Source organism: Monodelphis domestica, chromosome 5 (assembly GCF_027887165.1).
Source record: "Monodelphis domestica isolate mMonDom1 chromosome 5, mMonDom1.pri, whole genome shotgun sequence".
NCBI lineage: Eukaryota > Metazoa > Chordata > Mammalia > Didelphimorphia > Didelphidae > Monodelphis > Monodelphis domestica.
In genome coordinates this window covers 151,348,449-151,622,747 of record NC_077231.1, presented here as the reverse complement: position 1 = coordinate 151,622,747, position 274,299 = coordinate 151,348,449, and the positions used below count along the sequence as shown (strand labels likewise).

Sequence of the window (274,299 nt, the reverse complement as noted above, 5' to 3'; positions counted from 1 at the left end):
TCTTCCTTTGGACCAACACGTCGTGAGTGAAAAAGCTGACTCCTTTCCTGGATTTTCTGAAGAAAACTAGCTTCAAGAGAGACTTATCCTCTTGAGAGAGACTCCCTGTATCCCCTACAAGGGCCAAGGCTTCTCTGGTTAAGGACTAAACTCCCCTGCCCGGCATGAGTCAGGGATCAGAGTAATTACTTAGTGCTTAGGCTAAATATCTTACCCTAACAGCTCTCTGATTTTCTTACTTCACTCTTTCTATATTTTATAAATAAATCTCTTTGGAATAAATTAAATTCCTGGCAACCCTATGTTAAATATAATCCAGTCCAACCTTTTTAATAAATAATCTCTTTGGGGGCAGCTGGGAAGCTCAGTGGATTGAGAGCCAGGCATAGAGATGAGAGGTCCTAGGTTCAAATCTGGCCTCAGACACTTCCCATCTATTTGACCCTGGGCAAGTCACTTAACCCCCATTGCCTAACCTTTACCACTCTTCTGCCTTGGAACCAATACACAGTATTGATTCCAAGACAGAAGGTAAGGGTTTTTATCAAATAAATAAATAAATAAAAATCAAACAAACAAATAAATAAATAACCTCCTTTTCCCTCTTAAAAACAACACTAAAAACCTCAAGGTTATAAGAAAAGGGCTTTGTTAATAGTAAAGAGCTATATAATTGTGAGATTGCTTATTTTATTTTATTTTTCAAGAAATGGACAAACCCTTTATCTTCCCTGGGCTTTAACTTCGATGACTAAAAATATTAGCTGTTAAACACTTAAGAGTCCCTGCCAAAATTATGATTCCATGAAGAGAGATAAAGAACCTTTTCTTAAATGAGGTCAGTCTGTTCTTGGGTAGAATATATGACCTCAAAATCATAACTAAAGTGTGGGATGTTTTTTTGTTTTTGTTTTCATTTCACCAAAGCCCCAGGCAAACAGCATGAAAAATTCAAATGAATTTTTTAAGTTACATTCAGTTAAGAAGAAAAAGAGGCATTTGTCCAAGAACTGATGGAGAACTAAAGGGAAGGAACCCACCTCAGCTTATTGTAGCCTGAAAGTAGAGGTTTCTAATATTAACTAATTACTTTTGTTAAATAGATGCTCAATTCAGTTGTTTCTAATTGCTGGAATGGTTATAGTTCTTGGTTCACAATTCCAGTGTCATCCTTAAGTCTTCATTCTCCCTCACCGTCACATCCAATCAGTTCCCAAATTTCATCAGTTTTATGTGTACAATGTATCTCAGAGTGGTTTTTATTATCACTTTATAAAAATTGGCATTCACATTTGAAAATACAGACCACAAATTAAGCATACTTACGGTTTCTTATATAATCATTTATAATAACTTTATCTACTTACTTTTGTACTTATTTACATTCACTGATAAATGGTTTGAAAAATGTTTTAAGAGAATTATTAAGAAAAAAAAAGAGGCCCAGACATCAGAGGGATGAGGTAAGGTAAATCAAGGCTTTTGCAGAGACTAATCAATTCAGAAATTTTTACTGCAGAGTGTATTTATTCATTTATTTGTAACAATAAAAAAAGACTTATTGGATCAGGCCTTTCTCCCTTTGGACATCCTTCTGGGCATGCTTAACTACACAGTTTGACTTATAGCCTTTTTTCTAAGTGTCTCCAACATACCACATCCTTGCACCTGGTTCCTATACTCCCCACCCCACCCCCTCTACTTATCTAGGGCAGAATCAAAAGAATCGCATAGTTATCAGAGACCCCATAAGTCATCTAGTCCAACCAGGGGAATATTGTACAAAGTTAACAGCAATATCATATGATAATCAACTGTGAGAAACTTGGCAACTCTCAGCTACAGTGATCCGGGACAATTCTGAAGGACTTAAGACAAAGAAGGCTATCCACACCCAAAGAAAGAACTGTTAAAGCTGGAATGCAGATCAAAGTGTACAATTTTTCATATTCATTTACTTATGTTTTTATTTGGGGAGTTTGGTTTTATATGAGTACTCTCTTAGAACAATGACCAATATGGAACTATATTTTGCATGTCTAACCCAGATCACATCACTTACCATCTTGAGAGGGAGGAGAGAGGATAAAAGGAAGACAGTTTGAATCTTATAATTTTGGGAAAGGCATATTGAAAGTTATCATTACATATAATTGGGAAAATAAAATATCTTTTAAAAAAAGTCTTCTAGTCCAACTGGTTCTCCAAAAGAAATGTCTTCTCCAACAGAGGTGGCAAACTAAATGAAAAAGGAGACACAAATAATACTTGGGTATCTCTACACAAGACAGACATAATTGACTTAATTTTAAAATAATGTTGTCTGTGTTTTACTGTATTTTTATGTTCATCCAAGTTTCACTTGAAAGACCTTCAGTGAGGAGGACTCTAGTTTATCCTAAAGCTTTGACATTTTAGATTGTAATTTTATTTTTTTTTACCTTGTTGTCCTGGATCTAAATTAAGAAGGAAATGAAATTAAAGACTTTTCAACTACTGAGAAGGCCCATAGCTATATTATACTTTTTCAAGATGATAATCAGAAGATTCTAGACCTGGCAATGTGAGAGGGAATTTTTTTATCTTAACTTAATAAGTATTTTAGAGTGTCCCACCCTTTTAACTCAGTCAGGAACTTGTGAATCCTTTTGATAAGAATTCACACCCTCATCAAATCAAGAAAACATCTAATGCCCAGTGGACTTACGCGTCGGCTATGGGGGGTTGGGGGGGGGAGGAAAAGAAAATGATCTATGTCTTTAACGAATAATGCTTGGAAATGACCAAATAAAATATATTTAAAAAAAAAAAAAAAAAAGAATTCACACCCTCAGAGGACAGGAGGTGGATCCCAAAGACTCTGGACAGTGCTAGGCAAATTGGGAAGCTGTAATTTGTTCCTGTGAAGTGGGCAAGCAACAGGAAGTGACTTGGGAAAAGGGATATAAAAGGAGAGACCAAGGAGAAGAGTCATTCATTCTTTCCTGTGTAAGGAGGATTCTTTATGATTCTGTGCTAGAGGCTTTCTGGGTGGTTGACTGGAACTAAAGGAGAGTATTACACTGGTGAGATCTATTTTGAAGAGATTATCAGACTTCCATGTGGAGATTGGGACCTGAGGGAGCTTTTGTCAGAGTTGAGCTGAATTTCTTTAGTTGGCAATTATAGGGTATTTAGCTAGGATATTTAGCTAGGAAATAATTTCTACCTCCCTCTTACATTTCTCTCTTTTCCTATATTTATATTATATTAAATTATTAAGAGCTACTAACAGATTTTTTTTTACTTAAGAAGTTAATTATTTTTATAAACAGAGACCACAACAATTTTACTTCTATAATTCTTATAATGAGTCAAACCCAATTTTAATTCTTACAGCAAGAACTGAACAAAATACACACACACACACACACACACACACACACACACACACACACACACACACAAATACTTTCACTATAGCTTAATGGTCCAGAAACAACTAGTTAGGAATATGAGAATCATTTTTGAGTCATCTGTCTGAATGCAGTAAGACAAATGATTTGTTAATGCTAAGATCAAAATCAGTATTAAATCAGAAGGATCAAGATGAGAAGATTTTGTTGAGTTGTTTTTCAGTCATGTCTGACTTTTTACAATCCTGTTTGGGGTTTTCTTGGTAAAGAGACTGGAGTGAATTGGCATTTCCTTCTCTATTTCCTTTTATAAATGAGGAAACTGAGGCAAACAGTTAAGTAATTTGCCCAGGGTCACAAAGCTACTAGATGTCTGAGGTTGGACTTGAACTCAACAAGACTCATTGTCTCCAGATCAGGAACTCTATCCACTGCACCACATAACTTCCCCAAGATATGAAGCTACACTTTGTAATTAGGACTCCACTATTATCTGTGTAAACAAACTACTGATATTGAAAAATGAACTATAGGATAAATAAAAAACATTGACATATTGCACCATCAGCAAGCCCTTTGGAGGTAAAGCAATCACAAAGAGACCAGAAACAGAAAATATTTTCTCTCCTTGCCAAGAGAGGCAGTAGAGTAGTCAAGAGCAACAGAGGTTTAGAATATGAATTCCTCTGTGAAACATTATAGAGGAGGTTTTTTGAAAGATTAGGAACAAACTGATAGAGGAAAAAATGTCCACAGAAAGCTCAGCATGAAGCCATGCTGAACCAATTGTTCAGTCAACACTTTTTTTTAAAAGAGCCTACTATGTAGGGGCAGCTAGATGACACAGTAGATAGAGAGCCAGGCCTGGACTTAGGAGATCCTAGGTTCAAATATGACCTACCACTCTTCTGCATTGGAAATGATACTTATCAATCCTAAAACAAAAGATAAGAGCTTTTAAAAAAAAAGAACCTACTATGTGCTAGGCACTTGAATGAGGTGTTTAGGTTAAATATTTTTAAATTAAATAATCCCTGTTCTCAGAGAGTTTATAATCTCTTGGGAGAATGCTCAAGAACCTTTAAAAATGAAAGGAGAGGGTAAAAAAAAAAAAGATGAGAATTGGAACAATTCTGTTTAATAATCTCATCAGTAACAGTGGAATCACCACAACTTACTCTAAGACAGTTTTGCATGAACCAAATGAGGAAGCAGAAAAGGCCCTAAAAAGAACAAAGACAGGAAAAACAGCTAGACCAGACCAAGCACACATAAAGGAAATGGGTGTGTGAGGCCACAATTTTAAGAGCTTTGAGGGACTAGTTTTTATGATGGTTGAAAGAAAGGGCAACACCAATTGGAAAACATCAAGGGCAGCATTTACTACATTTACTAGAAGCCTGATTTTCTCATCTTTTTAAAATCTTTATAAGAATGGACTGCATACAATAAATACCAATGATACTAAATGACAATAAGAACAGGCAGGCTTTTGCAAACTATAAATCTGTTAGACCATATATTCAAAGTCATAAATGAACTTGAGGATATGGAAAGAACCCACAGTTTTTGTACTTTATTATTTGGCTATTTATTTTGAACCAGACCTCTGGTTCCTTGGAACCCATTTCACTGGATTCATTCCTTTAGGTGAGGAAATTTCACACTCTCAATGCAATTTGATGTCTATTCTTGAAAAGTTAAGTAACTTTCCCAAGCAGTATCTGTCAGAGGGAAAGACTTTCTCCCCATCCTGAGATGACCTCTGCTGCCTCATTATTGATTGTTATTATATTGTTTTTAGTAAGTAGAATCCCAAAGGCCTTTCTCCAAACAAAGAGAGTCTGTGGCTCAGAGTTTGGTTTATATCATGTCAGATCCCCACATGGATGCAATAAAAATCATTTCGTTCTCAATTTTAGAGTGTTTTGTACTTTAGAATAACTGGCAGATTCAGAATCCTTTTTACAGTAAAATGACTCCAAAAGTGAGGTATTCCTGGGGGGATTAGCCAGACCCATAAAAAAGAGGGGCAAAGCAGAGTGACTGTGAGCCCTGCCTCCTCAGCCATGAGACCACACCACTGCTAAATGGATAAGAGGAAGCGAAAAAATGGTTTAGTTCACCTCGTGAGAAAAGTTTTCAAGTCAGTCTCTAACTGAATATTTGCTTTTAATACTAGACATCAAAATGTAATGGTAAGTGTTTGATATCATAGCATAGTTCTTCTTAAGAAGTCAACTTGAGTATGCTCATGATGTTCTCTTTCAGCTTCTAAAAAGGATCTGTTAACCTTTTTCTGTGTTGTGGTCTCCCTTGACAGTTTGGGGAAACCTATGGACTCCTTAGTATAATGGTTTTAAAAGAATAACACAAAATGTGGAGATTACCAAGAAAACTAATTATAATGAAACAGTTAATAAAATATTTTTTAAATCAAGTTTACAGTCCAGGTTGAAAATTCTTATTTATGATGCCTTGACTTTTTATATGACATCTCTAAGAAATTCCTTATAGTGACTAAAAAGTTCCTGGAGAAAATAATAGGATATTCATAAATTTAATTTATTAGTTTTTTTAAATTTTGCTTTTTATTATCATATCTAGCTAATGATTTGCTGAGGAGATATTAAGTTTCTGAAAGAACATAAATGTTATTGATTATTGAGCTTAGGATTTAGATCTATGTTATCCTTGGGTTCTAATTTCTAGAGTGTGTTTTACATTGGGAAAAGTGGCACATCAGAATTTAGTTCTAGGTACTTAACCTGTCCTGGTCTGATTGCTGCCATACCACACATCTGGCCTCCACTCCCCAGGGTTTCCCAGATCCGAGCTGTAAGATCATGACTAACTTGGGACTTCCTCAGGAGATCATTTGCTCTTTATGCCTCTAGATACAGGGGCTTAAAGGTATACATGTCCCTGGTTGTCTCTCTTCTTTGCTGGGAGGCTGTCAGTTTGTCTGTCTGTTCTAGAGTTAATTTTGCTGTTTCTCTTTCAATTTCCCACAGGCTTCTGGTTGAATGTTTGTGTCATTCTAGAGAGGAAGAAGCCACTCATTCTGGTTTCTCATTGGGTTTCTTGATCATTATTAGGATGAATTTCAGATTTTGGGAGAATAGTCTGGAGGTATGAGGTCTGTCTTCATTCAGGAAGTCACCTTGACTAGAAGCATCTCCAAGGCCCATTTTTTATTGCCCCACACCTTAGTGGCTATCATGAGATGGGCTAAATAATGGAATGAAAAAACCTATTTTTAGATGGAGGCATCAGGGAAGACCGTATGGAAGCATAACCCTCGAGCTGAGTCTTAAAGCCTGAGTAGAGCTAGGGTAAGCAGTAGGGAGGTCATTCTAGATTTAGGGAATAGTTTGAAGAAAGATTCTAAGATGAGCAAGTATACAGTGTCCTCTGAGCCTTTGAATGAGTCTAATCGGGGAAGATCTTAGTGTATATGTTGAAAAGAATGAAAAAAGAAAAGTACTGTAACAGCTTCTCATACTGGTATGATATAGATGATTAATTTTTAATCAAAATGTCATTGATATTGCTCAGTTTTACCAAATGAAGTTGCTCTATTTTTAACTCTGTTTTCACAGTATTCCAAGCATACTCCCCACTCCTCTCACAACTCAAAAAGAAGCCCACAGCTTTGATATAGGCTATTTCATGCCAGTTCAATTATGCTCCAAATAAAGGTAACTGCAGGGTAATCATGCTTCTTTTCTTTGCCTAAAAACACTTGAAGAATAAAAAAGAAATATTGCATGGATATACAATGGAAAATCTAGTTTCTTAAGAAAAATACTGCCCCAAATTAAATAATGATGTTGGTCGAATTGAATCCTGCAAATAGTCATTTTATCCTCATAGTGAACTGGGTCAAACAGTCCTTAAATTTATTTGGGGGAACTTTTTTTAGAGGAAAACCTTGCAATCAAGGAAGAAAAAAATCTAAATAAAAACTAAGGAGGATTATGTAACTTTTTGGCCTTTTACAACTAGTCTGTCTGGATGAAGCCAACTAAATAGATTGCGGATTTTTTTTTCTAGAGACAGTTCTGTTTTGGTTTGTTTTGTTTTTTTTTCTCCAGTGGGAGGAAAAATTATCATCATTTGACTGGGTTCCTTAAGAATTCCAGCAATGAACAGAAATCAGGTGTAGAATTTAGGAGTAATGGTTTTAACGGTCTCAGTGCCAGTAAGAATGGGAATTTCATTTATAAGAGACACCAATGATTCCACCTTCTCTTCCCACCCCAACACTACTCATTTATTCAAATAAAAACCCTCCAAAGGTGCCATTCAACACACTCCAGAATGGGTGAACTACTTATCTAGTCCTAAATGTGGCTAGAAAGCAACAGACTGACATTTCAGAAGTGAGCTTCTCATCATTTAAGTATCCAAATGACGCTTCCCATCAAAGTTATTACCTCTGGAAGCAATCTGTTTCTTTTAAATGCACTGACATTGGCAAGTCAAGTCAAAAAGGATTTATGAAGTGCTTACTCTGTGCCTGGCACTGTGATAAATGCTGGGCTCACAGAGCTCAAAAGAAGGCACCAGCCCTCAAGGAGCTTTCCTTCTAGTATGAAAAGATAACACATAAAAAGAAACTGAAAGGGTGGGCTGGGGAAGGGGGAGTTTTCTGAAAGCAAAGTAAATTAGTTTGAACCAAGAGTTCTCAGTCTTACTCAAGAAGTAACTCCATGTCTGTGGGGTAGCAATCTGGGAAACCTGCCAGCTCCTCTCATGTCTTCCCAGAATATTTTCCTTTAGCACTTTTCCCTCTTTAGTCAGGGTTAGCCTCCCCCTCAAAACACTAACTGGCTTGACAATAAAGGACTGAAAAAAGCTGGACCTCCCCCAATCTGGTCAACACAAGGAAATCACCTCTACCAAAAGCTCTGAGAACACAGGAATTACCTAAAAAAAAAAAATCAGATATAAAATTTTTTTTAAGTTGTAGCAGTTTATAAATTGTGATAAATATAAGAGTGGGTGAGTAAGTTTGTGACCGCAGAAAATATGTTTTCACTACAGTGTCTTGTTTTAAATCAAATATAGGGTGGTCGCCAGGGAAATATTCCCAATTATGAATATACCCAAGTCAACTGGGTTTATAGAGAATTTAATTAATAATACAATGAGGAATCAAAGTAAGAGAGAGAAAGAGAGAGAAAGGAAACAAATGAGAAAAGAATAGGCTGGCCCAGGCAGCCCTGGCCAACCCAGGCCTAAGCTCTAAAAAAAAAAAAAAGATCAGTCAGTCCTAATTACTCACCATGAGATCTGTTCAAGCGAGGATTCAGGGGGACAGAGTCTCCCCAGAGGGAGTTCCAGCCAGAGTCAGCCTCCCTTGAAAGACCTCCTTAGAGATTGTTCCTCAAGAGCCTGTATATCTTAAGACAGCCTCTCAACAGTCTGTCCTTTTTCTTATATAATGGGTTTTCTCCTATGTTACCTCCCCTAAGTTCTTCCATCTACCAATCACAGTAGACGTTTTCCAAAGGACAGCCCATTCTGAATTCACACCAGAGTAGATTAATCCTTTTAGTAATCCACACCTAAGTAGGTTAGAATCTCTGTGTAAGTTTTTTCCTCTTTGCTCCTTTTAAGTTCACAAGTTGCCTGACCTTTATAGGTACTTAGCACCCCCTTTGTAATAATTCTAAAAATAGGCATGGCTTAAGTATGGGTTTAAGTACTTTTCATTGTTCTGAAAGGAGTTTTCTTCCTTAAAGCAGTCTTAAGTAAGGGTGGAATAGAGGTCTTCCCATTTCTGATCTAAGTAGAGTTCTCACTTTCCAAATGGGGAATAGTCCCAGAAGGGAATTGTTCCAATGGAGAATTCCCCAATGGGGAATTTTTTAACATTCACAAGTCTGAGAAATTTCAAGATTCACAAAGTCACATTCGTAGCTGTGTGACTCTGGGCAAGTCATTTAACTCCAACTGTCTAGCCCTTAGGGCTCTTCCCCTTGGAAGGGACACTTAGTTTAGATTCTAAGACAGGAGTTAAGGGTTTAAAAAAGTCACAGACACCAAATTAAGAATACCCCTAAACAATGAGAATGGAAGATGCTGACAATATTCCAATCTAGGGAGATTTTCTGTGGTAGGCTTTTATTTTCTTTGTACCTCTGGTATGTAGAAGGTGCATGATAAATGCCAGTTTAATCAAAGAATACTCCTAGGAACTTTTTGAATTTGATTACAGATCATAGCTTGCTGTCTTTTATTTTATTTCCTTCATGAAGGTTTTTTTTTTATTGTATGTGTCTTCTGTCCCAGCATGGTGAATATGGAAGTATGTATTACATGAAAACAGTGGTATAACCTATATTTACAGCATTGGTGAGTTCGGGTGTCCAGAGAGCAAATTCAAGCTATCCATGAGCCCCTATTACCCAAGAGAACTGAGGGAGGAAGGGCTTGCTTTGGGAAGCTGGACAGAGGGGGTGGGGCATGCAAAAAATGTCCCGGGCGCTGGGAAGAGGGGCACAGCTCCCCAGTGCCAGCTCTGCACTCATGCCACGTCTTAACATTTACCTCGTCAGGGAAGGAGGGGATGGAGAGGGGGAGGGAAAGAATCTGAATCACAAAATGTCAGAAAACAATTGTAAAAAAAAAATCTGCATAGAATTGGAAAAAAAAAGTTAAAACAATGGATACTCTTTCTAATCTAGCCCTTGCTCCAATGCAACTCTTACTCTTATCCTCCTGGACGTCAGCGTCAGTATCCATGTTGATATTCCCTCCAACGTCTTGGTCTCCCACTTCAACTTCCCTCCACCTTGGTTTCTGAGGTCTGTCCTTTTTGGAATTCCGTCTGGCATGCCTTAGATCTCACATTCACCCCAACCCAGTTCACTTCCATTATCCTGAAAGCACATCCTATTGCCCCGCTCCGCCCCCATCCGCGATTTGAAATCTTCACTCCAACATCCAGTTACTCTCTCTCCCTGTTCCTCTAGTCCCTCGCCCCTTGCTCTGACCTCTCTTGTCTCTTCTCGGGCTTGGACCATAGTAGATTATACATAATTTCCTGCCCTTTTCCTTTTCCACCGGGTCCTAGCATGACCTGCGAGTCCTCAAATCTGGATGGCATCCCCGTCATCAGCCATCTCCACTTAACATTCCTGTGCTGCTAAATGCCAGCCTGTCTACTACAAACGTGTATCATCACAATGGAATGGTTACCAAACGAGGTGAGAAAATAAACCTCCCTTCATTGAAGAAGTTGGGAGGGAGGGATGTGGAATATTGCAGGTACTGGTAGATGTGTGTGATGTGTTGGTTCTTTCCACCAAATGGTTGGGATTTGTTTTTGTTATCCTTTATGTTACAGTGAATATGCTACAAAGACCAAAGGCATCATGGAAAAAAAATTAAAATCAATAGGGTCCTCACTGCTGGACAGCAAAACTCATTTTCCCTTAATGGACTCTTACTCCCACTCAGCACCTGTCCCCAAATTCTTTTCTTTCCTCAAGTCTGCAACAACTCCTCCATTCTGGTATTTCTTAGCAGATGTTCTCACCTCCTACTCCACTGAAAAAACAAAGCAGAGCTACCATTGGTTCCTTCTAATCATTGATTCCATGCTTCCAAACCTTCCTATATTTTCACCATCTCCTCCATTCCTACTGCCACTAAGAAATAGGCCACCCTTCTTCTCCCCACACCCAGTCCCTCACCTGTCCCCTAAATCAACTCCATCCTCCAATATCCTTCACTGCTCTGCACTCTCAGCTTTACTTTCTCTCCTGTTCTTTCCCCAGGCATACAGATTTGCTAAATTTGCGCTCTTCCTTAAAAAGAAACAAACAAAAAACCCTCACTTGATCCTTCCTTCCCTTCAAGCGATTTTTGCCCTATCTCTACTACTGTTTACTGCCACATTCTATTCTGAATTGTCCACTTCCTACCTCCACTTTCTCACCATTCACTTTCTTCTTAATCTCTTGCTATTGGACTTCCAATTTTGCTTTCTAGTGCAAATGCTCCCGTTACCAATAATCACTTAATTCCTAAATTCAGTGTGTGTGTGTGTGGGGGGGAGGGTGTTCCCTCTAGTCCTGGTCTTCCTGGTTTTATTTGCAAATTATGGAGACCGCTGACCACCTTGTTCTGTTGGCTCCTCTCTCTTCCTTTGCCTTCCACAGCCATTGCTCTCTTATGTGGCCACTCTTCAGTCACCTGGTTTGGAATAGCCTGGATCTTCTGGTCCCTTTTAGTGACTTGGGCTCCCATCTCTTTCTCTAGGTTAGCTCTTTTGTAGATTTCATCCATCACTTCTTATGGATTTGAGTATAATTTCTACATATGATTCTAAAATCTATATATTTAGCCCTAATTACACTAATGAGCTTCATTAACTCACTGCCATCTTCCTATCTCCTACACAATGTACTGTATGAATTTCAAACTCAACATGTCCAAAATGAAACTTATCTTCCCCACTAAACCTGTCCATCCTCCAAAATTCCCTTTTTTTCATTGAAGGAAATACCAGTGACCCAAGTTTAGAATTTCAGGCTTGTTAGACTTTCCCCTCTCTCTCATTACCACCCTCACACCTAGTCAGTTTCTTTTTCTTGTTGTTTCTCCATTTCCACTAGAGTCATCATCTCTACCTCCTCTCCACCAAAATCTTGAAATCTTCCCTAGGGAGCCACCTTGGGTTCTGGGGGGTGGGGGTGTCTGTTGTTTTTACAGAAATAGAAGCATTTAATTTCATTTAACATAATTTAAATATCCATATATAGTCCTATCATCCAGATTCAGAAATCCAGGTGGCAGCTGGATTTGCTCAGGACAATTTTTTTTAACCTTTACCTTCTGCCATAGAATCAATACTATGTACAGATAACAAGACAGAAGAGCAGTAAGGGCTACACAATGGAGGTTACGTGACTTACTCAGGGTCATACAGCTAGGAAGTGTCAGAGGTCAGATTTGAACCTAGGCCTGGCTCCAATCCACTGAGCAACCCAGGTGCCCCTGAACAACTTTTTAGGGAAAAAAATGGAAAGTTTTGTATTTGGGGCCCCCACAACATGTCTCAGTCAGGTCTATACCATATGGTTTCCATTGTGGCCTTTCCCCCCTCCCCCTGGAATGTCACAATCCTCTACTAGAACCATAATGGAGTCTGAGAGGCCATGCCAGATTCTGTTCTCTACAGGATTTCTAGGCTATTTCTCTACATTTGGTGAGAGAAATGTAATTGAGCATGTTCTGTTTTTTTAGTTGACAAACATCAGCAAATGCAAACTTTTACATACACCTACAACAATCCTTACTTTAAGCACCCATTTATGTGTTGTCCTCTCCCATTAGAATAGAAACTTCTTGAGGATAAGGAATATTTTGCTTATATATATATATATATATATATATATATATATATATATATATATATATTTGTATCCCCAGAATTAGTATGGCATCTGGTAAAGAAAAAGGGCTTAATAAATGCTGTTATCTATTTTCTGTCTGTCTATCTATCTATCTATCTATCTATCTATCTATCTATCTATCTGTTATCTATCTACTATCTACCTGCTATCTATCTATCTACCTGTCATCCATCTATCTATCTATCAATCTGTCTATCTATATATCTATTTATCTATCAACCAATCAATCTATCTATCAATCTGCCTTTCTATCTACCTGTCATCCATCTATCTATCTGTCTGTCTATCTATCTATCCATCCATCTATCTATCTATCTGTTTGTCTGTCTGTCTGTCTATCTACCTGTCATCCATCTATCTATCTGTCTGTCTATCTATCTATCCATCTATCTATCTATCTATCTATCTATCTGTCTGTCTGTCTGTCTGTCTATCTATCTATCTACCTGTCATCCATCTATCTGTCTGTCTGTCTGTCTATCTATCTATCTACCTGTCATCCATCTATCTATCTGTCTGTCTATCTATCTATCCATCTATCTATCTATCTATCTATCTATCTATCTATCTATCTATCTATCTGTCTGTCTGTCTGTCTATCTATCTACCTGTCATCCATCTGTCTGTCTGTCTGTCTGTCTATCTATCTATCTACCTGTCATCCATCTATCTAACCATCTACCTATCTGCCTACCTATTTACCCACCTGTCATCTCTCTATCCCCTCCTTCCTCCTTTTTCAGATTCCCATCACTTCTCCTCTAGGCTACAGCAATAACCTCCCAACTGGTCTTCTTTTCCCTAATCCTTCCTGCCACAATTGCTAAAATGATCTTCCTAAGGCCTGGGTCTGTCCATGTCTTTCTCGCCAAACTTTACTGGCTCCTGTAAAATACAAACTCCTCAGCCTGACATTCAAGGCGCTCCATAATTTGGGCCCCACCTACCTTTCCCGCCTTATTTCACACTATTCCCCTTCATTAACTTTATTCCAAGCAAACTGGACTCCTTCCAAAGAGGATAGCTAATCTCTGGCTTTTCTTCATTTGCACAAGCCGGTCCCTATGTCTGCAAAATACCTACTTCCTCCTGTGATCTATCGACACTTGCACCTTTTGGAAAGCTTCCTTTAAGGCTCACCTTAAAATAGTATTTCTCCATAGTTTAGCGCTGCCTCCCTCTCAGTGTTCACTGGGCTATATTTGTAGGAGGCAGCTGGATGTCTCAGGGGTTAGAGTACTAAGCCTAGGGGCAGAAAGACCCGAGTTCAAATTCGGACTCAGACACCTCAGTTGTGTCCCTGGGCACGGCACAATCTCTAATCGCTTGACAAAGGATCCGCTGGAGAAGGAGATGGCAAACCACTGCAGGGCTCTTGCCACGAAGACCCCTGGAGAGCCATCTATGATCCATGGCATCAGGAAGGGTGGGGCATGATTGACTGACTGCACATGTTTGTTTGTATCTATGTTGTATTCACCGCTCTCTGCCTTATGGCCCCAGGAGACTGTAGGCTCCCTCGGAGGCGGAACTCTTTCTGTTTGTCTTTGTATCCTAAGGACTAACCCAGTGACTGTTGCAGAGTAAGGTATTGATTGAAAGTGAATTGAACTCCATTGAATGTATAACCTGAGGTCTCTGCGCTTGGCTTGGTTCAGTGATGGGGACTTCCCCAAGCATCTCACTCCCTTGGATGGCTTCCATCCATGGCCGCCTCTGGAAGTTTCCGGATATAGTCCAAATAGATGACTGGTGTCTACGTCTCCAGGCAGTCTCTAGAACCAAAGATGTTTTCCCCCAAAGAAGCTCTGAAATCAACTCTGTTGACCCTGGGCAAGTCACTTAACCTCATTGCCTAGCTCTTACCACTCTTCTGCCTTGGAATCAATACAGAGTATTGATTCTAAGAAGGAAGTTAAGGTTTTTTAAAAAAAAGATATTTTATAACTAATAAAGTGTTGTGTGTTTTATAATGTATATAATTTACCAGCTCCGTTATAGGCATGGAATTTACAAAGAAATATATGGCTTAAAATAAAAATGAGTAGAAAACTGTCTATACATTATAAAATGTCTGAAAGCTAGAAACTATAGAAAATTACTACAATCAGTCATAGAAGCATTTATTAAGTAACTACGAGGCATTAGGGAAGGATGTAGGATAGCAAGACCAAAAAAAATATGGTATGAGGGAGACAACGTATTTTTAGGTAAGTACAAAGCATATTAAAAGTAAATATAAGGTAAAAAGCTGGGGAGGAATGCATTAGGATCTGTGAGGTGTAAGAAGGGAGAGAGATTGAGAAATGCTTCTAGTAGACGTTAAACAGAATTTTGAAAGAAAACATTCTAAAACTTGGAAGTGAGATAAGAGTATGTTCTAGACACTGGCCATATCCAGTACAAAGGTGCTAAGTGTGACAGCAGGAAAAGCTGTTTGGCTGCTCTTTTTTTTTTTAAACCCTCATCTTCTGTTCTAGAACTAATACTAAATATTGATTCCAAAGCAGAAAAGTGGTAGGGGCTAGACAATTGTGGTTAAATGACTTGCCCAGGGTCATACAACGAGGACATGTCAGAGGCCAGAGTCGAACCAGGACCTCCCATCTCCAGGCCTCATCACTATCCGCTGAGCCACCTAGCTGGTCCTATTTGGCTGGACTGGTGTAGAAAGAAGAATACAATTTTGGAAAGGTATGTTGGGGCAAGTTATGAAGGGTTTTAAAAGCTAAAAGGAGTTTATATGTTCAATCCTAGAAGCAAGGCACCTATCTGCCCCATACATATTCCTGGAGGGGACAAAAACAAGACATAGACTGAATTATAAATTTGTTTTCTTAGAGGCCTCAGGCTCATCCCAAGTGTTTGATAGCAAGAACATAAAGCTGAGAGGGAGTTCTATAAGTCTATAAGTCAAGGAACAACTTCAAGTACATGTCCAAATAAAAACTGAAATGACAAACTCAAAGCCTGATCGAGAATCTGTGTACCGAGGATTAGGAAGTGAGACTAGAAATGTCAAAAAGAGGCAAGACAAAATATTGGAGGCCACATAGGAATTTATGAATGTTCAGCTAGAATTGAGCTCATGGAATTTACAAAGAAGTTGCCATTAAGTTTTGTACACAGATTTCCCTTCCTTCCTTCTTTCCTTCCTTCCTTCCTTCCTTCCTTCCTTCCTTCCTTCCTTCCTTCCTTCCTTCCTTCCTTCCTTCCTTCCTCCCTTCCTCCCTCCCTTCCTTTTTCTTTATCTTTCTTTTTTCTTCTTCCTTTTTTCTTTCTTCCTTCTTTTTCTTCCTTCCTTCCTTCCTCTTCCTTCCTCCCTCCCTTCTTTCTTTCTTTCTTTCTTTCTTTCTTTCTTTCTTTCTTTCTTTCTTTCTTTCTTTCTTTCTTTCTTTCTTTCTTTCTTTCTTTCTTTCTTTCTTTCTTTCTTTCTTTCTTTCTTTCTTTCTTTCTTTCTTTCTTTCTTTCTTTCTTTCTTTCTTTCTTTCTTTCTTTCTTTCTTTCTTTCTTTCTTTCTTTCTTTCTTTCTTTCTTTCTTTCTTTCTTTCTTTCTTTCTTTCTTTTCATAGGCATCTACATATGCACCTACTCTGTGATGTGACCTTACAAAAGGTCAGGCAGGTTCATTCAAATCTCCTCCGGTCTTGAAAGACAGTCCCTGGAACTTCCAACTGCTATTGCTTTAATTCTCAACTATTGCCAGTTCACCAAGTGAAAGTTCATCTTAGTACATACCCTGAAACCTTTGGAGAGTCATACTTGAAGACCTAACCTAGAGTCCCAAGTTACCCAGGGATCTGTCCTTGAGTCCATACATTCTATACATACCGCTCCAAACACATAGTGATTTATGCTCTTTTAGTTTGCAAACAATGAAGACCTTAAATCTTGCTTCCCTAATACGCAACACGAATCACTCCAGCCTTGACACTAAGACTGGAGGGAGTTTGAAGTCTGTGGAGAACTCTAGTCAATTAGAATGGTAAATATCCTTGAGTCTATGCTTTTAGAGGATTAATGGAAACAACGTGGGATGTTTAGACTGGAGAAGATAGAAATTAGGAGGAGGGGAGGTAAAGAAAAGAGGAACAATCATGAGGGTGTTCTTTAAGTGTGTGAGAGGGCTTCATGTGGAAGAGGGATTAAATCCATTCTGTCTGACCCAGAGGGCAGAACTACAAACCGCAGTTTATAAAAGGTGCAAAGGGATGACCTAAAGTCAGGAAAACTGTCCTAATGAATCTATTTAAAAGCGAAATGGGCTGCCTTGGAAACTTATGGGTTCCTTTTCACCAGAGGTCATCAAACCAAAGGCTGGATGACCTTTGGCCAGGCATGTCGTATAAATGATGAGGTAGACAAAATGGTCTCTGAAGACCCTTCTAACTCCAAAATGTTTTGAATCGATTAAAATCAGGCTTTCTGCCTCCGACTTAGCAGGAAATGGAGTGATTCTTATATTTGAAGAAGCAAATTGTGAAAGAAAAATACAGAGGAAAACTATATCTATCTTCTCAGCCCTCCCTCTCCTGGTGTGCACAAGTCAAAATGTACTTTCAGGAAAGATTTGTAGATACCAAACGACCTTCCTTCATATTTAGTCTTCAAGCGTTTTCAACTTAGTTACGCAGACATTGAGAATATTGTCTATGTTTACTTTCCATGACCTTATTTGATTGAGCATAGGTATTTCCCATCTCCTGTTTGTCCTCATTCTTTCATGCATGTCCTTGAATATACTGCTTTTAGTTGAAATTTTTTCCTTTTTGATAGCTGCACAGACTAGCACCTTTCCAGCCTCCCTTTCCCCATCCTTCACCTTTCTGACCCTGTCACAGAACCCCCATGCTTTATACTATGAACAGACAGGACAAAATTGTGTTTGTGCACTGAAAGCTCAAGAAGATTGAAATTTTTCAGAATGTGAAGAAATAAAAAGCCTATAATATAGCCTTTTACCTAAGAATGTTAGATATAAAGGATTCATTTGGGGGAGGTTGTTTTTAGTTTATTTTATGTTGCCCTCCAACACAATTTTAGTCTCTCTAATGATGTTTCTGAATATAGTTTTCATAAACATACATATACATGTGTATAGGTGTATATACATATGATTATACATATATGCATATATGTGTGTGTGTGTATGTCAAAGTGGCAACTTTCCTTTTATTTAGGTTGTCCTGGGCTGGCTACTAGTGAAGAAACTAGATAAAGCTGTCTCCAAACAAAAATCCTTTTTTTTAATGAAAAAATATCAATGAGACTCTAAACGATCACCCTAGTACAAATATCAATAATGTGGAAATAGGTCTTGATCAGCAACACATGTAAAACAGGGTGGAATTGTGCATCGGCTATGGAAGGGGGGAGGGAAAGAACGTGAATCTTGTAACCATGGAAAAATATTCTAAATTAACTAATTAAATAAAATTTTTCCCAAAAAATTATCTATGAAAGGTTTAAATAAAAGTTTCTAAGGCAAAACATTCAAATGAAGAAGCAAAGTAAAATATTTTCCATTGTCCTTTTCTAATTTTACTCCTAACCAGCATGTTTTCATGTCACATCCTCTCCAGAAAATGCTTCTTTTTTCTAAGCTTTCATTGTTGCCCCATAAGAGATAGTTTCACTGTGTGAAAGGCTAAATTCTCAGATAATTCAATTTAAAGCAATCGTGTAAATAAAGAGAACATTAAAATGAGGATGAAGTAAAGATGAGAAATCATAACATATAATCTTGGTTCTTTGGCAAAGGTGAAGACATTTGCTTTCCTTTGAATAGAAAGGCAGAAGGGCCACAAGTGCAGAATGTCGTACCGTCAGAGATTTGGCCATCGTGTTGGTTGTTTTTCTTTATTATTTTCTTTCTTAATTGATTTTCTTTATTACAGGAGAGAATTCCTTAGGTGTAAGGGGGAGATAGATCTGAAAATTATTGTGACGTAAAAACAAAAGGCAACAATAAAATTTAGTACCTTTTAAATATTTAATTTTAATTCATTGTGGGACAGATAGACTTTTTCAGTCTTTTCTCTCTGTTTCTCAGGGCAGCCTGAGAGAGATCTGTCCTGGGAGCTGGGAAGACCTGGGTTCAATCTCACCTCGGATGCACCCTGGCTGTGGGAGCTTAGGTAGGTTATTTAGCCTCCTCGCACTCTAGGCAATTCTGTAAGACTAAGATTGAGGAGGAGCTACACTAGTAGAGGCAGTTCCTCAATGGTAGTTTCCTTATAAGCTTTGCCTGTATAACAGGCCACCTTTCTCTTGGCCTCCTCTTTCCAGAGACATCCCAAGGACCTTCTGATCCAGCCCATCCACCTCCCACCCTCTGTCATTTGCCTCAGGATTTCCTGATATATATCAATAGACTTTTCTCCAACTACTGATACTAGATCTGGACGAATTTCTCAATAGTTATACCCCCACTCTTTCATCTTCTCGCCATACCAGTGATTCTGAACCCCTAGGATGCTGATATTCAAATCCTGTATCCTATTTCCCACTGTCCAATCCCCGATTCCCATATCCTTCAGCCATACCTCCCTCTCCCCACCTCCCAACGCCCCACAACGTCCCAGTGTCCCACTCCAGATCTCTTGGCTTCTTCCACTCTGTGCTCTGAAATGCCTATTCCATAATTAACACTCTTGCTTTTATCCTTAAACTCTTCCTTGGGGGCAGCTGGGTAGTTCAGTGGATTGAGAGTCAGGCCCAGAGACAGGAGGTCCTGGGTTCAAATCTAGCCTCAGAGACTTCCTAGTTGTGTGACCCTGGGCAAGTCACTTAACCCCCATTGCCTAGCCCTTACCACTCTTCTGCCTTAGAACTAATACTTAGTATTGATTCTAAGACAGAAGGCAAGGGTTTAAAAAAAAAAAAAAGCTTCTTTAAACTCTTCCTCTATCATTCTCTCTCCCAAAAATTTGGCTCTCTGTGGATGAAACTGATTCCCTGGACACTCTTCCCAGTGCTTTTGTATTTTCACTTCTACACTCCATTCACTCATCATAGTTGGGGAGTAAGAAAATTCCTTGTCCTGAATGCCACTTCCACGTTATCCCTCTACCACCATCATTTTGTGGCCCCTCCTCCTTTGAAATTCACTCAACCCAATCAAGAATTTGATAATTGCCATTTCCCGATCCCTAGTACAGGCTCCTTTTTTCCCTTAATGAATGTAGTGCCTGGCTCACAAACGTTTTCTCCACTCTGTTGCCCTTATACTAGGAGCCTTTAACATATGATCTGATACTCCCTAACTTCCTAGTTACTAACGTCCTGATCTACTGAAAACTTATAACCCAACTCCTTCACTCCAACTCATCTACACACAGATGGTCACTCATTCCCTTGATCTGTCAGCATCCACAAATGTGACATTTCCATGTCATTAAATCCAGACTTTCCTTATCTGATCATAATGATATCATCTCAAAATTCCCCATAACACCATTCCTCGCCACGACGTTCAATCTTTCCCTCCCTCATTTCTTTCCCAAGCCATCACCTCCACACGTCTCTCGTCCCCATCTCAACCCTTTGAGGAAGCTGTTCAACTCTATAATATCTTCTACATTTAGGTCCCTTGACCTCTTACTGTAATGGGAACAATAGACATAGCCAAACGTCAATTTTGAACTATTCTTGTCGTCCAATGGTTTGCTCTTTTTTTTTTAAGCTCTTCTCCTGGCCAAGGTACCCTTGTCTCCCTTCCATCCCTTCTTCTCCAGCCTACTGTCCCCTCTATGTCCACTTTCCCTGACCTTCATTATCTCCATACCTATTGGCTGCTTCTATCTGCTGACTACAAACACCCCCTCCACTGCCCTCTCCATTCTTAAAATACCCTCGTTTAATCTGTCCATCCCACTAGCTGTAGTCTGAAATCTCTTCTCCCCTTCATGATGGCTAAACCCAATGAGAAATCTGTGTGCATGCAGCCCTTCTTCTGCAATATAGCTGCTCCCTCCCTCACCCTGACTGAAACTGTTCTCTCCAAAGGGTGCTCGTTAAGTGCCACCCAAATGGCTTTTTCTCAGCTCTTATCCCTCTTGACCTCTCTACAGCCGTTGATCACTCTCTTTTCTTAGACATGCTCTTTTCTGGGATTTTGTGTGTGATATTTCTCTCTCCTGGTTCTTCTCCCATCTAACTGCTCTTTCTCAGTCTCTGTTGCTGAGTCTTAATCCAATTCAGACCCACTGACTCCGAGTGTCCCTCAAGGCTCCATCCCAAGTATTCTTCCTACCCTCTATCGTAACGTGTTGATTAACCAGCTTTCATAGATGATAATTATCATTTCTATTTAGAATATTCCCAGATGTCTCTCTCCTGAACTCTAGTCCTATGGCAACAAACTGCCTTTTGTGTATCTCAACTTAGATGTCCCATTGGTACTCGTCCTTCCCCTCAAACCCTCTCAACTTCCAAGGCTTACTGAGCGATCTGCTATCTTCCCAGACACCCAGGCTCATAACCTGGGTACCATTTTCAAATCCTCATATTCACCTCACCTAACCAATTGGCTGTCAGTTTTTGTTATTACTCCCTTTCCAACATTTTTCTAATACATCCCCTTCTCCCTCATGTAGCCAGTGCTCTGGTGCACATCCTCATCATTTCATGCCTGGACTACTGTAAAAGTCTTGTGGTTGGTCTCCCTGTTTTAAGACTCTCCCCACTCCAAATCATCTTTCACTCAGCTGCCAAAGTGATCTTCCTAAACCACAAATCTTTTTTTTTTAAACCTTACCTTCCATCTTGGAGTCAATACTGTGTACTGGTTCCAAGTCAGAAGAGGGGTAAAGGCAAGGCAATGGGGGTTAAGTGACTTGCCCAGGGTCACAAGCTGGGAAGTGTCTGAGGCCAAATTTGAACCCAGGACCTCCCGTCTCTAGGCCTAGCTCTCAATCCACTGAGTTACCCAGCTGCCTCCACACAAATCTTTTTTTTAATGAAAAGAAATGTATTATTTTCCTTTATCACCACACTTCATTTAAAAAAAAAAAAGAAAAATCTTTGTAACAAATATATATAGTTAAGCATACAAATCCCCTCATTGATTGTGTCTGAAATAAAGAAGGCTCACTCCATACCCTGAGTCCATCACCTGCCTGTCAGGAGAGCGTCTAGCTCTTTATAAATAGCATGCTTTCAGCATTCATTTGCTGGAATCATGACTTTTTATTACACAGATCAGAGTTCTTAATGGTTATTTATAGTTATTTGTTTTTGCAATATCATTGTTATATTATTCTTCTGGCTCTGTTTTCTTCTTCATCAGTTCATACAAATCTTCAAAACTGCTTGTAACGATGCTATAGTACAAATTATTGTGGTTCCACTTGCAATACTCAGCATCAATTTATACATCTTTCCATACCTCTTTGAAGTAACCTCTTTTTCCTCATTTGTAACAGCACAACAGTATTCTATTACTACATATACAATAATTTGTTCAGCCATTCCCCAATTGATGGACATCCCTTTTTTTCCTTTTTTTTTTGCACCACAAATAGAACTACTGTAAGTATTTTTGTTCATATAGGGGTTTTTCCTTTTCTATTTTATCTCTGGGGTATAGGATTAATAGATCAAAGGGCTTGCTAGTAACATCTTGTAATTTCAGAATGATCAGACCCCTTCACAAACTCCATGAGTTGTACATCAATGTGCCTGTTTTTCCACAGTCCTCTTGTCATTTTTAATGCATGTGAAACATAACTTCAGAATTAGTCTACTTTGCATTTCTCTAGTTATTCATGATTTGGAACTTTTTTTAATGACTATAGAGAACCTAGGATCTTCCCTTAAGAACTGCCTCTTCATATCCTTAAACCATTTATTAATCCATACTTTACTGAGCTACCAGTGATTTTCCTAAAGTCTAGATCTGACCATCTCACCCCCAGCCTCAACAAACTTCAATTGCTTGAACCTCTAATAGTTACAGGATTAAATGCAAAATGCCCTTTACAACTTGGTCCTTTCCAAGGCCTCATCGCCCCTCATCCCCTCTTTATGCTTTTTCTGGCAGTCTTTCTTGCATGGAATTCTCTGTCTCCTCCCTTCTTTCAAAACCCAGCTCAAATTTCACTTTCTGAAGGCCTTTTCTCATCCTTCCTGCCCCAGGCCATACCAGCTACCTCCACTGCCAGTGTCTAACGAGATTGTCTTCCATTTACACTGCTATATACCGTGTACATGCATAGTTATTTGCAGGTTGTCTCTCCCGTTAGAATGTGAGCTCTTTAAGGGCAGGGACATAGGACTCATTTTTTCTTTGTATCTGTGCCTGGTACGTAGTAGGTATTTAATAAATGCTTAGTGAACTGAACTGAATTGCAGTAGTAATTCATGGGTTTCATCCATAAGTCAAGGGTGCTATTGTGATGCAGATGTATGTGTGTGTGTATTTTTTATATTCTCAGGCTTACGGTAGCACTATACAAATTAAGGGGCTAATAACTGAGTTTAATGTGGAGTGCTAAAGAAATGATCCTTTTTACTCATTTGGATACTCTTCATATGCAGGTTTCTATTGGAGCATGATTGACATGATGGAATTGGAAACTTTAAAGGAATTTTCTCGCCCTGATTTTAAAAAATAGATTAAGTTCAAGGAACGAGGCCTTGGCACAGAAACAGCTAGTTCACAAGACGTACAGTACTGAAGGACGTCAATGGCTGGTTCAGTCTATATCACAAAAGGGCCATCTATGACAGCAAACTTCCTCCTACTGGAAAGCAAGCACACAGCAGCTGCAACTCGGTGGGAAAACAGAAGGCAGCACTAGACCTCAGGAGTAACAGAGAGCTATTCACCAGAAGCATCGCAAGACAGCGAAGGGTAGGAGCAGGAGTGGGCAGGTGATGGCGGACAAGCTCAACTTGCGGCTCCTGGCCTGACAGTATCTCCAGGAGCTCTGGTTGGAGTGAGGATGAAGGAGCAATAGGCAGCAGCATTGAACACAGGGAAGGGTTCCAACAGAGACATAGTTCTTGCTAGGTTTCCCATGCTTATGCCCTCTCCCTGATACGTTCCAGCTGAGGCACAGCCAGAGGTGTGCTTAGAACCGATTCTACTTTTCTGGAAAGCTAATTTAAATTTTACAGCTTGGACACAGGCAAATGCTACAAGTCAGAACTTTGTTTATTGGGAATTTCTGATTATCTAAAGTATTAGGAAAAATGTTAATAATGCAAATTAAACTTATGGGGATGTTATATTTCTCCTCATTTTTCCCTTACAGAAAGCCAGTTCTTAGACATTTACCAGAATTTGCCACTGGCCACAGTCACAGGATTATGAGTACTCTTGACTATGTGTCTTCTTTAGGTGTTTCCTTACTTCTGTCAATGCTCTTTTTCCCACTGATGGTGTGGAAATGTGGGAAAATGTATCACTGTGTGAATGGGAAGGGCGAAGTTTTCCTTTTCATTTATTTTGCAATGATGTCTTTTGGTAGAAGATCAGATTTATTAATGACTATTTTAAATGGTTAATGACTCAAAGTATTTGAGAGATAGCATCCAGGAGGAAGAGGTATTATAATAATTTCCACAATAGCCACTGAACCAGTAATCCTTCTGTTAGTATTATCCAGGGCTCAAGTTTATTTGTGTAAGACTCTCCTCAATAGTGAAAAATAATTACTCAATCCTCAGAGCCTGGATGAGGGACAGAACATCATGTAATCATTCTCCATCAATGAGGAGAGTCTTATGCAAAGAGACTTCAGTCCTAGGTTACATATGCCTATATGCATGCCTTTGAATTAGCATGTGAAGGCAGAAGTCTCTTCAGGAACTCCCTTGCACATAAATAGGAAGTCATCTTGTAAAGGCTAAAAATACTTCAAAACAAATTGCCCCACATACAGGAATCCGATCTTAACATCTATCTTCATATAGAACCTCATATGATAATTTTTGCCAGCCCAAATTGTGCCCAATTTTCCTCCAAAAAATATCCGATTAAGGAACTTTGCCTCGCCTTGCCACATGGTGGCAACAATCTTCCTATCCTTTTATGTAGTTTTTCTTCTCAAATTTCATCCCATTCAATGGCTCTACTCCTCAGGTTATTCCTCCTATAAACTCATTCTACCCAGTCACAAATAATATTCGATCTGTACTTCTGGCTTTTTTCTTTTTTTGAGCTCTTCTTCCTGCTTAGGTAGAAAGAAGTCTCTCATTTTAAGAAACTGAATTACTAAGCTTCATCTTGGCCCAGATGGAACATTTAAACATATCACCACTGGATTTCAATTCAAAGGGGAAAAAGTATTTTTTAAAACCTTAGTGTACTCTGGATCAGATTTCTCATTGGCTAAGTAGTCTCTACTTGCTACCATGTAGATTCATTGACTGCTTATGGAAATGAATAAGTAAAGATCTGATCTCTACAAATGAAGAGAATTCAGATGCTAAGGATCCAGCTCTCGGTAGCTGTGGCATCTAGGTAACCCAGTGGATAGAATACTGAACCTGGAGTCAAAAAGACCTGAATTTGATTCCAGCCACATGGTCAGGTTACTTAACCTCTACCTCAGTTTCCTCATCTGTAGAGTGGGGATAATAACAGCACCTGTCTTCCAGAGTTCTTGGGAGGAGAAAATTAGATATCTGTTAAATGCTTTATAAACTTAAATGTGGTATAGAATTGCTATTATAAAATCTTGTATTCATCTATAGGTCAACAAATGGGACAAATGAGGATTTTTTTCCTGGTCTAACCCCAATATCCTATTGCTTACCTGGTATGAAACATTTGATTCTTGAACCTCTGCCTCACACTGCCCTCTTTAGATTTGATTACACCCCTGTTTTTAACATAGACTTTCCTTCAGACACTACTACTGCCTCAGGCCCATTCACCTCCTTAGATGCAAGGACAATCCAGTTTCTAACTTTAGTTTCCACTTCAGACACTGCTATTGCTTGAAGTTTTAGACCTGTATCAATCTCTGCTTATTCTTGTACAGTTTTGCCCCTGTTCTCACTCCATAGCCTGTGTCTGAATGATCATCAATCTTTCATCAGCTTAAAAAATAGACAGGAACCATCCATGGACTACATTATATAACCATGGGTTGATAGAAATAATTTCCTGAAATTCAATCCCAATTCTAAATGGTGTTAAACAGGACTCTGCCTTAGCCCAACTTTTAAAATTTGTATATAAATGGTCCAACACAGCTAGGAAGGTCAACTGGATGCATGTCTTCCTCCTCCAGGACAGAGGAAGACAAATACCTTCCTCTACTCTGTTGAGCTAGTTTTGTTTCTACTTCATCTTAGTTGGACCTATGGGCTAGCTGGAGGGAGATAAAACAATCCAGGAAGATAAAACAATGTAAGTTGCAGCAAAATTAAGATGACCATATTTGATGGGTATCCTCCAACATGAAAATTAATAATTCAAAATAATCCCATCTGCCAAGATGGCAGAAGTGATACTCTACTAAATTACCCTCTATGACGTAACTGTGATATAATGCTTCAAAATTTATTCTAGAGCAGCATAATTCACAAAAAGATGTAGTAAAATATTTTTTCAGTCTCAAACAATTTAGAAGACCAGCATAAAAATTCTATTGCATCAGGGTGGAAGTAGTGCACAAAGCAGAATGCCAATACAAGCCTTACCACAGCAATAAGTCTTGGGAATGGTTGAATCAGCAGTAAAAGCTCCTAGAGTTCTCAGTCACAGACAGTAAAGGGAGTTGGATGGCTGCTCAGAAAGAGATTATAGGGGTCCCTTTGCTAGCTCTAGGTGCAAGACTCTTCTCATATTATCCATTAGCAGATCCTGGGTCAAGGTCTCAGGGTGAATTGGAGCACTGGTACACATCTACATTTGTGGTCAGAGGGAAGCAAGGGACCTTGGTCATAGTTCTAAGGTAGAAAAAAGGGCTTGTGATTACTGACAGACCAGAGCAAAGACTGGGAGAATATTAAACACACTTCTCTTTAGATAATATCACCTTGGAAAAACTGAAAACCTATGGATCCCCAGAGCTAGCTTTGAAGATAGCTGGATAAAGGACCTGAAACTTGGAATAGTGCTTCCTTCATCACAGGAACACAGTCCAACTTTAATAGTTGTTTTTTTTTAAGTTAAAAAGGGGGGGGGGGAAGGCTAGAAAATGAGCAAACATCAAAAAAGGAAACTCAACACCAAAAGTATTTTTGTGAAAGGGAAGACCAAAACAAACTTAGAAGACAACAAAGTCAATACTGCTGCATCCAATGCCTCCAATAAAATATAAATTGATCTCAAGACCAAAAAGAATTAATAGAGGAGCTCAAAAAAGATTTTAAAGATCAAATAGGAGAGGAAGAATAAAAATTGGGAAAAGAAATGAGCATGATACCAAAAAATCATGAAAAAGAAGTCAAGAGTTTGGTAAAGGAGGCACAAAAAATACTGAAGAAAAGAATATCTTTAAAAACATAATAGGCCAATTGGTAAAAGAGGCACAAAATACACTGAAGAGAACTTCCTAAAAAGCATAATTGACAAAATGGAATATATATATATATATATATATATATATACATATATATATACACATACACACACACTCATATATATACATATATATATGTATGTATATATGAAAAGTCACTAAAAGAAAAGGTAGATCTCCTTAAAAGGCACAATTAGCTATATGGAAAAAGAGGTCCCATTCACAAAAAAAAGAACTCTTTAAAAAGTAGAACTGGCCAAATACAAAAAGTTCATTCAACAAAAGTATGTCTTAAAAATTAAAATTGGTTAAGTGGAAGCTAATGACTCCATGAGACATCAAGAAACAAAATCAAAAGAATAAAAAAAAAGTAGAAGGAAATGTGAAATGTCACATTGGAAAAAACAACTGATCTGGAAAATAAATCCAGGAGAAATCATCTAAGAATTAATGGATTACCTGACAGCCATGATCAAAAAAGAGTTTAGACATCAGCTTTTTCAAGAAATTATCAAGGAAAATTACCCTGATATTTTAGAACTACAGGATAAAATAGAAATGTAAAGAATCTACCAATTACCTCCAGAAAGAGATCCTAAAAGGATAATTCCCAGGAATATCATAACTAAAGTCCAGAACACCCAGGTGAAGGAGAAAATATTTCAAACAGTTGGAAAAAAAACCAATTCAAATATGGTGAAGCCATAGCCAGAATAACACAAGACTTGGCAGCTACTACATTAAAGCATCAGAGGGCCTAGAATATGATTATTTCAGAGGGCAAAGGAACCCAGGAGAGCCCACATGATGAGCATCTCTCTCCTTAACCCCTTCTTCCAGGGCTTCTGGTTTACCTTAATAGTTTAGGGAGAACTTGTGGCTTATGATTAAAAATCATTCTTTGCTTTTTATTTCTCCTGCTTGTCACCTTAGACTAGTTTAGGAAACTGTCTGCAGGGGAACTAAACATCTCTTTTTATTCAGACTTGACCTCTCTTTTAGTCCCTTATCATTATACATAAGTTGGGGGCTGCTAGTATTTTTTATATAATATTAGAATAAAAAGTGGCAAAGAAATTCTAGGGGAAAGGGGAAATGCTTTGGGTGTTTGCTAATCTGCCATAACCTGCTATTGCAGGGACCCAAGCATTTCCAATAACTCTATGGCTCACAAAGAAGTCAATCAAAAAGGAGTGGGGAAATTAGTAGAAATGACCTTTTTTCCTGCCCAAGGCTGTGGGAGGAAGGCATTTAGTACTCATCTCACTCATCCTGGTCAACTAGGCTTTGGGCTAATGCTTTCAGCTGCTTTAAGCTGCATCCTTAATGCACTAGCTCTAGCTCCTTATTTTAGGGTCTTTGAAGGGGAAGGCAGAGTGCACAAGTATGAAGGGTGTGACTGCAAAAGGCAATTAGGCTTCTACCTTGGAGTTCTACCTTCCTCTTTCTACTCTGAATTCTATATAAACTGTCTGTCTTAGGTACCTTCTTCCCCTCTGTCACCCTACTAGATTATGATCTCATGGCCAGTGGGATCCTGGAAAAAGTTTCAGTCCTACAGCTATTCTGGGGCAGGATCAAATGCTGATGAAGGATTACAGAAACACTTTAAACTATTGTATTTCTTTCATGTTACATGGTTAGATTAGAACTCTGGAATGTCTGGAGTAGAGAACTGTATAAAGTAAAAGCAGAGATTAAAATATATTTATATTTTACATAATATGTTTTATAAAACATATTTACATAAATGTTTAAAAATAAAACATTTAAAATGTTTTAATCTTTGCATTTATTTAAAATATTTACTTAAATTTTTTAAATTAAAATTAAATTTTTAATTAAAATTTACTTAAAATATGTTTTCTTAGTAACTATTAACCCTACCTTCCAGGAACTCTGTTTTAAAGTGGATTGCACCAGACCTGGAGATGGGAGATTCTGGGTTCAAATATGGCCTCAGAAACTTCCTACTTGTGCAAACCTGGACAATTTACTTAAAGCCATTGCCTAGTCCTTATTGCTCTTCTGCCTTGGTACTGATACTTAGTATAGCTTCCAAGACAGAAGGTTAACAGTTTAAAAAATAAAGTGGATTATCTTTCTCTGAGCAAAAATAAAATGACTGCTATTAAATTTTCTTAACAGTAATACCTGGAGTAAACTTGTGGCTGCTGGGATCCAAAATGCATAGTTTATTTCTCATTAGATTAATGTTCAAGAAACACAAACACTTTTCAAAAAGAATTATCAAAAGCTATGTGTACAAATGTTCAAAATAATTAATAAATGAAAACTTATTGTTATGAGTTATTCCCTTCATACACATCGACATAGCAAAGATGGTAAAAATAAATTAAAAAGATGGTAAAAATATTAGAAGAGTTATAGGAAGTTATAGGAAGTTGGTGAGTCACTCCATATTTTAGAAAATTAAAAAAAAAACATTGATAAGCTAAAGAGTATCCAGAGGAGGATAGCTAGAATGATGGTCTTTGAATACATGCAACATGAGAACTAATTGATGGAACGAGGGAAGTTTAACATGTAGAAGAAAATATGCATTATATATAACAAACAGGTAGAAACAAATATATATCCTAAGATTGAGTATGGCTGAATAAACTGTGCCATATGAATACACTGCAGTATTTCTTTCCAATAAGGAATGATGAATAAGAGTAATTTAGATAAACATGGGAAGACTTATTTGAAAATGCTCCAGATTGGAAAAAATAATATGCCCAATTGCTACCATGATAAAAAAAAAAGTCAATTTTTTAGAACAACACTTTGGTCAAAGCTGTTAATGTTAGTATCATACTATTAAAGTTTAAGGACAACTTTTCTGGTCATGATTAATAGGTGCTCAGGGGAAATGTTTTTGGTTTTGTTGGGTATTTTTGGAAGTATTTGTTGTGACAAAATATATCAGTAAATTTTAGAAAATATAGCGCATATGAATAGGCAGTTTTCTGAGGAAGAAATCAAAGCTTCCAATAGCCATTTGAAAAAATACTTTAAATAACTAATAGAGAAATACAAATTAAAACAATTCTGGGTTACTGCCTTCCACACCCATCAGATGGGCTAAGAATACAGAAAAAGGAAATGACAAGGGAAGGGATATAGAAAAATAGGTCCATATAGAAAAATAGGTCCACTAAGGCATTGTTGGTAGAGTTGAACTAGTCTATTTTGTAGAACAATTTGGAAATGTGTCCAGAGGATTATAAAATCGTGCATACCCTCTGACTCTGAAATACTGATACTAGGTCTATATACCAAGGAAATCAAAGAAAAAGGAAAAAGGATCCATATATACAAAAATACCTATAGCAGCTCTTTTAGTGGTGGCAAAGAATCAGAAATTGAGGTGGTAGCCCATCAATTCGGGAATAGCTGAACAAGTTATAGTATATGGATGTGATATAATATTATTTTAAGAAATAATGAAGAGGACAATTTCAGAAAAACCTGAGAAGTGAAATAAGCAGAACCAGGAGAACCTAGAACAGGAGCAATAATAGTCTAAAGATTATTAGCTGTGAAAGACTTAGTAACTCTGATCAATAAATTGATCTGCCACAACTCCAAAGGATACATGATATAAAACACTATCTACTTCTAGAGAAATATGAACTCAGAATGCATATTGAATCATGTTCTTATTTTTATTTTTCATGCCTTTTAAAAAAATATGGCCAACATGAGACATTAATTCATTGCTGGTGGAGTTGTGAATTGATCCAACCATTCTGGAGGGCAATTTGGAACTATGCTCAAAGGGCGCTAAAAGACTGTCTGCCCTTTGATCCAGCCATAGCACTGCTGGGTTTGTACCCCAAGGAGATAATAAGGAAAAAGACATGTACAAGAATATTCATTGCTGCTCTCTTTGTGGTGGCAAAAAATTGGAAAATGAGGGGATGCCCATCAATTGGGGAATGGCTGAACAAATTGTGGTATATGTTGGTGATGGAATACTATTGTGCTCAAAGGAATAATAAAGTGTAGGAATTCCATGGAGACTGGAACAACCTCCAGGAAGTGATGCACAGCGAGAGGAGCAGAACCAGGAGAACATTGTACACAGAGACTGACACACTGTGGTACAAGAGAACGTAATGGACTTCTCCATTAGTGTCAATGCAGTGATCCTGAACAACCCAGAGGGATCTACAAGAAAGAACACTATCCATATTCAGAGGAAACACTGTGGGAGTAAAAACACCAAATCTGGCCTCAGACACTTCCCAGCTGTGTGACCCTGGGCAAGTCACTTGACCCCCATTGCCTAGCCCATACCACTCTTCTGCCTTGGAACCAATACACAGTATTGATTCCAAAACGGAAGGTAAGGGTTTAAAAAGAAAACAAAGCAAAACAAAAAAAAAACTATGCTGAATGGTTTTTATCGAATTACCTTAAAGCTTTATAGAGGTCTGAATTAACCTCAATGAATACTAAGGTTAGTAACTATAAAACATTCCCCCATAAACTCTGGAGTGTATTCTCCCATAAATATAGAAATTCGGTAGGAAATGTGCATACAGAGTACACTGGTAGAGAGGTACATCCATAATGAAACATGTGGCAAAGTCAACTCATACCTTGGGCATTGTGAACCCCTGGTGCCTTTCTCTTCTGGTGTTTTCATGTGGCTTCCTCCCAGGAATGGACTCTTGTTGAGCAGGTGACTTCAGCTGAGGTCCTCATTACTGCTCAACTGCTTGCTAGGGCTTTCTTGAATACATATAGCTGGTTCTCTTTGTTGTCAGAGGTCATACTCCTCAAGGCTTTCTGTTTTCTGACTACCTAAAGAAAGTGTCTAGATTTTTTTAAAGGACACCTAGGGAGCTAATAGCTAGCTGTCTAATCCATACTTTTGACACTCAAAAATCTTAACTCAGTGCTATCTGCTCTCTGTCCCTTTCTTTCTGTGATCATGAACCAGCTCAGGGAAAGTCAGCTGATCAGAGTTCTCCTGATCACTATACAAATAGCAATAATGCTTACTTAAGAGTGTTATAAAGATTAATGCCCATTGGGTAATTTAAAATATCCAAGTATGTCAGTCTTCAGAGGGAAAACATAAAATATAGAATATATCATGGAAGGCCTATGTGAACTTAATATACATAAAAGTTGCTAAGAATTGTGATATTTTTATTTTTGTGTTTATAAGAGTGATATAAAACAGTGAGAAAAAACATATATAAACTAGCCCAACCCTGTGTACTGTATGAAATTTTTTATTGAATCTCTGGGAAATGGAATAATATAAAAAGTCTGAATATTTGCTTGAGTTTCAGGGCACTGTTTAGGGGAATGGACTGAAAAAGAAAAAGATGACAGGAAGCTACAGTTAGTTTCATTAGTCTGGTTGCGAATCTCAAAAAATAGAAACAGTCACATTCTCCTGGAATCTAAGTACAGAGTTTATTAATAGCACTCAAATCACTAGTGGAATGACCAACCACATAAAAAAGGTATAAGGAGCTATTTGCTGATAGCTGACCACCACTCATTGGTCTCCATATTAATCTGTTTGGGAGAAATGAAGTCACATAACTAAAACCCAGGCAACCATCTCTTAGTTCTTAGTGGAAGAGTGGTGGGTAGACAACAGAAGCTGTAGCCTTTTACAAATAAACCTCCCAAAGAATTTTGAATACTTCAGTCATGAGTAAATCGGCTAAACAGAACGGTGTTGGCAGAATTCCTTTAGATGGTCAGAGGCCACTCTCATGAATCCATCATTCATTCTATTTCTGCTTCTTCTCTTGAGGCAGGGTAGTGAGGGGTGGGGCCAAGGAAGAAGGGACTGGTATAACTAGACAATCACTAAGAAAATCTCTAATTAGTAATTATTTTTTGATAAAGCGTGGCTTCATCAAAATCTCCTCAGATAATAACTAACATTTATATGGCACATACTATGTACCAAGCACTTTATAATTATCTCATTTGACCCTTACAACAACCCAGAAAAGTTGATGCTATTATCCTCCTTTTAAAAATGAGGAAACTGAAGCAAACAGAGTGACTTGCCTAAGGCCACACAACTAATAGGTATAGGCCCACGGCTCTATTCCCTGTGCCATTTGGCTGCCAATTGTTTTTTAGGAACCTGGCTACACTCAGTATCTAAATCTAAGGCAGTCAGGTTTATGTCTGGTTTCCTCAGATAATTTAGTAAACAGGCTATTTCCCCCATAGTTCCCCTACAGAGGTTGTCATTCATATCTTGATGAATTTAAGGGGAGAATATAAGGCACTGTGCTAGGACAAGTGATGCTGATGAAAAGGTTTATTTATAACATCTTTTAAAAATTATCTTAGTAAACATTTATTTGCAGTCACTTAAAAACTTAAAGTAAATTCTATGCTATGTCAGGCATGAACATTACAACATTCCTAAAAATAAGTTATTTGCTTTTTAATTCAATCCTAAAAACAGAGAAATAACCAATTTCCCCCTGATTTATTTTTAGAAGATGGCATTTTATTTATTTGCTTACTATCAGATATTTTAAAATATGGGTCAAGGTGGCTTAAAAGAAAGCTAGTTTCATTACTTTTATGTTACAAAGCATTAAAGTGAAGAGTACAGCTGGTAATGTGAAATACACATGTTATATCATGAAACTCAGTGGGTTTTTTTAAATAAATAACAAATTACACAAGGAAGAAATGCTAATAAGCATAAATTTTCACTTTATGAACCTCCTTGTCTTCACATTCCCTCTGTTTATTATAGTAATAGAAAGTATTATCTCTTCTCTGAAGTTTCTTCACATAGCCTGTCTCTGGCCAACGATCTACCTGTACACACACAAAAGATCAAAAAAACAAATATAATATTTATGAAGTACTTGAATATAAAAAAATTCTTGGTATCATACAAAAAAGTGATCGTTTAAATTTTTAAAAATTAAAGTAATAAAATAACCTGTATAAAACTTTGATTCTTGTATGTTTTATATATATATGTATATATATGATTTTCAGATAATTAACTGAAATAGAAAATACAAAAGGAGTAGTTTATGATTTCTTCATAGACTCCACAATGATTAAGATCAAGATCAAGATCAAGATATTCATGGGAACTCAAAATTCTCATGCCTTCAGATAATAAGATTTAGAGCACAAAGGGACTTCAAATATCATTTATTTCAATTCCATTTACCATGAAGAAACTGATGCCCAGCTATAATAAGTGATTTACCTGGCCCCTGCTTTGCAATAAAGATTTTAGTCACTTGGGACTTGAATTCAGGCCTTCCAAATCCAGTGCTCTATTCTGCAAACTACATTGGAGTTTAATGAGTTACCTCATCACCACCACCTCTCTAAGATATGTTACCTCTGGGAAAAGCCTTTCCTAAAGCAAAGTAAATCAGACTATTGACTCTAGGCCTAAGCTTTTGGGGATCACGTTTCTGGACATATTCTAAGAGATACCCGGAGGGGGGAGGAGATGGTTTTATTTAGCCATTAAAAACAAAACAAAATCTGAGGTTCATATGTTATGTATCATCCCACAATCTCATGGATACTTCAACAACATAGGTATTGCTGCTGTTCTTCCCTTCTACATACATTCCTTAGACATTGTTTTGTGACTAGTTTTTTCCTTTAAAAGTGCTTTAATGTACATTTTGAAGTATAGCCATACTTAAAAGATCTGACTTAATCAGAATGAATGCCTTTTTAAAATGGACATGTAATTTAAGCCTTTTTGAGTTACTATAAGTAAACTTCTCCTAACTTACTTAGCTAGAGTAGTTCTCCCCAGGCTATATATTTGAAGACTTTCAGCTTGGAAAGACTTACTAGACCTTGCTCTCTGAGGGCAGGAATAGCCTTCAATAATAAAGGGTCTCCACCATTCCATGATTAGGCAAAAGAATTCTGGTTTGCCTGTATAAAAATGTAATAAATCCTTGTTGACTGACTGTTTGAAAGGTGAGGACTTGGTGTGCAAAACATTCACTGCTAAAAGAGACTTCTATAGGTCCTTGGGCATAGGTAAAGGGCTGGGCTTATTTTAGAACACCTTTTTCAAATACTATTGCTTCTATCTTACTTATTTCAAACCTATTATAATACCAAAAACAAAAAACAATCCTTCTTGTGATTTTAGGAATATAGTCACCTTCAAATATTTGTAATAATACTCATAAATAAAAAGCACTGTTATTTTAATTAGGATAATTTTTAACTCATTACCAGAGTTTTTTTTAAAAATCATAATCATTTTTCATTTTTCCACTCCCTTTTTTTTTGTAGAAATGCTAAGGACCAATAAGAAAAGCTAGTTGGAAAGAAGAGAAAGATGAGGATTTAAGAATACAGAAGATTCATAAAGTAGATAATAAGACTAAATTACATAATCAAGATGAAGTTCATTAGGGCTCAATGTGGCTAATAATCATTGTTAATAAGTTAAGATCTAGACATTAATAAAAATAGCTAGCATTTATTTATCACTTTAAGTTTCATAAAGTGGTTTACAAAACATGCTAGCTCATTTAATCTTCACAGATTCTTGAGAGGATCAAATATAACGTGGATGCCACTACTGGCCCCATTCTACCAATGGGAAGACTGAGACAGAGGTTAAGTGATTGCCCCAGTGTCACACAGCTAGTAAGCATCTGAAGCAAGATTAAAACTTGATCTTTCTGATTCCAAATCTAATGCTCTATCTATTGCAATATGGGGATGGGGGAGGGGAGATAGAATGTACATCATAAAATATTAGAAAACAATTATTAAAAAGTTTATGTATTGGGGAAAAAGGAAACTAAAAAAAATTGAAGACGAAAAAAGCCTAGTTACCAAATTTATTAGATCAACTATTATAAACTCTAAATTAGATTTCTTTTCTAAAAAATTAAGTTCAAGGTTGGAGCAAGTAGCTAGGTAGCACAGTGGATAAAGTGCTAGGCTTGAAATAGGGAGGGCCCAAGTTCAAATATGACTCTCAGATACTTCCTACCTATATGACCCTGGACAAGTCACTTAACCCTCATTGTCTAGCTCTTACTGCTCTTCTTCCTTGGAACCAATACATGTATTAATTCTAATGGTTTTAAAGGAGAAAAAAAGGAAAAGTGATACTAAGACAGAAAGTAAGGATGAAAAAAAGAAATTCAGAGTTTAAACTCCATCCCCTCCTCTCCATCCCCACTCCCTTTGTACACTAGGAAGAACAAGAGCAAAGAAACATAAAAACAAAAATACCACATTTTGAATGGGAGATAACAGAACTATTCTGATAAAGGAAAATTCTTCTTTTTCTACAATCTATCTTACCATAGAGACTTGCTTCACTTGTTTATATTCAATTTCATCCCGATATCCTGCTTGCTGAAATCTGTACAGATTCTCTATCTCATCTGACCATTTTTTGGCACGACTTATTGATTTTGGTTTCATGTCAGAACTAGCCATGTCTACAGAAGTTTTACCACCAGATTTTTTTCTGAAAGATGTTAAAACATTATTAATATATCTTATAATCATGACATGCTATTCAAATACCAAAAAGAACATAAAGACCTCAAATTTTAAAAATACATATATTTCCCATTAAAAATCCTTTCAAGCTAGTGTAATAATAACATTCAGCCTCAGATCTATTTAAAATTACCAGGTGCAGCAAAGGCCACAATGCTTTCCTGAACTTTCCTGATCCACCTTGATATCTGACACTCAGAAAGTAGCAAGTAGGCATTTTAACAAATTCCTTCCACAGTCTTCAACAACAAAACTTCATTTTATGAAATGTAAATTTAAATGCTTTTCATCTAAAAGTTTAGAATTCTTAGATAACTGATTTTAACCAACATTAAACAGCTTTCAAAGTGAGATATTTTAGAGAAGCATTTTTAAAATAACCAAAATACATCAGATAGGTTAAATTTTTCACACTGAATTCAAGTGGATAGAATTTATGCCTGTTTTCTTGAAAAAAATACTAGAGTTGTAGTTATTTATTTCATTATTAAATTCAGTTATGGCCATTAATGTCTTAATGTTGGATTTTAATCCTATTTTGAGTACTTGTGTGCACATTTTGGATAAATTACTGTTTTTCATAGGACCATAGGAATGTCAAAACATCCCACCATTCCATGTGATTATATTTAAATCATCTCCTTAAAATTTTTTTTTTTAATAATTTTTTTGGTCTTTGTTCCTAGGAAGGGTATGTAAGATCTTTCTTCTCACTCTTTTCCCTTCTTTGCTGCTGGGAAATAGTTGTTTCTTCTTTCTTCCCTTCTTAATTGCTCTTCACGGTGGTCCATTTGTTCAGATCCCTGTGGTGCTCAATCCTGTGGTAGATCAACGTGAGAACCAAAACTAAGCTCCATGACAGGCATAAAGTGAACTTTAGAGATACTCAGATCATTAATTTAAAGACTACCATATAAAAGACACTTAGGTTCCTTGTTATTTGAATTTAAGTTAATATTTATTAAGGGCCTACTTATACTTGAAGCACTATTGTGTGCAATATAAAGATAGATATGACACAGGCCCTGCTTTCTAAAAGCTTACATTCTAATGGACAAGTATACATATAATGATATATCCCATCATAAAAGAAAAAGTGAAATAAGTGCAGAGGAGAGTTCTAAGCAAAGTGCTATGAGAGATCATTTGGAGGGGAGGATTTAAGGTGGGCTGTGAAATAAGGTACACATTAAAATAGATGGGGAGTTGTTGTTCTATGTAGGATGAAAAGCTGATGCAGAGGATGCAGGAGGGCTCAGAATGTAGGCCCCCAGAGGCAGGGAGTACCCAGAGTTCAGCAATGGAAAGACTGGTGAGAAGATAACCACAACAGTCTAGTTAATAAGAAATAATCTAGGGTTGACAGAAACAGAAGTGGAGAACAGGTTCCTCCTCCCTCCCAAAAAAGTATTGCTGAGGTATAGATGAGAAGACTTAGATGTGTGAGGTGAGAAAAAGGAACCTGTCAAAAGAGAACTCTAAAGTTAGAAGAACGGCAACTGGGAAGGGAGTGATGCCTTAAGTGATGCCTAGGGTGAAAATGATGAGTTCAGTTTTAGAAAAGTTGAGTTTTAAATGCTGAAGGGACAAACATCAAAGATGAGCATCTAGTGAGTGAATGCTATCTGCAGTATACTTTTATAGTTATGCGTTTATAACCACATAACCCTGTTAATTAAATAGGATGCACCCCAAATTTTCAGTCTTCTAGAAACCATTCTTCCAACAAAACATTATTTCTAGTGGATAAAATACAGTGAAGCCAAATCTCATAAAATGGAAATTTTGTCATTTTGAGTGAATGCTAAATCTATTATTATACATTTTACTTTGATAATATTTACAAACTAGCATAATAGTAGATATTAACTTCCATGATATTGTATGTTCCTGGTTCACCTATTTCTTTGATTCCTTCTTCTCTACTCCTTCAGTGGTGCTTCTTCCTAACTTCAAATTGTAGGCACTCCCCAAAGATCAATCCTTTATTAGTCCTTATCACTTCTCTGCACTCCTTTCCTTTGTAATCTTAGAGCTCAATTATAACCTCTATGGCTAACTTCATAATTTCTAGTTGGGACCCAATAACTGATCTCCAGGTCCATTGTTTAAATTGCCTGTTACATATCTCTCTGTGGATGTTTTTATTATCTCCAATGTAACATGTTCAAAACAAGATATCTTCCCTGTTAAACCTGTTCCTTCTACTCTCTGATTTAACTACTGTTTAATGGCACTACCATTCAATCACCCAGGCTTTAACACCAATCATCATCTGATATTCTCCCTTAAATTCTCCTCTTCTTCCTTGCTTTCAAATTCTACTATCTACCATTTGCTATTGATTTTATCCTCTTAGTATTTTTTGCATTCATTCACTCTTCTAGTACAGGTTCTCATTTCCTGGATCTATGTGATCGTCTCCTTGTTTATAGTAATACTTTGTCTTCTCTTAATCCAGATCATACACTGCTGTCAAAGTAACTTCTGATTCAAATATCTGTATTACTTCAAACAAAACTGTGATGTTTCTCTATAATCTACCAAAAAAAAAAGTCCTAATTCTTAGCATTTTATACCCTGTATATTGTTCCAGTCTATTTTCTAGTTTTATTCCATCCTGCTCCTCTTCTTTGCCTTTTGTTTAACCAACTGGCCTACTTGAGGTTGACTGAACACATCATAAGCCTACTAAGTCTGTCTTACTACTACTATCTACCAAAAACCCATTTTTCATGACCCACATCAAATGATACTGTCTATTAGGTCTTCCTCGTGCTAGAGGTGAACTTTTTTCCTTCCTCTGAACTCTGAGCCCTTTATTTTTACTTGTTTTATTCACTAGCACTTTCTATTTTGCATTGTAATTATGTGCATGTCTTATCTCTAGAGGCAGAGACCAGCATATATCCTTCAACAGCTCATACAATGCCTTGCACTCAGTAAATGTCTATTTAATTAAATTGTTTCAGTTTTCCAGATAAGAAGTTGAAATAAAGCTTAACTTAAACATATCTATTCAAAATTAGTGGTATGACTTGGATTCGTTTTGAAACCTTCATCTCTATGTACTTATTCAGGCCCTAAGTAATGTTACATTCCTAAGTATATCTACATTTCTGTAAATGGTAGTATTTATGTACATATAATATTTAATAGTACATATTCTGTTGAGTAATAAGCCAGCTTGTATAAAACAGTAAAGGAGATGTTTGTTGTGTAATTCCATTAATTTTAATGGGAGATTAATATTAAATTCTAATTACAACCACTTACATGCCATCTCGGTTAACTGCTTCACTGCTGAGCAACATATTAGGCATGTCCAACAAACGAGCTTGTCCAGTGGACCTGGACGTACTTGGTACGTTCTGATAAGCCAATTATTCAAATGGTATTCCATAGAAAAAATGCTGCCAAGAAACATGCAAAAGAAATACCAGAGTGCCACTTTCAAAATTTAATGTCATGTTTTTACAGAAATTTAGTAAGTGTATTACTTAAAAGAATACAAAATGAAGCAGCTTTAATAAGTGGTAGTATAATCATAACTCCAATTGATTTTTAAGATTTTTTAAAAGATTTGGCTTTTCAGTACACAATTAGTAGTGCGTTTTTCTCTATTAATAACCTTAATACTTATAATTATGATTATATTTTCATTTGCTGTACCAGGATTCTATGATTCTGGACATTTTTCAAAAATATAGGAAACTATGTAGGACAGAACATAGACTAGAGGCTAGATAAGGCTAGTATAATTAGGGATTCAACATTCTCCTTGATAAAACTGCAAATTATTGTGGTAGATATTAGGCACTTCAAAATTATTCATTCTCTGTTCCCAAAATTCCTTCCCACCCCCCCACCCCCAATCTAAAAAGAACCATGTCTAGCAAGAACCTGGGACAGGGTTATCACAGTGTACAGTGGTGGTGTCCAGTACAGCATTTTTTTCAGCTTTATAGTTTGCTTTAATGTTCATTAGACACAAAGCAAAGTTTAATATTATTACAAAAATACACAATTTATAATTACTTATCTGTTAGCTAAATGTTTTCAATCCTTCTGGCAAAAGACAGTTGGAGATTCAAACTGGATTAAGACCATTCAGAATTAAGACCCAAAGGTATTTTTATTGTCAGACATAGCAGAAAAATAAATAATATTCTCACATTTATTAAATATATATTTGATTTCTAAGATAAAGTGATTTATTCTTTGCAAGATTTAATTTTATTGGTGGAAATGCCATTTTCCATTTGTAATTAAATCAATTCATTACTTTCTACCATTGATAATGCTAAAAATGTATAATTTTGTTGATGGATGCAGTAGAATCACTTCTCTCAGAGCCACCAATGTAAATATAACATCTTGTCCCCCAAAGGAAGCTGCTGAAATAGAATACATGAAATGGTGTGTGATGCATAATTTCCCTTACTACTACATAATGTATTTTCTAACAAATATCTTCTCTATCCCAATCTCTTATATTTCTAGGGCTTTTAAAATTGCTTCATTACATTTCCATAGGTTAAAATTCCTACACCCTTAATACTTCATTACATTTTACTTTTTTTCTTCCCCAGAATAAGGTAAGGCCTGAGTAGAAATGAGTGGCATATAGATTACTCACATCTTTAACTGAAGCTCTTTTAACCAAAATAAGTGGTGTCTATACTTGTATGTTGAGTCATCTCATTAAAAAGTAAAAGGACTGCATGCTGCAAACAACGAATGAATCATTAACTCTGGACAAGAGTCCTGGCCGCAGTTTAAGAGTCCTAATTTCAATTACTCTAAGCTACATGTGTGTCTAATCCTGGAAACCTTTTAACAACTCCATTCTGTAACACTTTCCTACCCCACCTCCAGACCTTACTAGCGCTCCCATTTTTCTCTCCTACTTATTCAACTTCCTAGTCCCCCTCAGAAGCAACCTTGACCTAACTTTTGACCTGACAATTTGCTCTTCTAATACATTCACTGCACTGAGGTAAAAAGTTAAATAAATTCTCCAGAATCCTTTCGCCAGTCCATAGGCCACTGTGAACATTATAAAACTGGCCTTTTAAAGACAATATATAAAAATAGCTTACAATTTAGCACGTAAATGCATTTTATATATACATGTCCTTTGATCCTCACAACAACCCTGTGAGGTAGGTCGAGCAAATTTCATTAGCCCTATTTTACAGGGAAAATTGTTTCAATAAGCTAAAGTGACTCTTCCAAGGTTATAACTCGTATCAAGAACCAGGATTCAAAATCAGATCTGAACTTTTCCCCCTAAGCGGTAGTACACTGCTTGGGCCTTCTAGTGTGCCCTCTCTTCCATGACCCAGTCGTTAACCATGTGCATTTGGGGTTTTAGAACCATTCCTCCGGAGGCCACCCTCATAAAGAACAATACACGTTGGCTCCCCCGAATTCCTTCCTGCGGGTTTCCTGAGTGTCGTAAAGGGGCTGAGATTTAAGAAAAATACAAATAAAGGCAGCCCGATTGGTAAGGGGATGAGTATAAAGGTGCTGGGCAAGGCGTAAAAGAAGGAATAAAGGCTGGCGGCCAGCGAGAAGTCTAGGTCTGGAAGAGCCACCTCCGCCTCGAGGCTTCCCACAGGGAGGGAGGGAGAAAGGGGCGGAGCCTGGAGCTGTGGGGAGGGGCCTACGAGAAGGGTCCAGGGCCCAGGTCCGCTAGAGCAGCGTCCCCTGCCGACTGGTTTCCTGTCCCTCATAGTTCCCTGGTCCCAGCTGCCTCTGAGGTCTCGGGGCCGCCGGTTACTCACTGCCGACGCCCTGTGGCCCTGGAAGCTTGGGCGGAGGCGGTGCTGGAAGCGACTCCTTCGGCTTCTGGGGCTCTTTGGGCTAGGCCAGCAAAGAGACAACGGTTTCCTTCTTCGCCCTCCTGCCTCCTAGCAACACGAAAGCTCGCTCGAGGCCCAAACCAACCGCCCTTTCCTCCTTACCCCGTGCGCCTGCGCCGGGAAAATTGGAGCGTTGGGAGAGCCGCTGTCCAAGGAGGGATGGGAGCTGGAGTGTTACCTAGGCGACCTCTCGCCTTCCCCACGCCAGGCGGAGCCCGTCGGAATTTTCTGGAGATCTAGAGTGTAGTTCCCCTGGGCATTAGAGCCCAAGGACTGTATACACTTGGCATCTATCTCTTGGTCCCTAGAGCCCGTTCCAGTCGTCTGTAAAGCCCCGTAACCCTTCCCCACCCCACCTCACCCCCACCCTCCAGGACTACTGTAGAGATAAATATGGGACGCATGTGAATGAGTTTTTTAAATAAACCAACGTGGGAGGTATCGTTGAGACCGCGTTACCTTTGGAGTCAACAAATCGTGTCCTTGCTACCTGGTATGACAAAGATGACTTGGGTCTAGTTATTTCATTTCTGGGCTTCTGACTGACTTCAGCTACAAAATGAAGCGGTTGGACTAGATTAGTCTCTGAGGCCCTTGGCCAGCTCTAAATCTTTGTGTCTATTCACTGGAGAAGCAACTTAACTTGGAGTCAGGATGGATGAGTGGGAGATACATCTGAGGGGCCACAGGCAAGAAACACTGGCAACTGTTTAGAGTTAACTTCTGAGGCTGGCACTTGGCTTGGGGAAAGGGGAATAGATCCTTGAAGTGTTATTGTTGAATTAGAGAAACTCACAGAACCTCTCTTCCCCCATACTCACAACCCCCAACCTCCTTACAAATTGTTTCAAATACAAATTGGGCCTGAAATAAGTCCAATACCATTTTAAAAAACCAAGTAAACCTTGTACTTTTAATTAAAAAAAAAAAAAAACCCTTACCTTTCGTCCGGGAATCAATACTGTGTATTACAAGGTGGAGGAGTACTAAAGACTAGGCAATGGGGATTAAGTTACTTGCTATGGGTCACATAGCTGGGAAAGTGTCAGTCAGATTTGAGCCCAGGATCTCCATCTCTAGACCTGGTTCTCAATCCACCTAGTCCCCTACCTGGACTCCAGTGCATTTAAATAAGGAGTGATTTTTGCTAACTGCTGGTAGACAGTAGTAGTCTTCATGAGTTGCTTACCCCCCAAAATGAAAAGGTAACTATCCTTCTGGCCATGGGCCTCTCTAGTTCTACCTAGGCTAATCCCTAAACAAGAGACATAAAACCTGTTGTCAAATGTATTCTTAAAATATTCTTGTTAGATCCTCTTCTAAGAATCTAGGGTCATCTCCAAACCAGATAAAATGCTAAACGATAACTTTAAAACAGGAAATCTTAATCTTTTTTTTTGTATCAGTTTTTATTATTATGGGGAAGCCTATAGGCCTCTCCTCAAAATAATGTTTTAAAATGCATAAAACACATAGCATTACAAAGGAAATAAATTATACTAACATACAAATATCAAAAGTATTTTTTTATATGGACATCAGGTTAAGAAACCCCTGTAGAGAGCAATAAAAGGATAAAAATCCAGTTAACAATCCTCACTTTTTCTGAGACACTGACATCTTCAGTCACTTAGGTTGGAGGGGAAAATTTCAGTGAATGAATAAATGGAAATGCATTTATTGATTGCCAGGCACTCTGCTCAGTACTGGAGATACATATACAAAAAAAGACAATCTCTACAGTAATGGTACCTAAATTCTAATAGGAAAAAACATACAGGGGAAGGGTGACTATAGAAAGGAGTTTTGGTAGAGAAGTCACAGGGATGATCCATACCAGTTGATCCATAGTGCTCACTGACCACATTACAGATTCATGTTATCCACCTGCACCTGGATCCATTCTCTTCATCTCTAAATCCTTTGACATAATCGCCCATTCTTTTCTTTTTTCTCTTTGTCTCACAGAGAGGTGACTGTTCCCACATGTAGAGGTAAACTTCATTTGATCTCATCTTTTCCCATCTTCTCTAGCAGAGTGCAACCTTAATCATCTCTCTTTATAGAGTCCCTCTCTACTGACTTCAAAAATGTTTCTTACCTTAAAAAACAAACAAACCAAAAAATAACCCCCAACCAAAACTTTATTTGACCCTCAAGACATTATCCTACATTTCTCCTCCCTTTTTCTTTTAAAAAGTTGTCTATACTTACTGCCTTTGTGAGCTTTTTTCTTATTCCTCAACCCTTTGAAATCTGGCTTCCAATTTAATCACTCAATTAAAATTTCTCTGTTCAAAGTTATCAGTAATCTAATCTCTAAATCTGGCGCTCTTTTCTCAGTCCTCATCCTTTATGACCTGTGAGTTGCATTTAACACTGTTGACTATCTTCGACTCCTAGAAAGACTCTTCATTCTGGGTTTTTGTGACATTGTTCTCTCCTGGTTTGCCTCCTACCTTTCTAACTAACTTTCATTTTCTTTGCTGGGCAGCATTCACGACATAAACTCTGTGCATGTTCCTCAAGGTTCTTTTCTAGGTTGTCTTCTTTTATATTTTCTACCATTAACCCCATCAGCTTCTATGAGTTTAACTTTCAATTTAATGAATACATCTCCCAGATCTACATATTCATCCATTCCCAATCTCTTGCCTGAGGTTCAGTTCCTAATCACTAATTGCCTATTGGACATTTCAAACTGGATATCTCAAAGTCATCTTAAATGGAACTCATTAATATTTTCCTACAAAGCCTAAGCTCTTCTCTTTTCCAAACTTCCTTATTTCTGTAAAAGGTATCACCATCCCTTGGGGCTCAAGTTTGTGATCTTGATATTATCCTTGACTCTTCATTCTCTTTATCCCACATATCCAATCATTTACCAAATCTTGCCATTTTACTGTCACAACATCTCCTATATTGGACCTTTTCTTTTCACACACAGAGCACCAATTTAGTTCGGATCCTCATCAATTCTCATCTGGATTATTGTAACAGCCTTCAAAATTAGTGTCCCTGACTCAAGTCTCTGACCCTTCTACTCCAACCTGTATACTGCTGCCAAACCAATTTTCCTTAGGTGCACATCTGATGATGTGACTCTGCTGCTTAAATAAAGTTAGTACTTTCTGTTGCCACTAGAAGAAAACAATAAGCCTCTCTGTTTAGAAGTATTATACAACCAGGTCACAAATCTGTCTAAATAGAACTTCTTTCAATTAAGGATTGCTTCATTCTTTGTACTTAGACCCTTAGTGCCTATCTTAATGCCTGGCACATGTTAGATGGCTAATAAATACTTGATAATTGATTGAGGACCATTATTGGCAGAAATTACGTTATTTTAAATTTCTCATAATAGATTTTTAGTTTTACTAAAAGATAACCTAGAGATTATCCACTCCACTCTCTTTTTATAGATGAGGAAACTGGGTGAGACCTTTTTGGTTTTTTTTTTTTTAAGAATTTACAAAGTCAATTTGTAGTATGTGAGTTTATATATGAAAAAACAATAAAAAGCATTTATTAGATGCTTATTGTGTGCCGGGTACTATGATATGGAGATATAAATACAAAAGTGAGACAGATCCAGTCCCTCAAGAAGCTCGCATTTTATTTTATTCTGTCTTTCTATTTTTATTTTATTAAAGATTATTTATTTAGTTAATTAATTTAGATTTTTGTGTTCTTTCCCTCCTCTCCTCCCACCCCCTTCCAGTAGCCAATAAGCAATTTCACTGGGTTTTGCATGTATCATTGATCAAGACCTACTTCCATATTATTAATAATTGCACTAGGGTGATCATTTAGAGTCTATATCCCCAATCATATCCCCATCGAACTATGTGATCAAGCAGTTGTTTTTCTACTCCCACAGTTCTTTCTCTGGATGTGGATTAGTGTTCTTTCTCATGAGTCCCTCTGAATTGTCCTGGATCATTGAATTGTTACTAGTAGAGAAGTCCATTACATTCAATTGTACCACAGTGTTATCAGTCTGTGTATAATGTTCTCCTGGTTCTGCTCCTTTCACTCTGCATTAATTCCTGGAGGTCATTCCACTTCACATAGAATTCCTCCAGTTCATTATTCCTTTGAGCATAATAGTATTCCATCATCAATAGATATCACAATTTGTTCAGCCATTCCCCCATCGAAGGGCATCTCCTCATTTTTCAAATTTTTGCCTCCACAAAGAGCACGGCTATAAATATTTTTGTACAAGTCTTTTTCCTTATTATCTCTTTGGGGTATAAACCCAGCAGTGGTATGGCTGGATCAAAGGGCAGGCAGTCTTTTAGCATCCTTTGGGCATAGTTCCAAATTGCCTTCCAGAATGGTTGGATCAATTCACAACTCCATCAGCACTGCATTAATGTCCCAATTTTGAAGCTTGCATATTTAGGAATAGTGGCAAAGTAATGGAGTGTCTGGGGAGTCACAGATGCATAGGACAGTCAACTGCCATGTTCTTTCCAGGAACAATTACTAGGAATCAATTACCAATATATTTATTTGGTTACTAAGTCTAAAGCAAGAGGAACAGCAGTAAGAAAGTGCTACATGGGCATGGTGGTTGGCAAGATAGCCACAATGAACAACTAGAGAGAATGTGAAGCATGGACTAAGGCTAGTTGTAGTGGGATTAACTGAATTTTTGATCATCTATTTACAGTCAAGACAGTTTGGCTAAGGGAAGGAACTTAACTTCTTTAGAGACTAGAACTATTTTTTCTGCTGGCCCAGTTCAGAGGAGCTGATATAGGTGGGAAGAGATGAGGAAGCAACAGGAAAGATGGTAAGTTGGCAGGGATGGGTAGCCAGAGGGACTAATGGAAAGACTTTGAGGAAAGGTTTGTAGATATAGTCTATCTGTTGTCTGAGGACCAGTCTGGCTAAGTTTAGACAGACTCATTATCAAAAATCTGCTTTAGGGTGATATTTTTTGGCCATAGAAACTCAGTCTCTAAAAAGGCCTTGGGGGGCTGAGTCAAGTTGGCAGCCTAGAAGGAGCAGAAGTTCAGACCTCTGAATACCTTACCGATCACAAACTGAATGCTCCTAGGGGATTGAAAATCAAACCTAACAATAAAGAGCCAAGGAACCTTCCTGCTGGACTCAATTTAAAAGGTACCCCCCCCCCCAAAAAAAGCCGGAATCCAAGAACACTCAGGTCTAAGGGGAAGGCAGAAGGAAGGTCCCAGGACCCCTCCCCCACCCACCTAGAGAGCTGATACTCCAGCGGCAGCGGGAACTTCTGGGAGGGCAAAGGTGCTGATCTGGAGGGTGTACCTTGTGGGCAGGGCTGTGCCAAGCTCAGAGCATCGAACACAGATGGCAGGGAAGGAGCTAGAGAGGGAGCATAGACCTGGCAGCCTGGCCAGAGCTGTGTATATCCTCCATATTTGCTCCAGCCTTACAGGAGGTGTTGGCCTCAGAGCACATCCAGCCCAACCCAGCTGAACTTAATCCCATCAAAAGTCTTCAGAACTCAGGGAAGCCCAGGCTCCACACCCTCCCTCTGACTGCTAGACTTTAATCCAATCAAAAGCCTCCAGAGGACAGGGAAGCTTAAACCCCCAACAACCCTCTCCCAGAGACTGCACCTAGAGATCTTCTGTCAAAGCTCTAAGAAGCCCCCAAAACCAAAAAAATGAGAAGAGCAAGAGCACAGACAAATATGGGGAGTAATAAGGCCTGAATCTGTGGAAAATAATCTCAAAACGATGTCTCCCAAAATACTGTGAGCCTACATAGTATGGAAATGTCTCTAAGTTTGGGGCCAAAATTATAGGCAGCTAGTAAAGTTATGAGATGAAAGAGATGTCAGTGGTGGACTAGAAAGGTGACAGATGTATAGGTTAGAGAACAGAACAGAGGGAGTAAGAGGAGGGTTAAGTAAAGGCATTACTAGATAAAGCATAAACAACAGAGAACAAAAGGCACAGGTGGCAATTGTGTGGAGAAATGTGAGCAGTTACTAGACCAACCATCCCAGATAGCAAAAATGAAAGGAGACATGCTTTTGCAGAAGAAGTTTTAATGTTCAGCTTTAACTACTGTGCTATAGGTTTATACCTTACTGTTTCCTGCCTCTACTAGTTGGGGTATCTATAGGAATTCGTTGGAGAATAGACAAGCACTCTTGCAAGACATTTGGGTGGGGGCAGAAATTTAGTATGGATTCCAAGAACTCTATTAATTCTATTACTTTGATTTCCTTTACTATTTTCTTTATCCTTTTGAGCTCTGATTTTACATTTCATTCTGGTCTGGTTGGTCTGGGCTACTGGGGCAAATAATCCAAATAGAATAATTTATAAGAAGTCCTTTAAATTGAAACCTCATCCAAATTTATAGCTGGAGTTGTGGATTATAGGTTAATTATAAATATACCTAGTGATGAATAACTTACTACCAAAACAAGGCAGTAAATCCCACTTTGTGGAGACAGCTGACTTTTAAAATTCTCCCAGTAATCTACATTAAACTTTCCTGAATTCAACTTCATTGCTCCTATTTCTGTCTTCTTGAACTTCACAAGGTAATTCAGGTTCCTAAATCATAAGTTTTCAAATATTTGAGACACATATCATGCTATCCTCCCCAAAACTTTTATTTTTCAAGCTAAAGCTACCCAATTCCTTCAGTCAACAATCTTTACCATCCCAAATCCCTAGATAGCCTCTAGTTTGTCAATGTCATTCTAAAATGTAAAGCCTAGAATTGAATATTTTTTTCCCCTTGAAATTGAGTTTATTTTCATCTTAAAGGATGAATTTAAGTGAGGGCAGGGCAATGGTAAGATACTAAAGTGGTTCTAAACCCACTGTACAAAAGAGCAGTTCTTGGCACCAACACTGGATGTAGAGACAGTAAAGATGCAAACAGCAATGAGGTTATTAAAAAAAAAAAGGCATTTGACTCTTCTATTGTAAAAAGCTAAAAGTTGGTGGGGAAGGCACTTGGCAGTGAAGGCTTCAGACAACCTGGTTAGTGATGGGGATTTCTAAGCCAACATATACCATTCTTTTTAGCTCTAAATAACCTCGGCCACCATTGGACACATTTCCAGGGCTCTATGGGAATAGAATTCCCTTTGAATGAAATCTTTTGGTCTCTAAGGCCTGGCCCAAATCCTGTAGGTAGTCACTGCACAAGGAAACCATGCTGAATGCTAGGGGCTATAGATATGATATGGTAGAATATAATACTCTGAGTGCTACAATCTGGTATGTCATTGTTAGTGAAGGCAAACATGGCAAAGTGTAATTTGTGAGAAGGAACTCAAACACAGTCTTGATATGTGTAACTCAGAGGTAGGAATGTATTCCACTGTGCTCAGACCACATCTGGAATATTCAGCAAAATAACAATAACAGTAATAACAATACTTAACATTTTCGAATTTATAAGATATTTTCATTTCATTTTCATCTCATTCTGGTAAAATATAGCTACATTCATGGTGGCATATGAGCTAAAGAGAATGATTCATAAGAAGATTCCCAAGAATAAACTAGCCTATCTAGGCAGAGTTGTATTTCTGGGTTATAGGTTCCAAATATTTCCAGTGAAAGGGAATCCACTACCAAAAGGGGATCAATATAATTTTATTCTAAACATAGCACATCATGGTGAGACTGTCACCCATTCTATTCCCCACACAACTGTGGATGTTACATTTCTAAATCATAAGTCTAACCATGTCACTTGCCTACTCAATTAATTCTAGGACTCCCTAATACCTGTAGAATCAAATATAAGTTTCTGTTGGGCACTTAAAGTCCTTCACAACTTAGTCTCATTTTATGTTTCCAGCCTTAATACATAAAGGCTACTCCTTTTTATGCACACTACTGTCCAACTAAACTTGCCTTCTTAATCTTCCTTATGGCATTTCTGTATTATAATTGACTCCTCTCTTCTTTTTCCTTTTTTTTTTAGCTGTTCGAATGTTTCTTCTTTTAAAAAGCAGCAAGATGTCTTGCTTCTAATTGTTTCTCTCTTGCTTTCCTATGTGTGTTTGCCAGACAGGCTCAAGCTTCTAATAGCATTTCAAGTTTGTCTTCAGTCATCTCAGTTGGATTAGGTATGGCTGGTTTCCTTTCAGGATCAATCTCTCCAGGTTTGGGTTTTCACAGATCATCTTCATAGTCCTTTTGGGCAGCTTTATCTAGGAGAAATTCATAGTGCTACAAACATTATATGACCCAACCCTCTTCCTTCCCAGTCTTGGGACAATGGTTCTTCTCAGCCTCGGCATCAATTTAGCCAGAAACATCAGCTTTTTTTCCTCCTTCTCAAACCATTTTGCTGTTTAATTCTTGGGTTCAGTCATTCATAATATCTAGCCTTGCATTGCTTTGCTGATTTTCTATGCAACAGTGAAGTAATAAGAGATACTGGTTCTGTCCATATTTCTTTATCGCGGCTTTGACAATTTCATCCTCAGTATTCCAACACACGACCCCTTGGAACATATAACCCGAGGCGTCTTGGCTGGGGAGAGAAGTGAATGAGCCAACATAGTAACCCCGTAGCAGCACGCGAACCCCAAACTGACCTTGTACGACCTTCCGCTCCAGAATTACTCTATTCTTTCTCACTCTCTCTAGTCCAAGGCCCCTGGGAACCCGGAAGTCTGGTAGGGATGTGAGCCCCGAGCGGAGAACGAATCTTTGCCAAAGCCCTTCTCATTGGTGGAGGCTGTCTCTCTTCCCAGCCAATGAGGACGTTGTCCTGGCCGTGCTCCCGGAAATGTGAGGTGGAGCTGGAGCTCCAGTGGGAGTTGGGTTTTGTGTAGAACCTGTCCTGGTTCTGTGCTGTGGGCATCATGAGCTCCTTTGAGGGGCAGATGGAGGAGTATCCAACTATTTCCATAGATCGCTTCGACCGGCAGAATCTGTTAGCCCGGGCGTACTTCCTCTCCCACTGCCACAAGGGTGAGTGAGCGCTGCTCGGACCCTGAGGCTGGAGAGCTTTGGGTGGGGAGAGTGAGGGGACGATGCTCCTTTGGAGGGTGGGAGTGGGGGTGCACTGGTACTCAGCACTCACGCGGCGGCGGGGGGGGGGTGAGGGGGAGGGGGAGAAGTGTAGGGATTCTGGAAAAATTATTTAGATCAAGCTTTAAATAACAGAAAGGAGCAGCTTGAAAAACGGGCGCGGGGGGTTGGGGTGGAGGAAAAAAAAAGTTTACTTCATTCAGCAATTTATTGAGTACCTATGGTGTGCTTGCTACGGTGTTCTGTGCTGGCTATACAAAAACCGAAGGAAAACAATTCCGAAGAGATCCTTGCCTTCAAGGAGCTTATGTACTTGGGGAAGACGAAGTGTTCTCAGATGAATAAATACAAATACAAAATAAAAGGAGTAGTGTGTTGAGTGGTAGGCATGGTGAGTAGGGAAGGAAAATCCTAACAGCTAGGGAGATAGGCTTTTGAGCTGAGGAGGAAGAAGATTCCAGGAATAGGGAAGCCTGTGATTGCTCTAGTCTACCTATCCAGTTTTATTTTCTGTTTTCTGATGTGACTCTTTCATCTAGATTATGCTCTAGCTACCTGTACTGCTGGATGTTTCTTGAACCCGAGATTTCTGTATCAGTGTCTTCAAGACCTGCTAATATGTCTTTCTCTCCCTTCTCTTCTTGTCCTTTATCCATTTTTAAGGCTCTATTTTGATGCTTTTTTTTGCATGCAGATCCCAACCAGCAGTTTTCTCTCTCCCCAAAATGGTTGTGGTACTTTAAAATACAGGATTTTCCAAAAGTCTTAGTACATTTCTAATTTACTAAAACTTAAAATGACTTTTGGGACACTTTACATGTTGATCGATTTCCAGTCTTTTGCACATGATATCTCTAGTTTCACTTGCTGATTTCTTTAGCCTTAATGGGTACAATTGATGTTCAATGAATATTTCCATGCAGGTGATACTAAGATTTATGTATCTAATCTAGTCTCTCTCCTGAGCTTTACTCCAGCATCACCACCTGCTTATTGGACATTTCTAACTGGATATCTTCAAGGTGTCTGATTTCAACCTGTCTAAAACAGAACTCATTATATCTTCTCCTTTTATTGGGAACTTGCCTACGACTTTCAAAGGTACCACTATTCTCTTAGTCACTCAGGCTTGCATTCTCAATGTCATTTTCAATTCTTTATTCTTATTCAGTAGATCTAATCCATTATTAAGTTTTTACCATTTTCACTTCCACACTATTTCTCCCATATTTGCCCCCCCCTTTCCACTCAGAGCCATCATCCTATGTGCCTGGCACTTAGTAAGCACTTAATAAATGCTCTATTTTATGTATCTACTTACTTACCTACCTATTTTTGATCCTCTTTACCACTGGATAGGACTGGCTTTTTAATTTGTCTCCTTGCCTCAAGTCTCTCCCCACTCCATTCGATCTACTATATAGCTGCCAAAGTGATTTTCTTAAAGTATATGTTTTGACCATGTCACCATACTCTCTCCTCCACCTTAGTAAACTCCCATGACTCTCTGTTGTCTCTAATATAAAGTATATAGTCCTTGATTTAGCATTGAAAGCTCTTTACTACCTGGACCCCTTTTACCTTTCTAGTTTTACACTTTGTTCCCCTCCACACACCTTGTGATCCAGCCATACTGGCTCATTTGTCATTCCTCAAACAGGATACAGTGGTATCCCATCCCATTGGTTGACTCTTCTGCCTTGAGTTCTCTGCTTCCTTACTTCTACCATTACCTTTTGTAGGATGACTTTTTCTTTTCAGTTATATTCTAGAGCCTTCTCTAAGATTGTCCTTTATCTATTCTATATGTATCTCAGAATGACTATAGAAAGGCCCAGACTAGACCTAAGTCATGAAGCTGATACATTTTATGTACACATATACAGCAAATGTATATGTATAGATGTGTATATATTTTTATACACAGATGATGATTGAGTCACTTAATGTCTTAGTACTTTGGGCAACAGCTCCATAGTTACAGATAAAATTGCTGACCTACATTGTTTGAGAGATACAACATTAAGGAATTTACAGGTCTGGACAAGTTGACTGACCAGGAAAAAATGCTAATGTAATCTCTCACATTTATATGCACTCCCTATCCAAGTTTACATAATAAATTTTCTAATGGATCTTGGCTCCCTCATCTTTGTTGGGGTTTTTTTATTTAGACCATATGAAAGGACTGAGAGCCCCACCCTTGAAAAGAAGATTGGAATGCAGGTAATCGATTTTTAAAAAAAACTCTTCCCTTCTGTCTTAGAATCAATACTGTATATGGGTTCCAAGAGTGGTAAGGGCTAGGTAATGGGGGTTAAGTGACTTGCCCAGGGTCACACAGCCAGGTAATTGATTTTAATAAAGAACAATAAAAAATAATAGTCTATTAACTCTGCAACTGGGATCTTAGATTTGGGGTGTTATAAAGGGTAACATCAGAGGAAAACGTATAAAACAATGCAGGTCAGGGTATTAAAGATAAATCTTCCTCCTGATTCACAGTTTTACTACTTAGAGTATATGGGTTTCCTATTCCTGAAATAGTTTTCTGCCATTTCTAGAATCAAGTCTTATAAGGTTTTATCTGCCCTCAACATTCTATTTTGTGAATATATATAGAAGAAAGGATAATTTGGAATGGAACAGGCTTAAATTCACCTGTCAGATGCCCTTTTTTCCAAGGGGAATCTCCCAATGATTAATTAGGTTTTTTTAGATCATTGTATTGATCAATTTCTCTCCGTTTAAAAGAACATTTATATCTAAACTGGAAGATCTCAAGAACACCTATGTTGAAGGCCTTAGACAAAATGATCTCTAAGATCCCTTCTGTTTTTTGCTAACATTCTTTGATTCAGTAGCCTTGAGTTGAATTCAAATTAATTGGGTGATGGTATATAGGAACTAATCCTTCTTTTTTTTTTTTGCAGCTTAAAGGTTCACTTATACTGTTCTCCTGTCACTAAGGAACTATTGTTAACTAGCCCCAAATATAGCTTTTGGGAGAAACGAATTGTAAGTTTATATTTTTATTAATAGATATTCTATTTTTCCTTTTTTTAATTTGAAAATTTTTATTTAATTAATTAATTTAGAATATCTTTCCAGGGTTACATAATTCATGTTCTTTTCCTTCCTCTCTTCCCACCCCCCTCCCATAGCCAACAAGCAACTCCATTGGATTTTACATGTGTCATTGATCAAGACCTATTTCCATATTATTAATAATCACACCAGGGTGATCATTTAGAGTCTACATCCCCAATCATATCTCCATCGAACCATGTGATCAAGCAGTTGTTTTTCTTCTGTGTTTCTACTCCCACAGTTCTTTCTCTGGATGTGGATAACGTTCTTTCTCTTAAGTCCCTCCAAATTGTCCTGGATCATTGCATTGCTGCTAGTAGAGAAGTCCATTACATTTGATGGTGCCACAGTGTATCCATCTCTGTGTATAATGTTCTCCTGGTTCTGCTCCTTTCACTGCATCAATTCCAGTTCACATGGAATTCCTCCAGTTCATTATTCCTTTGAGCACAATAGTATTCCATCACTAACATATACCACAATTTGTTCAGCCTATTTCACTTTTTCTAATGATATTTTATTTTCTAAGCAAGTTGGGTAGAAGTTTTAGAGCAAAACAGTGAAAAGTCATGCTTAAACTGTATTTTATGCTTTAATTTACTTTCCTTTTTTACTAGAAAATGAAAACTTTTCTATTTTACGATTCAGGAATTTAGAAGAAAATGAAGACTTGTTATTTGATTTAGATTGCTAAAATCACTTAGTGCCATTCTTAGAAGCTAAGGGGTAAAGTAGTTTTCATATAGTTTATATACATTAGAAATGTTCAAATAACAGTTTTATGACACTGATCCTAATTTCCTGCCATGGGGCATACTAGATTAATTCATTTAAATTAATGCTATTTTCTTCCTAAGTATAATGCTGTAACTAGAGCAGGATAGGCCAGGGTAACTGGAGATTTGCTAAATTTATTTGTTTTTTATTAAAAAAAAATTTTTTTAAATTAAACCCTTACTTTCTGTCTTGGAGCCAATACACAGGCAGAAGAGTGGTCAGGGCTAGGCAATGGGGGTTAAGTGACTTGCCCAGGGTCACACAGCTGGGAAGTGTCTGAGGCCAGATTTGAACCTGGGACCTCCTATCTCTGGGTCTGACTCTCAATTCACTGAGCTACCCAGCTTCCCCCAGATTTGTTAAATTTAAAAGAATGCTGGTACCATTTTCAGTGTCTTAGCAATAAATCTTAGTATCTAAGTGGGAAGAATGATTAGTATATTGGAAAGCTACAAGATGGTTTACTGCTCCTTTTTTGCCTGACTTGCTTTTTTCATCCTCTTGCCCACATGGAAAGTTGATGAGGACATATTTCATGTCACTTGTCTCAAGTATAGTTTATGATGATTTTGCCCTAGGTGCAGAAATTCCTAGTCATTGCTCTGCTCAAGTATAAAGTGCATTGAAATGTTCCTTAGGAAATCATCACATATCTTTATTCTAATTCAAAATAATCACAGAATCTCCTAATTAGAAGGGTTCTTAGGGCTATCTTGTCCCTACCTGCAGCATGAATCTCCTCCATGATACCTGTGACAAATGGTCATTTATTCTTCACCCTACCAAGGTATCCTATTCTACTCTTTATTAGGGAATTTATTCTTCTTTTTATCTGAAATCTGCATCCACATAACTTTAACTTTCTTGCATTCATTTTGGTTCTACTCTTTGGGACCAAACTGATTAAATCTAGTCTTTTTTCTCTATAATAGCCATTAATATATTTCATGACTGATCACTTCATCTTTTGTATACAAAAAGAGCTTCTATAAACATTTTTATACACATAGGTCTTATTCCTTTTTCTTTGATTTTTTTGGGGGGGAGGAGGGTGTTACAGACCTATGGTATTGATGGATTAAAGGGCATATAGTTTTATTTCTCTTTAGCCTTAGTTCCAAATTGTTCTCCAGAATGGTTGGTCTAATTATTTAAAATTGTTTGGAGAGGAATGATGGGAGATTTTGGCTGGATTGCTTCCTCTAATCACCTCTAATCTGCCATCTTGGCTCTCATTTCATCCTTTCCAAATCAAGTCTACTCTAGACCAGACTGAATATTTCCTTTTTTCAGCCAGTTGTCTTATGGCATAGTTGTAGGTCCTTTTGCTAATTGCACTCTGGATGTATTCTAGCTTATCAGTAGGAACTACATGACCAGGGTCCCCCATGGTGAAACCAATACTCCCGTTATTCTGGATACCATCATTTTGTTAATGTAGTCTAAGATTATTACTTTCACTTTTGGGGGTTCTCAGCATTACACAAATAACTTTTATAAATTAGAAGAAATTTCCTGGCATTTTTCACATAAACTGTTATCTGGCTGTATCATTTCTAGAAACATTTTCTGTTGAAAGCTATCTTATGGTATTTGGGAGGCAGGAAGATCTGAGTTCTGAATCCCAGTGCAGATCTGGGGGAGATTTTGGGAAAGTCATTTCACTTTCTAAAATTCAGTTTCCTGATGTATATCATAGAGATAGTAATGGCACCTACTTCACAGGTTTGTCACTCTGAAGCTGTCAAAGCCATATTTGTCAGCTATTTCCAACCTATTTAGGTATTTTAATTATTTCCAACCCATTTAGGTATTTTAATAGAATTGCATCATTTTGTCTTCCTACTTTTATCTCCTCCATAAGTATGTCATCTAGAAATTGATCTAAGTCATTGACAGACATATTGATCTGACTAGACTAGAGTCTTATGTAATTTTATTAGAGTTCTCTCTTCAGTTGGGCATTGGCCTATTCATCAGTACTCTTTGGGTCTTGTTTTTTAGCCAGCTATGAATTGTTATTGAATTGAACCTAATTAAATTATTATTCATTCCATATCACTTTATCTTGTTTAAGAAATAGCATGAGAGAATTTGCCATATTTTTAACTGAAAACTAGGCAATATATGTTCTGTCTGTGACATTCCCTGATCTGTCAACTTAATCCAGTAAAAGAAAAAAAAGAAATTAATCTGGTATTATTTGTTTTTAATGGTTGCATATTAATTTGTAGGGATCACTGCTTTTCTCTCTAAGTTCCTACAAATTATCATTTTAATAACTCCAGAGTTTTGGCAGGTATTGCCTTAAAGTTTGCTGAGTTGACTTTTTGAAAACCAAGGTATTTGCCCATCTCCTGGCCTAGAGTTCTGTTATTCATCATGATGTTTTTTTTTTAACCCTTACCTTTTGTCTTAGTATCAATTCTAGGGCAAAAGATCTTCAAGCGCTAGGCAGTCAGGGTTAAGTGACTTGTCTAGGATCACACAGCTAGGAAGTGTCTGAGGCTTGATTTAACCTAGGTCCTCTTGTTACTGTGTCTATTGAACTATCTGGCTGCCCCCATCTCTGTGGTTTTTTAAAAAAGATCAACAATCATTCTGTAATCATGTTATATAGCTCTTTTAGTATTTTAGGATACAGTTCATCCAGACTGTGAGATAAGCTTATTATCTAGGACACCAAGTTTATATTCTTATTAATATGATTTTATTCTAGGAATTATGCTTTTCTTGGAATATAATTCCTTATTACTCTTTTTAAAAAAGCTATCCTTTTATAGCATAGAGAGAGTTCTCAGTGGAGAAAACAAAAGTAAAATAGAAATTATGAATGAATCAATAAGTGAAAAAGCATCTATTAAACATTTATGATGTGCCAAATACTGTGGTGACAATTTTTGCTCACAAGTCACTCACATTCTAATTGGGCAAGACCACACAGGTAGAAGGGTTCATTTAAAGGGGAGATAGAAAGGTCTGGCAAGACCCTTCAGAGGGCATATGATGAGGCATTGTGGTTCTCTGTCTTACCTGAAGGATTGTAGTTAGTATTTTGGGGTTCCTATTATGGTAGTAAAGATGTGGGATCATTTTCCAGCTTGACAGGAGGAAAAGATAGAATTAGCAGGAAGGTTGGTGGGGAAAGGAATATCCTGTTGAGATCTGGGGGAGGAAGGGTACAGTTAATTTGGAAGGAAAATCTTCCTGTAGAGGCTACTTTGCTGGGACCTTTGGTGCCTGGTGGTTAAGTAGTTAAAAGAGTTTTGATTTCTGCCATTTATTAACATGGTCCCATTAATAGTGAGCTAGCCCCTTACCTGATATTCTTGACCATAAAAAAATTGAGGAAGAAAGTTCTTTTTTTGTTTTTGTTTTCTTATTTATTTTCCAAAGTTCATTCTGGGTCTTTCTTAGGCTTCCTGAAACTGTTCTTATATGTCTATATCATTCCCCTGATTTTGTGCCATTACTTTCCTCTATTATATATGGTCCTTTCAAAAACATTGCTCACTGGTAGACTCCCTCTGCAACCTGTTGAACTGAACTTGATACCAATCATCATTTGGCTGTGAGAATTTATTTTTCATATATTGTATTAATTCCTGTATATTAGGGAGAATTACTGTGTGTTCCTGAATCTGGGATTTGGGGCAGAGATACCATCTGGGCTGCTGCTTTTTGTGTTTTCTTTGTGAATCCCCAGGAATGTCTTCCTTCTTAACAGAATTTGGTTAATAAGTAAAAGGGAAGTTCTTTTCCTTTGTACGTGTCCCCTCCCTAATGAGGGGAGGGTGAATAGTTTAATGGACTACCTCTTAATTAGCTATTCGCCAATTGAAGATGCCTTGGGAGAGGCTGAGTAATGAGAGACAACCATGGAGACCTGTCACACTGGTTACGGTGCTGGCCTAACCTGTAAACCTGATATAATCAGTAAACTTATATTTTTATCCCAAAGTCAGTCTCTGAAGAGAATTTCTAATCATAACAAGATCATGTAATGAGATATTGCTACCATTTTCCTCCTATTTATGAAGAAACTGAAATAAGGAGATTCCATGACTGGTGATTAGCCTTGGCAGCTACTGGTGGTGGCATGGTAGCAACAAAAAGGTTAGGTCCTAAAATCAATTCTGAAAACACGTAAACTTTCAGCCATTCAAAGAGCAAGCATTTCTTAAGTACCTATTAGGCCCCAGACATCACCCAGAACATCTCAACTTACCTAGTTAGGTGGAAATATGCAAGTTTAGGAATGTTCAAAGTAGAAATCGATTCACAGTGACTTACTAAAGCCACTGCCCTTAACCCCCATCTGAGATAACTGGAACTTCTGACATTCCTGTTGGGAGCCTGAAAATCATTCCTCTGATGGCTCAGATTAGCTACTGATCAGCTCAGCCCCTTAAGGAACTGGAAACCAAGGAGACAGGTCTGATAAAGATTAGTCTACACATTTGCTTTCTGAAGTAAAAAAGTAGAGTTTACATAGTAATTGTTTTTATAGTCTACATCTAGAGACAGGGTTTACCAGGGATATACTATATTGATATGTATCAGCAAAGTGAGTATATTTTATAGCCACAGCACAGTGAGTATGTTGTAGCCTTTCAGAAAGTAGTCTTGATCTTAAAGTCTAAATTAATTTTGGGATTTTTCCTGGGGCCTAGATCAAAAAGGGGTTGGGGAATATTGTGAAAAATGTTGCTAGACAGCCTTGTCTTTTCACCTTGTATTTCCAATCTCATGAATGTGAATTTTAAAAATATATGTAATTGGGGGCAGCTGGGTGGCTCAGTGGATTGAGAGCCAGGCCCAGAGGCAGGAAGTCCTGGATTCAAATCTTACCTCAGATACTTCCCAGCTGTGTGACCCTGGGCAAGTCACTTAACCCCCATTGCCTAACCCTTATCGCTCTTCTAAGACAGAAGGTGAGGGTTATTTAAAAAATACATATAATTTAATTATTTTCCTAATGACATAGAAAATGTAGCCCTCTCTTGCTTTTGAACAGTTGTGGCCTTCTAGAGCTACATTGAAGATAACGATAGAGGTATTCCTGCTTCACATTTGAGGATAGATGCTGACAATTTTTTTTCTCTTGTGAGAATTGTATGATGGGGTCTGTATAGGATCTTTCTGCACAATATCCATAAAGCAAAAGCAAATGCCTACCTTTGTACAGATACATTGAGTACATGTATATGTTGTAGCCATTATGATGACAGCTTAGTATATGCATGGTAGTTCTAGAAACTTAATCTAGTTCTGCCTTTTTAATGCATATATTCAGCTGAACTATAAAGTAAACTTCATTTTTTTACTTTTTGTATACTATGTCTTCCTGATATGTGGTATACAAAACATTAATTATTCATTTTCTGGGACTTAGGATTCTTCCTAGCATCACTTAAGTGTTTGAGATACATAAAACTTGTGGAATTATTAAGAGCCATGAAAAAATATGAAATAGTATACCAATAATATCTCCTTTTGTTTCAATAGATTGCTCTGGAAATAGAAACTCCAACCCAGATTTCTCTCATCGATGAAGCATCTGGTGAGGTAAGCAAATATCTTTAATATTAATTTATATTTATTTTATTTGATATTATTTAAAATTAAATATTTATTTAATATTAATTAAAAATCATGTTCTTTTTTGTTGGTTGAACTTGATTACTCATTTGCTTTGTAGCAAAGCTTTCCTTGAAAATATCTGTTGAACAAATCTGATAGACTTGAAGTTTTAAAAATCATCATTGTTTAGGTGAAAATTATAGCTCTTTAGTATTACATGTCTATTCACAGAATTTTAGTGTGTACACTAGTGTGTACAATAGTAGTGTGTATAATAAATAGAAGCCAGAACAGTTAAAAAATGGAATAGATTTCTTAGGATTTCTACAATAGACTATTTTTATCATTGAGGACAATGGAACCAAGACATTCAGACTTTTACACATTTTTTATTGATATCTTTTGCTTTTACATCATCCTTATTTCTAAGCATATTTCTCTACAAACTCCTCAACAAAAATCTCTTTGAACAAAGAACAAAAAGAAACAGGGAAAAACAGTTCATTTAAACTAATTAACACATCAGCTGAACCTGACAGTATATGCAGTTTTTTACACTTGTAGTTTCCCACCTCTGCAAAGAAGTCTGTCAGTTAACAATTCTGACAGATTCTATTTCTGAGGCATTTGGGAATGTATACCATTGAGCAACACTTAGATTTAACCTGGACCTAATGTTTTTCTTCTTTGTTTTAAATTTCAGAAGGAAGAGGTTGTTGTAACTCTTTTACCAGCTGGTCACTGCCCAGGTTCAGTTATGTAAGAGATCCTCTATCTCAGGGGTTCTTAACTTGGGATCTATGAACTTGTTTTCTAATATTTCAATAGCTACATGTCAGTATAATCAGTTTCCTTTGTAATCCTATGTATTTTATTTTATGCATTTAAAAACATTATTCTGAAGGGGCAGCTGGCTGGCTCAGTGGATTGAGAGCCAGGTTTAGAGATGGGAGGTCCTGGGTTCAAATTCGGCCTCAGACACTTCCCAGTGGTGTGATCCTGGGCAAATCACTTAACTCCCATTGTCTAACCCTTATTGCTCTTCTGCCTTGGAAACAATACTTAGTATTGATTTTAAAACAGAAGGTAAGAATTAAAAAAAAAAAATATATATATATATATATTTAGAAAGGGGCCATATTTTACTCTATCCCCCTTTGTTGTAGTCTATTTTTTTTTGTCTTAAGAATAAGAACTGCCTATGTACCTGAAAGTTTAAATTGTTTTACTGAGATTTCTTTCGCCTCATTTTTTTCTCTGATGAAATGACTGGCCAAAGCAGCTATAATAGGGTTTCGTTGGCATAGCAGTTCTTATTACTAATCTTTCTAGTTAGTGTTTTATCATATGGAATTTTCTTTCCATGAGCAGTAAGTACCTCAATAAAATGCAAGTTTTTCAGATGATTCAGATTAGAGAGACAAATATACACTAAATATTTAGTTCTATTATTTTTTAACCATAGAGTAACACTTAAAATCATTAACATTAATGGTGTAACCATGGACAAGTCACTTCAACTTTTTCATTTGAACTTCCTAAACCTGGTTTCCTAAGCTGTCAAAATATGGGACATATGGGGGCAGCTGGATTGCTCAATGAATTGAGAGCCAGGCTTAGAGACTAGAGAGGTTCTAGTTTCAAATCTAGCCTCAGACACTTCCTAGTTGTTTGATCCTGGGCAAGTCACTTAACCCCCATTGCCTAGCCCTTACCACTCTTCCGAACCAATACATAGTATTAATTCTAAGATGGAAGATAAAGGTTTAAAAAAAAATGTGGGACATATTTGCATTACCTACCTCCCAGAGTTGTGAGGAAAAACACTTTAAGTGAGTTTTTACTAATACAGTAATCATTTATTCTTTTATATCCATCAATTTTACATTATCACTGCCTTCTCTAAGTAATCAAACGTCAGGAGCATTTGTCTCATTATTTGGCATCAGGTCTTCATCAATATTTCTTTTGAGTTACAGAAATTGTTGAAGTCTGTTTCCTTTGTAGGTTTTTATTTCAGGGGAACAATGGAACGGTTTTGTATACAGGAGACTTTCGATTAGCCAAAGGGGAAGCAGCCAGAATGGAATTCTTGCACTCTGGGAGCAGGTATTGCCATTTACTATAGCTGTTAAACATAGGGCCATTCCATAAAAATTCACCTGAGTATGATGCTTTTATTCTCTGATGACTCTTCTTTTTCTGCATTTTGGACTTTTTCCATGGATTGATTCTTAGGACAATCACAATAATACTAATTTTAACCCATGGTTTTCAGAAATTACTTCTTGTTCTTTCCATTTAAGGTTAATAGTAGCTAGTGAGTGTCTTAGGGAGAAAACTTTTCCTGAAATTTATAAAATCTTTAAAATGTTCTTTCACGGACAGTTATGTGGCACAGTAGATATAGAGAGCCAGACATGGAGTCAGGAGTACTTGGGTTCAGATTGGGCCTCAGATACTTTGTAGCTGTGTTACCCTGGGCAAGTCACTTAACCCTATTTGCCTAGCTCTTGGTTATCCTTCTGTCTTAGATTTGTTATTAAGACAGAAAAGTAAGGGTTAAAAAAAAAAGTTCTTCCTGTATTCCCAGGAAAGGTACTTGATAAAATCTCAAATAATGATAGGATTAAAAAAAAACACACTTTAGCTTCCAAGTTCAATAATGTGACCTCAAAACTTATGAACATTTCCTAAGAGACTGCGGGGAGTTAGGAAGACCTGTATTTAAATCTCTCCTCAAATACTTTTCGACTTTGTGACTCTGAAGAAGTCACTTAACCTCTGTCTGCATCTGTTTCCTCATCTGTAAAAGAAAAGGATTTGACTTGATGGCTTCTAAGTCTCTTAAAACTCTTAACTCTATGACCCTTTGATTCTTTATGGTAACTCATTTTAAGAAAAAAAGCTGTGAGACCTTCAGATTGTAAGGAAAGAAATGTACAAATCACAAGTTAAGGCATCATTCCAAAAGTTTTTTCAAGATGTAGAGAAAAGAAGAAAAGAAACACCTTATTGCATTGTAGTGTATATGAGAACCAGGGACTTGGAGCAGAGACCACAATGGATCTGACCTTGTTTTGTGGGTGCCTCTTCTGGCAGGCCTTCCATAAGCTGTTATCCCATTTTGCTTGCTGAAAGGAACAAAAGAAGAAGGTTTGTGTAAGGAGATATGGATGACATCTATTTGTGCAGCCTGAACCTTACACTTCCCAGGGGTCTACTCACTCCTGGCAAGAGAGGCCTTCCTCTTCATCTTTTCGTATTATATGGATATCAGTGAAATGTTAAGAATGTCAATCAATCACTTCATTCTTGCTATGTGATTGACCTGTATGTTCCAATCATCTCTCTCTCTGACATCCTTTAAAAAGCTTTTCCTATGTAGTTCTTTGTGATTGGTAGACATAGGAGAAGCTATGGAAGGAGAGGATAATCATTTATTTCTTGCCTCCTATGTGCCATGCACTATGCACTTTACAAATGCCTTATTTGATCTTCACAATAATCCTCTGAGGTATGTGCAAGTATCATCCCCATTTTATGGTGTGGAAACTAAGGCAAACAGAGGTTAAGTGATTTCTCAGGGTCACACAGCTATTCATCTCCTTCTCTAATGCTCTTTAGGGGACCTTCAGTTTTAATTCTAGTAAGTTGAATAGTGAGAGTTTTGAATGCCTAGTAGTTTGGGCATGTGGTCTTATTAAACACTGATATCTTTGTTTGCTTCTGGATTTTGGGTACCTAATCTAACCTACTGATCAACTTCATTTTTTTACCCAATTCCAAGTAGGTCTGATGATCACTGCTTTGCAGATTGATTTGAGATCTGTTACCATTAGATCCCCCTCCTTTCCACTTTTTTTCATTATTTCTTTTTTGATTCCTGACCCTTTTCATCCATTAGATGAGTTTTATTATTTTAGCTTTATCGTGCATTCCTTTGGTAGTTTGGTATGGCACTGAATCATTTATTTAGTATTAGTGATTTTTATTGTATTGTCATACCCCAACCATGAAAAATGTCTCTTTAGTTATTCAGATCCAGTTTTATTTCTCTAAACAGTATTGTGTAGTTTTATTCATATAAGTTTCTTATTCTCTTGCAGTAAAAGTTCATGCTCTGAGCCTAGGTATCCTGGAAAATATTATCCTTTCCCATGTCAGCCAAAGCTGTATAGCCTATATAATTATAGGGGATATATGTAATATCCTCCTAGGAAACTAAGCTGGGGAAGGGGGTGTGTGTGTGTCAAAAACCATGTCTTTTCTAACCTTAGTAGTTTCGTAGGCACCTAGCAAAGTGTTCTACATGCTTAAAATGTATTAAATCAGGGGAAGTCATTTGTGGTGGGTTCATATTTGGTTTCATTCATCATTAAAGATGATACTAAGAAGAGCTGAGTTACCATGTTCCAATTTATAGTAATTGAGTATAGCCTTTGCTAGTGTTTTATAGAATCAGATTAGATGATAAAACAAAATTTTAATTTTATTTCAGAGTGAAAGACATTCAGAGTGTGTATTTAGACACCACTTTCTTCGATCCAAAATTTTACCAGATTCCAAGTCGGGTAAGTATATATATTTAGAAAGACATTTTGTAGAAGAAATCTCATAATTGGTACTGATATGTCATGCTGTGGTCTTCAAACACTGACTAATAATTATGGATTTTTTCCCTTTTTGTTCTGGGAAAGATCATAAGAGTTAGTTTTTCTATTACTTATTAAGTAACTCTTTAAAATTCCTAATCTAGGTGGAGTGTTTAAAGGGAATATTAGAATTGGTACGAAATTGGATCACTTTGAGTCCATATCATGTTGTGTGGCTGAACTGCAAAGCGGCCTACGGATATGAATATTTATTCACCAATCTCAGCGAAGAATTTGGAACCCAGGTACTTTGTCAGTTATAATAAAAATAAACCTGAAAATGATGACTCCATTCAAAAAGTCTTTAGAGCAGAGATTGGCAAATTTTTTGAAAAAGAATTTACTCTATACTGATGAGGGAAAAGCATAATTTTCCTTCATGTCATTGTATGGCAGAATGTATCCAACTAGATCAGCGGTTCTCAACCTCTCAATTTGTAGCAATGAGAATACATAATGCATATCAGGTATTTACATTCCGAATCATAACTGTAGCAAAATTACAGTTTTGAAGTAGACACCAAAATAATTTTTTGGTTTGGGGTCACTGCAACATGAGGAACTGTATTGCAGGGTCATGGCATTAGAAAGGTTGAGAACCACTGAACTAGATTAATAGGCTGGACCCTGGAGTCTGCAAAAGTCTCTTGTTACATTACAAGACTTTCAGCAAGTAGTTTCTTCCTTGTACCCCCAGTTTTCTTTTTTTTTTGAAATATTTATTTAATTAGTCAATTTAAAATATTTTTCCTTGATTACAAGAATAATGATCTTTTCCCTCCACTCCCCCTACCCCCTCCTGTAGCCGACATGCAATTCCACTGTCTTTTACATATGTCCTTGATCAAAGCCTATTTTCCATATTATTTATGTTTGCACTAGGATGTTCATGTAGAGTCTACATCCTCAATCATATCCCCATTGACATGTGATCACGCAGTTTTTTTCCTTCTGTGTTTCTACTCCCACAGTTCTTCCTCTGAATGTGGATAGTGCTCTTTCTCATAAATCCCTCTGAATTGTTCTGGATCACTGCATTGCCACTAATGGAGAAGTCCTTTATATTTGATTGTACAACAGTGTATCCGTCTCTGTGTATAAAGTTCTCCTGGTTCTGCTCCTCTCACTCTGCATCAATTCCAGTCCCCATGGAATTCCTCCAGTTTATTATTCCTTTGAGCACAATAGTATTCCATCACCAACAGATACCACAATTTGTTCAGCCATTCCCCAGTTGAAGGGCATCCCCTCATTTTCTAAATTTTTGCCACCACAAAGAGTCCTGCTATGAATATTCTTGTACAAGTCTTTTTCCTCATTATCTATTTGGGGTAAAAACGGAGCAGGGCTATGACTGGATCAAAGGGCAGACAGTCTCTTAGCACGCTTTGGTCATAGTTCCAAATTGCCCTCCAGAATGGTTGGATCAGTTCACAACTCCACCAGCAATGAATTAATGTCCCTATTTTGCCACATCCCCTCCAGCATTCATTACTTTCCTTTGCTGTTATGTTAGCCAATCTGCTAGGTGTGAGGTGATACCTCAGAGTTGTTTTGATTTGCATCTCTCTGATTATCATGGATTTAGAACACTTTTTTCATGTGCTTATTAATAGTTTTGATTTCTTTGACTGAAAATTGCCTATTCATGTCCCTTGCCCATTTATCAATTGGGGAATGTGCCCTTAGTTTTCTAACAGAATCTATAAAATGGAAGGAGGAGAGTAGGTTATCTCTGAATTATTTCTTAGCTCTCTGTAAAGTAATTTTGTTTTTCATTTTAAAGTAAGCTCCTCTACTAGCTTATAGGTTTCTTGAGGAAACTGATACAAAGTAAGTAACTTGCCCAGGGTCACAGAGCTAAAAACTGTCTGAGGCTATATTTGAACTTGGGTCTTACTACCTCCAGGTCCAGGAATTATTACAAAATTCTCTTAATGTAAATGAATAAATGAATGATTAAAATGAAGATTTGGGATTAGATGATCCTCTTCAACTTCTATTTTGACTTTGTGATTCTAAGAAATTAAAAATGAACTCTTACTTTCCATCTTAGAATCATCTTAGAAGTATTGGTTCTAAAGCAGAATGGCAATAAGGGCTGGACAATGGGGGATAAATTACCTGCCCAGGGTCACCTGGCTAGGAAATGTCTGAGGCCAAATTTGAACCCCAAATTTACCATCTCCAGGCCTAGTTCTCTATCCATCGAACCACAGAGTGCACCGATTCTAAGTAATTTTGATGTTGGGAGGTTCATAAAATGCTTTGAATTGCTTGGAAACTAGGTTGTAATTTTTTGTCTTATTAATTAGTTAGTATTTTAAACCTTAGATATCATAAATATTTGAATATTTCTTTCCCCTATAGTGATTGTCATAATTTTCTTTTTAGTATATTTTAATTTATATTTTTGTATATTTTCCCATTTATTCTCTCCTTTTCCCTTCCAAGAGAATGGACATTTAAACCAAAGAATAAAAAAAGGTCACAGCAAAACTAACTAAAGTGTCCAGAAGTCTTATATTGTAAGCAGTAGTATTACTGACCTATGCAAACCATTGTGTCCAAACAAGATACATGCAGGATTTTTTCTACTCAATTTGTATATACTTATATGTGTGTTCTTCAGGAGAATGTAACTGCCTTCAGGGCAGGGATTGCTTCATTTTTGTTTTTGTCTCCAATGATTAGCATACTACTTGGCACATAGTAGGAGCTAAATAAACATATGTTGTTTGGTCGATTGGTTAGAACCTGCTTCTCTTACGCTTAGTACAATGCTCTTTACATTATACCATACTGATCTTCATGTGGCTTGTTCCAATTCTTAAACGAACAAGATATTGGCAAAATAGTCTTTCCTTTCAAGTATAGGCAGTGGAAAAATCACTCAGCCTCCTTGAGTCCTGAGATCCAGGGTCTAATTCCAGTTTTGTCACTCACTAGTTGTGTGATATATGATCTGAGTCAGCTCATTTAAAAAAAAAATCTACAAAATGGGTATTTATAATGATAAAGCGTGTACCTCATGGGGTGATAAAGCGTGTACCTCACAGGGTAGTCATCAAGACCAAATGAGTTAAGTATTTGAAATGCTTTGTAAGAGTTGAAGGTCTCTATAAATATAAGCTGTTCCTGCTGTTCATTTAGTGAAGGTCAAATATACCAAGAATAGCTCCACCAGACACTGTAATCCACAACCTCATACATAGTAACCAAACTTTCCTGAGTATCTGTGTGTATGTGTGTTTTTAATACCTTACAGAGCCAGGATTTTTTGAACTAAAAGTGACCTAGGGATTATTACAATCCCATCATTTTATATCAGGCATTTTATAAGCAACAGAACAATGGATTTGAGATCTGCAGTCTTGGATTCCAGTCCAGCTCAGCTACTTAGTAATTGTATTTTCTCAGTCAAGTCACATAAACTCCCTGGCTCTTAGTCCTCATCTGCACAGTATGATCCTATGAAAAGATGTATCATTTAGCAGCCTTAAACATATGAGCCAGTGACTTGGTTAAAAGGTAGGCATCAAGCAAGAAGAAGAGGCTAATCAACTAATTAATTATAGTTAAGTATGTTACTATATTTGTGTGGGTCTTCTCTCCCTAGGGGAAGATCAGCAGCTCCTCTGTATCCTTGTAGATGGTCTTTTGGTGTTGCTGTAGCTAAAAAAGAAATCATTCTGTGGTTAAGCTTGGAGGGAGCTGCTCTCAGCTTAGCTACCTGGGCTGCTCCTCAGACAGAAGACCTGTGCTCCGTCCCCAAGCCTAGACTCAAAGCCATTCAGCTTTGTGGGACTTGTGTAAGCTTCCTCTTCATTGCCCTAAACCTTTGAAAGGCCAGGGTCACCTCTGAGCCACTGGGAGGCAGCAAAACAAGACCTGAATGGAGGAACTGATTAGTCCCCAAATCACTGAAGATTGAGTTACTTCATTTCATAAGAAAATGTCAAAGAACTTAACCTTCATTTGGATTTTATTGTTTTCCTTAGGTTCATGTGAACAAATTAGATATGTTTAAAAACATGCCTGATATCCTTCACCATATAACAACAGATCGTAATACACAGATCCACGCCTGTCGGCACCCACAGGTATGTATCCATCTTATTTTCTATTCAAAACACTTTATATATATATATATGTGTGTGTATATATGTATGTAATAGATGTTAAAGTAGATTTAAGCACTGGAAGGGAACATATGCATTGCCTAATCAAATCCCCTTGATTTACAAATGAAGAACTTGAGAGCCAAAGAGAATAAATGAAATGGTCAAATAACGTAGTTTTAGGGGTCAAATTTATGGTTGGACTAAATATATTTTGAGTTGGTTGCCAGGGATTTAATTACTAAATCCCAATGAATTGCTGAAATCAGAATGACTTTTATGGTAGTTTATTTACAATAGAAGGAAGAAATTAATGAAATGAGAAAGAGAGACAGACAGACAGACAGACAGACAGACACACCCCAGCTAAGGGAGGGGGAAGGGACCCAGAGGATTAAATTTAACATGGCTTTCAGCCACAAGGCCTCCTCCAAGATGAGGGGTCTCTCCAGAGGCTAGTGACTCCAGAAAGCCAAGGGAAAAGGAGTCCCAAGACGATGGGCCTCTCCAAAGGCTGGTGCCTCCAGAAAAGCCAAGGAAAGGGAGTCAGCTTTTTCACTCACCATGTGGCAGTACAAGAGGAAGCAGTCTGAGATCTCAAGCCTGAGCTCCTCCATGGTCAAGTTCCAAGGTGAAGACTTCCTCACAGAAAGTGACCTTGAAATATAAAGATAGTTCTTTGTGTCACTTCCTGTGTCTTACATGTACCAATGGTGGCTTAAACTTGGCTTTGGACTGCCCAGAGGGGCAGCTAGTTGTTTCTGATCTGTCACTTGTTAGCACATGTGGGTCACAGATCCCCCCCCTTTACCCTCCTTAATCCTTTCATAATACATGTATTTCTCTTTTCAAATGTTTAACATCATACATGTTTAATTGTCACTAACTGCTGGTGTTTTAAGTTTACCTATTTTCTGCTTTATATGTTCTCAATGCACAGATTTTCAGTTTAAAGGATAATTTAATTTACACCTATTTTGTACTTTATAGGCCACTTTTAGTCATATAAGCCTAATAAATGCTTATTAATCAATAGCAGGCATGAGATCCATATACATGTCGAGAAATGCACTACACACCCATTCTCCTACACTTCCACATTCTCGTCTGTCTAGTCCTCCTAATTTTACATGAGGGATAAAAAGCCTCTGATATACTTGAACCTGAGCTCACTTTAGGATACCTGATTTGTAGTTCAGCAGGTGTATTTCCCTAGTGAAATCTCCTACCTGATATTGTTCCCTAGCTTCCCTTACAGGAAATATCTACAAATATTTCATTTAATTGCCACTACCCTGGGAAGGTGTTATATTTTCCCCATTTATAGTTGAGGGAACAAACTGAGGCAGACAGGAGTTAAGTGACATGCCCAATATTAGCCACATTTTCCAGAAGATGAAACAGGCATAAAGAAACTAAGCTAAATACCTGAAAACTTTAAATACATTTCCCCAAATATTTAAAATGAACAGGAGAGTTTGCTATGGAATGGTAGGTCTTCCTGTCTCTAGGCGTAGTACTCCAACTATTGCTCCACCTAGCAGTCTATAGAATTTTAGTTTCTAGGATCTTCCCATATATCCTCTTGTACTCTGAAATCGGCTCTCCCCCAGTATAGGATGCATGTCAAACTGATCCCGATGCTCTTTTTTCATCACCAGCTCTAAGAGGGAGTGGCCACATCCCCAGAAGTTCCCCTTTATTTCTACTCTAGAAACTAGTTCTACCCTCTTGGTAAAATTAGGTCATTTCTCTTCTCTTCCTCTGACCTTTACAATGATTTTTCAATTGACAGTGCCTTGAGTATCATGTGTGTGCAAGTGTGAGTATGGGAATGCACATGCTTATAGTACCCAGGTCCACCTTGTTTTATCAATTTATATTCCTTATCTTATCAGCTGCCTTCTCTTTGAGCCCCTTCCCTTTATTTAGGTGCTTTTCAATCCTCTTCCCTTTGGAAACCACTGTCAGAATGAGTCTTTCTTTTCTTTCATTTCTAGTTCTTTTACTTAAATTCTTCTAATTCTCTTCCCTAAATTTAATCTCAGGCCTCCTATAAATCCAGACTTTTCCAAATTAGCCTCACAGTTTTACTGTCCCTGTTTAGCTTAAGGCCTCCTCTTATTCACATCCTTTTGTGACATACTCATCTCCTTTGGAATCTGTAGGTAGCTCTTTCTTGAGGCTTTGAATTATTCCTTTTCTGCTTATCTAATATTATTGGCCCATTCTTTATGTTGTCTCATGTAGCATAGTTCAGTGGTGCTATGATATAATGCTTCTTGAGTGACTATACTCCAAAATCTTGTAGTGCAGGATATACCTTACAGTCATAGTTGAAATGTTAACACATCACAATTTAACATGAAATTTGTCCTTATTTGAGGTATGATTTCAATAATTAGTCAAGATTACATCCTTAATACAGTATATTTAAAAGTGCCATTGTCAGATTTTTATTCTCTGTTGATGTGAAAAAATCTCTTTTGTCAAAGATTTGTGGGATTCCTGATCTCATTTTCTAGGTATTTGGTATTTCTTATTTAGGCAGAAGAATTTTTTCACTGGAACAGATTGCCATGTGGAATTATTTCTAAAACTGGAATTCCCTTACATGTGATCAGCATTAAGCCATCTACAATGTGGTTTGGAGAAAGAACTAGAAAAACAAATGTAATTGTGAGGTAAGGCATGTGTGGTATATATTGGGCAGTGGGGGGGTGGGACCGTCAATGTGTTATAAAGAGTGTTCTGATTAGAAAAGTCTTTTTTGGTTCAAAATATATGATTTGGCTTTCTTTAAATTCAGTCTAGTATGAGGGTAATAGAAAGAGATGTTATAATTTCTAAGCAATACTTTTAAAATTAAGCTTTACTTCCATGCTTGTTTTTAATGACAAGCAGTCAATAACTGTTTATTGAAGGTTAAAAAAATTCTTGCCTGCTTAACAAGAAATAATTATAGAATAACAGAATAAATAATCAGTGGCCAATAGGTCACTTGTAGATGTTAAAGGTGAATTTTTAGCTGTTTGCCCCTTTTATAGACCTAAATATATAATGGGATTTTTCAAGACTTCTTACAGAGAAGCCAATATGGAGATAATAGTTTTATACATTGAACACGATGAATGTAGTCCTGATAGTGGTGGTCATAGTAATACATGGGCTTAATACATGTGCAGTTTTATTCTGGAATTTCTTTACAATCTGTTTAGCACTTTGGGAATTCATAGAAAGATCATTGAAGGGCCATATGGAAAAAGGATGGAAAAAAAGGAATTGAGGTTAGTGATGTACTTGAATTTAGAAGTAGCAGATGATGGGGAGCAGCAAGAGAATAGAAATAAGAATAAAAGTTGTGTTTGTGGAAAGTAATAAGTAGAAATTTCCTGACTAGAGGTAAGAGTTTGAGTTGCTGAGTGTTGAGAAGTAAAACTAACTATGTAGGATGTGTCCATGTTCTAGAGGATCTTTAGTGTCAGGCAGAGAAGTTTAGAACTATTATGAAGTGACTTGATGAAAGTAGCATCTTAGTAGAGTCAGCCTGGCAGCAGTTAACAGTTTGGTTTGGATGAAAGAGTTGTTGGAGGCTAGGAGACTGGTGTGGAAGGGAACCATCGGAATCATCTCATTCAGCTCCTTCATTTTCAATATGAAAAAGCAGAGGCCCAGACATGAAGTGCCTTGTCTCAGAGAGATCACGTTGGGATAGGACTTGGACCAAACATAAGTGTCTTCAACACGACTGATCTTTATTTCTTAAATCTCTGTAGGACCTGGAGGAATCCTGAGTTTTAATGGAATATGTTTTGAAAAATTCTAATCTAGACCATTACCAGTAGGTAAAAGTAGAAATCACAAAAGGTAATTAATAGTGACTGTTAGCAGGTACGCATTCTAATTGAAGCTGTTTTCAAGTTAGATATTGTTTAGTATTTTTATTAGTGATATGGATAGTGGAATTGAATATGCTTGTCAAGTTTCAGGAAGTTAGAACATTGGAAAAAAGATATAATTCAAAGCAGCTTGGACAAATTTGGTAATGGGCCTCTACAATAGGAGGGAACTTAAGAGGGATACAAAGATGAAATAAAACTTGTGTTTATTTCCAAATTTACATGAACTTTGTGTGTTTGGGCAAGTCTGTACCTCAGTTTTCTCATTTATAAAACTGAGGGGTTTGACATCTGATGTCCCTAATTGAGTTCCACACAGAGATGGCAAAGAAAAAACTTTGACCTCATTGGGTTAATCATAAAATTCTATATATTGATATAAGAGTAATACTCGTTCTGGTCTGGTAAATAAAGTCAATAGTTTTTTGGAATACCTACTATAAAATATACTTTAGGAGATAAAAAGTTGTGTCAGGCATAGTCTCTGCCCTCAAGGAACTTACAGTCCAGTTGAGAAGATCAGAAGTAAGCATATACTCACACCCACCAGAGACTTTTCAAGATAGCATTTCAGGATAGCAAGAGAAGAAATAATGTAAGCTAATCATTGTTGTAGGAGTTTAGAAGAAGTAGATGTCACTGCCAGAATAAAAGAGCCAGAAAAGAGAGATCAGAGAGATTTGATCTGGGTCTTGAAAAATGGTTAAGATTTGGACAGGAGGGGAGGAGGAGGGTAAATGCAATGGAATGAGGAAAAGTACAGAGGTGGGAGAACACAAGGCATGATTAGGGGACAGTGAGTACCCTAGTAAAAGATTTGTATAGGAGAATAGTGCAGAAATAAGACTTGAAAGTAAGATTGGAGAGTTTATGGATGGAGTTTGTTGGGACTTTTTAACTTCTACCCAGTGTGGGAGATGCTGAAAAATTTCCAGCATGTAGAGTTTCATGACACAACTGGCATTTTAGGGAAATTATCTGGTATTGATGGTCAGGATAGATTTAAGGAGGAAGAAGGTGGAACCCTCTAGAAGGCCATTGCCATATATGAATTGTTATAAACCAGGATTCTAGAAAGAAAAGTTATAATGAAGAATTGATAGGGTCTGATGATTGGAAATGGAGGGTGAAGGAGAAGTAAAAAATGATTGTAGAGTTTTGAGACTTGGAGATTGGTAGTATCTTAAACAAAAAAAGAGCAAAAATCTCAGTTTGATCTGAATTTGAATAAAGTCCAGATACTCAACTGGAAATATTTAGCAGACATTTGGGAATATGAAGCAGGAACTTTAGGGAAGATTGACTTGGCCTATATAGATGAATTGGATGAAGACAAGAGTGGGAGAGAGAATGATGATACAAGAATGAACAAAGTCTTCTGCTGTATTCTGCATTAGTTGATTGTTCAGTCAACAAACACTTGGTAAGAACCCATTAAGGACCTAGAATGTACCAATATTGCACTAGGAGTTGGAGATATAAATACAAGATAGTTCCTGCTCTCAAGAAGATCCCGGCTTATGGGAGGATACAACATACTTGTGGATAAGTAAATATGGGATATAGACAAAATAAATACAGGGATTTTGGGGTGAAAAATGGCAACTGGGAGAATGAGAAAAGGCCATTGAAAGGAATTGGCACTTGGGCTAAGCCTTGGGAATGCAGAGATGGGGGATGTGATATTATGAAAGTCAGTTTGGCTGGAATGTAGAATAAATGAGGGTGAATAATGTGTAATCAGGATGGAGAGACAGGTGGGAGCTGGATTGTAATGAGTTTTAAGTTCCAGAAGAGTTTGTATTTTATCCTAGAGTCAATGGAGAGTAACTAAAGCTTTTTGAACAGAATGAAATGGTCTGACCTACACATTAGGAATATCAGTTGAATAGCTATGTGAAACATGAATGGGAGAGGGAGCATGAAATCACAGAATCATAGATAATAGAGCTGGGAAGGGCCCTAGAGGACAGCTGCTCCAACCCTGTCACTTTATAGATAAGGAACTGAACACAAGAAGTGAAGGGATTTGCCAGGCATCAAAGAACTAGTAAGGTTTTGGGCAAGATTTGAATAAAGGCTTTCCTGACTCCAAGTCCAGGTATTTATACGTTATACTCTGCTCCTTTTCTTCTTGCATTTACGTGGGAGAAAAAATTATATGTACATGATTAAATTTCTGGAGTTCAGTCAGACATAAACAAGTCCCCCTGGCTATAGGTAGTCAGCTACGTGGGAGAGCTCAAAATGATTATGAATGTGGATTAACAAGGTTTTTTGTTGTTGTCGCTACTTTTTCTTAGAACTGGACAGAGTTCGTATAGAGCTTGTTTTTCATTTCATTCTTCCTACAGTGAGGTAAGTTGATAGTGGGCGGCTTTAGCATCCTTGACTTTCATGGATATCCCCACTTTTAATCCTCAGATTTGTTGTAGCTTACCATAAATATTTATGTTGGTGTATTTCATAGACACTAACCCCAAAGGAATTTCCTTATAAGTAAAATTTCTATCTAAATACTCTATAAAGCATGTATAACCAAGAATACCTTCCTATATAAATGGCTTTCTACTGTAGAATTTACCTCTCTTACAGAACCATTAAGTTATTGTTCAGAGCAGTACTCAATATTAACCAAAATAATCCCAATTCAACAAATCGTAAATTGACATACAGACTATTTTTATGAGAATTTTCCTTGAAAATGGAAGTGTTTCAAGCAGTATTCAGTAGAATTCAAGTAAATTGCCTTTAAGGCTAAAAAACATTTTCTTATTGTCTTGGGATGGTTATTATATAGGGATTCAGGTGGTATCCAGAGGGTAATGTCATACTTGTGCTTCCCCTGCAAAATCCATTTCCAAAGTAATTTGCCACAATTTTCATTCTTATAATTTAAGACAAGCTAATGTTAGCTCTGTCATCAGATTGCAAAGTTAGCATGCCCATGTGTGGAAGTGCAGTGAAATGGAGTCGGGTGGCATTTGCTGTGAGAGCATAAGTGAAGATTTTAGCTTGAGAACGTAAAGGCTAATTTTTCCTTCTTAGTTACTGGTTCTGCTCTTAGGCTGTGCTGCCCCCAGCTCACTGTAGTATGAACCAGTCCTTACTCGAAGGCATCAGTCCAGCAGTGTGTTTTGCCTCAAGTTTTAGCTGATGGCTCTGAATCTATTGAATAGTCACAAAGTCAAAATTCTCAGAATTGGCTGGAACCTTGGAGACCTAATTTTTACTTGAACCCAAATCCCCCCTTCATCATTCTTATTGCTGACCTTGGGCAAGTCACTTAGCTTCCATGGGCTTCAGTTATCCTCATCTATAAACTGAGAGGGCTGGACTAGATAGACTCTGAGATCCCTTCCAGATCTAAATCTGTGTTTTCATCTCTGATAAGTTGTTATCCTCATTGTGCAGCTTTAGTTACCTTCTTCAGAAACTGTGGTAGAATAAAAATACAAATATGAAAGGCAATGCCTAGCTATCAATTGTGATATTGACTTTTTCCCCACTGCATTTAGAACCGTAAGTAGCATCTCATTTGGACAGCATTCAACAAAACATAAATTGTAAGATATAATCCCATGCTAAAATAGTTTAGAGTCTGAAGAAATGAGATAACAATGGATTTATATTTTTAAATTGTTGTTCTCCACCTTAAGCATCACCACTTTTCCATAATGACTACCTTAAAGAACTTTAGCTCTTACTTTCTCTCTTCCTTAGTTCATTCTGACCTTACTGTCTACTAGTCATTTTGTCAAAATCTTATATGCTGTCCTTAATTAGTATTTCCTTCTCTTGTGTTTCTTCATCTTTCTAAATATTTGTTCTAGATGACCTCTAGGGTCACTACGATTTTGTCTTAGATTTTCTATAACAGGTCCCATTTCAAATATTCTGTCCCATTAGCCCCATAAACCCATCAAAATATTGCTTAATAGTATCTTTAGTCAGTTATGTCTAGCCCTTTCAGGAGGTGACTTTGCAAACAGCAGAGCTAAAATGCAGAGAAAGACTTAAGGTAAAGATCTTTGGTTAGAAGTACAGAATAGTACAATTAAGGTTTGCCATAGAGAAGAGAGAAGGCAAAGAGTGACAAAGCAAGGGATGTAGTCTCATAGGGACAAAAAGAAAGCTATTATTAAAAAAAAGAGATTAGTTATTAGAACAATGCTTTACTTTGGAGAGAGAGGGAAGGGCAGACTTCACTGAAAAGTTGGGACCTTTGGTGGGAGGAATGGAAGATCTGTAATATTTCCCAAGAAGGCCAAAAAGACAGTTTCCTTTTGACTACTTTCTTTTTTTTTTTTAATAAACAAAAAAGTCTGTTTTATTAACTAAACTTAACATTGCTTATTAGCTACAAAGATGATATTTTTGGACAACTTTTATGATAGTAAACCCCAATGGTTTAATTCATATCTTTCCCAGTAATTTGGAGTTTGGGGTAGAAATCAAAAGCCTGTGATTTTCATCTGGTTTCCTATTGAAGTGTCTCAGGCTGCTTGTCTCTCTGTGATCAGCTCTCATATTTCTTTCATATTCTTTTTAGCCATTGATGGTCTTTGTACCCTGTCCAAGGTATTTAAGTCAATTTCAGGACAGGCTGAACCCAGCATCCCTGTTTATTTTTTTTTTATATGTACCTCAAGAAAAAGGGGAAGGGAGAAGTTTTACATACAGCAAAGTCACATTAATAAGGGCATAAAGCCTACAGGTTTGTTTGTTTTTTACCCTAGTTGACTGGAATTCATTTTCTGTCACCTAGATAGAATAGCAAAACAGCTTCTGTCTCTTTCTTTTTTCCATATTAAGAGTTATTATTTTATGTACACTAACTAATAAAGTTGTACTTTAGTTCTGGGTTGTTTGTCTCAGTTTCACACACTGTCTCCCCCTTTCCTGCCCACCCAAATCCCTGGAAACTGGATATTAAGATAGATTAAGATAGTGACTAATTAACAAATTGTTCCAACCAAAGGAACCATATCCCTTACAGAAAACATATATATTTGGATGTGTATACATACGCACATTTATTAAAATTGAAACAAAATTTTAAAATTAGATTACCTGTTATTAGAGCTTGAGTTTTTCTAAATACTGTGTATTATCTGTGTACAGTGTCTCCAAAATACTGGTGCATTTTTAAGCTATTAAACTTCTGCTTGTATGAGCATAGGATTTGGTGGAGAGATGCTTTTCTACTTTGTGTTCCCATTTCCTTGTAGCCCCCTAGACTGTGAGGGGAAGAAATGAATGACTAGTATAATTCTGTCCTTTCTTTCATTCTCTGAACTACAGCTATTTTTTTAAAACTTTACTTTCTGTCTTAGAATCAATACTAAGTATTGATTCCAAGGCAGAAGAGTAGTAAGGGCTAGATAGTTGGAGTTTAATGACTTGCCCAGGGTCACATAACAAAGAAGCCTTAGAGGCCCAGGACCTCTAAGGGCCTCTTTGGGCCTGACTCTCAATTCATTGATCAATCTAGCTATCTTGCGCCCCCCCTCCCCCATACATCTTAAAATTTCTACTTATCCTTTTGGATGCAGTTCACAAAAGAAAAAGTAGTAGACAGATGAAGCATTATTTTCTGTTTCATGCAGTCTTTCATAAAAGTTTAAAGGAAATAAAATTAAAAATTTCTCATTTACTTTCCTTCTTTAATTAAAATATGTATTTCCTTTTTCCTATAAGGCCATCAGAAATCACAGGATCAAAAATCTAGAGCTTGAAGGGACCTCAGGAGTCATCTAGCCCAATTCGACCTCTTCATTTTACAGTTGAGGAAACTGAGGCCCAGCAAGGTTAAATAACTGGTCCAAGGTCACAGAGATAGTAAGCATCAGAAGTGGGATGGGAGCCCTGTGAGCTTTGACTCTTATGTATTTTACCATGTTTCTGAGGCCTCTTTAATGATGCTAAATGTTTACCTCTGAGAAAATCCTGACTTTAGAAGAGTTAGCATGTGACAATTGCTTTGTACCTCAGATTCCACATTTGCAAAAGGGAATAATTCTCTGATTCACAGGATTGTTGTGAAGATTAATCAGATAATTCCGCTAAAAATCCCTGAGCTTTATAGAAATACAAAGTGTTTATAAAAACAACCATTCCATTCCTTTTGTGTGTCAGTGAGATGTACTTGGAAAGGTCAGAGAAAATCAAAGCTTTTGAAAAGCTTCTGGATGCCCTACTGTTTAGCAAGGTTTGCATTCTGGAACAGTGACTTTGTATAGGGGAAGACAACAAGTGAGATTTTATGTTGTATGTGGTTATTTATTTAAAATTCCAAGAGAATCAAAGGAAGGTATATATGGGTGCTGAACCTCCCCAAGCAAGGAGACAGATAACACATATGCAAGATGTAGGATTCGGGGGATGTGTTGTATTATTCAACAAATATCTGAAGCACATAGAAGATTCTTTTCCCTTTCCTCCACCATTTCCTGTGCACAAGGTCTTGTGAAGCACTGCTCGATGTTAAAAATAGGACTTTTTTCTTTTTCCCCATTACTGATACATTATTTTTTTTCTTTTCCATTAGATTATGGATTTCTTGAGCTACATTCGTCCTGTGAATGCATATCCTAATGTCATTCCAGTGGGTGCAACAATGGATAAAGTAGTAGAAATGTAAGTAGAGTTTTCATTGGGCCAAGTGCTAGATGCTATCGGAACTGGGGTGTTTGGCTAAGAAGCTCCAGCTTTTCTGCAGGAATCTGGCCCTAAATCTGGTTTCACTTGAAATCTAAGAATCCTATCTCCATGTTAGGTTACCCCTACGGTTTCTCTTCATCTCTGCCACAAAGAAGATCGTAATCTTTGATTTTGCTGTCACTCCCAGATTTTTTTTACAGTAAATAAAACTTTATCTTTTCTTTGTTCATCCTCAATCAACATATGATATAATTCTGTATGAACTAGTTATAACTTACATTATTTTTTCTCCCTGGAAAATATAAGTACAAAAGTGAAGTAAACAAATGAGGTACTGCCATTTGAATTCATCAGAAGCAAAAGCTTAAAGAACTAGTCTTTGGCCAAAAAAAAAATAACAAATCAAATCTGGGTAAGTCAAATTGATCTAGTTCATCAGGGAAAAAAAATCTGAGAAATTCCACTTCCAAACATACTGCACAAGTAAATTAGACCAGAAACAAAAACAAAAATCACTGTAAAATAAACAAATAAAAGAGGCAAACCCTCAAGGTCAGATCTTAAAGGGAGGAAAGAAAAAGGAATGAGAGAATCTCCCTGAGATCATATACAGGATTCTGAAATCTTCTTGTCTGACCATAATCTATTGGCTTTTTTTCTGTTACACAGTCCTCTCCCTCTGTACCGTGTGACCTCCCCTGTTCTCCCCCAAGCCGTCTCCCCTGCATTAACTATTCTTCCCTTTTCCCCAGCCTTGTGAACCATTTGAACCCTACACTGGCCTCCTCTCTTGAGTCCTTGGCCCCTGTCATATCACCAGCTACCCCCAGTCAAGCCTCAGCGCTGGCTCAATTGCACCACCTACCTCCTTCACCCCTGTACACACGCTGCCCTGACTACATCCACTGTAGATTTGTTCAGGCTGGCCCTCACTTCCCCCAGGCAGTCTCCCAGTACCTCCCTTATCTACTTACTGTCCCACAGCGCTTCCACACCTTTTCATCCCTCCTCAAACCTCCACTGACTCCCCCTCCCACTCTCTTCCCTGAACACCAGGCCTCATTTTCAGAAAAAAATTGAGACCCTTTGTCATGAGCTCCTTCCTCCGGCCTCAGGTGCCTTCTGCTCTCCCTCCACCTTCCGGGGGGCCTCACTGCTTACCAGGTTCAGCCCCCCTGCCTCTTCCCGTGTCTCCACGCCTCCTGCCACCTCAGTCATCCCCACTCACTTATTTTCAGGATCTCCTTTTCTACACTGTAGCCTCCCCGGCCTGAAGAGGCCTTCCATCCCACTGGGGCCCCATTCTCCCCTGCCCTGGGGGCCTGAGCTCCCCAATGAGGTGGGCTTCAACAGGGCCTTTGCTTTCCCTTCACTTGCTGCTTAATCCCTTATGGTTCAGCTGCTGTCTGTAGCCTCTCTGAAATGGCTCTTGACACACTTCTTGATGGTCTCTTAGCCACCCAATCCAATGGCGTTTCTCTGTCCCCATGGGCAGCTAGGCTATGGAGTGGACAGAGTGCTGGGCCTGGAATCAGGAAGACTTGAGTTCAAATCTGGCCTTAGACATTTGCTAGCTGGGCTCTGGGCAAATCCCTCACCCTCTCTGCCACAGGCTCCTCATCTGTAAAATGGGGATGAGGATAGACCCTGTCTCTCAGAGTTGTCGAGAGGATCAAATGAGATAATTATGAATTGCTCAGCTTAGTGCCTGGCACATGGTGAGCAGTATATAAATGGCAGCTATTGCTAGCTAACAGCCTTTAATACTGTTACTTGCTCTCTCCACCTTGATACTGCCTTCCCTCTGGATTGTCAGGACACCACTCTGGTTTTTCTCCAGCCCATCCTTCAGTGTCTCCTCTCCTGGATCTTCCTCCAGGGCACACTGTCTCATCACCGGCACCCCAGGCTCCGTCCTGAGCCCTCTTCTCCCTCCAGACTTCACTCAATGATCTCATTAGCTCCCCTGGATTTACTTACTATCTTCCCATCTCTCTCCTGACCTTGCGATGGCCTTTCAGACATCTGAACTAGCTAGGCAGTAGGCATCTTAAACACAGCGTGCCTCTTCCCCACCAAGCCTCTTTCCTGCTGGCGTCCCTGTGCCACTGTCCCCCACCACCCTGTTCCCTCTGCAGCATCACAGAGCTCCTTCTGTGGTCCTCTGACCACTGGCCTCGTTGGCTTTAAGTCTCAGCTAAGATCCCCATTTCTTTCTTTCCTTCTTTTTTTAGTTCATCCTTCCTTAATCCATTTCTTTTTTCTTTTTAGATTTGTATTTAAAAATATTTTCCCATGTTTCCATGATTCATTTTCTTTCCCTCCTCTCTTCCCTTCCCCACTCCCAGGGCTGACAAGCAATTCCACTGGCTTGTACAAATGTTGTCACTTGATACCTATTTCCATATTATTCATCTTTGCAATAGAGAGATTTTTTAAAACCCAAGCCCCAAATCACATCCCCATATATACGTGTGATAAGTGATGTTTTGCTTTTGCATTTCTACTCCCATAGTTCTTTCTCTCAATGTGGATAGCAAAAACTAATGATTTCTTAAAAAAAAAGTATTTTTGTAATGCACATAGCCATCCTGATACTGAACTGCCTTCTAAATGTGAATTTTTATGTGTTCAGATATCCTAAAGCAGGGGATACATTTTAAATGAAAGCCATCATCACCTATTTACCAAGAGCCTGCTCTGTGCAGAGCACGGGGCTAGATCCTGTGAGGTGTACAGAAAACAGTTGGTCAGAGTTTCTGTTTTCAGGGTGACGGGACTCATTGGGCAGATGAAATGAATACAACTTTAAAGTAGTGAGAAGGGTTTGAATGTTGCCTTTCAACAGAGTCCCCTTGAGAGGTGGCCCGGTGCTGCTTGGATCTATGGAGCACCAGAACCCCCCTACATTTGAACTTGTCTCAGTCTTCCAGTTCCCCAGGAAGGGGCTCACGGCTAGAGAGCTGCATGCAGAATCTTCCTTGGACACATTTTAGTGCTACTCAGTAGTCTCCATGGAGTCACTTGGATCCCCTCCTCCTCCCCAGCCCTGCCCTCCCACTGTATTCACATTCTCATTTACTGCTCCTGAACTTACTCTAACTAGCTTGGGGAAGTGATCTGCCTGCTTCTGGTTAGTGAGGGGCCGATGTGACTGCAAGGCAACACATCTCTGATATTCCCTCATGCCCAAAGTTCCATTTTGGTGTTGCTTTTTATCCACGGAGGGGATTTCACTTTGATCCGGTCCAGTGGTGGAGATCAGTGCCAGATTACACTACACCAGGAGATCCTTTTTCTTTACAGCTGACTAGGCTGTGTAATACAGAGTTCAAAGAATCTCCTAACGATCCATTTTTTGTGAATTATTTCCTTTGAAGTTTAGAGCTATGCTCTGATTTCTGTTTCTGTTATTCCTCTGTGGCCCAAATTTCCTTTCAGGAGCATGGTTATAGGGTTAATGTTTCTTTCCTTGGTAGACATATTACACTCCTTATTTCAAACAGGAGTTATTAACCTTTTCTTGTGCCATGGGCCCCTTTGGCAAGCTGGCAAATATAATAATGTTTTAAAATGCATAAAATAAAGCTGCTGGTGGAAGCTAGGTGGCTCAGTGGGTAGAGTACCAGGCCTGGAGTCAGGAAAACTCCATCTTCCCGAGTTCAAATCTGACCTGAGACACTTACTTAGCTATGTGGCCCTGGGCAAATCACTTACACTTGTTTGCCTCAGTTCCTTTATCTGTAAAATGAACTGGAGAAGGAAATGACAAACCACTCCAGGATCTTTGCCCTGAAAATCCCAAATGGGGTCATGAAGAGTTGGACGTGACTGAAAATGACCAAGCAACAACAAAGAAGGCCCACAGGGTTACGAAAGAAACCAGTGAGGTTGAAACAGTCATTAAAATAGTCAAAAAATAAGTTCTTGGATCACAGGTTTTACAGTTTGACAAGGTCATTCCATTTGTCTTCAGCTTGTCCCCATGCTAGAGATATATTTTTAGGTAGATGTCAGTGACACATGCTCAAAGAAACCAAGAGAGACCCTGTTCTCCTAATGACATATTACTAGAGGATTAGTACTTGATGGATGATATGTAGGAAAGTTATTCAAAGTTATTAATCCCACCAAATAATGATTTTATGTGCTTCTATTAGGTCCTAGCCAAGGCTTTATATTTCTCTACTGAATCATGCTTAGACCATTCTCCTCCTTTTCCCCTTGTATCCTGTATAAGGATTGAGCCTTCCAGAACTAACTTATGCAAATTGATTGGACCCAAGTGAGGAAACACAAAAACATATGCAAGTCTTTCAGAATGTCAAAGAGCAAAGTAGCCTATTAAAGAAAAGAGCTAAGGAAAGATAGGACTGGCCATATTTTTTGGCCAGATTTTAAGCTTCATTACAAAAGAGAGGTCTTTTGGAATGTGGAGTCCCAAATGATCAAGGTATTTAGGAAACTGTTGGAATTGAGCATAAAAATATATGGGCTTCATGGTTCATTGGACCTTTGACTGCTGAACACCACACATAGTTACTGAACAAACCACACAGGTGAGTGGCAGAAGGTAGTGTCCATAGAAGCTATTGGTCTAAATTCTAATCAAGATAAGAACTGTGCTTTTTTGCAGTCTTTTCATTTATTTCTTTTTAAATGTTTTATTAGCTATAGATTTGCATAGTAAGGATAGAACAGAAAGTTTTCATTTCTTGGATGCCTGAGAACAATAATATTGATTTCCAAGTCAGGTTATTAATTACAGGTTCCCATATTCCTTTAGTGTGTATTTAGAATGTCTAGCAGGGGAAGACATATTCACAGCTGGACCTGTTGAAAGCTTTTGTATCATAATTGGGGCCTTTTTTCTCCCCCTCCCTTTGATAGTGATTACTTTGGGGAGCTAAAACTCATTTAGATATAGAATTCCTAGCATTTTTAAAATTAAAAAATCTACATTATTACTTTATACTCATACATATAAAATGTGATTAAAAAAATTTTTTTTATTATTCAGTTTTATGCTTTTGTCTGCATTCTTACTCCAATTTTCTGGAGATGGATAGCATTCTTTGTCATGTCTCAGAATTGTCCCGGATCATTGCTGATAATAATTGATCATTAACACAATATTGCTGTTATTGTGTACAGTGTTCTCCTTGTTCTGCTTATTTCACTCTGCATCAGTCCATGAAAGTCTTTCCAGTTCTTTCTGAAAACATCATGTTGGTTACTCCTTACAGCACAATAGTATTCCATCACCATCATGTACCACAAGTTGTTCAGCCATTCCCTAGTTGAGGGATGTCCCATTTACTTCCAATCACAAAAAGAACAGCTATAAATATTTTTGTACAAGTGGGTCTTTTCCCATTTTTAAAAATCTTTTTTTGGGATATAGACCTATTAGTGCTATTACTGGATCAAAGGGTATGCATTATCTTATAGCCCTTTGGGCATAATTTCAAATTGCCCTCCAGAATGGTTTGATCAGTTCACAGTTCCACCAGAAATGCATTAGTGTCACAATTTTACCACATCTCCTCCAACATTTATCATTTTCCTTTGCTGTCACATTAGCCAATCTGATAGGTGTAGTACCTCAGAGCTGTTTTGTTTCTCTTGTCAAGAGGGGTTAAGAACATTTTTATATGATTATTCAAAGCTTTGATTTCTTCATCTTTTGATTTTTGCATATTCATATACTTTGACCATTTGTCAATTGGGGAATTACTTGGATTCATTTAAATTTGGCTAAATTCTTTATATGAGAAATGAGACCTTTATCAGAGAAATGTTATTTTTCCCAGTTTGTTGTTTCCTTTCTAATCTTGGTTGCATTGGTTTTGTTTGTACAAAATCTTTTTAATTTAATGTAATCAAAATTATTCATTTCACATCTTATAATGTTCTCTTTCTCTTGTTTGGTCATAAATTCTTTCCTTTTCCACTGATCTAATGGGGAAATTATTCTATGTTCCCCTAATTTACTTATATCACTCTTTATGTCTAAGTCTTATACCTATTTTGAACTTACCTTAGTATAGGGTGTGAGATACTGATCTATACCTAATTTTTGCCATACTATTTTCCAATTCTCCCAGCAGTTTTTACCAAATAGTGAGTTCTTATCCTATAAACTGGGATCTTTGGGTTTATCAAACACTAACTTGCCAAGGTCATTTACCCCTAGACTATTCCACTCATCCACCCTTCTGTCTCTTAGCCAGTTCCATATTGTTTTGATGACCACTGCTTTGTAGTACAGTTTAAGATCTGTTACCACTAGGCCCCCAACCGTCACATTATTTAAAATTAGTTTCCTTGATATTCTTGACCTTTTGTTCTTCCAGATGAATCATATTTTTTCTAGTTCTATACAATAGTTTTTTGCTAGTTTGATTGGTATGGCACTGAATAAGTCAATTAATTTAGGTAGGAGTGACATTTTTATTATATTAACTTGGCCTACCTGTGAGCAATTGATGTTTTCCCAGTTGTTTAGATCTAATTTTGTGTGAAAAGTGTTTTGTAATTGTGGTGTTTGTTTTGGCCAATAGGTTCCAAAGTATTTTATGCTGTCTAGAGTGATTTTAAATAGGATTTCTCTTTCTCTTATTGCTGGACTTTGTTGGAAATATGTGTGTGTATATATATGTATAAATATATATGTGTATATATAAGTGCTGATAATTTATGTGGGTTTGTTTTCTGCAACTTTGATAAAGTTATTAGTTCAACTAGTTTTTTAGTTAATTCTCTAAGTATACCATCATATTATCTACAAAGAGTGATAGTTTAGTTTCCTCATTGCCTACTTTAACTCCTTCAATTTCTTTTTCTTTTCTTATGCTACTGCTAGCATTTCTAGTACAGTGTTAAATACTAGAGGTGATTCACTCCTGATCTTATTGGAGAAGCTTCTAACTTATCCCCATTGCAGACAATATTTGCTGATGGTTTTAGATACTTTTTATTTTAAGAAAAGGCCCTTTTATTCCTATGCTTTCTAGTGTTTTTAATAGGAAAGGATGTATTTTGTTAAAGGTTTTTTTTCTGCATGTATTGAAATAATCATGTAATTTCTGTTAGTTTGGTTACTAGTTATGAAAATTTTTTGACAATTGTTTTTTTGACATTTTAAAATTCAGATTTTCTTCCTACCCTCCCCCTATCCCCAAGGTGAATAGTCTAATATAGGATATACCCATACTTCTGTATAATACAAATTTCCATATTGCTCATGTCATGATAGAAGATATATGTCACACACAATAGAAATCTCATGAAAGATATATAGTGGAATATGTAGGAATTAAATTTTAATGGTTTGATTAAAGTATATGAAAATTATAAACAATATGATGGTTGCCGATTTAAAATATTATAGCTCAAAGTAAAAATGACTTTTAATAGCTTTTATTTACAAAAGAGGTGGAAAGTTAGCTAGGCACAACTTGTTAATAACCCTCTGAACAGAAGTTAAACTCTCCAGAAATCAGGAAAAGAAATTCATTCACCCAAGTTCCTTCCGTGAGGCAGGTCAAGGCGACTCAAGCTGAAGATGACTCCTAAAGCTGACTCTTCCTGAAGCTGACTCTCTTCTTGAAGTTGACTTCCCAGCCCCCCAAATTCAGGGCCTTTTGTAGTGGCTTCTTGTCTCTTCCCCTCTTCACAGGGGCCAACCACAACTTCCAAATTTCCCAGCAATGCCCAGGTGGGCATTGTCTTGTGGGATCCACTTCTCACCTCTGAAGGTGTTATTATAGGCCTCTGAAGGTATAAACCTTTTTTATCCTGGGATTCACACATTATGACTGATTGGGTTAAAAGGGTGGAACTCTCTTTACTTAGTGGTTAGCTAGGTACTAAGTAGGGGCACTAAAAGAGTTGATTAAGTGTTAACTCAAAGTAGACAGAATAAAGAATTCCCTTTCACAGCATGTTTTGATTTGTACTTGGTTGCCAAGAATACTTATTTGGTTAGGGATAGAATTATGTTGTGGTTATCTTGGAGATTTGCTTTACTGATAAATGATTGTCTTTCCCAGTTGATCATTATATAGTATTTCTGTGACTGTATATATTGTCCCTCCTGATTCTGCTCCCTTTACTTTGTATCAGTTCATATGAGTCTTTCTAAATTTATCCTATTCGTTGTTCTTGTTCATGGAATCCCCAAGTGATGGACAATCCCTTGGTTTCTAATTCTTTGCCGTTATAAAAAGAGCTATCAAATATATTTTGGTACAGATAGGTCCTTTTCCTTTATCTCTGATTTTTTTGGGATATAGGCCTAGTAATGGTATTGCTGGGTCAAAAAATACGCCTAGTTTTGTGACCCTTTGAGTCTGATTCCATATTACTCTTCAGAATAGTATCAGTTCACAGTGTCACCCTTTGCTAGATCAAATATCCATTTTGTATTTCTCTTGAAAATATATTAATAATTTGGTATATGGGGAGATGTTGGTCCACACCTAATCTCTGCCATAATTTTCCCAGCATTTTTTGTCAAATAGTGAGTTTTTAATCCAAAAGTTTGGATCTTTGGGTTTATCAAACACTAATTTGCTATGGACATTAACTGCCATGTGTTGATTACCTAATATATTACATTGATCCCCTACTCTTAGCCAGTACCAGATTGTTTTGATTACTGCTATAATTTGATATCTGGTACAGCCAGGCCTTTCATTCCCCCCCCCCCCCCCCATTAACTTCCTTGATATTCTTGGCCTTTTGTTCTTCCAGATGAACTGTCTTTTTCTAGTTTTGTGAAATAATTTCTGGGTAGTTTGGTATGGTCCTGAATAGGGAAATTAGATAGGATTGTCATTTTTACTACACTGGCTCAGCCTATCCAAGGGAAATTGTTTTTCTAGTTGGTTAGGTCTGACTTTGTGCGAGTTTTGTAATTGTGTTCATATAGTCGCTGGGCTTGTTTTGGTAGGTACACCCCCAGGTATTTTATATTATCTGTATATTGTCATTTTTTATTCTTTTCCTCTTGATGTTGGACTTTGTTGATAGTAAATAGAAATGATTATGTGGGTTTATTTTGTATCCTGTGACTGCTTAAAACATACATGATTTCAACAGTATGGGTACTTTAGATTGTGAGTTGATCTGGCCAAAATATTTCAGCACTTAGTGGCCAGCTGTCTTGCTTTATCTTTCCAAATTTAGCTAGACTTGTTCTCAGACAATTTCAGTCAAATCATATCTGTAGTTGAAGACTTTTAGAGTCTCCCAGAAGTTCCAGTCCGCTAGCTGACTGTAAGGACCAGGATCCCTCTGTACCCCAGTTAGGCACAGGAATAGGCCTTTAGTGGAGAACACTATACATAAAAACTCAAATAACAGCAAAAGACAGAAATATGAAATATCTTACTCTTGGTTATACCCATAGGAATTTAGATGAGGCAGAGATCTCTGTGTGTGGACTGAAATTGTCTTAGAAGATACTGTGGAAGAGAATAGACTTGGAGTATCGATAGATGAACTCCTAAGGTGATTGCGTTAGGGTTACAAAAGGAAAAAACATTTGTTCTGCCTTAAATGCTTATTGACCGTTATATTTAAGCTTTTATCATGTTTGTCATACTTTTCACCTGAAAATACTATAAGAATAATTTGTAGAATTAAATTTAACATGAGAAGCTTTCAGAAAGAAAAATAACAGGAAAATGATACCAACAATTTTAAAAATCAGGTAAAATTGAAGCCAGAGTGGTGCATCAGATTTCATGAGAAGCAGAAGAACTAAAAGATAAAAAACCTTATAGGAGCAAGTTATAAGGTATCAAAAAGGTAGAGGTCACCCTCATCAAGGAACAGGACATAGTAAAATCTCACTTCTTTGTCCACTTGAGTCGGTCTTTATCCTGTAGGACCGGTGAAGAGATGAGGCCAAACTTACCTATAACACTTGTAAACAGGAGCCATTACAAATCTGGGAGAGATTTTGTGAAAGGAAAGCCAGCTGCCTACTATTACTACTTCCTAGTGTCCAGGAGGTGTTAACTTTAAGTTGGTTATTATTTTATTCTGGTACATACAAGTATGGGGTTCTAAAATTCATGGAACACATATTTAAGCTCTCAGATATTATGCATGCTAGAACCTTCCTTAGAAATTAAACAATGCATATAATATATATCCTGATTCTTTTCAGCTTGAAACCATTTTGCCGATCCTTTTCTAAGAGTACTGAAGTAAAGTATAAACCACTTGGAATGCTGAAGAAAACCAGAACAGCATACCTAGAGTCAGGTAAAGGCAATATTTCTGGGTCCTCAGTGCATTTATTTAAGGAAGGCAGTATTTTGTGAAATTAGCTAGAGGAAAAAGAACCTAGCATTTTATTTGCTTTTCTTGGAAAAATAATTTTGCCTATATTTCTTCTGTCTGTAAAATAAGGACCAAATTGAATCTCTTTCTTCGCTTATTAAATACGAGGATAAACATATTATTTAGTGCTTTGCGCTTCTTGGAAATAAGCATTACAAAATGGCCAAGGCAGTGTGAAGTTATATTGACAATTATCCATTAGCTATGTTTACACTAACTTATACAGACATTTTAATCATTTTTGGTTTAGCTGAGCTGACAGTATGATAAAAAACTACTACTCCTCTAAATAATGCAAATGTTACTTTGGATTTTCCTGCCCCTTTTTACTTTTATTTCTGTTACCCAATCAAAGAGAGTTTTACAGAATTTCTTCTCCAACTGCATCTTCCTCTTACTTTCATTCTAGCAGTTAGAAGTCAGAGTCTGTGATTTCTGATAGAGGCTGGAAGCACGTGTTTGATTTTTGAATACTTTTAATTGGACATATATATATGTGGTTATTAAATGTTTAATTTGGCTACATCAAGTATCACCAATTTGAATACTTGTAGGGTTTCTTAATATTTATAATTTAAGTTACAGACTTACTGTTGTTTGTTTAACCAGACAGTCAACTAGCCAATATTGAGCATTTATTATAATGCAAAGTTACAAGGGTGATGGAGATAAAAAAAAAAAGTTTAAGACCTAATTTTTAACCTTTAGGAGCTTGATCTAGTTGAGATAGAGCATATACACAAAAATATTTAATCTTAAAAACATGGCATTATTCAATGTGTTGTGGTAGTTAAAACTATTTGAATAGTATATAAAGTATTATTACAACTCAATGGAAATAACATAACTCAGAAAGATAAGATATGGTATTGTAATCTGAAATTTCCTAAGAGAACTGGGAAACTATCTATAAAATAACTTTTATTCTTTATAAGAGGGATCTCTAAGGCCTTAGATGGTAAGTACAGCTGGATACATTAAACACAGATTAAGCAATTGTGTCGTAATTTCCATAAACTTCTCCCTTTTATCATTTTTTTCCCTTCACGGTGGCCAGAGGATGAAGATGAAGATGAAGATCTCTTTGATGACCTTCAGTTAATGCCTTTAAGACACAAGATCCCAAACCAACAGACTTTCCAGCCTTTGTTACTTCCCCAAAAACCTGAACCTCAAGACTGTCTAGGACAAAAAAAGCCGAGCATAGCAAGTTGTAGAACAGACAATGTACAGACTTCTCTTTTGACGAACTTTGTAGACTGTGAAGAATCCAACAGTGAGGATGAGGAACAATCTGAAACTTCTTTTCATAAAGACTTAAATTCTCTTCCATTACAGCAGCAGGAATCGGATGTGGACATACCAGAGTGGAAAATCTTTTTTAAAAATAACGCTGACATTCCAGATGATGGCTCAGAAGTTTTAATTTCTTCCACAGAGGCAGGTGGATCACAGTCACCAAGGCTTTTCAGTGATTCTGATGGAGATTCAACCCATATCTCCTCACAGAATTCTTCTCAATCCACACACATATCAGAACAAGAAAGCCAAGGTTGGGACAGCCAGTCAGATACTGTTTTGTTATCTTCTCAAGAAAGAAATTGTGGTGACTTTACTTTTTTAAACAAAGGAGGCTCCCGAATCAGAGATCTTGCCACTACATGCCATCTGGAACAAATTACATCTGGTCCAAAAGGCATTTCTGATGTGAAAAGCAGAGCTCAAGATGGAGAGGCAACTACTGTAAATTGTGAGAAGGGTGCAAATGAAGAGGAACAAAAGCTGTTGAATCTTAGCACCAGTGTGGATTCTCAGAGCTCCTCAGACTTTGAAATACCTTCAACGCCTGGTGCCGAACTTCCCAGAAGGGAGCATTTACAATTTCTATATACAAAACTGTCAACAGGTGAAAGTATAGCAATTGAAAATAAGCACAGTACATCCAGTTCTTAAATATTTTAGAATGTCAGAATATGAAGAAAACCTTGAAAGTATTTATTGTAGAGTAAATGTTTTAGAAGATTATGAGAAAATTAAGACCTAGAAGAGGATGTTTTGAAATATTAAATCATTAACATTAAATACATTTATAAGAAATGAAATTTATTTTCTTAATATCAAAAAATCCATTTCTTCCCCTGACCCTTGAGAAACAAAGGAAAACAAAATCCCTGTTATAATATATGTAGTCAAGCAACACAAATTTCCTTATTGGCCATGTCCAAGGGGCACTTTTCAGGCCTTCAACCTCCATTAGGAGGTGGGTAGTAGTATGTTTCATCATAATTTCTGGATCCGTGGTTATTATATTGATCAGTTCTGAAATTATTTGTTTTTACAGTGTTGTTACTGAATAAATTGTTTTTCTTCTGCTGTCTTCACTGTATCAGTTCTAGACATTCATCCCAAATTTCTCTGTAGCCATGCCTTTTTTTTTTCTTAGAATAGTAGTCTCACATTTCTATATCAAAACTTGTTCAGCCACTCTCAAGTTGATGGGTATTTTACCTCATTCCCTGTCTCCAGCTTCTCACACTTGGCCACTGCATCCTAAAGATTTGTTTTTAGGATAATCCTTCCCCTACTATATGCCCTTCAATCCTATTCTTTCTTTCTCATTGAGTGAAATGTATTTCTGTATTTGACTCTGTGCCTTGTGGTTATTTATTCATGTTTGACCTTTTATGTTTCTCTTAACTCCTGTATTTGAATTCTAAAATTCTTTTGGATCTCTGATCTTTTCAGAAGGGATGCTTTGGAGTCCCTTATTTCATTATAGATCCATTCCTCCCCCAGTAGCATTATACTTAGTTTTGATGGGTAAGTAATTTCTTGGCTGTAAAACTTAAGTCTTTTGCCTTCTGAATTATATTCTGAGCCCTTCCTTCCTTTATAGTAATGGCTCCTCAGTACTTGAATTCTTTCTTTCTGGCTGCTTACAGTATTTTTCCTTTCATCTGGAAATTATGACCAGTGGTTTTTTTTTGTTTCCATGTTGCTCAAATCCATTTTCCAAGTTAGTTGTTTTTGCTATAACTGTACATTTTCTTGGTCCATTCTGATGTTTGGGGAATTTGTTGATTGGATAAAGTATCTCCTGTCAAACAATTCCCTTTCCACTTCTTCATTAGCTCTCATTTTCCATTTTAATGTTTTTTTTAAAACCTTTTTAATCTCTTCTAGGAATTGTTTGAACTTGTACCCAAATTTTTTCTTTCCTTTTTTTTTGTGGCTTTGCTTGTTGATGTTTTGGAGTTGTTCTCTTTTCTTGGATTTTATGTCTTGAGTGTCTGTGTTAGGGTAGGATTCTTTTTTTTTTTTTGCTGATTTTTTCCAGCCTACTTCCTGACTTTAAATTTTTTTTAAGGCCAAGCTCAATATATTTCTAGAAGAATTGTCTGGCTAGTCCTATTGCTGCTTCCTTGGGTTATGGAGTGTTTTGTTATTCTGAAGTCTCAGGGAGAGCTAGCACCCAAGCCCTGAAAGCTTTTAGTGCTCCTAAAGTGGTTTGATCTAGGGCAGAATCTTATCATTGCCATCCTGGTCCAAGTTCTGCAAGTCTTGGCCTGGGTTTGGGTTTGAACAACAGATTTGTAGATTATTATATCTGGACTTAGCTAATTGAAAAGTTCTGCTGGTTCAATGACAGAATTGTAGGCTTCCTTTTGGTCTGAGATTCCTGCCCCAGTTACTGCCTTGCAGGCTTCGGACTGGAGTAGCTTCTGTGACCGAGATACTACTCTGTTCCTGAAGTCTAAGACTCACAGCTGTTCATTGTTTCTGAATGCAATGCTCCTTTCAGGAAGAGGGCAGGTCAGTGGGCTTCTCATCCTGGAATACCACCCCTAGGCACAGATCCCTCCATACTTTGTCCTGGACAGTGAGGGATAGATCTGCCAATTGCCACTTGTTCTTGTATCCTACACAAGTGTAGGCCCATTCTGGTGATCTGGAATTGCTTCCTGCCCTAGAACACAGCCTTTCCCTTCATTGGAATGCTTCTTTGTATAGAGCACTCTTGGCTTTAATGAACTTTTATTTGAAACTTAGTTCCTCAGAAAATAAATGCATCAGCTAATGCTTATGTGTTTGTTTTTTAAACAAAGCTCCAATTAATTTTTATTTACCAACCCATCAACTCTGAAGGGAAAAATGCTTTTGTAGTTGGCTATTCAGTAAATGAACAAGGAATGAAAGTTTAGGATTTCCTCAAAGTTTAAGTATAATATGTACATCAGAAATATGTAGTTTATAAACTACCACTGCTTCCTTACCTTTTGGGAGTTGCAATCAGTATTCTTGCTATTATTTTTAAGTTGAGAGTGACATTCATGCTTTATGAGCACCAAACTCACTATGAAGGCTGAGCCTACATAAACAGAATTTATTGTTAAGATCAAAACTTAAAACCATTTAAATCTGACATTTGATAATATGGATAGTTATTGTATGGTTTGGTTAATTAGGTACAATTCCACCTAAATAACTATAACTTATATTAATGTTCAATCGAGCATTTCTAGCAAAATAAAACTAGCATATAGTTATATACTCTAAAGGTAAAAGGTGAAACTAGACAGAACATTGAAGATGTTCTGAGACCCCTTCCAAGTCCCTTTGATTCATCTATAACAGTGAAAATTTGATGACAAATTGCTCCCTTCCCTGGAAACAGAATATTGCCCCTAAGTACTAGGAACCAGGATAGGGTGGCTGCTAGGATCTAGGGTTCTATTTTAACTTAGATCAGGGTAACCTTTTCTCTTCTATGGAGGGACTTGCTTTGCTTCACTGAGGAAACATTAACAGGGAAGTTGAACCTCAGGATCCATAAAAAAGACCTATGAAGAAATGACAATGACTCCTTAAAAAAAAAATAGGGAGCCTGCCCTGATCTCTCCCTTTTCCTGGAGGGCCAGGACAATATCTTATTTCATCATTGTACATGGAACATATTAGATGTTTAATATGGCTGACTATAAAGTTTGATCCCTAACCAGGACCTGGCCAAAGCAAACCATAAAGATGACAGGATACTACATATAGAAATGACAACTGCAACTCTAAACAAAATGTTGACTCAGGAAAACGTAAAAATAGGATCATGATAGGAACTGGACCTGTGACTCCTATATGTGAGACTCCAAACCTCAGACTGCCTGGCTCCATGGTCAGAAATGGATGAAATGTAAAATGATAAAAGTAAAACCTTTTTTAGAGACATTTAACCCATAATTAGGTCAATAGAATCCCCAAACCAACTCAGCCAGCTTATTCTCTTGCAAAGCAATAAGATGTGATGTCAGAAAGCAAAATGGGATTAAAATACGAGTTCTTTGCCGAACATTACAGAATTTCTTGATAGGATAATATTAGGATTTTTGCCTCACAAAACATCAAAAAGTAGTTGAGGAAAATATGAAGCTGCAAGAAAGCTTTGGTACGAGACACAGCTAAGCTGAATTTTGCAGCTTTAATATATGAGACTATGATTGCACTTAGAAATTGTGCAGCACTTCCAGTATTTCCCAGGCCAAAAAACATTCTAGTGAGGCTATATATATATCACTTTACCCTCAAAATACGAATTAAGGAAAAGCATGCTTTCAGAAGAATAAAATTTTCAAATACAAAGGCAGTGGGAAGAGATAGAAATACACAATGAGTGCATAGGGAATGACATACATAAGAAGGGGCAGAAAACAGCAAAGGCACTTATACATTATTTATTGGCAAGTAAGCCAATTATGTAGCAAAAGATCAAGGATAATAGATGGAGAGCCCTATTGCCACACCGACACCTATACAGTATTAAAGGAGCTAAAGGGAGACCCTCAGGGTTATTGAGATCTAGAGGAATTCCATGTCTTTCCTGGAAGGATATGGATAGTAATTCTCTACTGAAATCCTTCAATGCCTCATCATGTGGAACTGATCCTAGGTTCTCAAAGTCCATGTCAGTGGAGTACAAACTCAGATCATAAGGTAGAAAAGTTTCCAGGAAAGGATAATTAATCAGCAGTGTCTGTGGTCCAAGAACTGGTCTAATTTGGAGGCCCATTAGCAAATTGGCTGCAAGGCAATTAATTTTAAGCTTCAGGAACTCATGAAGACAATTTACTAAAATCTAAGGGACTGAGTTTGTTGGTGGAGGAAGCACTGCCCCAGTAATAAAATCACAGATCCTTAGAGTATTTAAGGACAAGCAAAAATCACACCAAATGACAAGGCATAGATGGGTTGTGATCTGCATGAAGGAAGGAGAACTCCTAGTAAGAATGTCTCCTTTCCCCCTTCTTCCCTGGGAGTAAGCCTGCAAGGAAAGCCGAACAGTGTAACTTGAGGAAGCACATCTCATTCACAGTGCCTGCGATTTAATTTAATACCTCAGGAGGTATGTGACCTTACTGATAGGGGTATTTTTCCAAAGGGTCTCACCCACGCCTTCATCCTAGCAGTTCTTATCCACAATCTTCCATAAAAGATCTTCTGCATATCCAAGGACTTCCTCTGAGTCTTGCAACATTCTGGGGTCACAATATTTAGGCTTCTAGTAATTCCTCACTCGGCTACATAACAAGTCCATCTCCTTTTCAGCATATATTTCTTGGACAATCATTTCTTGAACATAGATCATCACCAGTTTACTTACACCATCCTACCTGCCCTTTGGGTCACCATATTTTTGATTCATCAAGGATTGTAGTGTTCCATTATTTGTAGCAAAAATCATCATCAGCTCTATTGGTGTTAAAAAAACACAAAACGGAGATATTGTTTCAGGGAGTAACTTGGAGTCATTAAAATTTTTTTAAATTTCCAGTCATATCTAGGCAACTTGCTCTTTTTCAATTTTAGCCAAAATTTTATCATTAGAATTCAAGAAACATTAGTTGACTACTCCATGAATATCATTATGGGGCCTTACGCATACAAAAATAAATGCATATCCTTCTTACCCTTTAGGATTTTATGGGGGTGGGAAGGATTGTGAAACAAAGGGGAGATCCAGACAACTGCCCCAGAGAAGGCTGAGATCAGAGAAATCACTTTCAGATAGGGTTCCGAGCTGTTTTCCTCAGCCACAGGCGAGGGGAAGGTCTGCACACAGGCAGGATGAGAAATGGGGAAAGCCGGTAGACTTACTTTGGCGGAAACATGAAGCTACATTATAGCTGTATCGTAAAGGGCGAAAGCATTCAGATTCTAACCTTCCCAGTCATTAGGGAGTCCTTTGGCACATGTGGAAGAGAGCGAGAGCAGGGGAGGAATTAGGAGCAGCTAGATCTAGGATGAAGGCAACAGGACTGAAGACAACAGCATCATTTTAATACAGGACATTGAGTGGGAGAATGGTAAAGCCTTCAACAAAGAGATGGAAATTGGTGAAAGGGTTAAGCAAGGGAAGAATTATTTTGCATATAACTCGAGTTTGAGGTACCAAAACATACAACAATTTGTATGATCATGCAATCTAAGACAGGCTCAGGGAAACTGAGGCTAATTATATGGCTTGGGTAATGATCTACATAGAAGTGACTCATTATTTTGGAAGTGAAGAGCAGGGTCTTCTAGAGAAGGAAGCTGAGAATAAGAAGTTCGTATTTATATAGCGATTCAAAATTCACAAAAGGCTTTACAAACATTATCTCATTTTATTAACACAACCCCTAGGAAGGGGGTGCTATCATTGCCTTCATATTTTCAAAGTCACATAGCTGATAAGCACCCGAGGCAGGATTTGAATTTGTCTCTGCCTCCATTTCTTGTATGTTACCTGGCTGTTTCCAACTTAAGAAAATGTCCAAAAAGGAAGGACTGGTCAGCAATGTCAAATTATACATAAAAGATCAAGGAAAATGAGAATTGAGGACAGGCTTTTGGATCCTGGTACTTGAGAAATTTAAAATGATCTTGAAAAATGTCTTAGTACTTTTAGTCTATCAATCAATTAGTGTGAATTCATTTTATCAGCTTCACTGAGAGAACCACAATCTTATTAGACAGAAATAATAGGAAAAACAAGGCAATTTTGGAGCATGTGTCACTGTAGAGGAAAACAAAAGATTTTAGCAAGTCAGGACAACAAAAGGAGTCTAGGTGTCCAGAGGTTGAAGAGGGAGGAAGAAGGGAACATAAGGTAAACAAAGAAGTTTTGTCCAAGACAAAGGCCCATGTCTTGTAATAAATATTTCCATTATTCTGAGTTGGGCCTAATTGAGACTTCCAGGTCTAGAATGGAGAAGCCCCAATCAGTCCCATCCCAAACTGGGACAGGTCTTATCTTCTTGCCCCTCAAAATCTACTCATTTTATTTGAGAAGGTTCATTTAAAAGGATAATAATGGGATACGTTATAATAAGAGATTACTTCTTGTAGACAATAAACAAATTGTGGACAGACTACGTATTCTCCTTCATGAGCCTTACATGTACATCATGAAGAGCAACTGCTTATATGGATCTCTTTTTAGGGATTTCTAACATTTCCCCTTCCCCTTTCTGTATTACATAAAAGAGAACTAGAATACATAAATAAATGGCATAACACCAAGATTTTTTTCTTTTAGAAAAATGCTGAATAATTTAGTAAATCAGGCTTTATTAGTGACAGTTAATTAGCAGATTGGATAAAGCATTTCTTGGAGTCAGAAAGATCTCCCATTCAAATTTGGCACTAGACACCAGCTCGTGACCCTGGGCAAATCACTTAATGCCTGCCTTAGTTTCTGCAACTGTAAAATGAGGACAATAATAGGACTATAGGTTTCTTGTAAGGATCAAATGATCAAAAAAATATGTTCCTATCATTTATAGTATTACATTTATAATATAAATGACATGTATATTAATAATACTTATCTTTGTTTTTTCCCCCAACATATTTCACTGTTGCCAAGTTTAGTTGCCAAGTTGCCAAGAATTAAAGTACATGATGATTTGATGTGGAGGCTCTTTTTGATTTTTTTTTCTGCTCTATTGTCCATAATACCTTTTTGCACATAAACTCGGTCTCCTTGATGGTGGTCTCTTTTTTGCTTATTATAAAGAGCGAAAGGCAAGATGACTTCCCTTAAAATATTTCTTGTTGCCTTTGGGCAACAAGAAATATTTTTTTTTCCAGAGAACTAGAAGGCACTGCAAAGCAGAGGTGTCAAACTCACAGGTGGAACTAGATTAAAAAATAATCGGTAAATATTTAACAAAATAAACAAAAATACAATATAATAATGTTAATTTGTGGTTTTCTAAGACAATATGCAGCCAACAGGGTCCATTTCTTTCTGAGTTTGACATTTCTGCTGTAGAGAATGCGCACTAACATAATAAGATGGAAAAGGAGTTGAATATATTTTAACAGAGAGAAGATGGCTGGTTACCAATGTGGAAGTCATTTCTGAATCATCCATTAAAATAGTCATAGCATCCACTTAAGAAAAGGTCAAAGTTCCACATTAGAAAAAAATTTAAGAAAATAGGTATGCATTTATAACACTACTTGATTTATATGTGCTACTGACATTAAATAAAATGGTTAAAAAAACATTAAATAAAATAAAGGAATAGACATCGACTATTATCCTTTTCTATAGAAATTTCACCATCTTAAAGCAGTTATCACAATTAGGACCCTGAAGAGTGAGCAACTAAAATAGCCAAGAAAACACCTCAGATAGCAAATTCTTGCTTTTCTTAACAAGCATAAAGATTAGCCAAGGGAAACACCAGTTTGTAATATAAACCCATTTGCAAAACTTTAAGGCAGATGCTAGATTATAAGTAACACTTTAATAAAACAACAAAGGGAGGGTACATAAAGGGCAGGAGTCTCCAGAAAGTTTGGTATGATATTTCCTTTAAGCTAATTTGTAAGAACAGATAAAGATTAAAGTGGAAAGAGAACTAATGAAAAGGAAAAACATCTATTGACCTCTAAAACAATGTTATTGTTTTATCAATTATAAAGGAACCAGCATATTTAATCTTAAACATCTTGATTCTCAAAATGCATAAGAAACAACAAAAATGGGAAGAGCACTTGGACCAAGCCAAGTACAGGAGGTCCATGATGACATGGTGACAATTTTGAGGGCAATTAGGCATCACTTATATTTTGAAAGAGGGCTAAATGCTGGAAGATCTTTTATAATGATCTACACAACTATTAGCCAACATGATGTATTAAACACTTAACTATATGCAAGGCACTGCACTATCGGTTGGGGATACAAATAAGGAAAAAGCCAGTCCTTGTCCTCCAAAGGTTTTAAGGGGTTCCTTAATCAAAAGTATGAAAAGGGAACAATCTGGCTTTTGAAAACTATGCCTACATCTTAAAATATTTATAGTCATATATGCAATTGATTAAAAGTTTTAAAGAATACAATATTTACTTGTTTGGTGACTATAAAAATGCATTTAATTCAGTAGAAAAGCCTTAAAGGTTCTGGTTCAGCAAGGTATCATCCAGCATAAATTATTATAATCACAAGAAAAGAGATGAAACTTAGTTGGATGATCTCCTGATTAATATTAAGGTATAAAACAAGAGATGCATTTGCCACCCAAGGAGAGTGTGTAGTTTAGAAACCAAGTGAAAGAACGATTCCTATGGATGGTGAGATCTTCCACAGGCTCTTCTTTATAGATGACTTGCATCTAGCACCAAACATTATAGTATTTCCTTACATGAGATTCACAATTGCTCAGAAGTCTTTAGTTTATTTATAAAAGAAAAAAAAAAACAAAGTAGATGATTGCTCGTTGTCTACATTTTAATTCGTAGTGGAATACTCAGTTTGCTGAACGCATCCAAACTAGAAAAGGAATAAGAAAGGAGTTTGGAATCCATTAGGAACTTTATAGAACTTTTAAAAACCCTGAAAAAAACCATCTTTTTATCACCAGTATTCTTCCAGTGATGCTCTAAGGCTTCCATTTGTGGAACATCCTCAGGAAATAAAATTGTGAATCAAGCAAAGATCAGTAGAGAGATCACTGTAGGTGAGCATAAACAAGATGCAGCAATGACTTGTGTCCAAGAAGGGGCATAAAAATACTACCCGGAAGATGTATAACTGGAGAGAGAAGTGAGTCAGTCATGAGCAAGAGCTAACATTTGGACACAGGGAGTGCTGGTAAGTCTCATGCTAAGACTTAATATGGGTAAGAAGCAGGCCCCTAACACACTGGATGAACTCCTTATAAAAGGAGACATGTTAGTTATGAGATGGAAAGCTGCTGCCTGTACCACTGGAGGGAGCACTTCCATGGATCAGATCATAGGTCCAATTCAAGTATCATAGAGTATGCATTTGAATAGTTATAGCTAATAAATTTATCTAGAAAATTTCATTGTGCTCACATACTAGAACTTCAATGCTAACTATTCTACTTGCAATTCAAAACAACTATATAGGTATTAGTATTTTTTGCTTCAGAGAAATAAAGAAGCTTCCTAGGGAAGAGATAAATTCTACTTTGAAAAATAATGGCTTCTTTAGTTTTAGATTCATTTATTTTTAGGACTCATGTTTTACTAGCTTAGGTCCAAAATGTCTTGCTTTGGTGTTTAACTTCTCTAAATATACTTGAATTATTTTTGGAGTTTATATTTTTAATCACATGCAATCTGTTTCATATGTGTAAACTGTATCTTAAATAATATTTATGTAGCCTAGTAAAAGTTAAGAAAATTTTAAGTTGCACTAAGAATTTGAAATGTTCAGAGAAGGAGAAGCTAGGATGTGGAAAAGCCTGACGTTCCATGGCACAGGACAACAGCCATTGAAAGAATGAGAGAATTTTAAGCCTGGAGGAGGGTGGGAGGGAAAGATATGATGACTATCTTCAATTCTTGAAAGGCTATATATAATTCAACATATTGAAGGATGAGATCTGTTCTGCTTGGTCCCATCAGAAAGAACTAAAAGTAGTGGAAGATATTTTAAAAAGAGGCAAGTTTGGGTTTTATGTAAAGAAAAATGTACTACTTTGCAGTGGGCTGCCTCCCCACACCAGAGGGTTCAAACAAGGCTGAATGACTGCTCGTTGAGTAAGGTAGGAGGGGTTCCTTGTAAAATATGCCTTTGAATTCTTAAATATTGTGATAAAAAAGAATCTAAGAGATAATATAAAAGACTCTAAAAGATAATAAAAATAAGAGACAATAGAAAGAGCCCTGGATTTGGAGTCCTAGAACCTGTTTCAAAATCTCTCTCAATCTCTGCATGCTTCAAGTTTCTTAATCTGTAAAAGGGTGTTGGATAACTTCTAAGTTGTTAACTTCTAAAATTCCTTCTGGCCTTAAATCCATGATCCTAAAATCCATCATCCTGTGACTCAAGGCTTTAAAATAGCCTTTAGAAAAAATGTGAATTTATACAAAGATATTATGCCTTGCTTTAAAACCAAAATCACAAACCAAGACTGTAAGCCACTGGTAAGTCAACTATTTATAAGTCTTGTCAGTGTGGTCATAAATATATCAGGGTTTTTCTGCCTGGCTCAGGAATCACTAAAATAAGGTGTTTAAAAACAAACAACGATATTCCATGTTAAGTATAGATGTACTGAACAACATCAGAATCCAAACTAAATTAAATTTATTTTGTTAAAAACTATGGAAAAATGCTTTAAGAATCACTAAATACAAACTAAATTTGCATATCTATTAAAAACATTCCTGAGATTACCAACTGTGTATTTCAAACACAGTTCCATTTACATACACCAAAAACAATGGAGTTAGTATAACCTGTACATTAGTTTAATTTAAACTTGATCAAAATCTTACATTTGTAAATCACTTGCATTTGAAAAATATCAAATACCTAAGCCTTTATAACAGCCATTAATATAAACAAATAAAATTTAGGTAACTGCCAATTATATAGTGGCTAGCTAAATGATAAAACAAATCTCTATTTAAAATGGCAAGAAACCGCAGTAATTTGTTGGCTGCATAATAAATTCTGATCTTGTTAACAGTATAATGGAGCTCAGATACTTCTAATCACAAAGGTCTGCTGACTTCCTCACTTTTTGTTCCAATTTATCTGTGTTTTGTTTTTAAAGTAGAGGCAAGATCTCATGAACCATTTAACATTTTGAAAAGTAAAACAACATTAAGAGTTATTTAAAATTGCATCTTTAAAAGGAAAGGAACATACCCCCTTCATTCTCTTGGGATTTATCCAATAAATAGCAAACTAAGTATACAGCTAGACTATGAAGGCAGTATTGCCACTGCTAATGATACATAAATGATGTGCAAACAGGCACACAAAAGTCCTTTCCAGTTAGCCATTTTGTAAATGCTTTAACTCTCCAACCTCATAAACTTCAATAACCTAAACCATAACGACCATTTAAAAAAAGGCAACAATTGTTTTGATGTATGACTGACCATACACTTCTTAACAAAAAGTGATTTCACAAATGAGCAGCAGATTTTCCCTAAATAGAGGTTGTGTCATACACAAGCAAATGGATGGAACTTGCTGTTTAGTTCATTTTTATCCCAGGCAAGTTTTGGGCCACTGTAGTCAAGGGAAAGTGGCTTGGGCAGACTTGGCTAGGAACGCAGTAGATGGAATTTGTTTTGCACCATTTGTCTCCATGTTGAACACCATGATTAGAATTCAAAATGAGTCCAGAACCAGCAACATGCAGCCGAAAAATTATTCAACTTTTAGGCATTCCTATTGATAAAACGGTTCTAATTTTATCTTTATAGTTTTAATTCTAGCCCCATCATTCAGGAATACTATAATAAACTATTCTTGGCCATGCCAAACTTAGTTTTCATGATCACATTTTCAATAGGTTCATGTACAGAATGTCAGTTCAAAAATATATATCACTTTTAAAAGAATAGCCTGCAGAAAATATAAAAATACTATAGATTTAACAAAGCATGTACATTAAAACTTGTCTGAATAAAGATGTAATACTAATGTATTAGAAAAATCTGCTTATTATGAAACATTAGCAAATATGGGATTACACAAAATATTTTCTGGTTATAGTATGCAGATCAGTAGTTCTCAAACAGGGTCTTGCAATGTTCAGTGGTGTAATGAAGGAGTTTCAGGATGTATATCCATTCTTCTGATGGGTGTTGCAAAGGGCTTTGATGCTGCTATATTAGCTCATAGAAACCTTCCCTTTGGTTCTTTAAAGCCACCCCCTTTCCTCCCACATAATCATGATGGCCAGTCACTGAGTACTTTTTAAAGGATTATTGTTCTATGTGGAAAAAAAGTTTAAGAACTACCAGTAAAAGCAGAAAAAATAAAGCTTATATGCTACAAATTTCTCTAAAATATGAAATCAAGATATTTAAATTCTATTGTTTTGCATTTAATTTTACACCTTAGCAAACATTAGGATCAATAACTTGTCAATTTCTTTTAACAAAAATTAGAAAAGAGTATAAAATTTGATATCACCTATTTTCAATAAGTACATACACAGTATGTATGACTGTTAAGCAGGTGAATAAGGATGTCATATAAATTACATTAACAAAAATAGAACTTTTTTTACATTGTCCAAATTAAATAAACTAACTATAAGATTTCTCAACAAATTGAATGTTAGTTCTAAACTGATAACACTTACACATTCAAAAGCAGCATTTTCATAACTAAACTTAAAAGTATGTAAGCTCCATAGGGACAGGGACGGTATCTTCTCTAAACTTTTTATCTCTCCCAGTGCTTAATAAATGTTTGTTGAATGAATAAAAATCCTAATTCATAAGTAGTTTTGTTTTCTTAATGAGTCTGACATCTAACTACTAAGCACTGATACATCTGACTAGTCTGTAAGATGTATTTTTTTGACCCTGTGCTTACCCTTTCACATTAATGAGCATCAGTAAGGTCTTTGGCTAATGTGGTTTGAAATGAATTGTAAATTAAGAAAACATGAAGCACAACAACCTTGATTTAGCATATATAAAAATATCCCAAATACTTAAATATAAAAAAAATTCATTTCCTAAGATGGGATTTAAGTAAAAAACAAACAAAAAGAACCATGACATTTATCTTTAGACCTATATCCTGAAAATTTAGTTGAGGTAACCTCTGCAAGACACAGATCCACACTTGCACACAGTTCTGACCCTCTTTTTGGCTGGACTGAGGTCAATAGACTCTGAGGATATATCTCCAGAACCTGAATATGTGGAAGAAAAAAAACACAGGAAAAACTGAGAGTTGGTAATTATAATACTGAATTTTTTATTATTAATTTTAAAGTTTTTCCCCCCTGAGTGTACATATTGAATATTTATTTGGAACTTGAATCAATGAGAATAATTATCTTATATTCATATTTAGATAACTAACTAGCAGACAGAAGTAACTACAAGGCTGCAAAATAACCATTAAAGACCATCACAGGGATAATATAGTAAATGTTTGTCCCTTAAGGATTATGTAATTAGTAGTGTTCAATCACCAATTAATAAGCAAATATTGGAGTTATGTGGTATAATCAAATAAAACAAAAACTATGAAGAATAGTTTTCTTGTAGGGGTAGGATGACCTTAGAATTAAAAGCAAATGAAGTCAGAATGCAAAATAAGATTTTTTTCAGTATGAACAGACATCTGGAATAATGGAAGTCACTGGGAAACTGACTGAATTTTACAATATTCATTTAATATAAGAGTTTTCATGAGGGCAAAGGACAAGATTGAACTGTACATAAAAAGTTAGGAAGCTCATTCTAAAGAAAAATGTTAAAATATATTTAGCTGCCTAAATAATTGAAAAAATTGGATTCAAATGTGTTATGTTTTCATGTGGTTTAGAAACTTAGTTTTTTGAGACTACAATAAAAAGGATTTTATAATATCTTTTTAAAAAATTCTTACCTTCTGTCTTAAAATCAGGACTGTGCATTAGTTTCAAGGTAGAAGAGTGGTAAGGGCTAGGCAATGGGGGCTAAGTGACTTGCCCAGGGTCACACAGTTAGGAGTATTCAAGGTCGGGTTTGAACTCATCTGCCCCAATTTTATAACATTTCCAAAAGAACTAAATAATAGTATTTTTGTGTAAGAGAATCATAATGGAGAAGTTTCTTTATTTGAATCTTAAGTTTCTTCAGATACTTATATTCTTTCAGATACTTCAGTCATATCCATAATATAATCAATCATACCTTTCATTTGATAATCAAAAGTAAGTTCTTCTCCAGGATGTATTGTTCTTGTGGAAAACAGTGCTATTCGAGGAAGGCGAGTATCGAGGTTATCAATGAAGACGTTGAACACCTGGAGATTTGGGTCACACTAAAAAAGGAATATTAGAATTAATGATCACTGCTGTTATATATGTATAAGCATGATTTAAGTCAGACAAATGCCACATGAAAACTTTAATTTCCTAGGGCCTTATTTTGTTATTTTGAGTTATTATTCTTTATGTGGATAAAACACACACTTTAGATAATTAAAAGGCCTAAATTTAAGATTCCAGAGTGTCTCAGGGCTCAAAGAAAAAGCTGAGGAGCTCATTGCTTTCCTCATGTAATTTATAAGCCATGGGACAGGGTGGTAAAGCCCGAACAGGTTTGCCTGTTTATCAAACAAAATTACAATTTAATACATTTTTATATTAGCATTTTTTGAGGTATTTCAAGATTCATGATTTCATCAGTGTGGTACTCTCTACTGATGCAGACTGAAACCTCTTCACCCTTTGGTCTTGTTGAATTGCTATAACTAAACAAATTCAAATTCACCATCTATTGGCCAGCCTTGTGGTGATGAACCACTCTGTACCTGGCTAGGTTGGTTTTTAGGTAGCAGATATTACATCACCCGGTCCCTTACCTGAAGCATTTACAATTTTGTTGGGAATGTCAGACCCCATCTCTTGCTTTTATAGCCTTTTAGAACACAGTTTCACCACAACAAAGTAAAACATTAACATTGGACTTTGCTGGACATTGGTTATATAAATGTTTAATTTGGTTGATATCAAATTCTTCACAAAACAAAATTTACATTAAAATAGCTGGAGTGAATAAATGGACTTGGAAGAAATTCCAAGATTATTCATAAACCAATTATTGCTGAGCTAACAACATGAAATACCCTTCCCCCCAAGTTTATAACCTTACTTGCTGTCTTCCTGTTTAAGACAGCAATAATACATTAACAAAGATGCTACCTGAAAATCATAAAAATGTTATAAAGCACTCCAGAAATACAAAGCATTGTAAGAGTGATTATTCTTAAGAGCTTATTTTTAAGGGATTAGGTAGTTTTATGTGGAAATGATTCTTGGTATTAAATACTAAAAAAAAAAATCAAGATTTTTAAAGTAACAAAGATGAAATTCTTGGCCCTCTAATTTTAAAAGGTCCTATTTATGCTTGAAATGATACTTCTTACACTATGATTCACAAAATGAGACACATTTCCATATCGAGCTGCATCCACTGTGAATTCATCAGATTCATAGTCCAGATCAAAGAGATATGTGATTCCTTTATTATCATAGAGCTGCCCTCGTCTCTCAGCTTCTTCACTTGTGATAACCTACAAAGAAAAACTAATATATTATATAACTATTGCTGAACTGAAAGAAAAAGCAATCCATAATTTTGCAAAATAATTATTAAAAGTCAGAACTGATCTTACTATTGAAACCAAGGAAACAAACTTAATGTTAACAGTATGCCAACAGTAGTTGTAACCTAAAGAATGTTTTAAATCACACATATACTAGCCATTTTGAATAGTCACAGTGATTGCCAATCATCTAAACAAATTCTTTCTGAAGCAAGATTGTTGGAAGCAAGTAGAGAAATCTGGGAGATGAAAAAAAGGTATGTTACAAAAATAACTACAGAAAAATACATATTTTAAAAACAAGATGTTTGCAATACTCAGCTATTCTTCCCTGCAAATAGTAACTAAAGGCAAACAGAAGGCACACTGAAGCTTATGTGCCCAATTTTTTTCCCTTCAATAATTTTTGAATATAATTACAAAAGGAAGCTTACTAGGAACGCAAAACTTTAGTTAAATTCAATTTGCAGTGAACAATAGTAAAAAATGAATTTTGTAGGTTTTGACAAAGATCTGCCTCAAAAGCAAAAAAATATTTTTTCTATTTCCACCTTTTAATTTGATTAACCATTTGGCTACAAACCAAAATTTTCTAAAGTAAATATAGTAAATAAAATCTTAAAAATTCAAATATATTGAAGAGTAATATAAAAATTCACATAATCAGGAAGAGTCCACAAAGACCAAGATCTAAGTGAGATTAGCTTTGCTCTCTCTAAAGACAATATTAGATCCACTCTCATCAAGAACAACTCCAAAATTGAAATAGGATTTAAAATGATCAGATATGCAATCACAAACAAATATCTCTGGAGCTAGGATTTATCAGTATGGCAAGCAATTTGATTCTTTGCATGTCAGTAGGAAGACTATTTGCAATTCAAAGTGAGCTTAAAGGAACACAAGTTCTGTACTTCCATTATCATCTTTTTAGATTCATTGTTTCACAGTAAGTTGGTAGCATTGATGGGTATTTATTAGAACTTAAAAGTACTTAAAATAGCATCACGTCCAGTTGTCATATAGTATTTGCAGTTTATACATGGACATACTTTTGTTTTTGAATGTATCCTGTCCAATACTTAAGGCATTTGTAATGTTACTGATGTGGTACTTTCCTCCACCAATGAGGACTGCAATCCCATTACAACTTAATGGATAGTCTTTCAAGAGCTGCTGTAGCTGAAAAATTCATTACCAGGCAGCCAGCATGGTGATGAGCCTGTCCCCGTTTAGATTAGTTCTCTAACAGACACGAGACATAACTTAAAAGTTTACACTTAAAGCTTCCCAGCTTAGTACAACTTGCCAAATTTCTGCTCTATTGGTAACCTTAGGGTTACCTCCATGTCACAAAGAGGCACCAACTTTATCAGGAACTTAAAATTACATATTTTATTAAAAACACCCCAGCACTCCTGATGCAAAACCGAGAAAATATATCTGTAAATCTTTGTAAATGTCAGTCACAAAATATACCAGTCAGGTCAAACAGTTAATGTTATTCAAATAAATAAATAATTTATTAACAAAGAAACAAGTACTTTGGAAAAAAGCCTTTCCCCCAAAATGTAACAATCTTGTATACATATTATTCATTACAGTCTAAGTAGTTTAACGTACCTCTCCAACATACTCCATGACAAAACTCATTCTTTTAATTTTCACAAGGGTTTTCACTCCCCAGCCACAGCCATTGCTAGTTCGAAAGATGCAAAGTGAATATGGTGTACCTTTCTGAACAATCCTATTGGGACAATCAGGCCCACATTTACACCGTGAGTTGCACTCATAGATAGGAGTGCCAGGTTGAATTTTTATCTGCCTTTTTTTATTGTAAGCCAGATGAACTCCAGCTTCTGCAGGGCAGCACTTCTCAAAAAAGCAATCTGTGCACATACAACCAACTATGGCTTCATTTGTTAAATTGATTCCAGGAGCAGGTTTGTATTCATTAATGTAGTAGAAGTCTAAAGGTGGGCCTTCCAGATCAACAGTATTTTCAACAAAGATCATGCCTTTATGGTTCTTTTTTCTGTTAAGCTCTTCTTGCCATCTCTGCAGAGCTACTCTTTGTTTAGCCTTCTTGACAACATACTCAGCAATAGCAGGTTTCAGACTTTTGATATCATTTTTCAACATTACTGCTTTGCCTTGTTTTAGCTGAGACAAATAATCACGCTGGTCATTATAAAACTGTTCAAGAAGTAATGGACATTTGAGATTTCTTGAAGGTTCCCAAGTATTTGTAGTTTCTGGCCATCCTTTCCATTTTACAAGGTAATATTCCATATCCTTAAAATAATAAAAGAAGACGTACATCAAGCAGTAAGGTTTCACAATGTCTACATTAGACAAAACACTGTTTTAAATCAAGGGAGAAGTCATTGTGGGATGGGGGTGGTGGGAATGAATTATAATATACCAAGGTGAACAAGATATAATCCTTCCACTCAAGGACCTCATTATAGTTTATTAGGGGAGAAAAAAAGATATATTCATTTGAATTAAGTACTCTAAAGTACTTATTATTTTGACATCATCCTAAAATAAATTACTGCATCTTTAAGAGATGTTATACAAAATATGAAAATTGCTTTCAAACTCATGTTGCTGAATTTTTGTTACATAAAAGGTCCATTAAATGCCTCAAAAGCATTGTTATGAATAATCACTGCCAAGTAGTTTTATGCTGCTAAGGCTATCAACAAAAAACCAAAAGTATTTATACTGATCCCAGCAAATATTCAATAATCAAAAAAAAAAAAAAGAGAACCCAGGTAACTTACACAGCCAGATGGGTTCTCTGGGGATCATGTCTACACCCAATATTATAGACCAATAAAGTAGTTTTTGTAACATGTCACCAGCACACCACCTTCTTCAAGCTCTTTTTTGGAAAGCCACATTGCTTGAGTCTGGTAAATGGGCCTTAATGCCACCAAAGTACTCTAACTATCCATAACTCTAAAGAAGCCGAGGATATTTTAGTGTAGTAACCATGCTGCTACAGAAAGCTCAGTCTTTCTGGCTCGATGATGAGATTTCTTAACAAGGGCTTTGAGAAGTTGACCCCTTTATCCAGTTTCTGGTCAAGAGGGAGATGCTTTATCATTTGGTATTTTGTCAGTTAGGAATTTTAAATATCAATTCTGAATGATCCCTTGACTTATAGTTTAGTTTGGATGATATTTTGATCTATAGCATGATTATAGTAATGACTCTTATGGTGCTGCAAGACTCAAATACCAACCAAATCATCAGAATTATAGTAAGTTTTACCAAAGAGATTTTGCTGGATCCCAATTATTTTAAAACTAGTATCTTCAATAGTTAGTTCTTAAACTCTGTATTGATAGGAAGGACATAAAAGATTATTGTAATCTTGACCTATATATTATGACAGGCACCGTGCCCCCCCAAATTACTTTTCCACTATGCCATGTCCTGGGTCAAACAACATCTGGATGCCAACATTTTACAAAAGATATTGATAAGGTGGACCACGCTGAGGACAATGAGGCAGTGAAGAGACTCAAGTTCATGGCAAATTTTGACCAGTTTAAAGAACTGGTGATTTTTAGCCTATAAAAGGAGTATGGGTGGTGGGGAAGAATATATAATTGTCTTTTAAGTATCTGAGGGCTGCAATGTAAGGTAAATAAGACAAGACAGCTACAGTAAAATAGTAAAAGATTAAGTGCCAAAATGAGTATCAGGATAATCGTATACTACAGGAATGCAGGACAAATGCAGACTGAAACTACTGATAGGGCAAAATGATGGAGTAGGATTTTGAAGGATGAATAAATTTTAATAGGAAATAAAAAGGGAAGAATGTTTGCAATATGGAATATTCATGGAATGCTGTAGGTACAGGGAAAAAATGACCTTGCCTAGAAGAAAGGGTTTATGATAGTAGAGTTGGGGTTAATAATAGGTACTTACTTCATGGATCCATGTTATTTTCAATAAGGCTACTTTTTCCACAATTGCAACTTGCACCCTATTTGTGCCATCTTATCTTTCTTGAGACTTATCTACTCCCCTGATAGGGACTGTGCCATTTTTGTCTTTGTATCTCCACCTTGTACATAGTATGCACTTAATTTTTTTTTTAAATGGAAGGAATTCAAAATGTGGCTACTTACTACCTGTTACTTTGTACAAGCCATATGTTCTAGGTCTTAGTTTCCTTCTTTGTAAAATGAGGGGATTAGAGTAAATGATTTCTAAGGTCCTTTCTAGAACTAAACCATGTGATCTTTGCATTAATTCAGGGATAGGTACTAAAAGCTCTTCTCTAAATCTTTTACTTTTTCATATATCGGTATTAAACCAAGGCTCTCATTAACCAATTATCCCAATTCCTTTTCTAGTCATGCATGCCCTTAATTTTTATAATTGTCTTTGCATGAATAATACTGTTGGCAATATGCTGTGTCTTTTCATTGCTGTATGGCTCACCTATTATTTTTATTCTTCTAAAGTCATGATTCTTTATGATTCATTATTAAACCTCATTGGGAGAATGTTAAATATGAGTTTTTGTACCAAAGGGCAGGTATTATTCAACAGCTACAAAATATCCCAAATTAAGTCTCTTATTCAATACTGGGTCTGGGTTGCTATGTATCTGTAATACTTGTCTAAGATTCAAATTTTAATATACTAATATAATGGGCCTGCTCATTAAACTACATGATATAATCTGGGAAATAAGTATTCCAAATCCACTTGGTTTTTCCTGAGTGCTTAGGACTATTCTTTGCTTTCTTTTATACCAACACCATCACCACCTAAGCACAGTGCTTTCCAGATATCAGGTCCTTAATACCTGTGAAACTGAAATGAACAACTATGCCAGTTTTACTTAGGAAGACATGTGTGACATTCTGAAGCTTGGGATAATCAGCAACGGCAAGCACAAATAGTTAAATTCGTTTTCCATTTGGATGTTTCATGAGGTAGCCTCCATAACACTAGTGGACATCTTTCTGTATTTCATGCTTCATATTCAATGATATGGATAATTTGAGGATCACCGAACACTTATTTCTATGGTTTTTTTCTATGATACTACTTCCTGGCTTCATTCTCTACTATCCATACTCTACAGAGCAGTGAGATATTGCCCAAACAAGGTCTGTCCATCACTCTTCTGCTCAAGAAACTCCAGTGATTATTGCCTCCAAGGTAAAGTATAAACCCATTTGTTTCCTTCAAACCTCAACTCAAATTCCAAATCCTACAAGAGGCTTTTCTTGGCAACCTCTCCACTTCCACTAGCTAGTGGTTCTCTTCATGCCCCCCAAATTATCTTGCAATTACTTTGTATAGATTTTGTACATATACATGTACATGTTTCTCTGGATAGAATGTAATCTCCTCAAGGGCAGTAATCATTTCAATTTCTTATGTCTGACTGTATCCAAAGACATTCTGGATGAATGCAGTTCTGGGAATGCCAGCATAAAGCAAATAGCTATGTATAGGATGCAGAGGGGACTTGCAGCTGGCAAAAAAATTACTAGCTATCCCCTAAGTAAGTTTGGAAGGGACAAATTATATCCTGCAAGAAACATAGGGGGTGCCAGCAGTCACTGAGTGTGTGAATCACAGACTCTTTATAATTAGAAAGAATATTTACCCCAGCCTATACCTAAACAATAATTCCCTTTGTAATATATTTGACAAGTGGGCCTTTCCCTAAATGTCTCTAGAGGAAGGAAACCCATTACTTCCCATTCCATTTTTGCACAGACTTTTGTTAGGAATTTTATTAAGTTAAACTTGCCTTTTTGCAAATTTGAAAGAGGTAGATTTACTCAGTGAGTGTCATTATTCAGGGTTGGATATGGAGTCAGGAGAAGTCAGAAAAAAAGAATTGTTCAAGTTTGGAAAAGGAATTTGCCTGTATACAAAAATGATAGTACTTGGTACACTGGTGGTAGTTCTGTGTATAAGTGATAGCACTAGGCCTCAAGACCTCAAATGAGAGGGACCTTTTTTATGGTAGTCCAAATCTCAGGGTTCTTACTCAGGAAATAGACTTCTAATCTACGTGGAGTCTTCACTGCAGTTCTGTCTATCACTGCTCTTGGATAGGCTTAAATCTTACATTGAGCTTCCTGTATGCTTATTTCTTTGCAATTTATTTTTTTGTTTTATTTTTCCTAAGTTTCCGCCATAGTATTTTCTAGGTTAGACTGCACTCTCCAACCTGGAGCTTACTATATTGCTTAGCTTGACAAGATGCACAAATGTTTTCTGGTAAGGTAATTTCAGGGCTCTTTTGAACTCCATCAGGCAATTCTTATATTGGTTGAATTTAAGAAATTTCTGTAAAGTCAATATCTTTACTTTTATCTAGTTCTTGTTCATCAGGGTTAAGAGCTTGCTTAAATATTTCATATTGGGGATGCTGCGATTATTCAGTCTTCTCATCTTTTTCCTTTCTTCTAACTTCATGGCAATTTTGATCTTTGCTCTGATCAACGGTCTGAATGCATACATACTGAAAGGATTTCCATATATCAGTAACTACGCATTTCCCATTAAGTAAATTTCATTTTTGGTGACAATTTAGTATTCTTTGTATCCTGTATCATCACTCTCTGAAGAAAATATTAGTGATACACAGGCATGAATCATCCAAGTAGTTTGAAAACTTTAAGATTAATCTCTTAATCCCTGAACAACAACAACAACTTCCAATATTTTCACTGTTTTACTGTGTCCACATTCCCAAGGAAGTCATTATATTTCAAAGTAAATATGATGAATTGGTTTGGAGTATGTTGTCAAATTCTTTGTTGAATTTATCTATATTTTTGTCCTCTGACAAATGTTAGAACACATAAGCTGTTGTTACCTTCATGATAGTGACCTTGCTTATGCTCATTACATGAACATTGTAAGGCATGGTGACCATTCCATGACTTATTGTCCTTGGATAAACACTCAACTAACTCAAATCAATTTATTAGCTTCTCTGAGTAGAACCTGTGAACCACCCTTCCATTTGGTTGCAATTTGTTTTCTAGTTTAGTTTAAAGTATAAATGTTAAATGGACGTGATGTGTTAAAAGGCAATTTGGTGGCAATGAGCACCTCTTTACTTAGCTAGATTGTTCCTCTGACAGTAAACACTGTGTTTCTGGAACTTAACTCAATGTCTGATAGCTTAGTATAACTGACTAGTATTTATGCTGTTAGTATAATCTTTTGAGAACTCAGAAGTGACTTCCACATCATGATGTGGTATTGAAGCAGGGGTGCTACTGAGGCTGAGAAGTATAGTGAAAATAAATTTAGGAGAACCATTAACAGAGGCAGAGGTGTTTTCACTTTGACCTTTAAGCATATGGAAAGTCAACCAACAAGTTTTTGAGCAGCAAGGAATGATGAAATGGGAATGTTTTTGGAAAACAAATGTGAGAGTATGAACAGTTAAGGTAGGAAAAATTTGGAGAGACTACTGCAGTACGTCTTCATGTGAGGTGAAGAAGGCTGTGATGACAATGGGGATAGAAAAGAAGTAAACACAACTGACCACTAATGAAATAGTAGGGATGAAAAGTAAAGAAATATGAAGTTTAGTTTGTAAGGATTGTGGGACTACTGACAGATAATGGTAAATTAGGAAATGGGTAGCAGTTTGCAAGGTGAAGATTCTTCCCTAAGTGAACTACATATGGGATATCATACTTAATTCTAGGTACCATAACTGATTTTAGAAAAAACACTGATAAACCAAAGTGTATCTAGAGTTGAGGGAACCCATGTCACGTAAGAGCTGATTAAAGGAACTAGGAACAATTATCATAGGGAAGGGAAGGCTTGGAGGAACAGTCACCTCAGTAATCTGAAGGGTAGTCTTGTGAGCAAGGGATTAAGGGATTAGAATTAGAAGCAATGAGTGGAAGTTACAGAGATGTGTTATTAAATTTTATGTAAGGAAAAATTTCTAAGAATTAAAGCTGTTCAAAAGTAGAATGAGCTGCTTTGGGAAGTAGTGGATTCCTCATCCACAGAAAGCTTCAAACTATGCTACATGACACTTCTTGGGGATATTCAAGAGATCCCATGATTACAAATTTGATTTAAATATGGAATCATATAATCTGGGCCAGGATCTTAAAAATCAAGTTTAATCCCCCTCACTTTACAAATGTGGAAACAATGACTTGTAGAGATTAAGTGATAAGTGATTTACTAAATGACTAAAACTAGTCAGCATAGAACAGAACTTGAATCTCTTGACTGTCCCAACACATTGAGTTTGAGGCAAAGGCCATTCACATAGATATCTGGTAGATCAGTTGGTGATATGGAACTGATATCCATAAATTAACATTAAAATTATCTTGAATTTTTGAATACACACCAACTGCAAGTAGGGAAGGTGATCCTGAAAGTATGCTATTTAATAGCTATGGGGACACTGACTTCAAATACATTCGCTGTGATTCTAACACAGAGATGGTGTTGGACTAGCAATCATCATAAAATATTTTCATTGTTAAGGCACATTTTATGCTTCAAAAATCACAAATATTATTTGGCAACAATAATGATAAAAAAATAATCCTATTGTAGCCTAGAATGTAAACTTTAAAATGTCTTGCTTTTCCAAATTCCAAATTTCTTCATGATAAATGAAATGAAATACTGAAGTAACATCTGATTAGAACTTATTGAGGACTACACATTTGCCTTACCTTTTCTATCTTGTAGTCACACAAGTATTCCACCTCATAATTATTTAGATTCCTTTTGGTGATTCCAATCGATTTACATGTGAGCTTTTCCTTTCTACATAATTCTTGAAGAGTATCAAGTGAAGCTAGGCAAGGCACACACCAAGCTACAATGAGAAAATATGATTCCTCACTAACAAAATACTAAAGAATATATACTTTTTAGTTTTAACATTCCCACCCTCCAATTAGCAGTAATTCTACACACTAAAATCACATGCAAACATGAATTAATGATTTTTTCAGTAGAAGATCTAAAGGTTTAAACTACTATTTTGGCAAAAGTTTCCTGGATGATTAGACTTAATTCCCATCATATGACAACCAATGTCATCCATTACTTAAAATAAATTCCCATCAATTCAAGTTGTGCTAAGATCCTTAAATGAATATTTTAATTTGTTTGCTTCATTAAGATTATGTATGATGCCCTTTGTAGTGGTTAGCACAAATAAATATTTTTCAGTTGGCTCATTACATTTACCTATATAATTACTTTATTAATGGAGCTCACAACACCCCCCCCCCCCCAGCCAACTATTAGTACATTATAATTGTTAAGAATGTACAGGTATACTAACATAAGAAATTTTAAAATGAAGCCAGATGTACAGCTTTGTAGTAAAGCATAAATTCTTTGTTTTCTTTAACCAAAAAACAGGCAAAGAGTTGGAAGCCAAAAAAACCATACTGAACTTCTAATATTCAGCTCAGCTTTCCCACTCTGAAAGGCTACAAGATTTGAAATTTTCATTTGTCTTGCCCATGTTGTTACCATGTAATCCAGCCCTGTGATTGCACTGGTAAAATGAACTCCTGGAGAGGAAAACTCCCTGTATCAATGCTGTTTAGTTGTTTTAGTAGTCTTTTTTTTACTCCATTTTGGGGTTTTCTTGGCAAAGATCCTAGAGTGGTTTGCCATTTCCTTCTCCAGCTCATTTTTACAGATGAGGAACTGAGGCAAATAGAGTTAAGTGTCTTGCCCAGGGTCACACAGTGAGGCCAGATTTGAACTCATGAAGATGAGTCTTCCTGATTCCAAGCCCAGTGCTTTATTCACTTTGCCACCTAGCTGCCCTAAAAGAATTTGTTTGTTTATTTATTTAAGCCCAGTGCATTTTGATGCCTTAGAGAAGTCATGATTATCCCATCTTATTTATAATTCAGGTTATAGTAAAGCTCTAATAATAGATTATTCTTTCTACAATAGTGGCTATAGTATATAACTTTGCAGTTGTTGTTCAGTCATTTTCAGTTGTGTCTGACTCTTTTGTGACCCCATTTGGGATTTTCTTGGCAAAGATGCTGGAGTGATTTGCCATTTCCTTTTCCAGCTCATTTTACAGATGAGGAAACTGAGGCAAACAGGGTTAAGTGACTTGGTCTGGGTCACACAGCTAGTAAATGTCTATGGCAAGATTTGAATTTAGAAATATGAGTATTCCTCTGACTCTAAGCCCAGCATACTCTCTATTGTGTCACCTTAGCTGCCACCCTCTACCAATACAAATCAGAAATGTAGTGGTCTTCCCTGGAACACTTATGATATACCCAAAGTCACAGAGCCAGAATGTGTCAGAGGCTGGACCATACAGGAATGGGAAGGAATGTTAGACTCTAAAATGATAAGGTGTAACCTCAAGATAAATAAACCCAAGAGTTATGCTCATAATGGAAACAACACTAATTTTTCAGCTGATTTTTTTCATCCTTTTTATATTAAAGACATGTCAAAGTAATAGATGATAAGATGCCCTAACTACTATGAAATATGATCTTGCAATTTATACAAATTTATTTCTACTTTAACTGTATATACTAAAATTTAACGTTATTGATAGGATCACAGATTTTGAAGGGACCTTAGAGGTCATCTAGTCTATCTAACCTCTTCATTTTACCCATAAGGACACTAAGGTTAAGAAAGATCAAGTGATTTACCAAAATTTACAACTAAGTAATAAAAGGGCAGGGGTAGGATTTGAACCTAAATACTCATCCAGGACTATTCACTGCTTAAAAAAATGTTAGAAGTCAATTATAAAAAAATTCGAATGATTCCTTTAGTGAGTTATGCAAAACATTTAGAATGCATACACAATCCATATGCACACACAAAACTGTTAGATCTATTGTTTACCTAACATAAGAGTACTAGACTTAAAATAGAAGACCAGAATTCTATACCCAGTTCTACTATATAACTTTGGAGAAAACATGTAACTCCTGTACTTCAGATTTTTCATTGTAAAGATGGGATTCGAGGAGAGGGAAAATTTGGAGTAGGTCCTCCACCTACAGAGATTAGGATTAACCAAAAATTGAGAGTCCTTACTTTCCATACTTCCAAGCCAGTAAACTTCACCACACCGCTTTTGTGGTCTGGGATGAGCAGTGGGGAGTAAATATAATAACTACAATACCTTTCCCCTTGCTATATTGAGGATTTCACTGCACTTTCCACACAAATGTCTTGACTATCAGCAGTATCTCCCACACCCAAAAAAGTCCTCACGAAAAGATAGGGGTCCCCAACTAACTTCTAAGGATCCTTCCAGCTCTAAAATTCTTAGAACTATATAAATGAGGTGTGCCTAAACTGTCAGGTGCTAATGATGCTCAACATTTACTAAGGTGAGGTATTTACGGAGGCATAATCCAATCTGTTAGCAGCACTCAAGATTTTCTGTGTGGTGGATAGCAATCAGAAAAAATTTTAACGTAGCCAGAAGCACCTAGCAGTGATTTCAACCTACTCTTAATAGAAAAACCACTTGAAAACCTTAATGTTAACTTCCAAGATTAAGTGTTTCATCAACACCATAAAAATTGGCTCCTGTATATACTGCACAAAGGCTTGCCATTTCTGATGAACTAAAAATGAGGAGGCTTCCGTATGTTCAGGGATGGATTTTGTCTACGGGAATCACATGTGTTCCTTAAGGAGCCATTCAAGCACGCTGCGAAGCAGAGGCGCAAAAGTTAGCTTCAACAAATTTCTCAGGTCCCTCAGCCACTTCTCCCCAGTATTTCCTTTAATTATGATTCTAAAGATCCACAGGGGGCTTGGGGGGTGGTGGAGGGGGGGCAGAGGTCGGGTATCTAATTCTCTGCAGCCGAGGAAAAATTAGCAAGTCTGCTAGGGGCGGAGGAACCCTGCTCCCCACTTCTTTCTAACCACTATCACAGAGCCCGAGCTCCATCAACAACCCCCGAGTTCACGCTTCCCCCTCGCCTCCAGCTTCTCTACAGCCTCATGTCCAAGCCTTCCTCTCTAGAAAGTTACGACCAGCCTCCCAGCCTTGGGTCCCAACTCATACAAAGAAACTTTGAACCCCCCACCCACAAGAGTCCTCGCAGGACCACAAAGAAGTCAAACCGCAGCCTGCCTTCCCATCAGGTTTCGGATCCTGCACAGGGATTAACAAACCACTAATCCCCCTCCGTGGGGCCGGGCGCCTCCCGCTCCTGCCCCACACCTCGAGCCCGCCGTTCCCCCACCTCCGTTACAGTTGGGAGCCAAAGCCTGCCCAGCGCGGGGCCCGGGGGGCGCGGGGCTCGGCACCCGGCCAGCGGCGCCTCCGGGGTCCGGGAAACGTTGGTGCCCCGGGAGGGCGACGGTAAACGGCTCCCCACCCCGGCCGGCGCGGGCTGCGGGGGCAGAGGCGCCAACCCGGCTCAGTTCCCGCGGCGTGCGCCCAAGTAGGCTCCCGCCAGCGTGCAGCGTAGGGAGCCGGGACGGGGCGGGATGGGGCTGAAAGAGGAAGGAAGAAAAAGAGGGAGGGAGGAGGAAAGGGGATCGGGGCTGGGGGCAGAGGGGCCAGGGTCAAGCGGGACAGTGCGGGGCCAGCCCCCCGCCCCGCTCCCCACGTTGGGGTCACCGCGTCTGGAGTGTGCGGGTGGCGGGCCGCCCCCCGGCACCGAGGTCTCCTTCCCGGTCTTGAAGGCGCGGGGAGCGCGGCTTGGGCAGTGGGAGGTGAGACGAGGCGGGGTGGGGGCAGGGTCCCTCTCCAGCCCTCACCTCCTCGCGCTCCGGCCGCGGCCGCCGCCATCTTGTGGAACCTTCATTCAAACTGGCGCGGTCTGACCGGACCGCTCAGCTGGAGGGCCGAGGCCCCGCCCCCTTACCCGGCTCCGAGCGGGGAGCGGGGAGCGGGGAGGGAGGAGACATGCTCACACGTCAGGGCATGACGGGCGCCTTCAGCTGTGCGCGCGGGCTTCCAGGTCCCGGTGGCCACAGCGGCCCGGGGCTTCCGCGCGGCGCCGAAGCTGGCCTCAGAGAGTGGCTAAGGCAACGCGGGTAAAGCAGCCGAATCGCGGCGGGAAGTCCGAGTTCCTCTTCTCTCCCCTTCCCTGCGTTAGGAGAGACACGGTCTTCACTCAACCCCCGCTACCAGCGAGACGCAGGCGGAACCCTGGAGTCCCCCGAAGCGGGTGCGGGGAGCGCGTGCAAGCTCCGTAAGGAGTTCTCGGACTGGAGAAATGCGAACCAGCTCAGCCTGGCGGGGCGCGGAGGAAGGGAAGAACATTTATTAGGCGCCTACTGCGTGCCAGGAGCAAATCACATTTTTAAAAATACAAATCATGGGGCAAAAGACTAATTTATTGAGGGCCAGGATGACGTCTGCCCATCACTGAGGAAGTCATCAAGTTAGAACTTCTATTCTACACTGTAGTTACAACATTTTTGACGTAGACAAGATTTTCCTGTGACCCGACCAAAAAATGTAAAATCAGTTGATATCTAACTTGTGAGGTCCCCAGGACTCTTTAGAAATATTATGTTATTACCACTGTGATATAGGAAAAAAAAATCAAAATATTAACTTGACAGCATACAACAAAGCACCTTAGCTAAAGACTCATGAGTTGAAATTTAAAATTAATTTAAACGCATAAAAACGATCATTGTAATTGGGAGTTGCTGTATAAAGAACATTATAAAACTTGTCTATTTTTTAAAACCTGATTTATTAATTCCTCGAAAATTCTATGTAAGATTGGAGGTTATTTATCCAGCAATACCTCAGTTAGTAGTGGTTGCAGGACTTGAGGGCTCAGGTACACAAAATATCAAAGGCCCCTGAGCTGAGTTCCTCTTTCTTCACGGGCTTGTCTGGAGGAAGAGACTGAAGATTTGTTCTCCTAGGCAGGAATAGGTGCAATGAACACGGCAGGAGAGCAGGGAGGCGATATCGTTTCCATATAAAGAACAATGCCTTAAAACGTGATGCAATCCTAAAGTGTGAACAGGTAGCAAATTCTTAATGTGGGATTCTGTGAAACTTGAGCAGATTTGGTCAAAGGCACATAGATAGTAAAGGGCTCCCAGTTAGGTGCTCTACTCACACAGACATCCAGGCACCTCTTGCCTAGGTTGTTGCAATGGCCTCCCGATGGACCTCCTTGCTTCTCTCTCCCTTAGCTAATTTTCCAGAAGCGCGTGTCTCCTCACTACTCAGGAAACTCCAATAGCTTTCGGTTACCTCTAGGCTCAAATATAAATTCTGTTGTTTGACGCCGAAAGCTTTCCTGTCCGGCCCTCTCCTATCTTTCCCCTCCACATACTTCACTAGGATCCAGCCGTACTGGTCTATTTGCAGTTTCTCCTCCCCCTAAGACTTCTCTCTTACATTATTCATCACCCCTTTCAAGACTCTCTCCCCACACCTGGAAGGCTGTTCTCACCCCTTGAAACCTGATTTCCTTCAGCACCTTCCTTCTCTGAACTTACCTTGTATTCACTCTGCATATATATCCATATAAACATATACATGTTATGTCCTCTGTTAGAAAGTAAACAATCCCTTTAGGACAGGGCATATATTTCACTTTGGGCTGTCAGAGAAGTATTTATTAAGTATCTGATATATACCAGGCACTCTACACTGGGGACACAAAGGCAGTACAAACCAAATGAACAAAAAATTCCCTGCCTGTCCCTCAATAGGGGATGCAAGAAATTATTAGAAGATTTAAATATATATATATATATGTATATACACATAAATATACATATATATATTAGTTAAGGAGAGAGTATTGTGGATGAAGGGAGTCTGAAAGGGGAAGGAGCAGCTAGGGAGATGGGGAAAGGCTTTTAGAAGGTAGAATCTGAGCTGGAAGGAAGTGAAGGAGAAAACCAAGAAGCCAAAATGAGGGGGTAGATCACTCCAGACCTGGGGGACAGTCCTGTAAAGGCACAGACAGAATATGTGCTGTTTAGAGAACAGACAAGAAAGCTGGTGGGGATGGATTGTAGGATTGGGGAGGAGTTTGAAGAGTTTTAAATGCCAGACAGAAGACTTTATATAGTATTTGATCCTGGAACTAAAAGGGAACCACTGGAGTTTGTTCATGGGGGGTGGGGGTGGGGGGATACACAGGCAGATCTTTGGCAGAGGAATGGAGGAGAGATGGGAGTAGAAAGAGACTCGAGGCAGAGACCAGTAGTCCAGGCAAGATGTAAGAGCTTGAACTTGTTAGTAAAAAGAAAAGGACATAGGAGCAGTGCTGTGCTGTAAAATGAAAAGATTTGGCAAAAATGACATAGGTGAGTGAGAGTGAGGATTCAAAGGACTGTCCTGAGGCTGTGGGTCTGAGTGATTGGAGGGTACTGGTATCCTTGCTAGTGCTAGGGAAGTTCAGAGAGGATGTAGTGGGAAAGAGAGTTCTGGTTTTGGACATACTGAATTGGAGATGCCTATAGGATATCAATGGGTTGTCTGAGAGGTAGTTAGAGATCAGTGAGTAGCTCAGGAGAAGGACTAGGGCTGACTACAGAAATGTAGAAATCATTTAGAAATCATCTGTGTAGAGGTGATAGGAGATGACGATTGAACACATGGAGTGAGATCACTTAGAGAGACGGGAGGCCCAGAGAAGAGGACCTAGGACAGAGCCTGTACAGCCCCTTAAGAGAAACTGTGAAGGGTAGTTGAAGAGAGGGAAAAAATGAGAGAAGTGTCATGAAAACTTAGAAAGGAGAGAAGCCAGAAAGAGATGGCAAATACTACCGAGTTAGAATAAGGCTGATCAGGATTGGGAAAAAGCCCAATTAGCTGTTCCCAGCGCTGAGTTCAGAGTCCAAGACATAAATGGCTCTTAATAAATGGTTGCTAATTGATTCTGAAGCCATAAAGGTCTCCTAAAAATTAACAATAGAGAAATGGACAAAGGGAGAAAGTTAAAATTATACTTCACCTATCAAACCTCTACAAAGTGAATGATTTTCAGTGTACACCAGAAGAATGCTGACTAAAGGATTTTGTAAAATGAAATATTCTTTCAACAATCTGTTCCATAAATTAAGATTATTGAACAAATGTTTTTCTAAAATAGGCATACTATTTTATTACTCCCCCCCCCCAAGTATTTAAATGAACTTACATAGGGCAAAAATAAGATAAGATGATACAATTCAAATGGCTAAGTAGCAAAATGTGGCTATTGGGATGAGTTTAATCCTGGAACTCACACTGTTTGAAACTTCAAGAAGAAATCACTTCATTTCTCTGCTTTAGCTTTCCTAGGAAATGTAACAGAAAGAACTATGCCAAGTTCCAAGTTCTAGCTCCACTTCTTCTTAGCTAGAGATATATAAGGACAAACCATCCACCTTCTGTGCCTTTAGGATACTCTACTTTCAGTGTTGAAGGCTTTCCAGTTTTTGGGGCCAGATTGCAACTTCAAGTTGCCTGTGAGCCCCCACAATACCCTGGAGGGCAGAGAAAGTGTTCACTTTAGGAGGCCAGACAGAGGGACAGGGCATCCAAAAAGGCACTGGGAAGAGCAGCTCCCCCCTGGGTACACATGCCAATACTTCACGAACATTGCTCTACTTCAAAAGGCTGAGGGAAGTGCTTTGTAACCCTTGCTCTGAAAACATGACTAACCATCTTTTCTTCCTATTTATATACCTTGTTGATAGATTTAAAGCCACTTTTATCTGTCACCCCTGGTGATAAGCTGTAGCCTACTTATGCATTCAATGACTTCTGGACCATCAGCAGTTTGGTTGTGTTCCATGATGCCATGATAGCCAATAGCATCACAGGAAGAATGGTTGTTTTATAAATTTGGCTTGTCAGTAACTTCCTTCTATTTACTTCTGGACCCAGTCAATGGTTCGTCTGCAGTGCTTGTGCAAGTGCTGATGGTCTAATTTAATGAACTGCACATGTAGCTGCATGTTACATATTGGGCAACAATAAACATCCTTTATCTATGTGTTTTCTTTTTTAAACCCTTACTGTCCATCTTGAAATCAATACTACATTTTGGTTCCAAGGCAGAAAAGTGATATGGGTTAGGTAGTGACTTGCCCAAGGTCACACAGCCAGGAAGTGTCTCAAGCCAGATTTGATCTTAGGACTTCCCATCTCCAGGCCCCTTTCTCTATTTACTGAACCACCTAACTACCCCTATGTGCTTTCTAGATTTGCTGAACTGATCTGAGTGATCCTGAACTTCACTGAGGAAAATGGTAGCACTTCAAGACAATACAATGAATACAATATTATTTGCCAACATAAGGCTTCTTGGATACCATCCATTCTTCTCTGGCACTCAAGATTAAATTGCTGAATATTCTGTGTATTGATCAGATAAATGACTTGCATTTAATTCAAATGATTCTGTTTGTTTGCAAAGAAAGTAATGTGGAATTTCCATCAAGTGCTGCACTTAAGTGATAAAAGAATTTCCCCCCACAAGAAACCCCCCAAATCACTATGCAAATGTTCACATAAAAGGAGTTTACTGTGTAGTTGATGAGTATTTTATTTCTCAAATATGCTTTTTGACTTATAAAATGTTTTCTATATAAATGTTTTTCTAGTCTTCAGAATTTTGATGCATTTCTGTCAACAAAAGGGTACTTAGTGTCGAAACTAAAGAGTTTGGAAATAAAGCAGAGACTCTTCTTACAAAATTTTAAAGGTAATATCAAAGCATAAATTGTATTAGGATTCAGATTTGAATTATTCTATGTCCCTAGTGTGTAGACTATTAATGTTACTTAAGTTCTTTTACATCTGACTATTATGCAAGGACCACAACATAGATTTAGAAGTAGGAAAGACCTCATTCTTGGAAAAAAGATGTCTTTAGCTATTCACATAAAATTCAATAATATAAGACAAATGCATAATGTTGGTTGAAAAATTAAACAGTAATAAATGTTGATTTGATATTCAGTTTAATAAAATTTAAATCTTCATTGTGTTTTTTCCCAATAACTTTACTAACTGATGGGGAATAAAATGTTTAGATTATCTATCTCCTGACCCTCCAGGGTAACAAGTTTTATGATTGGTTTGGACAAAGAATACATTCTCTCATTAATTGTTCAATTAATCTCTCATCAATCATTGAGTTCTTCCTGATGAGTGGAACACATTCAGTTTGACAATTTCAATAAGACAAATATTTCTCAAAAGACAATTTTAAAGGGAAAAAAGGTTAAACACTAATTTATTATCCACTCACAATAATTTTACAGTTACACAATAACATTTTATTTTTTTCTGTCTAGTTCATTATGTATTTTAGAAAGTCATTTAAAAATATCTTCTAATTATAGTTTAATAAAAACAGATTATGTGGTTCATTAAAAAAGTTTTTTAATATAAACATCAGTTCTTCACAAAAACAAAATGACATACATATCCAATAATGAAAAAAAAATACTTTCTCAAAAGTACTAAGATGCCACTTCAACAGTAATTGCTTCACATTTTCCAGTATCCTTATCTGTGCATGTCACATGTAAAGATCCATCCCTAAATACAAAGAAAAATGGGCAGACTTGTTATAAAAGTTATGGAAATTCCTTTTTTTTTTTAACTTGAGATGGCACTGTATTCTGGAAAAAAGCTACAGTAACTTTAGTTTTTAGACAGTAAACTTTGCGCTGGAATACATACATTTCAATTCCAAGGCTTTAAACAGAGCACTGAATATGCCATATTTGTGGAGCATTTTTTCCCCTTTAAAAACAATTTCCTTCCATATCATTGCAACTTGTGACAACAAATTTGAGATTAAATTGTATGGAGTTAAAATGAGTCAGAAAACTTTCAAGTCAATCACCACATACAATGCAGCTAGGCAGTTCCTCAGCTATACATTCCAATGATTCCTAATAAGTGGTATGGCTTATAAAAAAAAAAAAGAGTCCTTAGTATTAGATTGTAAAACATTTACTCATAATCAATTTGATTATCTTCTTGTTATGAACAGATGAGCTTGCAACTGTTGTCAGGTATATTTTGGCAACTGATTACACAATATGGAGTTATTACATGAGAATATGTGATAATGAAATTTAAATTTTTAAATGATGTGGCAAAAATGGGCCTAGAGATACTCTATAGTTACAGTAAAGAACTAATCCCATATTTGAACAAGAAAGCAGTGGAAATTTCACCATATAATTACCAAGGAAATAACACTGGATATTGCTTAAATGTCTCTGAAATCAGCAAAGACCACTTTTTTAGGTAAAAAAACACAGCCAAATTTAAAGATTAAAAAAAAAAGATATATTGTAATTTATTGGAGACTGAAGGCATAAAGAAAACTATTCTTTATGCCTTCAGTCTCCAATAAATTACAATATATCTTTTTTTTTTATCTTTAAATTTATTTATCAATTCTAGAAATCAACAACTATTACTAAACAAGAATAATGTATTTTCCAACATGGAATACTTTGCCTACTTTTCACAAACCAACAAACTGACTGATGAAATACAGATTCTCAAAATTTAGACTACTGAAATCTCTTTTCATCAGTAAGCAAATATTACTTTCTGTACCTTTTCATAGTGAGAACAGCTAATATATCGTGGAGCCCGTTTTCTTTTTTATCTAAATTCTGGAGTATAATCTGTTTACAGAAGAAAAAATGTTAGGTAAGAATCAATAAAGCTTCATCTTAACTCATGAACTAACAAATTAGTAACCCCCCCAAAATGACCCTTATTATAAAGCCCAGAAATGTTCAATTTTGCTATTACATGGCATTTAAAACTCAAAGAATATTCATCTTTTATTGGATACAGCTGCTATAGAAAAAGAATGTGATTGGACTAGACCAGAGAGGAAGACAGGGGAAGAAGAGGAAAACTGGAGAGATAAAAATTATTATTTTTTCTTTTTGTTCTTTTGTATAAGGTAATTGCAGTGGTATGTAAATTCCTTGGGATAAGCAACCACTTTGGTGATTTTATTTTGCTATGGCAATACAGGTCCTTAAAAAACAAACAAACCCATACCTTCTGTCTTATTGGTTCTAAGGCAGAAGAGTGGTAAAGGCTAGCAAAGGGGGTTAAGTGACTTACCTAGGGTCACACAACTAGGAAGTATCTAAGGCAACATTTGAACCCAGCACTCAAGGTTTGGCAATCAACCCACTGATATACCTAGATGCCCCCGCCCAGTCCCCGTGTGTGTGTGTGTGGGCGCGCTAGGAGGAAATGATGTGTGGATCTATTGTCAGATTGACTTCAAATGTCAGACCTTGACCAGATGAAACCAGTTTGAGCTGATTTTTCCATCTTTGGTTAGGTCTCAATAGCCTGAATGCTAGATTTCATGCCATATACATATGCTTCATTGCCTTTTTTGCTGTGTTTTCAAATTTATGGTTTTTAAGAATTTAAATTACTCAAAGGAAACATACAATTTTAGTGACTATTAAGAGATATTGCAGTGGCTAGTGAATATGACTGGGCATAGTGGGTAGTTTATTTAGCTTTTCTCTATATCTAGTTTCTCTGTGATGACTATGAACTAGATTATACCAATAGATTAGTACAAAAGAAAAACAAAAGGAGAGGGAATAGATGCTGCAATCAAATGCATTTTAATGGTATAAAATTGTCTTTTCATCAAATAGTGCTTTCTTTCCTTAAAAATGATTTTCTTTTTGGTAATTAAATTGACAGAAATCCTCTACAAGCATATTCTTCTATAAGTATATAATGGTTTTTATAAAAAGCTTCTTTATAAATTGGTTTTCTGAAAATTAAATACTTAAAACTTGGGCTTTAACATTATATCATCTGTCACAGATAGTGAATCTAGCCCTTCCTTAATTCTTCTTCTTGCCCTGTACATACTGGACTATATTTTTTGTCTCTCAGTTTTCTTCAAATTCTATGCCACTCTATTATTCATCCTTCATTCCTATATTTGTATATGACCTTTCTAATCAGAGCTTATTAAAGAGGTTCCTATGTATGTAATTAGAATTTTGAACCACAGGACTCTCTCTCCCAGCATCCCACTTTCATTCTCATGTAATATCCTTACGCTTTGGAGATAAAGTTTTCGTGTGACCCCACCCATCTCTTTTCCTGTGAATGGGGCTGCAGAAGCTGGCTTTACGCAGGCTTTCACTTTCGTCCTTTTATTTCTTCTGCTTCAAGTGATTATTTTTTTTTCAGTTAGTCTTTTATTCAAACACTGATTACTCAGTGCAAGTTAATCAACAAGCATTTATGGGCTATTCTAGGCATCCTTAGGCAATGAAGACAGACAAAAAAAAAACCCAGTTCCTGCCCTCCTAAAGTCTATTTTCTTTTTTTTTTTAACATTATTTTACTTGGTCGTTTTCATACATTATTCACTGGAAACAAAGATCATTCCCCCCCCCCCCCCCCTTTCTTTCCCTCTCCCATAGCCGACGCACGATTCCATTGGTTATCACATGTGTTCTTGACTCGAACCCATTTCCCTGTTGTTGGAATTTGCATTATAGTGTTCATTTAGAGTCTCTCCTCAGTCTTATCCCCTCCAACCCTGTAGTCAAGCAGTTGCTTTTCATCGGTGTTTTTACTCCCACAGTTTATCCTCTGCTTGTGGGTAGTATTTTTTTAGATCCCTGAAGTGATTATTAATAAATCTTATAAAATATAATACTTGGAGTTATTGGATATTAATTTTAATCTTACATTTCAAACCAGATCAGCTGCTTTAAACGTCCCTCCTCTATTTGCTTCCTCTTTAGGAATATATGCATTGTCATCAGAAGTCCACTTCTCATTCCTCTTGTGCCATCTTTCCTTTTGGAATTCCTATTGTAGGTCCATACCTACTATTCTCCTCAACTTCTTGAAACTTGTTAGCATGAGGTAATAGAAAAAATGCTGGATTTATAATCAGACACATGGGTTCAAATCCTGGTTTTGTCACATTAACGTGTGTGATCTTGGACAAGTCATTTAACCTCAAAAGGTTTCAGTTTCCTTCTGTGTAGAATGTGAGGATGGTCTAGATATTGATAAAGGGCCATTCCAGCTCAAATGTCAGGACTTTATAAAATCTAGGGTCCTATATCTGACCAAGGGCTATTTTTATCTCTGACGACTTCAACCTGAAGATAACACGGTCGTGTTCTCCCAACATTCTTGTAATTTCCACTTCTCCAACCAGGTCTTTTTTGGTCATAATTAAAACCAGAATAGCAATCTCTCATGTTGCTTTTTTTACTTTTTGAAAGAAAAAATGATCAGCAAGCTAAGTCAAGAATTTATCCCATGCTCTTAAGTGTTCTAGGAAAATGAGAGTTCTGGGTGATGTATGATTGGGCACAACTTCCGGTCTTGTACTAGTTTGTATTAGGAAAGTTTCATCTTGAGTATCTGGCAAATTTACATCTAGTGGACTATCATAATAATAGTGCTTCTGTGTTTACTGCATCCTTTTATTCTCCCTACCTTGATATAGGCTGACACATTTTCAACTTGGAGCCTGAGATAATTGCCCAGAACACTCAGAGCTCAAGGGCCTTGACTGTGGCTAAAAAGCCTTGATGGATCAGGGATGGGCCCTCAACCTAGGTTTTTCCTGGCTCTGAAAATTAATCTCCATTCACACCATACTTTCTCTATACATTCAGATTCAGGGGCACTGAGGCAGAAGAACATTTCTTGACACAGGGATTTTCTGCTACACCTTCTCAACATTGTTGCTTGCATTGCAGGATGAATCCCATTCCCTAAAATCTTAGTGATAAATATTAAGTTGTATTTGCCTCCTTGTAATAAAACTTGGAATTCATGTTTTAACATACTGATTATGATTTAAAAGCACACATTTGAGGTCATTAGCATTGGTTCAATCCTGTTCCCACTTATTTCCTTCTCTGAACTATTAGGTACCAACAATGACTGTTTTTCTTAGTATATGTCACCCTGTCCATGAATGACATAGTACCTATTTTTGCAATTTGAGCTACCCCATGAAAAAAAATTACAGATGCAATTTTACACAAATACTTTAGAGGAAAAAGACAAAAACCTGCTGGTTTTGGTAGCTATAAACCCAATACTCTCACCTGTGCAAATTTGTTTTCATCTTTTGCAGAATGTTTTCCTATTGACTCATAGAGTTCAAGACATACTGAGGATATGCTTCCTGGGGCTTGTAATGTGTGTTGTCTTCGAGCTGGCAAAGGAGTCCCTGATGGGAAGAGTACGGTGAATCTATTGGCTCCTGATTCATCCACTCCCTGAATAAGCAAAAACCACATGAGTATCATTAGTAATTCTTTGTTATTTGCCTCTTAAATGTAACCATATCTAGTTTTCTGTTTTATTAAGAAATTAACCACAAAAACACATAAGAGCATTAAAGTATAAAAACATACCATAATCAGTACAGAAATGGACAAATTTAAATTGAATACATTTTGTGATTTTAGATGGTACATTAACTTAAAAGAATGTTACAACAAAATTTAACATTTTATTACAAAATTTAGAGAAGGTAGACATACCTTCACTAAAATATCTTTTGCAGAACATTCAATAGCAAGAGGTTCCTCTTCTAGTAAAATACTTTCTTTGCCAACTAGGATTCCCGCTTCTGTAGCTGCACCAATAGGAATAACCTCATCAGGAGGAATTGAATTCAGGAGCTCAACAGCAGGAAATAGCTCTTTAATCAGCTGCTGTAGCTTTGGGATTCGAGCTGAGCCTCCACAAAGTACAACCTGGAAAAGAACATTCATTCTTATTGCCTGAATGTGGATTTTTGAATTAACAGCATTAATATTGTAATGAAATAGTAAAAAATCCTCAAAGGTATTAAAAATTCTTGATTTTAACCAGGCATTCCTTTTGTGAAATCTTATTAGAAAAAAAATTAGGAGGCAGCTAGGTGGCTCAGTGGATAGAGTCAGGCCTAGAGATGGGAGATCCTGGGCTCAAATCTGGCCTCAGACCCTTCCCAGATGTGTGACCCTGGGCAAGTCACTTACCCACTCCCCACCCCTCCATTGCCTAGCCCTTACCTTGGAACCTATATAAAGTATTGATTCTAAGATGGAAGGTAAAGGTTAAATTTTTTTTAAAAATACATAACAGTATCTAATTTCATATAAAATTAAACATTAGACAACATTTTGTAGTTATCTAGTATTGAAAAAAATACTTAATTTCTTATGTTCCTCTAATATTCTATCATCACTAATATTCTACTTTCATGCTTACCCATGCTATAAGGCTCAATTAGTGAGTATCACACAAGGTCCCCACTAGGCTAGGAAGGATGAGTCAAGTTTGAGGCTACTGATGGCTGGTATGTATGTTGTCTGCAGAGCAGCCAAGCAAAGTTCAGGGAGGCCCATTATCAAGAGAGCTGGGTTGTGCAGTGATGATCTTTCTAGACATAGCAGCTATCAAAGCTCATCTATAGTAACTTAGCCAAAATGGCTTCCTGAGAAGGCAGACCAGGCAGCTACCACCTGTCAGAAAACCTTTAAGTTCACACCAAACCAAATCCAGTGAGAAATTACAGCAAATGACTTCTCCCACCCCAGAACTACACAAAGGCAAGAAGCTTTGGGGTGACGGAAAACAGAGACTTCCAGGGGGACCAGTGATGGGTACACATGTAGCCTAAAAATCTCTGTATAGAAGCAGCAAGAATGGAAGGCTCTCCTAAGAAAGGCCCAGAGTGGTCAGGAAGATGCAAGGTAGAAACCCTGAAAGGGCTAGAGAGGAACCTGGGCAGTGACCAGTGAGTGGTATGGCAGCATGCTCACTGGGACACCTCAAACCCAGGGGCTCCTAAGACTCTAGTGATCTGGACTGAGATTCCAAAGAGGATTTAAAGACTTGAGCACTTTGAACCTCAAAGATTCAAGGGAGGCCTAATTATGGGGCACAGATGTTGGCACAAAAGTGAAACAAGGCTCTGGCACAAAACTCTGGAACTAAAGTTGAAAAGATAAGATGTCGAACAAGGACCAGTATCAAGAATTATGAAAAATCTAAAGGTGCTCTCAAAGGAGAGAGAACTCCAACAACTAAAAGCAATTATTCACAGGAAAAGATGGACTTTGTCACAAGGACAACATTAATTCTTGGAAAAAATGAAAATAAATTAAATAAGACCTCTGAGAAAACTCAGGAGGAGCATAAGCTCAAAGAAAAAGCTTAATGTGGTCTGAATATTAAAAAAATCAAGCCATAAAAAAATAGAAAGGAAGTGGATCATAAACCTTTCATAGCTAAGGGTTAAATGAACAAGGGCAGAGGCAATTAAAAAGATAAAATAGATGTTAATTGCTTGAGGTGGAAAAGCTTCTATATAAGCAAAATACATCTAAGATAAAAAAGGGAGCAATCTTTGCATCAAATTTTTTTAATCTAGGTTTGGTATCCAAGATAAGTAACAATTAACAGATAAGACCAAGAGCCATTCCCCAAAAGATATCTGATTAAAGGATATGAACAAAAAACTCTGAAGTGAGAAATTTCCACTATTAACAATCATATAAAATAATGTTCCAAATCATTAATAAAAGAAGTGTACATCAAAATAACCTTGAAGTTCTTACCTGACACCTAGCAAAATAGCAAAGATGACAATGATTGATGTTACAGGGGTTGTGGGAAAATAGACAAACTAGTGTATTGTTGGTAGAGAGAGTAGCAAAAAAAAGGAGAAATAATAAAGCTTCAAAATATGTAAATACTACCAATTTGCTGATGTAGAAACTATGATATGAATTCCATGCCTGTGTTATGGAAAAATAAGTCACAGTTTACGTATTTTTTTGGATTTGCAAACCTAAAACAGATGCTTAGCAGAAGCACTTAAGTATTTACTATCACAGAAATTTCATCATTATGTTACCATCAACTTTTATATATTATACATAAACATGAACTTGCTTTAGAAAACACAGATCTTGGGGGCAGCTGGGTAGCTGAGTCAGGCCTAGAGACTGGAGGTCCTAGGTTAAAATCTGGCTTCAGACACTTCCTAGCTGTGTGACCCTGGGCAAGTCACTTGACCCCCATTGCCTAGCCCTTACCACTCTTCTGCCTTGGAGCCAATACACAGTATTGATTATAAAATGGAAGGTAAGGGTTTAAAAAAAAAGAAAGAGAAAGAAAAAGAAAACACAGATCTTCCATTACCTATGTTGTGGATTAGCATTTATCTTAGCATATAGCACTGTTGAAAATTTTTCGAGGATTTTAAATACTCTGAGGAAGCTGGGGGATCCTGAGGCATATACATTACAAGGACATACAGTGGCTTTTAATATTATCTGATAGAGCAGTGGATCCCAAAGTTATTTGATCATGTACCCCATCAATAAAAAAAAAAATTGTTTGACAGGCCCAGAGATGGGAGGTCTTGGGTTCAAATCTGGCCTCAGACACTCCCTAGTTGTGTGACGCTGGGCAATTCACTTAACCCCCATTGCCTAGCCTTTACTATTCTTTTGCCTTGGAACCAATACACAGTTTTAATTCCAAGATAGAAGGTAAGGGTTAAAAATTTTTTTTTGATTGGAATGTCTATTTGTACATTTACTTATAAATAATATAAATGTGCTACTTTAATGTATATAATTATCAAACATATATAAAAACTTAAAGGATGAGCTAAAGACAACATATATCTCAACTACTGAGATAATAAGAGACAGCCAATGTCTTGTGCTTTGAAAAGCACTTCAGGAAAATCATTTTGACTAGCTGCATAAAGGATGAATAGGAGAGGGCAGAGACCAATCAGGTGGCTATTGTAATTGTCTAAGTGAGAGCTGATGAGAGGGAGTGGTTGTATAAGTATAGAGAAGGGGAAAAATGGAGAGATGTTGTGGAAGTAGATGTGATATGATTAGCAACTGATTAAATGCATGACATGGGTGAAAGTATAGTCAAAAATGACATCAAGATGGTAAAAACGACAGTGCCCTCAAAATGGGCAGGGGAAGGAGGGGGAAAGTATTTAGTAGTAACAGATGAAGGGAGTGGTGTGGTTGTGCTTTGGAGTCAAGGGCGTAATGTGTTATTTTGGGGAGAGGAGATGGCCCATGCTCCCAGCCTTAGGTTGGCTGATTATTTACCCCTGGGGACCATTACACTCCTCACCTTGGAAACCACTATTTTAAAGAGACTTTTAAAAAGGATAACAAAATATCTACTAATTAGCACCAAATTTTTTCATATTTGGATGTTTGCTCATAAAACAAAACAAAATTGGCAACAATGTCTTCTTCTTGCATTGACCTAGTAAAGGTCTTGAATTTGTCCATATTATATAGGTCTAAGTCATAAAGAACATTCTAGTATTATAGTGCCTTTGAATCTTTCAGTCTCTTAAAAGCCCATCACAAGGCACATAATAAAGGGAATGGTACAACCCAGGATAATGCGCTTAGCTCACTGAATAATTTGTTTGTTCCTGAGAAACGTCATGCTTTCCTCTAAGTTTCCATGTCACTATCTCACAAATGAACATGGCAAGGAAGAGCCTTAATTGATAAAGATTGGGCCCTTTGCACATTAGGACAGGAAATCTGAAGAAATGCAAATTAGTCCTTCAAAGAGAAACCAGATGGTAGGAGTTAACACTGTGAGCTCCTTTCTTAGTATTCCCAGAGCTTAGCATAGTACCTGACACATAGCAGGCACTTTCTAAATTTGTTCACTGACAGACTAATAGACTATTAGCTGAAAAAGAATCGGCTTATCTAGATCTAGATGGAACGGTCTTCCTTAGAGATAAGCAAAACAGAATTCTATCCTAGACCAATTCTAAATTTCTGAGCCTAAATCCAGCTTATGACAGAATGCTCTTTCCTATGTGTATGATCATTAGTATCAAAAAACATTCATTATGGGCTTAATGTGAAAATATACTAAGAAATGACCCAAAAGTCTTTATGGAATGCAATACTTTTATTCAAAAGACTAAGTACAAACAGTATATTAAGTATGTTAAGTGTAAACAGTTTAGACAAGAACTCAAATATTCAGGAAATATCTAATTTCCATGTTGTGTAAACCTCCTCAAAAATCATTAGTGGGGGGCAGCTTGGTAGCTCAGTGAATTGAGAGCCAGGCCTAGAGACAGGAGGTCCTAGGTTCAAATCTGAGCTCAGACACTTCCCAGCTGTGTGACCCTGGGCAAGTCACTTGACCCCTATTGCCTAGCCCTTACCACTCTTCTGCATACATAGTATTGATTCCAAGATGGAAGGTAAGGGTTTAAAAAAAAATGAGTGTTCAGTAAGTATTGGATAATAAAAAATGGAGAATAATACTAACATATGAATACATCAGTTAGCTTTAAATCAAATTTGGTTCCCTAATTCCAACATTTGTAGAATAAAGGAGTATTTTGTGTAAATTTGAATTTGTTAATGGCAGCTAACATATAAGGAACCATTAGCAACATAATAACTTTATTTTGTTGTAAAACCTTTTTAAGAGGCATTTTTAAAATGTCTTACAAATTTAAACAGTTCTTTTTTTTAAACCCTTACCTTCCATCTTAGAATCAATACTGTGTATTGGCTCCAAGGCAGAAGAGTGGTAAGGGCTAGGCAATGGGGTCAAGTGACTTGCCCAGGGTCACACAGCTGGGAAGTGTCTGAGGTCAAATTTTAACCTAGGACCTCCAGTCTCTAGGCCTGACTCTCAATCCACTGAGCTACCCAAGTGCCACCTCAAATGCTTTTTAAAGCAAATCTTTATCTAAGATAAATGTCCAATATAAAATAAGTAAGTTCAAAGAATTTATCCTTTATTCTTAATGGGAATTATGTGCCTGATAAACAACAGGCATTATAAGTGTGTATTACAAATGGTATATAACCATCTGCTTTTTAAAAATTCACACAGGGACACACTCAGAAAATGCTGAAATAGATCTTAATACCCTTTAGTTAAGATTTCTGCCTAAATCCTTCCTAGGCTAACACCATATCATTACATTAATAAAAAATATATTAGGAGGCAAATATACGTTACCTTGTTGATGTCATCTGATGTAAATTCAACACGTTCCAAGAGATTTCTGATGACTTCTATACATTTATTAAAAAGTGGTGAACATATAAGTTCAAATCTGGCCCTATGAAAAGAAAAAATGAAACTGTCTAGTTATAGCAAAGATGACATATTTCTTATGAGAGCATAATATTTAAAATTAACAATAAAATTATTACCTGTTGTAACATCAAAAACTATTATAATGATGTTACCTCTGACTTAATAAACTCTATATTCCCTATTAACCTCTAGGATAGAATACAAACTCCTCCGCTACATGTCATTAAAGCTCTTCAAAACTTCTGATCTCTCCTCAAAGTTATTCTAGAGTCCAACCATACCAGTCTACTCACTGTTCCTCAGGTATAATATCCAATCTTCCATCTTCAGTTTCTTTGCACACGCTGTCTCCTATTCCAGGAATGTTTTTCCTCTTTGCATCTATTTCTTAGTCCCTGGCTTCCTTCAATACTCAGCTTAAATACCTTTCTTATTCTCCCCACCTGCTGATGCCTTTCCTACTAAGATTACCTTGTATATAACTATATATCTTGTATGTATCTACGTGTATCTTGTCTCTAGAAACTCCTTGAATGTGGAGACTCGACTTTTTCTTCATATTTCTAGATCTCAACACAGTGGCAGGCATAGGTAAGTGCCGTTTGATTAGCTGAGCAAGTTCTTGAATTATAATAGGTAAACAACTTAATAGTATAAGAGAATTTTTTTAAGCCCAAGTTTACAAATGTTTAAAGGCATCCAAAGTCAAGTTCAAATAAAAATTTAAGTGCAAAGCCTGCCACGTTATCCTCAAAATACCCTAAGTATCTCTATAATATTGATAATACTACTACTAATTACCATTCTGCCAATCTTTTATCCCAGACAAGGAAAACATTTAAAAAAACCCTAATAGATAAATATATCAACAAACAGTTTATTAAAGGATCTGAAGATTTCATAACCAATGAAAGCAATGTAATCTTTGGGTGCTCAGAAGAATGTTAAGATCTATCATCCTCTAAGTCAATTTCTGATGGCATCTTACAACTCATTCATTTATCGGATCAATAACTTGAAAGGATCAGACCGAGTTGGAAATTTCTCTGTTTATAAGCAGTTTTGCTTAAATGTTATCCTAAAGGAGGAGGGTAGAGTTAAGACTAAGGAAAAGAATTCTCCAAGAAAAGGAGCAATCATTAACCACTTCCTGGATTTCACAAAAATGATGAAGAAATCATACGTTCATATTTATGTACATGATACATATACATATGAAATCATATTTTATGTACACTAACATTATGTCCACTATGTATCATCAAGAAATAAGTTCAATAGTGTCAGACAGATGATTAATTAAATAGTATCAATATGGATTCTCAATCTAGTATCTTGTAATTTATTAACTACTGGTATACCATTATAAGGCTCTATGTCAAAGTGGGCAAAATTACTTAGAGCTATTGTGTGCATAAAAATTTTGACATAGTTTACATGATTTTTAAGATCTTCAGACTAAGAATCTCACATATTCAAATTAAATGGGCCAAATTTAGGATCATTTTCACAAATTATCTTCAGCTGTGGAGTGGAAAGGCAAAGTATTTAGTATGTCAAAAATACTACCCAAAAGTAAACAAAGGAATGGTTTCTTTTTAATACAATTCAATATATTAGTTTTAAAAAATTAATTCATAAAAGTCAGTTATTCCAAAATGATAAAAGGAATTTACCTTTTTATTCAGTCTTACCTGGACACATTACAGTCAAAATCTAGACCATCATACAATGAGTCAACAAAACAGTTTGCACTTCCCAAGGTTGATAAAGAATGTTTTGCAACATCTGCACCATTCATTAATTTCATCATGGCTCTAGCATTTCCTCTTACATCATGTTTAAAGGACCTAAATTCAAAATAAAATCTTTGAAGCTTAAAAACCATTGGGTCAGTCACTATTCACATTAACTAAAAAAATGAATAAAGCCCAATGAGATAACAATAAAATTATACTTGATTACATACCAGAATTTTTCCCTTCTAGGTTCTAATTCTTTTGGATCTTAAAAAAAAAAACAAAAAAACAAAAAAACCAAACCTATTTTGCAAACATTCCAAAAGGAAGATCTCTACACTTCAAATAAAAACCCAATTTATTTAGTATCTGGAACTGTTTCACAACTTAAACAAGAAATGCTATAAGACATCTTTTCCTTTACTCATAATAATGGCTTTTTATGGTAGATAAGGTATTTTTGCTTTTAAATAAACAGACAATATAAAAAGTTACATTACTGGGTCAAAGACATTGAACTAGAATTGGAAACCTATGTCCTTTTATTTTTACAATCTTTAATATTACCTCAAAGATATGTAGATCTTTTACAAAATATCTGAGAAGTCAAACTAAGCATCAATAAACTGCACAGAGTACCTTCTTTAAAATAATTTGTCAAAAAAGAAAATATTATGCTATAATGCATCATATCACATATATCTCCTTGCCAAAAGAACAAGAATAGTGATCTATGTTCTTGTGCGAATAGCAACTAATTTAGGCAGCATAGTAGTTTTGGAAAAATGCCTATTGAACAATAAAAAGGTTTTCATCTGCATCAATGGAGGGAGTACCTACACAATGAAATAACAACTTCATGAAGAGAAGATATAAAACTGATTCTTTAAGTTTATACAATGCTTAATAGGTACAAAGTACCATAGTGTATCGACTTACTTATTTGCTTAAAATAAGTTTGAGGGTATAGTTGATTTTTGAATAGCAGAAGTTGATAGCACTAATTTTTGTGCACTAGATTTTTGGGGGAGGGATGGCCTTGTTAGTATGTGAGACACTGGATCATGGAATTAAAAAAAAGAAAAAAAAAAGATCATCAGAAAGGATGGTTTCTATGCCTATATTTATTTCTTTTACCATAACTGTACACCTGAGATCCCTGTGCTGTCCTGATGTCTCTCTCCAACTCTTATTGTCCCTGCCTGGTTCTGCTATAACTGCTTCATTACTTGGTCCATTTAACTCAACTTTGAACTCAATGAGTGCCTGGAACAGAAATAAAGCAAAGTAGAAACCAGAAACACTAAACCAAATAACATTTTTTACTTCAATTGTATTTCAAGGAAAGATACTTGTACATTCATCTTTTTAAAGGATATTTTGTCATTTAACATAATTTGATGAAATCAAATCAAATTAGCCTCACACATTCAAAATACAGTATGTTCAACAATGTTGTCACACATTCTAGCATATTGCAAATCTAGTTAGAATCCATTATTTTTTTTTTACCATTGTCCATTACAATGAGTTGTGTTCAAACCCCCAAAACAATTTGTGATACATTCTGACAACATTTTAAAATGCTATTTAAGGGACAAGCTCAGAGAATAAAAATGTCCTGAGTATCTTTTTGTAAGGGGATAAAAATTTTAGAATGGTCTATATGGTTTAACAGTTCTATTAGCTGGGGGCAGCAAGAAGGTTCAGGGCAATGAGCACTAAAGTTCAAAACTCAAGAATCTGTCCACGGTCTAAGAGCTAAGAAAACACTTTCTCCCTTAGAGTATGGCAATTTATGTCAGCTAATTTGTTAAAATAAACAACATTTTAAGACAAACAGGAATACTAATTTATATCATAATTGGGTCTCACCTCTGAAACTCAGAAGCTAAATACTGGGCCAAAGCTTCTGTAAAATACACACCACCAATGCTGTCATCAGTGTTTGTTGCAAGGACACGGTACATTCCACTGTTCACTTCTATAACACTAATAGACAAGGATGTTCCTCCAAGTTTATAGACTAAGACATTGCTTTGAAAAAAAGATTTTTAAAAGAAACACAAATTATAAAGAATCATAGCATTTTAGAGCTGGAAAAGCTACTATTATCATTGATATTATAAAATAAGGTTTCTAATGGGTTAAATAACTTGAATGAATGGGGTTGCTTAGAATTATAGAGCTGGGTAGAGGCAAAGACAAGACCCAGATCCAGGTCTTTTGTATCCTACTTTGCCCAATGCTTTTATCACTATATTATGATGAAAAATGATGCTTTCTAGTCTGAATAGTTTAAGCTTATTGAGAATGCGATTTAAATAAGTGTAAGTTTGTATAAAATGATAGCTTATCTTCATTGGGAGAGAAAATACCACATTAGGATCTCCCATATAAATATCATACATTATAAGTGTTAATACTGATGCAAGTTAACATAGAAAGCCCCACTACTATAGTAACAGTTTTGGATTGTTGATTAAACTATAAATATAACTCTTAAACTAAATAAGAAAACAGGTTCTGAACAAATAAATTCCATACTTCATATATATCCACACGTAAGTATACCATTGATAACATGCTGTATTAATCTAGTGCCATCTGAAGAGCTGAAAGTGTTTTACTGACAATTTTCAGTTCATAATATTCCAATAAGATATGAATGAGATAAAAGAATCAGGGCAAAGCAGCCAGATATCTGAATAAATGTATCTAAGTCAGGCCCAAATGATTCTCAACAACTAATATAATGGTAGATTTTTGAATACTGTGTAAACAAAATAAGATTGCCAGACCTGGATTCAAATCTGACCTCAATCGGTTCCCAGCTGTGTGACCCTCTGACACTTAATCCCTTTGCCTAGCCTTTGCCCTTTTGTTTTAGGAATTGTTACTAAGACAGAAAATAAGGGTTTAAAAAAAGAAGAATTCTCATCAAAAGAATCACAAAGTCTGGGAACTGTTGAACTCAAGCGACAATTCCTTTAGCTATAAATGCCAGTAAATAAACATTTTTTTTCTAGTGAATATTTAATCCAAATTTTTACCTTTTCCCGGTGGGAGAATCTTGTCCAATTCCATAAGCAAGGAGAGCTGCAGATGGTTCATGAATTAATCGCAAAACATTAAATCCAGCTGCCCTAGCTGCTTCCCTGTGAACAATTTGCTTTCACTGTATTTAATGTCACTCAGAAACTATTCACCTGTAACATTTCTAAGTATACTAAATATTTTATGTGATATTGCTTTTAAATCTATTTTTAAATTATTATTCCAAATGTTTACAAATCCAAACAAAACATTTTCCACATATAAAAAGAACCCACACAAATGAAATCATAGATCACCTGTGTCTACTTTACTTTTCTTCATATCTACATAATAGATCCCACCCACTAGTGTCCCCACCCTCCCCATATTACATAGGATATCATCATGGAGGCCAGCATGTTCATAAAAATTAAGTCTTTTATGTTTTAGCTTTCTGTTCACTCTCTGGGGGGTAATATTCTCAGTTTATTCCTCTAGTATTAGTTCTGTGGCTGTGTATAATGTTCTCCATTCATTTCACTGTTCATTATCTTGTATACATCTTTCAGATCTCCAAAAAAATTAGTTTGTTCATCTCTTGATATTTCACAATAGGACATAAAAATGAAGAGTAACTCAGTAAACTGCCATCTGATATTTTAAGGATTGCTCTAAACCTGAAATATACTAGTCTTTAGTAGGGATATGCAAAAGTACATGAGATATAAATATTGTTACACGAAAATAGATTTTTCTACTTAAAATGCTCTATGATCTACTTTACTGGGCAGGAAGTTGTTTGCTCTTTCAAAAACAGAGAATTTCTAAAATGTCTAACTTTGTAAACTTTCGGTTGTAATTAAAACAATCAATACCAAATTTTGTCAATAATTTAGAAAGCTAAAGATTTTTTTAAAAAGTAGTAACAGTAAATATTTGTCTTTTGGGACTTTCACAAATACTGAAGTCTATACCTGGAACTCTGGCCATGTAGAACTGTGTGTAACTTCTGATTGCATTTACTTAAAATTAATTAGAACTTTATTTTATACATCTAAAACTCAACCTGGGTTAAAAAGGGATGCAAAGGCATTCTAAAATTGTATATTTCCATAAAAATTTTAAAGCATGAAATGAAACCTAAATGATTCACCAAAATCAGAGAGCAAAGTTGGCATCAATGAGACCATATAAGAGAACCATGTTGATATTTTCACTAATGATGGGGAATAAGAATCATCAAATGATCCCAGACATTAAATTCAAATCTGACTTCGCCTTAAGCTATGTGATGTTTTAAGAATTTTTAACTACTTTAATTAGCCAAAGAGAATATTTCATATTCTACTTACCCAAGAGCATTCTTTTGGTTTTCTCCAAAATCAAATGGAACAGTAATAACTACATCATTGACATCCGAACCCAAGGCAGACTGTGCAGTTTCTGTTTACACACATACACAAAATTTTAAAAAATTAATACACTGGTATTGGTTAAAAAAAAAAATGAATAGTAGCACCAGACATCTGTGATGTCAAGTACTTCCTTAACAAACCATTTTTCTTCAATTCATACCTTATCTCCCTAGCTTACTAATTTACTTCCCCAGCCTTCCATGATGGGCCTTTGGTACCAGCCATTGTAAGATTAAACCTGCTTTAAGAGATTTGGGTTCTAAACAAGCAAATATAATGTTTCACTAATGTTTACATGACAGGAATGCAATTTTATCCCCCAAACTCATCAACAAATAACATGTGAGCTTGAAAAGGTCTTTTGAAGAGGTCCAAGGATGTGAAGCAGTTTGTTCAAGATCACCCAGCTATTTCATGGTAGAGACAACACTAGAAATGGGATCACCAGAATCCCAGGTTCAATGTTATTCTGACCATGCTATCTTGGCTCAAGAAAGCCTTTCTGTCAATTAAAGCCCTCTTCAAACGATCATCTGAGAAATTCCTATTTTATGTATTTTATTCAATACCTTTCATTTTACTAAATATCAGTTTTACAACATCTTCTGGGTTAACAAGTTTGGTTTCTTCTCCAGTATCTATTTTATATTGGAATTTTCCATTTTTTTCAATGACCTACAGAGAAAGAAGAATAATTAAGTTAAGTAACTTTTCTGCCCCAAAATGCAAAGTTCCTAAACTAAAGTTATATGTAATGAATGATCATCAGAATTATCTTGTGTTCTGGGAATAAGAAGATTATACTCACCGGACATTTACTTTCTGTGATGTATTTCTGCACTTGTGGGTCATCAGGGCTGTGAATATAAGAAAAAAAAAATAGTGTGTTAAAAGTTAGAATTATCAAAACAGGCTGAAAATTATAATTTGATTTTTTCCTAGTATCACTAATCCTTAATTATTAAAATATATTAAGATGCCAATTCAACATGCTTCAAATTGTATAAGAAATAACATTAGGCAAGGTTAAACAAGATGAGCTATTAACAATAATTATTATATCAAGACCTTAAAAAATATTTTTTTATTTCCCATTCTGACTATGCAGTGTAATTTAGGTTGGGGGTAAATTTTTATCCCAATGACATCTTCCTATATATAGTATTATAAGCTTTTCCCCATGATCCTATGGTCCCAACCACAAAATCTGGGATAAAAGGCCAAGGTTGTAGCCCAGGTTATTGAATCTACTATAAACTACCTCAGCATTGATTAACTTGAGTGTCTGAATATTGCAAAAGAACCCCCAAATTATGAGACAGAAAGAACAAACCTATATACCTGTACCTATGCAGAAAATGTGACAGGATGGCAGACCGAAGAATGCAGGCAAATACATGATGAGGAAAAAAGAGAGAGAAGCAAACACAAGTCAGAGAAAAAGATGGGCAGAAGTAAAATGCCCTTTAGGAAGTAGGCACTCAATTCTTTTTGGCCTGATACAATGAAAATATTGGGGAGCAATGAGATCAATGACACATCTGCAAGCACTTTCTTCACTTCTGAAAGCAGGAATATATCTTAGTCCTTAGGCAGAAACTAGTATCTTAAGAGGTACTTTTGCAGCCTAGAGACCATCCTATGAGGTGATCATTATGGTCGTTTCATTTTTTTAAAAAGTGAAGCTTGAAGGATTGATCAAAGTATCTGGTTATGAAATGATTCAATTGTGAAAGAACAAATGACTGTTTCAAAGATCAGTGATATCTGGTGCCTTTGGACAAATTTAATTATCTCACAATAACGCCTGTTTTCTAATTTTTTCCCTAAGTTCTCCCTACCCTTTCTTTTTAGGCCCTTCTCTAATTACCTGTCTATAGACAACATAAAGCACAAAAATCCTAAAACAATGCATATCTAAATCGGGTTTAGTGACATTCCAGAGATAACATAAGGCAGAGACTGAGACAAATTTTGAATGTGTTATGTAAAGAAAGTGTAAGTCAGATAAAGACATAAGGTAGGATTTGGTAAATACACTAATTATGGCTCTAATTTTATTTCTATTGCCAAAGGGAGTCATCATATTATCTGAAGTAAAGTTCCCACTTCTTTAATCCCTGAAGACTGTCAATAAAAGATAATGTACTTAAACTGCATTCTTAGACCTACCAAGGGATCCTAGATCAGTTAACATTTTTAGTTGTAATCAAGACATTTTATCTAAGCCTTTTTGTCCCGAACATTGAAAAATGAAGTGACTAGAATTCAAATTTTTGAGCTAAAGGCACACATGCCATAGGCATGGAACTGAAAAACTTGTTTTGAATAGCAACTTAATCAACAGATGTGATCCATGTAAAGACTGTGTGGCAGAAAAAACTGGTCAACTATCACTCAAACAAGGTAATTGTTATAACCAGGAAGGGCAGTATTTCCATAGAATTTACAAGCACTTTAATAGTGGCAACATCCCTTGTTTCTCAACAACCATGAGGAACTCCCTTCTCTCACCTAAACTTTTGTAGGAAGCATAAATACCTCTTGTGGATACACATGGAAAGGTAAGTGACAAAGAAAGCAGGGATGAAAAAAGATAAAGGAATGATTATGAACATCTAAGGAAGCAGTGGATTGGCCACAACTGTATACAAGTAAAAATTTTTATTTGTTCACATCAGGATTCAGTTATTAAACAGAAAAAACAGACTATGGGGGTTGGTACAATGAGCACCTCATGCACATCATGGTTTCTGGAAGGCAGAAAGGAAGTAAGTTCTGGCCCATCTCCCCCAACCTTTTAATGGATGGAAAGGATTCTCTTCCTCCCTCTCTGTAGGCTTTGCCTACAAATATAGTCATTGCCCAGAGGCTTGGCATACACCACCACTGATGTGCTATGGGTCTCTAATTTCACCAATCCTTTACAATTATATAGTGCTTTACTGTTCAAAGCGCTTTCAAAATCATTTTGAATGATCCTCACAACAACCCTGTGAGGTAGGACAGTTATTATTATTTATCCCCCTTTTCACAGATGAGGACCCTCAGGCACTGAGTGGTGAAATGACATGCCTATGGTTATGTAATGAGAGATGGGACTAGAACCCAGGTGAAAACCTGATTCCTGGTCACACCCTTTCCCATTTAAGATACTATGCTCTCTTGATTATCTGCATATTTTTCTCTTCACTCCTTTAAAAACTTTCAACACATACTCTTCTTTATTCTGACCACAATCTAGTAAAAAGTAGTTCCGAGATCTATGCCTTCCATGCATACTACCTGGCTAACTTTGTCTGCCTGGCCTTCAAGTTAGCATTATCTATGATAGTATTTCTCATCATGGCACCTCTGTACCTCCACCTGAGTTCTTACTCATCTCACTGATAGCCCTGTTTCACTACCAACAGCTTAGCATGCCAAAAGCTGAGTTCTTTATATCAAGAAATCTCTTCCAGGGAAGCCTACTTAATCTTGGCCTCTGTAGATTTATATACCTCCACATGAGGGCTCTCAAAAAGAATTTTTAAGTGATCTAAAAATGAATAATTCACCTTAATATATTCTTTGAAAGCAGGGATGGTATCTGATGTTTTTCATGGAATTTAAGAGATCAGTGCCTTAGTAAATATTAAACCCTCCTTCACTGCCCTTTAAAAATTCAAACAAGTTCTCAAATATGTATTATATATTTACTGCAAAAGCTAAAATTTCATTAGTTTTTGTTTACATTTGAATCAACTTTTGAGAGCTGGAAAGAATCTTTTAAAAATATTCAAATCCAACTCCAACATTGTTTAGATGAAGAAGATCCACAAAGGTTATGTGCCCAAGTGTATAAAGCTACATAATGGTAAGAGCCAAGAATAGAGCTGAAGACTCCTGGTTCCTATTCGAGAGCTCTTTCCACTATACCAGCTTTCCTCCCACATTCATTACTCATTAAATCGCATTTATCATAGTAGCTTGCATGTCAATTTAATCTCTCCCAAGGTATTAGACTTGCACTAAATGTTCTCATTTTGTCTTTGGGGTATTTTGGACACTCCTCTCCAATGTGCTCCCCTAGTGTTTAGGTTGATAGTTAAGCCACACCTTTAAGAAAAAAGTTCCCCCCCAACAGACAATTAAAATTCTGGAAAGCCTCATCAATTTAAAAAGTCTCTATCATATATATCCACCATTTCCTCCTCCCTCCCACCCCCTTGCAAAGAAAAAGAAACAAAATTATCTCCTAAATTACTTCACAAAATGTAAAAGTTCTAGCTGCGTTTATAATGATCTCAGACAATGGTTTTCTTTTGGAAAGTAATTTAGAGATAAAGGCACATCACCCCAAAATATTTTGTTTGTTTTTTGTTTTTATAATCTTTTGGTCTTCTGTAAGTGAAGAACATTGAATATAAATTCAAGGTCTATTAAGTATTACAGAGTAATGATTTAAAAACAAGGACAAAAAGGTTTGCTTTAGGGACTGTGCTTCAAAAAAACAGTGATCTATTCCAGAGTCTCCACCTACTCCATTCCTAAAAGGTGCAGGAGATATTATATTTTGCTCTCATTCGTTACTGGCTATTCAACTAGGTGAACCAAAATTGGAGAAAGTATGATTTTAACAGGTTCCCTAGATGGGAAGTTTTCCAAGGCATGCCCTCTAACACACACTAGACAGAAAAGCTGCTAGCCTAGAAAAATGAAATCAGCTTGAAGCAGAGCAGGGAAACTAACAATCAATCCAAGTCATTTGTTTCTAGAAAGATCAGATGGCAACAAACCAAATTAGGATAATTATTAATATATACTTATGCACATAAAGTAAAGGAACTACATAATATGAAAATGCAAGGTATTTACTTACATTTAAAATTTTATATAACATTCAATATTTCATTTCACCATAGAATCATTCATCAATATGGAAACATGACATCACACTACTGGAGTTCCCTGTCAGTCATAAATTTTACCCCCCCCCAATGGTGCAACAGGAACTAGCTGAATGGGAAAAAAGGGGAGGTGGGGAAGGAGCTAATTTGGTTGCTGATTTGTATTACATGTCAATATGTGATGGTTATAGCAGTGAAAAATGTATTAAAAAAGGTACATGTTGTTTGCAACCATATTTGTTGTATGATGGTAGAGGGATTAAAAAAAACAACCAAAGAATCACTCTCTACATGTCAAGTGGAATTTAAAAGCAAACAAACAAACACAAAAAAAAAACCAAATAAAAAACACGTAGTGGGTGCAGGGCTCAAAGAATGAGGTTACTGTGTGAATAACCCCATTTTTATACCTGGCAATCGAATGTGCCTCATCCCAGGCTTACCTCGGCCAAGGTCACATTTATTAATAATACCTTACATTTATACAGTATACTTTTCTAAATGCTTTCACATCTACTATCCATTTGAGCCTCACAACAACCCTGTGAGGTAGGTATGACAGGTATTATTATTCCCCTTTGTACATAGCAGGATATTGATGCACAGGGAGATGATGTGAATTGCCTAAAAACTTGGGGAAACCCAGGAAGTCAGTGGCAGAAGCAGGATTAGAGAATTCCTAACTCTCAGCCCCAGACTTTTTCTAAATACCACACTGGCTCACATATTTCTGGAGAGTCCTCCATTAACCAGTAATGGGCTTCTGGGAAAGGAATTAGCCCAAGTATGTATTCCTGTTGCTCCACAAATATATGGTTCATCTTCCCTCTGAGGGCCAGCTGCATAAGAAAAGATGTCAGGGAATACTGAGGACAGCCATTAAAAAGCAGATGTTACTACCACTAGTTTAGGGAATAACTTTCTTACAACAGGCCCCTAACTTTTGGTGCTTGAAATTAACTTCTGAAGCAATTTTTCCAGTCCTAGCTGAAAAGCACCAGTTGCTTCTTCTACTGCCGTAGCCAAACGTCTGACTGCAATTACAGCATCCCTGCGGAGCTCATTGGCCGTGTCTTGCTGGGCACTAGCCTCCTCACCAATAGCAATCAGCCTGTCCAGTTTTTCTTCCTCACGCTTGGAAAGTTCTCGTGCCAGTCTCCTGTTTTCTGCCAGCTCAGCAGCAATGGTCCTGGCCACTGAACGCCTTCTCCGCCGGGCCCACCGTGGAGGTGGCTGGTTGGTGAAAGTCCCATCCCCACCAGGGACAAGATGAATTCTAGAGGCAGAGGCCTGGGGCTGTTGTGTGGAGGCCATGCCAAGGGTGTTGCGGCTGGTGCTGGCGCAGGGACCCGGCTCACAGGACACACCCACTCTGGTCACAGTGCTGCTATGACAGGGAGCCACTGCACCTCTGTAAAGGCTGTGGGAGCTGCTGTAGCTGGGGATCGCTTGAGAGCAGCCTGCAAAACAAAGCAACAATGTTGCAAAGTGGACTTTCCTGCTAAGTGAATGCTTTGAAGCCAGCAGCAGAAAATAGCAGCAAACAGCACACTATGTAGGGATGCTCCTGGAAGGAGCCCTTTATACTTGGTTAGGGAAGGCATTTGGCCCCTGGCTTTGGGGGTGGAGTGGGTGAAGATAAAGTAGCCAAGTCTTTACAACCTTTCCCCAGCCCTTATGATCCCATTCTCTTACCAAACCGTGAAGCCCAGACTACAAAATCTTTAGTTATCTAAAAAAATAACACTGCCAATACTTTGGATTTCCATAGAACTGTTCCTCTCTTAGGGTTCATGGAATCCCAACCCTAACAGACCCAAGTGCATGGGCTTTTGAAGGCAAGTTCATATGTCCACCCATCCCCAAACCCAGCATCCACTGGTCAAATGAGCAGGGCTTGAGGCCAACCACTGCTGGGACCCCACTCCCCAACCACGCGCTAGTGCCTAAACCATGGCATTGTGGGACCCCAATATTTTCTCACTCTTGGGAGTTACCTGCACCTGAGGCTTCATCCCAGGAATCCTCAAGGTCACCGGTTTCAGGCAGCTGGTTACCGATTCCCACACTGAGGTGACAATTCTCATCTGATTCCTTAGCTGCTCTCAAGATAGTCTGATGATCAGCTGCTGCCTGATTCCTCTTTGCCTTCAAGTTGCTGTTTCCCTCTTCCCCTGGGAGGTCAGAGGCTACTAAGTTCTGATCACATTGCTTGGTCCAGACAGCATCCTCCATTAAATTATCTGGGTCAGTCACTACCTGATTTCGGAGAAGCTGATCCAGTGTATCATAAAATGGGCAGTGTGGAGGGTCACCCATACTGGTGGCATGGGCGACGTAAGCCTTTAAGTATAAAGCCTTCAAAACTTTAAACTTGGAGCGGCACTGACGTTCTGTGCGTCGGAAACCTTCCTGATGCATTCGTTTTGAGACAGCCTGATAGACATCTGCATTATGATGGACAGTCTGGAGGCGCTGAATATACTCTGCCTCACCCAGTATGGCCAGAAGAGTACGTGTCTCCTGTCTGGACCAGCGGATGCCCGCACTGCTATTGGTACTGGCCATTGTGGAATGGGAAAATGCTGAAGGTTCCTGAGCATCAAGTTGCAACAATGAAGACTTGGGGGAAGCTCTGTGTGGTCTCAGTATATTTCCTGGAGCCAGTTGCTTCCTCCTTCTCCGGACTAATTGCTGTGGAACCAGGTCCAAGGACCGCATGTCTGGCTAGAAGGCCAGAGGGGCATGAGTTACAGGGAGGGTGTAAGGAAGACTTTGGCATCAAGTTAGATGGTACTACTTGTGAGTGGTTCATTGATAGGCATGGGGCCAAGGCTGAGTAAGCCTGGCTTTGGGAATAAGCCTGGGATGGATGTTGGGAGGCCAATAAAGCACTCTGTGGGCTTGGCAACTTGAGGGCTGACTCCTCCACAGAAGGTTGGGCTGCTTCCAAGGCCAGGACCTGGTGACTCTAACTATGTCTGTGAAGATTATGTTTGGTAGACAGGGAACTTGCAGAAAAGAGGGCCAGCAGTGTGAGGCAGCCCATGTGCATGTGCTACATGATGCTGGCAGTGTGGCATTGCTACTTAGGGACATCTTGTCAGGTGACTAGAAAAGAACTAAGTTTCCTTTGTTAGAGCAGTTTCTAAAAAGCTTTTTGAATTGGAGATAACAACAGAAGCTGGTCATCTACCATTCTGGCTGTTTTCCCCTTTTCTCTTACCCCCCCCCCATCCTGCTGAGTGCTTAAAATGCTTCAAACCAACGAACCTGTCTATACTTGCCTGATTTAGGGGTGGTATTTAGGGTCTGAAAACTGCTGGCACTTAATGCTTTATTTTCAATAAAGTGAATTTTGCGACTTACAGTGAAAAAGGATAGTTTTAAAATGTTGTTATCACACTATTTGTATTTCCTTCCCCCACTCCCCTCCCCAAACCCCGTATTTTGGTTTTGGCTGGTGCAGAGACAGCCTAAGAAGAAAAAATAACATAAGTTCAATTGAACCAAAACAAAACAAAAAAAAGAGAGATCATTTTGATTAAGATCCTTGCATCCCAGGGAATGCGACTTAAAATTGATTCATTCCTAAGCCGGAGCTCAGAATTTTAAGTTAATTTCTACTTAAATTTCTCTATCCAGCACTGTGGAAAGAGGCCATGGTTAAAGCCAAAGACCTGTGAATTCCACTTCTAGTTATTTCCCAACCCAACAGTAAGGAAATCAGACTCTTTTCTGTGCTTGTTTCCTCATCTGTAAAATGGGTGAATACCAGTCCTATCAAACCCAGAGCTGGTATGAAAATAATAAGAAAAAAACAAAAAACAGGAGTGTTGTGAAAATTTTAAAGCGCTATGTAAAGTATTATTATTTCAAGGATAGAAAACCTTTAATTATTATTGTAATCTATAATTTCAGGAGACAGAAGTCTGGGAAAGCAAGTCTCTTTAATCTTTTAATTAAAGTTAGGGCAGTGGATGATTAACTTGATTCTTATTTAAGACATTAATTAAGTTGTTTCTACAATGATTAAATTTGCACATTAAGAGACAAACAGGAAAAGTTAGTCTAGAGAAAAATCTAACATAAAGGCACCATAATAAAAGCCTGATATGTATAGAAGCTGTCACCAAACAACCTTACTAGTTTTTGGAAAAATTCAACTATGCTAAAATAAAATGCTCTAACTTTCTTCCAAATGATCTTAAATGCCACCATCATTCCACTTCCCCTAAAAATCTAACTCAAAATGTCAAAAGTTCATATTATCTCCACCGAAATAACAAATTCAGTATTTGTTTACTACCATATCCCAAAACATGCAATGGAAATGTTGCCTGGTGAAAATGTCACAAAGTTAGAAAGACCTAATATCATAAATTAAAGCAAATAAGCAATCCATTATTTGCTCTTAATAATTTCCCAATTGTGAATGGGAAAACCTAATTCCAGAGTTACTATTTTCACATCACAATTTGATTAGAGCTCTTCCTGATAAAAAAAAAAAAAGTATTATTTCATTTAAACTTGAGTTCCTTACCTTCTTCCAAGGATCTGCTTTACTTTCATAACTGTATTTGAAATATTTCTTATTCTACTTTGTTTTGCTGCCAAACCAACAACCTGCAAAAAAGCCAGGAATTAAAATATATCTAATTTTTAATTATTGCAAAGTAAATAAGTGTGAGGGGCCTGTTACCTCTTCATTTTCTGAATAAGCAACCACAGCTGGTGTGACTCTGTCACCTGCATCATTAGCAACCACATGTGCTCTGCCATCCTAGGGAGAGATGGGCAAAAAAACAAAACAGTAGTTTAAAATGACAATTATTATGTAAGTTTACAGAGATGTTTTTTAACATGAACAGTTGAATATTTTTTATACAACTTGGTCTTATTCGCTGGGACACCTCGGTGCTGTATAAATATTTTAGACTTAAGCAATATATTATTATTCATTTAACAGAGTTACACAGGCCTGCCCTTCCACAAGTAGAGGACGCCCTTTATGTTGTATCCACCCATTTCTTCTTGGTGTCCTCTGCACAGGCAATAATTGGTTAATGCATCCTATGTGTAATAACAACCTTCCTTACAACACTTGAAGATCATTATTAAGTCACCCTCTCCTCTCCGCCCCCACACCCACACACCTTCTTTTCTCCGGATTAAGTAATACTAACCCTTTGGGAGTTTTTTTCCTGATAGATCTTATTTTCAGAAGGGATAGCAGGAAAACAAAAAACCCTGTTCATCTCTTCTCCAGTGAACAGAAGGGCCCGATAACCCAAACTCTACCCCCCCTCCCCCCGGCCCCCTAATGCCCTCCAACGCCGCTTTCCCTACTTAGGACTTGGGAAACCTTCCATATTCAACAGACCAAGAAAGAAGCCATACTCACCCACGCTCCCCTCCACAGCCAAACCTCTCGTACAGAATGCAACAGTTCTAGGTCGCACAGGCCGAAGCTACCCCACCCTTCTCTTCCTCACTCCCTCCCTCTGGAGTTTGCTCAAGCGGCGGAACCCTCGAGTTCTGACCCCAAAAGACCTCCCCCTTCCCTGCCCCCTATCTCCAGACTCCGGCAGGGGCCAAGGGCCCACGTCAGGAGTATGCTACCATGACGTCACTCTACACCTCCCGTCACCGTCCCGCGACCCTCCAAGGCGCCAGGCGCGTCTCCCTCCCCCCTGCCCCCCTGCAGCGATCGGCCTGAGATGGGGGATGGGGAGAGGAAGGGAATGGGGAGGGATTTGGGAAGGTTGGAGATAAAAGTGTGAAGATCCAAGGTGGGGGTAGTTCAGAAAGTCGAGAGTCGGGAACCAACCCGAGGCGTCCTTCGGCTTTTACTGCCGTAGGAACGCGACCCTGGGCGACATAATCGCTGGCCTGGCCCTCCAGGTAACCAAAGGAAGGGATCAACCCCTGCGCCGGGGGAGAGTACAGCGAGCTGATTCTCTTTGCGCCGCCGCCGTCCTCCCTTACCTTATAGATGGCCACACAGGCAGATGTGCAGCCCAGGTGGACTCCTATGGCCGCCATGAGGCTGCGGCGGCACGGGCTGCTCTCACAACGGCGGCTGCTACCGGTCTCGGAACAGCCCCATCAAGCACCGCGGTAACCACACGCTTCCCCCTCCCTTCCGTTCAGCCTGCTCATTCAATCCTCGTCTGCCTCAGGCCGTCTCAGCCAATCAAGACTAAACTCCCGCCTCGCTACGCCGGGGCCCGGCGAATCGTGGGGCGTCGCGCCTGCGTCGGTTTCCTCAGTTGAAGATATGAGCGCCCAGCGCGTGGAGGAGAGCGCAAGCTCCAGTTGAGAAGGAGAGGCGGGGGTGGTGGCACCTGGGAGAGAGGCTTTTTTGCTTCGTCCCACTTCTCACGCCTTTTCCTGGAAGAGCCAATAGGAGCTAGAGTTTGCGTTAACGTCATTCTTCCTAGCAACTGCTAGCTTATTCTGTACAGTACCAGGCTCTCCCTTTCCTCTAGCCTCTGGTGGCTCATCCTGGAATAGTGAAAACCCTACTTTGCGCGTCTCTCTGACCGTGGGTGGCCCGCGCAATTGGAACTTTTTCTCGACATGCAGCCCGCAAGCCCAGCTGCATCCATAGTCCTTACCCTAGCTACCTGCATTTTTGCTGTCTACCCCATAGCCGTTCAGGGGCAGGGTTCCCCGGTGCGCGTTGGGGCTGACTGTGAAGGTGAGCGGGGGTGAGACTGAACTTGCATGGCAATGGCGTTGAGCTCTAAGGACTGCAGCTGTTGCTCTCACTGCCTTCTCCCTGCTTGGCTTATGCTATAAATAACTAGGAGCAGAAGAATACAAGCGTCACCACTCGCAAAGTTTTTGTTGTTGTTTTGTTTGTTTAATCCCTTGTTTCAAAAATCATTCGTCGGGTGTACTAACCACCTTGTCGGCTTCCCAACCTTCCCACCTCCCCACCACAGACAAAAAAAAAAAGAAAAAAGAAAAAAAAACAAAAAGAAACTAACCGAGGACTGGAAATTAAATAATGGAGCTCTGAAATTATCTTATTGGTCTAATAGTGTACGTTACGCAGTCTATACATTTATTAGAGGGTTTGTCTTAGTTCGCGCTGAGAGGAAAGTGAAAGAGACAGCTAGACTTTAGTATAGATCAATTTCTTTGTCACAGTCTGCGACACTGAGAGGTAAAATGACTTGCTTGTATCCAGTTTTTCACTAGCCACGCTTCTTCTCATCTATTCCCAACGATGTCAACCTGGCAAGTCGGACCGCAATCCTGAAATGCCTCATTTCCTTTCATTGTGATATCTACATCTCTTTGCCCAGAAGAAATCTATCAGAGTACAAACTGATTCGTGCCAAAAGGAAAAAAAGAAAAATGAGCAAGGAGTGAATTAGGTGGCAAAACAAGAAGAGCTGAGAAAATTAATTTTTAAAAAGTCTTTGCTTTAGAGTGCAAAAGTTAGCTGGAGAATTAAAAGGAATCAAAGTTAGTGATTTCAGGTTAGTTTCAGCTCTAAAATTTTCTGTTTGGTGATTCCAAATATAGCTCCCCTTTCATTATTTAGTATTTACCTGGGAAAGCTTTGCCTGCTTGATTTAGTAAGGAAGCGATGCAGCTTATAATAATATAAATATACAAGAAATTGAAAATGGTACCCAGTACAGCTTGATTGTCCTGGGAAGAAAGGGGGAGATGGTGAACAGAATAACAGCTCTTAAAGGTGCCATACAATTGCTCATTTTAAGTTCTGTGTCCAACTGAAGCAAATATATTAACTGTTATTTGATTTCCCCGTGCTTAGTCAGTCACAACAATCGAGAAGCTTGGAATATAATGCAGCCACTTTATTGTAAACAAACTTTATTGTAAACAAAATTCCACAAAGGGAGGTGAAATTAATTTCACAAGGTCACAAAAGTACTATGAAGACTGAGATATGATCCTATGTCCTCTAGATTTCACAGTTTTAGGAAAGATCCATTATATCACCACTGAGTAATAAATATGACTTCTAAATGGTAGGATATATATCTATATATCTATATATCTCCCACCATGTGAGAAGCTAAAGGAGATGTAGAAATAAACTTCTTAAGGGCTAGGATTTTCATTTTTCTAAACCCAGAGTCTAACAGTGTTGGCACATAATAGACAATAAATAAACAAATAATATGAGTATAAATGAAAAAATGAATCATTTTCCTTATTCAACAAAATAATACAATTCATAAAATTCTAGAAGTAATTGCATATTTAAAAAGAATACCCTAGGGGCATCTGGGTAGCTCAGTGGATTGAAAGCCAGGCCTAGAGACAGAGGTCCTGGGTTCAAATATGACTTCAGACACTTCCCAGTTGTATGAGTCTGGGCAAGTCACTTAACTCCATTACCTCGTCTTTACAGTTCTTCTGTCATAGAACCAATACACAGTATTGATTCTAAGGCAGAAAGTAAGGGTTTTTAAAAAAGTAAAAATAAAAAGGATACTCTAATTTGTATTTGTATGTATGCCTTATGCCCTGTGTCTTTTTCTTTTTCTCTGTTCTCTATGATAGCAGAAACTGACACAATTATAGCATAGTTGATTATAATGTCAACAAATGAAACTCATGATGATATGGTAGTGAGGACATTCACATGAAAGGGGGTAACAGTAATTAAAAGGATTTAGTACATTTCCCTACTAGCTGATTACATTCATGTCCTAATACTGCTTCTTCTCTAGCCTGAGCCAAAATGGAATGAACTAATTTCAGAGATCAATGGACAAAAGTAGAACAAGTCAACAATGACTATATTAAAAATAACTATACCAGTCTTATAGTTCTTCCTCTTCTCATCTTGATTCTAATGCCTCTGTGGGGACTAATCAGGATTCTTTTAAAAAAATTAGCCACCCCTTAGGGCTGGGGCTACTATCCAGTTTTAACCTTGAGACACTTGTCAGTGGTATGGGGAATAAAATGGAGCCTATGAAAATGTTTTGAACCCTTTAATCTTTTGATTGTAATCATAAATAATTGCTTTATATTATTTTACCAAGTTTTCCCCCTCAAATTATAAAAAGAAACTTTTAGCCTTTTTCCTGTAGATGGCATTACTACATTATCTAGTTACTGTATTCTACACTTGTATAGTTTTTAGTAGTTGGACTGTGGTTAGATTTTCTAGTCTTTCTCATTCTAATAATGATTCACATTATCTAGCACTTTAAGGTATACAAAGCAATTTCTTATTACTGTAGAATTTCCTGACCAAATTTGAAGATTTTCATTCATTTATTCATTCAACAAGCATTTATATACCACTCAGCCAAGGTACTGGTAATAGGAAGACAAAAACAAAATAGCCTTTGATTGCCAAGGAGCTCACCTGTTACTGGGAAGAATACACACAAGGAAAGAAATATAAAATGTATCAAAGTAGTTGGGGGAGGAAATTGAAAGTGAGTCCCAAGGGCAGCTTGGTGGATCAGTGGATAGGGGCTAGGAAGTCCAGGGTTCAAATCTGCCCTCAGATACTTCCTACCTGTGTGACCCTCAACAAGTTACTTAACTTCCATTATCTAATCCTTACCATTCTTCTGCATTGGCACTGATACTTAGTATTGCTTCTAAGACAGAAGGTAAGGGGTTTTTTTAGAAAAAGAGAGTCCCAGAAATTGTGAGGATCAAGACAGGCCCCAAGTAGGAGGCAACCACTGAGCTAAGGCTTGAAAGAAGCTTCAAAACCACAGTTTTGAACCAGATATCTTATTGCTATATAACAGTAACCCTGCATTTTTGGAGGCAATATCAGTAGGGTAAAATCTGGCAGAAGACTCCCATAGTGCAAAGGTTTGCAATACTGTACTGACAACTTATTTTTTCTAAATGAAATGTTCACCTTGATTGACAGATGATGTCCCCAACTTTCTGTCTTACATGCTTGTCTTGTCTTGTAAATCCTCTCTTACACATTTTGATATGAAGTAGTTCAAGTGAGGAGAGTGCATTCTAGCAATATAGGATAGCTTTGGCAGAGACCTAGAGATAGTGGACCAGGTGTCATGTAGAACCACAGTAAATAGGTAGGCTGGTAAGAGGCATAGAGGATAGAGCTCTAGATTCCGAGTTAGGAAAGACATAAGTTTAAACACCATCTCAGAAACTAGCTGTGTGACTTTGGGCAAGTTTAATCTTGCAGCCTCAGTTTATTCATCTATGGAATAGGGATAAGAATAGCCCCAATGTCACCTTGTAATGTATGAAATGAGGTGATAAACATAAAGTGCTTTGCAAGACCTGAAAGTGCTATATAAATACCAGCTCTTCCTAAGAGGACCATGAAATTAATTGTAGCTTATCTACCACCAACAGACCTGTTACAAGCAGAGAATTTTATAAAGGGCTCGAAAAGATTCTCCAGATTAAATCAGCATGTACTTTAATAATGACTTCTCTGGAAATGTAGGAATAGACAGGATAGCAAAAATATGTTGGAAAAATGGCCCAAGAGGAAGAAATGAGAATACTAAAAGATATTTATGGTATTGGAGCTTCCCACCTACATATCACAACTATTTTATAAAAGAAGAAAAAAAGGTATAGGATATTCTAAAGCAATAAAAAATAATAAAAAAGAAAGAGTTTCTATTATAGGAGTCATTGAACTAGATTTGTTAGAATAAAGCCCCCAGTGCAGTATCAAATTAAAGAAAGAATAAAAAGGAGACAATCTATAGTAGGTCATTGAATCCCTTCTGGAAAATGGATAAAAGAACAGACATTGACATAGAATGTTACTTTTCGGTTAAAGAAGTTTAAAATTTAAGGTAAATTAGTCACTAGAACAAAAAGACCCAAAGAGCCTAGAAACCCTAAAACTCTTGATTTCCTTGCCAAGCAGAGAGACAGTGTCACACCAGTTTGAGTATAAATTTATTTACAAGATCTTAGGGAATAAAATGGCTGTAGGTATCACCTTACAAGCAATGATAAACAGTAGAAAGATTAAAAAGAAAAAGTTTTCAGCTTAGAAAGAGATCCAACTAGGCAAAGCTACTAAAATTGTTTTCCTTGAGTTTGACCATGTCACTCTTCTCAGTAAATTCCCAGTGACTATTACCTCGAAAAAAAATATAAAAACTCTGTTTAACATAGAAAGGCCTTCACAACATGGCTCCAACTAATCTTTCTGCCATTATTATATATTTTTCTATTTCAGTTTAACTGACCTATTTTTTGTTGTTGTTGTTGTTGTTCCTGATAGCTTAAAGTTCCCCTCCTATCTCTGACTAAAAAAAAAAATGTCATTCCTCCATGCCTGGACTGTACTCTTTCCTTATCTCCAGTTCCCAGAATCCTTATGTTCCTTCAAAGCTCAGTTTAAATGCTGCCTTCTTTTAAACTTGTCTGGATCCACGCTTCTCCCATGCCTCTTGCTAATGCCTTTCCCTCCAATTGCTTTGTATCTATTTTTTTTTTACAAATTTTATATAGATACATGTTGATCCTTCTCCAGCCTGCAAGCTAGTCAATTTTCTTCAAAGCCCAACTCAAATATCACTTTTTTACATAAGGCTTTTCCTGTTTCCCCCTTAGCTCCTGATGTACCCCACTTCCAGAAAATTAAATTTATTTTACCTTTTATTTTATGAATGTTATTCTCTTTGGCAGAATATAAGTTTCTTGAAGCCAGAGACAGTTTCATTTTAATCTTTGTATCTCCAGGATATAAATAAGGGTTTAATGAATGCTAGATGATTGATCATGGGATGGTTTATGAGAGATTTATGGACATTTAAATAGCACTAACTTAAATTATTTTATGTATTTAAACTGTGCAATGTAATGAACTCTGATGGTCAATCTTCATTTATCTGTGAAGAAGCTAGCAGACCTTCTGTTTTATAGAGGTAACCACTGAGACACACTATTAAAAATTATGTATGAGGAATCAAAACTGAAAATAGAAGCCACTCGAGTTATGAATAATCTTCATACCTCTTAATTAAGAGAAATATGTTAGCCATTTTTTTTTTTCTGTTCTAAATTTCCTTTCCAAGAACAGGGCTGCCATTAGACTTTTCCATTTTCTAAGGCTGATTTCTGTTTTGGTTCTTTCATACCTGTTGGCTCACCAGTTGAGGAAGCTACCTGGAACAGTTAGTCCATTGCTACCAATATCACAATTATATTCTACCCATTGTGATCAGTGCCACACCTGTGTTCCACCTTATCCGTGGTCCAGGATACAAGAATTATAGATATTTTTTGGAATTAAGATTTACTCTTCTGATGCTTCATCATTGGTTAGAAGCTACCTACCACAGGTCCTCAAAGGCTATGAAAGTGGAACACCATCGCTCTTTATTCAAACCTCTAGCATTAATCAGAGCAACTAATATCTCTTCAGCATGATAATCTTTAAAATTTTAAGAAACATCACATTCCACTTAAATATTTTCTTCTCCAGGCTAAATGTCATTATTTCCTTTAACTAGGCCACATATGGCATGGTTTTGAGTCACTTTCTTGCCTTTGCTATGCTTTTAAAAAATGCTATAGCTTGTTTGTTCTAAAATCTAGAACTGGACAGATTATTAGTAGTAGTATTACAGATGTGATCTGATTAGGACCTAGTATGGAAGGACTATCATTTTTACCACAGATGTACTATGTTTTCATTCATGTGACCTATTGCTACATTAGGATTTTTGATTGCCATTGCACACTTTGACACATATTGAGTTACAGTTTCATTAGATCTTTTTCTAAAGAGATTGCTTTTTAGCAATATCTCTCTTTCTATACTTGTGTAGTGTTTTTTTTTTAACCCAAATATATAACTTTATATTTATCCCTATTAAATTTAATCTTTTTAGGTTCAGGCTACTATTCCAATCTGTCAATATAAGTATGTTTTTTACAATTTAGGGCTTACCTGGAGAAACCTTCCTTCTTTTTGGCAGACTAGGTTCAAAAAGTAATCTGGTAAGTTACTAGCTAGATGCTTGAAAGGACCCAAATCCACATTTCTAACAAAGACTCTTGATATTCCTTATGTTGATTTGTCATGCACAGAATATGCGTAAGTGTATTTTTTATGGTGCATATTAATATAATTTCTTTCATTTTCATAGTATGTAAAGAATTTCTGGAAAGATTCTACAGATCCTTAATAGCCAAAGGTGTTGACTTTTCCCAGGAAATCATAGAAAATGAATTAATCAGCATTTGTTTAGATGCCAAAGGAAAAGAAAATCGTCTGGTACGGTAATTTTTCACATTTCGTTTTCACTTTCTTTACTTGCAGATTTTGTTATTTTTCAAGATGGCCTTCTGTTGTTATCTGGTCTGCATCCTTGTCTCGAATATATTCAGTTTGGCAAGCAATTATAAATTTATCTTTGAATGAAATGGAAGAAATCATATTTACAATTACTTAGGAGTCAGTTTAATTTTGCTTTCTAAACAGTTACTAATACAGTAGGCCAGCTGTTCCCATCCTTTTGGGGTATGAATATATCTTTTTAATATAAAAAATATTCAGGGTTCCCTTGCTTAGGATTTAGTTATATTTATTTATATAATACAAAATGATTGATTGAGAAAATCAAATGACAAAAATAACTTCAATTAGTGATTTGAATAGTGGTTTTAAATAAAAGTGTATTTTATTCGTCACAACAGCATCTAAATACATTTGAAATCTATATGAAGAGTCTTTATTCATCTAACTGAAAGTGTTTTTTATCATGCTAAGTTATGCTTCATGTTTTGTTGGAACTGAATAAAGATTAAAATGACAACTTTTGGTGCAGCTAGATGACATAGTGAATAGAGTTCTAGCCTTGGAGTCAGGAAGACCTGAGTGCAAATCCAGAATTAGCTACTTAAAAACTGTGTGACTCTGGGCAAGTCACTTAACCCTGTCCTCCCACCCCCCAAATGACAGTGATATACATATGAATTCAGAGATTCTCTGAAATATCTCTATAGGAATTGATGAGGGGCCTTGATTCACAAATTGTGAACCACTTTTGTAAGTCATTTAATACAGTTTTTTTAAAATAACCCTTACCATCCACCTTAGAATCAATACTGTATATTAGTTCCAAGGTAAAAGAGTGGTAAGCGATAGGCAACAGGGACTAAGTGACTTGCCCAGGGTCACACAGCTAGAAAGTGTCTGAGGCTAGATTTGAACCCAGAATCTCTCATCTCTAGGTGTGGCTCTCAATCCACTGAGCCACTCAGCTGCCCCCTTAATAAAGTTTTCAGCTCAGTGATGGATATGTTCTACTCCAGTTAAGTTGTAGGCATAATCTCCATCCTCTATCAATTCAGCTAACAGCTTTCTTAGCTGAAGGTTGTGGGATAGTTACTTGGGGTTGTGTTTATGAGATTTTATCCAGTTTGTTGGAATTTGGGCTATTTAGAACACTCCTTGGAGGAGTATACCCCAAGGATAATTCAGAGAAGATTCAGAAGGCATTCAGGCCAAATGTCTAGGAAGATTTTTTCTTTCCAAGACCTATGGCCCAATTTTCATTTTGCTTCCAGGGTCTGGTTGGGGTGTTACACAATATCTTCATTAACATTAGTCTCATTTACTGTTCTCAAAGTAAACTGAGGGTAAAGAGTAGTGTGTGAGGGGAAGAATATTTGAAGAGATCCCAATATTCCTGGACTTAGAGACCATCTGGTTTAACTCCTACATTTTACAAAGGAAGATTCAAGCCCAGAAAGATTAAGGAACTGAGAAGTACACAGGACTTGATGCCCAGCATAGCCTGAGAGCTTTTGTTGAACTAGTTGGCTTTAAAGCTGGCTTCAGTGTGAGGCTTCCTCAGGAATCCACCTTGTCTAGAGAAGGCTATCTTTTCCAGTGTGCTGAGTAAGTCTTCCCTTTATCTGATGGGGGACTTCCGATATCTATAATATTTTCTTCAGGTGATTATCCTAGAGTTAGATGTGCATCTCTTTCTCATTGACTAACTCTCAAACAAAATGGTAAATTTGATATTGTAAAGAACAACATTAGCTATATTAGAGGCCTAATTTTCTTTTCTTCTTAGATTGCCTCTTGTTCAAAATAGCTTCTATAGGCATTGACCAAAAAGTGAGAGCTCTAGCTACTATATTATTCTAATTTCATTTTCTTTAATATTATAAATAATAAATACTCTGTGTTGATTTTTTTTTAGTGCTATTATCTTGGAGCAACAAATGATGCAGCCACAAAGATCCTAAGTGAAGTCACTCGTCCAATGAGTGCCCATGTACCAGCAGTAAAGATTTGTGAGAAGTTGAAGAAGATAGACAATCAGATCTGCGAGCTTAAATATGGTATAGCTAGAGTAAAAGATATATTACGTTAGTAATTTATTACCAGTTGGCTGGAGATACTGAAGATAAATCCTTTGCTCAGATTACCTAGGAGTGTCCTTCTCTAGGTGTCCTATCTAGTTGTGTCTTCTCCTTAGAATCCTGTTCAGGTGACATTTTTTTCCATAAAGACATCGCTCTAATGCGCAGAACTGGTCATGTCATTGCTTTGCTTAAATCTTCAGGGATTCCCTATGACAGCTATTTGCATTCTTAAAAAGATAAATTTGTTTGCTTAACACTCATATCATTCCATTTTTATTTTATATTACTCTTTGCCACATGTGTTATAGTTCTGCCACACCTTACCCCATTATTCCAATTGGTATTTTTCCATGTTTGTTCATAGTGTTCCCTACAGTTGGAATTCTTATTCATTCATTTCAGTTGTGTCCAATTTCTTTGTGATCTTATTTGGTATTTTCTTGGCAAAGATATTGCAGTGGTTTGCCATTCTTTCTCCAGCTCATTTTATAGAGGAGGAAACTAAGACAAATAGGGTTCAGGGATTTGCCCAGGGTCACACAGCTAGTGTTTGAGACCAGAATTGAATTTAGGAAGATGAGTCTTTCTGATTTCAGATCCAGCACTCTATTCACTGTGTCACCCAGCTGCCCTACACTTGGAATGCTCTCTGTTAATTGAAATCTCCTACCCATTTTTATAACTCTCTCTACTTAATTTTAAATTTCATGAGCATGGGGTCAGGGCATCTCAGGATTTAATAAATCTTTGTTGAAATTTCCTAAAATGGAAGTAGAAGAGTCATCCAAAGAGAGTATAGCTCTTAAAAACCCTATTAGACAAAATTTTGCCTATTTAGTCAATCAAAAAGCAAATACTCCATGTCAGGTACTTTCTCCTATTGGGGATACAAATAAAAAAATGAAATGACCTTTGTCCTCAAGGAGTTTGTTTTCTGAATATATGTAGTTATTCAGGGCATAAAAGGTAAACCTTCCTTCTGTATGAAATCCAGCTAATTTATTAGATTTAGGTTTTTAGGGGCCAGGCTATTTTAATAAAATCAATGTTCACTTCAGGCAATAGTCTCAATTAGCAAGAAAGACAGAAAGAACAAATTATGTCATGCCAGGCTAGAAAAAAAGTTTGTTATTGTTCAATGTATTAGAACACTTAGCAAGGAGAAGTTATGGGTAATTAATTCAACAAGGTAGTTTGTAGTTCTAGAAACATTCCTTCTTTCAGAAGCATCTTCTTAGCATGGGTTAGGAATATGAATTATTTAATAAGATCTTATTCTTTTCACTGCCCGTCTTATTCTACTTATGCAAAATCTTTGAAAACTATTTTCTTCTTTTTTTTTGTTTTTGCCATCTTAAAGGATGAAATAAAGTATAGTTTTATAACAGAAAGTATCTTACCCTGGGCCTCAGGAAAATTGGGACTCATCATGTGTCTCTGACTCTGAACAAGTCTCCTCTCTTTCAACCTCAGTTTCCTTTTTGGTGAAAGGAGCCATAGATAATTCCTAAGGCTCTCTTCAGTTCTAAAATTCAGACCCCACCCCCACCCCCCAGGTTTCTAGGAGTAGGTTTTCATAGTGAAGAAGATAGAAATGTCTATAATATTGGATATTTCCTGAGACATGCAAGTTCAGGAGAAGGGCCTTAGATAATCAAGGGCAGCAGACCATGCCAGCTGTCTTGGGCAGGGGAGCACCCTGAAAAGTGTGTGGGCTACAGGTGGGGTGTGGTGGGGTGCCCATGATAATCTGCCTAATTCACAGTTTTGCCTAATGATATCTCTGACTCTTAGCTTGCTGTTACTTTGTATTGGGATTATAAAGTAAATGGTTTTAACTTCAGTGAAGTAGAGGCAGGATCCCTACATAAGCAAAACAAAGTCAATGCCCTCTTCTTAATGAGGACGAATAATTGCCTTCTAAAAAAGCCCTTGGGGAACCAGAGGAATTAGCTTGATGCCCTTACAAGTCAGTTCAGATAGGGGTTAGCCTCTCTTAGTAGATTTTCCTTTTTTTTCTTAATGTCAAACGCCAAAACTCACATACACTAAGAAGCAGAGTGCCAGGAAAAGTTGATTAATGCAAATTAATCTTCCTCTTGAAACTACTTATCTTGATATGTACATTTTTTTACATTCTTTCTTTCTGCCCATTGTTGGCAGGAAAATGGATGCTGAACCCAGCTGGGTGAGTTATCTGTTGTTGGTTCAGGCTGTGAAAAGTTGTGCCATTAGGTCAATCATCAAATAAGGAAATGTAATAGATAAAGAATTTGCTAATCCATGGATCATGAAAGAATTATTTAGTTGGGATAGTAAGCAAAGCACTTTTTTTTTTTTTGTGAAAGAGATGGAGAAGTTCTCTGAATATAAGAACCTTTTAAAGAAGAAAAAGAAATATGATACCTTTCTGAATATATTTTTGGAAGAGCCCTAATCCTTCTAATCCAACCCTGTTTAGATTCCAATTTGTTTTTATTAGAATTGGTGACGAAATCACATCATATCTCTATTTGAGAAATATTATGTATGCCCTTTTTTATTTTGGGGGGACAAGATGGCCCATAAAACTGATAAAACATACAAGGGGCCCTCAGTCCAAAATGATAATGGCAAAGTGATGGGGAGAAAGAAAGAAGATTCTATGAATCAAAGTTTTTAGACTACTGACAAATATTCATTTAATTTTTGGTGCTTGAAATATGAGCTCTTCATCCAGTAATCAATGAATGGACCTATCAGTAGAGGGACTGTCACAGTCATATTGGCATTCTTGCTATGTTAGAGGACATAAAAAATGCAGCCAAATGATTGAATAGTTCACTCATTTTCCCTAAGAGACAAAAGGAGTAGGTTTCCCTGTGTACCTGAAGTCACTTAAGGCATGTCAATTAGTGATCAATGAGGCATTGAAGCACAATTAGGGGTCACCTGTTTAGGGGTACTGAGGCAGCTATTTGTGAACCCAATAAAATAATAGGGAGGTTTATTATCTTTTCATGGAACATGTCCAAGAATTGACAGAGAACCTCCCACAGCTTGTCAGAACAGAATAATATTAACCTACTTCTCATGATTGGTGTAGGTACAAATGATACTGCCAGGAGATACCTAAAAAACATTGCCAACAATTACAAAGTCTTAAGTAATAAATTGAACAGGATGTCCATTGAAAGCAAAATATATGTAAAAAAGAAACAGATTTGGGAAATGAAGAAATAATTAAGAGATGGTAATAATAAAGAATTTTAGGACCACAGCTTAAAATATTAAAATGATGGGCTCCTTGCCAAGAATGAAGCGTACCAAAGAAAGTCTGGCAAGAAGATTTTAGTTTGTTGTCATACAAATCTAATCAAAATGGCATTCACTGAAAAAGGGTAAGGTAGGAAGAAAAATGTTTCATGCATGCCCACAAAGACATCTACCATAAAGATTAGTTATAATATGGAAAGAAGAATGATAGTTAACCTAGAAATTAATAGGAAACAAAATGATAATGGTTAATAATTGCTAACATCTACCTAGTACTTACTATTTGCCAGGCACTATATTAAGTGCTTTATCATTTGATTCTCACAAAACAGTGGAACAGTGGGAAGCACTATTATTATCCCCATTATGTAGATATGGAAATTGAGATAAACAAAGATTAAATGACTTAAATAGGGTCACACATGTCTGGGAGTGGATTTGAATTCAAGTCTTCTTAAGTCCAGGCTCAGTGATCTTTCCAAAGTACTACCTATCTTCCCTGAAATTCCCAAAAATCCAAGAAAGGAGCCAGTATTAACTGTTAACATAAAAATTCAAGTAAAAGGCAAGAGGAACTAGCAACTCTACACAAGGAATCTAATCTGACCTTGAACCTTGGCAATCTGTTCTCTCAAAATCCAAGGTATATGTCAGCTTATACAGTATTGGTTCCAAGGCAGAAGCGTGGTAAGGGCTAGGCAATGGAGGTAAAGTAACTTGTCTAGGATCGCACAGCTGGGAAGTGTCTGAGGCAAGATTTGAACCTAAGACCTCCTGTCTCTAGGCCTGACTCTCAATACACTGAACTACCTTAGCTGCCCCCTCAGTCACACATTTTAAATGGAATAGTCACTCTCTGCTCCACTCTCCCAACAAAATTCTCTCTCTCTCTCTCTCTCTCTCTCTCTCTCTCTCTCTCTCTCTCTCTCTCTCTCTCTCTCTTCTCTTTTTGGTCCCAGCAACCATTTCTTCCCTGTTAGTGAGAGTGTTGGTCAACCATATCTCAAAATCATGAACAAGTGGATTGGAGAAGGGCAAATGTCCTGTTTTTTAAAAAAAGGAGAGTGGTTAATAGAGTATTTCAAGCTGTCCTTGTGAAGAAAGTTATATATATATATATATATATATATATATATATATATATACACATAGCCTAGATGAACTTTGAACTGGTTAAATATGTGCTCAAAAGTAGTCAATAATAATTTGTTGTCAACTTGGAAGAATGTTTCCAATGGGGATTTTGAGGGATCTATGCTTGATCTATGTTATTTATCCAGGGCCCATATAAAAACATACTGGAACATACTGGAAAACTGTCAAGATCCAGAAAAATCTTGATAGAATAAAATGTTGGGATGAGTTAATATGATGAAATTTGATCAGGATAATTTTTGCTTTATATTTGGGTTCAAAATTCAATGTGGCATATATAATTATGAAGTAGAAGAATTGCTAATGTACCAGAAATTTAGAGTGAATGAAATCGATCTTTATGACTTTCTATAGAGACACTCAGATTTGGTGACTACCTAGAAGCAGGAATGGAGAAATGAGATCATAGGGGATTATCCAAGGTTGAGAACTAGGAAACTAGAAAAAGTAGAGTCTTAAGGGCAAGATAGTGTTTGACTTTTCCACATACTTAACAAATGATATCTTGTTACAGTTATTTGTCAGTCAGTCAGTAAAGTTTAAACTCCTACTATGTACCAGACACTGTGTTGGATATACAGAATTTGTATATGCCTTATTCTTTTACCAGAATGTAAACCACATCTAGTTTTATCTTAGTATACCCCAAATTTAGCATAGCTCAATGTGCAATTCTGAGTCAGTACAGGGACTAAATATAGCTCAGAGACTGGATATGGATTATTACCATTGTTGAGGATGTGTTTTCCTTTTTCTCCATTCCCCCCTTGAATACTCCTTGCTTTAGCACAATAATAAGGGATATACCTTACCTCAAAGGGGTCTGTAATCCTTTGATTATTTTATTTTTCAGAAAAGAAGTTGGATTTAGAATCAGTGGATCTGTCGAAGATGAGAGTAGCAGAGCTGAAAAAGATTCTGAGCAGTTGGGGAGAAGAGTGCAAAGCATGCATAGAAAAAACAGACTTAGTAGATCTCATTAAAAAGTTGGCACCCAAGTACACTTCTGCGAATCCAAGATCAGAACTTTGATCGAAGTTTCAACAAAGTGGCTACATTAGCACATCATCAAGAAAATTACCTTTCTGGCCTTAAAGAATGTAAGCAGGCAGTGTATGACAAAGGCATCATATTGGTTTGTCCTGTTCTCAAAATACGTTACTTGTCTTTATGAGTAATTCTACTGTATTATATTTACTGTGAATACAAATGTCACGTTCCTTCCAAAGATAGCAAAGTGTTTGACTTATTTTCCCCCTCTCACAACTTTTTTTTTTAAGCCTTACCTTCTGTCCCCGAATCAATGCTATGTATCAGTTCATCACAAGACAGTTTTATAGTCAAGAATTTCACAAATACCAAGTGTCCTTACATTTAAAATCCAAACATATATATGTTTGGCTATATTTCATCTCCAAAGTAGCAGATTTGGAGGAGCTGCTATAAAATTGTTTTCTCCAGCTAATTTTGTTACATTTCTTAATCTGTTTGTCAAATCAAAGAGGCCTACAACAGTGAAAGGAAAATAAATGTCTAGGTTGGATACAGTAACAAGATTGGGGAAAATGAATCAATATTTGTCTTATTCACAGAACCGTATATCCCTTGTTTGTTCTTCATGGTCACTACTTACGATATATTTTTAAAATCCACAGCATATGTGTCTTGGTAATTCAATGATTTCAAAATACAAATGATGTTCACCTCAAATCCTGTGTACATTTTTTTTTATAAATACTTCCCATTCATTCCCATTTTCAATAACAGGAATATCAGTAGCCATGACAATACATTGAAATACCATTCAAAAAACTATTTAGGGTACTAAGGAGCAACATGAAGAATTTTTAAAAGTTCAGTTGACAAGAGGCCTGCATTTGCTGCTTGTGTTTTGAAACTGATTTTGAACCATAGCCGCAAGAACTCCTACTATCAAAATTATATTTAAGATGGTGTGAAAGTGAAGTCCTCTTTCAATATGTAAGGTTAATAACTTTCAAAAACATTCTTGGCACCTGCCTTAAATGCTTGCAGGACAATAATATTGTGCAGATCTTTAAATTATTAGTGAGAAACTTGAATGATCAGTTTTAAACTTAAATTGAGATCTAGTTTGAGAATTCTCCAGGTGTCATATCTGGGATCTATGATTTTACTTGATTAGTCTGTCTGTGCGTAGACCTAATAGTAAGGAGACCTGGGTTCTACACCTAGCTCTAACCAGTTCGGACAAGCCACTGACCTTTTCTGGACCTCAGTTTCTTCAATTGTAACATGTGCCTTTACAAAAGAATTTGCAAAAGGTCTCTTCCAACTCTAAAACTCTACAAAAAGCATTGAAAGGCCCTGGGTTTTCTTTTACAACAATAATGTAACAATTTGTTGATCCCTGAAAGAACTATTGCGCCTTTCTCTATATGAAACATATTCTGTTGTCCACAATCTCATGGACTGAAGTTATTCTACAGATGCCATTGTGTCTAATATTAAGCACTATTACTAAAAGGATAATATTAAACATTGCAATTTTAAAGCAAAACTAATTGAAGTTTTTGTAAATAAATTTTTGACAGAAAAAACCACTTAGCAAGATGGTGCATTGAATTTTTTAAATTTTTTTAAAGCATTCCTGTTCCTGAGTTTTAATTCAGGGCAACACCCTTACATAGCAGTAAATTAAATATGGAATAAAATAGCATATTCTTTCAAAAATGTTTTCTTATGTTAATCTATTCCTTGTATTACCTTTTCCCCACTCCCAATGAGCAGTTTCAAAAAATAAAGCCCTCCATGCATAACTGTCTAGTCCAGCAGAACAAGTTCCTACATTGGTTATGCTTAGGCCTACTTGGAGGCATAAGCTTCTAAATGCCATTTTATGAATGCTAGTATATGAAATCTTACTCAGAATATTTAAATGTCAGCATAAAGATAAGAAAATTATGGTATAATTGCCAAATGAAATTGAAGTTAGTAGATTCATCACACACAATGGTTTCAAAAGCCTTATGGGATTGAAAAATTATCAAGGAACTCCCCCCCCCCCCCAACTCATTTATTTAATGCAAGTTCTTTTGGGGATCTACTATGCACTTAGTTCTTGTCTATACTCTCACAGGGGCTGGGAAAGTAGAAAGTAAGCTGTTCAGACTGAAATTATCCTTTGTGTTCTTATTCCCGTTTCTAGAGACAAATGAATTCTCTAATTAGGAAGTATGCAAGATTTCAGTTATTTTTCTTCAGTTGTTTCCAACTCTTTGTAACCCCATTTTGGAATTTCTTGGCAGAGATCCTGGAGTGGTTCTCCATCTCCTTCTCCAGCTCATTTTACAGATGAGGAAGCAAATAGGGTTAAGTGAGTTGCTCAGGGTCACATAGCTAGTAAATATTTGAGGCCAGATGTGAACTAAAGAAGATGCATCTATCCAATGCTCCCCCTAGTTGCCAAGTATGTAATATGGCCCTCCGGAAAACTGGTAATCTAGACTGAATTTTCTATTGAAGGTGTGTAAAGGAAAACTGACTCTGAGGAACCATCAGCTCAGCGGTACCTTTCTCTTGGGTTTGAAGGGTGAGGGAAAGAGAGAATTTCACAGATAGTCTCATCAGCTCAGTGGTTATCTCTCCTTTTATCTCATCAGCCCTCCTTATTCCTTCTGTCCCTTCACCTCCTCCATTCCCTGTTATGACCCTTTCGTATTCTTCTTTGCCCAAATCCTTACAAAGGTGGCAGAAGACTTAGAGAAAAAAGTCTTTTGTAGGGGTTAACATCACCATTTTAAAACTTCTGTCATCCTCTGTGAGATATTTCACTTTATTCTTTTCTTCTTTTTTAATCCCTTACCTTCCATTTTAGAATCAATACTGTGTATTGGTTCCAAGGCAGAAGAGTGGTAAGGGCTAGGCAATGGAGGTCAAGTGACTTACCCAGGGTCACACAGCTGGGAAATGTCTGAGGTCAGTTTTGAGTCTAGGACCTCACGTTTCTAGGCCTGGCATTCAATCCACTGAACCACCAAGCTACCCCACTTTATTTTGAATTTTAAAAATGCAGTAGAATTGCATCTTTGTTTGCTAAATCCAATTCAATAAACATTTATTTAAAGCACTGTTTTATTATGTTCCTGAGACTATACTAAGCACCAGGATTACCAAGATAAAACTGAAACAACACCTTCAAGGAATTTATATTCTAGTGGAAGAAAACAATGTGTACACAGGTAAGTAAATACAGAATAAACACACCTTTCAAGGTAAAACACGATTAACTGGGGGTATCAGGAAAGGCCTTACATAGCAGATGATACTTAACTGAACCTTGAAGAGAGCCAGTGGGTTCTAAGAATCAGAAGTGAACAGGTAAAGCATGCAGTTGGGATATAGAATATCACATTTGGGGAATGGCAAGGGGGTCAGTGATATTAGAATATAGACGGGGAACAGGGAAGATGATATAAAATAAACCTATAAAAGTGGGCTAAAACAACTCTTGCATTTAAGGCCCTTCCAAGTCTGTCTCCAGCCTAAAGTGAGGGGAAACCCACTGGAGCTTCCTGAGTAATGGATTGACATTGTCAGACCTATACTTTGGGAATATCAGTTTGGCAACTATATGGTGGATAAAATGGGGAGGAGAGAAACTGGACAAAAGAGACCAGTTAGGAAACCATTGTAGGAAGAAGCTATTGCATTAGAGTGGTTATTGCGTGACTGGAGAGAAGGATGCAAAAGATGATGTCTACATAGAATCAATATAAGACTTTGGAAATTATTGAAGATGGGGGTGATAAATGAGTGAAGAGCTGAAAATGATTTCTAGGTTGAGAACCAGTATGAGTGGAAGAATAGTAGTGTTTCAGTGGAAATAAAGAGGAGAAATATGTTTAAGGGAAAAGAAAATTGGATTTTGTTTTAGACACACAAATTTGGAGATACCTATGAAAGAAAGGCAGGCAGTTGGAGATATGGGACTTTAACTTAGGAGAGAGATGAGAGCTGAATATTTAGATTTCTGAGTCACAGAATCACCAAATTGAGAGTTGGTGACCATCTAGGTCAATCCACAGACCAAAGAGATGCTCACTATAATATTCCTGACAAACTATTAGTCATCTAATTTTTGCTGTAAGATCTTCAAGGAAGGGCAATCACTCCTTCTTGAGGCAATCCAGTTAGCATCTTTCAAATAATAGTGAATTCCTTGGGACAGAATGAAACCACAAAAAAATGTAGATAAAAGAGAGCATAGGAATGAGTTTTAAGGTTTTTAGACCTATGGAGGTGATACATGATCAAAGGTGATACATGAAAAGAAGACTGAGAAGAAACAAAGAGGCAGAAGAGAAATATATCAGCAGTTTCATGTAAGCTTGGAAAGGAGAGAATATGCATGAAGGGCAATCTATAATGTTAAATGCTACAGAGAGGTTAAGAAAGATGATTGATATTTCTGGGTCATAATGCCAACAAAATGGAGAACTTGAGCTTTTATCCAATCCCCACTGACTCTCAAAAACCCCATAAAACATTGTGTACCAGTAGAAGAACATTTACAGGTGAATCCACACAAGGCAAGGAAACAAGAATCTCAATGAGGTAATAGCCTTATGAATTAACACTTGCACATCCTTAATGTGCTTACTCAGGATCTCTTCCTGACCTCCCTCTGTGATCTGACAGGTCACATAAACCAACTCATAGGCTTGTGCTATGGGATCATACTGGACTTTTTTTCTTGCTGCAGAGACTATCAGCACACCCAACTCTGTTGCAAGCAGCTGATTTTGATTCTGCTCTTTTGTGAGTGGGGAGGTTTGGGGTGTGTGTGTGTGTGTGTGTGTGTGTGTGTGTGTGTGTGTGTGTGTGTGCTTCCTGCTGCACTAAAGTGAGGGAACTCTAAGGATGCAAATATTCTGCCCAGAACACCCATAGACAGACACTAATTCAGCTCAGCAAGAGAAGGAAAGGATAAGAGCTAAGAACCAAACAGGGACAGGGAAGTATATGTGTATGTACATCCTAAGGAAAGGGGAGTCAAATCCACCTAGAGTCAGTACTGTCCCCAACAAACTACTTAGGGCAAGGACCAAAGTTGTCAGAAAGTAAATACTTAATATTGGAAAAGGCTAACGCAGTGTTGAAGTTTCATCTTATGATCACTCCCACCATCAAAGGGATTGATTCTAAGACAGAAGAGAAGGTTTTTTTAAAAAAAGAAATCAGATTTTGAGGGATTTAGAAGTGAAGGTAAAGCAAAAATGCAGGCAAAGAATATAGATAACATTATCTAGGAGTTGCCTGTGAGAAGATAGAAGAAAAGATGATAGCTTAAGGGAATAGTTAGGTCAAATCAAGGTTTTTTGTTTTATTTTTAAGGATAAAGAAAATGTGGACACATTTCTAAGTGACAGAGATGGAACCAATGCTTAACATATCATGTTTAGTGGCATTATCAGCCACTTACTTGGAAATCCACTGCATACCCTGTTGGTTTGTGCCTCCTTCAATGGGTAGAAGTGTGGTGTAAGTGCCATGCTTTCCATAGTTCATAGTCAAGTGCCATCTTTCTCTTGGCTTATCGTTTTTCTAGGTTAATAACAATTGATTTTGAGATGCGTGATAACCTATGACAATGACAACCCATTTGAATTAATTTGTCAATGACTAACATACTTTCATCCCATCAGACCCTTTCTATGCCCCAGTTGTAATTATTCAAACCTCACTCTTCATCCTCCACTTCTTTCCTTCACCCACAAGCTAAGCCTTTCAAGTCTCATTCTAAAGCTACTTAACCCTTTTACGGTGCTCTCGGATATGTTTGCTCCATGGGTAAGAAACTAGCTTTCATCTTAACCCATTTCCTTTCTCACTCTTTCCATTTTTTTTGAAAGAACTGAGGTCTGATGCCATCTCAAATGTCAACTTTCCCCTAGCTACTTTTCCAACACTGGTTGCACTTTCAATCATATCCACTAACTCAGTGGCCATGATGAGGTCTTATTGCCCAGGACCACTTCCAGGCTATCTACCACCATCTTTCAGAAAACTCTCACCCTTTGAGGTTCATACAATCTATATTTAGAACCCAAGCAAGATTCTGTTGGCTGCTGTTTGCTGACTACCAGGGTACTTTTCTTTCTTCCTCAATGAATTAAATTCCTAGCTCACAGCATTTCTCTCCACCTCATTTTCAGGAACACTAATGAAATCTACTGATTTCAACATTCATATTGAGACTTTCAAATACCCTAACCTCTTAGTTCATTAATTTACTCGTTTCCCACCAACTACTCCTGTACCCTACCTTTGCTGCACATAGAAGTAGTCATAGTCTTGATCTTGGCATCACCCACAAATGTATCACTTCTATATTCATGAATTCTGAAAGTCCTTTATATGATCACAATTGTTGTCATTCTACTTTCTCTGCCTTACAACCCCCAAATCTATTCTTTACCCTCACTGTGATCTCCAATCCCTTTATCACTCTTGACGTAGCTGCCCTCTACGCCCTTCCTCGTCATTACCCTTTTGAGAACCTTCAAGTCTACTCTGTCCTCTTGAGTCTTTTATTGTCTTAGCCTCTCAGAAACTTTGAAAACTGCCAAAGCCTCAGCCTTGGATTACTCCCAGTCTTTGCTACCTTGGCTCTTACTCAAAAACTACTTAGTGAAGCTGGAAAAAATGACAGAACTGCATTACCTGGGGCCATTAATAAATTTGTTACACAATTTCAACTGGGCTCTTATTTTTTTTAATTTTATAATATTTTATTTGATCATTTCCAAGTATTATTCTTTAAAGACAAAGATAATTTTCTTTTCCTCCCCCCCTCCCCACATAGCTGACGCGTGATTCCACTGGGTATCACATGTGTTCTTGATTCGAACCCATTGTCATGTTATTAGTATTTGCGTTAGAGTATTCATTCAGAGTCTCTCCTTTGACCTGTCCCCTCAACTGCTGTAGTCAGGCAGTTGCTTTTCCTCGGTGTTTCTACTCCCACAGTTTGTCTTCTGCTTATGAATAGTGTTTTTTCTCCTAGATCCCTGCAGATTGTTCAGGGACATTACATCCCCATTAATGGAGAAGTCCATTACGTTCGATTATACCACAGTGTATTAGTCTCTGTGTACAATGTTCTCCTGGTTCTGCTCCTCTCACTCTGCATTACTTCCTGGAGGTCATTCCAGTCTCCATGGAATTCCTCCACTTTATTATTCCTTTTTGCACAATAGTATTCCATCACCAACATATACCACAATTTGTTCAGCCATTCCCCAATTGATGGGCATCCCCTCATTTTCCAATTTTTGGCCATCACAAAGAGCGCAGCTATGGATATTCTTGTAGAAGTCTTTTTGTCCATTATCTATTTGGGGTACAGACCCAGCAATGCTTTGGCTGGATCAAAGGATAGACATTCTTTTAGCGCCCTTTGTGCATAGTTCCAAATTGCCTTCCAGAATGGTTGGATCAGTTCACAACTCCACCAGCAATGAATTAATGTCCCTACTTTGCCACATCCCCTCCAGCATTCATTACTTTCCTTTGCTGTTATGTTAGCCAATCTGCTAGGTGTGAGGTGATACCTCAGAGTTGTTTTTATTTGCATCTCTCTGATTATAAGAGATTTAGAACACTTTTCATGTGCTTGTTAATAGTTTTGATTTCTTTGACTGAAAACTGCCTGTTCATGTCCTTTGCCCATTTATCAATTGGAGAATGGCTTGATTTTTTTGTACAATTGATTTAGCTCTTTATAAATTTGAGTAATTAGACCTTTGTCAGAGGTTTTTGTTATGAAAGTTTTTTCCATAACAAAAACCAGTGAGACATTATTGATAGAATACAGGATTTGTTATAGGAAGCCTTGAATTCAAATCCTATCTTAGTTGAGGCAGGGTACTAGCCATGTGACACTGATCAAAGGGGAGCCTATCTGAGCCTCAGGTTCTTTCTATGTAAAATGAAGGATTTGGACTCTACTACTCCTGAAGTTCCTTCCTAATCTAGGGTGATAATCCTATGATTTTAACTATGTTGAAGTCCCCAAGTGAGTTGAGGGTTGGGTTGGAGACGAAGATCATATTCTGGTTGTTTTTTTGCTTTTGTTTTTATTTTTAATGCAGTTTATTCTTATATTGAGCCAATAATCATTTTAGTCAGAACATGTTTAATGTATATGTTTAAATTGGTGCCAGATTTTTCAGTAAGTTTCATTAGAATATTAATCTAGCTCATGGGAATAATACCCTTTAGGTCACCTAAACTGATGTTGTTCAGAGTGGTTTTCCACAGGGAAATTACTATAAGTTATTGATCTTACTATATATTTTTCCTGCTCTCTGCCTAAATTTATTACTACTTAGTCTTATCCCGTTACTCCTAGTTATAACTCCCCAGAGCTTACTAAATAGGTCTACTTCCTCCATGTTATTTATAGCTTTCAAATACTTGTAAACAGTTATCATTTAACCCTGACTTCTTGGTTTGCCAAGATAGATGGACTATTTTTAGATTTTAATTTTTCCCCATAAATTAGCTTCATTGCTTCTTGGCTACTTTTTTCTTCTCCTTATCCCCTTACTGCTTATTCAGAACCCCTGAAAACAAAGGATTTGGAAATAAGAATGTTAAGCTGGGTACAAAATAGATTTAATGAAAATAAAATGAAATTTGGATTGGCCTGTGGAGAAAAGAAGTATTTGCTAATCCACCCCTTTGTCTACCCCTGCTCCACCCCCAAGGAGAGATTTTGCAAGTCTTAGAAATTTTTTAGTTCAATCCCCTCATTTGATAGATGAGGAAACTGAGGTCCAGAGGCCCACTACAAACAAAAAGTAAGCAGCAGAGTTGAGATTCAAACCCAGATCTGTTAACTCCAAATCTAGGATTTTTTTCAAAAGTCTCTAGCTTACCAGGGTCTAGAGCTGAGTATATGGAAGGCCTAAAAGGAAAGAAGGGACAGCTTTGTGCCCTCAGCTCTAGGGAGGAGGCAGACTCTTGTTGTTTCTTGGGCCTGTGTAAGAACACAGAGAGGAAACCTTGGTGCTAGGACTTCTTCCTTCGATAGTGAGAGATTGGCCTGCAAATGATGGAGGAGGAAACATGGACAGGAGAGCCAGAGTTTGCGTGGGCATAGAAGCGGTGAATCTGGAGTCAGTGGACCTCCATTCCGAAGACTTTTGCTTTTTCACCTTCGTGATTTTGAAATAGAGGGTGGGAAAGCTAGATTTGAAGACTTTTCAGGTCCTTTTCTTCCACCTTTAGGGTTATGGGGGGCCTAGATTTGGAGCTGGGGAGATATTACAAGTTATCAATACTCTCCTTCACCCCATTTTGAGATAAGGAACCTGAAGAGCATATATATAGGTGAGATGCCAGAACTCTGATTCTAATTCAGATCTGAAGACTGGCAATGATCCTGATGGCACTTGAAAAGCAAGCTTGCCAGCCTGGGGAGATATTTAGGCCGCTTTGTGGGGTGTGCCTTCTGCACCTCTACCATGGGGGTGGAGGTGGGAGATTTTCTCTTCTCCTCACCCTCATTGGACATGACATTAAAAAAAAAACCCTCATCTTCCATCTTAGAATCAATACTGTGTTTTGGTTCCAAGGCAGAAGAGCAGTAAGAATTAGGCAATGGGGGTTAAATGACTTGTCCAGGGTCACCCAGCTAGAAAGTGTCTGAATCTAGATTTGAACCCAAGACCTCCCATCTCAGGGCCTGGCTCTCCATCCATTGAATCATCTAGCTATCCTCCCTCCCCCCTGGGATGGGACATCTTCCTGCCAAGCTATTTATCCAGCGGGAGATATAGAATCCAGCAGAGAGCTGAATGAGAGAAAGAGAAGTAAAGAGATTTGGCAGGAGGAGGAGTTCAAGCTGGGGGAGCACTGGAAATAGATAAGAAAGCCATGGAAGGGGGAGGCTAGAAGGGGCAGCCAGGAGAAGAGCTGTGGAAGGGAGAATGCTTCCAGAGCCCAATCAAGTGAGCAGCTTAGGAGAGACTCTGTGCCCAAGGGAGAGCTCTGTGAGGTGCCCATGAGAAGAAAGGACATGGGTCCCTGCAGTTCCAGAAACAGGAGTGGTCTTGGTCACATATTTTCCCTATGTGTGTGCCTCCTTAACAGCGTATTCTAAGTCAGGGTCTACCCTTCTCCTTCACACCATGAGTATTTGGGTATGTTCCATTAAATGTTCTGTAGCTATTGTCCTTATGCTGTCAGAACATCGAGGTGGCACAGTGGATAGAATTCTGATTCTGGAGTCAAGAAGACATGAGTTCAAATCCAGTTTTAGATACTTACTAGTTGTGTGTAAGTCACTTTGTTCTGTTTGCCTCAGTTTCCTTATTTGTAAACTGGAGATCACAATAACTCTTACCTCCCAGGTTTTTTGTGAGGTTCAAATGAAATAATTGTAAAGTGCTTAGCACAATGGCTCATGACCTGTATGTAGTAAGCACTATGTAATTATGAGGTAAATGCCTTTGGTTTGAGCTAATTGTGTATACTGGCTGACTATTGAAAATAAGGGCACTGTTGAGGGCTTGCTCATCAATTATGTTTTAAGATTACATCCACAAAATACTTCTTGCATTCAGAGTAGTAAGTAGCTAAACCAATGAATAGATTCAGATATGAGGGTGCTAGGACAAGGTGAATATGAGGAGGGAACAAGTTGAAAGGTTGCAAATTGGATTTTGGCTGGTGTGACATATGTGGATTATACTTTTGAGGTCTATTTGGGAAGGGAGACTCATGGGCACAGAATGGGATGCAGATATGAGGTATGAGGTTTTTTTCCCCAAAATTAACTCCATTTGCACTAGTAGATTGGAAATTGTCTACATCTCTTTTGTGGGATTTTAGAGCTGACCCAAATGAGTTGGCGTTAGTTCTTTTTCTGTTGACTTGGACCCCCACTCTTGTATGTTCTTTCCAAAATCATTTGCTAAGGATTATTGCTTCAATATAATTTGCCAGTTGCAGTTTGTTTTACCCCAGAATAATTTGATTTGTTGACATTTTCAGAATATCATCAGTAAGCAAATAATGACTAACTTTTCCAAAGAGATGTTTATCAAGAAGTTATAGTAAGAATGTAGTACAACCTTATCCCATCAAAACAAGGCACACTCTCTCCTGTACCACCAAGGGGGAAATAGGCTTGAATTTAAAGCAGCTGCTATGTATGTTCTTCTCATCAAGTTCATTCCGGAATGTGACATGATTAATGGCCAAGTTGCTTCCTTACTTTCATGACATGGTGACTCAGTTGCCAGGTATATTCACTTCTGATCTCTGCCATGCAAGTCACTCCTGGCTCTACTATGGTATCTATAGCAGGCTTTGCAATGGGATCCCATCACTGGAATTCTGGTAGCTCTTCCAACATTTCAGAGCTCACAGGGTCATTCTATGTCCAGTATTCTTTCACTTAAGCTCAAGAAAGAAGAAATACAAATGACAAAAGACATTGCAGAGCCATATATTCAGGGGCCATTTGGTGGCTCAGAGAGGGAGATAAATATGTTCCTCCTACCTTGCAGTAGTTCTTCATTTTCACTGGAAAGCCATTAAGTAGAAAGAGAGAGCAACAGAGATAGAGAGAGACACACACAGAGACAGACAAATATAGAGAGATAGAGACAGAGGTAGAGAAAGAGACAGAGAGCTAGAGATAGATCTTTTCTTGGAGACCTTTTATATACATATGATTTCTGACTGTAGCCAATTAAAAGGCTTTTCCTGTTCACACAGTAATAAGTAGACAGGAAATAGTCACAGAATACCTGCCATACCCCTACATCATGGGCAAGACCCTCTATTATACACCATAATGAATTTCCAGAAACAGATTAGAAACATTTCCAGCCGAACAGATTAGGCATGCTTCAAGGAGTAGGCACTTTTTGGCCAGTATTCTGTCATATCTTCTTTTCCTCTTTTTTCTTTGCTTTTAGTTTGATATTGATTTTGACCTTTGTTCTAACAAGTTGATGATCTGTACATGAAAAGATGATCTGGGAATGATATTTGCATTTGTAGTCACTGTTTTCCTGTTTATGAAGGCAATAACTAATGTTCTAAACTTTTTTTTGTGATGTTATTCAGTGTATATGAGCTTGCTTCTGATTTTTTTCTTGACATAAGTATTCATGATATAGAGTCATGAGGTTTCGTAATAATCTACAAACCTTAGAGGCTTTAATTGTATTTTGGTCTTGAATAATTTTCCACAATATTTTTAATCATCCTACCCTATGTTCACTATTATGTTGAAGTCATCAAGCATTGATTTTTAAGTTGACTTAAACTGAAGGATCTGGATTACATTCCAATGGAATTTCTTTATCTCATCCTCTACAGCACACGCTGGTTCTTAAGCTCCAATTATCTTTGTGGTGGTCTTTTTGTTTATGTTCATCATTAATTCTATAAAACATTATGACAGTATCCCATGAAAAAAAGATCCTTAATACTTTTGAGCTCACAATGAAACCAACTTCTTTGTCTCACCTCTAAAAATTTACAAGCCATCTTTTTCTTTCTCCTCCCTCCCTCCCTTCCTCCCTCCCTTCCTCCCTCCCTTCCTCCCTCTGTTCCTTCCTCCCTCTGTTCCTTCCTCCCTTCCTTCCTTCCTTCCTTCCTTCCTTCCTTCCTTCCTTCCTTCCTTCCTTCCTTCCTTCCTTCCTTCCTTCCTTCCTTCCTCTCTCCCTTTCTCTCTTTCTTTCTCTCTCTCTCTCTTTCTTTCTCTCTTTCTTTCTCTCTCTCTCTCTTTCTTTCTTTCTTTCTTTCTTTCTTTCTTCTTTCTTTCTTTCTTTCTTTCTTTCTTTCTTTCTTTCTTTCTTTCTTTCTTTCTTTCTTTCTTTCTTTCTTTCTTTCTTTCTTTCTTTCTTTCTTTCTTTCTTTCTTTCTTTCTTTCTTTCTTTCTTTCTTTCTTTCTTTCTTTCTTTCTTTCTTTCTTTCTTTCTTTCTTTCTTTCTTTCTTTCTTTCTTTCTTTCTTTCTTTCTTTCTTTCTTTCTTTCTTTCTTTCTCTCTCTCTTTATCTCTTCCTCTCTTCCTCTCTTCCTCTCTTTCTTTCTTTCTTTCTTTCTTTCTTTCTTTCTTTCTTTCTTTCTTTCTTTCTTTCTTTCTTTCTTTCTTTCTTTCTTTCTTTCTTTCTTTCTTTCTTTCTTTCTTTCTTTCTTTCTTTCTTTCTTTCTTTCTTTCTTTCTTTCTTTCTTTCTTTCTTTCTTTCTTTCTCTTTCTTTCGTTTGCCACGGCCAAAGAATTTGTTACCTAGTGGTACTGTGTCCCTCTTAACTAGATCAGTTCTCATATAGCAGACATATATCTCTACAGGGATATAGTACATGAAATTGGGGTAGCCAGCCAGCACAGTAGATTGATTACTGGACCTGGGATCAGGAAGACCTGAGTTCAGATCTGGCCTCAGACACTTTACTATGTAACTCTTGGCAAGTCACTTAACCCTGTTTGCCTTAGTTTCTGTCTCTATAAAATGTGTTGTAGAAAGAAATGGCAAATACTCCAGTATCTTTGCCAAAAACTGCTTCAAAGAAGTGGTCACCAAGAGTTGAACACAACTCAACAAAAACAAACACAGTAACTATACAGTTTTATATTACATCAGATTATTTGTCCCCAAAACATCCATTTTTAAAAATCTTAAAATTCAGAAATAAAAATGTTAAAATGTTTTGTGAATTATATTTTATCCATTCCTAACTTTTTTACTTTCTTGTTTTCGACAACATAAAAATATTATAATGTGATGTTGGGATAAAAACAAAAATATGAAGATCAATTTACTTTTGTTGTCTTCTTCAGTGGTATCATAAAGACTTAAATTTCTTTTCATTGAAATTGCCCTAACTCAGGGGTAGGTAGGTAGCTGACATTATAATAAAGCAGTGGTCATCTAAACCATCTGTTACTAGGGAAAAAGAAAGAAATAGAGAAGTGAAATAGAATAAATATGACAGACATTCAGACATATATGCACAAATATATAACATCAATTTTTAATAAACCTATAGAAAATTAAAATAGGGGAAAAGATTATTATTTAAAATTTACTTTGGGAAACTTGGTTGGCAATTTGTCAGCAAAGGAATTTATACTCACATCTTAAAGCAGAGATGTTGAACTCCATGCCTTATATAGATTAAAATATAATTGGGAAATGTTTAATGAAATAAACAGAAAATATAACATAACCTAGATTTTCACAATTCCTCAATTTTCACATCTGTAAAATGAAGAGTGTTGATGAACTATGTAAGCTCTCAGATCCCTTAAAGCATTTATATACATAATATATACAACCACAAGTAATGTGACCTTTTGCAGGATTTACAGACTTCCACTTAAAGGGCTCAAATGATCATTTATAAAAATATTTTCAAGTGAATAAGAGCCATTCATTTATATAGCATTTCCCCAACCCAGGTTCCTTTTCCTCTCTTTCATCTCCCATACAATAAGAGTCTTCTCTTCTATCTTCTCACAGAATGCTAATGCTATTAAGAGAAATGAGTTCTTTGGGGACTCCAGAAAAAAAGAGACACTATATTTTCAAAATGTCATTTCAATATTAAGGTTTTCCAGGAGAATAGGACTATAGCTCTATTCTGTCCCTATTTCCAAAAAGGCTTCATGTGTTTTTAGGGTCAGTTTAACAGTGAATTGTCAAAGTCAGCTTGGATAAAAATTGATCAAGATTTTAACTGCTCCTTCACAAGAAACCACCATATTGGCTACATTTCAATGATAACATAGTATTAACTGCCAATCATCAAATATGGAATCATCTGGCTATCAGATTGACCCCCTCTCTTTCTTTGACAGGCTCATATTTGCTGGTTGATGCCATCTCCCATTTCAGATTACAGTGTAATGACATGTGTGCTTTGACATGCGTTTCAGAACATCCCAACTTAGCCAGCAGATGTGGAATATTCTGAAATGACACAGTCCAATTCAATGTCTAATTTTTGCCAGTTCCATTTCTGCTAGCTATGGGACCACTTGGGCAATAGAACAAAGGAGTGTACTCTGAACTTAAGTTCCTTTTGTTATGCACATCTGTGATAGCACTAATTTTTACTAGGTACTGCTGGTACTAATTTACCAAGTTCTTTCCCCAAGCCTACAACATAGGGGTAAGGGCAGGCTTCCTCCTCTTCCCTCCTTCAAAAGAGATGACTTTCCTTTAAAAGGAGACAAAATTATTCTTATTACCTGATTGACTTTGGCTTCCCCACTGTAGCTTCTTGGTCACCTAAGGCCATAAAAAGTTCCAAACATATAGAATCAGGACCCCTCACACTTGGAGGATTTCTGAAGACCACCGAGACCCCATGTCCTTTACCATGTCCTGATCTGGTGACCAGAAACATTTACATGTTGAAATTAGGATAGGAGTGGAAAGATTGAGGAGATTGGTGGGATGGTGATGGTGGTGGTGCAGAAGGGTTTCTTTTAAGAGAAACTAAGTGCCAGTGTCATCTTGTTGGGTAAACTTGCTGTTTTAAGGCAAGATAAAACTTTTCTTAACTGTTCAATGACTTACAAATGCCTTGTTTTGTCTCAACATCAAACTTGAACTAAGAAAAGTGCTGGTGTTAACCACAGCTATGGGCCTTAGGAGGCCATCTTATCCGTTTTATAGTTCTTATCTTTAGACTTTCTAATTTGGAATGGAATGGAGTTATAAAAGGGAGGTTCTCACAATGAGAAATTGGATAAAACTACACACTGAAAACATGTAAATTGTAACGCTAGGAAATGGGCATGTGGGAAATTCATGCCCCAATAAAGAGATCTGTGATGATTATATCTAATGGCATAAATTTTGCTCTAAACTTTTGATATTGACTTAGGTTTAATGTCCAGAATGAGGGAGGTGATATATTCTAATCATTCATGTCTGGAATATTGTTTTCATCTGATATATTTTTAAAAGGATATCAGTAAACTGAAGGGCGTTCAGAAGAATGTGTTTAGGATGATGAAGGTATCTTGAAAGCTTGCCATATAGGACTGGTTGAAGCAGTTGGAATGGTTTCTCCAAAAGAAGATAAAGAGACAGGAGGGCAGCAGAATGAACTATCTCCAAGTATTTTTTTTTAATTTAAATTTAAGTATTTTTCCATGGTTACATGATTCATATGTTTTCCCTCCCTTTTCCCCTCCCGTCCCTCCCAGAGCTGATAATTCCTCTGGGTTATACATAATTTATCACTCAATACCTATTCTCATATTATTCATTTTTGTAAAAATCTTTTAAAAACCAAAACCCCACATCCAATACCCATATATATATATATATATATATATAAGTGAAAATAAAAACTTTTTTTATCTTCATGTATTTTAAAGGAAATAATAGGGAAGTGGTATTATACTGGTTCTCTTTGGGCCCAGAGTGCTGAGCTAGTGGCAATGGATGAGAAATGCAGAAGTATAGATTTTAGCTCAATTAAGGAAAAGCTAATAATTAGAAAAGCTTTCTGAACATTCCAACATTCGAAACTAGAATAAAGTTAGTGAGCTTCCCAGAAAGAAAATGTCTTTTAATAAAGGCTAAAGCATCAGTTAATGGGAGATTTTGCAGAGGAGATTCTCATTCAGGGGTTTTAGTTATAGCTGACTCTTGGTGACCCCATTTGGGGTTTTCTTGATAAAGAGACTGGAGTGGTTTGTGATTTCCTTCTCATTATACAGATGAGAAAACTGAGGCAAACAGGGTTAAGTGACTTGTCCAGCAAGTAAGTGTCTGAGACCAGGTTTGAACTTAGGTATGGGTTAATCTAAATGTTTTCTTTAATCCCTTTCTTTGAAGTGAGGATTCATTTCTTTTATGGGTTGAAGTATAGATCCCTTCAAATACTCAAGTTTTGTGATTTTAAGCCCCAATTTGTTCATAAACTAAAATATCAGAGAAGTAAATAAGCAGGGAATGCAGAGAATTGTTGAGTATGGGGAAAGCAGATTTGAGAGTCAGGTCACCAGTCCAGAATTCATTCAGATATTATCAAGAGCAGAAGTTATGAAAACATTCTCCAAAATGGGAGAGGATTCTTTTTTGCACAGACATGGACTCTGGACAGAGTGGACACAAACTTAAAATTCAAAGGAAGTGAGGTGCACATGTAGATTTCACCCCTTGTAGATTCTCCACCTCCCTGGTTTAATCATCTATAAAATGAATGAGCTTGACTAGATGACTTCTAAGGTCCCTTCATGCTTTAGACCTATGATCCTATTATCACTTGTGTTTCCTTTAGAGCCGAACTCCTAGGGCATCTCTCAGGTTGATGTAATTTTAAGGTCGTGCATGTTGATTACTGAAGATGTTGGAAAAAGAGTAGTGTATATCACAGAATAGGTGATTAACAAGTGCATAAAGTCAATTAACTATGGGGAGAAAGGGACCTTGTCCAAATCCAGTAGCTTTATAATAATACTGCCCTTCATGCCCTGTATTTTAGATTTCTATACACCTCCTACTCTGGGCAGTGCCACAGCTCAAGATAAGTGAACAGATGGGAAAAGAGTACCTAATAGTCTTCAATGAGGTCAACTCACTGACCCCAGAAAAACCACATTCCAATTTGCTGAAAAAAGGTGTAGATTTGATGGTGGAGATGGTGGTACTTCAAGAATGGGACTGGAGAAATTGTGTCTGAATTTTCAAGGAAAAGAATACACGAAGATACTTAAAATCTTGGATCTGAGATATTGACATTGAATCCTGAAAAAAATTCTAGAGAAGATAATTAAAAGGATGACTGGTGAATACCTTGAAGAAAGAAGGATCATTATGAGATAGCATAATTATTCAGACTAAAGCCTTTCCTCTTTTGACAGGTTAACTCGACTAGTAGGTTAGAATATTAACAATAGCAAACATAAAATAATAAATCCAATTTAGCTTTAAAAATTTCAAAGCACTTTTTATTTAGTCATTAAAACAACCCTTTAAGGAAGATGCTATTATTACCCTATTTTACACATAAGGAAACTGAGAGTTGGAGGAGTTAATTTTTTTAGGGTGACATAGCAAAGCTGACATTTCTTAGTATAGCCTTGTGAACCAGAGGGAGTAGTACATTAAGGTAAATCCAGAACTAGTTGAAGGGCTGGACCCAAAGATTGTTGATCAATATCAGAGTGGAAAGGAATGCTGCAGGGTACTTTTCTGGGCAGTGCTCCCATCAATACTTTTACCATTGACTAGGAAGAAGGCATACCTAGAATGCTTATTAAATTTGGGGCTGACACAATGCTAGGAAAGATGACTCATATATTGTTTGACAGAACCAGGATCTAAAAAGATCTCAATTAGTTGAAATGTTGGTCTGTAGCTTACAAGAAGAAATTTAATTTAAATTTAATGTTTTTACAGAAATCTTTTAAAAATGCCTGCAAATATTGGATGGGGGGTATAGCTAAAAAGATCACATGAAAAATACCTAGTCATTTTAGTGAGAGGGCAGGAACAAGCACCTACTTGTGCCAGGCACCAACAGTTTTAGAAAGAACATATTGTTTGATTTTCACAATAACCTTGGGAGGTAGCACTTTAATTAATTAAGTACTTTAATTCCTGTTAAATATGAAAAGTTTGTATCCTGTAAATTGTCATTTTAAATCACAAAAAATTTCCATTTACAGATGAGTGTAAACCTTAAAATTTCACAGACTTAAGAATGTTAAAAATTTTACTCCACATTGAGGAATCTTCCAATTCCCTACTTGAAATAATTCCCTACCAGATAGTGAGAACTCTACTTGAATGTGAAAACTCCTTGCTATGGGAGGATCTCTACCCCATCCCTACTTGGGACTGCTTTAGGGCAGAAAACTCCTTGCTAAACAATGAAAGTACTTGAAAACCATACTTATAAAGGAAAGGAGTTCTTTGAGCTATGCCTATTTTTGGAATTGATACAATGGAATGCTAAGTGCCTATAAAGGTGGGGCTACTTGTAAACTACTTAGACCTAAAAGGTGAAAACTTACTCAGAGGTTTTCTCTTAATGAAATTAGTCGACACAGCAGCATTTTTTCTGATTTACTAAAGAGATTAATCTACTCAGCTGTGAATTCAAAATGGGCTGTCTTTTGGAAAACATCTACAGTGATTGGTAGATGGAAGAACTTAGGGGAGGTGACATAGGAGATTTTGCCCTTAAAAATAACAGCTCAGAGAAGAGCTGGAGGTCATTCTGAAACATTCAGATTGAGGAGGACTCATTCTGAAACACTCAGATTGAGGAAGGACTGATTCTGAAACATTCAGATGGAGGAGGGAGCTGGTGAAAGCAGCTGAGATGATGCTGGCCTGGTGTCACTAGAATCCTTGCTTAGGCAGACCTTGTGGTGAGTGTTAAAAGACTGACTGACTGATCTCTCTCTCTCTTAAGACTCAGGTCTAGGCCATGTTAGCTTAAGGCCCTTCATACTTATTTCCTTTCTCTTTCTCTCTTTTCTTTAATTCCACATTTGTATTAATTAAAATCTCTATAAAACCCAGTTGACTTGGGTATTTGAATAATTGGGAATATTTCCCTGACGACCACCTTATATTTGATTTAAAAACCAAGAAATTGTAGTGAAACATATTTCTGTGGTCAAATTCACTCACCCTCTCTTATATCTATCACAATTTATATCTTCCACCATTTTAACTCACTACAGTTTAAGACTTCAACCATTTTAAATCTTACATGAGGCAACTGAGGCAGACAGAGGTTTAGTGTCTTGTCCATGGTTGCACAGCTAGTTAGTATCTGAGATTGGATTTAAACTCAGGTCTTCCTAACTACAGGCCCAGAGCTCTATCCTTTCTCTGCCACCATACTGTTTCTATATAAAAGTTAATGCTCTTTTAGCATACATTAATAAAAATAAAGTGTTCAGAGTAAAATATGCAAATGATTTCATTCTGTTCTCACTTGGGTCAAATGATATCTCAAATGTTGTGTCCAGGTCTGGATGCCACATTTTAGAGGGACATGGACACGTTAGAGCATGTCCAAAGGAGGGATAAGCAGGATGGTGTCAGAGTACAAAAACCATCTTGGGTTTAGCTGAAGGAATTGGGAATTCTTGGAAAAGAAAAGATGTACAGTGGGCATGATATTTATTTTTTAAAACTTTAAAGATTGTCATGTGGAAGAAGAATTGGGTTTATTCTACTTCACCCTGGAGCAAAAGTGTCAAACATGCCACCCATAGACTGCATTGTGGCTCACAAAATCCTCAGGTACAGCTGAACCAGATTAAAATGTAATGGAAATACTTAATAAAATAAATAAAAATATAATAGAATATGGATAATGTTAATATTTGCTTTTCTAAGTCAATATGTGGCCCATAGTGATCCTTCAGTGGCCCCATTCACTTTCCCAAAGGATAGCTAGAGCCAATGGATAAAAGTTATATGGAGGCAGATTCTGACTCAATAGGAGAAAAACCATTCTAAATATTCAAGCTTTTCCAAAAAGAAATAGAATGTCTTAGGGGGTTTTGAATTTCCCTATCCTGGTGTATTTTCAGGCAGAGAGTGAATGACCAGTTGTCAGTTCTTAGGTGGGGTTCTTGCTTTGGGTGTAAAGTTGAAATAGATTACACCCTAGACTCCTACTACCTCAGAAATTCTATTTTTAAAATTTTCACTCAGGAAGAAACTAGAATGACCCAAAGATGTCTTTATGATGAGATTTCAGGACAAATGATCTACTTTGCTATGTCCCTCACTTTTGGATATATATTCTTTGATCCAGAAGGAGCTGCAGCCCAAGAGAAAAGGAGACCATCTGAGTGGAAAAAAATTGTGGTCTTACTACTTGTTCTTTTTCATGTTACAGATCTTCAATCTCTGACTATAACTCATGGCTTTCTCAGTTCAGTATCTTATTTTCTTGAACTCCAAGTCATCATTGAGTCAATGGCAAACCACTATGGGTTGAGTGGGGTGCAAGAAGCTGGGGGTGGGGTGGGGTGGATACACCAAATGGAGGATAGGGAAAGGGGTAGATATCATTTATACAACAATTCACCAAAAACTAAATGCAGACCTTTGCATCAGTGAGTTACAATGTCGACTCTATTTTGTCCTCATCTTCTATTTTACTACAGTCTTTCTAGCTTAAGACTTCCCAGTTCCCTCTGACTTTTGCCAGCTGCATCTAATTCTAGACCTTGATTAGGTTGGTAAGCAGGGCTGTGCCTGGCTGTTTACCATAGCAGGGACCCCTCCTGTGAAGAGCAGTCCTCTGGAATGGTTTTTATACAAAGAGCTTCTATACCCCTACTACCCCACCAATTCCAGCAGCAGGAGACCAGCAAACAGGTTTTCTCACTCCTTGATCCTGGTGAGTCATCTGCAGGGGAAGCTGGCTTGGGTTCAGGCCCTGAAGGGAACTGAGAGGAAACTGGAACACAAGTCTTGGCTAATCAAATATTTAATGGTTACTTCTTATGCAGAAGTATTTGTGGAACTGTATCTGGCTCTAGAAATGATGAAGAGGAGGGAGTGGGGATTCTCTGCAAGGAGACCAAAACACTAAGAAGCACTTGTACATTTCCACTTGGGAATCATGTGTCTCTTCATCCCTTCTCTTTTTCCATTCCCTGGCTTGGGTGTCAAGGCACATGGCTGGCCCATTTACACCTGCTGACCATCTGCTGACAGTCAGTCAAACAAACAATATTTGCTGATTCCTGAGTGAGAACACAATACTGTACTGGGGGAATCGAGTGGGAGAAGGGAAAGAAGAACCTAGAAAAGATGAAAAATGGTGCCTTTCCTTAAGACTGATGAAACGAAACTAAGTAGTTCTGCTGCTAAGTGAAATTATTAGGTAAGGCAAAATTCATATTGGATGCTTTTTTTCCAGTGTCTTTTCTGCTGGCTCTTGGAATCCTCTCCCCTTGGATCCCCAGAGTTCTCATAAGCCTATTCACTTGCTGGCTAAAGACCACTCTCTGAGCCTCAGGGAAAGATCCTATGCTCTAACCCAGGGGTTCTTAAATTTTTTACTTAGGGATAATACATTTCCTTTGTAATCCAGTATATCCTATTTTATGCATCTAGAAACTTAACCCTGAGAAGAGGTCAATTGTCCCCACCAGATTGCCAAAAAGGTCCAAGAAAAAACAAAAAAGACCTAACAACTCCTGATATCTATCTTCCTTCTATCAGAAAACACCAGTCCTGCAATATTTCTCTCTCAGGTAGGTGGGAAAGCTGTCCACTAGGTGAATCCCTGATACTTCATCAATGATTAGAGCAAGGCATTTATGACCAAGGCAAGAGCTGAATATTGGCTCCCTTGTATATTACTACCCAGCAGAAACTTAGAGCAGTCACTGTGACACTTGTCACATGCCATCACAAAATGAATTCCTGTCTGCAACAGATCATGGCCCCTTTTTGGTATTAAATATATTATATATTTATAAAAAGTGATGTTTAAAAATCTCCGCCTCCTTTTTCTTTCCCCTTTAGTCCATTGCTCTTCTCTTCTACTAGGCTAGGCTTTACTAATGACTAAATTAAATTAAATATTTTATTAAATTAAACAAATTAAAAGATTAAATTAACTTTTCTTCCCCACTCTTTCTTTTACAAACTCTGTATCAGTCCTCTTGACTTTTGGTTTCTTATTCTCATAGAACTCTCCCTCAATGACAAAAGTATAAAGCAAAGCTGACCAAAAGGGTTAGCCTGCCTGACAGGGTATGCAACATTCTTTTCAGTATCTACCCACTAAGAGAAGGGGAGAATGTATTTATGAGATGAGTTAATTTTCCAAAAGTCTTTTTAGATTTAGCATATTATTCCTATAAAGTCATTTGAATTGAGAACTCCTAGGGATACAGAACCCCAGGCAGCTAGGTACTTATCAGCTTTGTCACCCATATCAAGTCACTTAACTGCTCTTTGCCTCAGTTTCCACAACTGTAAAATGAGAATCATAATAGCATCTATCTCTCAGGACTGTCATGAGGATCAAATGAATTCATGTTTTTAATTTAATTTTTCTTAATTACATGTAAAAATGGTACATGAAATAATATTTGTAAAGTGCTCAGCAGATTACCTAATCCATAGTAAGCACAATATAAATGCTAGCTAATTTAAGGTTAGGTAATTAAAGGACTTTATGTAGTCTATGTGGAGGTATACTTTCAGGTCAATATTCCTCTAAACTCATCATAGAAAGGAAAAAAGGAATTGCACCACCATCCCAGATCGTCCATCTGCATAGCCAAACTTATTCTTCCTCACCTCTTATCCTTCACCTTTAGCCTTGCCCTATTTCTTTCTAGGTAGAACTCTGTATTTCTAGAGTCAATCCCAGGGGAGTAAAGAAGTAGCGAAATCCCAGTCACTGGAAGTATTTGAGTTCAAAACATATTGTCATCATTCAGGGATATCATAGAAGAGATTTGTTCACTATACTGGATCAAAGTTTCTTTCAGTGCTGAGTCTGTCACACCATCAGCCTAACTCTACCTCTTGTGAGATTGCTCCTGAATTGAATGCTGCCATGGCTACTACTGCTCACAAATACAATTTACTATGCTTTTTGAAAAAATTTTGAAAGGACATTTTTCTCCAAGTATGTTTTCCCTAAGGCTAGGGAAGTAGGGACCATTTCTTGACTCTGGTTGAAGGGGTGCATGACAAGCATCAGAGACTTAAAAAAATCTCTTCTACTTTCTCCTCATACTCAGATTTTTATAATAAAAGATTAGATAGGTTCAAATCTTGAAGTAAGAACTTTTTAAAACTACACAGACCTGACTCAAAGTAAGTCAAATCTTATGTAAGATTTAAATTAATATCAGTATTATTGATATTATTATATCCATATCCAATATTATATCCAAGTATTTTATTTTATAAGATTTATTAGTAATCACTTGAAGTAGAAGAAATAATAGAACAAAAGCATAAAACCTAAGTAAAAACATGTGGGTAAAATTCTCCTGCTTGGCTCTCACCCAACTTCCACAACTGCCTTCCCAGGAAAAAAAAGAGTGGGAGGGGCAGGATTACATCAAAATATATCCTCCCTATGTTAACATGTAATGTGAGAAGTAAAATGGGAAGCTGGGAAAGAGAATTCTGGGGAGAAAATTCTAATGACACAATCACCCCTATAATTCCTTTGGGAAATGAGGATATAGAAATCTCCCAGATTTACATGCCTAGGGTGTTGACCAACATACAGATCACCCAGGGATACATGAATCAATTGTCAAAAGAAAAATTAAAAAACATAAAAACCCAAATAAAAGAGAAAAAATAACTTCTGCATGAACAAAAAATATCAAAGTCTCATGTGTAAAAATTCCGAGTAAGGAAGAATAAGCCCATAACAGGTCCTTGAATCAGAGCCTGATTAAAGTGATTTATGTCCCACAAGCCTCTAGTAGCAATTATGCACTTACCCAACCAACATCCAGGATTACAGAAAATTGCCATACTATGAAAGAGAAAAAGGACCAGATTTTGAAGCAGAAGGGAAATATCATTCCCTGGTCTGATTTTACTTTTGTTCTCAGGGACAGGGGAGCCAAAATGGCAGCCAAACTGAGGTACTTGGTAGAATTCTGGATCTGGCACAAGGGAATCCTGCATCTGAGGTGTTAAATAGCCATTTCCTCAAACCCCAAAATATGTTCAAGTTCCCTGTCTTGGTATAGAATCTCATCAATCCCACCAGGATTGGTTGGTCTTCTTGACTTTGTGCTCCTAGGCACTATGTAGGTTAACTTTGTGCTCCTTGGCACTATGTAGTGGCTCTTTTGTGACCCCTTCTCCTGGAATCAGACAGTTATTAATCACAGTCCCATAATATTTAACAATCAATGGGAGGTTTCCATAGTCTAAAGCTTTTAGTTTATGCATTGACATTAGGGCCAATGGACATTTTAAACTTATCCTAGTGCAAAATCAAAAAACCATTAATACTAGTAACGTGTGCTTCAAGTACAAAAAATGAGAGAATAAAGAGAACTCAGATACTCTATTGCACATACAAGGAAAAACAATCATTAAATAAAAAAATATATAGTTCACATTCTATGAAAAGGTATCAGCCAAGTAGGGGCACAATACAAAGATTTCTCACCCCAAAATGAGATGCATTTCCTTTTAAACTTGGCCATGATCCACAGTGTGAGTGCATATGATTTTCACCAAGTAAAAGCTTTTTAAAACAGTAGTACAGCAGGTAATGAACATTCAAAGAAGTATCAAAATCCCCAAAATCATAAGAACCCATTTGATGACAATTGCAAACAAATCTGCTATCATTAGGATTCACATGAGTCTCTATAGCCACTTGCTGTGTGACATTTAAAAACCTATGAAGCTCATAGATACTTTTCACAAGTTCTCCAGATCTAGCCAATCTATGAACTTTAGCTGAGATATTTCAAAAAAGTATATTACTGCCACCATCCCAAAATTTTGCAGGAGAACCCAGAAAAAAAAACAACACCAAAAACTAAACCAAACCTTTATACTACTGATGGAAATCTTTTGGGTCTAAAATGTCACCAAGAATCTAGATAATTCTGGTGGAAGGGTAGAGTAAGCTGAAGAATTACAAATATAAAAACCACCCAGGAGCCACCAAGCTCCATAGGAAAATTCTCCCTCTGGTAGCCATCTAGGGGTTACCAAGCTCCCTGGGAAAACCTTCCCACCTACCCATCATGGGGTAAGCAAGCCCCTTGGGAAAGCTCCCTCCTCTGGTATGAGACTGTAACAGCTGTAAAAGGCATGTGTTTATATGTCCCATCCATTTCAAAGTGAGGCAAGGAATACAATAGTAAAAATAACTTCTGATGTCTCATCCATTACATTTTTAGAAATGTGGAGGTGGAGAATATAATTGTGCTATTGCACTTCACTTCAACTACAAAATGGATCCTTACCTGTGGTTACAAATAGCTCAAAGGTAGGCAAATGATCAATCAAAGGTAGTGGTTCTCATAGATATCTGAAAATCACTTCTGAAGACCCCTTAAAATCAATTGAGATTTTTAGCTCATTCTCCAAAGGTTGTATACATGTTGTAACCAGTTTGAAGGAATACATCAATCATCAGTTATATAACAATTAGCAAAAGCCAAAAGGAACAAAAGGCCATTAAGGCAACATGTGACCTTAGTGGATCTGGTGACAAATCCAGCATTCATAAGGACCTATGGTTTTGCCACAGAAAAGGGTTTGTCCAAGTTGTTTATGGACTTTTATAATGGCATTTCCTAGGGTCCAGTCATAGGGGGATGGTACAAATAAAGACAATACTACAGAATATATAGCTAATGGCCAAAACATAGTAGCTGAAAAATGACATAGTGTAACAGAATATATTAGATTAGATTATTATGTGAACTTAAAAAACAAAATTAAATCTTAAAGCAAATAATCAGCAAATATAATAAGCATGACAGGAGACAGGCACTCAGTGTTAATAGAAGTTTTTACATATGAGCAATCAATTAAAGAGTCCTTTTCTCCAATTCTGATAGCTGTGTTACAGAAACTTCTTCACTTTTTGGAGGGGAATAAACTGAAACAGTTAATATCAATAAGGCAATGGAGTCTGAAAAGGCTTAAAATCCATCTCTGGACTCTTTGAGGTTCCTTCCCCTCCTGAGCATCATCATCCATCTAGATTCCTTTGGTCATACATCTGGGGGTTCCCCATACTTTGGAGGATTTTCACACTGAGCATTGTGTGGATGAACCCCATATTGGATGTGTTGCCCAGACTGGGTAGAATCTCCCTTTTGCATCTTGAGACTACTCAAGATGCACTTCGGTTGTTTTTTCTTGGGGATGAATGGATAAATTTCAAAATATCCAATTGGTACAAGTACTCCCAGGAATGGTAGTAAGAAAAGAAATCCTAAAACTGTGATAATGCACGGCTCTTTCATAAGAGTGGGCCACACTTTTAAATCTAATTATTAAATTGGTTGCAAATCTACTTCCTGTCTGTAGGTGGCGCTACCCTAGTATGTACTGGCTAAAGTTAAGAGGTTTGGAAGAGAAACCTTTCTTCCCCTCCCTCCAGGGGTTAAAAATGCCAGGGAAAACAAAAGGGTGTTTGAATATAGAATACAGGTTACATCTGATCTTTAGAGCAGGAAACCAGAGCCTAATTTCCAAAAATCTGACTTTCAATCCACTGAGCTACTAGCTGCCCCCCTTGCTGTGCTGGGTTTTAGGGTCTAGTGGGTGGCATAGGAGATTCCTGTGTGGGCTAAACCCTCAGTTTCCACCCTCTTAGCCAGGAGCATGAAAAAAAACAACACCCCAGGGTCAGTTTAAAATTGGCTTGGAAGCTAGAAGGGGATGGGGTGTGCAGCATGGAAAAAGCCCAAGTTCTTCAGCTTGTTGAGCTTCTGTGCTGTGCTAGGGGCCATCTCAGCTATTAATAATAAAAGGGAAATTTATATTTTACCTTTTGGGCAGGAAAAAAGTCTCACTCAAGAGATGCAGCAGGTTGGCGGAGACTCCAGGCTCGGCAAGTACCTCCAGGCTAAGTCCCACAAACCAAAGCAGTTGAGTAGAGATGCCACTTTGGGTCTTGGTCACCAGGAAGACTCTGAAGAGAGATCCCCTGAGAAGGAAGGTAAAAAGGGACGTGGCAGGTGAGAAACATGGTTTTCTCAAAATAATCTACTGCCTATCTTTACTTAAAGACTCTTAAAAGAAGATCAAGGATTCTATTTCTTTGTGGCTCACCAACAATGTAAGATTTAAATTAATATCAATAACTCTAAGTATTATATTTTATAAGATTTATTAATAATCACTTGACGTAGAAGAAATAATAGAACAAAAGTTTAAAACCTAAGTAAAAACACATGGGTAAAATTCTCCTTCCTGGCTCTCACCCAACCTTCACAACTGCCTTCCTGGGAAAAAAGAGCATGAAGGGTGGGGTTACATTAAAATACACCCTCCCTACATTAGCACTTAATATAAGAAGGAAAATGGAAAGCTGGGAAAGAGAGATCTGGGGAGAACATTCTAATTATTCTTATCAGCTAATCCCTATCTTAAATATCTTGAGGTTTAGCTAAATGCAAAGCCCATCCTCAGATTGGGCCCCTGTTGATCAAAAGGAAGAGTGCAAGGAAGGATAAAGAAAGGCTTGATAACACCAGAGAGGGGAGGACTCTGAAATAGCTCTTTTGTTGTTGGCAGAAATGAAGAACTAAAGGTCCAACTCTTCTCCTTCAGTTTTAGTAACTGAAGATTTGGAGGTGGCAGTTTGTATAAACACATTTAGCATCATGGCAATGGAAAGGTATTGGAATTATTCTCATTCTAATTCAAATAAGGAACTTAACTCTGTGTGGCAGCTCAAATAGACCCGAAGGCATTCAGTCAAGCAATCAATAACTCCAGGAACATTTATTAAGTATCTATTATGTGCTAGGCACTGTGTTTGGTGCTGGAGATACAAGTTAAAAATGAAGCAGGCCTTCCATTAAGTTTATATTATATGGGGGAAATAACATATGTACATATAAATATTATGAAAAAATACAAGTTAATTTAGAGGGTAAGGCACTAACAACTGGGAAATCAGAAAAGGCTCAAGTAAGGGGTACATTTGATCTGAGATTTGAAAGAAGCTATATTTTCCAAGAAGGAAAGATAAGGAGGGAGAACATTCCTGAGATGTTACTAGGCAAAGGTATGTCTATGGGACATAGAATGTTGTGTATGAAGACGAGCAAGTAGAGCAGTTTTGCTGGAATGTAGAGGCTCCAAAGGGGAGTAATGTGAAATAAGTCTGAAAGGTAAGCTGGAGACAGATCATGAAGGGCTTCAAATATGAATAGACAAATGAGAAGATACCAGAACTTTTCAAGCCAGGGAGTAACATGATAGGACCTTGCTTTAGGAATATAACTTTGTCACCTATGTGAAATGTTTGGAGAAGGGAGAACCTAGAGGTGGCTAGACCTATTAGTAGGCTATTACAGTAGTGTAGGCAAGAGATTAAGTGATTATGCTATACAATTAAAGAGAAGAGGTCTGATGTAAAAGATGCCCTTTGAGAGAACATTGTCAAGATTTGAGAACTAATTGAAGATTGAGGGTAAGGGAGAATGAGGATTGAATATGACTCAAAAATTGCAAACCTGGGTAACAAAAGATGATGGTATCCTCAATAGAAATAAAGTTGTTTGGAAGAAGCCTGGGGTTTTTGGAAAAGATATTTGGTTCTATTTTGGACATGTTGAATTTGAGATGTCTACAGAAGATTGGATCTATAGATCCCAAAACAGAATATCCCATGGACAAGTAATGGTAGAAGAGTTTAGTTTTGCTTTTGGTTCCTCTTATCCCATGAAAATCGACCATCTCTGCCTATCTTTCATGTTGCGTTCAGTGGGAGAGCCCCATGACTCCTTCTTGCTTTTGGGCTTGGATTCCTGTCTTTTTGAAGTGTCTTTTTAAAAATTAATATGGAAGGATAGTAAGAGTGGTTTCAACTTTTGCTGCTACTAAGCCATCATCTTGACTCTTTTCCTATGAAAGAAGAGTTCAGGAGAGAAACTAGGTCTGGCTGGACAGATCTTGGAGTCCACTGCCTTGAGGTAGTAAATTGAAGCTATGGAAACCAATGAAACCAATCAGTCATTTGATAAATATGTATTAAGAGGTTACTATGCACCAGGTACTGTGCTAAACAATGGAGGATCAAAAAGAGGTAAAAGGTAGCCTCTATCCTCAAGGAGCTCACAATGTAATGGAGGAGACAGCAAACAAATATGTACAGTCTATGTGCAGAACCAAGATACAGGAAGTATGGAGAAAAGAAAAGAGGGTCAAGGATAGAGCCTTTGGGCTTTGCCTATGAGAAGGTGGTGAGAAAGACTGAGAGACAGACAGACAGAGGGAGGCACAGAGAGACAGACAGAGGGAGAGGGGGAGAGAGAGAGAGAGAGAGAGAGAGAGAGAGAGAGAGAGAGAGAGAGAGAGAGAGACAGAGAGAGAGAGAGAGAGAGAGACAGAGAGAGACAGAGACAGAGACAGAGAGAGACAGAGACAGAGACAGAGAGAGACAGAGAGAGACAGAGAGAGAGAGAGACAGAGAGAGACAGAGACAGAGAGACAGAGACAGAGACACAGAGACACGGAGAGACAGAGGCACGGAGAGACAGAGACAGAGAGACAGAGACAGAGACAGAGACAGAGAGATGGCCATTGAGGAAAGAATATGGAGTAGTCAGACAGGTAGGAAAGGGACATAGAGGGGTCACACTCTCAGAAACTAATGGCAATTCATCAGGAAACCAGCAGGTAGAAGCAGAGAGCAGCAGAGAAAATCTAGAAAAATCCAGATTTGAGGAACAGCAGATGGCACCAGAGAGCAACCTGGCTACAGAGGATCCATGTATGACTTGGCAAAGGAACTAGCCCAGTCTCGCGTGCCTGGTATTTTAGAACAGCAGATTGATGCCACTCTTGGAGCATCTGGATGACATCAGCAGTGTTATGGGAGGAAGAGCCAGAAGCTGTCTTAGAGTCAGAAAAGGCTTCTAACAGAGACTCTGGCCATTTGTGTCCCTCACATGTCTCCCCACATTTCCTGACCACAAACACTTTCTGTGTATGCACTCTCTCTTTTGCTATTTGGTGACCTCTGGGGACCATTGATGCTCAAGCATGTGGCCAGGAGAGGGGCAGTATTCCCTTAGCTATCTCATTAGAATGTAAGCTTCCTGAAGGCAGAAGTGGTTTCATTTTTTTTTCTTTATTGTATCCCCACAGTGGCTGGCACATAGAAGATACATAATAAATGTTTGCTGATTGAGTGATTGCTAGGCTATTTAATGTCTTTTGCTTTGAAGTAGTCTGTTTTCTGGATATGACAAAATGGATATGATGAATGATAATGGATGATAAAAGGAACACTGTTGGGGGTTCACAAGCTAGGGTTTTGAGTGAATGCTGACCCATAAATTTGCCTTAACTTTTACAGACGGGGACACTGCACTATATAAGCATTTTGAATTTCAGAATTTTGAGGATAGTTTCTTGAATTGAATTGAAATGTCAACTCTGATGCTTGTCCTTAGGCAATATATAGTTTACAGTATACAGTATATTTAGATGAAATCCATTTGAAGTAGAAATAGACTCTATGAGCTAAAAGAGGGCTTGAGAATCATAGTAATAAATTTTTTCCTTTTGTTTTTAGTCATGTTTGAAACTTCATGACCCTGTTTATTTGTATATATTTGTTTGCTGTCTCCTCCTTACATTGTGAGCTTATTTTTCAGATGAGGAAACTGAGGCACATAGGGTTAAGTGACTTGCCCAGGGTCACATAGCTAGAAAGTATCTGAGACCACATTTGAACTCAGGAAGATGAGTCTTCCTGATTTCAGGCCTGGTACTCTATCCACAATGCTACCTAATTGCTCCACTTTAATAGCTAACATTTATATAGTACTTTAAAGTTTGCAAAGCACTTTGTACACATTATTTTCTTTGAGCTAGTCTAAACCTCTCACCTCACAGAAGAGGAGACCAAGACCCAGAAAGAAGCAACTTGCCAAAGGTCCCTCAGTAGGAGAGCCAAGACTAGAACCCAGATCTTTTGGCTTCTTCTCTAATGTTCTTGCTGTTATATTGTGCTCCCTCTTCAGGGAAAAGACATGGTCCATTAGTAATTATAACAATTTGGAAATCAACAACCATGAGGGAATACTTTGAGCACTCTCACAAACTCATCATGAAATCTTGGACAAGAGTCACTTTTTAAATGTCATCAATGTGAAAAGATTGCTTCATTTGGTACAAAAAGGATTAGAGTTTGAATCCCACTCTCTGTTGCTATCTGATGCTGGGTAAACCACCACACTTCCCAGGGCTTCGATTTCCTCAACTACAAAATTAGGAAGTTGTATTTGATGTATTTGAGGCTCTTCCTGCTCTAGATTGCCATCTAGGACTCATTTTCAATGCATTCCTCCCTTCTTCCTCATTCCCCACTAAAACCCCCAATTAGTTTTCTTTTTCATATCCACACTATGACCAGCCTTGTTCACACCCCTAGGAAGCATCTGAGGCTGATTTTGAAATCTTCTTCCTGACCCCAGATCCATCATTCTAAACACAGAGCCACAGCTGTTACTGGAAGATTTCCTGATCTATCATAATATCAGTTCTTTACCTTTGTGGATTATCTCCAATTTATCCTGTATATAACTTGTAGTTGTTTGCACATTGTTTCATCTGCCAGACTTTGAGCTGCTCGAGAGCAGAGTCTGCCTTTTGTCTTTCTTGGTATCTCTGCAGCTTAACATACTATGTAGCACAGAGTAGGTGCTTAATAAACGTATTACTGCTTATCAAATAGTAATGCTTAATACACACAACATTCTGCCTTCATGCCTTTGTACAGAGGCTATTCTCCCATGTTTGGAGACTATTCTCCCTGTCCATCCTCGCTCTAAGGTTCAAGTGTTATATTGCACAAGAAATCTTTCATGATCCCCTCACTTTTTATTCTCTCGACCCAATTGTATTTATTTTATTTATATCTCGCATTTGCTTATCTGTACAGATATTGTAGACCATGCCCTCCCCTCCCCTCAGTGAAATATAAGTTCCTTATAGGCAGGGACCAATTCTATTCTGTCTTTGATCTCTGTTCCTAGCCCAAGTCTAGACCCTAGTAAATATTTAAATGCTTGCTAAGTTAAAGCATAATCCCCTTGTCCATCCAATATTTGTATTCTGGATGATTTAGTTGAGTTCAAGGGCTATCAATTCATTTATTAAGTATTTTGGGAGTAAATTGCTTCATCTCACCTGCTTCTTTTTTTGTTAAAGAGGTATAAGAAAACAGGATTCATAATAGGGTTGACTGGGTTCTTCAAGAATTGTCTTGACATCTTCTAACAGTATCACAATGGGCCAATCAGTTAACCTTTTAGTACCCCAGGAGTATTCTCTAAGGCTATAGCTTACAGAGGAACCACCATTGCCATTCTCCATTGGTGGAATTTCCACATCAGGATTTAAATACCCCAATGAACCATGAGTCTGGGGTGTCTAGTTCCTCCATCCCTCCTCAAAGAGAACCTAGTTATTACTTCATAACTGTCATGATTAATTCTCAAAAATTCATTGGTACATTTATTCCCTTTTTGCCATTTAAATAAACAGATTAAGCTATACCTGTGTCACAGGTGCGCTGTATGAATTAATTTTTTAAAATGGCTTATTTTCTACTGCCACAAAATGCTAGATAAATGATCACAGAGTATTCCAGAAATGTAATCAGCCTTAGATTTAAAAGGCATTGCTCTGAATCTGACCATTATGGAGCCTGACATGCTTATTGTTTTGCCATCCAGGTCCACGACTGTTCCTTTGTTAGCCAGACCTAGAATGTTGCCATTGTTCAGAGAATTAAGTCCCTGTCTGATTCTCCTGCCTCAGCTGATTGCTCATTATTGCTGCATGACTAAGACTTGGTAATAGAAAACTGTGCAATAAGTTAATGCTATCTTATCCAAACTTTCTTTTGTTATCCAGGCAAGGGAAGAGAAGCTCAAAGTTCTTTAGGTCTCTGAGTTTTTCCAGAGCAACAATAGAAGGAGGCCAGGCCAGAAACTACACTTATGAGGCTGGCCATTGGGTAACTAACCTACTTGGTTTCACATGGCCTAAAAGTTAATGATTTATTAATCATTTGGGCTGCACGACTGTATAAATAGAGCTTTTAAGGGACTTGGGCAGGATCTTACCCATCAGTGTTCCATTTAGTAGCTCCTCCTTATCCATTAAGAATTCAGTGAGTAATAATAATACAATCAGATATAACAAAGATATCAATTAATTTGGAGTGAGGGAAGTGGTTGGATGAAGAAGGAGGGTCTATTATATTGGAATGTTTCTGAGCATTTAAAAAAATTTCAATTCCAGAGAAAAGAGGAGAAATTAAAGGCATTTTTTTTTTTGGTCTTGGGTTTCCTATAACTAGCAGTGATTTGGTGGTCCTTAGAACATCTTGATTTCATACACCTCCCTGAAGCAGTGTACATGCCAAAGCTGATTATTTAAAAATTTCCAGTTAATGTTTCAAGATCAGTAAACAGAGAGAATAATGGCTAAGTGAATAATATCATTTACTCAAAGCTTGGGTGAGGTCCCTTCCAGCACTTTTTTAGCACAGGTGAAGGAGAAAAACACAGGATCTCTCTCTTACCTTTCCAGGATCCTGTGATTGTACCCTTCTTTCCTTACAGAACCCTATTTGTCGAGTTCATTTGCAGCCAAAGCCACAGTGGTTGATGCTCATAATGAAATTAATGAAATGATAAACAATATTTAAGGTATTTCAATTCCAAGGCACTGTCATCAACTCCCATAATAATAATAACAATAACAATAGGAACTTACATTCACATATTGGTGTAAGGTTTGTGAAGCACCATACATATATTATCTTGCTTTCTCTTCAGAAGAGCCCTGTGAAGTGTGTGCCATTCTTCCATTCATTTTGTAGAGGCACAAACAGGCTGAGAAGTTAGCTGACTTGCCTATCATCACACAGCTGGAAGCATCTGAAACAGTATTTGATATGATGATAAATTTAAAGACCAGATACCACCACTTTTTTTTTCCTAGAGGGACCTACTCTTTCTAAATGATTATATCAGAAAGAATTTGATTATTGCCCTACTGAGTCCCATAAGTAACAGGACTGAGCTGATCAGTATCATGGCTACCGAACTGATCTCACGATCATTATATTGCCGATGACAAAACTAAGGCCCAAGGAAGTAAAATTACTTGCCTGATTTAAAAGATATTAATTCAATTCTGTAGACATTTATTTTAGTTTATAGCAAAACCTGGATGTGGATTCACATAATTCAGTGGAATTCTATATTCTACTGTCTCAAGTAACTTACTTTTGACCCTGAGAGAACATAAAAGAAAATTAGATCACATATAATAATGGCCCCTCTCCAAACTTACTGGTCTTAAAGTCTTAGGTGGTTAAGCTCCAGTTTATTGGCTGCCCAACATGTTCTTTAGTCCTTTGGCATTCTCAGCAAGGTGGGGAACATGTTACTCACTGATTCCCCATGAGCAACTTGCAAATCCTGGTCAGCAATCTTAAAATATTAAAACTTTGGAGAAACTAAATAAACAAACAAACCTGTTTCCCATCAGGAAATACATGGCAGGGAGGGGGTCCCTGATATCCAGCAAAACCTCAATCAGAATATTTGGAAAAATGAGTTTTCTAGTCAATTAAACTTTTTGGCTAATGGATATCCTACCAATGAGAATTCATTTTGTTTAAACCACTGCAGTTGAAAGTCCTTATAAAATATATTAGCTTGTCTAATAAAGAGTATACTAAACACAATTTAATATTGATGATTGGGGATTTGGCAGTGCCTCAAAATGATATTTATGAATTTTAATATGGGGAAAGGTAGGAGTTTGTATCAACTGTGCTGATTCATGTTCTAATATGGTTTTTAAAAATTCTGTGATATCAGTTTGACATTTATTTCTTTTTCTTTAATTAGGAAAAAAACCTCCAGTTAACTGCAAGGTTCCAGTCAATCAAAAACTTATTATGGTAAATTATATTCATACATATTGATTCAAATTCATTGTTCAATAATCAGAAATGCTGCTGTGTAGAAAGGGGAATTTCAGGAATTTCTGATCCTTCTCCTTTGATCTTTTAAAATCTCTACCCCCCTCCCAACTTCTGAAGAGGATATCATATTCTTTAAGTCGTCAGTGTTCATAAACATAGAGACATTCAAGTGACCACCAAACTTGGCCAAATCCCTTCCTTTCTCACATTCTTTTTATTCCAGTATGCAGAGCTAATGCTATTGATATTTCAGAATGTCTTTAAGGAAAAACCTGTTTTTGGAGATTCCCACTAGACTCTAATTGCTTAATTTGAGTTGAGCAAAGAAAAAACATATTTTTGGGTCTGTTTGTTGCCTATAGATTGCTTCATCAGTGTTTTATTTCTATTGAGCTTTTGCCTTTATTGACCTACCATTTGCTTACATTAAAAATATAGTTTGCCCATTTGTCATCTATAAGAGATATTACATGAAAGCTCATTAGTCCATTGGCTTCCTCAGGATGTACTTTAATTATGATCATAACAATTTCCTTCCTTTCTAACAGAAGCATTATTCTTCCTAACAAATCTTGTATTATAGCTCTGGAGCAACTCAAGGTGGTACAATGGTTAAGAGGGAGATAGGAAGACCAGATTTCAATTCTGACCTCAGACACTTATTAGCTGTGTCACCCTGGACAAGTCACTTAACCCTGTTCACTTCAGTTTCTACATCTGTAAAATGAGTTGGAGAAGGAAATGACAAACCATTCTAAGATCTTGGCAAAGAAAATCCCAAATGGGGTCACAAACAATTAGCTAGACTGAAAGTATTGAACAATAACAAAATTATATCTATAACTAGAGCAGGGCCACTAGAGTTTTGCTACAGAGTGCTGATATCTAAAGGTGACATGGAGACCTCTGTTCCCACATCTTGCAATTTATAGGGATGGTCCTTCCCGGTTTATGCTGTGTAGCACAATTTATAACCCCATTTTCCCATTTCCCTTACTCCCCAGTTTTGTTACCTTGATGATTCCCTCATGGGGGTCTCCATTTTCTCTTTCTCAACCACAATGGAGGTATTGTTGGGTCTCTGGAGGAGGAGCTACCTCCTCCATAGTAATTTTGCAGAGGAACTAATTTTCATCGAGGCAGGTTGAACAAAAGGTCTCTTTATTTCAGACATGAATTTGTCTTTATCTGAACCCAGACACTGGAATCCCCTTATTTCCCCCAAGTGTTATATAATCTATAAGTACTAAATATTGGGGAAAATTTATTGTGTAAGATTCATCTACTGAACTGCTTCCCAGACAAATAGTTCAATTCCATATAAAAAGTACTTCTCTGACCTAGCCCAGTGAGACTTCCACCTAGCCTAAACCCATGATGCTGGGGTTCCTCATACAGTCAATATGCTCTGCAAGGATGCTTCCAGAACTTCCTGAGCATCTTCTCATTTATCTTTTCTATCACTTAAATAAAATTATTTTTGTTGCTCCATTGTTGCTCTTGTTCCTCATTATCCCTGAACTTTAAAAAGACCAATATCTCTTAGAAAAACTCCACCTCATACTGGGCTGTATTCTGCACCATTGGTTTCTACCCCCTGTGCTTTAGTCCTCCTGCCTTAGATTAAAGAATTCTTAGTTATATCTCAAAATTCATCTGAATCTTGGCATACTAGAGATAATACATTTAAAAAATATTTTTATTTCATTAAGTATTTCCCAATTTCCTAGAAATGAAAAAATATTCATTTAAAAATTATGAGTTCCAAATTCTCTCCCTTTTCCCCCTTCCTAACCCCTGAGAAGCAAGTAAGATGATATTGATTATATATGTAAAGTCATGAAAAACACAATTCTGTGTTAGCCATGTTGCAAAAGTAAACATACACATACACGCACACATACACAAAGTAAAATAAAATTAAGAAAGTATGCTTTAATCTGTACTCATAGTTCATCAATTGTCTTTCTGGATGTTAATACCATTTTTCATCATGTATCCTTAGACATTGTCTTGTATCATTTTCTTGATCAGAATAGCTTTCAATGTTGATTATTTCTCCAATATTGCTATTACTGTATAACATGTTCTCCCAGTTCTGCTCATTTCACTTTGCATCAGTTCATTTAAGTCTTCCCAGTTTTTTCTGAAACCGTCTTGCTTGATATCTCTTCTAACACAATAGTATTCCATTACAAACTTATACCACTTGTACAGCCATTCCCCAATTGATGGACATCTACTCCATTTTAAACTCTTTGCCTCTGCAAAAAGAGCTGCTATAAATATTTTTGGTGCAAATAGGTCTTTTTCCTTTTCCTTTGATCTCGTGGGATACAAACCTATTATTGATATTTCTGGGTCAAACAGTGTACACAGTTTTATTTCCTTTTGGGGATGGTTCCAAATTATTCTCTAGAATTGTTGTATCAGTTCATAACTCTCCTATGTGCATTAGTTTCCCAATTTTTCCATACTCCTTTTGAAACAACATGTTCTTGGTAAAAGTTTCTATGTTGTCCATCAAGAAGTTGAGGAATAGGACTCAAGTGGGTTTCCTGTTAACATCTGAGAAAAGGCAACACTGTCTCCATTTTATAAATGAAGAAATTGAGGCAAAATTAAACTCAATGGTTTGCCAAAGATCTTAGAGCAAATCAAAGAAAGAGTTGGTACTAAAGTCTACTTCAAATTCTATGTTTTTTTTTTTGTTGTTGTTATTTTGGTTTGGACCATGATTTCATCAGGGGGAGGAGCTCTTGGTATGGAAACATCTACCAATAAGGATGGATAACTCATAGTTTTGAAGAGTTGTTGTCTGAGGCACTGAGAGATTAAATGGCCTTCCTATGGTCACAAAAATAACTATGTGACCATGGGCAAATCATTTAACCTTTGTTTGCTTTAGCTTCTTCATCTGTAAAATGAGCTAGAGAAGGAAATGGCAAACTACTCTAGTATCTTCACCAAGAAAACCCAAATGGGGTCAAGTGGACTTGAAGTAGGACTTGAATCTAACCCTTCCTAACTCCAAGGCCAGCCCTCCAAAAAACTTCTTCTCATGTTGGCTTTATTTCCTATAAACTATTGAGACTTTTCAAAAACTGGAATTTCAATCTGCAGTAAGGAAGTTAAAGTTAAATTGTAAGTCAAAATCTAAGATATTTATGAAAAATTCTATTCTTTTTCAGTAAAATTTGTGAGCCCAGAGTCCATGAGTAGTACTTCTTCAATGCATTTATGTATTGCTATACATTTTAGTTATATTCTCTGATGTTTTATCACTTTGTAGACATGTAAGCTCCTTGAGAGAAGGGACATATCTGGAACACTGTATTTCCCTGATTGCATAGCACAGTGCTCAGTACACAGCAGGTGCATAATATGTTTGCTGCTTTGATTTCTGATGCTGTGGAAAAGTTATATAGATCCCAAAATTAGTATGAACAAGCCTGATTGCCCTACACATCATACAGAAAAGAACTGAAGCTAAATGGGACTGAAGTTAGTTTCTATGAGAAAATAAAGAATATCTCTTTTACATACACTCATACATCATAATGCATGAACCGAGAGCAAAAAATGCAAGGAATTATATGAACACCATTCAACTCTATAAAGTCAGATAAGCCTTGGAAACTGATGGTGGAAAGAAAAGGCTGCTGCAAGATACAAAACCATCTTGTTACATTCACCCCCAAAATATAACCCAATTAATTATTTTGTAATCATATCAGAATCAATAGAGAGAATCTATCATTTAGTAACAATAACACCAACAATAATAAGATAAGTCGACAGAACGTAAGCACTTTGAGGATAAGAACAATTTAGTTTTTGTCTTCCCATTTCTAAACAAGCAAAAATTGATATCAAGCATTTACTTCCTTCAGCTTCATTTGTCTGATTTAAATAATAAAGGAGTGGATGTAGAAGGTAAAACCTGGAAAACCCTATTGAGCAAAGCTCTGGGGGACACATACTCTCAGTAAAACTGAGGCCATAGATCAGCTGAAGTTAGGTACATAGCTCACACCTCACCTGAGGCCTCAAACCCCTCCTTTTCACCCCTCCCATTTGTACTGGTTGTACCTACACAATCACTGATGTATGCATTTTCTGGGAATCTGGATTAGGTAGTTACATATTATTTTATTATCCTATAGAAAATTCTGTCTAGATTTGATGAGGTAAACCAAATGCATTGTACTACCTTGTAAATAATTTACTTTTACTGTGTATGTGAAAATCTTGTGCTGGAACCCCAGCATGCATTTTCTTCCTATAAAAATAGATGTAATTTTCAATACATTTGCCTTGGCAATGATTAACTGCCTTGGTCCTCCTGACCCCCACTTTGTTCTATCTCTTATTTTCCTCCATTCCTTTGTTCCTCTCTGGGGATCCTTGAATAATTTGTCAGGAAAAGTTTGACAGACCTAGTATACAGCTTGAAATAATAGATGCTTAATGAGTGTTGAATAAATTTAAAATAGCTTGCATTAATGTAGCATGTTTAAATTACTTATAAGAACTCATTAAATTCTTATAAAATGTTGTGAGTTAGGGACTATTAGTATTCCAATTTTGGAGATGAGGAAACTGGGACCAAGAGAGTTCATATTGTATAATAAGTATCTGAGGCAGGTTTTGAACTTGGCTCTTACTGATTCCACACTCAGAGTTTTGTCATTATTTTATTGATAGTGCCAATAGAGTATGAGCTAGCCAAGAACTGAACAGGAAGAAGAGTCAGATTGTTTTTGGATTCACACAGTATTTCATTTGATTCCAACCTTCTGCCCCAAACAAAAGCCCATATTTTAAACATCATTGTGTCTCATGGCTCTCTATGGTTCTGAGTCGTGGAATCACAGATTTAGAATTGAAAAGAATTAAAGAATTTGAGGCCACAGAGCTCAACTTTCTCATTTTATAGATGAGGGTGCTAAAACAAGAAAATGGAGTAATTTGCCTGGGATCACACAGCTAGTAAACATCTATATCAGGAATCCAGATCTTCCTGACTTCAATTCCCATGCTTGATCTAAAATGCTATGTTGCCTCTCCTGATATGGATTTCTGAAGAATTAAGGCTAAGATTCACTCAAAGGTCAATGGGGTGATGTATGGTGGGCCATAACATATTAGAAATGAAACATTATATGGGAAAGACAGTGTAAAGTTTGTCATCAGAAAATAGGGAGGCTATTCTCTCTCTCTTTTTTTTTTTAGAGTAGCAGTGAATATTGCCAACAATTGGTATTTCCCAAGACCAAGGGGATGTGTTTTTTGTGTATGTATGTGGGAAATAAATTAGGTTTTGTGGCATCTCACTGGCACTGCCAGGCAAAGGAGTGTACAAGTATCTCTGAGGTATGATGTGTGTATGTGTGCACTCATTTGTAGATGTGAATTTTCTATGAAACCCTGGGGGTTGGGGTGGCAGGGGGTCTGTCTCCCCTACTCTGAGCTTGGGTTGACCCATCCCTTCTTTAGGAAGGTAGCAGCCAGGCTTGTACCTGGAATCTCCAAAGCTCTTGTCCCCTGGCTTCACCAAGAAGTTGGTTGGAATCTCTCAATGCAGAGGGGGTAGGGAGAGAGGGAACAAGACCCAGAGGGATTTTGGGGTGAATCAATGCTTGGTCAATGAGATGGGTTCTCTCATCCTAATCTCCAATGAGGGAAGGCTTTGAAAAGTGGAGTGGATCCCCAAATGGAATGGGCATCCAGGATGGAGGGGCATAGGCAAGGAGCCCTGACACAGGAGGGAACTAGAACCCTTGAAAGGTCACAGGATAACACAGGGAGGGCAGCTATTGGTGATCTCTTCCAGAGGTTCTCTACTACTGACTCTTCGAATAGCTTCAATGAAATTCTTTTTCATAGGGAAATCCTTCATTCTCCAGTTTGGAAAATACCAACTGCCCATTGATCTCAATCTCAAAGGCTCCGGTGCCCCCAAGGTGAGACTCAATCTTGATGCCAGGATACTCTTCCTTCACAGCACTTGTCAGTTCCAGATGGGTGGACTCAAATCCACAGGGTTCACTGTAGAAGCAAAAGTTTACAAGTTTTTTTTTTTTTTTTTTAAGGAAAGGCAGGAAGAGAAAAAGAAGGAAGATATAGGGAAGGTAGGGAACATGAAAGGAGAGTTGAAGGGAGAGGAGATGATGGGAGGGGAAAAGGGATAACGGGAGAGGAGATAAGAGAAGGGGAAGAGAGGGGAAATAGAGAAGAGATGAAGGGAGGGAGGAGGAGATGGAAGGAGGGGAGGAGAAATGAAAAAAGGGCAGGGGAGAGAAAAGGAAGGGAAGGATAAAGGGAGGAAAGATCAAGGAAGGATGAAAAGAGAAAAGGTATGAAGGGGAGGTATGGAGAGATGGATAAAAGAAGAAAGAAGAATGAAAGGAGGAGGGGAATTAATGGAGGAGAAGGATGAGGGAAGAGATGAAAAGGTAAGGGAGGAGGAAGGAAGGAAGGGAGAAGAGGAATGAATGGAGGAGAAAAGAGGCAGAATTAGGGGGAAGAATGGAGGGAGAAGGGAAGGAAGAGATGGAAGAGATAAAGGATAGAAATGAAGGGTGGGAAGCTATTCTTGTGTTCAGAAGAAGGTATGGATAATTTGAAGTCATATAAGGCAGAGATTTATAGGAAGGCTCCAAGCTATTGGGAGGATTCCTTGCGAAGAATTTAATGTAGGACAGAAACAAGAGTCTCTCATAAGATGAAAAAAAATCTATCTATCTATCTATCTATCTATCTATCTATCTATCTATCTATCTATAGTGGTTGTGATTTGCATTGGTGGAGGAAGTACAAATATTGATGTCTCATAGATCCATCCAGTTTCCAAGTATACAATATCACTATTTGCAAAAGTACCAGGAAATACATCTGGCAATCCTAGTACCAGCATCATGCAATCCAACTTATGCATTGATTTTGTATTATAGATCGAGGTTCTTGGCATAAATGATAATGGACACACACACATATACCTACATATATATTGAATGAACATTACATAGATAATGCTGTAATTTTTCCACCTAATGGACTAATATGGCTGCAGACAATATATAAAGAGATCAAAGCCCTTTGCTAATTTCAGCATTTCTCCAAAAGTCAATAATAATAATAGACTTTTCTTTTGATAGATTATACTTTTGCATATAAGTAACATATAATATATTTATATATAATATATTTATACCTAAGACATGATAATATATAATATAATATAAAATGTATCTGCATGCTATTAATATAATATTTTATATAGTATATTACATATTACAAAATGTTTGTACATAATATATAATGATATAATGTATGATATTTATGTATGATATATTATAATAATATGTAATCTACCAAAAGAACAGTCTATCTGGTATAGAGAAATGCTGGAATAAGCATTTGATCTCTTTACAGATTGTTTGCAGTCATGTTGATCCATTAGGTGGAAAAATCCCATTATCTGTATAATAGTCATTCGATAAGTATTCATTAAGCACCTGCTATGTGTAAGGTATTTTATTAGGCACTGGGGAAACCAAGACAAAGAAATTATATAATCTCTGCCCTCAAGGAATGTACATTCTCCTCAGAAGAAATGACACGAAGGCACCCTAGGTTGATGCTCTTTGTATATATGTTGCATGGTCTCCCTTTGTCTGTGAGTAGCATATCACCTCATGAGACTGATCTAGTGATGCTGACTGCTCTTTTTGAGGTCTTAAGGGAGATTTTCACATGTAGAGGTCCTTTGTTATTCTAAGGCACATTTGGGAACTCTCTTGGTACCTGTTTTCTTAAAACCTGAACTTCATGTTCTCATATTCATGGATACAACCTTTTCTTCTCCTGATAATAAGGTTGCTCTTATTCTAATAAAAACAAATAAGTAGATGTCTTTTTTAAAACTTTCAAGTCATTTAAATTATTTCCATTAGGAAGGAAGGATAGAAACAAACATTTATCTCATATGCTTGGCTTTGGGCTAAACTCTGAGGGTACAAATGCAAGCGAAAAAAGATAGTCCTTGCCCTTGGGGTGCTTAAGTTCTAGTGGGATAAGACAAGACACAAAAGGCAGCTGAAAAGTGGGGGGCCAGAGTTGGGGGAAGTTTTGAAGACTAGTAGGCAATCTCAAGGACCCCCAACACAAGAGAGACTTAAGAGGAATTCCTTAGCCGAAGAAGGCCATCAATATGATTAGATATCCCAGTGTGAAGAGATCCCAGACCCTCAGGTAAGTTACAGGATGTGATGACATCATTTAGAGGTCCAAGAGCCAGGTACTGGGCTGGGAAGGAAATGAAATTTGCCACACATTTATTTCCAAATTTGCCAATGACCACAGATTTGGAATCAATCAGATGGGACTTTAGAGTCTATCTAGCTCAACACATTCTTTTTTACAACAAATGACTTGCCCAAAGTCATACATACAAGTAGTCAGATGCTGAGACTAGAGTCCATTTCCTTTGATGCCAAATCTAGTATTCTTTCTACCATAGACAACTGGCCTTGGAGTGAGGAAAACTAGGTTCATATCCTGCCTCTGACATGTATTGATTTTGTGACCCTGTACAAGTCTCAACCTCAGCGCTTCCAGATAACTTTCCGAGTCTCTACGTCAAGATCAGGTTACAATCTGCATCCACAGAGTGACTTTCTTCCCCACGTGAGAGAAATCATGGATCAGGGCAAAAAAAGGAAGTCACTTTAGAGACCAAAAGGACAGGAACAAGAGCATAATTGCTCACAATGGTTCATTCTGCACATCTGGAACGAAAATGAACTTTAGGCAGATTATCCTAGACATTGAACTTGAATTGACTTCTTTCTGGCTTATATCTCCTCACAGCTGAACCACTTGCCAGGAGTCTGTACAAGTATGGATCAGCCTAGTTGACCTCTGAGGTCCTTTCCAGTCCCGAGAGTCTTGGATTCTCTGAAATGAATTGGTGGGATGGACTGAAAAGAGGCATTTTGTAACAAGAACAAGAGAAGGAAGAATCCATGGCTGGACTTGTTACATTTTGTGTAACCTTAGGGCGGTCACGTCATCTCTCTTTGGCTTAGGTCTGCTTTGAGTCTCTGCAGTGTATTGATGTCCTACAGTAGTAATTTTTAATGTTGGAGTCTATAAACTTAAAAGAAATATTTTGACAACTATATTTCAAGATTTGGTTTTCTTTGTGATTTTGTTGTTTAGTTGTGTCTGACTGTATGGGGTTTTCTTGGAAAGCTTTTTGAAGTAGTTTGCCATTTCCTTTTCCAATTGAATAAGAGATTAGGTAATTTGCTCAGGATCACACAAGTAATAAGTGTCTAAGGTCGGATTTGAACTCAGGTCTTCTTGACTCCAGGCTCAGTGCTTTATCCACTGCTGCCTCAAGTATGAGAAAGTACTTTTTTGTGATATCATGGATTTTATTTAATACATTGAAAACTTTATTTTTAGAAGGATTACATAAACTCCAGCATCTAGGTGGAACAGCGGATAATAGAATGCCAGGCCTGGATTCAGGAAGACTCCTCTTCCTCAGTTCAAATCTAGCCTAAAACATTTACTAGTTGTGGACCCTGGGCAAGTCACTTAACCCCATTTGTCTCAGTTTCCTCATCTGTAAAATGATCTGAGGAAAGAAATGGGAAACCACTCCAGTATCTTCACTAAGAAAATCCCAAATGGGGCCATGAAGAGGTCAATATAACTGAAAAATGACTGAACAACAACAAACTACAACAACATAGGCTTCATCAGACTGCTGAAGGGATTCATTATACAAAAATATTAAGAACTCTAGCTTTAAAGCAACAGTTTGTTTTTGGATCTCTGTTTTTTATTTTTTATTTTTTTATTTCCAAGTGCATCCCAGAGTTCAAACTTGGGTATTTGCATAAGACTCTTTTCACTGATGGAGAGAATGATTTCTGAGAGTTCTTAGGTGAAGGATAGAGTTATTGAGAGTTTGGGAAGGAGAGATTCTTCTTCTGGTTTTGGCTTTGAGAGAGGGCACATGTGGTTCCAGCTTTTCTCCAGGGAGAGAAAGGAAGAAGAGAACTACTTCAGATAAAGTTAAATTGTAGGGGTGGCAACCTCTATTTCCAGTCTGCAAATGAAGACTCTCTGTGTGTCTCTCTGTCTCTGGTTTTCCTGGTCTCTGTCCCTGTCTGTTTCTCTCAAAGTTGTCTTTGAATTTGTTCTAAAAGAATGTACCTTCTTAACAATTTGAGAATTAGGCAAATAGGACTTCTCTGGAAGAAATAATATATAAGGATATGCTAAATGTTCTTAATTCAGGCTCAGAACAGTTTTTTACCCTTCCTTTCACTCTTAAACTATATTTCCATATTACTCTATATTCATTTCAGATTCTTGATTACCAGGTATAATCCTGGTCAAGTCTGGGGTCAGATTTTCTCCATGATGTCTCCTTTCTGAGCCTCTAAAAAAGCATAACTCAATTATTCTTATAGGAATACAAACACGTCAGAAATAAGTGGATGACAAATTGTTTTTAATTTGTTTATTTCATCTAAGTACCACTTTATTAAGTGGAACCTTTCCTGAGCTTTACTCCCTGCTCCCATTGCTAGTTCTAGCTAGAAAGGGGATATATATCTTTCCTCCTAACTACTTTATATTTACTTTGTATATACTCACATACAGTTGTCTTTCCTAATAGAATACAAGCACCTTGAGAATAGTGATTGTTTCTTTATTTTTTGTCTTTACATACCTACTTCTTAGCAGATATTCTGTCTGATAGTGGCTCTTTTAGTAGTAGCAAAGAATTGGAAACTGAGGTGATGTCCATCAATTGGGGAATGACTGTAGTATATAGTTGTAATGGAAAACTATTGGGCCATAAGAAATGATAAGAAGGAAGATTTAAGAAAAACCTGAAAAGATCTACATGAACTGAAGCAAGAAAAGTGAGCAGAACCAGAAGAACATGGTATACACTTGACTTAGTTATTTTTAGCAATACAGTGATCCAAGAAAATGTTCAAATACTGATGAAATATGCCATCTACCTTCAAAGAAAGAACTTATGGAGTCACAAAATAGACTGAAACATACTAAATTTCACTTTTTTTCTTTACATTTCTTTTTTTTGGTCAAGTTCTCTTTCACAAAATGACTTTTATGGAAAGATATTTTTCACTATGACACATGTAGAATATATATCAGATTTCTTGTCGTCCCAGGAAGTGGGGAGAACAGGTAAAGAGGGAATGTGAGAATTTGGCTTAAACTTAAAAAAAAAAAACAACCGTTAAAAGTTAAAAATTTCATTTTTTCCCCTGTAACTGAGGAAAAAACCAAAACACTGATAAAAAAATAAATGATGTTTGATAGACTGTTTTCCCATCCCTAAACTTCCATCTTGCCATTTTGCCATTTTATAGGTCTAGAATAATTCCTTCCTCATGTCTACCTCACATTAGTTTCCTTCAAAGTCTAGCTCAACTGTTCATACTATACTAAATTTTCTTCATCCTCCTATTACTAATCTTCTCTCCTATACATATGTGTATCTGTTGTTCAGTCGTGTTTGACTCTGGGACCCCCTAGGAGGTTTCTTGGTGAAGATGTGGGAGTGGTTTGCCATTTCCTTGTCCAGTGGATTAAGGCAAATAGAAGTTAAGTGACATGTCACATAGCCAATGCTCTGTTCATTGAGTCATCTAACTGTCTCATGTGTGTTTGTGTGTGTATGCACACACACATACATATATACACACATACATGCTATGTATGTATGTATACTCCTATTACTTTTGTACATACTGCCTTTCTGTAAACTTTTTGAGTGGGGTATTTTTTTTCTATTTTGGTTTATTTTTATCTGCTTCCCTAGCAGAGTGCCTTACAGCAAGTAGGAACTAAGTTAATGTTCTTACATTAACTGAATTGAAGAAGGAAGATACATTTGCTAATTAATAAATCCTAGTGGTTATAGCCTTGTGTACTCTCTCTTAATCTTCACCAGCCCTATTGTATTACAGTCTGACCATGAAGCTCAGTTCACCCAGAGCAATGCCTGACACCTAATTTCTAGTACAAAGGCTTGTAAGGCTATTACACAGTTTTCACGGTCTAATGAAAGCACAAATCAAGACAGGGGATCAGAGATGTTGGTCAGTCTCCTCAGTGACCTACATGACCTTGGGATCATTACAGGAGCTTTCAATTTTTTTCTTCCAGAAATTGGAGATTAACCACATAATACCTTCCACCTGTCTAGGCTTTCAAAATGCCTCAAGAATGGAAATGAAACCAGAAAACAAACAAATAAATAATATATCATAAAAACAAGGCCTGAAAACAATTATTAATGGTAAAACCACTACAGTTGGAATGCCAGAAACTCTCTATAAGGAATAACATCCTTTATATAATGACAGAGTACTACTACTAACACCTATAAGAACATAGAGGGACTGCAAAGCATTGTGGTAGAGACCTGGCCTTGAACTTAGACCTGGATTCATGTACTGTTTTTGATACATTCTGGCCATACAATCATGGGCAAGTGGCTGAGTCTTTCAGTGCCTAAGGAAACTACAACTGGAGACAAGTTGCTGATTTTCAGTGGTAGAGAGAATTTCCATTCTAGGATTAAATCACAGGTCCAGATTAAGAAAAAATATTCACAAAAACATTTGCCTTGTGAATGGGGCTATAAAAATCTCTTTCTCAACAAACTCTTTTCTTCTTGGGTATAGATGCTTACACGAGAATGTGTTGACTCTTCCTTCTCTCTTCTAGAAGTCTTCTCAAAGCAGTCTGGCATCCAGGGACACTTGTAGTCTTTTCTCTGGTGACTAGGTTCTTGTACTCTGCAGGGGATTTCTCCCTTCCCAAATGAGGAAATCATTTGATACTTCTGGTATGTTAGTCAATACGCATTTATTAATTTATGCCTTGCTGCCTGCCTGAACTGATATTTCTAAGACCATGCCCCTTCCCATTTGGTATATCTAAACTAGAGTTTGAGGTAGGAAGGGGGCAGGAACTCTGTTCCAGAGCAAGATGGAAGGAAGAAAAAGCATATAGAGGGGAGGACAGAGCCAAGATGACAGGGTAAAAGAAGCACTACAGCTGAGCGTTCTCAACATTCCCTTCCAAACAACTTTAAAATCACATCTCCTGTTGAATTTTGGAGTGGCAAAATCAACAAGAGGTTGGGAGTGAAACATTTTTCCATTTCCAGTGCAGGTAGTCAGAACAGAGGTCTGTGACATTGCAGGTTGGCTTGGAGTGCACACAGTATTAACACCAGCTGTGGGCCTTGGATAGGTTTCAATAAAGCAGCAGCAGCAGATTTCAAAGCTCTCCGTTTAGAGATGGCAAAAGGATTTGACAACTGGTTAAAAAGAGATTACAGGAGATCTCTATGTTAATTCTGATTATAGGACTGGGCACTATTTGACACTTTCATTGCACATAACCAGTTCCAGGATGCAGCTCTAAGTAGGAGAGGAGTATTTGTGACTGCAAGGGAGTAGGGGTCCTAGCTGGATAAAGATCAGAGTGAAAACCAGAAGAGCAGTGACCATACATCTCTCTATGACACACCACCTTGGAAACACCCCAAATTTGCAAATCTTAAGAATTAGTTGTGAAAACAATGGTGCAAAAAAGTCTGGAGCTTGGGACAGTGCCCTTCCCACAGAGAGCACAATTTAACGTCAAGTCCAGAGTTAAAAAATAGGCTAGAAAAATGAACAAATTAAAAAAAAAGAACCTAATCATAAAAAGTTATTATGGTGACAAGGAAAATTAAGACACATACTCAGATGAAGATAGTGACATGAAAATAGTTACAAGGAAAGACTCAAAGAAAATGCAAATTGGGTACAAGCCCAGAAAGAACTCCTAGATGAGTTATAGAAAGCAAAAAATGTTTTTTTAATCTATTAAAAGTGATATAGGAAAAATTGAGAAAAGGAATGAGAAAGATTTAAGAAAATTATGAAAAGAGAATCAATAGCTTGGTAAAAGATATACCAAAAATGCTGAAGAAAGGCATACCTTAAAAAACAGAATTGACCAAATGGCAAAAGAGGTACAAAACTTTTCTGATGAAGAAAACTCCTAAGGTAGAAGTGGCTGAATGGTAAAAGAGGCACTAGAATTCACTAAAGAAAATAACTCTTTAAATATTAGGATTGTACAAATGGGAGCTAATGACTCCACAAAGCATCAAGAAACAGTAAAACAAATTGATCATAATGAAAAACAGAAGAAAATGTTAACTATCTCATTGGGAAAATAACTGACGTGTAAAACAGATCATGGAGAGAGAGAATTTAATAATTATTGGACTACCTGAAAATCATGATGGAAAGCCAGTCTAGATAACACATTTCAAGAAGTTGTAAGGGAAAACCACTGTGATATCTTATAACCAGAGAGCAAAATAGAAACTGAAAATATCCACCAGTTACCTCCTAGGAAGAGATTGCAAAATAAAAGCTCTAGGAATAGTACAGCCAAAGTCTAGAGCTCTCAAGTCAAGGAATTAATATTGAAAATAAGCAGAACCCCCCCCCCCCATTCAAATAGCATGGTGCCACAATCAGGATCACACAAGATTGAACAGCTACACCTTTAAAGGAGGAGATATCTTAGAATATAATATTTGGGAAGGCAAACAAGCTAGGATTACAACCAATAATAACATAACTGAAAAAAGGACACTAGAGGAATTTCATGCATCAATCATGAAAAAGACCAGATGTGAAGAGAAAATCTGACATTCAAACACATGACTCGAGAATTATAAAAAATTTTAAAAAGCGAAGAAGAGAAATCATAAAGGACTTAATTAGGTTTAACTACTTGTATTCCTTTATGGGAAGATGATATATGTAATGCTTAAGAATTTTATCATTATTAGGGGTAGTTAGAAGGAGTCTTCATAAATGGAAGGTATGGAGGAGAAAATCGATTATGTTGGAATGATCTAAAATAAATGGAGCAATGAGAATAAGGAATGCCCTAGGAGAAAGGAATGAGAGAAATTATCTCATATAAAAGAAGCTCAAAAGGAAGAGTTTTTCCAGTGGAGGGCAAAATGGGAGGGGCAGGCAAAGCTTGAGCTTCTCAGCTGAATTTGTTTAAAGAGGGAAAAAATGTACACAGACACAAACTCAATTGGGTATAGAAATCTGTCTACTCAGCAGGAAAGTAAGAGCGGTTGGAGCTAAGAAAAAGGGAGGATTCCTTTTTCTTAGCTGTACATATCATCTGCACAAAGATTAACCATGTATGTATAGTAGGGTATAAAAAAATTTCATAGTCAAATGTAGAAAAGCAGAAATATTAAATGAGCCTTTTTGGAATTATAATGCAATAAAAATTACATTAAATAAAGACCTTGGAAGCATAAATAAATACATAATCAGAAACAAAATAATGTAATCTTAAAAAAATGAGTCAAAGAACAAATCATTGAAATAATCAATAATTTCCCTAAAGATAATGACAACAGTAAAACAGCATTCCAAAATTTGTAGAATATAGCCAAGGCAGTACTTAGGGGAAAATTTATACCTCTAAAAGCTTAAATAAAATAGAGAAAGAGCAGATCAATAAATTACACATACAATTAAAAAACTAGAAAAAGAACAAATTGAAAATCTTCAATTGAATACCAATTTGGAAATCTTGAAAACAAAAAAAGAGATGTTAATAAAATTGAAAGTAAGAAAACCATTGAAGTACTAAATAAAACTAGGAGCTGGCTTTATGGAAAAATAGGTAAATGATTGGTTAATTTGATAAAAAAAGAAAACCAAAATACCAGTATCAAAAATGAAAAGGGCGAATTCACCAAGTATGAAGATGAAATTGAAGCAATGGTTAGGAGTTATTTTAGCCAATTATATGCCAATAAATCTGACAATTTAAGTGAAATGGATGGATATTTATAAAAATTATAAATTATCCAGATTAACAGAAGAGGAAATAGAATACTTATCTCATTCCATCTTAGAAAAAGTAGTTGAACAAACCATCAGTGAGTCCCCCAAGAAAAAAATTTCTAGAACTAGATGGATTCACAAATGAATTCTATTAAACATTTAAAGAATAATTTATTACAATACTATATAAACTATTTTAAAAAATAGGTTAAGAAGTCTTATCAAATCTATACATAAATATTGTATTGATACCTTACCAGGGAGAGCCAAAACAAAGCAAGCTATAGACCAATTTTCCTAATGGATATCAATGCAAAAAATTTAAATAAAATAATATTAGAAAGTAGATTACAAAAATATGTCACAAATATCATATACTATGACTAGGTAAGGTTTATACCAGGAATGCAGGGCTGGTTCAGTATTACAAAAGCTATCAGCATAGTTGACCATATCAATATCAAAACCAGCAAAAACCATATGATTATTTCAATAGATGCAAAAGAGCTTTTGACAAAATAAAACACTCCTTCCTATTAAAAATTCTGGAAAGCACAGGAAAAATGGAGCCTTTCTTAACAAATTCTTAGATGATATATATCATCTAAGCAAGCATTGGGGATAAACTAGAAGCATTTTCAATAAAAACAGAAGAGAAACAAGGATGTCTATTATCACCTCTTTTTTAAAAATATTGTACTAGATATGCTAACTATAGCCATATGACAGGAAAAAGAAGTTGAAAATTCAAGAATAGGCATCAAGGAAACAAAACTATCACATTTTTCAGATAACTTGATACTGTACTTAGAAAACCCTAGAGAATCAACTAAAAACAAATTGAAATAATTAACAATTTTAGTAATGTTTCAGGATAGAAAATAAAAAAGTGTTCCTAGACAATCCCAAAAGACTCTGGCTGAAAAATAATATTCACCTCCAGAGAGAATTAATTGGACTCTTAATGCAGAATGAAGCATACTTTTCCCACTTTTTTTTTTGCTTTATTTTTTCTTTTGCCAAAATAGCTAATATGGAAATGTTTTGTGTGACTTCACATATATAATTGAGATCATTGCCTTCTTAATGGGTAGGGGAGTAGTTAGTGAGTGGGAGAGGATTTGGAACTCAAAGTTAAAAAAATGTTAAAATAAAGTATAATTTAAAAAAAATTGGAAAGTAGAAATATCCCTCTTCCCCCTAACTTAGTTGGAAAAAGCTGGGAATTGGGGAAATGACGAGACAAATGACCACATGCTTTCCCAAATATTTTAGGAATGTAGTCAAGTGAAAATGGAAAACAGAAACCTTGAGCAATATGGAATTATGCTAAGAAATGACCAAAATATTTTTACCCTTTATCCAGAGATCTTGAGGTTAGGCATATATCCAAAGGAGATCAAGGATAGAAAGAAAGATCCTATATACATCAAAATTGAATAGCAGCACTTTTTGTAGTAGCAAAGAACTGGAAATAAAGTAGATGCCAATTGAGAGAATTGCTAAATACACTGTGGCATATGCATGCAATAAATAGCTTATTTGTAACCAATAGAAAATGTTGAATGCAGAAATGCATGGGAAGACTTAGATGAACTGATGCAAAGTGAAGCAAGTAAAACCAGGAAAACTACATAATACAATGACTACAGTGATATAAAGGAAAACAAAAACCAAAGAGAAAATCAAAACAGAATGATGAGCAATTGCAATGATAAAAGTTGGGCCCAAAGAAGAGAAAAGAAAACTCACCTCTCCTGTTTGTAGAGAGGGAAGACTATGGGATATACTGTTAAACTCCATAGCTACAGTAGTTAATTTTGCTGAACTGTTCTTTTTTAAAGACTTTAAAAAAAATTCTTTTTTTACAAGGGATGACTCTCTTGGGAGGCAAAAGGGACAGGAGAGGAGAAGAAATGGTGGGGGGTGTGTGGGAGAAGGGTCTCTATGGAAATGAACATGATGCAAAAACAAAAGATATTAATACAATTAAAAAAAATTAAAAAGGCCCTCATAAAGGGTTGGAACCTAGCCAGAGCTATTTCCCTGTAACCAAGTCATACATGGAGTGGAGTTAGAAAACAGAAATTTGTGTAGGTTTACTCACAGGCTGACAAAGAAACCTGAAATAGCTGGAAAGCAGGTAGGATGCCAGGACTAATTGTAGATCTCAACTAACAAAGGCTTAAAATTCTACCTCCTGCTTTAATTGAAAAAAGAACTGCCAAGCTGTGAGTGTCCTTTCAGAGAATCTTCATTAGGACAGAAAATGACTTCTGTTTTTTGTTTTGTTTGGACAAATAAATATTTGAAAGGGGGTGTCACGTGAGAAGCCATGCTGTTGTTATGATGTTACTGATACACACACATTGCTGCTTTTATAGCTGATGTTATCAGGCTACATTATCATTAGGCTTCCAAGGTAACCTGAGGCAGCAAGGCTATTGACTTGGCACCACCTAACACTGGTGCCTCTGTCCAGCTCAGGCACTGTAACCCAAGAAAACAGCATACCTCACAGACAGCTTTCTTTAGCTGCTGACAAAAGCAGCGAATGGCATGGAATTGCTTGGTAGAAGTAGTTATTTGTGATAGCAAACTTGTTCAGAGGGCCAGTCAGTTACCAGAGACTACTGTTTGAACTTCTTAAGTTTCTAATGGAAGCATGTTTTTGTTTCTGTATGAGAGAAGTATTGTTGAAGGAATTCTGGGGTTAATGCCTTGACCTTGCTCTTATTCTCTCCAATATTTTCTTTTTCTCTGTTGGATTTTATAACCTCGCAATGTTTCAGTATCAACGTGGAAAACAAGATTGACCCGAGCACTGAAATCTTCAGCTCCAAGAATGCATCCGTTTCCTTGCTCGGCACTCCTTACCTGCTTTGGGAACACAAGAGATAATGCACCCTTTGATCAATCCAGTCCAGCTGATGCCCATTCCACCATCTATGTCCAGCCCTTGGCCAAAGCTAGTGGACATGAAAGTCATGCGGGAGGAACAGAGGAAATCCTAGAGGAAAAGCTGAGTTCCTGTACTCACTCAGAGAAAAATGGCAGTACAGGTAACCATGTTGTTACTCAGCCTGCTCCAGTACCAGAGGAACTGCCTGTGTTTCCAGATGATGAGCCAGACTGTAATTCAGTTATGCTCCACACTTCCATACCCAGACCATCCATTATTGAAACGCCAAAGGTGAGTGAGTGCCTCTTAGTTCTACAGATTGGTGTTAAAAGGAATCAAATAGGTACAGCAGCTCCTTGAGGGTTTTTGTGTCCCCAGCTCCTGGCACTGTGCCTTATACACAGTAGGTGCTTGCTCTATTTGTTGAGTGATTGAACTAAGGAATCATAGACTCCTTAGGAAACTCTTAATATCCTTCATCTTTTTTGGGAACTTCTTGAATAAACTGAATTTGACTTACAGTCTTGTCAACTAGCAATCTGGTCTTGGGAATTTCATATACCCATTCAGGACCTCAGTTTCTTCATTCATATAAAAAGTAAATAAAATGTTCTGAGAGTATCTTTCCAGTTCACATAATCTATTAATTGCTATGATACCAATCCCCTTATCACTAATTGGCTCAAGCAACTCTTTGTTTCACATAACTCTAATTATATAACATAAAGAACTAGAGTTATCCGTGTTTGGGTCTTCTCTTCCTTCTAGTGTATAAACTCTATGAGGACAAGTATTGTGTATTATTAAATTTTTTTTTATTCCTATTCCCTGTCTTCTCCCATCTAGGGCAGTGACAATAAATGTTTTTAAGATTGTTAAATGATATTGACAGTGTAGGGAAATAATATTTTCTGGAATTAAATGAACTTCAACAAGGATTGATTAAGTCTCTAATATGTGCTAGGCATTGTGCTAGGTCTTGTCTACCTTGGGGAGGGGGAGAAGAGTGAGGTTGCATCTATTATTTTATTTCTCTTCCAACCCAGATTAATGACCGTTTCCCAATGTTTTCTTAGAGAGTTTCCTGAGTTTCTAATAGATTAAGTGACTAGTTCAGGCCCGTATAGCCAGCATGTCTAAGCTAGAACTTGGACATAGGTTGTTTGGATTTTAAGCCCAGCTCCACTGTCTACTATATTACATTTTGCTACACTTGTCTGAGGCCGTCCAGACAAAAAAATGCCAAGAAAAAATGATGTGCAGTGTTCTTCCTCTTTAAAGTTTTAGAAAATATTCAGTGGATTAGGAGTACAGGGAAGGTCAGATATTATGAGTTAACAACAAGGATTCCAGTCTTTTGAGTTGTAGTGAAATGAACTTTCCTTGGTACCTTACATCTATGAAGAAATTTAATTGATGAAGGGGGAAAAAGTTAATAATGTAGATGTTTTGGGGACAATTTTCTGAACCTTTTAGAAAGAAGTAGGAGTGATTACTAAGGATTTGTTATTAGTAACAATTTTATGTGGGAAAAATTTGGAGTTTTCACTGACACAGCTTTGAGACTGGATATTGTCGTTGGCAACATGAATATATGTGTATAGGGGAATAGTGAAGCAAGGATCCTTCATTGGTTGTTGGTTCACTGGGATGGATTATGAAAGAAGAAAAAGTGTGAATAGTTAATAAGCTTTTTGGTACTGAACCTGCCTAAGTCTCTGGAGCACTAATCATTGGAAATATCCTAATAGAAGTTGGGTAGTTACTTATCAAGGATACTGTAGCCAAGAATTACTCAATTGGCCAAGGGATTAAACTAAATTACCTTTGATTAATTCTGACCATGAGATTCTACAATATTTTAATGCCAGCCCGGGCAATGCAATCTACAGAGATTCCCCTGGTTGATAGTCTAGATCCCAATATTCCAAATGGAAGCCCCAAGACCTGATAGCCTAACAATGCCATCCTTTTCTCCATTCTTTTAGCTCCAACACCTCCCTTGCCCATCTGGCTCCCTGGTTCCTTGAAGCTCCTTAGCAGTCAGTTTTCTGTCAAAACAGCCAGATATCTGTCTCTCTTCTCTCAGCCTCTTTCCTAATTAGTTTTCAGATGGCTTCTTTTTCATACATCCCTTCATTTGATAAGACTATGAATATTTTACATATATTTAAATATTTATACTATATTATCTATCTATCCATCCATCCATTTATCTATCTATCTATCTATCTATCTATCTATCTATCTATCTATCTATCTATCTATCTAAACTATCTGTCTATCCGTCTGTCTGTCTGTCTATCTATCTGTCTTCTCAGCAGTATAACATATTAGGCTCTCCAATAAGCCGTAACATAGTTGTATTTAAAGATACATTTTAGAGAGTGCAAATAACCAGTTAGTAGCTTTGGGGATGCTGCTCCCTGCATATTTACCAAAAGCAGGATGTTATTGTACAAAGAACATAGGGTTTGGCATGAGAAGACTGGTGTTTGAGTCTGCTAATTTGTAGGCAAAGTTATTCAGTTCTCTGAGTTGCATTTTCCTCTTATCTACAAAATGAAGATATCAATAATTATATCACTATTTCACCATGTTGTTGTGAAGAAAGCACTTTATGAAGCACCATAAAACTGTGAGTTAGTCACACTTTCTTTGTTCTTGAGAGAATGTGTCATAGCAAGGGTGGAGGCCTGCTTTTAAGATTTGTATGATTAGTTTCTATGCAGATCTATGGTCCCCTCTACCCCAACTCTTGTCATAATGTAGTCCTGTCTAGAGGTCTAGAGCTGGAAGGGACCTTAAAAGTTGTCTAATCCTCGGGTTCTTAAACTTTTTGGTGTCATGGACCTCTTGGACAGTCTTGTGAAGCTTATGGACTTCCCCTGGTTGATAGATTGGATCCATAGATTCTAAACTGGACATGACAATGTCATTCTTCTTTCCACTCCTTTGTTGCCTTTTGGCTTCTCTGACTTCCTTCAAGTTCCTCCTTCTACAAGAAGCTTTTCTTGATTCCCCTTAATGCCAATTCCTTCCTTCCCCCCCTTTCTAGGTTCCTTGGATATTTTCAGCTCCCAATCCCCCCAATAATAAGTCTATTCTCTCTACTGATTATCTCCAATTCTCCCTGTATGTGTGTGTGTATATATATATACATTGATATATATATATATATATACAATATATATATATTGAATATAGTTGCTTACATATTGTCTCCCCCATCAGACTGTGAGCTCCTTGAAAGCAGGGATTGTCTTTTACCTTTTTCTGTATCCCCTGCACTTAGCACAATGCCTAGCATATGGTGAGTGCTTAGTAAATGCTTTAGACCCACTGTTCCTTCCAAGAATATTTTTTAAATTCACAAGACACACAGGATTATAAAGGAAAACAATTTTATTGAATACAGTTATCAAATTACATATATATATTTTTTTAAAAAAGAAAATTAATGAACCCCAGTATAAGTATCAACTTGGGGCCACTTTCCCTTCTCCCTTCTCCCTAACACCATTTTATAGATGAGGAAAATGAAGTTCAAAGATGTTATATAAGATTATAGATTTACATTTACAGGGGACCCTGAAGACCATCTAGTTCACCTTTTTCTTCTTTATTTTTTAAATGGAAAAACAGAAGCGCAGAGAAATGCAGTGAGTTGCCTCAGCATACATAGGTAGTAAGATGTAAAAGGAGTCTTCTGATTCCAAATCCAGGAATCTTTCCCCTTCACTGTGCCCTTGGACTGAAATAGCCATAGGTTTCTTTTCAAGTCTCCCCTTTAGTAACTTTTTAAGCTTTTCTAGGTCCCTCTCTCAGGCTAGAGTATATTCACTATCTGGACTCCTCATAAGCTGATGATGTCTTGTTAATGGTATTATGGTTCTGCTTTGAGATTTTCTGATGAACCATACCAGAGGAGTGCAGGGTTTTATTATTCTCCTGGTAATTATGCAACCACAAGTGTTCCTTCAGCTGATGATGAATTATCTTCTATTATAATCTTGCCTAGAAGGCAAAAATATTTCCACTTAGCTTGCACTGATCTCCATCATTTAGGCTGTCTCAGTAGAGACAACAAATTTTAATAATGTTCAATACCAGGACATAATAATAGCTAAGAAATGGGGACATGTCCCTCTATTTGTCTTCAGCTCCCTGGAGCTCAGGCTGGAGGGTGATTCATTATAAAGGCTTTGAAAAACCTGAAACAACATCTGGCATGAGAGGAAGGTCACATGGGCTGAGAGGGAATGAAAGAACTTGGTTTATTTTTGCATGTGTGAATACCCAGGCCTTCACATATGAAGATGTGTGAACTTACATTATCTGGTCAGCAACATGTTTATAACCCTCAAAATCTGGAAAATCAAGAATAGAAGGACAATACGTTTTAAGATAAGGATTTTTCCTTTCTTTTAGAGACTTTCTCTACTTTGAATGATCTGTGATTCTGTGCATGTAGGTACTTCCCCCACCATGAGGGATCTGGTCTAAATAATCTAAAAGGGGGTTTTCCTTTCTTAGTTTTATATTAAATATCTGCCTTGGTTTAAGAATGTATTACCTGTTCCTCACTAATCTTCTAGTGATGAACATTTCCATGTTTCTCTAGCTTAGACCTGGTAGATCTCAATTTAAATCAACAAACCTTTGCTTAAAAAAAGATCTTATAGATGAGGATCTGCATTCCACCATTTATAAATGGCCAAAGGATCTGAACAGGCAGTTTTTAGAAGATGAAATTACAGTTATCAACAGTCATATGAAAAAATGCTCCAAATCACTAAAAATTAGAGATATATAAATTAAAACAATTGATTTCCACCTCACAACCATCAGATTGGCTAAGCTGACAGAAAAAGCAAATGACTAATAATGGAGGGGAATGGGAAAATTGATACACTAATACATTGACGGTGGAGCTGTTAACTAGCCCAACTATTCTATAGAACAATTTGGAGCTATGCTCAAAGGGCTATATAAATTTTGATGCAGAAATACCACTAAAGAAATCACAGGAAAAGGAAAAGGATTCATATACACAAAAATTTATAGTGGTTCTTTTGTGAATAACCATCAATTAAGGAATAACTAAACAAGTTATGATAGATGATTGTGATGGAATACTATTGTGTTTTAAGAAATGAAGAAGAGGATGGTTTCAGAAAAACTCAGAAAGACATATAAATTAATGTAAAGGGAAGTAAGCAGAAGCAGGAGAACAATGTATACAGTAACAGCAGTATTTTAAGATGATCAACTGGGACAGACTTAGCTATGCTGACCATCAACATAATTCCAAAAGACTCAAAATGAAAAAGGTAGAGAACTTTCCAGGTAGAGAACTAATGGACTCTGAATGCAGATTGAATCATATCTTTTCTTTATTTTTCTTACCCCCCCCTTTTTTGCAACTTGGCTAATGCAAAAATATATTTTGCATAACTTCATATGTATAATGGGTACCATATTACTTGCTTTCATAATGGGTAGGGAAATGGGTGGTAAGAGGAAGAGATTTGGGGCTGAGAATTAAAAAAAAATTAAATTACCTAATAAAAAGAAAGTGAGATTTAAGCTGTCTTTTTTTTTAACCTTTACCTTCCATCTTAAAATCAATATTGTGTATTGGTTCTAAGGCAGAAGAGTGGTAAAGGCTAGGCCATGGGGATTAAGTGACTTGCCCAGAGTTACACAGCTAGGAAATGTCTGAGGTCAGATTTGAACCCAGGACTTCCCATCTCTAGGCCTGGCTTTCAATCCAAGGAGCCACCCAGCTGCCCCCAGACTTAAGCTAAGTCTTGAAAGAAGAGAGGGAAGCTAAGAGGCAGAGGTGAGGAGGGAGAATATTCTAGGCATAGGGGTCAGCTAGTACAAGTGTACAGATTTGGGAAAATGAGTATTTTGTGTGAAGAACAGCAAGAAGGCCAGTGTAGATAGATTATAGAGTGTGTGGAGGGGAGAAAAGTGCAGAGCTAGTAAGCTCTGAGAGCTAGTAAGAGGCAAGTTTATGAATAGCTTTAAATGCTAAAAAGGGTTTTATCATTGATCCTAGGATCAGTGAAATTTGTGGGGGAGGGTTGGAGTGGGAAGGACATGGTCAGGCCAGCACATTAGTAAAATCATTTTAGCAGCTGAATGGAGAATGGTTTGGGGAAAGACTTAAGGCATGGAGACCACTGTTCTGGGACAGACAGCCTGCCATAGACTGAAATAAGGCAAACAGAAGTACCCTCCATCCCTGAAATATCGGTGGTCCTCAAATTATAGGTGCTATAGTGGATAGATCCTGCTATAGTGGATAGGTCCCTGGATCTGAAATCATAGATATAGAAGTCCAAATTCATTCCCAGAAACTCACTAGTTCTGTGACTCTAGGGAAGTCTGCCTCATTTTTTAAATCTGGAAATAATCTACTTTCCAAAGTTTTTGTGAAGATCAAATGAAATACTAAATATTTTTTAGACCCTTACCTTCTGTCTTAGTATCAATACTAAATATCAGTTTCAAGGCAGAAGAGTGGTAACAGCTAAGTAATGGGGGTTGTGACTTGTCCAGGGTCACACAGCTAAGAAATGTCTGAGGCCAGACTGAACCCAGGATCTCCAGTCCCCATTACTGACTCTCTATCCTGTGAGCCTCCTAGCTGCTCCTATGAGCTAACAGAATTAGAAAGTACTGCACAAAACTTAAAATTCCTCTTTAATGTTAACTATTACTAATATTTTGGGACTGGGGAGGTCCTACAAAGAATGCCCTTTTCATCTTCAAGATACAATAATCAATTGAAAACTGAAAATAGAATTGAATATTTAAAAAGAAAAGAAAAAGAAAAAGGAGGATCTATGCAGCAAATGTGTTGGGCTTTGATAGCATTAAAAAAAAAGTCTTTTTAATGTTGATAACTAGAAAGAGCCAGATTGTACCTTCCACTTCTCACTTTGTCCACAACCCTGAACAAATAAGAAGTATACTTGAGATTTGGGGATTCCTATTCTATCTCATCAAATTTAAGCTCTCCTAATTTTTACTATGTGTCTCATCGCTGCCCAGATAGTGAGAGACATGCCCATGTATATACTTAGGCAAAGGAATTTTCCAACCCAGATATTCAGTTGCATCACTCATTCGGAAAAGAGAAATAAGCTTCTTGGCTTCTGTTTCAATGGGATAATGGAAAGAGCATTGTGTAGTATGAAAAGCATGGGCTGAGGGTCAAAGGAAAAAGCTCTGGGATCTTGTATATTAACCTTCTGCAGCCTTCAGTTTCCCCTTATGTAAAGGGAGAGGTATGGATTTGATGATCTCTAAGTTTCCAGTAAAGTGAGAGGTATGAATTTGATGATCTCTAAGTTTCCTTTCCAGAGCTATGATTCAATATTTGACTTCAGGGAGCCAGGTACATTTATGAGTCTTTTTGTGGTTTTTGGAGGAAAGATATCAAAAGCTATAAAGATATACAAGCTTCAGATGCCATAGACCTGAGAATGCACAAGGTTCCCAACATAAAAATAAACAGAAAGCTTCATGCCAGAAGAAAGAGGGTGAAATATATTTTTCACCAAGTGAGCTGAAATTTTAAAAATGAAATTAAAAAATATATTAGAGGCTAGTAGAAGTTATTTTTTCTTTTATTTATTTTTTAAGTTTGAGGAAGGGCATTATGGGAGTGTAGGGTTTGTTATGAGAAGAGGAGGGCTTGTTTTTAAACAGTACCTATTTCAAGCTCATCAGACAAAAAGAATTCTGCGTTTTCAGTTTTTTGCTGAGATGCTCCCTTTGTGCTTATTTTAGCATGTGATGAGTGAAAGTTTACTTGATACGTAGACAAAGTTTTAGATTTTAGTGCTCAAGAGCAAGGCCTTGAGTCTGCAGATCTTAGTAGGGGTCTGTGAACCTGAATAGGGAAAAAAAGGCATCTTTATTTTAATAGCTTCCTTTTTAATTTTATGTATTTTCTTAACTTGAAAACGTTATTTTGAAAAATGAGTCTATAGGCTTCACCAGATGGCCAAGCATCTGAACCATGCAGCAAACAAGTAGGTTTTAATCCATTACTAAAGTCCAGTCTCCAAAATGCCAGACTGTGAAGTAGGAATTTCCATCTTCTTGGTTATGTAACCCATGATGGCACTTTAGTTAAAAAAAATTCCACTTGCTGGATGAACTGGAAACTTTGGAGAAATCTTATGAGCCAGGAACCACGGGGGCCATTTGAATGAATGTGCTATATCAATCATAGGAAATTAAAGATTCTTTCCAGCCAAGAACATGTGTTAACCTGACTTGAACTGCCTTTAAGCTTTCCATTCATGATTCCTTCTTTCCAAAGAAAACAGTACAGATCACCAAGTTAACACTTTTTCCAATACAAGATTGAAAAACTTGGTTTTGTAATTCTTCACCAAAGATGAGAAGTTGGAAATTAAAGGTCCTCTGGAAGGGGGAGCCTATATTATGAGGATAGGACTTATGGGGGGGGTATATATAACCTTGGTCTGGGGAGTGGGGTTTGTGGTTGTCCCCCATTAAGTTAAATATGATGGGCCAGATAGAGATCAGACACCCAGAAATGACTATTACTCATAGTAAAGGAAGAATTTGCCCAAGGGGCTATCCTTATACTGAGGAGGAGAGGGAGAAACAGAGAAAACAGAGAAAGTGGAACTTATGGCCCCGAATGAAGGTCATGGTTCACATGGGCCTGGGGAGTTACAAACCACTTCCTTTGGCCCATATGCTCACCCAGAGGATTTCCTTGGGAATACCAGAATTTGTTGATATCTAATTCTTTTCAGAAAAGGTAAAGGAGGGCCCTCAGCTCCCTTAGAAGGATTCAGAGAAACAGCACACCAATTACAAGACAGACTTTATTTTACTCAACAGAAGACACAAAGCAGAAAGGCCTTGGATCCACCTTTACAAATTATCTTCACAAAAGATAATTTCCCCTCTATAGCGACCTTTGACTTTAGCAGAGGACCAATATAATCCTCCAGATTTATAGTACTACCCTGTGTTTGAGGGCCTAAATTAAGGTAAAAATGGGTAGATGGGTGGGTGGGAGGCTCTAGAGAGTCAATCTTACTTCTAGATCATATCACTCAGTTCTAGAAGTTGGCAAAGACTGATTGTGATCATTTATATGTTGGCCTTATCCTATACAGCAACTTTTTCATCGCAGAATTCCTTCACTTGATCTTGGATCTCCTTTTCTTTTTCCTCTCATGGTTTTGTCCAAGAAGCTCTCAGTGTCTGGGAGACTTGATCCAAAAACTTCCACTTGTTCTGTAACTCTGTCATTACTCTTTCACTGTCTTTGGCCATTGTTCTTGTGATCCCATGGCTCTTTGGAGGGGCCTTTTGAGATTCAGGCTTCCTCTCAACAGAGATAAGCTTGAGTCTCTGTAACTCTTTTTTCTGAATTCTTCTCATAGTTTAAAGACTCCTACTTTGGATTTTAGGATTTGGATTCCAACCAGTAGATCATATGTGTAGAATTAATAAACCATCTATCTAGTCCAACTCCCTCATTTTGTAGATGAAGAAAGATACTCAAGGAAATCAAGTGATTTGACAAAGATTATATAGTTATACCACAGGCAGGATTTCATCTCTTTGCCTCTGTCTTTGCCAGAGCTAAAAATATTGAATACAAAAATACTTAATCTTTTGGGAGAGGCATAGTAGATGATCTAATTTTAAATATCAGAGGGAGCTAATTTTTGGAACAATATAATTTCTAGGAATACATAATATTACACCCTCAGCATCTTTGGTTTTAGAGAATGCATATCTATCCAGAGATGACTGGTAAATAATAGATATTATTGCTTGCAAAGAGTTTGTTCCACCTGAGCAGAAGTCTGATTATCTTCTGTGCTCTGTGCTGGTCATAGGTGGGAATTGGGCTATATCCCATTCCCCCCTCCCAGCTATAAAAGAGAAGCTGTTGCATTCTCTTAAGACAGGTAAGTATGCCCAGAAACCAGACCTCGGGCCCCATACAAACATTTGAGATCCAATGAAAATAGAATTTGAGTGGATGCTGTGGATATTTCAACCATGCCATGCTCACTGCCTGTGGGTATTCTTCAAGGATGTGGCCTCTGCCATCTTCTTTTTTGTCTCTGTACTGTTTCATTTAGTGATCTCATCAGCTCCCATTGGTTTGATTATTATCTAAATGTACCTGATTCCCATGTCTCTGTCAGGTACACTCTTTTTTTCAGAGCTTTAGGTCTGCAAAATCAACGACCTTTTGGTCATTTCAAACTAGATATCCTGTGGACATCTCAAATTCAATATATCCAAAATGGAACTCATTATTTTCCCCAAACATGACAGTATTCTGAACTTTCCTATTACTGTTGAAGGAACCACCATCATTCAGCTTCACAAACTTTGTGTTATTCTTGACTCTTACTGCCAAGGATTGTCAATCACCATATCTTGTCATTTCTATCTTTGGAGATGTAACATCTCTTATCTGTGTTCCTTTTTCTCTACTCACAGAGACCACCTTAATTCAGGTTCTCAATCACTTCTCCCTTCACAATAGCCTTCTAACTGATTTCTCTGACTCAAGTCTCTTCCCACTCTGATCTGCCCTTCAAACAGTTTCCAGTTATTTTTCTAAAGTTCAGGTCTTGACCATGTCACTGCCTTCTTCCCTCAGTAAATTCCAATGGTTCCCTATGACCTCTAAGGTAAAAAATAAATTCCTCCAATTGGGATTAAAAGCTCTTTACAATGTGTCTTCTTCTACTCTTTCAGGCCTTTTAACACATTACCTACATTTATTCTGTGGTCCAGACATACAAGCATACCTGCCAATCCTCACATACAACTTCTCATCTCCCATCTCTGCCTTTGTATTGGTTGTCATTTCTGCCTGGAATGCTGTTCCTTTGAACCCATGGCTCTTAGAATTGCTGGCTTCTTCTAAGGCTCAGCTCAAATTCCACATTCTCTAGGATACATTGGGGAAGTACTGGCAAGGGTGCTGGCCCTAGCACTGGGGAGCTGCTCTGTTTCCCCTCTTCCCAGCATCCAAAGACACTTTTTGCATGCCCTGCCCTTTTGTCTAGCTGCCCAAAGCAAGGACTTCCTCCCTCTGCTCTTGGGAAATGGGGGGGGGGGGAGGAGAGGGGATGTTCATAGACAGTTCGATTTTGCACTCTGGGCACTTGAACTCGAAAACCTTCACCAATCCTGCTCTGGGAGGTCTTTCTTGGTTCTTCCATTTGGTAATGCCTTTTCTCCTAAAGCCACCTTCCTTCTCTTCTGTATTTCTTCTTTGCACAAATTTATGTATTTGCTCTCTCCCCCATTAGAATATAAGCATTTCATGAACAGACTCTTTTTGCTTTTTCTTTGTATTTCTGGCATTGAGCGCAGTGTCTGGTACGTTGTAAGCACTTAATAGTTCTATGGTTATTGATTAGATGCAAATCCCTGGCAGCTTATTTGTCTGGGGATTATCTGAGCATAGATCCCTAGAAATTTTATGGTTAGCTATAGGAGCAGATTCCCAGAAAGGTTGGGTTTGCCACTACGGTGGTAATTTAGGGATAATTAAGGCACTAAGTAAAGGCAACTGCCTTCAGCCTGTGAGAATGAGATCTTATTGTCCTTCCTAAAGAGTGATTCTAGCATCTGGGATGTTGTTGACAAACCCTGACAGATCTGAATAGCACAGTTCTGAGCATCTAGTACTTTTTGAATAAGAAAAAAAGGAAATTGTAGTAAGTTTTGGTTAGTTGAGCCTCCAGATTCTGACCCAAACTACTGGCAGACTATAGACCTTAATAATGTAGATTTATCATTGAAATCTAGTAACATGGTCTTCAAATCTCCTTAACCCTGTAATTGTACTTCCCCCCTGAAAAGTACATGTTCTAGGCTCTCTAGAACTGAAGAATTATCATATAATCAAACCAAAGAGAGAGAGACAAGACTGTAGATGACTCTCATCTTCTGTATTTCATTGTTCTTCGTTCAGTGTTGCTCCAGTTTTATGATTTTGGACAATCCAATCCAATGAGAATCTCTTAAATGCTTGCTATATTCAACACACTGGGCTAGGCTCTCAGGATCAAATACGAACATTAAATAGTTCCTGTCTTCAGACTTTACAATCTACTAATTTTAATTATTTTAATTATTATATTATTTAAAAATGAATGATAATTGGATAAGGTTAAAGGATTAAAGGGAGGTATTCTTGTTTTGTCTCTTATTACAATCAGATATCTTAGCATACTTGTAGGCATCTTGGAAAGAACCAGGAGAAATCTTGAAATAAGGGGATGGATTGTATAATAAGAACTCTAAGGTCCCTTCTATCTGTATAATTTTCAGAGAAGTAGAAACTTGATTCCTTGCAGTGTCTGCTGCTGGTTAGTGTTAGGCATAGCCATGGAGATAATTGGGGTGATTGGCAATAGGAGGATCAGAATACTCTGGACCAGTGCCAAATAGCCTGAAACAAAACAAAAACAAAACAACATGTCTTTTACCACAGAACATCTGAATGCAAAAAATTGAGAGAGCTCTTTGTCAAGTCTTAAATTAGTGATGGAAAGAATTTTGAATTTGGAGTCAAGAGATGTGGACTTGAAGTTTGGCTCTGCCATTTACCCCCTGTATGACTTTGGGGGAGGTAACTTTGCTTCTCTGCCCTTTAGTTTCCTTATTTGTAAAATGAGAGGGTTGGACTAGATAAATTCTAAAGTCTCTTTCAGATCTAGATCCATGATCCTATTTTAACCTTCTTTATAAATCCTTACTTACAGATGCTCTAGGACAGCTTGGTGGTACAATGCGTAGATCTCTGGGTCTGGAGTCAGGAAGACTCATCTTCCCAAGATCAAATCTGGTCTCAGACATTTACCAGCTCTGTGATCCTATGCATATCATTTAACTTCTTTGACCTCGGTTTCCTCATCTGTAAAATGAGCTGGAGAAGGAAATGGTAAACTATTCCAGTGTCTTTGCCAAGAAAACCTCAAATGGGACCACAAAGAGTGGGACATGACTGAAATTGACTGAACACTTTAGGCTTTAGATTAGCTTTTTTGTGTTATGGATCTATTTGTCAGTCTGGGGAAGTCAATGGACCCCTTTTCATATTGGTGTTTTTAAAAACATAAAAATATTTAGGATTAAAAAGGAAACCAAGGTTTGGTGAAAATAGTGGTAATATTTTTTCTCATCCAAGTTTCAGCACCCAGGGAAAATTATTCATGGACCTCTGATGGGTCTAAGGACAACAGATCAAGCATTTATTAATACTTACTTGTTTACTTTTTCACTGACTTAAGAGCTTAGCCGTGACTGTGTTGCTGCTCCTAGATTGCTACTGTTTTCCTAAGGACAGCTGGTAAAAGATATAGTTGTAACAATCATTAATGTAGCACTGTGGTGTCAGTGACAGCATGTGTGAGGATCTATGAGAAAAAACTATGGAGAAGACAAAACAAAGAAGGTGAAGAAAAACTTTTTGTTTACCTATCTTAGCTGTTATTTTAATGATGAAGCATTATAAAGAAATTTATCAGGATTGAGTGTGGAGGGAACCAATGAAGAGGAAAGACTTAGGAGAAGCTGGAGAAATTGTTCTGAAATGACGACAGAGACAAAAAAGACAAAGAGGGCTTTCTTTGTGAAACTATTATAAACTTTATTTTGCTAAGAGGATGAAGAATATTTTTGTGAAAAGACTTTATTATCTTGAATGGACTGGATCATTTGAGACTATTATTCTCAGAAGTAACATCACCTACAGATACATTGAGGGTTTGAGATACTTCATACAGTTTAAATATTTTAATCAATGTCTCTATTTATTTTGTTATGAATTTCAATGATAAAATATTATATAACCAATAACTTTTTTATTTATTTAATGCTGAGAAATGAAGAGGTTTAACAGAAAGATATGAGTAACAACCATTTAGATAGGAAGTTTCTGAAGGAATAATATTTAATGTACCAGGGTTGAGATTCTGAAACAGAGCTGATTATTTATATATATGTAAGCATTTTATTAGTTAATGAACAAATATAGAAACATACCCTTAGATTATCTGAGAACTTGGAATTATGAAATGAAATATGGGAAAAGTCAGAGAGTAGGTTGAAGGGCAACCAACAAATGAGATTGGAAGACTTAATAATTCTTGGCTATACCATGATCCTTTGCTGTTTACCTAAGTAACAGACTACTGTAGCCAGACCCCAGACTACATTTTCCTCATGCCCATTAGGAGGCTATTATAATCCTAGTTTTAATTCTCTTCCCAACTCAGACACCATTGTCCTTCAACTCCATAATTAAAAGTCCCAGTTACTCATTTTAGACTCACCAGAAAAAAATTACTCTCTATCTATGCATAAACTTTTAGTTCTGATCTTCCTTTCTTTTCTGTATTCCAAACTGAGAAGACATCAGTCTGTGCCATGGAGCTATCCCAGCCAGAGCCAATGATGAGCCCAACCCAAGTAGGATCCCTTGTGGTACCAAGGTGCAGTTTGAGCCTTGGCCCCTGCATTCTGATATCATACAGACCTTTGATCTATATTTTTTGGGCTCTGCTTTTCTTTGTTAGGTGCCTGATAGCTCTACAACTTCTGAGCCTATGATATCACAAACACTTCTGCCTTTTGTTTCTTCCATGGGACTGGGATCCTCACCCCTCAACATCTATCTTTTATTTTCATTTCATTCTTATTAATATCTTGAGGTCATGATTAAAGGAGTACAAGGAAAAAAACCCGTTGTTTATAGTTCTTTGTGTAGCATCTTGATCTCTTCAAATATATAAATCTGTAGGTGCCTGTTTCACAGAACAGGATATTTGACTCCATTTTGTGTCTGAGGGCAAATGGCCAGTTCATTTGTCATTTTACTTGTGCTTATCTGAGAGCTGCCTAATGCCTTCCCATCTCCCTAATCTGGGATCCTATGGCTCTGGGCTTGGAAATGATCCTAAAGGGAACAGAATCCCCAACTGTAAATCTTTTTTTATTTTTTTTAAACCCTTATCTTCTGTCTTAGAATCAATACTGTGTATTGGTTCCAAAACAGAAGAGTGGTAAGGGATAGGCAATGGAGATAAGGTGACTTGCCCAAGGTCACACAGCTGGTCAGATTTGAATCCAGGACCTCCTGTCTCTAGGTGTGGCTCTCAATCCACTGAGCTGCCTAGGTGTCACCAAGAGTAAAAATTTAAAAATATCTTAGAATCAGGAAATTCTCTCTTGACTCTTCTTGTCTTGCCATTCATCTTGCTGCCTTGTCTCTCTCATGACAAATGATGGATCATGTTATATCTCAGTAGTAAATGCCAAAGTGTTAGGAGGAATTAATATTTGGAAAGAACTTTCTGCCTCATAGGAAAAAAAAATTGTTGTTCAGTCATTTCACTTGTGTCTGCTTGTGACTCATGTGGGATTTTGTCAAAGATGTTGCCATTTCCTTCTCTAGCTCATTTTACAGAGGAGAAAACTAAGGCAAACAGGGCTAAATGACTTGCTCAGGGTCATACACCAAGGAAGTTTAGGGAAAGGTTTGATCTCAGGAAGAAAAGTCTTCCTGACTCTAGATCCTGAGCTCTAGCCTCTGTATACCTACTTACCTTCAGGAGAAAATGCATCACTCTCATAATACAAATGATGATATCATTAAAAACGAAAATGATAAAAATATATGCACAGGATTTTATTTGCTTTTTTATTGTTTCTGGTATGAATGGTTTAAATAAGGGGCTGCAAGGCCTTGGGGATAGGGGTAACACTAATACATGCTAAAGTTTCTGCTATGTAGACTAGCTTTGTATTTTCCCCTAAAAGGCAAAGAAACTATCTTCAAGATTTGATTAGTCCAGAGGACTAAGGCTCAGACTGTTGACATATCTTCCTGGCCACCAAAGTGGAAAATCCCAGCCTACAAGTAGTTTGTGGGCTCCAGGCTTAACTCACACTTCTGAACAGGCACACCAACCTCCATAACAATGGCAGAGGCAGGGAAGTGGCAGCCAACCAAACCAATGCCATTCCTTTGCTGAAAAGTCCATGTTACTGTTATATAAACGTCCTCTTGTAAGATGTTATAGGAGTGCCTCATTTTATTCCATTCCCAATTTTAAACTACTGGACCAGGCTTAGAGTCAGGAATCTGGGTTCACATCTCTCCTGAGACACACACACACACACACACACACACACACCAGGTATACGAGCATAGGCAACAAGTATTTATTAAGCATCTACTGTGGTCAGTCACTGTGCTAGGTGTTGGAGGTACAAAGACAAAAATGGAACAATCCCTGCTCCCCAAAGAGCCCATATTCTTGAGAGAGTTAATAGGTTCACAGGTAGGTGGCAAAGTGGATAAGTACTAGGCCTGGAGTCAGGAGGATCTGAGTTCAAATATAGTGCCAGATACTTACTAGCTGTGTGACCCTGAGCCAGTCATTAACCTTGTTTGCCTTGATTTCCTCATTGGTAAAATGAGCTGGAGAAGGAATGGCAAACCCCTCCAGTATTTTTGACAAGAAAACCCCAAATGGAGCCAAGAAGAGTCAGAAACAACTAAACAACAATGACAACAAACACATGCATTCATATAAATAAGTATATGGGGTGGCTCAGTGGATAGAGAGTCAAGTCTGGAGATGAGAGGTTGTAGGTTCAAATCTGGCATCAGACACTTTCTAGCTGTGTGACCCTGGGAAAGTCACTTAACCCCATTGCCTAGCTCTTATCTGCTCTTCTGGCTTGGAGCTGTTAGGTGTAAATTTGATTTTGTTGTATACATCTTGATATCTATGGCTAGTGGATATTGATTGGCTAATGTTTTCAGGGAGCTCTAGTGGACGGCGGTTGATAAACTTGCTGGATACAGTTTAATACAATGTTGATTCTTAATTACATCTAATAGGAGAAGCAGGGACAGAAAAAGGATATAGGAATAACAAAGGATATCTTAAGTCTAAAGCTAAAGTTTCTAACTCTAACCCCCGAAACCCCACTGTGCTGCAGGGGACTTCTTCATGTTCATAGTGGGGTGAACCTATACTAATCTATTCTCACTATCTAGAGATTAAATCTATTTAACTAAAGCTATCTTAAAAGATGATCTGAACTTTATATTCTTCTCCTTAAAATAACCGTAAGATTTTACCAGCTGCCTCTATCTACTTGTCTCAAAATCACAGTTTGTTAGGTCTGTTCTCACAGCAGGGTGCCGAAACTGACTACTCAAATGAGAGTGAAACAGCGCCCCTCTTTGGTAGCTTTTCCCTCTCTCAAAGAAAAAGTGGTCACTTCACCCAGTCTCCCACAGATCACAAGATATTTCTTGTCTTCTCCAAAATAACTCCTAAGAAAGTCACAGATTTATCAGAGTTAACTCTCTAGACACCTACTCCAAGAGAGGAAGCTCCAGAGAGTGACCAGTTCCCCAACTGTCTTTCCTTTCCTGAAAATTCCCTTAACATCACCCATAGATAATTCCTTCTTTCACTGCTTCAACTTTAAGCCTTAAAGGATTCAAGGTAAAATTTAAAACTCTTTCTCTATACTAAATCCTTACTTCTAACTAAGTTAATTAGCTAATTTAAATTCTTATCCTAACAGAACCAATGTATGGTACTGATTTTAAGACAGAAGGTAAGGGTTAAAAAAGAAGTATATGCAAAAATGAGGAGAAGACAAGTTTTCTTGAGAGACTAGCTGCTAGGTGGATTAGGAAAGGCTTTGTTGAGCTGGGGTTTAAAGGAAACCAGAAATCTGCTGCTAGAGGGGAGGGGAGCAATATATTCTAAGTGTGTACAAAGGCAAAGAGAGAAAGCAAGATGGCAGGTGTGAAAAACAGCAAGATAATAATAACTGGACTAACAATGCACTGAGGGGAGTCAAGAATTGTAAGCTGGAAAAGGTAGATTGGAAACAAGTTGGGAAGGACTTTAAATGTCAAACAGAGGAGTATGTATGTGATCCTAGATCATATACAAAAGGGAGCCATTATAGTTTATTGAGCAGGAGAGTAACATAATCATCTAAGACCATTATCTTAAAGCTTTGGAGGGGAGAATATGGAGGCAGACCACTTAGGTGGCTATTGCAACAGACAAGGCAAGATGTGATGAGGACCCAAACTAGGTTGGTAGCCATGTGAGTGGAGAGAAGGGGATGGATACAAAAGGTGTTGTAGAGGTAGAGTTGGCAAATTTGAGGGGCAGCTGGGTAGCTCAGTGGATTGAGAGCCAGACCTAGAGACAGGAGGTCCTGGGTTCAAATCTGGCCTCAGATACTTCCCAGTTGTGTGACCCTGGGTAAGTCACTGGACCCCCAGTGTCTAGACTTTACTATTTCTGCCTTAGAATCAATACACAATATTGATTCTAAGATGAAAAGTAAGAGTTAAAAAAAAGAATTGGCAAATTTGGTAAGTGTGAAGACTTATAAAGACTAAGGACCATAGAATGAGCCTGTCACTTAACTTCTCAGTGCCCCCAGACAGCCTCTTAAGACTAAAGGTTTCAGATCTGTATTGGTGAAAGAAATTTCCATACTGGGAACTACATGTGCCAATTAAATTATAGCTTTAGATAACACAAGTGGTATAGGGGATAATAGATCTGAAGCTTAGAAAGGACCTTAGAAGCCCATGCAGACCAACTGTATCATTTAACACATGAGGAAACCGAGGCTCAAGGAGGTTGCTTCAAGGTCATTCGTCCCAAACATTCAACTTTTCTTTACTTCCATCTTCATGTAGGCTATGTTCCAGGCACTGGATATATTAAGACAAAAATTAAACTCTCTCTTCTCAAAGAACTTGTTCTCTACTGGAATGGGGAGAAGGGGGATAACACAAACAAAAAAAGCACATATGAAATATATACATAATACACACAAGGAAGTTTTTTTTGGAGGAAACACTTAAACTAGAGGGGAGGGGAGCAATCCATTCTAAGTGTGTACAAAAGCAAAGAACGAAGGCAAGACGGCAGGTGTGCCATCACATAACACATAAGGGATTCTCTGAACTAGAAATGAGGAGGACATGCATTCTAGGATGGGGGATAATGACCAGTGCCAAGGGACAGAGATGGTAGATGGCATCACATGGTGAGGAGAAGGAAAAAGCCTGTTAAGCTAGCCTATAAGTACAGATGAAATAATCTAGAAAGAGGCTAGAAATATGGGTCACAATCAGTCTATGAACAGGAAAGTTTTTATTTAATTTTGAGGCTCCTGGAGTTTAGGAAGTAGGAGAAGGACTTGGTCAGACTCCAAGAGAATTGGCAACCCTTTGGTAGATAAATTGGAATGGGAAAAGTTTTGAGACTGGGAGGTAAATTAAGAAGCTACTGAAATGGTTTATGGGAGAAGTGATGAGGGTTTAAATCTAGTTACTTACATAGTGTCTCTCCTATTAGTACTTAAGCTTCTTGAGGGCAGGGACTACTTTTGCCTTTCTTGTATCCTAGTGCTTGACATAGTACTTGGCACATAGAAAGTGCTTAATAAATGCACAGTTTATATTATGCAATTTTATAAATGACTATCTGACATGGGGTTAGATTCAAGGGATGTTCAAGAGCAAAAATGACAAGATGAGAAAATTGATGAATATATGGAGAAAGGGAGATTGAGGACTTAAGACCAGAGTCATGAACCTGAGAAACTGGAAGAGTGATGGTTCCTTAAATAGCAACAGAGAAGACCTGAAGAGACATTATTTTCTGTGGAAAGATGTGAAGGTTCATGACCTAGATTGTAGCTTCTCTATGCCTGCTCTTGTTCCAGAGGTTCCTGCCATAGTCAGGAGGGAAGATCTGGGGGAAGGGGTTATTTCCCAAAGACACTCACACAGATGCTCTGGTTAGGTTATAACTCCCCTAAGAGACCAACTACTATCTCACAAGGGTGGTGGTAAGGGGTTTGGAAGCTTGCAAAGCAGAAGGATTGAGGCAAAGTGAGGGGACGCTGCTGAGGAATCAGACACAGTAGGTATGATTGTGTTAGAGACAAACACCTGTTGGCTATCATTGGGAGAATAGAATGAGTCTCATCTTTCCCTTTCATGGCTCCCTCTTTAGAGACCACTGTCTTAGAATCCATATTTTCCTTAAAATATACAGCTCCGGTAACACAAGGACTTTCCTCATCTTCCCCTCCGCTCAACTTCTACTGCCCCACTTATTTATTTACTTATTTATTATTATTTTTTAAACTGTCACTTTCCATCTTAGAATTAATACTGTGTATTGGTTCCAGGGCAGAAGAGCAGTAAGGACTAGGCAATGAATATAAAGTGACTTGTCTAGTATCACACAGCTAGGAAGTATGTGAGATCATATTTGAACCCAGGACCTCCCATCTCCAGTCCTGGCTCTCTATTCACTGAGCTATCCAGCTGCTTCCTTTTGTGTTTATTTATTTATTTTTGTGTTTCATATCTACATCTGTACATGTAGCAGTCTGTTCCATCCGCCTCAAAGTAAGTTTCTTGAGGACAAAAGTTTTTATTTTTTGTCTCTGTATTTCTAATTCTTGGCACAACTTCTGGAATAGTACTAGGGGTTATATAATGCTTCTTGACTGATTCATTAATTTTAAGAAAAAAGCCAAGGGCCCCAAGCAGAAAGGTCCTTTCCTCATCTTCTCCTTCTAACTCCCCATCTTGCAGATTCCACATAATGTTTGTCTGTTTAGATGACTCAAATGTTTTCCCCTCTCCCATCTAGAAGATTCCATGACCCACCATCATTTTCCATTCTTGCAGCTTCTTGCACCAAATTGCCTGTGTAGAAAGATATATGTGAGGAGTTGAGTGGTCCAGATGTGAACCAGACTTTTGGCTGGAAAGTAGATCTCTTTCTCTCCCTTGGAGGCATTCTCTCTTTTCATGGGGAATGGGTGATGTGTGAAAGTCAGATTTCTGACTGGTTGATGGCTCCCCTGTGAAAGGCTGATGAGAAAATTTAACTAGTATCATGCAACATCTTTATCATCATTCCTCTATGCCAATAATTTTTCTGAGATTCTTCGTCAGGGAGAGAATCCCAGGCATTTGGTCTGAAGGACTTATTTTCTCAGTTCCTTCTGCAAAATGAATTGTCAGAGTAAAGCAAACAAGCAAAGGGATTATTTTCAGGGAGTACTGAATATTTTTAAGTGACCTTTTCACACGTGGTAGGTTATACCTTGTCCAGTCTCCATCACTATTTAAAACAAAAACTTCTGCAAGTTCCTTTCCTACTCTGAAGATGGAAACAGGAGCATTCTTCAAAATATTAGGCAGAACAGCATTGCTAAATTGCTACCAGCTGTGAAAGCTTTTGGGCACTTACTTTCAAGATCACGGACTCTTAGAGTTGGAAGAGATCTCAGGGCCCATCTAATCCAGCTCTGAATTGAACAATACTACTCTCTACATCATCCCAGGCAAGTAGATGTCCAGACTTTGTTTGAAAACCTCTGGGAAAGGGGTGCCCCTGACTTCCAAGGCTATCTATGCCACTTTTGGACAGTTCTAATTGTTAGAAAGCTTTTATTTACCTTAAACTTAAGTCTGTCTCATTGCAACTACCATTATTTCTAGTTCTTCTCTTTTTGACTGAAACAACCCAAAGCATTCTTCCATTTGACAGTCCTTTAGATAATTGAAGACAGCTGACATGTCCTCTCTTCTCTAAACCAGTGTTGGTAAACTTTTTGGAGACTGAGTACCCAAACTGTGACCCTCATGTGCATGTGACCCCCCCTTCCACTCCATTACCCCAGACAGGGGAGGGAGAAGGAAGCACTCTTATTGGGCTACTGGGCAGAAGAGTGGGTGATGTGAAAAATGTCCTCAGATCCTTGGTGGAGGGGGCAACTCTCTGTGGCATATGTGCCATAGGTTTGCCAACACGGTTTTAAGCTAAACACCCCCATTATGAAGACTTTGAGCCATTCCAGTTGCTCGAGCTAGGTATCAGTGTCCTTCAAATGTGGGACTTGGAACTGAATTCAACCTTCTACCAAAGGCCCAACCAGGTCAGAGAACAAAAGGGCTCTCATTTCCCATATTCTGGAACCTATGCCTTTTCTAGTGTAACCTAATATTGTTGGGAGGGTTTTTAGCTACCGTATTGAGCTTGTAGTCCACTATAATCCCTAGATTATTTTTTCAGATGACCAGCTCTCCAGCCATAACTCCCTTGTATGGAACAGATAAATGGTATAGGGAACAGCGTGGAGAAGACCTGACTTCACGTTTGATCTCAGATCCTTACTAGCTGTGTGACTCTGGGAAAGCCACTTATTTGTTTCTGTTTCCTCTACTTCCCAGGATTGTTGTAAGGATCAAATAAGATAATAATTGTAAAGCACTTAGCACAGTGCCTGGCACCTAATAGGCACTATATTGTGTAAAGGGAATTTCATCTTCTCCCCTTCCTGAACTGTCGATTTACTTCCCACATCCCATATTGTGTGCTTATGCTGTGTGAATGGATGTGAATGGACAGGGATAGGTGCGAGAAAGAGAACAAAGGAGGGAGTGCAGGAGCATCCACTCTCCTTACTTCTCCAAACATGGAGTGAGAAGCAGATGGAGAGTCATGTGGGAGGATTAACATGTGGTCAGACTTAGAGTAGAAAAATAGACTTTAAACCTATACCTATCTGCTTTCTTTATTTCAAGTGATTATGCATAAACTCTATGGAAAATAAGAACCTGAACTTTGTCATTTAAGTTGGTACTATCATCATCATCATCAACTCCTCCTAACCCTGACTCCCTATGTGGAAATCCTTCAAGTCTCAGCCCAAATGTCATCTAGTTTAGGAAGTCTTTGCTGATCCCTTAAGCAAAATCTTTTATCTCCCTGCTCTAAATCATAGCTCCACTTGGGGCCCATCTCAATAGTATTTTACCTATATAAAAGAAATTTGTAGCAGAAAGACAAGGTTTGAGCTTATCTCCTCTACTCAATTGCAAGCTCCCTTAATTTTTGTATAATCACGTATAGAAAACGTTTTATGTATTTGCAGAATTGAAGTAGGAAATCGTATGCTGGCATATTTCATTCTTAGTTGCTAGAGGTTTGTTGCCTTTTGAATCAAAGCTGTAACTAGTAATACTTGTACCATGTAATGTGCCCAGGGTAAGTAGTATAAAAGATGTCTTCAAATGAACTTTTAAAGATGAATGTAGTTTGGGAGGAGACCTCAGCACAACTCAGACAGAGACCTCAGACTTCTGGTGTAGGACAAAGTCTTGGATTAAGGGGAGACACATTGGCCTGGGACCTTAGAGGGGCTAGAGACACTATTATTCCCTGAGGCCATTGATAATGAGGCTGCCTTAACGGAGGGAGGAATGAGAGCTGAGGAAGAACTCACCTGGGTAGCAGCCCTAGGGGGAGGAAGTATCTTCTGATAGATTTCTGTTTTGACAAAACATTCTTACTAGATTGGTTGCTTCTAAAGTGCTGACGGAATTCAGTTGTTGTTAGGACCCTTTAGATTTCAGTCTTCTGATGCAAAGCCCTGATTTCCGGCCCCACTTTCACCTCTTTAAAGAATTTTAAATCTGGTTCTCTTTTCCACATAGCATCTGTCTTGTTGGTTGTCTTTTGTTTTTAAAGAGGACCAAATGATGTCACAGGGTGATAACTTGTGAATGAATTGGATTTAAGTGAGGCAGAGTTACACAGAGTCCTTAGCCTCAACCTCTCTTCCTGAGTCATCAATGCCAGTGTCAAGAGGAAAGTCAGGATGATTGAAGATGGCCCAGGGAGCAGTGGATGATTTTGGCATCTTGGATGTCTGACCAAATCTCTAAGCATTCCACAGCATTTGCTTCACCTGCCTTCATGGTCATTGGAATAAATTGTTCTCCCCTGCCCTGTGAATGATGAAATCATTCACATGATTGGGGTAGATACCCTACTAACTCACCAATGGGTTTATAGCCCTTTGGTTACCCTCAACCTGGTTTAGCCCATCTGCTGAGATGATTTACTGAAATGTGACCTCTATAGTTTCTTGGAGCCCCAGGTGATAGTTGAGTGCCAAGTGGACATGAAAAGTGGATGCACATCCCTGAAAAGGGCTTGGCAAGTCCTCACCCCAGCAGTGCTTAGTCCTCCCTAAATACCCCTTTATAGTAAGTCTTCCTGATTCCAGGTCCAGTACTCTATCTGACTATAAATCACCAAGGGAGCCTCCCCGATCCCACCTGAATTTCCATACATTGCTTTCCATTTCCAATCCAAATGATATAGTTCATTTGAGAAACTTTTTAGCTCTGTCCATTCAGTCTCATCAGGTCAGTACTCTGAATACTTCTCCTTTTGCATTTTATATAATGTACCCTATGTTTATTATGGATTTCGAGCTCATTAACAACCAGTGCTGCAAAGTAAGTAAGAGTGTTGTTAATTGTACTCTAGGGAACCCTGAAGATGAAATTGATATTGGAAAAAGCTGCTTTCATGTTTAAAGATTAGAAGGAAGTCAATGGAGGTAGTTGCCATGGAGTTATGTTTAGATGACTTTTGTTTTTTGCTGTTTTTCTCTACCAAGTCCCTTTTGACTTGACCATTGACTTAATTACTGTCCTAGACTCAGCTTTGGATTATATCGTGTTCTATTATTCAAAAGAGATTTTGATAGAATCATCATCTCTCTAGACCTTTAGTGTATTGCTGGTACTCAGCAAACGTTAGAAGTATCAAGTCACAGAAGCAACCTAACTGCTGCCTTGGCATGTATGCTCATTTCCCAAGTTTCTGCTTTCCTAATAAATTCCATTCCACTAGCAGTAAAAATGTTGACAGACAAATTAAACTGTTCTAATTGTTCTAATTAAAGAGTTCTAATTCACATCCTGGCTCTGAAATCAGATATGGCCTCAGCTCTGATTACTCAATATACCTTGTAGATATAAACTGACCCAAACTTTGATCATTTCTAAGCTTGTTAAGACGCATGCTTTAACTTCTTTCTGGGCTGTGTTGAATGTGAAGAACTTTGAAGATAAAAATCATATGGACTTTCTGTTTTGAAGGTAGCAGAAATCATGCAGAAGAAACACAATGACATTACTAGGTGGCACAGTGGATACATCTCTACATCTGGAGTCAGGAAAACCCGAGTTCAAAGATAGCCTCAGACACTTTCTAACTGGGCAAGTAACTTAATCTTTGCTTGCCTTGATTCCTCACTTGTGAAATAGGGATAATCATAGCAACTTCCAGGGTTGTTGTGAGTATTAAAGGATATACTATTTTTAAAGCCTTGCACAAAATAGTTGCTTTAATACTTGTTTTACTCTTTCTTTTTGAATAGCTGTAGTTATGAAGTATTTTCCATCATAGGAGAGCCATGTTTTTTAAATTACTGCAATAAAACCAGAGGTCTGAAAGGAGAGACCCTGGACCCAGCCTTGGGGAAATACTTAGAAAGCTTTTTAGCCCAATCGATTGTAGCCATAAAAGGAGATCCACTGGAAGGAGTTCCTAAACCCTAGATTTCTGGAAGAACCTTGAGAGTTTTTACCATCTCCATGGTAAAGAAGTAAGATATCCTGGGCAGTTAAAGCTAAACATCCAGCCTTCCAGCAAGAGGAGGGGCAATTTCTGGGCTTTGCAAATTTCAGAATTGCCCCTTTAGCAATTGCAAGTTTGGGAATTCTGGGGACCCAGACTTCTGGAAAGAAAAGGGGAATTGCTGGGCAACATAAACATCTTGTAGAGAAGACACTCATCTACATCTACGTGTAGCTAAAGCCATGTCACGGAGCATCAAAAGACTGAGACTTTGTTCTTAGCTATGATTTTAAATGATCTGAACAAATACAGTTCTAATGAGAAATGATTGGTTCTCTAGGAGCCAAAGTTTGTTTTCCATATGAGAGACTTCTCATATTTCAGTATAAGGCTGGAATGGGTTTCTGGGGGTAAGGTAGTACTCACTAGGGCATTGGAGATTGCCTATGTATCGAACACAAGCCCACTTTTCTTCCAAAGGAATCCAAGCTCTCAAGATAATGCTGTAAGGCTAGAGATCTCTAGGAGTAAAGTGGAAAGTTAAGAAGTTGTCTGACTGACTAGAAACTTCAAAGGTATTTTCTATCAGGGAAGTCCATGTCTTCAGGGTTGAACTGGGAGGCTGGAAGACTGTGAGACCCTAAGCAATAGTGGCATAAATCATTTGGAGATTGGAGACAAAGAATGCTTTGATAGGATTTGGAAACCTGTTTATTTATATGTCTGAAATTATGACAACTAAAATTTCTGAGAAACTGGAGTCTGGGCAAGGTTATCAATTTATTGGTTATTAATCAATCAGTTAATGGTCTTTAATCCTCTCAACAATCAAAGACTTAGGAAGTCCCCTATCTTAGGTCCATAAATACAATTTGGAAGCTCATTATTCAGCCCCTTTCTTGGATATCCCAAGACATCTCTAACTGCTAAATAGCTAATAAAGAGGTAGTCCATCAAAACTCTTAATCCCTCCCCACACTGATGTTGGTAGACAGTTACAAAGAAATAACTTCTAGTCTAAAGCAATTTTTATTTACTGAGAAAGATGAACTCCATTATCTCCTTTCCAACTTACCAGGCCTCTGGAGGGACATTCCTTGGAGTTCCTAAGAATAAAAGGAATGTATACAAAGGTCAAAGAACTGATTAGAGCCTCTAATTCAAAATCTAGGGATGGAAATAATTCAGTATATATCAAAAATAAATCCTCTCAGAATCATAAGGCTGAATTTTCTAGTAGGAGTTTTGGGAAGGATGAGACAAGTCAATGAGTTTTGTTTTATTTTGTTTTTCTAGAAGCCACCAAGTTTGAATCCAGTCTGTATAAGCCCAGAAACAGGTACTGGATCATAGATTACACATAAATTTAGAAGGAATAAATTTCTACGTTGCAAAAAAAAATCTTTCTTCCCAACAAACATATTATAATTCATCTGGAAAATGATGAGAAGGTGGAAGACAAACCCCAATATCTGCCACTGATTTTTGAAACACCTGAAATTAAAAGGATACTTTTTTATTTGTCTCTTACAAAAAGGGTGAATTCTTCTTTATCCCTGCAAACCCAAATGTGTAGTGTGAGCCTTAAATAAATGAGCCAACAGCAGTGATTTAAACATTTAAACTTGACCACATTTTCTTCCTTTTTTTGAAACAATAAGTACAGACTAGGGAAGGAAAACCACAGGGTGTGAATCCACTGTCAGTCTAATGAAAGTTGGACAAACCCAATGGTTGACCAGTAGTGCATCTACTACTCCTGTATAGGTACACAGCTACAGTTTCTTTCTTGGTGCTAGTGTCCATAGTGGAGAAGAACCCTTTATGTAAAGAATTGGTTCAGGAGGGCCAGTTTTCCATTTTGACTTTTATTCAGTTGTATGACAATTCTGTTTTTAGACTTAGAGGAACCAGGTCTTCTATTCATACCTCCTAGTCACTCTTGTCTTTTTCTTTTAACCTTTACCTTCTGTCTCCAAATCAATACCAAGTATTGGTTCCAAGGCAGAGGAGCAGTAAGAGTTAGGCAATGAGGGTAAGTGACTTGCCCAGGGTCACACAGCTAAGATGTGTCTGAGGCCAGATTTGACCTTAGGACCTCCTTCCTGTCTCTAGTTCTGGCTTTCTTCCACTGAGCCATGTAGCTGCCTCATTCTCATCTTTTGGCTGTACTATTTTAAACCAGAGGAGAGTCTGTTACTGTTTAGTTTGTAATGAAAAGAAGGCTTATAACATCATTGTTTGAAATGTGTGTTCCCTCCCCGCTTTCGATGGTGTGAGCTATTGTTGACTTAACATCTTTACAGAAAGAATGTTCTGTTTTCTGAACATCAGTAATTCATAAAATTATAATCAGGAAGTAGATGCTAAAAATTATCGGACAGTTAAGCTTTCATAGTCCTTCACTTGGTATTATTTCTGATAGGACAATAAACATAAGCTAAGCCTATATACTAATATCATAGGGATGGTTTCTTTGGAATTGGATCTCCAGGATTTAGGAGAAGTGAATAGAATCAGGAAGACTCATCTTCCTGACTTCAGATATGACCTCAGATACTTCCTAGCTGTGTGACCCTCCGCAAGTCACTTAACCCTGTTTGCCTCAGTTTCCTCATCTATAAAATGAGCTGGAGAAGGAAATGGCAAATCACTCTATTATCTTTGCCAAGAAAACACCAAATTGGGTCATGAAGAGTCAAACAAGTCTGAAAACAACTGAACAACAACAGTCTGACTTTGTTTTCTTTATTACTATCCAAACTTGGCTAGAAAGTTATAGTTTCAGAGTCCTGATATGCTCCCTAGTGTAAAGGGACATAGAATATCTGCCTCAACTCTGGAGAAGTAAGAAGAGAGATCTCTGGTGTATAGGGGAAGACAAAATGGCAAAGATACTTGCCCTATTGTCATAAAGGAAAGAATTTCCTAAAGGCAGCTGCTCTATGTATGTTTCCATCTGGATTAAATATGTTAGAGGAACCAAGTCTTCTTCTATTCATGGGTCGTATAAATAGATAGACTTATGACTTATGGGGAGGCAAGGAAATATATTTTTGCAGTCTGATCCACTCCCCTTTAAGAGAATAGAGATTGCTTTGTTTTGATGGGAGCAAGCAGAGGGACCTAGGCTGGATGATTGCTTCTTTAGTTGCTATCTTTAAAAATGGATATCAGACTAAAATTATATTCATTTGCCCCCTCAAATATGAAATGAGATGATAGTGATGATAGCATTTATATGGCACTTTAAGTATTTCAAAGTGTTTTACAAATGTTACCTTTGCAACAATCCTGCAAGCTAAGTACTATTATTATCCCCATTTAACAGATAAGAAAACAGAGATAGACTGAGATTAAGTGACTTGTTACTCAGGTTGCAAATACCACAGGCTGGGCTTGATCTTCCTGTACTCTACCACTCTGTCCCCCAACTCAGCAAAAAGAAAGGGATGCAATCTGATTTCACCTGAGGGAAAGTTTTCAAAATCTCTAAATCAGAAATTGAGAATATGTTGAATTGTTTGTCTATGACCTTGTTTGCTACCAAAAGCCTAAATTTGTTCTTTATTACTATCAAAACTTGGCTGGAAATCTTGCATGTCTGCAGCTCCCAAGGCTTTCTTTCTCTACAAGTATTTCTGCTGAGGAGTCTCTTTCCTAAGAAACATGCACCAGTTCTGTCTCTTCCGTAAGTACCTACCCAGGGTCATGCTCAGCCTTCTCTCTCTACCAGTCAACTCTCTTTCTCTGAACCAGCAACACAAAAGGATGCTCCAGTCTTAGTTGAAAGCCCATTTACGTTTAGATTGGTCCAGTATCTGAATAACTCACCTGCAATTATAAGTAAGGAGCCCCAGTTAAGAGCTCCCTCTTTCCCCTGAGGTTTCCTGTAAACATGAGTTTGTATGAACATTCTACTCTTCGATTGAAGAAAGCTTTGCTGTGTCTGATGTAATCAAAAAGAAAACCCCTCACTGGGAGATTCCACACCCATCCTTCTGTTCCTTCCGCATGACAATAATATTTGCAGGTAAAACACATCTTGCTTCCTTGGCAATATTGCTTTTATATTCCTGCAAGGACCTCATCCCATAAAATGGAAGAAGAAATGTGAAAGCCAAACAGACTTAGGCTGTATACTGGGGGACCATCCTGCCCCAGACCCTGCAGAGATCTAGAAATAGAGAATAAGAGATAGTGCCCTGTCCCTGGAACAATTATGATGTGATGACAGGCACATAGCAGGTGTTTTCTAAATGATTGTTTAATTAAATGATGTTTAATTAATGCAAAGATTAAGAAACATGAATCTGAATGCCCAAAGGGCGACAAAAGAATATCTACCCTTTGACCCAGCCATAGCACTGCTGGGTCTATACCCCAAAGAGATAATGGACACAAAGACTTGTACAAAAATATTCATAGCTGCGCTCTTTGTGGTGGCCCAAAACTGGAAAACGAGGGGATGCCCATCAATTGGGGAATGGCTGAACAAACTGTGGTATATGTTGGTGATGGAATACTATTGTGCTAAAAGGAATAATAAAGTGGAGGAGTTCCATGGAGACTGGAACAACCTCCAGGAAGTGATGCAGAGCGAGAGGAGCAGAACCAGGAGAACATTGTACACAGAGACTAATACACTGTGGTATAATCGAACGTAATGGACTTCTCCATTAGTGGCGGTGTAATGTCCCTGAACAACTTGCAGGGATCCAGGAGAAAAAAACACCATTCATAAGCAAAGGATAAACTATGGGAGTGGAAACACCGAGAAAAAGCAACTGCCTGAATACAGAGGTTGAGGGGACATGACAGAGGACAGACTCTAAATGAACACTCTAGTGCAAATACTATCAACAAAGCAATGGGTTTAAATCAAGAAAACATCTAATGCCCAGTGGATTTACGCGTCGGCTATGGGGGGTGGGGGGGAGGAAAAGAAAATGATCTATGTCTTTAATGAATAATGCTTGGAAATGATCAAATAAAATATATTAAAAAAAAAAAAAAGAAACATGAATCTGAGACAGCTTCCTCAAAGGCAATACAAAATATTGAATGGAGACAATTAGTCCCACATTATCTTTATTCCTGGGACAGCTAGATGGAGCAGTGAATAGAGCGCCAGCCCTGAAGCCAGAAAGATTCATCTTCCTAAGTTCAAATCTAACCTCAGACACTTATTAGCTTATGTGATCTTAAGCAAGTCACTTAACCCTGTTTGACTCAGTTTCCTCATCTGTAAAATGAACTAGAGAAGGAAATGGCAAACCACTTCATGATCTTTGTCAAGAAAACCCTGAATGGAATCATGAAGAGTCAGACAAGACTAAAAAGCAATTGAACAAGAAAAACGACACTTTTATTCTCAGATGTGGTGCCATATTGCATATACCATTGAATGAAATTGGAAGCAAGGGCATGGTTATGCTTGGTACAGTATTATTTTTGTGCTAAAGGGAACACAGTGTTTCATGATTGAGTTGATCATCCTGCTCACCTTGGAGAGATTTGGCTTAGTTCTTGCCCATTCCCTGTTTGCTTTTGCCATCTCCAAACTGGATGTTATACTATTCATCCCATTTATAATGTTAAGGTCTCTAATGTTCAATCTCCAGTATGGTGTGGCAGCAAAAATACTAGATTGAGAGTTAAAAGGCCTGAATCTATATTCTAGTTCTGCCATCTAATGCTTGTGTGATTTTCAGAAATTTATTCTTCTATTCTGGTTTCAGATTCTCAGATTCCAAGACTTGAATACTTCAATGAATCTGTTTTCATAAACGTGGAAATTCCCTCAGCTTGCATGGCGGCCGATTCTTGTCCATATTCACCACAAATTACATTTGTAATCGAGAAAAAGGGCCTTCTTTATATTCTTTTGATATCACATGATTCCAGTGGAATATACTCTCTAGTGGTCATCTGTCACCCTTGCTTTGTGTCTGGATTATCTTTTCCCCCTGATCTAATATGCTTTTGATGCTATTTTTTACTTCTCTTTCCCTCAATTGTAATGTGGTATGCCCTGACTCTACCTACCATTCACCTTTTCATTGGCTTTGAATGATCCTCCACTTAAAAAAAATTTTAAAGACTATAATGACCCATGACTTTTAGATCATCATTTAGAAGATTAGAAGATTAAACATCAATTAGAAGACTATTAATATCAAAAAGAGGGACTTTAGTTTTAGGGAGAAATTTGGAAACATCAAAGGAATTAAGCAATTTTCCAAAGGCAATTCAATCTTCTCTCTTCCTTCTGATCAAGTCCAGGTCTAGTTCATTGTTCATTTGCAGTACATGCCTGAGATGTATATAGTGATATATGGGCACTATTGGTCACCCATCCAATATTATTGCCTGGCCAAATGAGTATTCACTTCATTTTTCCTATGTGGATAGTTAAATAAAATTTCATTTTTGATTAATCAGAAATTCTATTTAAAACATTCTGTCCTATTCTTGGGTTTGACAATATAACATATAAAAAGGGACATGTAGAGAGTCTTACTCACTTTGGGGAATCCTTTGATTTGGATATTGAACTGGACCTCCTCTTAAGCAAAAAGCTTTAGTAAATGTATGTCTCTCTTTCTGTTTTCTGCCTTACTTGATAGTAATAATTAGAACACTGAAAAAAATTAGCTCGAAGATCACATCTTTCAAGGAATATTATATGACTTTAATATATGCATAAGATATACCTTTCTGAAGGAGAGTTTTTAAAATGTTGTTTTTCCTCTACTAATAACATTGTTTTTTTAAAAACCATCAAACATTAAGTCCAGTGGGATTATATATATATATATATATATATATATATATACTAGGGAATAGCTCTTGCAAAAAAAGGCTGTCTTTTCTCATAGAGGATAATTTCAAAAGATGTGTGGGTTATTCTCCTAAAACTTTTGTATAAATAGGAGGTAAGCAAAGAAGTCACTTAATATTAGATATATTACAATATTGATTATCTTTTTGAGTAATAATAAAGTCCATGCTTTCTTCCCCCTAGTCATTTTGATACCCTCACATTTTTGAATGCCTTTAGAATTGATCTCCAGCACTTAGCACATTGGTTGGCCAATAGCAAGTGCTTAATAAATGCTTTTTCATTCATTAATAAACTTTTGCATTATTCAAGGGGCTTTGAAATGAGAATCTACAATCTGAGCTCCTCATCTAGGGAACTCTGTTATCATGGGGATTTGCCAGGCTCTCTCTGCATTAATTGTCCATCTGTGGCTCTTGATCAATGGGACCTAGAAAAAAATGGCCCTAGCTCATGGGAATCCTGCATACCAGAGGGCTTTAAAAGGGCAAAAGTACTTTAAGCCACATGCAGGAAGGGTGCTCTAGAAATGGAAACTATAGAAGAGGAAACCCATTTTTAACAACAGTTTCTAAGTAGGAAAGCACCTGTGGAATCCATATTTGTTTGGGTCTATTTTGGAACTGTCTCTTCTTTGGGAAGGTTTGGTGTGAGGTTTATGTTTGGATCTAGCAGTCCCAAGGGATTATAACCAGGAAGGAAGCGTCAAGGATGTGCACACCCCGTCTGCCCAGTTTAGGTCAATGCTCCTCGGCGGCGTCCCTCTAATTACCTAGTAGATGTCAGTGTTAAATAGCACTTAAGAAAAGTCATTTTTACAGATGTGTTGCTCTAAAAATAACATCCCAGGCCCATAATTTGGGCAGTTTATAGTCACAAGGCATCCTCTGAACAGAATTCATGTCTTTCACATGGACCCACATATCTCGGTGCTTGGAATTTTCTACTGTACAGAAATAAAGGGAGCACCTTTGCTTGGGTATCATTAATAAGCAAGAAGAGATGAAAGAACAAGTTGGCTTCCTGATTTTTCTGGAACATATGATACATGACAAAGAAAAATATAAAACAATATTAGGATGGAAGGATTATTATTTTTTGAAATTTTAAAAATTGTTTATTTCATAAAACTCAACATTGTTCTAACTTTTTCCTGATTTAAAAACATTTATTTAATTGATTAAGAAAAATTTTCCATGGTTACAAGATTCATGTTTTTTCCCTCCCCTCCTTCTACCCCCTTCCCATAGCCAATGAGCAATTCCACTGTGTTTTACGTGTGTTATTGATCAAGACCTATTTCCATATTATTGATATTTGCATTAGGGTGATTATTTAGAATCTACATCCCTAATCATATCCCCATTGAACCTTGTGATCAAGCAGTTGTTTTTCTTCTCTGTTTCTCCCCCCGCAGTTCTCTCTCTGGATGTGAGGAAGGATTATTGATCTAGATTTGGAAGAACTTGAGAGACCATTTAGTTCAATCCCCTCCTTTTGTAGTTGGGGAAACTAAGACCGCAGAACTTAGGTGACTTTCCCATGGTACAAGGTACATATTGGCAATGGCAGAATTTAATGCAGATCTTTTAACTCCAGAGTTAGTGATGTTTCCACTGCACCAAGGCAGGGGCCTCAAATTCCTGGCTAAGGAGAAAGGCCTTTTATTCAATAGACAATAGGGAGAAACAGACTGCCAAACCCATGCAAAAGGAAAATTATTTGGCAGCTAGTTAGGCTATTAGAATATTCTAGACAAGAAATGATAAAGTATAAACTAGAGTAGAATTGTGAAGAGGAAGAGACATATATATGAGGTGTTCTGATAATAATAATAATAGTTAATATTTATATAGTACCTGTTCTATGCCAAGGCATTATGTTAAGTGCTTAAAAATTAATATCTAATTTGATTCTCACAACAGCCTTGGGAGGTAGGTGCTGTTATTTTACATTTTACATCTGAGGAAACAGGTTAAGTGACTTGCACAAGGCCACTAGGTTAATAAGTGTTTGGAACTTTAGTAGCTGCTTAACTCAGTGGAAGAAAAGAGGAAGGGCCACCTAGAAATTCAGTTCCCAAACAGCTGTTCAATGGTTCCTTCATTTTTCTAAGTCCCCCCTCACTATTACATTGGCTATCCTCTGTTTCCTTCCTTACCTCTACCTCTTAGAGCCTCTCACTCTTCCTTTAAGATATAGCTCAAGTTCCATCCCCTGCATCAAACCTTTCCTAATCCTCCAACTACTAGTGTCTTCCCTTTCAAACTAACTAGTTTACTAATTTGTATATATATGCATTTATTCACTTTATATTTGTGTGGCATGTATTTATGTAGCTACTTACTGTCTCTCTCATTGAATATAGACTCCTTGCAGTTAGGCATTGTTTCACTATATTTGTATTTCTATTACCTAACACAGTGCTGGCACATAGTAGGAGCTTCATAAATGTTTGTTGATAGTAGCTTGCGGGAGTTTCAGGGTGCAGGGAAAAATTTTTTTTTTACAACAGGGCAAACATAAGTACATTTCTAGGCTGAAGAGAAGGATCCTGTAAGTAAAAGAGAGTTAAGATGAGAATGAGAGGGACTGTCTGGTGGAACAAGCTGCTGGGAGAAATTGAGAAGTAAAGGATAATCTCTAAGGTATAGGTGGAAGGATTTACCTTGGCCACAATGAAGGCCAGTCCTTCTTATCCTCTAAGAGGGAGTAAAGGAGGGGGGATGGAGGACCTTAGGATCCAAGTCAATCAGATGTCTCAGCCAAGGTCTTCTTCTGAGAGAAAGGAATTTATAGGTGAATGTTGAGGAGACAGGATAATTGATTCGGAGCTGGAAAGTGTTGGGCTCAGAAGTAGTTGAATCCAACTCTTTTGTTTTCAGATGAGGAAACTGAGGTCCAGAGAGATTAAATGATTTGTTCAGGCTAATACTCAATTCAATAAACATTTATTAGGTGCCTACTATGTGCCAGGAATTGGGCACATCTAGTAAGGATTTAAGTCCAGGCCTGCCTGTACCATGCTGCCTCTTCTCTTGTAAATCAGTTCCAAATGAATAAAAATATTGCCTCTTTGGACAGCTGAGATGGAATAGTGGGTGGCTGAGAAGCTATCGCACAATTATAGATGACAGGACAAGACAAGATGAAAACAAGGAATATAGGTCATGGAGCCAAAGAGCCAAATGCAGCAAGCAGTGTTTTAAGTAGAGGCAGCAGTCAATGGCTTGAAAAGAAGAGAAGGAAGGTGTTGGGGCTCTCCTGGGTTGAGAATTAGCAGGATGGGAAAAAATATAAGAACAAGGCTCAAAGGCTTCAATAGTGATTTGTTGAAATGGCTAACTATAGAATCAAGACTACAAATGGAAAGAATTTAAGTCAGAACGGTGGTGTCAGGCTGGGACAAGGGGGATGGGACTGAAGTTCCAGAGTTGTCATTGAGAATGAAGATGAGGTTTAGGAGGAATGAGGTAGTGGGTAGGAGAGATGGAAGGACAAGAACTGTAATCAAAGCAGGGAACTTGAGAGTTCAAGGATTTGGGTGTAGAGCAGTTTGGAGGGAATAGTGAAGTCTATGGTATGATTATCCCTATGGCTAGCTGAGGTAGAGAAGGAAGCCAGAATCTTTGATGTGGTTCCAATTTTATGATACTGCTGCTGTTGGAGAAGGAAGTCATTAGAAAGATTATCACTGTAAATCACTAAAGATGGTGGCAGGGTTTGGGGTGGAGAAGAATATTATTGTGAGCCAAGTGTTAAAGTCATTGAAGAGGAGGAGGAAGGACTAAAGTAAGCATCAGTAAGTGAGATTTGGATATGATCACACAATTTCATAAGAATGAACTTCAAAAGTAGAGAGATGACCAAGTGATGGCTGAAGAAAAGGTCCAGAAGTGGCAGTGGGGAGCAAGGCATATGTCAGCATTTGTGTCTATGTGTCTGGGGTCATGGGAGAAAGAAACAGCATTGGATAAGACACCAAGGAATGTGACCTCTTTAGAGAAAGCCAAATTTCAGTGAACACCAGGAAGTGGAAGGAATGAAGAAAGAGATTGATGTTAGAGTGTGAGTTGGCTAACTCAGGGTTAGTTAACTCACAGCAGGGTTCCAGAAAGTATTATGGGAGGGGAGGTAGAGGAGGATAGGGGTGAAGAAGTAGGTTGAGTTGGGTAGGAAAGAGTATTTAAGGAGAAATGGCAGAGAAAAGGCATTTTCATTTAGGCAGAAGGTAATTCTGAACAACTGGGATTAGAGGAAAAGGAAATTGCATTTATTATCCATAAGCAAGGGGAGTTCAAGTAGGCAGAGCCTGTAGGAGAAATTGGCCCCTAGAATTTAATTAGAATGTTGGTCTGTTGGAAGCTTTGCCAAACTTACCTTCTAGGCATAAAGCCTGGGTGATTGTAAAAGGGGAGGATTGTACTTTGGGCAGCTGCTAAAGTCATAGAATTGAGGAAGGCATTGCTGATAGTATCTTCCACTAAATCGTTCTATTATTAGGACCAGCCTGAGGCAAAAATGTGAGTTGGGTAAATGTTGTCCAAAGGGTTCTCCTCGCTTCATTGACTGCTCCATCTTCTCTCATTGAAGCAGTCTCTGTGTTCTTGCTGCCCACTACTGTCCAGTGTCTGCCACTGGGGCACCACTCATGTGCTTGGCTTTCCTGGCAGTGCTCCAGACTCAGATTTATCTTACCTTACCTATAAAAATGCCCCAGTCCTTTGATCCATCTGTGAAGGGTTCTGCCATTTGTAATTAGAGAGACGTGTCTTTAAGCTAATTGTGTGTCTTGCCCTTCCCAACCTTTAACATAGTTACATCTTAAAAGGGAGGAAGGAAGCTTCCTGGATAATGGCTTACCCATAGGAATTATTCTTTTTATTTTAGGCATTATAGCCAACCCATGGGGGTGAGGTTATCTATTAGGGAATTATTTATTGCTCTTCTAGTCATACCACACAAAAAATTCATCTCTTCCCCCTATGGCCCAGTCAGCCTTGCTTATAACAGTGCTTGAGCAGGTTATAAAAAAGATGGGGTAATAGTAATAAGATGGAAATAGGTCTTGATCAATGACACATGTAAAACCCAGTGGAATTGTTCATTGGCTACGGGAGGGGGGTGGGAGGAGAGGAGGAAAAGAACACAAATTATGTAACCATGGCAAAATATTATAAATCAATTAATTAAAGAAATAAACATAATTAAAAAAAGATAGGGTGCTAACATATAGACTAATTTTCTTTTGACACATTTAATTCGACTGATAAGACCTTTCTGCAAACTCGGATATATGAGAATTTTTTTTAGTTCAGTCCTTTGGTCCCATCCTTATTCTAATCAGGGCACTGAATTATTAATTATATGAGGGAGGAAGGAAGGCCAGACCTGGAGGAAACAAGCATTTGGTGAAGTGCATCTTTTAATGAATTGCTAGGCTAGTGATTTAGTTTGATGGTTAAAGTGTGGATTGAACCAAGGGTGCAAAGAATCTTGGAGTTAGAAGGAATGTCAGAAGTCATTTAGTCAAACTTGTTCCAAAATAGAAAGTCACTGTATGACATTTCTGACCTTTAGTAGTCTAACTTCTGCTTGAAGACCTCCAGAGATGGATAATTCTTATGTGATGACATCATTATATTATATTATACATATATGTTACATTACTTGTATTATAATGATAGAGATAGGGACTAGAACTATTATTTCACTGGAATAAGGAACTTCTGACTAAAAAAAAAAAAACCTCACTCTACCAAAGCATCTGGGTACCTTCTCTGCAACTTATAGTCTTAGAGTTGCCTAGGACCCTTAGATGTCCAGTGACTTGCCCAGGGTCATACAGTCAATATGTGTCAAAGTAATAATTTCAATTCTTGGCTCCAAAGCTAGTCACCTATCCACTATACTCTACTGTCTCTCATTATGATGAAAATACACTTAAGACATTTTGCAAACCTCAGCAAACATTGCTATATAAATGTTTACTACAATTATTAGTTATCCCAAATCAACCTATTCCACTTTTGCACATCTCTAGTTGTTAGAAAACTGTTCCTTGTATTGAGATGAAATCTGTTTTTGTGCAACATTTTAATTCTGTCCACTGGGGCTAAGAGAAACTTAGTGCCTACCTCTTCTGCGTTCTTCTCCCTTATAGCTTCCTCTAACTCCCAGCCAAAGTAGCTAGGGATAGAGATCTGTAAGGGATTTTCTTAGGTGGGATCTGTCCCACTCACTGATACCTTCCAATTTGGGGAGGAAGCAAGGTTGCTGCTGCTGAGAAATTCTTGAATTCTTGCACAGGAAGAGGAGCAGAATGCTCCTGGGAACAAACCAGATGAATATCTGGGTATATAGATTGTGAGCTAGAGGCAGTAAGCAATGTTGGAAATTGCAGCAGGATCAGAAAACTAAGATCAAAACAGAGAGAGTCTAAGGGGATTGAGGCAGCTAGGTAGCACAGTGGATAGAACCCCAGGCCTGGAGTTAGGAGGACCTGCATTCAAATGTAACCTTAGACACTTTCTAGCTGGGTGATCCTAAGGCAGGTCCCTTAACCCCCATTGTTTAGACCTTACTGCTCTCCTATCTTGGAACCAACACTGAGACACTAAGACGGAAGGTAAGGATTAAAAAAAAAAATTAAGGAGGTAAAGCAAAGATCAAGTCTGAAATCCAGCTGGAGTCATCTGATAATGAAGAAAACAGAAAAGAGTTCAGCCTTAATTCTTTTTCAGTTGGAGGGCTCCCCCAGTCCCACCATTTCTCATTGTTATTTACAACAGGAGTCGAGTCAAAGAAATGATGGGCAAAAGAAGCGTAATCTTTTATTTGTTTAACAATCTTTCAAATACTTGAGGATAACTATTACACCCCCAGCCTAATATTCTTCAAGCTAAACATCTTTAGTTCTTTAAATGTCTTCCTTTGACATGATTTCACATCCTCTTACTATTCTCATCAATATCCTCTTGACACAACTCACTTTTCAGTGTTTTTCCTAAAATATTGTTTCCCAAAATGAGCATACTCTCTTAGATGTCATTTGACCAGGGCAGAGTATAGGGAGATGGTTGCTGCCTTCATAGTTAGCATTTTACTTCCATTACTATAGACTTATGTAATGTTGGCTCTTTTGTCTATTATGCCACACAACCGAATCATTTGGGACTCTCCTAAAGTTACCTAGTCTTCTTTTGCACTAACTTGTAGAGTCCTCAGTCACCTATCCTATGAATACAGAACCAGAGTCTGAATGGTTTCACTTTCTCCCCTATCCTTGGAATCAGATAAAAATCTACCTCCTACAGGAGGCCTTTCCTAGTTCTCCAGATGCTAATCCTCTCCCCTTTCCCATTACCTTTCTATTACGTTATATAGATCTTTGATATGTTGTCTTAATCTATCAATCAATAGATATTTATTTAGTACTTTCTATTTATTAAGCAGTGTGTGAAGCATATGGCTACAAAGAGAAGCAAAAGACAGTCCCTGCCCTCAAAGAGCTCAAAGTCTAATAGGAGAGACTACATGCAAACAATTTTTTACAAAGCAAGTTATACCTAGGATAAGTAGGAAATAATTAACAGAGGAAAGGCACTAGGATTAGAATGTATAGTTTTTAAGGGCATATCTTTGGTGGCAGAAAGTAAGCCTTTGTTAATAGTTTGTTGACTGCCTCTGTCTGAAGGAACCTCCATGGCAACATAATTCCACTCATATCTTACTAAGAATCCTGCATCATCTTCCTCAAGAAGATCCTGGGAACGTTTCTCTCCAGTGAGCCATTATCTCTCAGGTAGCCTGTTCCATTTTCAACTCAAATTATCAGGAAATTTTTTCTTACATCAAGTTTAAAACTGCCTCTCTGCTGTTTTCAGGCTTTGTTCCTAGTTATGTCCTATGGAGAAGAAATAGAATAAGTAAAATATAAGTTACCTATGACACTCCCTCAAACCCTAGTAGATAGCTAGCTGTCAAGTTTCCTCTTAAGTCTTCTCTTTTTTAGGTTAAGCATTCCCAGTTTCTTCTAGTGATCCTTCTATGTCATGGTTTTCAGTCCCTTCACCATCCTTGGTATACCTTTCTTAACATATTCTATATTGTCAAAATTCTTCCTAAGATATGCCCAAGAGAATTGAATACAATATTCTAGATGTGACCTGACCATCACCTTCCTCCTTCTGGACACTATGATTTCATTAGTATTTTTGGCTGCCATTGTGCACTATTCACTAATATTGAGTTTCAGTTCACTAAATACTCCCCACCCAGATCTTTTTCAGAGGAACTGCTGTCTAGCCATGACCTACCCCATCTTTCCTTGTGAAGCTGACTTTTTTTTTTAGCCCATATACAGAAGTTTGCATTTATTTCAATTTTATTTTCTCTTAGATTTAACCCAGTATTCTAGTGTATTGAAATATTTTTTCAGTTTGTTGTCATATATTGTATTAGCTACTCTTCTGAGGATGATATAATTTACACATTTGATATGCATATATCTATGCTTTTGTACAAGAAATTGAAAAACAATATTAACTAGCATAGGACCAGATAGGGATCTGATTCATTTGATCCTCAAATTTTACATTTATTTCATTAGATTTCATCATTCCTTTAATAATGTATTCTAGTTTTATAAGAAATCAAAGTCAAGTTAACTGAATTATTTTAAAAATAATTTGCCATATTTTCTTTTATCAAAATTAGGACCTTTTCACACATTTAGTCCTCTAAAATCTCTTATTTTTTTGTGATTTTCTTTGTGAGCAGCAGCTCAGGAATCCTATCTTCAAATTAAAAAACCTTGGAATCTAGTTCACTTAGGCATCTTACTGCACTAAATGTAATGAGGTATTTTAAGTATATTTTTTATCTTTTAATTCTTAGTTAAAGATTTTGTTATACATCTCCTATTGTAAGGATGATTTTTCTTCATAGAAAACAGATAAACAAAAGAGAAATGAAGCAGTTTTGCCTTCACTTCTTTGCTTGCCTTGAATCCTCAATTGTAAAGTGAGGATAATCATTCATTCCATTGTCCCCTCTTACCCAGTCGTCCTACTCCTGTTTTGAGTTTCTTCTTGTGCCCAACAAAGCAAAACAAAAACAAAACCAAAACATTTTTCTGTGTGTTGTTTTTGGCATTTACTGCAAAACATCATTAATTTTGGACTTAATTGTTCCTGATGCTGGATAGAGTGATTAGAGTACCAGACCTGGAGTCAAGAAAGTTCATCTTCCTGAGTTCAAATTTGGCCTCAGACACTTATTAGTTGGGTGACCCTGAGTAAGTCACTTAACCCCCATTACCTAGCCCTTACCACTCTTCTGCCTTGAAACTAATACATATTATTTATTTTAAGACAGAAAGTAAGGATTAAATTTTTTTCTTGAGCTTAGAATCTATTGAGTGGGTTTTCAATAAAACCTGGGGGTGGTAGGGTTAAAGCAGATCAGAAGGACATTTACAAAATGTGACACTGTGGGCAGCACCAGGAGAAGCAAGGATAGAACTTCTTGAGACAAGAAAGGAAGTAAATAAATTGTGTTATGTCATAGCATCACAAGGGGATAAAAAGGAGAAAACATCATCATTGTAATGCTGCCTTCAAGATGAGTACACACAACAGGAGACTGGTTTTCTTTTACTTTTGGGATTTAGCATTCAAGGGGCAGCCAACATCCCCCTGAATCCCATCTATCCCACTATCTGTCTCCTCTATTTGACTCAAGCTAGTGCCTCACTGCGGCAGCTAAGCGGCATAGTGGATAGAGAGCACTGGGCTTGGAGTCAGAAAGATTCATCTTTCTCAGTTCAAATCTGGCCTCAGACACTTCTAAGCTGTGTGACCCTAGGCAAGTCACTTAATGTTGTTTGCCTCAGTTACTTCATCTGTCAAATCAGCTGGAGAAGGAAATGGCAAACCACTCCACTATCTTTGCCAAGAAAACCCCAAATGGGGTATTGAAGAGTCAGACATGACTGAAAATTCCTGATGGCTATTCTCAAGAAATCATAGTACTCTTCCTCAGCTACCTACCATTGCTTCTACCACTTCAAATCTTTTAAAAATCTATGTTGGTCCACAAGTGTCTTGTGTTTCCTCTTTATTTCTTTAGATAGTTCCCTTTTCCTTTCTTAACAAAATAATTTAGGCTTGTACCAACATAATTGCATCCTTAAGAGAACACCAATGCCCTTGGGTCTACTTTCCTCCTAGAATTCTGAAGGGCACTAGTTATTTTTATTTTTAACTCTTTGAAATCTACTCTAGCATGCATGTCAGGCATGCATGTCATTTAAAGAGGGGAAACTCTAAAATGAAGTGGTTACTTTTTTTAAAACAAGGTTCCCATTATTTCTACTTCAGCAATTACTTCTTCCTTCTTGGTCATAAAATGGTCCAGAATAGCAGTTCCTCATGTCAGTTCCTCTGTCTTTTGAAGAATGGGATTATCATCTAAGCAAGTCAAGGTTTATGTTGCTCTACTTTAGCTAAGGGAAAATTTCAGCAGTTGACTGTATAGTTGAAGTCATTCATAGCTACTAAATTGTATTACTAGGAGAGACTTCTGGTGTTTCCCAAACTTGTCATCCATTACTATTGACCAAGTGGTTTTTGGCTTATTCCCACCATATTATTACTTCTGTTTCTTTCTCCACTGGCCCTCATGATTTCTGCCATTTTCCTAGATTTCCTTTTAGAGTACGTCTTCTTGTTTAAGTACTTTATTCAGTATGTTCAGTATGGGGTGTTCAGGGAGGGGTAGTATCTCTGGTATGGAGGGCTTGTTGTGCCCTCCTAGGGCAGCTCTCCAGCCTCTGACCCCCACCTGACACCCAGCTCTCACTTGTGGCTCCCAGTAGCTGCTAGCATGCGGCAGCGGCTACACCCTGGGCAACGGCTTCGACAGGCCAGCTAAACCTTGTGAGGGTAGCCATTGCGCCATTGACCCCTGGTGAACCAGGGCTTTGCTCACCCAGCATGTGAAGACTGCTTCGGTGGAACAGGTGGAAGAAACCAATAAGAGGTTCAACGGCTGAGAGGGCGACACAGCAAAGCACTGTGGAGTGCTCAGGGCATGTTGGAGCACAAAAGACAACACGGCCATCCAATGCAGCTGAGGAAGTCTCCAGGTGTAATGACTTTTCGTGCCACTGGACCCAGGCTTCCAATACTGAGAGAGTGGGACTGTCTCTGTGCATCGACTTTTCCACTTAAATCTCCTTCACGCATAAGTGTCTTTGTGCACACTCATCTATCATAGATGAAAACGTACAAAGGCAATCATCATCCTCAGTTACCGAGAGACTACTACTACTATCCCTTTCTATTGTCTATTCTAGTCATGACTCATAATCCATCAAATCTCAAATATACCTCTTTGCATTATGCTCTTTTGTTCATAGTTCAATTGTATATAGATATTGAAGTCATAGTAGTGCTGTGGTAGAAAGAAGGTTGGCCTTGAAGCCAGGAAGATCTGTGTTCAAGTATGGTTCCTGACACATACTGACTCTGTAACTTTGAGCCTCTCACTGTCCTAGACAATCCTGTAAGACCATTAGTTGTAGAGAAGGCGCCAGTATACATTGTTAGGGGGTAATTTATTTACCCACAAATTCTCTGGACCAATAAAATAAAAATTCCAGTCCCTATTGGTCTAAAAGAGTTAATATTGCTCCTCTTTCTAGATATTGCTTTTTATGAATCACTGGTCTTCATTTCTGCTCCTCTCTATATACTGTTCTTCGTAAATATGACACAGCAGATTTAGGTAGGCAGTTTCTTTCTTTTCTTCCTTCATATTTATTTGAGAGCCTTTTTGATCAGATTTATATTTCAATAGAGAAATGTGCTCTTCTGAGTCTTACTAAAGTCATTCTGTCTCTGGAAAAATATTTGTTAATTCCTGTATCTTAAGTCCTGGTTCAGAAATCTAGATTTCCTTCTCAGACACCATCTTCTTAACCAGTTCTTTATCCATCCTTTCTTCCATTCTCTTTTAAAGCTCTAACCTTTAACTGGCAGAAGTGATGAAAATCCTACCTCTTTCCCTACAGTCTTTAATTTCCATACTTCCAAGAGACATTTTCTAGTTTTTTTTTCTTGCAATATCACAGACCCACTGAAGAATCATTTCACTAGAAATGGCTATTGGATCAGTAGGTCTGACAAATTTTGGGAGTCTCTCAGTCATATTCCAGATAAGTGAGGCAGGATTACCCATTAATTGTTCACTTTTTTAAATAGGATCATAGATTTAGAACTGATGGCCACATATCTCACTATTCTTCTGCACTGAGTTGTCAACCACCAAGATTCACCTCTTTTTCCTGTGGCTACTGCAAGATATGCCTTCTCTTGCTAGAAACTTTGGATCTTTCTTATCACTCTGTGGAGTCTCAGAAACTACATCCTCTTAAGAGGGAAGAACTCTATTGGTTATGAGAAGAACTTCACTTAACTCTGTGATTCCAAGAGTTTGGCATTCTTTTTTTCTTGGCTTTCTTCTCTGGACCACATTCTCTCACCCTCCAATCTGATGTCAAAGGGTTAGAATCTAATTTTTGCTTTTATATGATTTTTCACTTTGTTTTCCTCAAGAAGCATTTTCTTCTGTTCATTAAGGGAACATTTCCTTCTCCTCAGTAAGTTGAAGAGTAGAGGAGCATTCCTCCAACCATTCCATCCTCTCTTCTAGTAGGGAAATCAATCTGCATTTTGTGTAGAAATAGCTATTGAGTGGCACTGGAATGATTGTTGTTCAGTTGTTTTCAGTCCTGTCTGACTTTCTGTGACCTCATTTGGGATTTTCTTGGCAAAGACACTGGAGTGGTTTGCCATTTCCTTCTCCAGCTCATTTAATAGATGAGGAAACTGAAGCAAATAGGATTAAGTGAGTTGCCCAGAGTCACATAGCTAGAAAGTATCTGAAATAAAATTTGAACTCAGGAAGATGAATCTCTCTCATTTCAATCCCAGTGCTCTATCCATTGTGCCATTTTGTAATAGTCATAAGTCTTCAGACCATTTGCTTCCCCTTCTATGCTTGCTAAATTTAAGATCTTCAGTTCTCTTTGGTTTTTGCAGAAAATGACCTATTAGTCTACGCCTATTATATATGGTGAGAATGGGAAGCCATAAGCTCAGATTTGAGACTAAGGCTGTTTAAAGGAGTTCTGCTTACCAGCTCTCTACTACTCTTGGTGCTACTTAGTTTTTGTGCCCTAACAAAGTTCCACTTTCCAGCTTAACAGTTATTTATGATTTGAAACTATAAGGATAATTTTATAGTTGTGACTTAAAAACCAAATTAATTTGGTTGCCAGGGAAAATCCCAAATAATAAAATACCCAAGTCAGCTCGAAATTATGGTGATTTTAATTAATATAGAGAGATATAATTAAGGAGAAGATAGAGGGAGAGGACAGAGTTAATTTAAACTCCTCTGGCTCAGGCTGAGCCAGGCAGGAGTTAAAAGCCTTGGCCAAGGGGCCTTCCTGACCCCAAGGGAAAAGGAAGTCAGTCTTATCCAAGTCACCACAAGACCATCTCAAGGAAGCTGTCTGAGGGAGCTCCTCCAGGCTGAGTTCCACACCTGAACTGAACTCCTAGGCTGCTCATATAGACCTCTTTTTAAAGATCTTTTCTCTTGTGTCACCTCCCCTAAATTTTCAAGTCTACCAATCACAGCAGACACTTTTCTCCAGGACTGCCCATTCTTTAGTTCTCACCTTCTTTGATTAGATTTTTGAATTACTTAACACTACTTTGTTAAGTTCACCTTTTGTTAGTTACTTGACCTTTTTGTGATTAATTTAACCTTTATAGGTACTTAACATCTTTTTGTATTAAGGTCTAAAAATAGACTTAGCTTAACATTATAGCTTCACTATAAGGTGAGAATTAAGTACCTTCATTGTTCAATCAGGAGATTACAACTTTATCTTCCCCTAAAGTATTGTCTAAGTAGGGTGGAGTAATTATAAAGTTCACAATATCAGGTCCTCAAAAGAATTAAATATATGGTTAAAAAGTCATTTGCCACACTGGATCCCACAAAGACTAAAAGGATTCTTTTAATTTTTTTCTGAACAGACAAGTTTGAGACTCATTCAGGAGACTCTCAGGGTTGGATGCCATACATGACATTCTGTTTCCCAAATATAGGCCTCTGCCTTGCTGTAGGCTGTTTCTCTATGCAAGGAATTCTCTCCTTTCTCACTTCTAGGTCTTAGGATTCCTAGTTCCCTTCAAAGCTTAGCTCAGCTAATATCTTCCTGATTCCTCAAGTCATTAGTGATCTTCCCACATCACTAGCATCACTTGGTACTCATTTAATAGAAGGAAGCAGGAAATAGTGAATAGAGAACTGTTTTTGGAGCCAGGAAATTTAGGTTCAAATCTTCCCTCTGAAATGTTCTAATTGAATGACTGCTTGAGTTATTTTTCCTCTTAGAGATCTAGGCAGACTTTAATTTGCAGAAGAAGTACTGACCTGCACTGGTTGAGGGGGTAGTCTCACAGGGAGCCACCTATGCAGGGAAAAACACAGGTATAGTCCTCTCTCTATTCATTTACTGAGTGCAGTCACTATGGTGGCTCCCTCCACCAGCCCATCTGTAACTTAGTAGATGTCTTAGTGATTTGCCTGAATTTTAGAGAGAGTAAATGACCATGCTCACATAGTTCATGAGTGCTGGAGTTGGAATTTGAACCCAAGTTTTCCTGACTCCAAATCTAACACTGTCTTTATTACAACCTCATTGCCTCTCGGCTGCCTTGCAAAAGGCTGTTAAGTAACAAGAGCTGGGCTTTTGTTTTGTTTAATGGCTTTATTCCTTAGTTTGTAACAGTTATTCTTCCTCAGAAATTCATCTGTCCCCAAGAGGCAGACTCAGGCAATTTTAGCTCATCTGCAGCTCATTATATCTCATTAGGTGCTAAACTTGGGACACACTTTGTTTTATTGAAGAGATAAATGGTCTGTCTCTACAACAAGCATTCACAACCTACTTTTCTTTCGGGGTGTCAAATTTGGATAGGAAAACTATAATCATACCTATACTTACAATGACGTAGGAGAAAATTTGGCTTGTCTTTCAGGTAGTTTCTTTACTCAGGCCTGAATTATCTTCAAACAAGCTGAGAAATATTTTCCATGCCACATCCCAGTAGATGAAATGGCCCATTTTATCCTTGAAATGGAAATGCAATTAGATCTCAAAAAAAAAAAGATTGAAGATAGAACAGGAGGGAGAAACCCAGCCCAGTTAGTTCTGAGACATATGGGCCTCACAACTGTACAACTCTTGGACTTTGATGTTTATTCCTCAAACTCTAATCAGGCCCTGCTATTATTTGTTTTTAGTTATTTTTCAGTTAGGTATAACTCTTTATGACCTCTTTTTGGGGTTTTCTTGGTAAAGATAGTAGAAAGGTTTTCCATTTTCTTCTCTAGCTTACTTGACAGATGAAGAAACTGAGGCAAACAGCATTAAGAGACTTGCCCAGGGTCACAAGCTGGTATCTAAGGCCAGATCTGAACTGAGGAAGATGAACCTTCCGGACTCCTGGCCTGATACTCTATCCATGGTGCTACTTAGCTGCCTCAGCCAGGCCCTAGCTTGAGCCAAATGTGGGAGACAGACAGTCGTCACAGATGGGGGATGTTGGCTGCCTCATGAATGATAAATCCGAAGAGTAAAAGAAGTGAGAGCCAGTCTTCTATTGTGTCTAATCATCAGCATTATGCTAATTATGTTTCCTACTCTTTACCCCTGAATCCTGCTTGTGATGCTATGACATGACACAATTTATTCACTTCCTTTCTTGTCCCAAGAAGCTTCTAGCCTTGTTTCTATTAGTGCTGCCCCCAGTACTTTAACTTCCTCACCTCTAGGTCTTATTAAAAAAATAACCCTCAATGGATCTTAAGCTCAAGGAAACAATAAAAAAGAAACAAACTCTTACCTTCTGTCCTAGAATCAATACTGTGTATTGGTTCCAAGGCAAACAAGTGGTAAGGACTAGGCAAAAGGGGTTAAGTGACTTGTCCAGGGTCACAATAAGTAGCAGATTCAAACTCAGAATCTCCCATCTCTAGGCCTGGCTCTCAATTTTTACCTAAAAGATGATAAGGGCTGGCCTACTTAGTGTTTATTGTACATAACATTTCATTTGGCATTTCCATGTTTTTTTTTTTCCCCATGGGTTATCTGCATTCCTAATTCCAGAAATATTCTCCTTCATCATCTCTTCCTTCAAGAATCCCAAGGTTCTCAAAGGTTCACTGCAGAAGCCAATTCCTACAAGAGGCTTTTCCTGATCTCCTCAATTCTCTCTTATCCCCACTTCACACACCATCTCCACCCCAATATTATTTTGTATTAATTCAATGTATCTTTTTGCATTTTATTATCTGGATGCTTGTTGTTTTCCCCCAAAGGATGTAAATTACTTGAGAGCAAAGACTATTTTGGTTTTGTATTTGAATATTCCAGAACTCAGTGCAGTGCCAGGGGCATGATGGGTATTTACTTGATAAATGCTTGCTCAGTTGGATTTTTATTTTAAATGGTCTGATAGATAATCAAGATGTTCAATGTCCACTGCTGGTTACTCTTTCTTAAGGAAATAAAAAAATTTCGGAGTAAATTCAACTCGTGCAGTTTGGATAGACAGCAAACACTAAGCAGAATCTGACAGTAGGGAACTACCTCAATAATGGGCACAGTCCAGAACCAGTATAGACACTCCTGAACACTTCCATGCACCACAGTGAAGAAAGCCAAAGCCAAACTATAGAAACTATATTTTGATCATGTCTCTCCATCTTCTGCCCCCTATATACTCCTCTATTCCCTGTATTTACTACAACGACTCACTAAATTCTCTCTCGTCCAATAAAGGTCAATTGGATCCAAGAAATATGGCAGCAGCTATCCCATTCTCTGGCCCCTTAAATGCCTTCATGGAGCTGCCAGGGCAATCATCTGCTATCCCCTTCAGTCGTTTCCTGTAGTCCTATTACTATGGACCTCATCCCAAAGTAATCTTCCATGCACATGTCAAGATGCCACCTGTTCGTTCTTCTGCTCCCTGCTTCCTGCAGTGCACTATTTTCTCTGCTATACCTATAGAGCTTGGTATATTGGACAGAAGGAAAAAGGAAAAGATGAATTTTCAGCTTTTACTGTATAGGCAGTAGCTGTCAATCTATGTTGGATCACGGTTACATCTTGATACCTTTTATTAATGTTGCAAAACACAATGAGCTATAACATGTAACTCTGGGCCCTTAAACCTTCTTTGGCTCCAACCTTGAGGGGAAATATTTACCATGTTGCCTGGGTGAAATTTTGTCCTTGCAGCCAAGTTACAGATGATTTTATAAGAACGATTCTTTCTTGGATGAAACTTCTTTTTGAAAATTGGAGAATTCTGGGCTTAAGTTATAAAAGATGGTGAGAGTTCACTAGACACATAAAAAAAGCCTCTAGAATTGTTAATGAATTGGGTTGGCAGTCAAGGGTCATATTTGGAAGGGAATCTCACAAAATCTCAGGTCTGATAGTTTAAATGGTGTACCCTTTGTTAAGCTTGAGGTATGGGAGAATCAAGACTGAGGGAGTCTTGTGAGTAAGTAGAGGAAAAGCATCACTTGGAATATGAGTATTTTAAGCAGTAGTTGATTTATATATCAGTGATAAATAACCCCCTCTGTAGAAGGACGAATAATGATCTATAAGTTATCTTTTAGCTCTCAAGTCCATGACCTTATAAATAATGATCTGAAACTTAGGACATTATTTGCCATTTGAAACTGATCCACCTATTTCCAATCATGTTTGTGCTTTGGAATCCACTTGTTATT

At 37.4% G+C, this 274,299-nt stretch overlaps 6 protein-coding genes and 1 long non-coding RNA gene across 22 annotated transcripts; 2 read left to right on the top strand and 5 right to left on the bottom strand.

Moving 5' to 3' along the window:
* Window positions 1–33,792: 33,792 nt before the first annotated feature.
* Window positions 33,793–42,926, bottom strand: MEIG1 (meiosis/spermiogenesis associated 1). 6 transcript variants are annotated; one of them, XM_007504003.3, is made up of 6 exons: window positions 42,627–42,766; window positions 41,477–41,564; window positions 40,114–40,250; window positions 37,552–37,655; window positions 36,634–36,802; window positions 33,793–34,134 (listed from the first exon to the last, which is right to left on the bottom strand). In XM_007504003.3, exons 4-6 carry the CDS (start codon window positions 37,626–37,628, stop codon window positions 34,006–34,008), a joined length of 375 nt encoding a protein of 124 aa, XP_007504065.1. In that variant the 5' UTR covers window positions 37,629–37,655; window positions 40,114–40,250; window positions 41,477–41,564; window positions 42,627–42,766; the 3' UTR covers window positions 33,793–34,005. The 6 variants fall into 6 exon arrangements, with proteins under 6 accessions (XP_007504065.1, XP_007504064.1, XP_007504067.1 ...); XM_007504002.3 differs by lacking the exon at window positions 40,114–40,250; XM_007504005.3 differs by lacking the exon at window positions 41,477–41,564 and having other exon boundaries at window positions 42,627–42,760.
* A 42-nt stretch (window positions 42,927–42,968) lies between these two features.
* On the top strand, window positions 42,969–93,233 carry DCLRE1C (DNA cross-link repair 1C). Of its 7 annotated transcripts, none has more exons than XM_016426046.2 (14): window positions 42,969–43,197; window positions 53,887–53,938; window positions 54,646–54,730; window positions 61,088–61,147; window positions 61,866–61,921; window positions 63,170–63,271; window positions 65,664–65,736; window positions 65,922–66,062; window positions 69,819–69,920; window positions 72,486–72,622; window positions 76,141–76,195; window positions 80,388–80,476; window positions 90,681–90,778; window positions 91,914–93,233. In XM_016426046.2, exons 1-14 carry the CDS (start codon window positions 43,113–43,115, stop codon window positions 92,807–92,809), a joined length of 2,031 nt encoding a protein of 676 aa, XP_016281532.1. In that variant the 5' UTR covers window positions 42,969–43,112; the 3' UTR covers window positions 92,810–93,233. The 7 variants fall into 7 exon arrangements, with proteins under 7 accessions (XP_016281532.1, XP_007504059.1, XP_007504061.1 ...); XM_007503997.3 differs by lacking the exon at window positions 42,969–43,197 and adding an exon at window positions 50,876–51,652; XM_007503999.3 differs by lacking the exons at window positions 42,969–43,197; window positions 65,922–66,062 and adding an exon at window positions 50,876–51,652.
* Window positions 50,013–51,443, bottom strand: LOC130454572 (uncharacterized). The gene is made up of 2 exons (XR_008912224.1): window positions 51,274–51,443; window positions 50,013–50,883 (listed from the first exon to the last, which is right to left on the bottom strand). It is a non-coding gene; the product is annotated as an uncharacterized LOC130454572 (long non-coding RNA).
* A 10,210-nt stretch (window positions 93,234–103,443) lies between the features above and the next one.
* On the bottom strand, window positions 103,444–121,380 carry SUV39H2 (SUV39H2 histone lysine methyltransferase). Of its 4 annotated transcripts, none has more exons than XM_001369005.4 (6): window positions 121,233–121,380; window positions 117,173–117,318; window positions 110,073–110,744; window positions 108,270–108,416; window positions 107,033–107,162; window positions 103,444–106,041 (listed from the first exon to the last, which is right to left on the bottom strand). In XM_001369005.4, exons 1-6 carry the CDS (start codon window positions 121,261–121,263, stop codon window positions 105,935–105,937), a joined length of 1,233 nt encoding a protein of 410 aa, XP_001369042.1. In that variant the 5' UTR covers window positions 121,264–121,380; the 3' UTR covers window positions 103,444–105,934. The 4 variants fall into 4 exon arrangements, with proteins under 4 accessions (XP_001369042.1, XP_007504058.1, XP_007504057.1 ...); XM_007503996.3 differs by lacking the exon at window positions 121,233–121,380 and adding an exon at window positions 121,093–121,199; XM_007503995.3 differs by lacking the exon at window positions 121,233–121,380 and adding an exon at window positions 120,713–120,900.
* A 5,275-nt stretch (window positions 121,381–126,655) lies between these two features.
* On the bottom strand, window positions 126,656–154,783 carry HSPA14 (heat shock protein family A (Hsp70) member 14). 2 transcript variants are annotated; one of them, XM_007503993.3, is made up of 14 exons: window positions 154,648–154,783; window positions 153,362–153,442; window positions 153,201–153,285; window positions 144,579–144,631; window positions 144,340–144,445; window positions 143,708–143,798; window positions 142,373–142,477; window positions 141,195–141,356; window positions 139,275–139,430; window positions 137,500–137,602; window positions 131,997–132,212; window positions 131,556–131,729; window positions 128,032–128,102; window positions 126,656–126,993 (listed from the first exon to the last, which is right to left on the bottom strand). In XM_007503993.3, the coding sequence occupies exons 1-14, from the start codon at window positions 154,702–154,704 to the stop codon at window positions 126,915–126,917; spliced, it is 1,539 nt and encodes a 512-aa protein (XP_007504055.1). In that variant the 5' UTR covers window positions 154,705–154,783; the 3' UTR covers window positions 126,656–126,914. The 2 variants fall into 2 exon arrangements, with proteins under 2 accessions (XP_007504055.1, XP_001363812.1); XM_001363775.5 differs by having other exon boundaries at window positions 144,579–144,627; window positions 153,203–153,285.
* MSANTD7 (Myb/SANT DNA binding domain containing 7) lies at window positions 146,420–153,287 on the bottom strand. Its single transcript, XM_007503992.2, has 3 exons — window positions 153,203–153,287; window positions 150,657–151,386; window positions 146,420–150,119 (listed from the first exon to the last, which is right to left on the bottom strand). The coding sequence occupies exons 2-3, from the start codon at window positions 151,378–151,380 to the stop codon at window positions 149,596–149,598; spliced, it is 1,248 nt and encodes a 415-aa protein (XP_007504054.1). The 5' UTR covers window positions 151,381–151,386; window positions 153,203–153,287; the 3' UTR covers window positions 146,420–149,595.
* A 213-nt stretch (window positions 154,784–154,996) lies between the features above and the next one.
* Window positions 154,997–171,064, top strand: CDNF (cerebral dopamine neurotrophic factor). Its single transcript, XM_001368905.4, has 4 exons — window positions 154,997–155,362; window positions 161,778–161,905; window positions 163,845–163,986; window positions 169,274–171,064. The coding sequence occupies exons 1-4, from the start codon at window positions 155,242–155,244 to the stop codon at window positions 169,450–169,452; spliced, it is 570 nt and encodes a 189-aa protein (XP_001368942.1). The 5' UTR covers window positions 154,997–155,241; the 3' UTR covers window positions 169,453–171,064.
* The last annotated feature ends 103,235 nt before the right edge of the window (window positions 171,065–274,299 follow it).

Bases quoted from the DNA above. Each gene is read 5' to 3' on its own strand.
- MEIG1 (XM_007504006.3), bottom strand. From the start codon at position 37,628: ATGGACCACCGTGAAGAGCAATTAAGAAGGGAAGAAAGAAGAAACAAC. The intron at 36,803-37,551 runs GTGAGAAGAAAG...AACATCTTTCAG, and splicing joins GCAGCAAAGAAGGGAAAAGA to AAAAAAATCTGGTGGTAAAA. The intron at 34,135-36,633 runs GTAAGATAGATT...GTGTGTGTACAG, and splicing joins AAGTGAAGCAAGTCTCTATG to GTAGATCGTTGGCCAGAGAC.
- DCLRE1C (XM_007503997.3), top strand. From the start codon at position 51,544: ATGAGCTCCTTTGAGGGGCAGATGGAGGAGTATCCAACTATTTCCATA. The intron at 63,272-65,663 runs GTATTGCCATTT...ATTTTATTTCAG, and splicing joins TTCTTGCACTCTGGGAGCAG to AGTGAAAGACATTCAGAGTG. The intron at 76,196-80,387 runs GTAAGTTGATAG...CTTTTCCATTAG, and splicing joins TTCATTCTTCCTACAGTGAG to ATTATGGATTTCTTGAGCTA.
- SUV39H2 (XM_001369005.4), bottom strand. From the start codon at position 121,263: ATGGCGGCGGCCGCGGCCGGAGCGCGAGGAG. The intron at 110,745-117,172 runs GTAAGGCAAATG...TATTATTTTAAG, and splicing joins GTGACTACAAGATAGAAAAG to GATATGGAATATTACCTTGT. The intron at 106,042-107,032 runs GTATGATTGATT...CCACATATTCAG, and splicing joins TTTTGATTATCAAATGAAAG to GTTCTGGAGATATATCCTCA.
- MSANTD7 (XM_007503992.2), bottom strand. From the start codon at position 151,380: ATGCGGTCCTTGGACCTGGTTCCACAGCAATTAGTCCGGAGAAGGAGG. The intron at 150,120-150,656 runs GTAACTCCCAAG...TTTGTTTTGCAG, and splicing joins GGATGAAGCCTCAGGTGCAG to GCTGCTCTCAAGCGATCCCC.
- HSPA14 (XM_007503993.3), bottom strand. From the start codon at position 154,704: ATGGCGGCCATAGGAGTCCACCTGGGCTGCACATCTGCCTGTGTGGCC. The intron at 143,799-144,339 runs GTATTGAATAAA...GTGTGTAAACAG, and splicing joins GATATTTAGTAAAATGAAAG to AAACTGCACAGTCTGCCTTG. The intron at 132,213-137,499 runs GTAACGTATATT...GTTCTTTTCCAG, and splicing joins CATCAGATGACATCAACAAG to GTTGTACTTTGTGGAGGCTC.
- CDNF (XM_001368905.4), top strand. From the start codon at position 155,242: ATGCAGCCCGCAAGCCCAGCTGCATCCATAGTCCTTACCCTAGCTACC. The intron at 161,906-163,844 runs GTACGGTAATTT...ATTTTTTTTTAG, and splicing joins AAGGAAAAGAAAATCGTCTG to TGCTATTATCTTGGAGCAAC. The intron at 163,987-169,273 runs GTATAGCTAGAG...TTTATTTTTCAG, and splicing joins GATCTGCGAGCTTAAATATG to AAAAGAAGTTGGATTTAGAA.